This window comes from Platalea leucorodia (genome assembly GCF_965183815.1).
Source record: "Platalea leucorodia genome assembly, chromosome: 8".
NCBI lineage: Eukaryota > Metazoa > Chordata > Aves > Pelecaniformes > Threskiornithidae > Platalea > Platalea leucorodia.
This window is the reverse complement of record NC_138830.1, coordinates 21,375,387-21,593,596: the sequence shown is the minus strand read 5'-3', so window position 1 is coordinate 21,593,596 and position 218,210 is coordinate 21,375,387. Positions and strand designations below refer to the sequence as shown.

The 218,210-nt window shown below is 42.2% G+C and overlaps 1 protein-coding gene across 1 annotated transcript; it reads right to left on the bottom strand.

Moving 5' to 3' along the window:
- Window positions 1-51,235: 51,235 nt before the first annotated feature.
- Window positions 51,236-152,483, bottom strand: EPHA4 (EPH receptor A4; the record flags this gene model as incomplete). Its single annotated transcript, XM_082319569.1, has 17 exons — window positions 51,236-51,350; window positions 51,638-51,793; window positions 54,332-54,525; window positions 56,953-57,102; window positions 59,622-59,831; window positions 60,369-60,430; window positions 64,426-64,611; window positions 64,793-64,906; window positions 65,615-65,673; window positions 70,953-71,064; window positions 71,968-72,127; window positions 73,314-73,438; window positions 94,143-94,481; window positions 109,874-110,029; window positions 146,255-146,918; window positions 151,359-151,426; window positions 152,393-152,483. 17 exons carry the CDS (start codon window positions 152,481-152,483, stop codon window positions 51,236-51,238), a joined length of 2,961 nt encoding a protein of 986 aa, XP_082175695.1.
- Between the last annotated feature and the right edge of the window lie 65,727 nt (window positions 152,484-218,210).

Genomic DNA, 218,210 nt, shown 5'->3' with positions numbered 1-218,210 from the left:
CAATGAAGAGCTGCTTTTAAAAAATACAGACATGTGTAAACTTCTAGAAATTATTTTTTTTTCCTCAAGTTACTAAGTACAGTAATTCAAGCTTTGGCTGTCTGCCTAAAACTACAGTTTCCTTAAGTTTTAATTCAAACTTTCATCTATAAAATTGATTGTGCCATTAAAATAAAAGTGACATAGTTACTAACTACTCTCTATAATTAGATACTGTTAGGTGCTTCCTGTTACTTGAAAAACATTCTTCATTTAATATACAGAGAGAGGTAGTGTTGACTAATGAGCTGCTCCATTACTAACTTTTACCAGTTAGTAGTAATAGTTTTATCAGAGCTGCAAACACTTTTGAATAGCCAGATCTTTGTTTTGAGAGCTGAGCTGAAATGTTCCAAATACAGTAAAACTCTGGAGCCCATGCGCAATATGGATCCTTTGTTCACCTCCTGTACAGGCTGAAAGAGACAACCCAGACATAAATGGCCATTTGTTCTCATTACCGATCCCAAGGAATATTGTGAAAGAATGCGGAAATTAATCAAAGTATCCTGGCTATATTCCAGCTTGGATAACTACATCCTCTCTACCCTAAACACCCTCTATTTCTCTCCACTCTTTAATTTCATTTTAATAAATTACTCATTTCCCCAGTTATAAAACATTGCCTAGTGCTGATGATAAAGAATGACTACCATGTTCCTCTCCAAGAATGGCTGCAGAACAAATCTTACCTCCCCAGGGTCAGGCTGGCTGGGGAGACAGCATCCCGCCTGCTTGAGTTGCTCCTCAATTAAAGTGCTGAGTAAACATAAGAGATGAGCCAAAGCTATGAAGAGCAAATTTGAAACAATACATTGCACCTCTCTAAGTAGGAGAATGTTCCAAACTAGGAGTGGAAAGATTTCCTTGTTATATAAAAACACAGATCGTGTTTGCAGTTGTGGAGCCATATTCTCATCTGACTTTGAATATCCTTAACTTGGGGTTGTGGCTCCAAGTTCTTTCTCAACTTCAGCTATGTCAGCAGAAGAGGTCCCATTGGGCTATGTCCCTGATACAGCTTCCCTCCACCCTCTGGCTACTGCTGTCTCAGACCTCCCAGCTAAGCTACTTCTCTGAGTGCTTGTTTCAGCCAAAGTAAATCTGATTAGCATAAACAGCTTAATAACAGGTCTTGGCTAACACTAATCCAGTCCATGTTGACTGGAACAGGGTTAGGGAAAATGGCACAAGGAGCTCAGCTGCTAGATACCAGAGGACAGTATATTCTTTCAGGTGACAAAGGCAGCCACCTGGAGGCTGGTCTCTTCTTCCAGCTTATCTTCAGCCAGAGAAGGATGTATGTCTACAGTAATGCTTGTCTTTAGCCAAAAATATATAAAGTAGGATGCTCTGGCATTAAACTGGAAAGATCCAACCTCTTGTCGTAAAGCAGAGTTCATATGATGGAATTTATACAGAGATAAGCTAGCTACATAAGGGCAGAGAAAAACTGAAACATAAGCCTAGAAGATCAAAGTATTTGAAGAGATCTGACTGTTATATCAAACAGACCTTTCAAAAATCTTTTATACCCCTACCATATTTTGTTGGTTGAACAGAAGTTTTCCACTGTTGCCACATCCTATTAACACTAGAAAAACATATTAGTAAGGAGGGAAGGGAGGCGATTGTCAAAGTAAGCAGCAACAAGGAGGGGGGGGGAAAAAAAAAAAAGAAAAAAAAAAACAAACGCGACAAGATCCAAACATACAATTAGGTAGGGATGCAGTGCAAGTAGCTACCTTGTTCTCTAACATCTAGTCCACATTTTCAAAGAGTGAAGTATGCACCCAACTCCTAATCAGTTTACTGGACTATACAAACTGAATAATCCTGGCTACAGAATCTCAGAAGAGACAGTGATCCTGAGTCGGATTGAAAGGGACAAGTGTTAATGAGGTGTGACAAACCAGAAAAGAGTTGTCATTTTGCTGCTTTTCCTGGCTGGAGTAGGGCTGATCTTTCCCTTCCTCTCCAGAATTTGGTATCCAACACCAGGCTTCATAGCAGTTTAGAGTTACACTTTCAGCTTGTCAAGTGGCCAGTGGCTCAGATCCACTCAAGTATTCCAAAAGGTTGCAACACCCACAATGTTATTACTCCAAACAAGACGGCACCCTGGGTTTTTCAGCATTAAGTAGGTTCATTTAAATATCAGTTCAAGGCTGGGAATATTAGAAGCTTATCGTAGCAAAAGAAGGTTGAATACTGAAAGTGGATTGCAATATTGGAAACAAGATTACAAAATAAAACACCAAGCAGAGAACTGAAGAGGACTCACTCCTGAGTCGTTTCCCATTAAGCCTACATTTTCCCTTTCTTTCTTCAAAACAAACTCCCAAACTATTCACAAATCTTCAGCCAGCAATAGCTCCGATAATTCACATTTGCCTCTACCTTTTCCTCATGAGCCTGGCTTTTCTCTTTCTTCTTTCAGTACAAGTAAAACATTCAGTGACTGGTTCTGGAACCAATTCAAGGCAAATCAAACATTTGGGGCATCTCTCAAAGGGAAGACAGATAAAGGGGAGAGAGGAGTTAACTTTCAAGACTATTAAAAAAACTTTATGAATCCAGTATCATAGGAAATGTTCAGTGGATGCACATCCTGTCTCTGGCTGAGTTTAAGCTCTCCACAGGGACCAAACACAGCACATTAATAATATAGATGACAGAACTGGCATGTAGAGTCTTTGTCTGAACTATATTCCCTACTCTCTTCTTGTCAGCTTGGAGGCTTGCAACAAGTAGGTTGCTTCATCCATCACTCTTTTATATATCCACAAGGCTAGATCCAGCAAACAAAAAACTACTTCAGATATTTCTCTTAAGCATGACAGTAGTATCACAGTTTAAATAAAGATGTTTCTAGTTTTCTTTTCTCTTTCTGTTTTATATATTTTATCTTTGCATCAAATTTCTATTTTTTCAGTCGGAAAGAAAGGTCGTTGGTTTTTTCCTTATTTCTCTATATAGCTTTATCCAGGACACCCAGTCTTTGATTAGCAGTGCCAGTGATTGTGACTAAATGGATAGTTAATCCAGTCTGTAAACTGTGATGGCAGTCCCGTTCCTTTATCCTTTCTTACAGAAGGCATTATCCATGCTACCACAGAAAGAAAATTCTCCTGTGAAACCATAAAAGCCTGAAAGCTGCTTCCTAACCTTCACTTCTCACTTTCTCTAAGAGCAGCCGAGAGGTTCTACATATCTGGGCTGTTAATTGGTTCTTACTATCAGAACAGCTGAGCACTAAGCAACCCTTAAGCGCAGTTACGCTCACCACACTCCTGAGGTAAAGCAGTGGCATAATCTCTACTGTACTAACAGAAGGCACAAAGAGTCTGTATAAGTTGCTCAAAGCATTCACAAGGTCTGTGGTAGAGGCAAGATTTCAGTGATCCCTTTGCAAGCCAGGGTTCTTCTCTCTTCCAAAACCAGGCAGCACAGAAACAGGGGAACTTACTTGCTCCCTCCTCATCATCCTCCTGCTTTTCCAGTTTTGATGGATATGAGGGTCACGTATTGGGCACTTGTCTAGAAACCCCTTATTTTTGGAACAGGAGGAATAAATGGTTCTGTATCACTGAAGGAGATGTTACTACCAGTTCAGCAGGTTTGTGAATACAATAATTTCCTATAACGTGCATCCCTCAAACCAGCTAAAGGTTCCCCCAGCCACAGAAAGCACGGGAATAGAGGTGAATACCACTTTAGCCTCTCTGGACATCTGTCATCTTTGCCATCAGTTTATCATGTCACAAAGACCTAAATCAAACATGCAAGAACCTGGTTTTGTATAAAATTTGCCAGCCTCAATACAGACTTATAAGGAAAGACAACCCTAGAGCTTGGGTTTCTGAGCATTCTGTAGTTATGGCAACTTAACTTAGTGTCCTGTCGCAACTGAGACCATTCACCATTGTACTGAAAACTGTTCTGTTGTACACTTGCATTTGTAGCAGGCTAAGCACTCCCATCAATAGCCGCATAAGCAGTTTTCACACTTGTACTATCCAATTTAGGAGGGAATGTTGGTTTCATCTCAATTATATACTGTAATCCTCTATTTAATCCCTCCTTTCAGGTTTTACTGCAATTTACTCTATTCAAACTCTGCCTTTGCTGTTAAAGATGTTACTATCCAGTATGGACATTTGCAGTGCACTACTTTCTTCTTAGATCACACCAGACCCTTTCTAGGTTATAAGAATTCCTTGGGCAATTTTTCACTATTTTTAACAAATGAAAGTAGAAAAGTTAAGCAAATTGTCCTGTGGGTACCACAACTAAGTAAAGCAAGCATCCTGCCATTTGCATCCTCCACCCTTTAACAGCTCCTTCTCTCCTCCATGCTCTTTCCATATCACTCCTGCCTTCTTTCTTAGTTCCCAGAGCAACATACCCTTAAAACTGAAGGTGTTACAGACAGCTTTTTAAACCAGAGTGATTAGTAGTTGCTGCTGTCAAACTTAAGTTGCATGTGTGATGACTGTCCAGCTGGCTGCTGCTTTCTGGACTGGCAAAGATGCCAAGTCATAACCGTTCTGCTTCAGGGGGGGAACACGCACTCTAGCCTCTTCTGAGCCACCAATATGCACTGCGTAACACCTTTGAAACTAATAGCCCTCTATCAAATTTGGCTGAAGATGTCCAGTGAGTTCCAAAGCTACTGAGAAATGAAAGACGGACAGATTGACAGCACGGTTGCATGTATTTGTCTTGAAACCCTATCGCATCTCCTTTAACAATTCAGCCATTAGCTGTCTCTAGATTCAAGACAATAAGACAGGTTTAATGACATTCCAACACACTCAAAAAACATAAATTTTAAAAGCATATGGTCAATCAGCAGAGATTATCCAGATTACAGTAAAAGTCAGCGGATCTGGTTACTACTCTGCCTGGGGGGTACCCCTCATTTCTGTTAGAAGCACAAAGAACCAGTGTCATATGGAAGCTCCACATTTGGCTTGTTTTGAAGTTTAGAAAATTGTCTCATCTCCCACCATATCTATGAGATTGCAGTGCTTTCCCACAAGCACACAAGCCATATCTTCTCCTTTGCCACCCCCCACTAACTATACTGACAAATACATTCCAGTTGTCATTAGAATCCTGCCAGAGGAAGGGCTGGGGGCAGATTTTTAAAGTAAATCCCTCTTTAAGCTTTACTTAAAAGGTTTGAAATTAGTTCTGTGTTAGGTTTTCATGTCCCTTTTAATTTCTTTCCTCTTCTGAAAAAATTGCTTGTGATTAACAGAGAGAAGCAAGGACTCCAAGGAAGGTAACTCCAGCTGTCTTCAGAACTAACTACTGGAAGCATTCCTAAAGCCTGTTATTTCTCATGTAAATAATAATGAATAAAAGTCAACCTTATCAAATCAAGGTCATTGTGGTAATGATGCATCTATTACATCCAGATCTTGACAGCCTCTACAGTGAAGTCTAGGCTGTTAAAGTAGGATATGATCCAATTGTAATAAAAAGTAGGTACCTTCTAACCTTTCTACACATTGACTTTGTCTCCTTTGCCAATATATCTTCTAATCACATGTATCTCAATAAGGTTTTCCAGGAATTGTGGGATAGGTACACAGGAAGCAGTGCAATCATAGATTCAATATATATTTTGATTCAGTTCCCAGTGCTTTGTTACCACCCCTCCATGAGACAACACAGTACTCAACTGCTTTTTTATAAGAGACCTTAGAACGTCAATACTTTTCTTAGAAGCATGGGATTTTACAGTATCCAGATGATAGCCAAAAGACAACTTAAACTTAATTTTTACTTTTTATTGGGATAAAGTTTTGAAAACTAATCTAAAAGGTCTTTTAAAAAAAAAGTAGCAGCAGTAGTAAATAGGGCCACTTATACTGATGATAATATGATACTTTTCCATGGGGATATGTGTTAGCACAGATATTGGAGTGTATGAGTTTCTGACTGTGGCAATACAAAGCTTAACTTCTTCCTGTGTACCTCAAGCAAAGTGAATTTACCTTTTTTGCAATTTATCACAGCACCATTAAAAACTTTGGGAACTGAACTTACAGCCAGCGGTCAGCTCTAAAGCAGAAATTGCAGTGAGGTAGCAAAGTGCAGAGCAGTTTTCAGGAAAAGCAGCAGGGCTGCCAGGACTGAGAGGCATCTTCTTAGAGAAAAGGCAAACAGGAGAGTACGGCAGTGGGAAGAGGACAAAAATCAGCATTTGACTTCTAAAAAAAAAAAAAAAAATCTAGAACCGAAGAAACAAGAAATTTAGGATTCCCCCCTCAGAAAGAAAGGAGAAAGCTGGAAGGAGAGAGAGGCTGGGACACTAATAGGTCTGGTGAAGTTTTCCGGGGTTTTCTTCTCTCATCATTTCTGAACAATGCTTGGAAAAAAATTGCGTTTAAAACTTTTGTAAAAAAACTTTGTAAAGCTATGACAGAGAGTGAGGCATTCCCCCCCGACCAACGGGGATGTAAACTTCTCTGAGGTATCCAGAATTTTGTTGAGGCTTGCAATGCTACCAAATATGGAAGACTTAAGAAAGTGTAAGCTGTCTCTTTGTATAATTCCCCTGTTAAGCAAAACCTTAACACTGTTGCTATGCGCAACCAGAGACAGGTACCACTATGCTTAATCCATTGGTTTTATTCTCCCAAAAGGAATTTTCTGCTCCTTGATAGAACACTAATCTTCCATAATCTTACAAGATCGGGTTACCCATTTATGCCCAGAAACTGTCTCAATCCTTATCCTAGCTTTCTTTCATGTCTTCTCCCTTTCTGAACAAATGCATTGTTTTGTGTCTGAGCAAGGGCTTACAACGTATTTTCTCTTGTGAGTGGTATTGACCCAAAGGCACATAGTACACCCTTCACTCAAAGTCTGAGCAACATTTAGCATCACTTAAAAAAGAATGGCAATAAAATCTGTCACCCACGGCCAAAAAAAAAAAAAAACAACGACTCAAAGGCAAAAAACAAGACAAATTCCAAATAAAATAAAATTATGAAGAGACAGGGATCAGCACATCTCCTCATATTTACCTGGAGGGGAATTTAAAACTACAGCAAGTTTTGGAATGAGTGAGAGGAACAGAACAGAAAATGCAAAGAAAGAAATGTTCCTTGTAGTGTTAATTTCCCTGACTGCTTTGCGCATGCTTTGAGGAAGATGCAGGGCAAAATCATTTCGAGATCACAGCATTTTGAGGCAATAATGTAGCTCATTTTGTCACCACTACAGATGGCAGGCTGTAATGAGCCCACGTTAATGACTACTATAGATATTCTATACACAGATACGTAATGGTGCGCTGCGAGATGTCGGCAATGAAACCAAATGCTGAGAGCCTTGGCCTCATTTCAGGTTTTGTTACAAGCATGAAGCTCAGACCCAGTTTGCTCAAAGGTGGACATAAGATTAGTACATTCAAGAGAATTTGGTCCAATTTTTAAATAAAACAAAGGTTGATTAATGGTTTTGTACTGAATCATTTTCTCCCAGATAAAACCAGATGAAACTCACAGGTTTTTCCTGAACTATCACATTCATTTTTGGAAATGATCTGACTGAAAGTAAAAGACAAAACTGACACCACAAAAACTGGAACTCAGAAACACACCTGCTTGGATTGCCTTTAAAGCTGACAGAGATGCTGTTTTGATATACAAAGCCCCACAGAGACTCACGTGAACATACATTTTAACTACATACAGTCAGGGCCCCAAGGGCACCAATAGATCATACCTGTCCCAGCCAGCCTCACCCAGGACCCATACCCATGCCCTCTGCCCATACATCCAGGAATATAATTTAAACGCAGGCCTAGGCCCACAGTCCTGGCCTGAGCTATGTCACAGGCGTACCTGTTCCCGTTCCTGAGCTACTGTTGTTTAGACTTCCCACACTGTTCACAGACCAGATGCAATGCTTTACTGTCACCTGATGATGGCTGGACTGCTGCTGTCACCACTCTGCTCTTCCAGCTCAGACCAGGACTGAAGGCCCAGGTTTGAGCTTAAATAAGGCTCTTGCATGCAGAAGTGAGGGGTGGAGGTCTCAGGTGAGGTTGGGCAGGACAATTAAGGCTTATTGGGTCACTCAGGGCCCTGGCATATACAAAACCTATGAAAGTTTGGAAAAAGAAAAAAAAAAAACCACACACACAAAAAAACCCCACAAACCAACAGATATTGCTTATAGTCTTTCCAAAGAAGGTATTTCAAAATGACAACCCCTAGTCCAGGGAAGATAGAAAACAGCAGACAGACACTGTATGGGGACTGGGAATTTACTTTTCGCTTTGAAAAAAGGTGATCATTTCCAACAACAGTTAGGTGAGACATGCTATAGAAATGCCTCTGACTCAACAACGGCCAGGCAACCCAATACATACAAAGGATGTGCAATTATGCATTTCCATGCAAAGCTGAAGTTATCCTATTTTGAGCCCATAGGTCATGTCAAAACAAACACTACTTCTGCTTCTTCCTGAAGTAGGAGGTGAGTGAAGGTCATACCATGCTGCCTAGATATGGCGTATCCAAGAGGTCTATCACATGGAAGAATCAAGTGAAATTTAGGTTGACAGCTATGCTTTGAGGGATGGAAGTCATTCTGAAGGGCAAGAATTTGTCATATGAAGAACTGGCATTTGGGATTAGTAAATGAAGAGAGATCATTTGAATAACCTACCAGATGGGAAACACGCTTGTCATGAAGGTCCTCTTAATTGGCTCCAGCTTGAGACTAATCTGAAAAAATGGGTTTGGACACAGCAACAAACTAACCAACAAGAATCAATACCAGTGACTCAGATAATGGCCCAGGAAACAGCTAAATGAATGTGATGCAAGGATTATAAGGGTGTCTGATGTCATAAAGTTATAATGGGGAAATTATTGACCTTGTATAATTTCTGCCTGAAGTGGTCATAAACTTCTAATCATTTGTCACAGACACAGGAGCAAAATTAAAACAATGTGAGAATACAAGCTCTCTGAGAAGCTTGGTACAGCTATGAAAATGCATTGTCTTGATATTAAAGACATCTTCCACCACTCACTGTAAATAGTTTCACAGAATCTTGTTATCCTTTATTGAGATACCAACTGGGAGTGATTCTCATCGCCTTTCCAGTATCCTTACAGTGATGTCAACCTTTTAATGTCAATGGAAATAGTTCTAATTTACTGCTTAACCAGAAGAAAATCAGATGCATTAACCTTACAGGAATGATATCTAAACATTTCTAACATGGGCAAACAGACAAGTTGTTTCCATCATGACGTGAGAAAATAAACAAATTTATATTCTTCTTCAAGCTGCCACAACTTACTCCCAAAGGACTTAAGACTAATAGACAAACTTCTTACACGCTACCTGAAATCCTCTTGGGGTAACCGTTTTTTCAATCCTTAGCATCACATCACTATGTTTCAAAGAGTATATTGTTCATAAAGCACTCTTTTCCTGCTGCAACAAAGCTCAAGACTTTTAAGCCCTGGCTTCTACCTGAAATATCCCTCAAATATTTTTAGTCCCTCCTATACCACAGGTTTTCTATACAAGACCCACGTTATATACAAAAAACCTACACTAATTAGTTTTTAATATCTTAATAATCTTAACATTTCCTCAGGTAATAATGGTTAATTTAATGTGCTCCTGTAATGCACTCCTAAATTACTAGTTTATAAAAAAAAAAAAAAAAAAAAGAAAAAAGAAAAAAACACCACAGTGCTGATTTCAGGTTTCCACACATTGCATTAATTATCTGGAAATGTCTCTGAGACTTCCTAGAGCAGATTTTCACAATCTCCTTTTTATCCCTGTACAGACATTTTAAACATACTGCAGCTACTCCAAGTTCATCATCCTTGTAATTTACACAAACCTTGTAATTGATATTTGTAAGCACAGAAAATCTGTAAGTGAAAAGAAATATTAGATGGCCTCCTGCTTTTAGCTCACAGATCTTCTACTTGAACAGATGTACTGAGAACTGGTGTTATAAAGAGATGCAGACACCCTCTCACTGAATCCAGGGGAGAAGTGAGCAAGGGGAGGATGCACACAGCCAAGTCCTGTTCTTCCCTGCATGTAGGTTACTTTCAGGTGCTCATTTGCTATTCAGGGAGATTTACTTGTGAGCCCAGCAATAAACAGAAATGAAGGAAAAAGAAAAAATCAGGAAAATAAAACAATGTGAAAAAATGCCTTCCTACCAGAGTAGAAAAATTATTGTAATCACTAGTAAGACAACATGCAAATACCCAATCAGCCACAAACTGAAAGGTATAACTAGATAATTCAGATTTTAAAATGAGTTCTTTCCTCTCTCTCCCACCACCAGTGTGAGAGCCAGAAGACTAGATCCTGAATTTGCTAAATAAATCACACATACACACACACACACACAAAAAAAAAAATCATACAGCTCAGTCTAATCTGGACACAGATAACACCTGTTAGGAAGTATAATATAACAGGCAGGATAATTATTGTATGCCACAGTGTAGCACAGAGTTTGAGGGTCTCTTCCACATCCCATTTCTCTGGTGGTACGAGAGTCCAATATTCTCTGACCAGGTTCTTTTAGATATTCCGTACTTGGACGGTGCAATGTTTAATATCAAATTTACCTATTTAAAGATAGCTGATGTTACACAGGATTTCTGATTTATCAGAGTAATAAAAAAAATACATTGAATAACACAATACAAACATAAGTTACACTTAGCAAAATATATAGCAATTGCAATACACAATTCAATCACAATCCTAATGTGATTCCCATTACCAGTCTCCAGAATATGCTCGCCATCACAATGCTGGGCATCCCGAATCACCAGGAATGAATACATAGGTTGAAGCCAGCACAAATGCATTGCTCTCTTCAGTTTTTGTACTATGTGTTGGGCTGAGCAACATATTCAGTCCCCCCATGCTGGTCTGGCTAACTCGGGGAGGCATTCACACTCTTTTAATGAACTCAGGGAGTTCATCGAAAACAAAGGCCACCCTCTGGACCCCTTTAGTGCTGAGATAATGTCAGCTCATTGCAGCAGCTGTGGTCAGTCATATCCTGCATTATTGCCTGAGCTTCACAGACACATCGCCCTGGCCCATCTCCTCTGAGCCTTCTTCCATTTCAGGGTATATTGGTCAGTCACACGGCTCACAATCACTGCTTCTCATGGTACACAGTACCACTTTCTTCTGGGCAAGTTGAAATAGTGGAGGGAGGCCGGGCAGCTTCCACCCTCTCTCTCAAGGAAGGAGTGAAATTATCTTCAGTGAAAGACTACTTGTATCTGCTTCACCAAGAGGACACAGCAGATCCACAATTTACAACGCTTCAGAGAGTTTATCACCCATTACAGTGAATGGTTCACACAACCAAAACTTGATTTGTGTCAGTTGCAGACCCAGAAAGATGTCACTGAACATCAGGTAGCCTACAGTCACATTGTGACTTGGCTCAGAAGTATTTTTTCACAACCATGAAGAATCATTCTTGGTAAAATAAGGTTGTTCGGGCCATGACTTTCAGACTTTTTAGGGCTACACCTAGTATGTTTGAGTCTTAATCTAGCTGTGTTAGGTACAAAGAACATAGATTTGAGGACAGCAGTGATACTAATTGCTGAATGAACAAGTTACCAACAGAAGATATGAGCATGTAGTGGCAAAAGCTTTTGTACACATCTCACTGTCACTAGCAAACACACCTTCCAGCATAAAGCACTTTTGTGCAATGGCAGAAGAAAACTGTAGGGGCTTTCACTACCACAACTTTTCCAGTGTCTTTCCTCTGTTTGCCTCCAGCTGCCTCCAGAGGTTGCTGACAGCCTCTCACGCTGTCTCAAGGTGAAAGCACACGGATAAAGGCAAACAAGGCTGCCAGATACCTCTGGCATTCCCATAGGCAAATGTAATTCACAGAGCATGACCATGAGAGTATTAAAGCAGGTGCTTTTGTGAGTAGTTCCACTGCAGACAATGTATCTACTCAAAAGAGTTATTTACTCAGTTGCAAAATTTGACAAATACCTACTTACACTTGGAAGTCAGTAACAGAACAGTTAGGAGAAAGCTCTGCAATTAATTCATTTTGTATCATTCCAGAATGCAAGCTAATGCACTCAGCAGTTTGGGTTTACCAATATCAGAGGCAGGGTCTGCCCTGTAGCAGCTCCAAGTCAGGTGGGAATGCTCTAATTGTCCTCACCCAAGCCCTCAGCAGCGCCAGGCATGGCTAAGGAAGGCTTCTCTTTGTCAGTAGCCGTCCCTCAGACTTTGACCCCAGAAAAATCCTGACAAAGCTTAAATTGTACCACTTACAAGGTATAATGCAAGAAGCAGCTCCTTGTTTCCCCTAATTTTATTAGCTAGGACAATGGCATTTTCTCTTGGTTGACGACCTCTCAGGACTAGCCTGCTTTAGGAAGTTGTACTGGCCTGTACGAAGGAAGACAGATTACATGCCCTTTTCCTGGAATCCATGCATGGATCAGAGGGGAAAGAAAAAAAAAAAAAAAAAAAAGAAAGAAAAAATAAAGAAAAAATACTTAAAGGCAAACATTTAGAGCAGAACAAATAATATGTATGCATATTAACATGCCCTGAATAGAAACATTCTTGATCAGCAGCATATAAACACTTGGGCAGAGGGATGCTACGTTGATAAAAATAAACACTGAAATATAGTTCTTGGCTCATTTATTTATATATATATATAAAATATATATTCCAATTCCCTTTGATCAACCACACTGTTCAAGGTGCAGTTGTGGTGGTTTGAGGCTTTTTACCCCAAAATTCAAGAAAAAGAAAACAAGTTACAGAATCACAGAAGTTTTAGAAACTAGCAACTGCACACTGGTGAGTTTGTGCCAGCCAAAGCACATAAATCATAACAATTGTTCTTTCCCCACCCACTGGATGTTTTCCACATTACGGGTTTCCTTCTCATTTCCACCCTCTTTAGTATTTCTTCATTCTACTGCTACTATTCTCTTAACTATCAAGGGCTTTGTCCAACTTCTTTGAAAATGTCACCTTCTGTATCTCCTCCCTTTGTTTTGCTCTTACTTTAATTGTCAACTCTTCCTATCCTTGTGACTTTCAGGTACTTGATTTTTTTCCTCCTCTTTTTCAGAAAACCGCAGTTTCCGCAATTGCCCTTTCTTTGGAAAAGCTTCCTAGAGTTTATCAGCCACGACATTGCACCAAAAGAGCTATTTGTTAGACCACAGAATTTAATAGGAGAAACTGAGCTCTGCTTTTTATATGGTTGGATTGTTTGGGTATGGTCCTGTTGTTTTGTTGGGGTTTTTTAATTGTAGACTCACAAGGACATAATAGCCTATTAAATGCTACAGAATGACCTGGAAAGACTATTAAAACATTCACATTGTCTACTATATCATATAAAGCAGTTTATATCACCTTCTTTCCTATGATATCTGAGCATCCTATAATCAATATTATGGCTGTGCTTGTAGCATGCAGCATGGCATATAGCAATCAAATAACCCTGTTTTACAGCTAAGAGAGATACAGCACTCTACGCATGAAAGAGGACGCAGCAGCTGTTAGGAATGCAGGGCAGACTATTTGTCACTCTGGATTTTGTGGCAGTAGATCAGTGACCCTATTTGCCAGGCCTACGTCCCCACTGGCAGACAGCCTCTTTTCTGACAGGGGTCCTAAGACACCTGCATCTCCCCGCAGACTGTGTGGTGGACCACTGGAGAGCAGCATATAGAGAATGTTACCCAGTGAAGCTGACCCAAAGATCAGACTTTATCTGGTTTACTCTGGGAGAAAGGGCTATAGGAACATGCTGTGCCTGCTCTGTTCCCTGTTGTAGCTTGTATGACAGTCATCTCATTTCAACTAAATTTGTTATAGCAGAAAGATATCTCAAAAGAGCATTTCCTGCAGATTTCAGTCAAGTTGAGCAAAGGAGGATGTCATGAGACCAGATTCTGAGAAGGGCTACATCATGGTATCTCCTTATTAGACACCAGGGAATGCACAGAAACTTTATAAATGCCCAGCCACAAGAAGGATTCACGCTTCTCAGATACCGAAGGAACAGCAACATAAAATACTTATGCAGGAAACTGTAGGATCATACTCCATAAGGAATGAGGCTTTACTAGTATCAGTATTCAAATAATTGCATGATTGCAACTGGTGTCTGAACAAGTAAAGTTCAAAAAAAAATTTAATTCAGAATGACTCAAAATTAAAATTGTAGCTTATGAGGTTCTCACCGACAAAATAAAAAATTCCATTTAAGATCAAAATACTTTGTGTCAAGCTTAAAATATTTTTTTTATTTTAAGACATTTAAGAGAACGCACTTTCTTATTCACATCTAAATTCACAACAGTGCCATTTTGAAATTGTACTTTCTTTTGTTTGAAACCATTTGCCTGTTTTGACCCTACCTCAGTAACTATTTTTGTTCTCCTTGAACTCCCTTTTTCAGCAAAATCCCACTGGTCTTTATTTTTTGTACAGCTGTAGTTCACAGCATTTGAAAAACTTCAGTTCTCTAAAGAATCATTCTCAGTACATTCACCAGTGCCTCACTGGCCATTTTATAGATTGAGACAAAAAATATCCACAGAACAACTTCTGTGGGTGAAAAAATTGCCAAGTTCAACCTTAGCAATTAGCAAACAGGAAAATAGAATGAGATCTTAGGATGAGCTTTTCAGTGTGCATTCTTCATCCGGTGCTACCAGTTTTGCTTTAGATCACACAGAGGTAAACGTTAAAGCCAGTAAAATCTCTCGTCTTTATCTCCTGCCTTGTTTTTCTTTCCTCCATTCACAATAGCAGCTTCCCCAGTGTGGGATAATTCCCTATAAAGATCTGTCTTGCTCTCTGTGTCCTGCATTGTTTTTCTCTCTTTTTCACATCACAAGCATCCCTTGAGTGGAATAATGCCCTGTAAAAGCTTAATAGTACATGTGCTACATGATGTCTATTTGTGTTTTAAATGCCTTCCCTAGTGTGGTATAATACCTAGTAAAAATCTGTCCTGTCTTTATACTCTGCATTGTTGTTTTCTGATACCAGTGAATTCTGCATCTGAGCAGTGTCAGGTCCTTGTGAATGGCAGTGTCATAAAAACAGGTACTAATACCTGAAAACAAATGATATTCTGAAATGTTTCTCCTTAATTTCTAGAACAAACTGTGCCAAATAAGAATAGGTGATATTCTGCATAAACCACCACTAGTGGTAAGTACTTGAACTGTAGAAGACTGAGAGACAGGTATACTAAGAATTTGGGGGCAGACATTCAACTACTATAGGTATACAAAGCTCGCACCTACTCTCATCCCAGTTTCTGCAAGTAATAATAAGCAAAAATTAAACACACAGTTGTTCTTACTCCACCCAGAGTGCAGGGGAGAAGAGAAGAGGGTTTGGTGTGGGATGGATATTTCTATCTGCTATCTTCTCCAGCCTGCTGTTCAGGGAACAGAAAAATTAAGTAGTAGGACTGTACACAGACAGCTCTCCATAATCCAGAGTAGCAGGAAGCCTGGATACGGTAGATAATGCAAAAGCATGAACAATATAGGTGCTATATTCTGCAGAACATGGTGCTGAGACCCCAGACGAGCTCAGGTCCACTAAAGCTGCTTAGCTCCTGCTCAGCTAGTTCTCATATTGTGTTCATTCCCCCTTGCTTTTTCCCCCCTTCTCTCTATCAGCACTATGCATGCTCATTTTCTTTTTAGCTAAAAACCCTCCATCACCCACAAGTTTAAAAAACAAGTCCTAGCAATGCTGGAGTTTGATGATCATTTTTAGTTATGTGTTACTGCTTTATGTATTTTCTATGGCAAATCAGCATTTATTCAGAAGTAATTTTCTGGTCTAAACTAATGAGCAATGAGTGTGACAAATACTGCTGTTAGTGATTGTGCATTTTAAGGCAATTTTAGAGTGCACGATCTCTGTGGGAATAGCCAAGCACATTTTGCTTCTCATATATATAACTTCAAGTCTCAGTGATAAAGTCCCATTAAAGATATCCTACCCTCTTGACTGGGGTTTTTATCTTTGCTAATGTAATGCTAGTGGCTCTGATGCAATGTGGATGTCCTTGGACTGATTTAATTGGGTGGAAATCTTTGAAATATGCCATAGGCTAATTCACTTTGAGGGTTAAAACAATGAATCCCTGTAGAAAATAATATATTAGTGGGTAAAAAGATGAATTAATGGCAGTACTCGAATATCATCTCTACAGCAACCAGAACAGCTGAATTAATAACATACCAGGGTTTTATTATGGCTTGAGAATTACAGCTATGATGACACTATGAGTAGCTCAGCCTTCCCCTTTATTGGACCTTTGTAGACACGATAATCCTTTGGCCCCAGGAGAATTTGTTCTCTTGTGATGATCAAGCAAGGTTACTCTATTTACATGATCATCTCCTCCCTTAACCATCTCTTTCTTGCACATTTGTCCCCCTCCTCCCTTCCTCTCCTTCAAGTTCACACACAGGTCACACACCAAAGAATCTATGTTATACCTGGACTCATGTAAATCAGTAGCTTAGAATTTGATTGCCCTAACTTCAAATCACAGCTTTCAAGGGAATAAATGAGCTCTCATTCTGCCTACAGAAAAAGTTTCTTGTAATAAATATATAGGCATAAAAAAAAAAAAAAATCCTTTCTAAGTAATACTAAGAAATCAAGAGACGAACTCTCCTGTCATGTGCCTTGGTAAAAAGCTGGAATGGTTCTCTGTACAAAGAGGTGAAGGATACCAAATTTCCACTGGACTAAGTGTGGGCAGACTACACCGTGTGTTTCTATTTTTTTAATCTAATGACATTGTTCAACAAAGACAGAGGCCTCCTTGTGTGCATCTGACACTGGAATACTTATCTTAATGTACTTGTTTCTGCAGCAAGAATTTCAGGGGAAAAATCCTTCAAGTACAGCATTATCTCCAGTTGGCTAAGTGCTTCCTTGATTGATACAAGTGCCATTTTGTATCACGGAACCAGGGAGATGTTTTTACCAATATATGTAGTTCTTGAAAGTGCAAGATGAGACTGTTGAATACTACAGACATCTGCTAATGTTATCATCTGTCACTTTGGTCAAGAACTTTAGATTGCTTGCTCTATCAAAATTGGTTCAAATTCCTCCCCCCCCCAAAAAAAAAAAAAACAACCCAAAAACAAACAAACAAACAAAAACACTCAAGAATCTTAAGAAGATTTTATTATCTTGAGGCACCAAAGGGGTAAAAGGTCACTTACCATACTTTTTAAATCTCTCTCTTTCAGTCTGTTGGAGAAGATAAGGGCTTTGGGTGGAACTAAGGGGACCTGAGATTCTTGGCTAATTTGTTTTTTGGGGTATTTTTCTAATTCGAAGAAGAAATTGATTAGTGTATTTAGGAATTTGTGTAACTACTTTTGACCAGCTCAGAATCATAATCTGAGCTGGACAGAGCTGTAGGCAGAATCACCATTCAACTTCCAAGTCACTGCAAGAACTCCACAAGGGAAGGAGGAAAAACACCTGTAAAAAGCAGCGAGGGACTGGTGGAAGGAAACGAAAAGAAGAGGCAAGGAATTCAGTGTGGTAGCACTACCTTCAAAGCTAAAATTACTTTTCACCACTCTCGAACCCTTTTTCCCCACACACACAGTGATCACTTGGCCCCATTCTCTGGATATTTCTATTCTATTTCATACATATTTCCTGTAAATGAGGATTAGGCCATTTCAATCATGACCTGCTCGCATAACAATTACTTAGCAAAAGAGCTATTAAAATCAATGGGAGAGTTTGGCCCATTTAGAGAAAGCAGAATAAAAGCTATTACTGCTAGCATTTTCCTAAACCTATGTTGTTATGGGTACTGAAAGGAGTCTTTTACTGTGCAGGGTTTCACAGAGGATAATCTCACCTGTAAAAAACTGCTATGTTAAGAACAGATTAAAATGACTTGGGCAAAAGCAATATCTAGAGCTCTCAGAGTGAGAGCATGGAGCTTGGTTTGGCTCTAGGCTTTTTCAGATATAACCGTGCTGTCACTAACCTCTCTGCATCTGGATCCTGCCTGCCTTATACTGGGTTTGCTTACCGAGATTGGTACTTCTTCAGAGAAGAAACAGTGTTTGTCTACACTACAAGCAGGTACGAGTTTGAAGCATGCATGGGCATACCTGAGCTAGCACCTACAGGAAAAAGAGATCTAGTGGTAGTAACAGTAGAAAAAAAGCCATAGAGAAATGCAACAGCTAGGAGTTAGTAATTCAGTTAATTCAGACTAGAACTAAACTGTGTATTTTTAAATAGAGAAGCTAATTAAGTCATTAGAAGACATTACCAGAGGAATGGTTTGGTTTCTCAGTCACTTAGAGCCTTGAACTCTTTACATTTGAATATGTTTCCAGTACATTTCCCCAAGTACAAATCTTTTCAGATGCAGAATCACTCAAACTGAAGTGGTAATCTTGATGCCAGAATTACTAGTTTGGGTGCTCTGACCTACATCAGCATGATGCCAGGCACACGTTGAAGAAGGTCTGCTCTTACTTCAGAAGCTAGGAACTTCCTAATTAATTCCCGAGTGAAGTTCCAAGTAGGAAAATATGCTATCAAAAAATTTCCAGTCAACTTTGTAGACTGACAGTGCCTCACATTTTTTATAACTATCTGAATTCAGGGTGCTTACACTGAACGCCATCTTAGTAAACCTTCTCATCAGTTGCCTACATCCATAGAAGGAAATATCTCATTTAACTTTGCAAATAGATATATGCAAGACTGAAAATCACATTAAAATCGATAGCAACAGGCCCGAGAGAGAATATGAGAATTGTCACTCATTTGAGATAGGGCAAAAATGTCATCCTTTGCTATTATAAATACTGCCTGTGTCAAAGCAATAAAATTACATACCTTGAGCAGAAATGTGAGTTGTTATGAATCTGCCCCAGGCCACTACACTGTGAACAGCGCATTGTCAGTGTTGAGAGTGTAGTAGGAGCCAGTAATCTTCAGAGATTACAGGTGAGGGGGCAGGCCTGCCACCTTAAACTAACAAAATGTGTGTTGTCTTTAGCTTACAGTTCTTCACAAATACTACCCTACATTCATTTTCAAGCCATCGTAAATTGGACCTTCAAAATCAGGTTTTCTTTGAGGTTTAAAGGTTGAGTTATTGGCACTCCTCAGGGGAACAGGCTACTAAACTTTTGCATCACTCTGGAGTGTTTTGCATGCTGTTTTCAGATCAGCTACTTTGTCTAATGAATGAGATGTGAAATGAGCTCCTAGGGCTCAGCAGAAAGCTGAAGGAGGATTTCTCAGTCTCTCTGAAACTCATAGCATTAATTCTGCATACACTATTGCATGGCAGTGTATAACAAACACCTAGACAAACCAATCCATCACCAAACCTTCTGCAAAGCATTAGCAGACAAAAGCAAGGGAAAGGGCAGGATGACTGTTTTTTGAATTCCAAGAATTTTTAAAGAAAATAAAGGTTGACACATGAAGCTTTTGCTTAACAGTATCTGCTGGGGTTCTGAGTTTCTGTACTGAGAAAAGCCCCATACAAACACAATGTAAGATATCCCTAGGGCTATAGGTTGTTTCAATCCCAGAATCATACACAAGATAAACTGGCAAATGCACTTTTTTGCTGGTATAAAGAGAGCCCAGACTATGTCTGTTTGCCTGTGCAGGCATGTCAGTATTGCTAAAAAACATCGAAGGTCCTTGAAACTATTTTCAAATACCACAGTCTGAACCTTTGCCACAGCTAGATTACTGCAGGAACAGAACAAGGACTAAGATTAAAGGAAAAAAAAAAAATGTTTCTCAGTTGCAAAGTGCAGATTCTTTGTCACTTATTTGCATACATAAATGTAGAGCAGAGCATGTGGGTGCCACCCTAATATAAATGTTTCTTATAAGCTCTAATAACATCATGATTTCCATATATAATGTCCCATATATAAGCATGGAAGAGTTTCTCCACAAATTCCCAGGCCTGCACCTACCAGCCAAGCTGGGCTCTTTCCTTCTCATGCAAATATGGTACAAAAAGGGTGTGAGCAGAACAGGGAGCCGCAGTAGAAAGATTCCCCAGGCCAAAGCGGAACTTCACAAACATCTGTGACAACCCCGGCCTTATGCCCGTAAAGCCATCCTCTTCGTTATTCAACTGAAGATGTACACATGTAAGAGAACGCAGAACCTGCTGTTGGCTCTATCTCCAGATCTAATACCATTGACAAGTCTGAAGAGTTCAGAGAATTCACAGGCAACTCAAGTGAGGGAAGTCAGCAGATGTGGGAAAAGGCTTATTTTTCTAGTAAAACAGGAAGAAAATAGGCTTTCAAAAATCAGAATGGCATAGGCTTTTGGAGAAAAGGGAGGGAGCCAAAGCTGGCATTACTGCTGCCTCAGGTATTGTGCTTCCCTCTAATTACTAGAGAAATTGTTATCATTAAATGCTATCAGTCATATTTATGCATTGATATTTCTAGATAAGTGGGATGCCCCCCTTTCTGGACACTATAAAAATCAGATTGTATCTTCAGGATAATATAGATGTCTAAGAAGACATTTCCCAAACAGCAGATGGATGACTAAAACCTAACAAAATCATTTATTAAAACAAAGCTCCATCAAAAGCATAGCATTCAGAGCCAACAGTGATCAGCACTTTAAAAAAGCATAAGCGACAATAACTGCAGCTGCTCAGAAGGTTCCGCGTATCTCAGATTCACTCAAGGTTCATATTAGAGATTCTCCTGTGGCTAAAGCAGTTTTAGGATTTAGCGAGCTGCATTCTGATACGGAGCTCAAGAAGAAACAAATCACATCACTCTGAGCAACTCTGAAACCAAATCCTTCGAGTATTGCCCATCGTTTGAACTCTCTCACCACATAGTCCTTCAGCAAATAGTCTTTGTTACTAAAGTCACAGTTAGTGTTCCTATTTGTCATTTACACTTCATAGATAGAAAGGAATATAGATAAAAATCTGTCAGTACTGTATGGCACCCCACCACCATTCACTGGCAGTAATTAAATCCTGCTGTAAAACTGCTACAAATATTTCTCAAAAACAGGAACAGATGTTTTTTTTTGCAACCAAGCAATGACGAATATCTGACAAGTTCCATAAACCAAAGACATGGGCACTTGAGAAAAAACTTCTATGATTTTGCTACCATGCTGTCTCAATTTGCCAGCAATATTACAGAGATAAAACATGACCATTTTCTGGTATTATTATTCTTGTCTTTAGTAACACAATAAGTGTCAGGGGAACTGTGGAGTAAAAAACCAAAAAAAAATAATAATCGTAATAATGAGGCACAAGGCTTACAAATTTACATTTCTGTTTCCAAACCATAATAAATTAGCACAATCACTCAGACTTAGTTACAATTCACAAATCATATCCTCATGTGGCTTTTATAAACTACGATTGTCTAATTAATATTGGTACTTATAAACATCTCCTGGTTATTCAGTACTACCATATTTTTTTTGGTGGGTATTGAAATTCAATTACAGCACATGAGTTGTTCTAACCAGTGCCCAAGCTGTGAGATAGTTCAATGTATTCAAGATGGGAGGGGGGCACATTTTTTATTTTCCTGGTTTAGGCCTGCTGCAAAGAGAACCTTAGTCTTTCCTTCAAACTATGTCACTAAGCCAGCCTGAAGAATTGCTCTACAATAAAGCAAACCTCCCCTCCAGTTCCAGAGTCGGTATATTCACCACAGAGGTGTCATGATAGCTTGTCAGTAGGGTGAGATGAAGAGAGCTATTTGATCTGCAGGGATGTAAATTGATAGCAGAGATACCATGTTCAATCAAGAGTCACGGTAACAACTGGAAAGCAAAAATCTCAATCAAACTGGCTTTAATCCAGTGAAATGTAGTTTAAACAAAGAGGGAGGAGACAGAGACCAGATTTCCAAGAATGCTCAGCACCCCCAACCAGGGTAATATTTTTAAAGAAATAGCTCAGATCTGAGATAGGCACCTGTAAAAACAAAGGGGTTTGCTTGGTGTCAAGAATTTATGAAAACTGGGCCACTTGGACTAAATGTCTTAACAGCAGCTGAACTGCCTAGAAAATCTGACACATAAATTACCCAGAAAATATAGTGCCTGCATAGGTTCCTTACTGAAAAGCACGATGACACCAGCTACCACTTATTTAAACTAGTGCATTTCATTATGTCAGGGCAATTGCTACCCTGGTACATATCTTATTAGCGCTTATTTATTATCAATGTTAAGGAGGTTAACTGCACTGTTATTTCCTCTGCTACTGGGCTTTATTGCATGTCTGAGGCACAGAGTTCTGACTAAGCTCAGGCAGCAAAGGAAATAACAGAGGCCATGGCTTAACAATAAATATCCTCTAAAGGAATATAGCAATCAGGTAGGGAAAACAAAGCAAATTTCTTCTGGGGAATATCAAGAGAGGAAACCTAGAGCACCTGCTCTGATGAGAACTAGATGAATAACCCCACAAAGGTCATTTATCAGAGAAATTGAATCTTTTTTTCTGTTGCAAAACATCTGTAGAGAGTGTGATCTTCACTTGCTCGCCAAATTCCCAGAATTCTTTGATTTAACATTATGGAGTGATTCCTATCAGTTGCTGTAGAAAGTCATTTCTCATTCTACAAGTAACATTAATTGGTTGCTGCCTGGTCAGAAAAGTTACCTTGTACTACTGCTGATCTATCATTGCATGACCTCAAAAGCACTTCTGCTACTGATACTCATAGTCAATTGGAACATTCACATGTTTAAAAGCTTTCCCATCACACCTTCAAACACTTGCCAATGTGATTACAAGGGAAAGCGATATCAATAGGAGTCCATCTCTCAGAAGAAAATTGTGCAGAAAAAAAAAAAAATGTTGCATTAGTAGTAGCATTTTTGTATTACTCATCGACTTAACAGGAGCTCTGGTACAAGAAAACAGTGTAACACTTATCTGCACACAAGTAAAGATACATTAAATAGACCATAAAAATTAAAAAAAAATAAGGAGAATAGTTACAACGTTAATCAAGCAGTAAACGAACAGCAGCAATTTTCTGTGCGCTTCCAGTCAATGGTGAGTGCTACATTTTAAATTCCTTTACGTATTGTTAAAATTAGATTAAATCACATAGATTTTTGCAAAAAAATACAGTCTTGAACAGATAGGAAAACACAGACTCATCATTTCACAAAATGAACCACTTGTTTATTGCACTAAATGGTGCTTATCCTCTTGCAGTCTCAAGTAATTTACATGAGCAGGCTCATCTGCACACACAAACAGCAATCCCTTCCCCAGTCACTGGAGTTCCTGCAATATGCGAGCCAGGAGTTGGACCTGGTGTTTCTTAAGGCAGAGAAAAATCCCAGTTCTAAACAGGAAAAAGATTTGCTGCATGTTATGAGACAGACATCTTGCAGTTTTCTGTGTTTGCTGGGACAGAAGTGAACATGCGACACACAGGTGGGGGATCGGAGTAGCCACCTTAGCTGCTTCATGCAGTTTCTGGCTAAACAGACATTTTCCTTTACAATGATATTGGGAACACTGAAGCCCAAAGTGCATATCAACCAGCAGTTGATACAATGACTACTTTAGTTGTTGATTTTTACCTAACATAACATCTGGGAATATATTTGCTGGATTTACCATTACACACTCAGAAAACACCTTTTATCCTCACTCCTCTCAGCTTGACTCTCTCAAATACATGCACGTGTATATCCATGGATACATTTTGTATGCATGTCTGTAAAATAGCTCTTCATTTTCAACACTGATCTCATCAGATCCTAGGAGCAATATAAACAAGAGCAAGTTTCCCCAGCCTGAGCAGAGGCACCCAGTGCTGGGAAAGACCCAGCACCCCAGCAGAGGTGGACGGGCAGCCCCAGAGGGGTATGGGGGTCTAGCGCTCCTCCATGGCAGCCCATGTACCCACTCCACAAAAACAGCTGAAATAGGGGAAGGAAAGCATCCCCCTTACCTTCAGTTAGTACCCAAACACTTTGCTGAACGCCATTTGCTCCCAAGCACCACGGTTTGTTTTGCTATAGGGCTGCTCCCAGATTTCCATGAGTTCGGTCAGTTTTGTGGCATTAATAAAAAAAAAAATAAAAAAATAAAAAAAATTACTAGGTTTGGGAAAAAAAGATGCTTTGTGCAGATGAAATCACCACTTACCTTTCCTTTGTGTTTCACACCCTGTTGGCAGTGTGGATGGACCCTCCCGAAAGGGCAGGCAGTGGGTTTTGGGGGAAAGCACCCTCCTGCCCGCCAACAGCTGTTTAACAGAAGTGCTCACTGTGCTTGCTGACCACAAACCAAGGAAATTCACCCACTGGCAGTTAAAATACAGCTCACAGAAAAGAACATAGCTCTGCAGGAGGCACTGGGTCCCCTCACCACTGGGCCAGGCCCACTGCATGTTGCAGCGCCTCAGGCATGGGCCAGCAGCCATGGCTGGCCCAGGCTGCCCTGCCCAGGGCACCCACCATTGCCTTTCTGACAGGAAACTTTCTGCCTTTAGCTTTGTTTATTTGAGGTAGAAAAAATTTCTTTCAATTCCACCAAATTCTCCTGCATTTTCCTGTCAAATCAGTCTTTCTGTCACTGCCTGCCAGGGCCCAGCCAGCGCTGCCCTGCCAGGGTGAGGCTGCTGTGGGGCCACTGGGCTTGCAGGGGAGCGGCTGGAGGCTCGAGTGAGCACCTGGGGGCTGTGGCAGAGCCCCCACCTTGGCTCCCCTGGATGGGACACCCTGGGCAGCCCGACCCCGCCGCCCCAGCCCTGTGGAAACTTTCTTGGCAATTCATTCCCCGGGGGCAAGCTTGTCAGCAGCAGGAAGACCAAGAGTAAAAAAAGGTCTCCTAAATCTGTGATTCACTTCTGCCAGAAGGGATGGGTTAAATGAAGGAGTGAACAGGAGCAGGAGCCATAGGGTGTGTGTGGAGGGAGGGAGGGCTGCCAGGGCTCGGTCCCCTACGCCCGCTCCCCAGGGGCTTCCAGGCAGCGTCGGTGGGGACAGCTATGGGAGCACACATTTGCTCATTTACTCCCAAGCAGGCTTCTGTTACTTTTCCTCTCATTGCTCCTTCCCTTGTAAAGGACTCTGCTCCACTTTGCTCTCTCTTTCCTTGACACACTCTTCGAAGAGCACTGCATTTATACCTTCTGCACTTCTCCCCTCCAGATGCCTCTTTTCTTTGCCCTTTTCCATTTGGCATCTGCAGGGCTGGCTGACTTGATGTTTCACCAACGGCCACGTTACCACCTGTGTTGGAGACGTTGCTACTGCTTTTGCTCTTTTGTCTGCATAAGTCAGAGGTGGTAGAGACAAAAAATATTGTACAGATCATTTGGGCAATCCCTCCAGGAGAGATAAGATTGCTGTCTATTGCAGGTTTATTCATTCTTTAATTAATACCTATAGGATCAATTTTCAAGAATCCCCCCCAACATCTCTTGGGATGTTATTTGAAAGGCTAAAGGCAGTCCAGAATATTTTCCCTAATATTCAAATTAGTTTTTTCTTATGTTCATTCTACTGCTCCTAATTATGTCATAGCTTCTATGGTGTGACTGAATCCTTGTTTTTCTTCTATATACATCAATTACATTATTTTGCATTATTGGGCTCCTTACCTGGTATCCTGCTAAGCATGTAATATTTACCAGAATGCCTTATGTTTACCTCTATACAGCAGTCCTTCCAGTCCACTTTATTTCTCTGTTATCAGTATTTTTCAGGTCACTGGTATCTTTACAAGATATCCCAAACAGAAATACATGAGGATGCATGCAGAGATATCAAGGCCCCAAGATACCACTATGAAAGACAGAGGGCAGCTAACCTGGGGGAAAATAGATGGCATTAAAAAAACCCAACGAGTTAAAGCAAGATCCAATCTATGATTTATTTGCTCCAGGACACGTTCCAATGAATGCAGTCCCAAACTGTGCTAGCTTTTCTTCCTGTTATATCACTTTGCAGATCAAAGCTAATTTTATGAAAACAATCAATCCTAAGTCTTTTAACTACATCATTTCTTGCTACATCCCTTCCAATTTGGAGCACACTCTAGATAGCTTTTGTTCTCATAAATATTAGTTTGCATTTTTCCACAGTATATTTCATTTTATTTTCAGCTCAAGAGTCAAATCTACCTGTGGAATTAATAACTTTCACTACATAAATCAGATTTTATCCATAGACAAAAGTGGAGTGGGGTGGATAATAAAAAAAAAAAAAAAAAAATCAAGAAATAAGGAAATCTCATAAGAATATTCATTCAAATTTAAACACAAAGCTGCTCCAGTTATATTAGCATCCATGATACCTTTGCTTTCTACAAATACCATTGAAATTGAGTTTTATAAGATTTTCTCTGAATGTTTAAGAAAGCAAATCTTAACTTTCTATACATGATCATTCACACAGGAATCTGATTAGGAGGGTTATGTTCATCTAGTTAAGAAGTAAAAATAATACCATAAGCTTTGTGGCAATCTGTGCTATAGACCCATGGAGAGCAGTGTGGAAGTCAATTCTGTTGACTGCAGGACTGAATACGAAGTGTACAAACAGCCTGATAGGGACTGCTAAGTATGGAAATAGTTAACTAAAGTGCAAGCAAAATTCATGAAACATTTAATTAAATAATTTTAAATTATGAATGAGCTTTAAAAATAATCAGAGACTATATCTAAACACTGAAAAGGCGGGGGGGGGGGGCGACATAGACATTGCAAAGATACTATTCCTGGAGATTTACATACTTTCTTCTGTGGGAGATTAACCTGAGCTACAGAGTCTTAGACAAAAACCAAGTGAGAAGACTTGTGAGGTATGAAAGGATAAGACTGGGGAATAATAATTTGACCTACTGGATTTGTACGAGAAGCATCAGGAGAAATAGATGGGAGGAAAATCCTACTGGAAGTCCGGACAAGCAGTCCCACAGGGAGCTTTCTAACCATAGGAGATGCCCAGCCAAGCGCCATCACACCAAGGAGCACAGAAATGCTCAGCAGCTAGTTTGACCTCCCTGACATTGCAGCAATCCTGCAGCTCCCTCCTTTGACCTTGCTTCCTGCCTGGGACACAGGAGCAACGGATGAAGGCAGCTCAAACTTTTTAGATGCAGGGCCCAGAATTGCAAATGTCTTCTCTTCAGGATGCCTGTGTTCTGCTTACCTCAACAAGCTGGTGGACTTTGTAGCTTGCTTGCTGCAGACAGCTGTTCTGCAGCAGTTGAAATCCTGTTTTAAAGTAACAATTCTTTCTGGAATAATGCAACAGAAAAACAAATCTGGAAGCAAATTGTTCTGTCAGATTCAAGGCTTTTCTTTCAGCAGAAGCAGCCCAGCTGTATCCAGAGTCCCAGCGTATGGATAGTATGATCAAGTTACTATTGTTCTCCTTCCCTGTTTAAAATGGACACTGGATACAGAGAAAGTATCTCGCAAGCCGTTATGGATACTATATGCTGTAATAGAATACTATTCCTGTAATATCTCAAAGGGGACATGAGATATCACTTTCTTGCCATTCTTAGGTGACTATTGTTAAATAATGTATAGGCAAATGGGTGGATTGCCATACAAGGGGGAAAAAATATCTTTTTCTATTACTTCCAGTGTTACCTCAGTGAAACACTCAAAGATCTTGTTTATTTAGGTACTTTTAGTAAGTGCCTGAAACCCCCTGACTGAGAAAAGAATGAACCAGTGTCCTCTAGAAAAGAAGCTCCTGAACTAGGGTAATACAGGCTTTAATGGAGTTGTGCCTGCATTCAAGATGCATCCTGCAATATTCTGTCTTGCCAGCCTAGTGGGAGTGCTTTGCATTGCCATACAGGTGATTCCAGGTTTGATTTCCATTTCTACTTCCCCATGTCAGATGAAGGTGCCAAATCTGCTTAAAGATAGTAATCAAAACCACATTCTCACTCCCAACTACGTTCTCGGCTCATTCAGCCTTAAAAGACCAGTGCACCCCACTATGAGGTCAAATTGGCAGGGGCTCTAGGAAAAGGCCTGGCAGGATGAGAAACACCCTGTTCATAACAATCCAGAATCTGCCAGTTACTGTAGCAAAAAGAAAAGCCCAGGAAAACTGAAGCAGCTCTCAACTCGTTTCGGGACCTGCCTTGCTCTGTGCAATACAGAGCTGAGGAAATCCTTGCTTGGAAGCCCAGTTGATAGCACATAGATTAATCACATGGGTGTGCAAGAAAATAAGTAGGTGCATTAATTCTTTAGCTATGCTATGCATTTCCCAATGCAGACTTCCTTCACTTTAATGCTGACAAGCTGTTGATTTTTTTATTTTTAATTATGAACTGAAATCCCTTTTGCTATCAGTTATAAATATAACAAACAGTCTGCTGTTTAACTTCAAATTCCATATCACTCATGCAAGTTGTAAGTTTAGTCAGCTTAGTATCTCTGAAATAAAATATTTGCCGGTAGGAAAATGAAAGGTTATCTCATATTAAATAAATTCATAGTGATATGACTTGCTAGTGAAAATTCCAGCCAGATGACTAGTGTTAATCTTGTAATATCATTAAACAAATCCACAGTCATAAAGCGTTTCTCAGCCCTTTTCAAACAGTAAAAATGCAGGAAGAAACATATCCTTGTGATTAAGGAACAGGTTTGTGATCCTAAAGATCTGACTTTTGTTCCTGGCTTTGTCACATACTGTCTGGGTGACCTTTAATAAAATAACTACCTCTCAGCATGCCTCAATTCCTACTTTGTAAACTGGGGATAATGAAATATTCCCTTTTTTACAAATAGAGGAGAATATCTGTGGTAAAGAAACTGTAACTGACGTTCAAATAACACAAGGGCTGCCTCAAAAAAAGACCAAGACCTTCTGATGTCTTAATAGAACTAACCTATAAAAATAGTAAGAAAATTATCAATGTTTTCATCTGGGGTGTAGAGGTTGCTAACTGTGGAAGTTAGCAAGCCGCTAAATTACTTTTTTTTTTTTTTTCTCTTTTCTTTTTATTTGATGCATTCCCAAATGTCAGTGTCTCAGGCAGACTGATCAATTCTGCAGCTGCAGTGTTAGCCTCTGCCCTGCTCTGAGAACCAGCCTTCCTCCTCCTCCTCCTTTCCCTGCCCTCGCCTCAGGTCCTTTACCTCTGTCTCCTTCGCTCTATTTTCAAGACTGTCAGGGCTACAAGATGTTCACGTTTGAGAACTTCTGACGCACTCAGCAGTCATAAAAAGAGGATGTCTGCCTTCTGCAGAGAAGCAGATAATCTTTCATTTTTCTTAGGACAGCAGTTTTATAAGAACTTGCTTTGACACACCTTGTCAGCTACTTGGATCAACAAATCTGTGAGGGGGAAATGCTGTTACCAAAAATATCTTTGAAAATCTGACTGACCTCCTTTTTTTTTTTTTTTATTTTTGTTTTTTATTTAAGGAGGAGGAACAGAAAACCTAAGCAAACCCTTTGCTTATTTAACAGACATGCTGTAGGAAAGAAAAAACGTCTCCAAAAACAAAGCTCTGTTGAAAGGCAGTACAACACCTCACAACTACAGCAAGTGGCAATAGGCAGCGTGCAGGAAAACAAGCTTGTCTTGAATTCATGAATCGACAAACTGGTTTCTTATAATAATTATGAATCATCATAAACTTCAAACTTCTAACTCATTATATATTATTAACTGCTAATTCAGCTCTTCTCTTTCTTGTCTTTTGTCTCTTGGGAGAAATGGGAAGGCATTTCAGAGCTTCCTTGGAAGCTATACCTTATGGTTGATTACTTCAGTGCTATCCCCAGGAGCATCTAGTTACCATCTCAAACAGGGTTATTACTCTAATTTAGAATGGTATTAACAATTCTGTTAATCCATCTATGCTGAAAAAAAAAATTGTGTCCAGATAGTAACTGCACACACTGCTACGGAATTTTTTATAGCAGAAATATGCTTTTATATCTGTTATTCTATTCTGAGCTTTGTGGCTTTATTATAGTCTTGAAATAGGAAATAAAATATTTACTATGCAAAGGTAAACCTTCCTGGGAATACACATTGTTAACCATCAAACCTCACCCTTACTCCAAAGAATCAATGTCACAGAGCAGCTGAAGTTCTGTTCCAGTGAGAGCAAGGCATTGTCATGTTCATGAGGCCTCCTATAGCCTCAGCAATGTCTACAATCTGTAGCATCATTTAAGTAAGTAAAAGGTACAAACACAAGTAAACAAAAGCTATTATTTTTACTACAAATGAATGTATTTTCTTTAGATAATAACTACTTATAAGCTGAAGGTAAAGTCTGTAATTTTTGCATTTTAAAAAACTCGTCAGAACAGGTATGCTCACAAAAGACCATTTCCTGCCAGTGAAGTCAGGCAAGTAAAGAATATTTTCCAGTAATTTCAGAGAAGGGGAAGCAAGGCCTAAGACCCAGATCTTACATGAATTTAAGCATCTAACCCCAAAAAGTTTGAAATTCAAGTGAGGTTCCTAAAAAAAAACACCACAGAGGCACCAAACCTGAAGTGTTCATAGATCTAAAAAGACATGTTTCTGATGAGAGAAACCATCTAGGTTCTTTCACGACTCATATTGCTTTGTAATGCTTTGATAGCATTAATTGTTCTTGGTGAAGACCTGGTTGGAGATCCCGTGAAGAAGCTGGAAAGAGCCTCATGGACGTGATTTCTTTGGATCTTGAGTGAAAGAATAAAACTCTTGCAAACAGCCTATTTAGAATAAGTTATTAAACTTAATTACAAGCGCTTATCCTGTCCTTTTAAAATGAGCAGCAGCATAAAGTACTCAACCCCCCCAACCAAAAAACAAAAATCAAAAAACCCACAAAACCTCTTTAGTTCCCAAAGGCAATTTTGCAAAGTAACACATGGAAATGCAAGGAATTATTTGGAATAGGGAATATAAACTGTTAAATTACAATGAGGGCAATGTTGTTTGGGCCAATGGCATGAGCATGGCCATCTGTCTACAGATCAGGGAATGGAAAGCTGTTTTACAGGCTACTGGACAAGTAATTTCTGTTACATCAAGGCAAAGATCAACCTTTATCTTTCATATGGTATTCATTAATCTGTTCAGATAGTCCATAACACAGCCCAAACAGCAAAAAGATTAGCTGCAAGAAAGCATCACTTGTTTAAAAGCATCAACACAATTAGTCAAACTTCTTCATTTCAAACCCTGTATGTATTTATCTGAATCTAAATATATCCCTGAGACAAAGTAGCTCCAATGGTATGCAACAAAATGCTATGCTTCTATTAAAGCTAGGTGAGAACAGAGTGGAAATGAACCTACTTTATCTCATTATCAGTGTGTGCTTCAACTGTATCAGGTCACAGCCTTGCCCACCTGTACCAACACTTCTGTAATTGATTCCTACAAGTCCTCATACGCTATGGCTTCCAGTTCCATTTAAATGCAGATGTGGACTAATGGAAGGGCTGCGCATTTCTGAACAGAAACTCAGGGAACATATTACTTGCCTATTCAGTGATCTGAATGCTTTTATTCTTTTCCTTAACAGCCTTTATTTTGTTGTGTGTATTTTTTTTTTTTTTAATTTAAACAACATGGGGTTTTTTCCACGCTCTGTTAAAAGAGGAAGGGGGAAAAGAGCTAATTATATCTGAACTGAAGTGTAACCATGGCCCTATTAAATAGGTAGCAGTTATGGGCTATTGATCGCAGTTCACAGGAAAAGCTTGTCATGTAGTGTCAAGAGGTTAATGTAATTACAAGAGCGGGCAGCAGGATCAGCTGTGTCCTCGAATAGGCGAATAACTAAAAGCTGCTTTAGAGACACATAATGTTGTCAAAGCATAAATAATTCATCCCAGCATTCGAGACGAAATTACTGCTCCGTTCCAGCGTATTATTCAGCCATTAAAATCCTGCCCTTGTAAAGTCTTTTGATGTAGTCATATTTTCAGTTCTAAGAGCAGTTTTGGAGCATTCAGCTTTTATTAAGCCTTATATTGTGCAGTTTTCAAAGTATTAAAAAGGATATGAAATAGACTTACAATTTGTTTAATAACTGCATTGCGATTCAGATAAGAGGGAGAGAGCAGTGTGGATTTATGGAGTGCCTGTGCAGCGCGAAGAGGAAACCGTGGCGTGATGTGATGGAATTTTTAACTCCCCTAAGCTGGTCAGAATTAAACGGGCTTCAACTATTTACTAGCATTGATAGCTGCAGCAGTCTTCACAGCATTTGATGACCCATTTCTCAAGAGCCAGTTAAGTAGGAGAGCCATGGGAAGTATCAGTGTGCCCAGCTATTCTTCTGTTACAGCCTCTTGACTCCAGCTCTTTGCTTGTCCTTATTAAAGTCTGTGGCAATTTGATATTGAATGGCTTCCGCTCCTTGCATTTGCAGCCTGAACAGTGTCTTCTTGTTGGTTGCAATATCTACAGTTGCCCACATTTACCATCAGGGGCTATGGTGCTAATTTATGTTAAATTACAAGAAAAAGACCCTAAGTAATTGCTTCTCTACCAAACTGCGGCTAGCCCCATGCAGTTGGGTAGTTTGGTGGAATGACAGAAAAGGGAGAGGAAGGACAGGCTGTTACAAGGAACTGCTCTCTCCTCAACCCGCCCGTCCCCATACCAACTTAATCTGATGCTCAGACACCTCTGTTACACAGCCAAAGCCCCCAAACTGCCCTTTGCTAATAACTCCTAAATGAAATTCCCAGTTAAAATCTGCAAATAAAAGAGAGCTTTGGGGTCTCAGCCCATCTATTCACAAACTTAGGGTTGCTGTGACTTTGACCACATATGTAAAGGAAAAAAATGTAGAATGTGAATATATAATTTTGATGTCTCTGGTTATTTTTTATTTTAATATCCAAACAAAGACAATAGCTTGCTTGAGAAGAGATAAAGCAGTTAAGAGCTTTAAGGAAAAGGTATGTGGCTTGACAGAGAAAAGAGGCTTTCATTTCAAGCTAACTAAAAGGAAAGTCGCCCTCCACACACACCCCCAACCAAGCTCTCCTCACCATAATTATTCATCATACTCTCCTGCTAGAGCCTCGTCCCAGTCCACCACTTACCCACAAATGTGGCTAGAGCTGGAAAGCTACAGCTGGAGACACGAGCCTTACCCTCCCCTCTGCTAACAGCACTTCCGTGAGAGCATCGCTAATATTATGAAGTCTATAGCGAGCTTTCAGATAATGATGGCCGTGGACCACTGTTCATTTCTCATAAAATATAACAGCCTGTATTTGGCATACAATTACAGAAAACAATCATAGAATGAAATGTTACAACTCTCAGATACTACAGTGATTGGCAGCAATCTGACAAAGAAAGGAAAAAAAAATTATTTATAAAGTCAGTGCAGGAAAAAAAGGAAAATAAAACAGAAACTACAAGTGAAGCTGAGAAGACCACAACAGCATAAAGTAGAAGCTTAGCTTCCTCACAAGGAAAGGTGGAGGGGCAGGCGCTGATCTCTTCTCCCTGATGACCAGTGATAGGACCCGAGGGAACAGCAGGAAGATATGCCAGGGGAGGTTTAGGTTGGACATTAGGAAAAGGTTCTTCACCCAGAGGGTGGTGGAGCACTGGAACAGGCTCCCCTGGGAAGTAGTCATGGCACCGAGCCTGACAATATTCAAGAAGCATTTGGACAACGCCCTCAGACATATGGTGTGAATTTTGGGGTTGTCCTATGCAGGGACAGGAGTTGGACTCAATGATCCTTGTGGGTCCCTTCCAACCCAGGTCATTCTATGATTCTATGATTCAGGAGAAAGGTTCACCAGCAGAGGAAAAATACAGAGAAAACATGAAGAAAGGAAAAAAAAAAAAAAAAAAAAAAAAAAAAAACAGATTCTCCATTATCTTTTGCCTTATGAAAGCCCTTAAAACACCACTACTCTGACATAACAGTTACTCTTCTGCCTTATGTTCAAGAAATAAAAACAAGTGAAGTCCTGCCAAAAACTACTATTCTAATTTTAAATCAACTTTTGAACATGACATCCCCAAAAGTTAGACATTTTAACAACAGCAGCTGAAGATACCTCGTTTCTATGACAAAAGAGAGCTAGTTTTTATCTAGCCATTTCTTTTCAACAACAAAAAATAAACAAATCTTCAGGAAAAAAGACTCAGAGCAAGCAAGCTGGTCCTCACCATGAATATCCTCATCTTTGAGCCAGGTATATACTGCTTTCCCATGTCTACTTCCCATGCACTAGTGTACAGATGTTTGCTGTGTTGTGAGGGGAGTTTGTCTTGGCTTTGTGTATATCTGTGCGGTGTTGACAGTGGGATTTTGATGTTTCTTACACTATTTCATTCAGAGCCTGAAGAACAGAGCCCAGTTTATTCCTAAGGGAAGTTGAATTTAGTATCTTAAATTCACCATACATGAGTAAGATAATTAGGACCGTGTCAGTATTCTGTATGCACAGGTTACAACTCCACGTAGTTAAATAAAAGAGGAGGCAATGTTTGAAACTGCAAATGCAAGCCTGAATAGCGACCTAAATACAGCTTTCTGATGGTTCAAAAGTTACAAACTGTGAAAAACATAAAAGATGCAAAAATAGGAGCTTTATGCTGTTTTCCTCTCCCTTAGGGTTTGTGTGGCCTGTGGTAGCTCTGAAATCACATCAGCATGCATAGGCACAGCTAAAGGCCAATCCCACATTGACTTCATCAGGTGGAGATTTAGTCCAGCTGAGGACTGTATTTTTTGTCATTCCTGTCATTAAATCTCATTACTCCCAATCCGCTGGTCTGGTTCACACCTTAGAGTAGTGTTTGGCTTCCTTGAACTTATCCTGTGATAAGCAAGGATCAACACTTGCTTCCTATGCATGCCACATAGTAAAAATGAGATCTACGCATGTGCTCCTGTGTTTGGTTAACAGTAGCTCAGTTGTCTGCCATGACTATGTGAAAACACATTATTCATCGCCATAGGCTGGACATAAACCCAAACTCTTCTTAGGAAACAAGCCAAAACCTGAAGTTTTCACCTGGCTTGGATTTGAAAATTTGGCAATTCAGCAGTTTTGAATAATATCTATGAAAAAACATAAACTAGTAAAATTAGACAAAGGCTTGTTCAGAAGGTTTTTGACAATTTTTCCAGAAAGCTAGTTCCACATTTCTAGTTCATAAAGCAGTCTGAACCCCCTCCCTCCTGCAGGGGAGTGCTGGCTGAGCAGAGTTCTTTTACTGTTAAGAGATTCACTAGGTGACTGAATAAAATAACACACAGGTTAAAATCTTTCTTCTTTTGAAGACAATGATAAAACTCCCAGTGGGGCTGGGATTTAACTTGAGGATTACAGCTGCTGTGAATCAATCCTTTACCAACTTTAGAGGAGTTAGGCCAATTAACACCAGCCAAGGGCACAGCCCTTTCATTCTACCCAGAAAGCAATAATATCCATTATTGTTTTTCCCAGTCAGCACTCTGCCATTCTTCTTCACCACAATTTCCCCTCCATCTCCCACTTTTTCTCATTTCCCAGTTCTGACACTTGGCTTGCAGAGCCCTCTGAACCCTTAAAAATATTTGCTCTCTGAAAAGTAATAGAAAGAAAAATGTTTGGATTTTTGCGTTGTCAGGAATCTGCTTTACTCATGTCCAATTAAAACAAAAATAAAAAGTAATCTCCTCATCTTCAGTGAGGAAGGAGCTGGGGCTTTTAAAATACACAAATCAAGTGAAATAACAGCACAGACTGCCAGCCCCAAGTCAGATGTGCATGGAGGGACGTATGCAATGCATTACAAACATCCGCTCCACATCTCGGGCCACATCCAGGGACGTCTCAGGTCCGTTGTTCATGTTCTGAACTCTTTAACACACAGACTTAGCGCTCTCAGATTATCTTTTGTTTTGATAATTAGTAAATACAGTTATGCATTTTTAATTCATCAGAACAGAGCGAACATTGTCAATTTGTGACTTCACTGTTCATTATGACAACTCTAAAAATGAGCAGATTCTCCTCTTTGAAAAACTTTGTAACATGCGCTTTTCCACACTTTCATAAGTTGTTCCTCTGCTCCTTCCCCGCCCCACCCCCTTTCTTGGCTTCCCTTTTGTTTCTTAGCCTGGCTGCAGCTCTGCCCCAGCCGCCTCCTTCTACTTTGAGACAAACTTTTCACAGCCTGGACTGAAGCAAAGACAACCTCCTAACTCATTGGGGCTGTGCAGATTTATACCTGCTTACGATGCCTGGCCTGAACTAAAGTGCTGTGAGACAAACTGCACTAGCTCTGCGCTATTTCATGCCAAGAAAACCCCAGCTGACTTCTTAAGCCATCTTTAAGGCTCCTTTGCACTTCTAGAAATCTGGGCCTTAGAATATGAACAGGGTTTTTCAGTTTTCTGTGTTTTTCTTTTAAATTATGGTTTCTCGCTGAGAAAGTTTGATTGATTCAGGCAACATAAAAAAATCCCACGCAACTCAGTTGCCCAGTCACACACTGAATTTCAAATAGCGATGAATCAAAGAGGACAGTTCATGAGCAGAATGCTTGGCTATGCTGTTCAGCAAATCCATTAAAACTGTCTGGTTTGGTTTACAAAATGATATATAAACAAAAAGAGCAACACCATATATATCAAATATCATCTACAAACGAGATATCATCCACAGCTGAAATGCAGCTGCTTTAAGTAGGTTTCACTTGAACCAAAGCCCCAGAACATAACACTGAGACCAAAGAGAAAACAAAAAGCTGCAAAATGGAACGGATGAAGCAACGCAGCTCCGATCCCACCAGTCCGATACTGCCCTAGGTAAATACTCAACTGCAAGTCACCTCATCTACAGGGATAAATGCTCGTTCATGCAGTTACGTATGGAAGAGGCATGCTTTTTTTGCACAGACTCAGACGTTACAATGAACACAATTTGTTCACAAATAAGACCTCCAGTTGCTCAATTTAAGATTCCATATGCTGTTCCTGCTGATAATGAGATATTAAAGATTATGAGATAAACCAACATGTCATTGATTAAAAAAAGTAAGCTTATAAGTCTATGGAAATAACTTTTTAATACAAGCAGAAAGGGCTTAGCATTAGTATAAGTTTGTTCAACAGTCAATAAAAATTAGAACCAATAAGAAAAAGGGTGGATGTACGGAAGATCTATATTCCAGCAAGAAAATAAGACTTAGTGTTAAAAAAAATCATCTGGTAACTTATCCTGTGCTGGGAAGCTGTTTGTTTACACGAGCACTTGGAATTGCCTGGGCAGTCCTGTGTCTGTTGACAATACCACATAGAGCTTCTCAGTCACACACAGGGAGCAAAATCATCCTCAGAACACGAAGCACATATATAGGAACATGTGCGATGTTTAACAACTGCTTTCTTTATGAACAAAGGGAGGAAGCGTTCCAGTACCCAACAGCACATTGTCTTTATTTCCTCAATAATTTAAGTAGAGCTGCTTTTCATTTATTCCTGAAATATGTTTGTATCTGCATTAGATACTGTAGTGATGCTCTCTAGATGTGTGTTGTTATGACAAGCATGAGCCTCTCCAGTCCTGTAACGAGAGCAGGGCTGCCAGGAAATCACAGTGCATTCAGGACTTGGGAAAATGGAAAATCTCACCAGTGGCAATTTAAGAGTGAGGGATGAGGGAGGTTTAATGATGGAAAAGGAAAAAACTGACATAAACAGGAGCTGGAGAATAGGAAATGAATAATTTAGGATGAGCATAGGAAGGAAGCAATCAAAAAAAAAAAAAAGAAAAAACACCAATAAACCGGGACTATATCAGACAAACTTTGACCTACAGTTATCTGCATCAAGAATAAGTGCACTGAGGGACCAAACAGCCAAGCACAGGTGAAGAAACCCAGTACTGGCACTGCTGATAACACTGTGTGGAGTAATTACCAGTTAATGTAATTTTTCAAATGAAAACATGCAGGTTTCTTGAGAGAGAAGGAGAATGTCAAGTAAAACCTGTCAAGCAGACCTAGTGATTCTGCTGACAGTCTAGACAAGACCCTTGCTTTATTTATTGCTCTACCTGGTTTCTTTGATCAATACAATACAAATCTGAGCTCAGGCCCAGAATGGCCTCATGCGCTCCTGGAACACAAACTGATTCTGTTCAGCTTTTCTTCCTCCACTGTGAATAAGAAAAGCTTATTTCAGTTGGCTCAGTGTTTGACAACAATTAACTTCGGGAGGAGGGAGTGGAGACCATATCATTTTTCAACAAACTGCAAAACTACAATCTAAAAAAACAATATACCCCTGCTTTCAGTTAAAATATAGACACACACAAACTTAGAACGATTTTGCAAGTGTTTCTGATTTAAGCCACACTTGTTTCTTGTTTGCTGCTTTCCCCACCCCTTTAGTAAGCAAATGACAAGCTAAAGGCTTGGTATGATACAAAACATACCCAGCACAAAAGCACCAGCCAAGGCATCAGATCTATTGCTCCCTAGCTTCTGATCCCAGAAACACTGTCCCTCGGGATGCCTCAAGACAGACAGAGCTCAGGTGCATCCCAGGCTGAGTCTGGAAGCACACTGCGATCAGGAAGGGCTTGCACCACTTCCACAATTCACAGAGAAACAGCATTTGCACCTCCTGATACCATAACAACTCCCAGCCCTGCTACCCAGCCCAAAGAGGAAAAAATGACCTTGTATCCTCAGGGAACTAGCTCCTTGTGAGTTCCTTCTCCCCTTCCAAGCAGCTGCTGGCTAGCTGGGTAGCTAAGAGCATAGGAGCACCCTAATTGTGGCTTGCAATTAAAAGAGATGCCCAGCAGCTGGGTTACACCTTGGATAATTTCCACAGCTGGCAAAGGCTAGATACACATTGACCACTGGTGGTTTTATACACCTTGCAAAGGTCATGCTGAAGACAACCAACTGCATTTACCTCAGGTGGAAGCAAAAATAATGTTGCTGAAGCCAGGGCAGCAAAAAGATGTGATGTCAACAGTGTATTTGTCTTTTCTCCTTAACCAGACTACCCCTATGCACAGGTAAAAAGCGGCTCCAGAGAAAGAATTTTACCAACCAAATCTCTATCATTTTAATATGTCATCAGTTCTACCCAAACTCTTCCAGTCAAGCTCAGGGACAGATTGGTGTGATTTACTTATGTTCTTTTATAAGAATGAAGAGTTTATTTTTTTTATTAAAATGTTGCCAAGCTATTGTTATTAGAGAAAAGAGGCTGAACCAGGAAGAAGTGTGTGCTTTACGGGGAAGGTGATTGCTCCCAGGGACCCTGATTGCTTGGGGCAAAAATTCCGACAGGTTCAGAAGCATTTTTTAAAATGGTCTCCATCGATCCCACGAGAGCCCTGGTCCCAGCCCATCACCAGACATGTCTGAAAGCTGAGAGCGATGAGTGAGTCCTGCTGAATGAGGGCTTGTACCTTTGTTTGGATCCGAGTCACCTTCTGACAGGTTGCTCTGTATCGCACCAAAAGCATCCCTGTGTATTATGCACGTTCGTTGCCAGTTGGAGTTGTCTTATTGTGTTGAAAACAAACAATAATAACATTAATGATTTGTCCTACAACATACACTGTCAGCAGCATTGCCATGGAAATGGTACTTCAGCACTTGACACGTTCATTTTCAGTTGTGCAAGAAAAAGTAATTGAAGATAGTTAAAAAACTGACGACACTGGTATTACAAAGCGCATCTGAATTGTCTCCTAAGGGTGGTCCTGGGACAGGTAAGCCCATGCGCACCGTGAGCTCATGGTCACATCCTCCAGAGCAAGCTCTCGCACACCGGCACGCTTGGCGTGTCAGTGCAACGTCAAACACAAACGGCAGCTGCCCTCAGCGGTAATTCTGCCAGAGAGACACGGCCGGGCGGGGGCCAGAGCAGGGGCGCGGTGCGCAGCGCTGCACCGCAGCAGTCAGCCAGAACAAAGCTCTTTTCATGCACGTGTGTGTATACAACGCAATTTCATATACACATAGATAGATACAGGTAGATTTTGTACTACACCTTGTTGGGATGAAAGGAGCCTCTTTCTGAAAACTCCATCGCCGGATGCTACCAGGCAATATTACAGCAAGTTTTTACTAGGAAAAACTCCTCAAGCTCTTTTCAAAGGGTCCATAAACTTATTCCTCCCACCATTTAACTTGTTACTAAGCAAGAGAAAAAAACCCACCCACTAATCCAGCACAGCTCTTGCACTCCCATCTGTACATTTTGCTCATAATACTCAGTACTGTTGAATTCAAACACAGGTTTAATACATAACTTGAAAGTTATTCTGAGAATTGAAACAGTTGTGTGGACTTCCTTGGGTTTTAGAATAGCTCCTTCACAGAAATGCCACAGTCAATCAATTAAGAAAGCTAAAAGTAATCGGTCACGCACAGTTGATTGGATTTAGCAGTTGGTGAATGCTTTTTGTTCTTGGATCAACTACACCCACTTTCAAAGCTGATTAAAAATTTTTGATGATCTCTTCCACCTGTTCAGGATGATAACCTGGTTCCAAAATTAATCAGCTCCAAAACTAATCACCTCCAAAACCCTGGGTAAGTCAAAAGTATCTCTTAGCAGGCTGCACCCTGGTGTGAAGACAAAAGCAGGTGAAAAGTGAAGCAACACCTGTGTAAGAAAAGTTTCTAGACATCAGTTTTTGAAGCCAGTAACACTTATGAAAGCAGTATCGCTGGGCACGGGAAGAGTGGAGATGCTGCCTGCGAATATTCAGTAACTGCCACTGGCTTAGGCTCTCCTCCCTGCCTCACCCAGCGCAGTAGGAAGCCACCACAGAAGTGCACACGCTGTGAAATGGCATCATTGAATCTTCAAAACTTGATACAACAGAAACTGCACTGCTGGTACTTCTGAAAAAATAACAGCCAGCTTATTAGGTTGCTTTCCCCTCTGTGACTGATCAGCAAAGTCAGCAAAAGACCCTGAATCCTGGCTCTGCCATTCCCACGGCTCCTCCAGGCAAAGCTGAGCCACTGCTGCCTGCTTGGACTGTTGGATAACTGGGAGCATGTCGTGTCCGTACACACCTGCCCAAGCCTGAAACTCATTTAATGGCAGAGGGGTCTGTTTAGTTTTCCATTTCTTTCCTCCACCTGTGGATATTAGAGATCAAAAGTTGGTGTATGATACACAGATGTCCTGCCTCTTCAACAACCATAGTGGAGCACTCTGAGAGAGGCTGCAAAAATGACAAAAAAGGTCTCCCAGGACGCCATGTTGCAATCCTAACCACATGGCCAAACAAAACCCATCTGCCATCATAATATGAACCTGAAAACAAAGCTGATAAAGAGAGGAGTTGTGGGACTCCACAGAAACCTTCCTGTCTGTTGTTGGATACCATTATTTTGTATTGTTAAATATGTACTTCAAATATTTGCATGAGTAATGGCCACATAAAAAAATACAATAGACAGAAAGACCAACCTGGATGTGCTATCGCTACCTGAGTCATTGACAAAACACACTTTAAAGTATATTTTCTGGTGAAAAAGATAAATAAAAATTACTTTCAAATTTCATTTACCTAAGGTCTAGATCCTTAAGCTGATGCAAATCAGGGCAGTCCCAGTTCATACCACCTGCGAGACCAGATCAACTCATTTATCCTTATTTTCTTATTATTGTCAGTGTCACCTTTCCTAGGTCTTTCACATTATGCTGCTTCAATCAACGCAGCAGCTTCTTTCAGTGTGGAAGAACATGATCATTCAATTTTAACCTCACATTTTTTTCCAGAAGCATTTTTTACCAAGGGTGTTTTAACCAATTTTTCAAAACGGTAAAAGTAAATGCTCTTTAATACTCGTCATATATTGCAAATCTGCTGGCTGTAAAGTCCCAGGTAAGCTCTCAGACACAGATTAATCAGGCAGGCAGATGAGCTGGGCACTCCCCTGCTTCCCTGGGGATTCTCATGCTGAATTTTTGTGTTGAATTTCTAAGTGATCTCATTGACACGTGGCAATGAGATGGCACCAAGCTCCAAGCACTTCTGAAAATTTGAGGCCAGAGTTTTTAAGGGATTTCTGGATTTAAACCTACTGAAAACTCTATCTCTGATGCCCGCTCACCTCCCAGATGTCTGCATTTTCAAAGCATGTATGACTTGGCCAGCCACAGCTGCTGAACAGCCTGAATGCTGATGCTGTCCCAGAGCTAATGACCTTCCCCAAACGAGCAGAAGCTCAGAGAGCATCTCCCAGGGCAGTGGACACCCACCCGTCCCCTCGCTCGCCGGAGGACCCTCCTGTACCTTTGACCCTGCTCAGGCCAGGTGAGAGGAGGCCCAGGTCAGGCCACCGGTTGCTGGTGAGGAGGAGGCAACACAACATCTTTCGTGAAAGCAACCATCCCGGTAACACCTTCCCGGGAGAAGGACTGATTATGAAGGCCATGAGAGGCAGGAAGGAATAAGGGCCTGCACAGGCAGGACCTGCCTTGGGCAGGTGTCTCACGGAGACTGGCTCAGGGCAGGGTTTGCAGCAGGCTCCAAGGCATGGGAGGCACCAGAGCAGCACAGCAGGTCCTCCACAGCTTTCCAACCTCTCTGAGTGTACGTGGCTTCTTGCTGTGACAGTTCGCTTCTGAAAAAATCCCTCCCCCAGGTGATGATGATGGAGGCATTTTGGGAGCATCATCAGCAAGACACTTAATGCAAGGCTGAAAATCCAACCGGGAAGCGGGAGCTCATTACATGAGCTGCTGCACCCCTCGGCTAAGCAGCTCCAAAGCGTCATTAAAAAGTTGGCAGTAGGCACCTACCTGCACCTGTAATTGCCTAACAGCCCTAGACTGCCCGGCCCGGAGATTTTAGTTATTGACCCCAGGGGAGGCAAGTTACCTTGGCAGAAATGGGAGGAGAGCAGGGTTCCTGACGGTGGTTGTGTTCTGCTGACCAGCGGGGTTTTTGGATTTTAAAAACAGTCTTCAAAAAATGAATACCAAAATGCCTCAGCCCATTTAATTTGTTACAAGATCTTATAGAACAGAATCATGAGTAACTTCAAGAGCACTATAAAAACAAGGATTTCATTATCGTTTGTTGGTCTGGTTACAGGCTATAATCCACAGCAGATTACTGGAATATAATTGCCCTATATATATATATATGTATAAAAGTCAGTTAGTGTAGCATATTCCTGTGGCTACTCTCTCCATCCACCCATGGAGAATACATTTTACTAAGCTGATTGGAACAGAATGCTTTAGGGTTTTTTTTATTTTTTAAAGAAAAAGTCTACATATTCCTGTAACTTTCTCAGAGGCTCCTGTAAACAAAGAATTATGTTCAGGGCCACGGCCAGAAATAAGATATGTCAGAGGTCTGTAACCCATTCAATAGCGAATCAGTCAATGGCCCAAGGGTACTTCCTTGCAAGGGAAAGGGTAAAATAACTGAGGTCAAGGCCTCAAACGCAGCTCTAGTTTTAATTGTGCTGTTGATTTAGAGCATAACATGCTTTTTTTTTTTTTCTTCCCAATTGTCAAAACCCATTTTGTTTTTCTTGACGTGTCTAGAACAGCCCCAATGTCTCTAGATAAACCATGCCTTTTCCTCACACTACTCCATGCTCAGCCCATGGGCAGCTACGTACATTGCCACTGAGATGCAAATATATAGGCTTCATTTGTAACAAGAATCACTTGCCTCATGCTACTGTATAAATACGCAGAAGGAGTGAGGGGCAGAGAGAGAACAAATGTCTTTTTGGTAAGGAAATATTCCAGTAAAATCCACATACTTGGAAGAAAATTAAACCATTGGGGTAAAAAGTTTTGATAGGATGATTTTGTAGATTAGGGAGCTAAAAGGGAAAAGGAACAGAGAATCAGAAAGAGAAGGGAGAGTACCCAAGTGTTCAATCCTCGCTGGACATTTTGTAACAGTTGTTTCCTAGAAAGAGGTAAAGGTTTTGCTTTCATTTCACAATAAAACTCAATCATTCATAAAACTTTTTCTTTGTGCGTGTGAAATGGAATCTGTTTTTCCAGCCATGACACATTCTCTCTTAATACACCGCCTGGCCGAACAAAGGCACCAGCGAAACACCCAGTTGGCTGGCTTGCTCTCTCAGGTACAACAGGACACCAGGAACTTGCTTTTAAAATACAACAAACCCAGTGCCATCGGTGGGACTTTCTTGGGACCAATGCTGTTATGATACGGCTCTGCTGGCTTCACTGGAATCTTTCTCGAGAAGAATTGGGTTCAAAATATTTTGCAAATAGGCAAGTCAAAATCTTAATCAAGTTTCTAGAAGAGCCGCCGCCCTTTCTGTGGTGCCCCTGGACTGTGTACATATATAATTCAGGTAGCTAAAGTGCCAGAAAGTCTGTATATCCTAAACTCAGCAGCACTGTTGTAAAGAAGCGACGGTTAAGGACATTACATCCTCGGCACTTGGACTTCGCAGCGTGCGCCCATATGTGCGTTACCATTACACAGCAACATCCTTCACACAATATCTACTTTCTCAGTCTCTGGCTTGGAGCCTTTGTCACAGAAACCGTCCCTCTCCATTTTCTGCTGCTCCCAACACTCTCATGCCTCTGGTTTGCATTTCATCCCTCAGCTTCTCCCTCCCCTCCCTCCTGCTCTTTTCACCTCCTCTCTCTCTGGCCATGAGTCTCCAGCACGAGCCCACCAACCCATGCAAACGTAGCCCACGAGCAGAGCAGCAAGTACAGTAACTCAGCAGCAAGGTCACGGCTCCCACGTTAGAGGCGAAATCCTGGCCCAAAGGAAGCTGCGAAAACCGTAGGATTTCTGCAAAGGTGACGCCTGGCCCCTGGCAAGGTCCAGACAGCGGGAGACGGGAGAGAGGCTATTCCCCGCTGATCCCAGGGGAGCAAATGAAACAACATTATGATCCTGCAGGTTTTTCTCAGGCATAGCGCCCATGGATGCTACCTGGTCTCCAAGGAAAAAGCATCGAGATCATTAACAAGGTCAGCCTGACTGCACCGTCCTTCCCACGTTACAAATATTCAGCACACCATGCAATCTGTGACGGTAACAAGAAAAAGCAACGTGCTTTAAGGAGTGGGAGTTACGCAGTTTAAATGAACTTTGGGAGTGTGCTCCTGTGAAATCTACTGAAGAGAATTAATCCCTTTGGGGCAAACACCAGGATTATTACTCCCGAGTTCTATATTTGTATCTGTTGTGAATAAACACTAAATAAAATAAACATGCAATAATTAGAAATAGTCCATTTCAGGTTTGTACAGCAACTACTTTATTATTTTCAAATGCAAATGTTTGCATTGTTTGCTATTTTACAATTTTACAAACTAGGTATAAAAGACCATAAATAAATGACATAAGTTATGTGTACCTAAAATTCATGGAGGGGAAAAAAATTACAAATTAAAACAAAATAGAAAAATCTCTATATCTAACCCAGAGATCATTCAAATGCACGAACCAAGAAATGCTGTTAGATTTTTTCAGTATGAACTAAATTATAATATGCCTCATACATTCTAATTTTAACCACAGTCCTTGCATATTCCAACATACTTGCAGTGATACAAAAAAATAAATGCACTCTCTTTTTATTTGTCTGATTAGTATTTCAGATTTTTTTCTTCTGGTTATGAAAATGTCACATAAAAGAAAAATACTGCTTTTTAAGTCCTGTTTACTGGTTACTTACCAGCCTTTTGTATTTTATACATATATATTTTTAATACATAAGATCCATCACAAAATTAGTACAGCAAGAAACCCGGACAAACATCAACCAGTGGTGTGTGAGCAGGACAATTTCTTAACAAACAGAGGCTTATCACGCGAGACGGTCCTGGTGACGCCCTCTTCCCTAACGGGAACCTGCGCCGCGGCACCCGCTTTCCTTCTGCCCCCAGCTCCCTGCGGAGCAGCCGCCGCAGGTGGCCCGTGTCGGGCCGCGCAGTTGGCACCTCCTGCGCCCTGGCCATGCCCAGCCTCTGCCGACAGCGCGGCTGCCCTCGCTCCCCTTCCACGGACCTGCAGCTGCTCCTCCGCCAGAGCAGGCAGAATTACGGTTAACGAAGAACTCAGAGGATCAGTGAGGAGGGAAAAGATGTGGAAGCGGGAGCAACTTTGGGACACCACTTTATAGCTCTGGTCAAGGCTGCGCTCTCTTTGAACGCAGTGCATCCAGCTTCCCCCACGTCTGCTGGAGCGACCCGCGGTCTGGCGGCAGTTTGCTGTGCTGCACGGGGCGCCGCGGCAGACGCCAGCCCCCCGCGGCCAGGAAGCAAGCGGGGAGCACCGCCTGCCCCGCTCCAAACAGCCAGCGGCCATACGTTCCCTGGGCTCTAGCGCACAGCTCCACTCAAACTAGCTTACACTACATTTACAGTGAATTCTCCAAACACAGAAAGCTTTTCTAGGTAGTACCAGTAAGTCGCAGCACTGTTCCCTGGGCCACGGAAGAGTGCCTTCTACTGCACTTCACCAGCTCTTCTTCACCCGCACGAGGAACAGGACACATTTCACAACTCGCTTGCTAACTACTGTAACCTTACAAGTCTTGTTGCATTTTTGTTCCTTAACAGTGCTGTGAGCAAATGAAGTGTTTTCATTATTACGTTACAAGATTTCACAGCTTGCACACAGAGCAAGGTGCTTCTGTGAATGGAAGAATTGCATATATATGTTCGCATTCAACAAGTCTTTAAAATCCTATTTTTGCAGATAGAAAAGGCTACTTAAGAATTCAGTTCAGGGTTAGCAGTAGATGGAAATGCAGGTGTTGCCTCCATCACCTTGCCATTGAGAGACCGATTGATCTTGATCATGAACAGGGCATCAGTACGAATAAACACTTATGAAAACCTTTAGCACCCTTATAGATCCTGTAATCCACAACTCCAAAACTAACTTGAAATTGCCCCTGTTTCAGGCTGCAGAACTACTCATTAAGGTTAGTGTGGCAGCTAAAAAATACACTTATAGATACAGAAATTTAAACATTTTTTAATGTGTGTGTTCTCGCTACCATTGCAGACATGAGCTATTGGCCTGCTCTCGCATGACAGGGGATTCCTGTGCTTCCAGAGATGTTTTCGACACATTCACAGGCAGTTCTACACACAAGGTGACTCGCACACAAACACACGCACACAAGCACACATACGCACCTTTCAGAGGAGATAATAATCCATTATCCATTCAAGGAAAAAAAATATATTTATATCACTGCAATGGCACGTTTTGTGTAAAATGTCACTTCAGCAACGTATATAGGCAGCTCACAGGAACTGGGTTCTTTGCTGCGGCACCTGGCCTGGCGTCCATGGTAAGATGTGTAGTGCTCCGTCACCTGCATTCATCCGAGATGCAGCAGTGACAGCCAGGGGGATGAGGAGAGAAAATAACAAAATATATAAATAAAACCGAAGGTAGGAACAGAAAGCAGAAGGGAAGAAAAAAAAAATCCAGAACTCTGCAGGGCTGTGACACAGTACATTCCTCAGGTGATAACTGGGTGCTGAGTCTTATCGAGTTAGTTATCTCTCAATGAAGAAAAAAACCGAGGTGGGTGGCAAGGAAAAAAAAAGAGAAAGTAAAAGTCACGCTTTCTTCAGGGACCGATGACTGTTCAGCGTGTGTTTTTCAGAATCAGTGCTAGGGAAGACGCAACCGTGGATCCAGAAGGCTTCATGTCTAGTCTATGTTCCTCCATGGTCAATATGATCAACAGGACGGGCTATGAGGCCATGAAAGCAAAATCTAAGTTCCCTGCACAAAAAGAAAACACAAATATATTAAACAACATGCAACAAGACAAGACACGCACACCTGCCCAAATGCCTCCTCTTAGATTTCCCAGCAGAAGCACTGCTGTAGGTAGCCAGCCCCTCCTTGGCTGGTGCAACTGCTGATTCATGTCAAAGGAAAAGACCTGAACTCATCCCTGCCCCAGCGAACAGGTGACGTGGCAGCAGGTTCCTGGAATCAAACCTCTCCCAGAGAGGGGAGAAGGATTTCCTGAAGGACAGAGGAGAAAGTAGAAAGAGATGCAATTCTCACACAAAAGGGTGGCTGAACGGCAAATGAAGGAGGCCGCAGCGCGTTGCCACGCTCTCGCTGGCTGGTTCGGCCGTCTTGGGCCAGCCAGACAAATACAACCAGCAGTTCTCAAAGGGTGAGAACCCTTTGCCTTCCTTGTCCCTTTGCTTTCCCTCACACTATTTGAAAGTCTGGCTTCCATCACATATCTTAAAACAGATATGTAATCTCTCTATATATATTTATATGTGCCACCCATTTTTTTTTAATCTGCTCTCTTCCAGCTAAAATCACATTCAAACTGATGCACCCTCACTGGTCATATTTTATCACAGGGAACACAACCATCAATGGCAGTTCTGAAAACCTGGCATCTGAGCTGCCTTCAGAGTTTTCATTCTATAGGGACACAGTTTTTCATTTTGTGTGGAAAATACTGGAGTGTTTTGAATTACCGTTACTAGACTCCAAGAAAGCAATTTTACAAACTGGCCAGAAAATTGGGTGTATTTTGTTTTTACGTAAAAAGACAATCTCAACAGAATGCAACAGATTTACAGCAAGAGAAAACTTAAAGTATCTCTGCACTTAAGAGGCAAAAGAATTTTTGCTGCAGAAAGTACAAGTGTCAGGTCTTTAAAATGAGTAACCACTTCTTATGTTGCCTGGCAAAATGACATTAAAACATGCTGGTTTAAGTAGTTTTTTAAAAGAAATCTTAAATTTCTTGAAATGGAAAAGCTTTTACAAGTAATACTGCAGAACAGTTTTTACTAAGCTGTCATGACTTGACAGGATTCAAATTTAGCATCCCATATTCTGAACAAGTTGTTTTCTGAGAAAGTTGGGGGTGAGGGAGAGTTAGTGGTTAAAATCAGCAAGTTATTGTTAAAAGTGACAAAAAGTGATGTGAGTGATGATACAGTAAGTGCAACTTGTCCAACTGAGTGAGCTGTTTTGGATTTAGAATAAATGCAATTATTAAAAAATCTGACATATAAAGCCACTAAATCATTTCTGAATTTGCTGTCAGGTGCGGAGTGGGACCAAGATATTATAGACCAAAGAACCAGTCTTAGCACCATCAAAATACAGATCTCACCTTTCTGACATTGTGCCTGGCACAGCTGAAACACAATGTCTATTCTAGAGGATGTGTCATGAAAATCCTCCTCCTACCCAGCACAGCATAAGTAGGCCCAATCCTGTCTCTTTTCTAAGGTCCTCTCATCACTTTGGTCCTTGAAAGGACTTTAAAAGCACTCTAATTTATACACTCTGTTCAAAAAGAGTAATAAAAGCTTTAATATAAAAAAATACAAGCCTAGATGTGTTCAGAGCTTTACCAGATAAAGCTTTATCCGATGTGACCTAATGAGGACAACCACATTCCTACAGCAGTCACCTGCACCTAGCAACCCAGGGGATGTTTTCATTCACTCAGCTCTCCTTCTAAAGAGGAGCTGGAGGTCAGCTTTGCAAGCAGGTCCTGCTCCATCTTGTCTGCCATACTTGCAGAGGGGTGCTTAGACCTTAGCCATGCAGCCTACGCCTGGCACTCACACCCACAGTTGCCTTGATAATCCAGCCTATGGGGCTGGTTTCAAAAGTGAGTTTGCTTCCCACAGCTGATGAGACTGGATCACTGTCTGAAGTGTAACACTGCAGCATAACACAGAGCTACCACCGTGCCTGCCACCCAAACTGTGCAAAGCCAGAAAGGCTGCAGGCAGAGTCTCATTTCCTTCTGCTCCCCCTCCCTTAAAACCACTGACACAGCAACTGAAACTGATCTTTCTAAAATACAAATATTGGTTCTACTGCTGTTCATGAGAGGACAGGAAAAGTCCTTGGTTCTTCTTGGCGCGTTTTTGAGTATCTGTACTTTACAAGGTTATTCTTACTTTCTATGGGATCCATATGTGTGGGTTTTTCCACCCAAAAAATAAGGGCATCCCTACTGCTCTCAGTGTGAAGTGGGGTCAGGCTCTTAGCACCGAACTGAGTGAGCTGCAAGATGCACTCCTACACCTTGTCTGCACATCCTAACATGCAATGGCTTGAGAGCAAGACCAGGTTTTGAAACAGAGCAATTTTCACTGTCATCAAATAGAGCAAACAATGGGAAACACTAAGCAATTAGTCTGGGAAACCAGTACAGGTTCATACAAACCAGTTGGGAACCCCAAGTAATACACACTACAGCACCTCCCCCCACCCCCGCAACAGTGATGAAATCCTAGCAGTTTAAGAAATAAAGCACCATGAACATGTGGACACTCTGCTTCCACTGACCTTCTCCGTGTGGCAAAAGGAATCACTTCCTGAAAGAGAAAAGAAGTCTGAAAGCTCCACAGCCACGATTGTCACAGCTGACTACTGGCAAGATGTTCACAAAATGTCTTTAAGCGGTAGGATTCAGCATGGCACAACAACAGCCAATGATCTCCCCAGAAGTCCAGTTTTGCCCAGTAATCCACAAGGTGGGTCATTTCATGTCTCAAGCCCATAAACGGGTAGACCACTAATTGGCAGGCACTGATAAGCCAAACGATATTCTCACTGAGGTTTCTGCAAGGTATTAGTGATGCATCAAGTCTGCAAAATATATCCTGGGGCAGATTCTTCATTCCAGTGAAAGATGCACAACGGTGGTTTCACCCACAAATAAAACACTATGGTTGTAATCCTACAGGTCATAGGGAGAAGGAGAGTAATTTTGTTTTTGTTTTTTTAAGCAGTATCTGGCAGCAAACATAGCATCAAAACTTGAATGTGACTTTATATTTATATAGATACATGTATTTTACATATCGTTGATCAACAGAGAAGTATGTTCCAAGAAACAATTTGTTCCAGGTCTGGTTTAAAATGACGGCTTGTCATTTCTGGAGGCCCCCCTCCCAACACACACGCTCAGTTTCCGCAATCTGTACATCAAGCAATGCTGCAGATCTTTATTTCGACGGGCGAGGAGACGAAGTAAAAAAAGTGCAGTTCTTCAATTAAAGTGCATGGATGAGGTAAACTAATTTCAAGAGTTTTGAGTTTATTCAGTACTGGCTCAGACGGGAACCATCCTGCCGTGCATCTGTTGCATTTGGGTGCGCATTGCTTGAACACTGCTCAAGATCTTGTTCTGGTGCGCGATGGCAGTGATCCCGATCCTTGCCAGGTCACTGTGGAAAGCAAGAGAAGAAGCAGGGGGCTGAGAACCATGGATCAGATGCTGGTGCAGAGAAAAATATTAAGAGTCAATTGCCAGCAACACAGCAAAAGCAAGGCAGATGTAGAGAAATGTTTAATTAAATAAGTGAAGGCATTGTGGAGGCATTTTAAAGTTATCCTCCGTCCAAATGAAAGGCATTCCATTCCTTTAATGAGCGTAATGATATGCAGCACAAAGCAAAAGAAGCCGATTAAATCCAGATTTACCAGTTTTTTTGTTATATCGCTGAGTACTTACTCCTGGTTCATATGCACCACAGCCTCTAGGGTGGTATAGCCAGCAGCTGTGAAGTTATCCTTGTATCGCTCCATTTTAATGGCTTGGAGCCAGTCACCGACAGAAACAACCGCCGAGAACTCAGGGGAGCTGGGATCCAGCAGGGCTGTGCTAGGTCTGGATGCCGAACAGTGAAAGGACAGAGAAATGGTGTCAGCTGGATTATGAATCGCAAACCACAGTTTGGTCTCTGCAACAATTATCCTCAACGATTAGGGACAGTAAGGGCAAGACGTCGTGCCCAGCAAAACTGGAGGCTCTCTGCACAACAACGTAGATCAGTGCAAGAAACTTAACAAAATGCAAAGTAATAGGCCAATTTCTGCCACGAATGAACTTGACCTTAGGTTTCTATTTTTGCTTTCAGATCTAATCTGAAACCACTATGCCGCTTACAATTTCTACCTCAGATGCAACCAAGTTCATAGAAAATGCTTTTACTTCAAAAAACAAAGAAGATGGCAATGCTGGAAGGCATTCAGCCTACTGGGTCTGTATCTCACACGCAGCAATGCAAGACCTTGCCAATCCTGCATATGTCAGACCTTGGCTCAGCAACTATAGAAACACTACTGAAGTATGTGCAAAGGAACTGGGAGCTCACAACCTGCCAGACTGGTTTGGAGGGCGAAATTCAGGGCGGGTTCAGATAAGTCCTGCTTCTAGCCAGGTTCGCAGGCAAGCTCAGTGCATTCAATCAAACTCAGGACAGCAGGGAGTTAATCCCCTCTTTAATCAATCCATTCCTGACCAGCGCGTGTGCCAGAAGTGGCGGGAATCATGCGAGCTTTGATCTTTGTTTGCATTGTGGAATGTGCTTCTCATTTTCCCTTGCACAGATTTGTGAATAATTATTTTTACCAAATTTGCTTCTCTTATTAATAACTCATTTATTATTTCATGTATATTGTAAATTAGTTTCATTAAACAATTATAAATTACTACTATCTATGTACCCAAAACAATTATCACTTAGCAATTTATTTAAAAATGCACATCATCAAAGATTAGGTGTGCAATAGCATAGTTATGTCTTGCCTAAGGCACCGAGTACATGCTGGTAATACTTTGTACAAATCTTTTACTGTACTATCTAACACAAGCCCAATGATGGCAACTTAATTATATACAATTATGCTTCACTTATAAAATCATATAACATATTAATAATGTTATATGCATATTTGAAATTCATATTCCAAAGAGAAGAAATATAAAGATCTATAAATAGCCATGAACATTAAATGACCTTGAATAGGCTATTAACTTTTGTTTTTACATATATATATATATATACACACACACACACACACACACACAAAACAGCCTTGATCAGGCTATTAACTTTTGTAAAATCTATGTATTTTCAAAGCACACCTGTGAATCGGAAAGAAGGCAAAATGGAGGAGTTCATACTGTGATTCTCAAATCAAATTATCACAGCAGATCATATTGTGATTCTCACCATGTAAATTATTTAAGCCTCAAGGGTGGATACATTTTTGCCAGGCTACCAGTGCGATTAGGGCAATCTGGAAGATATGTGGTAATAATGGTCTCACAGGGTTAATAATCCCTCTTCTGATAATGTACATTGTAAGCAAGAGTCACAAAGGGACCTACAAGTTTAAAATGAAAATAGCTTTTTCCAGGATGTTGTTCTGCTGGAGGCTGAATCAGACTCTCTGTTACTCCTTCACTGATTCAAAACACTCAATTTTGTATTGCCCAATGGATATTCTACTGAAAAATATTTTCCTGTTGTCTTCCTCTTGTTTCTTTTCTTTTCAGCTTTTTTCCATATTTGCTGTAAGCAAATTTACCTTACAAAGCAAAGACATTTGAAAAAAATAAAACAAACCTGGTGTAAATTAGTAAAGCTCCTATTACTTCAGCAGTGTTTCACCAGCTTAAGCAAACTGCTGATCTGTCCCAACAAAGATATTTTGGTTTTACCCTACAACTCTGGGAGTTTCCTTCCTACTGCGCTTCTTTCGCACGTACCAGGTATACCATGCTTAGCAAACAAAACAAAACACAAATGTAATGCGGGATCGGTGGAGACATGAAACTGGCTTTCCACAAAATTAAATTCAAATTCACATAAAAATTAATCCACACCTTCCCAATGCCCGCAAGGCGTTGGCTGTAATGCCGTAACGCTCATTTGCAAATCCTACACAAATCTAGGGTTTATAAAACTTGATGATGTACTTTTCCTGCAGAAAACCACATCACTCCTGTTAGCTAGATTGCATTAAGGCTACTCGTTTAAGCCCTTTCACTAGCAGGGAGAGGGAAGAGATGCAGCAAACTTTGTCTTCAAACAGAGCTTGCTTGCATCAGAAATTTTTCAGGACATGCTTAAGACCGTGCTATAAACTGGTCAGTGCTGGTGTGATACAGCTACAGCTCTGCTTGTTCGATTTTCCTTCTCGCAGATCTAGGAGAGTCTGGGGTGCCCGGCGGGGTTCAGCAGTGTGCCAGCACAACCCCTCTACTCTCTTGCCCGGTGCAACATCTGCTGTGCAGTCTGGCTCTGCAGAGGTACAGAACACGCTGCAGTCCCAGTGCAGAGGTTCAGGTGACTTGCAGCTTTGCCTGTCACCTCCACTGTACTCCCTCGTACATCACCATTACAAAAGCACAGCTGACCTGGAGCTCTCACTGCCTGTCCTCTTCAGGCTGTTGGGGTTGCGGATGAGTTTGTCCAGCATGTTGACGATCTGTCCAAATTTAGGCCTGTCACTGCGTTCCTTCTGCCAGCAGTCTAACATCAGCTGATGGAGAGCAATGGGGCAGTCCATCGGGGGTGGCAGCCGATACCCTTCTTCAATGGCTTTAATAACCTATAAATGGCACAATTAGGGATACATTAGAGAACATCAGACACTACTCACATCTACCAGCTGAGTATCATTTATCCTACGGTGATCCAAAGTATGGAAACAAATCCACAATTAAGTGAAACAACATGGAAAATTGCACTCAGACTCAGGCAGTTGGTGGTCTCAGAGCTGTCATTACTCCTCAGCAATTCAAAAATAAAAGGGTCCAGCATCCAAAGCAGACATCAGATACAGCAGGGCAACGTATCACAAAAGAGTACATGGGATACAGAGATGACAAAATAGCCTAGGTTAGAATTAAGCAACTATTCCTGTTGGACAGAGGGTTGGAGAAGCAACAGGTCTACAGCAAACCTTTGATATTTGTCAGTTTTGGGCGCGATATCTTGAAGATGAAACTTTCCCCATCATTTTTGGGGTGCAGCAGATCACCCTCTCCTCCTGGGCTGGCTCATCTCTGTCAGTAACATAGGCCTTGTAGAGAACCTGTTCTCTCACCACTGTATGCTCTGAACCAAGAAATGCAGAAATGGGAACCCTTTTGTGCAGCTTTATCAAGAAAGTTACAGAAGTCCAATGCAGAAGCGTAAGTATGCATTTCATATTTAACAGAAACCAGAAAAACTCACAAGCTGAAGTCATTTCAAACCCTCCAAAAAGGGCTCCAGAGCTCAGTACTCTGATGGCTTCTTAGCTCTCTCAGGAGAACGGGACGTGACCACGACTCAATTCCGATATGACAGGGACATGACCCAGAAGCCTTCAGATCTTAATTAATCGATATGACTTTGCTGGCAGGACTCACCATGAGACTAGAGACTAGGAGTGCACATAGACTGAATTGCGCTAAATTCCCTCATTCTGGTCTTGTCCAATTAGCGGCTAAAATCCACTGGGAGGACAGGGCGGGGGACATGCTTGCGCTATTAGCAGCTATTCAGTGACCACAAGCAAAGTGGCTCTCCCTACTCCAGAAAGTGTGAAGATCCTTTTGATTTCTCTTGATTCAACAGACACTGAGAATAATTTGAAATCCACTGCTGCTTTGTTGTGAAAAGCACTGTTCTCATGACTGTTGAGAAGAAAAAAATGGCATGTCTATGCCATGTGCTAAAAAGAAGATGCAAAGACAGTAATACTGCCTTTCACTGTCCTGTTCAAGCCAGCTTTCTGACGTGGGCTAGCACCACACGTTAGCAATGTATACCAGCCTAATATGCTAGCTCTGCATTTGTTGCACTGAGCTCCACTGTGCTGTGTAGACATGCCTGATATAACTGAGACACATCTGGTGTTTTATTTTCTCGCTAAGTCTTGATGACTTCCTGTTCGCAAAGGAAGGCAAGATTGGGTGCCAGAAGAGACATTTCACATCAGAGGGAAATTAAAATTATATCCCCCGTTTAGATTAAATGCCATCCGCATCTAGACACTCTTTGAAAATGTTTAGCTCTACATAAGAAAGCAGATGACTTGGAAAATGACTTAACCACTCCCATGACCATATATTCAGATTAACGTTTTTCTTTTTCCTTTCTATGTTTGTAAATCCCCTGGGAAAAGAATTATGGATAATCTATGCCTCATTTTCACTGGTTTTGTTTTTTTTTTTTTTTCATTTAATAAAAATTCTATTAGCAAAAGCTCTTATTAGCATTATTATTAAATACTTTTCTGGAATAGCAGCCATTGTGCATGCTCCCTCTTGGAATACACTGAAGTAGTCCAGATGGTACGGTTAAACAGGACATGCATAATTTAAGAATGGTCATTTAGGCAAGCTGCTTTTTAATGTCCTCGGGGGGCAGCTATGCAATTGTCGCAAGGACGCTCTGACTGATAATCAGAATTGGATTTCATATGTGTTGTTTTAGATATCCTACAAGAAATAAAATCATCTGGAAGAATTACAAGCATACTGGGGCTTGAAGAATTAACTACTAATAGGAAGCCCCATTAAATTCAAGTGTTTTTTCTTAAAGACTTTCAATAAAGTTGAGATTTAATATCAACATTCAAATCTTCCCTCTCTTGACAGTATTATGATCTGACAACTTAAATATATTCGTTTCCCTTTCCTCCATTCTTCTTTCTTACTTTAATTGCTTATAGTACTTTTCCTAAAATTAAAAAAAAAAGAAGAAAAAAAGAAAGGAAAAAAGATACATGCACAAGTTAAACCCTAACTTGAGAATCCCCTATTCCCTGACCATAGGCCAGACTTGAAGTATTCAGCGAAGTCTTAGTTCCAGAGAGGTTCCCTGAGAAAACAGGAATCTACCACCCATGATATCCTTTTAAAAACCTTCAGTAAATGTCTTATAACCATATAGCAATTGACACAGAAACACATCAGCAGACATCTAAGGACAAAGATAAAGCCGCAAGGGGAAAAGGAAAGAAAAGGAAGGTCAGTGGGAGACTCACATCTTGATTGGACATATCCCAGTAAGGTCTTTCTCCGTAGGACATCACTTCCCACATGACGATGCCATAGCTCCACACATCACTAGCCGATGTAAATTTACGGTAGGCAATTGCCTCTGGTGCAGTCCACCTGATGGGGATCTTGCCACCCTGTCACAAATAAAAGAAACCACAGGCTAGTGAGCCACTGACCCAGTAATGTGCGTGGCTGACACTGTTCTACACTGCCATTAAAAATACAAAATGGTTTTCTGTATGCAATTCCAGAATCCTTCTTAAAAAGGCATCCACTTTCTCTTTTTCTTGCCATAAAACTGTCAGATCAACCAGGAAGCAATGCTGCCCATCTGTTTTCTTTAGTCACAAGGAGGCAAACCAGTAAATTGTTAAATGTATTTTTATCGGCCCTCTAAGAGATCTCTGCTTACGGCTACAGTGAAGCATGAGAACAAGCCAGGGGTTTTACAAAGTATATATTAGAGATTTAGTTGACAAAACAAATAAGTACATGCTGTTAATTACTATTTCCTTGCTTGCCTGTCTGACCTGTTTGGCCTGTTTCAGAAAAAATGGCATTATAAACATTTTGCTTTTCTAAAAGGTAAAATAAAGAGAGGATAAACCGGGAAGATTTATGAATACTGTGGTGTTTCCCACGGGCAATATCCCAACTCCTACCAGAGACGTGAGATGGCAAATAAGCCTCTGGGCTCTCCCAGTCCCTGTGGGAGGAGTTCAACACCAGAACACGGTACAAGGCTGCTTTTGATACCTGTTGGAGAGAGCTACCTCTTGTTACAATACTTCTTTTTAAACAAATAAAACCGCTTGGGCATCTGATTTGGGCCACTGAGGTCCTGCACTGTTTTAAAAGGAACTCACTCCATCCTGTTTATCTGATTTTGCCTTAGCTGAGTGATCCCAGGCCAGAGATTTCTCCTTTTGTTTATGCTAATATGCAAGGTGTTTTTAATTGAGCTTTTGGTTTCCTGCAGTTCCATCTGGGGAATGACTTAAGCTGAACAAAGGTTTTAGGGTTTTTTCATTTACTTTTATGCTTTTTTGATTAAGTTTATTTTGGTAGGGTTTTTCTCAGCAATCTTCTAGATAGTTTTTATCCATAACTGAGTGCAGCATGTGCATACTTAATGGTTTATTGTTCTACTATCTCTCTCAAGTGTTTAATATGGACTTGTTCCAAAGCCAAGTGAAATCAAAAGGGGTCCTTCTCCTGGCTTCTTTGGCCTTGCATCAGGCCCTTTGTGAATCGGGCTGCAGCAGTATATGCCTTGTGTGGCTATAGGATGCTTTCACTTTAATGAGTTATACGACTAATGGGGAGCAGAACGCACCATTCTCTTAAAAAAGGATGCTTTAAAAATTGCATTCTATTGCATCGTCTCTGGTTATGAAAAAGCTCTATTCCTCCTTTCAGACACAGATGCATAGACATTGTTTATACATGGTTGTCATTCTGAAAATTGCCAGTAAGCTCTTTTTATTTAGCTGCTCGAGTACAGTGGAGTTCATCCAAATTTTCCTGATCCTTCATTACTGATACTAAATGAAGACAATGCACTGTAATGCAAATGTCATTGATTCCCTGTAGTCTACTCTTGAGAGCAAACATAATACTATATCTCCACTCACTAAATTCAAAGGGAAGCTTTTCAGTCATTTCTGTCTTGCCCTTGTGTGTTTGTCTAAACTTCGGTTTCCCTGAATACAGCTTTTCAGACCTCTGCTTCTTCCACTTGCCACCCTTATGAGTGAGAAATACCAAGGCTGGCCAGCATTTAATACTACATGAGTCTATCCTTTCCTGTAATGAACTGTGAATGCATTAAAGGATGAGTGTTGGGATTAAACTGCAAAATCTGAGTGCTGCAAACAAACTCTGCACTAGGGAGAACAGATGGAGAATGGCAGATATTTAAAAACGAAGAAAATAAGCAATTAAAAAAGGAGACTTTATAAACTCTGACTTTTTTTTCTTCATGTGCATGTTAATTACAGAGGTATTGGTACAAAGGCTGGTAATGGTCGGGATGTTGTTTTGTGGCCAGAAGTACTTGCATTAGTACTATTCCACATGCAGCATATTAAAATGGCTTAAGCAAAATTAGTTAACAGTGGGATGCTGAAATATAGATAAAATGGGAAAGAAACAAAAAAATGGGAATGCAGGCCTCACACTTTTCCCAGTCAAAATTATTTAGGTCAAATTTATGACTAGCTTTGTGATGGGCAAAAGTGAATTTTTTTTTTTTTTTGGTGGCCTATTTACACTTGCTGAATCAAACCTCAGTGGGACTAGCCACTTGCAAATAATTATGCTTGTCTGTAGATATCAGAAGGAATAGAAGCCCAAGCTCTAATTTCTGGCATCAGATTCCTGTCACGCACTCTAGCACACTGAAGGAACCAGAGGAATACATGGGTCACATCCTCAGAGAAGAAATACTGATGTAGGCACTGATGTAGCAATAACACTACATCAATTTATACTAGCTATGGAGTCTGGGCCCATGTTTATTTTCAGGTTGTGATATAGGTTTTCACTTGTGACTGAGATTATTTTAAAATGAACCATTGTCACCTCCCACACAGTCAGACAAAACCAATGTGTAGGCAAGAAAATCCACTGGACATTTTCTTTCCCTCCTTACCCGTGTGGTATAAGCTGCTTCAGGGTCATCTTCCAGGACACGGGACATGCCGAAGTCAGACACTTTGCAGACCAAGTTGCTGTTGACTAGTATGTTTCGAGCAGCTAAATCCCGGTGCACATAGCTCATGTCAGACAGATACTTCATTCCTGAGCCAATGCCACGAAGCATCCCCACCAACTGGATGACTGTAAATCTGCCATCGTTCTTCTGCATATGGGGAAAGGAAGAAAATCACAGAGCATTAAGCTAAAAGCTACATTACTGCCATTGCTGAAATTGGCAAAGAGCATATCTCTGGATTCCCATCTTCTCTCAGATGAAATGCAATGTTATTTCCTAACTCTCCTGACTAGTGTCTATAATTCACCAGTAAAGTACAAACCCAGAGGTTCTGTCACAGCTTCCAGTGATGCAGTATCCAGTTTGCAATGAATCTGTTTTTAATGAGTCTATAGCATTGCAATGCTTTCAAAAATGGAGCAAATCAGAACTGTTCCCGTTAAATGTGGGTTATTTAAGACCCTGCTACCTTAAACATTACATTTATTCTATATCCTTCCACTTCACATTTTTTCTGGTTTTTGATAGGAGCAACACCAGAAAACAGAATTTCCCAAGTACAAACATGATTTCTTTAAAAATGCTAAATTTTCAGTATCTTTCTGCAAAAAAGAACCAGAATGAAAACCAGAAAATGTTTCCCAGTATAAAATCTCATTAGCTTATTATGAAGAAATCACCTACCCTGAGGAAGGCATCCAAGGAGCCATTCTCCATGTACTCAGTTATGATCATTACTGGTTTACCTACAGTTCGCAGAAAGAAAAACACAATTCCTTGATGAACACCAATGTTAATGGGATAAAAATGGGTTGCACATGATTTTACTGCCAAGACACCTGGCTTACACAATCTAATTTAATTTGAAAAGCACCGAGCTTATGCCTCAGCTGTGGGGAGCAAGAGAAGAAATATTATAGGACAGAAACATTTAAAGGGCCCCATCTGGAAGGTTAACCCTTTGGTTGACTCATTGACAAGGTCTTTAACTAAAGTGGCTCCTGTTCTCCAAGGAATATATGAATTGATAATTGAGAGCTAAGAAACAAAGGTCTGTTCAAACTTGACAAAAATCTTTAGTGTAATTAAATTGCTCGCAGACTAGAAAGCCTTCCTCTCAAAATGGAATTCGTGAATGCTTTGGTCTCTCTGCCTCTTTCAAAAGATTAACGCTTTAGGCGAGTTAGAAGCTGTCAGCAGCTACAAGGTATTCCAAGACAACTGGATTGAAGAATGCAAAATACAAGCTGTTCCTCTCAACTTTCTCTGTCCCGAATTTGTATCCTGTGTCTCTCGTTGTTTATAAATGAGCCAAAGCCATTTGCCTCACGACGTCAACCACAGGATAAATGATTCAATGAATTGTGTCACATGTGGGGCACAGTGCTTCAGCAGCACTCCGCTTTCCATGCTGCAATACAGAGAGCCAAGCTGGGCAATCTGAAGAGAAATGTAATGTAATGTTAGCGACATGGGGATGCTTTCTAGGCACTCTCCTGCCTAAAACAACAGCAAATACATAAATAATGCTTGATGTTGTCTTTAAAAACTTTACAAAGTCATATGATGCTGAAACTGAAAACATAAGTGTATACAAGTAACACTAATTATTTCACATGCTGGATATTCAGCACCTAGATATTTGCAGAAATGGGTCCAATATCATCTCCATTCTACAAGTGAGCAATGGGAGATGTAGAGAAGTGACTTATCAAAGGTCGAACGGCGAAAGCGCAGTCCCAAGATAAGCACTGTTAAGCCCACCTGAAGTCAAGGGACCACCTGACGCTCAGCACCAGGCTAGCATAGCAACCCTTCCTCTCAGTTCTGCTTTAGCTACATGAACTCTTTAGTTTCTTCCTAAATAAAAGACAGTGTCCCAGAGAAACTCTGCTTTTGTACTTTTGCAGCTCTGAATAAGGGAACATTATGGGGAAAGAAGAGTTCAATGGACACATCACCTAGACTGTAGATAGCTCAATTCTGCCTTGGTATCAGAGGTATCGGAACTACTCAAATTTTCCTTCCTTCTGTCACCATTAAGTATCTGCTCCAGAATAACCAGCTATGAAAATTACCCTACCATGAAATGTTGCAGCATTGAAAGCTCCCCTAATCATGTCTACCTCAGTGCGTTTTTCACCAAGATGCTTTTCTCTTCATTTGTCAGAGATTTCTGTTTTTGAAGAAAACAATATGCTATAAGGACTGACTGTACTGAAAATTTTACATCATTTCACTCAGGCCAACATGCATGTGTGATACATCACTTATTTCACTCATCATTACTTATTATACCTTTTCAGTCCCAACCTATCCTTTGCAGGCCTTTTACTATTCCTGCTTCTCCTTCCCTTCCCAACTGATATAAAAACTCCTACTGTTTTGGTCCCATGCAAACTGGCATGCCTGTGAAATGCCAGTCTGGCAGCTGAACCCTCTCTGATTTGCATGAACGCAGCAGACAAGCAATGGTATTACATAAAGCAAACTGCTCTGGATGAAGGGCTTAGTGACCTTGGCTGAGTACTTGCATCCTTAAGGAAAGGGATGTGATAAAACATCATTCTCCCTCTAATTCACTTTTGCAAGCATTCTTTCGTAGAAAAAGAAAAAACTCCAACCAAATCTGCATATGTCACTGTTTCATTTATCCTTTGCAACTGTGACCGGAACCCTTCCACTGAACAAATACAGCTAAATGAGTTTTAATTAACCTTCCTCAATCAAAAGATACTATGTCAATGTAGAAAGGAAGAAAGGAAGACTCTTTCAGTGCATTAACATGTAATTTCATTACTCAGGCACTTCTTTAGCAGGGGAGGGGGATAGAGAGAGGAGAAGTTATCATCAGTGAGTCAATTATTAAAGTACTTGACTAGCAGCCAATAATGTATTCATGGTTTTTTGCTGCCTCTCTCAACCCCCATCTACACCCCTATTTATCTCACATTTTAATTTTCAGTTTATTAAATGCATGCATTTATCACAGCATTCAGAAAACCTATGGAGAAATTGAGATAAATGTCTTCTTAAGTAGCCCTGTTTACCAAACACACCAGCTCTGAGGTAACCAAGCTGGCTTGCTGTGGAAGCATCGCTTACTGCGAGTCAGGCAATGAAGTGTTCTCGGGTCAGGCTACCACCTCCTCAGTGAAAATTTCAAATCATTTTAATTCAGTGACAACTGCATTATGCAAATGCATACAGTCATTTATAACTGCTAGAGCTGTAATAGCTCAGGGGTTTCTAGCCTCGGTGGGATTTCAACACAGAGATTCCCCTGTTGCCTTTCTTTTGCAGAGGTGCTAGAAAAATCACTGTCTGTAGCAAACACTGTGGCCTGACCACAACACCCCCCTCACCTTTGTTAAAACAACAACAAAAAGAGAAAGAGAAAATCAGACCTGCAAAATTTAAACAGAGTATTATGTTTTAATTTCAGTTTTGAGGGAGGCCCTCAGTAAACGATGCTCAAAATTAGTCCAAACCCCTATTTTCCCTAGCAGAATTTGTCTTGAAAAGCAAACAGCGACACACTGTATGAGCCATTTCCAACAACTGTGAGAGAAGGCAGACTAGGAGAGGAAAACACAAATGAGTAAGGGTAAGATTTCCAGAAACACAAGTGGCAAAGTAAGCATCCAGCTCCCACTGACATTCAAGAGGGAGAGGGTTTTTCAGTGGTATTGATGGCTTTGACAACCCTCTATGGGAGATACTTTGTTCTTCTAGCAATATTTTACTTTTTAACTTTTCATATCTAATTTTAACACCTTACACTATTAATACCCTGCATTCATGTTCATCATGCACACCATCAGCTGCAGAGGGTAACCTTCACAAATTCCACCCTTTAACAGCAGCTCACAAGATCACTCCCTGCTTTCTTTGCTACCCTGATCATGAGCCCCTACATCCAAAGGGTCTTTTAGGATTAGTGATCAGTGCCAGGCTTTGCCAACATGCTACCTAGGGCAGCTGGAGTAGGGACAATAACTACACCATGGCAGTGACACCTTATCAAGTCAGACCCAAGCACGTCGGTCTCACAGGTGTATTTTCAGTTCTAGCCTACAAACAGCATCCAGTGAGCGCTGTCATTCTCTTTCTAAGGCAGGGTTCATGGCACAGTGAATGCTAACAGACTTAAAAAAAACCCAAACCAAACAAACAAAAAGATCAGCCAGGAAAATTCTGCAGAGTGAAATTATCACACCTGTAAATTAGAGAAAACAAATAAGCAAGTTTCACACTAAAATAGCTTACTTCATTTCAAAGGCTTGCTCCTTACATCTGTGCTTTGTACCTTAAACATATGACTCTCTAGTTGTGTTTTGGTATTTTTCCCCCAACCATTTTAAATTCTTTGCTTACCATCTGCTTTTGCCTATCCTGTAACAATCAGCTCACTCTAGCAAAGATGTGAAAGATGCCTGCTTGGCATAGCAAGAAGGGAAAAAAAAAAGCCAACCTCTGCAGTATTAATTCCCCCTACAAAATCTTGTACAAGCTGCCTACAGATAGAGTATCAGTTGAAACCATAAACCCATTTGTAGCTGACAACAAGATTAATGACTTGTCCTGCACTGATTTCCTCCTATTAGCTATCAGTGGATCTGTTCCATCTGTCATTTTACGGGAAAGAGGGTAAAAAGAAAAAAAACCCAGCACACACCACCACAGACTTAATTTCTCAGTGACTTCCAAATTGGCCTTGTCACGAAAATGACCTACTTACATTTAGTAACTACACCTTCCAAGTGGATGATATTGGGGTGGTCAAATTGTCCCATGATGCTGGCCTCGCTCAGGAAGTCTCTCCTTTGTTTATCAGTGTAGCCAGCTTTTAGAGTCTTGATAGCAACACAGATCTCTCTTTTTCCTGGTACTTTGAGACGTCCGCTGCATACTTCACCAAATTCCCCTTAAGGAAAAAGGCAAAAGAATCCATGGTCATGAACATGAAGCACGCATTTGTGTTGTCAAACTGTTATGTCAGTTCATTTGGGGGAACTGCCATACAAAAATCATAGGATCCCATGTTTTCTAAAAGCAAGTTTAAAACTATATTTACAGAAAAAAAATGCAAAAGTTCTGGCACTTACCCACACCAATAACTTTTTCAATCTTTATGCAGGAGGCATCAATTTCTTTGGCAAATTCCCTCACAGCTTGGTTTGGATCCTCATATGTAAAAGGATCCACATATGTTCTAACACCTGCAAGGCAGAAATGTTTTATTTGAAGTCACTGATCTACATGCTGCTGAACACAGAACATATGAGACTGAAGCCTTAATGATATACAACAGCAAAGAGAGTGTACAATAAAAATGTACTGCAAGCCAGGAATGACTGATGAAGGAAGGAAGGACTTAATGCATTTTTCCCCCAATGTGATTTTTTTTTTAATGTAAACATTTAATATTTCCCAATATTGATGTTAAGGAATCGGGCTTTTGCCAATAAATGAGCTTCACAAATCACTGCCATCACTAACAGGCCAATAGCCTGTATAGATAGATAGATCTGTGAGACTAAAACATATCACATTTCCCTTTTGGGAGCCAAGAAATTCCAAGTTCGGGTCCTAGGTTTGGTACCTGGATGACTGAGATGGAACTAACAGCAGGATTCAGTCCCGGAAAAAAGGCAGCAAAGTTCACATTTTCATTCTTGCAGGATTGCCCGTGGCCCATCCAGAAACTGCCTTAGCAGAGCATTGTGGGGAAAAATCATGCTATCACTAGCCAAGAACAGAGGTCTTCCCTGTTACTAAAGTGCATAGTTTTGAAGGAGAATGTGTGCGAGAGGAAACCAGAAACATATTCATCTCAAGAGGAACGTCGTCCCTTACTTCCCTAGCATCAGAACATGGGACATGTTTTATGAACTGAATCAAAAAACCCAAGCACCACTGCCTTTTACCTTGGTTCAAATGCTTCTCCTCATCTGCCTCTTGTTTAGCCTTACTGTACTTACTGCGCCTGTCAGAACAAAAAAGAGCATTACAGTTCAAAATAAGTATCTTTCTTTCAGACAAGCTCAGTCGTCTTGACCTGCTGAGACTTGAGCTGTTTGCACCTGCCACGACCTGTGCTTGGCAGCTCCCCTTCAACAGCTCATGACACAACATACACTTACCAGCGGGGAAGGAGACTCCTCTCCTAAAACTGCTTTAAGTGTTATTGGCATCAACAAAGCATCAAGGGAAACACAAATCTCTGCGTTTGCATCTCGGCATTTAAAGAAAGAGGAGAAAGCTTGCGTTTCAACTACTTTTTCTTCAAACATGTATTTGCAATTCTGTGCAAAAAAGGGCCAAATTGCTTTTTAGCCCTATCATATATGGATTTAAATGCTACAACAGAGGTGTTTTGGTAGATTGATTTTCAAACATAATTAGGCAAATGCCAGTACCAACACACTTATCTAACTGCAAATTTAAAACTGGAAACAGTCTATTAACACAGAAATCAGGATGGCAGAAAAAAAACCCAAAACAACTGACCATCAAAAATGCAGATCCCAAGGATTTTGTTTATTCTTTTAATCACTGTATAATTGAAGGGGGCAAAGAACTCCTGATGGCAGAGCTCCTCTACTAACCCTCTGAGTTCGATTACTATTTCTACACCTGCACACATGATACTGTATCCAGTTATGTATTTAATTAGTTCAGCTTTAAACCTCAATGGATAAGAGGCATTAAGAAAAGTTAATACAAGAGTTTAGTCTGTTAGGGAAGCTATTGAGGAGTCAGCTCAGCCAAATGTATACTGGGATCTGAAGTTCCTCAGCATCTAATGCTATGTAGATGCAGAGATTTGATTTGGGCTTTTACCCATTATTCACTGAAAGTTCAGAACCAGGCATAAGAACAGACATTGCCAAAGAGAAGGGCTTATTGTTGCTTACTCCTCAGTTTGCCTGTTCCTATGGAGGCCCAAGTCTCCCAGCATGTCAGACCCAGGTTAGCTAACTGGCAAGAGTCTGGGCTGGTGTGGAGAAGAGGGAGGGCAGAAGGAGAAACCAAGCCTGGAGAACAGGAGGTGAGACTGGCACTGCCTGCGATGTGCAACCCACTGCCTGGAGTGGGGCAGGAGATGACCAGGCAGCCCGGGACACTGGGGTGAGACTGGTTACAAGGCCGAAAACAGTGAATGGGTAGAGGAGGAAAACGGGCGTGGGTGAGAGAAAGACCTGTCAGGAGATGTGAGTTAAAGGGGGTCAAAAACTCACAGATAATAGGAAGAAAACACGTGACTGAGAGCCCCGCTTGCAGCAAATCTTCCTGAGTCTCAGCATTCCCCTCCCGTCAGCAAAACCCTTCTGCCCATTAGCAAAAAGCATCTCACTTCCCACTCTGCGCCTGGCCTGCGGGGAATGGCAGCTTCCCATCACTGTCAGCTGAAAGGCCATTTCCCAGCCTTTGTCTTTGCTGTCCTTTAGTCCTGGGTGTTAAACACATTAGGCCAATAATAAAAACCATAAATTAACCATGAAACAGACGGAAAAAAAAATCCTGTTTGACATGTGAAGACTATCTGATCTTTGAACCAAGCCTCACAGCTCCCAACAACATCAACAGGACTTGTGTTCAGACATAAAAAGCAGGTACACATCCAACCATAAACGGTTGGGAGCTTCTTTTCTTGATGAAAGTCAATTAAACGCAAATGACTCCAAATCACAAGGAGAGCATTATTAAAAACCACACTGGATCCAAACATCAATTTAAACCATTTATTTGCCTGAGGACTTACGGCACCGGTATAGCAGAGCTGAGTTAAATAAAAGGACTATGTTCTGCTCCCAGTCACTGAACTGAGTAAGAAGGAAGAGGCCGCACAAATCTCACCCAGTGCCATATGGGACCAAGTCAGCTAAGGGGACTGCAGAGATGGTTTCAGGTATTATACAGCTTCTCTCATAGGAAAGAAAAAAGGAAGGAAAAAAAAAAGATTCTGCATTTTAAGCAGGACCTCTTCAAATTCATTTTATTAATGTTCAGGCACAGATGGGAAATATGAAACACAAAACACACTTTGCATGAAAGCACTTTAAGTATGAAAAAATGCTCTTTACCTTATTTTTAAAAAGTACAAGCAGCCTAACAATGGATTAAAAAAATAACCTTCCCCCACTAAAACCCAAAGACATGCAAAAAGCAAAGGGAAACAAAGGGATTACTGTTCAAGCAATATAATTGTAGCTTATTAACTTTAAATAATACCTTCCAACCTAACCGCCTACTTCCACTTCTCCCTGTGTCACCGGTTGACCTCTCCGGCTTGGCCGGGGGCAGGACACTCCTGCCCGCCACTGTCCCCGAGAGCAGGCCGGGAGCCTGCGCCCGGGGCACGCGGGGCTGGAGCTGCCTCTCGGGGCACCTCACCTGAGCGGCAGAAGGAAGCCTTTGTCGCAGATTTGAACCCCGTAATTACAGGGATTTTGGCGGTGGTGATTAAATAGCCGGCATTCAGGAAAAGAACACAGAAGCCTTCAGAAACCGCGGGGGTCAGAGACACAGGCAGGTCTACAGGTGGGGGCTGGCGATGCAGGGCAGGTAACAACGGAGGGCATTAGCGGGCACTGAGGCGAAACAGCAGGGACCCTGCACCACGCCGCTGCTCCCACCTCCTCCTCCCCAGAGAAGAGAGGGGCCGGGGGTGCCGCAGCGCTCAGGCACCAGGCTGGCGGGGCGTGCTGACCCAGCACCACCAGCAACGGTGGGCAAACACGTTCCGCTGTTTACGGAGCAGAAGATAAATCCGTCTATCAATCCGAAGAATTTCTGACAGAAACTTTCAGATGACCAGAGGGTTCTGTAGGGTCACCTTACTCCACTCAAGCCCTTTTAGAAAGTGGCTATTTCTGTTTTACACTTTCCAAATCCCCTTACAACTCTATTTGAGATATTCTAATTTCATTCAGTGTTCCTGCAGGGCAGGGTTTAGAAACACCCACGCTACCTCCTGCACTCTGCTCTAGAGATATGCTCATCTTAACCTCAGTAAGTTTAAACTAACATTTAGGCAGATTAGTTCTCATGTTAACACAAATGCTGCGGTCGCAGGACAGAACCAAACAGCTTGAGCTGCCTGAAGGCGAAGTCCTTTGACAAATTCTGTTGTAAAGATGAATTTTGGGATTTGAGCAATGACTTGAAAAACGTAATGCTAAATTAGTAGTAATAACCCAGGGTTCAAAACTGGGCACTTACAGCATATGCCCAGTTCCCACATTTGGCTCATGGATGCAGAGGGGCCATGTCTGCAGGCCAAAGCACAGTTTTGTTTGTACAAATATGATTTTTAGGTCATGGCTAGATTATAAAACCTCCTCATGGGGACTGTATGGACAGAAAAGCTTTTTCTCATCTGAAGTCATTTTGGAACAAAGTATAATTATTTTGCTATTAACTTCTGCTGGCGTACGAACATCATGAAATATCCCCAAAGCCCACACCTCTAAATGACATTGGTAAAGTGGTTAAAACCGTTAGAGTAATAGTGAATATTAAAGTAGATTCTGTTTATTGAGAGCTACTTCCAGCTACTAGAGAGCTGTGTATTGAGGAAGGCTATTAATTAAGCAAGGCACCATGAATTAGTATGCACAGAGCAGTTTCACTGTCCTAGTATTTCATTCATCTTGCTACGCCTTTCCCCTTCCACGGCCTCTCTGAGACCTACCAGTGCAGAGCTACGGGACATCTCTGAACCCATGGCCACCAGGACAGTTAGATCTCCGTTCCCACTAGTGCTTGGACCAGCCTTTTGTCCCTACTGTCCACCTGCTCTCTCTTCTCTTTATCCGAGTTGAGCACTTGCAGGCAGAGATAACTGAACAGACAGCCTGAGCGGTGAGAAGACCTGCCTGAGCGCGCACCCACATCAGCCAGTCTGTCAGCTACCTGGCTCCAGGCAGCCTTTCCTCTGACAGCTTTATGGCCGATACTAAAGAGAATCAATATGAGGGCAAGGGGTTGACATTTCATTTTCTAAAAAGTGATCCATTGAGGGCCAATCACCAAGCAGTGTTTATCAGCCTTGGGAAGCGACTTTTTTTTATAGGGGAGGAGGGGAAGGAATCATCTCAAAGCAGCTCGACAGGCTCAATTCTCCAAGGTGGCGACTCATAATTAGAAATCCAATGTATCCTGCTATCAATCCTGCCTTAAATAATAAAGTGATCAATAAAAGCGGAGGGGAGATTAAGTCATCAAGCTCAGTGATGCTATTTTCTGTTGCAATGGCTTTTAATAAACCTATCTCTCTGCATTACATTTTCATACGTTCTGCTCTTCTTTCTTCTTGCCAGCATGGAGGCTTTGAGTTGAACACCCACAGAAAGCTATAACAATGCTTGTCTGCTTTCCAGATATTGCAATCATAGTGACTTAACTGCTCTTTGAGATAAGTAAGAGAGCAAATCAAGAGGAATTTGTGCACATTTATGGGTGATGCCATTAAACTGATCAACAGAGACTGACAAAACGTGCATCCCTCAGATACCAGGCTTCAGATGCAGTAATGATACATCCAGTTTTATCTCAGAATTACACTGAAGGAAAATCATGCTGACCTTTTTAAATGAGACTGAACACAAAGATGAAGACAGAAACACTCACACTGTGTTTCTGCTACACTGTCGTCCCATTCGCAGGATTGTTCCTGATGCCTGGGTTGAATTTGGGAGAATGAACAAGTACTTGGTAGAAGATTATGGTCCTGCTTTGATGAAAGAACCATCGATCCAGTCTGCTCTGTCACTGCATATGACGCTGAATGACTGTGGCTTCTGTTTTACAGTCATGTCCACTTCCATTGGAAGGACTAACCCAAAAGACTAATGCAGACTTAACACAAAAATCACAAGCATAGTGGTCTGATGGCTTCGTTCACAACAGTGCAGTTGTTTATTCCCTGTCTATCAGGAGTCAGTCCAAGAAAATCTACTGTACCCACACCCATTAAACTTAACTTCAAATTACACTAACCACAAATCTCTAGCTGGCTTGCTTCTCAATGCCAGTTATTGGAATCAGCTTTGCATTTGAAGGGCAAATAGAGCTGGAACTATTGCCATTACATCACATGCTGCTTGGTACTAATGTTGAGAAGATCAAAGCTACATGGGAGAAGGCTTGTAATGCAAATGCACTGTTTATGATGCTAATCAAAGAATTTAGCTTTGTTTGGAGGAGACAAAAAGCTCCCTCATGAAAGAGAGAGGGGGAGAGAGAAGCTTAAGTTCTTACCTCCTGCTGATGACAAAGGCTGCAATGAGAATGACCACAAGAACAACACTGCCAGCCACTGAAACAAGAAGCACTGTGGGATTGGTACCATCGCCAATGATGGGGGAAGGAACTGGAAACAGAAAAGGGAGCATTAGTGTCAGACACCCTCAAAAAATCAACCTAGGTAGCACTCAATGAGGCTTTCTGGCTTGTGAAGGCAGTTTAGAGTAGCACTCAAATCTACTTTCAGGCCTTTATTATATAGTCATTTGACACAATTTTCCAACAGGGCCCTAATTAGCTGAAGACATGATGTTTGATAATGATTTGGGGAACTTCAGCTCACTGGGAACAAGGACTCCCTCTCCTTCTTCCCTTCAGAGGGTATAATGGCTATTTTTTTTGCCTTTCTAATTGCTTTCCACTCTTTCCTCCTCCTTTTTCTCTCAGTGGGGCCAGATGATCACTCCCCAACTGACACAAAGAGAACAAGTTATTTTAAAATGTCTTCCCTCTTCCTGCTGGATTGATTATTTTCAGCTGTTAACATCCTGAAGGATGTTGCCACTAACTGGCATGACCTTAAATTGATTTAAACAGACCTGTACGTTCAAAATAAAATAGGCTTGGTCACATTGCCTTCCTGCCACCAAAAAGCAAACATTCTGGGGACTAAATTTGAATGTTTCCTTGAGCAAAGTGAAAAGCTCTACTGACAACATAATTCAAACATTCTGTCTTTATATGACTATCTAAGGAAACGTGTAAATATGTGAGCTGAGATAGGACACCTTACTGATCTATGTCAATAGCTTGCAAAGGGGAGTAACAGGGTTCTGTTCTCCTGCAAATGAGATATTCCAAAAACATGAGCAAACATCTGCATTTACAGTAAACAACACAGAAGAACATTTTCCCTGAACAGATACACCACAGTCCAAGCAACGAATGGGAAACTCCCAACACATGGCTCAGTTACATTTGCACTCTTTGCTCAAGGAAAAGAAAAAGAAATCAGTGGGCATGTCATTACCTGTGTTAGTTGTGAACTCAAATGGTCCACTGAAGTCTCCATATCCTGCTGCTGTCCTGGCCCGCACGTGAAATACATATGAAGTCAGGGGGTTCAAGCCTTTGATGTCAGTATTCCTGGAGGCTGTCTTTACAATGCGATAGCTGCGCTCGTTTTGGTCCTAACAACAAAAGAACACAGTGGTGATCAAGTAAAAATGTCTCGATGCACCGTGAACCGTGGAACCCCACTTCCTTGCCAAAACTGTCATGATGAAAGAAGATGAGTAACAACGATGGAATTCTCAAAATACATCCCAAGGGCTCCTGCTGTCAGCCTTGCTCAATACCCCTAGCACTGCGTGCTGCATGGAGCTCTGAGCAAGCCAAAAAAGGATGATGAGGCGGTAGGTATGATGCTCATATATCACTGATTATTTAAGAAATCACACAACTAAATCCTTTGGAAAATAGCCAAGCCTTCAAATAGGATCCTCTTGATGAACAAGCAACATTTTACTCACACATGCTGGCACTTTCTTTTTCTTCCTACCAGCCAGAAGCCATATTAAAAAAAAAAAGATGAAAATATTTTAAGAAAGAAAAGACTTAGAAAATGTCTTCCAGAAAGTCCAATCTTAAAAATTGTTCTATTTCTGCCTGGAAAATCCATCAGAAAATGTAATAATCTAGCTTCCCTGCAAATCAGATGCCTTTTTATGTATGTGTTAGGGAAGCAAATAAGTGATTATCTTTATAAAAAAAATTTAGAAGTATGCATGTGTGCATGAGAGAGAGCGCACACAAGCAAGAGCAGGTAATTGTTCATTTTTGCAGAGAACCTTCAAAGAAAATAGCTCTTTTCATAGTTCCACACTTGAGAAGTTATTTGTGGGAATAACATCTCCCTCTAACTTGGAAAGTATGAAGAATGTAATTTTCTTTCCTTATTCTCTATTAAAAGCCCACACTATCACTCTAAGCAGAAGCTATTGGCAAACAGATATTATTATTATTATTGTGTTATATACTTCATTATTATACTTCTGTCTATGAAGTAAAGCTAATGTCTCACTTCTGCCCAACATTATTGATTCTCATTATGAATATGCTTGCTACAAAAGCTCAGTTCCTAGGTAGGAAAAAATAACAAAATAAACTCATACTATACAGCTGGAACAGCCTATGAGTCTTATTCTTTCAAGCAACCGTTCAAGTGCATGAAATATTTAATTGGATTTTATTAAACTGAATCTATTTGGTTTCAAATGATGGAATCCTATCTGGAAATAAACCATAATGGAATGAAGCAAAAAGTTCTCCCCAGACCCAAACAAAACTCCTTGCTTGTCCATTTTTGAATGGTACCTTTTCATAGTATTTGACTTCGTACTCCAGGATGACTCCATTTGGCCTGTCAGGTTCCAGCCAAGCCAACGCAACACTGTGCCTTGTTATCTCTTTAGCCTGGATCAAAGCAATTGGGGATGGAGCTGCCAGAAGAAAAAAAACATTATAAGCAATACTTTAGTTTTCATGAGGAACGTATATTTTTAATCATAGCTTTCACGACATGAGCACTTTCAGAAATTGTGTTTTTCTTGCAGGGGGGAGGTTAGAAGCATTAAATATTTTTGCTGTTTTATCTAATAAAATTGCATTTAAACCTCTCTAATAAAGCTTGTTCTTGGATTCTGGGCAATACTAGATAGGTGGGTTTTGAAGTAACAATACAGTTGTCTAAAAACTGCAATGTTCATGACGCCCAGGTACAAACCTCCATAAGAGGCTAAGGTACTAAAGGATTTTTGTCCTTTGTTAGGCACAGTGCATAGACTTGCACTTTTGTTTTGGTCCACAGTGATTCTCTCCTTCCGTCTCCTAAAATTAACTGACGTTACTTCGTAAGATATTTGCTTTACAGGAACTATGAAATTCCTGAGGGACCAATCTAGTTTTCTCTAAAGCTGAGAAAATATTGCCACTGAATTAAGTAAGACCAGAATAAAGCTGAATACATATGAATTTGGACCCTCCCATGAAAACCATGAAACTTGTATTTCAAGAGTCTGAGCCAACTTGTGCTTCCTAACTTGCCCTGCTTACGCCCAAGTCCGTGAGCAGTCCCTGGGGAATGAGGAAGCTCAGCGCCTGAGGGCCAGATTCTGGCTTTGATAGCTCCTTCCCAGCCAGAAGATATCAGAGATTGGTCCACTGTGTACCACACTGGCATCATCTGACCCTGTCCCATGTGGCGCTATATTGATGCGATGAATAGAAAAAGCAGCATTACACTATCAAGGGTAAGGGCTGCGCAATTTTTGGAAAAACTCTACCTAGCAACAAGCTAAACTCAAAGATCCTTTAAACTGTATCTGTGTGCAGTAATAAGGGCTGCAATGAAGAAGATAATGGAAAACATCTCATTGTGCACCCTACACTTTCAATAGAGCCCCTGCTAATGCTGAAGTTCAGGTTTTTGACTGGCTGGAGGACAATGCATTCTCCCTTTGACTGTGATAGCAGCAGATTCATGGCTGCGCTGGGGGAACGGGTTTTCTGAAGATTTATGAACCCGGCTGCCCCTTTCTTGCTGTTGTGTTGCTGTGTGGTCACGTCTCTAGCCAGCTGTTATCAAGTTCTTTTGATGCTGACAATAGCTGGTATAAATGGCGGAGTCTCCAGGGATAAAAAGGGACATTCATGAAATTTTTAATCTTATCTAACAAAGCTGTCCTGTATAACCAGAGATTAGAGGTCTTCCTAAATTGAATATATTTTTTCTTTTGTCCCCTGAAGCTGTAGCCATCTTGCTCTTCTTTTCGCCCTTTCCCTTTCTTTTTGTTTCTTTTTCTACCCTTAATGTTGGGATGACGATCCATGAAAATGTTGGAGAGTAAAAAGTATCCTTGAAACATGTATCCTTGAAAACTACCAAGAAAGACAAATAAATAAAACAGTCACAATAAATGAAAGGAAAATTGAATGTTGAAAGCCTCAAACCTACTTGACCATATCAGACAGTTCTGATGGAAGTGAAAATAACCAGTAGGCGCCGCACAGTCACAAAAGGGTGTCTCCTCTTGATGTGAAACCATCAGGGAGCTGCTTCCCGATTTACTGTTTGACAGTTTGGCATCTCTGTTAGAAATGCCTCCAGAACCTTTCTCTCTTTTTTTTGTCTGTCTCTCACATGCAAAGGCAAATACTGGATGACAGAGGAGACTATAAACACAGCCAACAGGGAGGATCCAGGTGTGCTCCATCAAGTTATATCTGTGGCATGACTGAGAACCTGCATAATAACCTCACAGTTCCTCAACAAGAGAATCGGGCTTTTTCTTCTTCCCCTTTGCAGTAAGAATACTGCTCAGCTACTAAATTAGAAATCAGATTTGTGACCCTAAAACACACACACACACACACACGACATTACTGATAAACCAATCGGAGAGAAATCTGCTTAGTTAATCACTGCCTCATGCAGGGCAGACAGGCAATTCTTTTTACTGAGAATCTGTCACTTATGCTGATCTGACCTCAAGAATCGTAGAGAGAAAGTTCACTTTCTTTCCTTTATCCTCTTTTTAACCTCCTTGGTTTCCCATTTCACTTTTGCAGGCATTTATATTGGAATTTAGTGAGTCTTTCAATATTGGGCTGGTAAGTGCTGTATGAAAACGCATTTCTTCTCTGTTGTAAAATGGCTATTTGCAGCAGAAAAATATATATTAACTGTCCCTTCTTGTGAAAGATGCTTAGCTTTATATAGTTTAACAAGTGCTTTCTCATGTCTCTCAAAAAAGGACAGCTGATCTTAGGCACTACACCATACTGGAATAAACAACCTGCTCCTGGCCTCCAGGACACAGAGAGGACTTGTACATTAATTCCTTTATTACTTCTTACAATTACTTCTTACAATTACAATACAATGGCCCTATTTACTCCTTCCTGTCCTCTATATGCAAATACATACTACTTAACTTTTAATCTCTTCTTTTGTCCTGTATTCTGCAGATGAGCAATTGGTTTCTGCGTTTGTTTTGACTGTACATCCTGCCTCTCCATATGCATTACAGAAATCCTAAGAGTGCTGAAGTCCAGCTACAGGGTGAAGTACCAGAATTGCAAGAGGCTGTCCAGGAGCTCTTTGACATCTCTGCAGCAGAGACCTATAGCGGTCTATGCAATACGACGGTGATCTGCAACTCTGTGGACCTTGAGGAACTGGGCTCAGTAACCACAGGGAATACTATAGTTATCCCACTGCATGGATAAAAATCCTCCATTACCAGTTCTCTCTTATTTCTGCAAATAGCCCTACGAATCAGGTTTATTTGTTTCCTTGTTTTCCAGGATCCACCAGAGGACCTGAGTAGTTGAAATACTGGGCTTCTGGAAGAACAACAGGTCGGGGTCTCCTTGGACATATATTACCAAAAGGGCGTAAGAGTCCAGTCAGTAGCGTCCAGGACAAAGAGGACATCACCACTGCCAGCTCATCATGGCAATCCAGGCAGCAGTCACAGCCTTCTGGGTGAGCTTCTGCAAAATATTTACATTCTTTGTTCTTCTCCCTTTTGCCTTTAAATTGCCTCTTAGGGATGATGTGAAGATAAACATGTAACAGGTTGTAAAATGATGCTTTGATCATGAGCAGAATAAAAGGCAGAATCTTCTCCTATATGTGCGTGGGCTAAGTGTTCATTATATACACACATTCTTACACAAAATATACTGAGGACAGCTTGACCAAAAAGAATAATGTACAAAATTAAGATGTTCACAGTAAGATCACATAATACTTCTGGAAGAGAGTGGGAGACCACTTTTTCTTTCACTTTTTGCACTTTCCTCCTCCCTACTCCCTGATATTTGGAAAGGAATACTAAGCAAAAACTTGTTTCTCAATCATCACTGCTTACAACAGCGAGCTTTTCTGCCACACATGCACAGACTGTACATACCAAGCACCAATTCTACCAGAACGGTCCATTTCACAGGGAAGAATGACAAGGTATTTTGGCATCTAAAAAGGGGTCCCCTTGAACAAAAGCACCAAGTGTAACTTTCCCTAGTTCAAAGCTCAGCTGTTCCTCTCCCTTAAAAACCCCACTCCCTACTGATGTGAATGTTGCAATTTTCTTTTATCTACTTCCTCAATAACCTGCCATTAAACACCTACCAGTAGTTTTATTACTGCGGTTCTGAGCTTGCAGCCTACAGAGAGAGAGCAAGCACAGATGTACTACAAAAACTTCACCCAAATGCCATAAAGCCATATCCCAAGGCTAATAAGTGCCGAATTGTAACAGTTTTGAGGTACTTTAAAGGATGGCAGAAGCAGAGTGTCAGTTTTTCATTACTGGTTCAAATTAGGAGAGGGAGGGGAGAGGAAAAAACCAGGAAATAAATAGATGCAATAAAGTCTCTGGCATGTAGGCATCCATGAGTGAAAACAGCCCTTTATAAAACTACAACACATGAGTACTCAGATATCAAAGATACACAATGCCCAGTGTTTTAGTGAAGATGCCTTCTTAACCACAGCAGGGTTTACTTTCCACTCCCCATGATTTGAATTTAAATGGATCATGTTTACTCAAGGGGTCTTTCACTGATTGAAAAATATACCCACAGTTTGTACATTATCTCAGCTAAATTCAAATAACATATTTAAATTTAATTACTTGAAGCTTAGGGGTTTTCATGCTTTTCTTTTTCCCCTCAATTGCACACAACAACACTTATTTGTTCTTATCAATGGCTATGTGCTTTGTCAAGCATCAAAATTAAATGCTTGAAAGCACTAATGATGCTACTGTGATTAAGGGTTTTTACCTTCCAGGGTAGATACTAAAAGCCTGCTCCATGATTAATTACTTAAAAAAAAAAAAAAAAAAAAAAGATTTCTGAGAATCTAACACTGAAGAAAAGTCCTCTTAGAAATCAAACCAAGACAATAAAAGATCTTCTCTTATTTGGGACAGAACACATTTACAGGAACCTGGCACATTTCAGGTTTTCTCTTTGAATATTTACCTTGTAATATTGTAGGTTTTTACATGGGATTTTGTAAATTATATTATCAAATAACCTCACAGCAGGAAAAGGATATACAACACAGAGAATCAAATATATTTTTAATCATTTCTAAAGGCAACATTCTCCAGGCCAGATTCTGGTAATTTTATTCATGTAAGAGACCAACTTACTCTACGAGCTGTCACACTGACGTCAAATCAAGCGAAGGCAGAAGTATCCAGCTCTGTTTAGTTACATGTACCAGAATAAATTAAAAAGAAAGCAGTTCTGCTCTTTCCTAACATGTTGGTGTTCAGTTCTGCTTCTCGTTGGTCCCTTGGGCCTTTTACCCACTCCTCTCTCTTGTCCAGGCAGAAATGCTCCTGTTTCAGAGTAACACCAGCCCTGTGCTTCGAGTAGTCCTGGCAAATGGCTTTGCAAACAAAGAAGAATGCATTTTAGCATGACCAAATTTCCAAACATATGCATAAGCCATGTATGTCCATAAGGATAAGCACATGAAAGGCTTTTGCACATGTGTACCTATGTACACACACAGATTAGATGTCTGTGTACGTCTGAAGAACTGAGCTAGAGTTTGGCATTCCCGTTCTTCACTGCCAGTATGACAGCTACGCCCTTCTCCTAGGAACCAGCAAGAGTCTGCAGGCTGGATGTGCACTTTAAAAACTAACCACATGCATATTTTATTTTTTTTCATTATTCCCTCTGTATAAGTGCAGCAAACATTTGTACTAGTAATGATTGGGCCAGGTTAGGACTTGGACAAGGATCTAGAGGCCTGATTGCTCAACTGAGCCACTGGAAGCCTCCCAAGACATTCCCGAGTCCTCTGTCTTCCCACCGTCTGCCTCTCCCTCCCCCAGGAATGACGACTGGTGGGGAACACCTCCCAGCTTGGAAACTGAGACATGCCAAGATTCAGGGCAGCATTTTCAAGCTTTAGCATTTAAAGCAAAGACTTTAAATCTATGCCACTAGAGTAAAGCGCCCAAGGTTATCCACCCACACGTGAAAATCCTGGCCGACGTAATGTGAAGCAGTGTGACAGCTGAGCTTGGCCTCTTTCTCTCAATCCCTTCAATCAGTTGTAATACTTCTGAACTAAACTTTCTCTCCTTGTTACTAGAAATTACACTGCTCAGGAGAAGCACCAGCTCGGCCACAGGATACTCTCGTAGGACACCTTCAATCCCAAAACGACAGGCACAAGTCATCTTCCCTTTCTTTCCAGGCTCCGCAACCCAGCCACTGCCAAAAAGCTCTGAGAAAAACACATGACAAGCTCTGAAACTTAGCGACCAGCTCACATCAGTTATGATTGTAATGATGTGTTCATAAAGAAAGGGGCTAGAAAATGAGATTTTAAAGACTGTTAACACAGCATTATTATGTTTTAAACATTTCCTCCATTTTAAAGTTTTCATTTCTTGCCTCTCCCAAAAGAACCTGTGCTGCAAATCTTGCCAAACCACAAAAGCTGGCTCTGACTTGCATCAAATCAAAAGCTTGAAGGAAACCCCAGGCTGTTAGCAGCAACAAATAGTAGTAGCTGAGGATTATTAGAGTGCTGTATTTTTACCACCCTACTCCAGCTTCAGTTCTTGGAGACGTGCAGTAGCTGCTGAGGATCCACAAAAAGCCTGTGTATTTTCTGGGTTGCACATCCAGTTCTGTGTCAGTAGTAGCACGGACTACTTCAGCACACCAGAACTGCTCTAATTTAGATCAAACCAATTATAGCAGCTGAGGTCTGACCACAGTTCCCTGTAGTTTACATCAGGAACTGCAATGAGACAAGGGTGACGAAGAAGATTTTGCACACCCAGGAGACGGCTCGTTCTGGCTATTAATTTCTGAGGACCAGCTCTTGACAGCAATACATTATTTTCAGGTACTGGCCCTCCAATTCTGAAGGCCAAATAATGATGTCAGCTAATGCAATGCAGGTCTGGAGTAACTCCAAAGATCTGAATCTGCAACCTGCAATCCCAGAGATTGCCTTAAACCAAAAGACTATAGAATCTACATAGCATTTAGCAAGAGATCTCTATTACAATTCAAGCACAGGGTCTGTTTAGTCTGAGAACTGCTTGTTTTCTTTCTGCTAGCTTGCTAAGAAATCCTGTTGGCATGTTCTGACAAGGATAACTTAATAGTTGCCAACAGAAACATGGCAGAATACTGTGTATTTCCTGTATGTATGAATGCCAGTTTAAAACAAACAGGAAAACAAGTCTTTCAGTTGGAAGGCAATTTATAAAAATCTGTCTGAACATTACATCTACCTAAAAAAACCAGCATCGAAACATTTCTAAATGCTTAAACTAGAATGATTAAGAGAAGAAGGGTGAATGTACTTAGCACTGTGAATTGCTCTAAGAAACTCTAGAGCTATAAGCAATTTGTTAAGATGAGGAATTAGTCGGCAGCTGTCTGACCTGAGCAGGTTTGGAGCCGCTGGTCACAAAGCAGGTCACGTTGCAGTTACTCTTCCCTCTAGTTGAGGTTAGACTCTGACCCAATATAAACAACAATAAATTTTGTAGCCTGAAGAAGGGAACACTGATGCTCCACTGCATTATACTGGATTGAGAAAAGCAGAGAAAATGGGCCACCCAGTCCAGACAAAGAGATTGCCACAACTCTGAGAGTCCTCCTTTAGGGCCCGGACCAGTCATGCTTAGAGGTAGGATCCCATGACCCAAATTTGGGTTGCACACTTCTGGGAAGCATGTGTAGTAATCATCCTCTTACTTCCCAGACACTGGTCCAGCAAGCACAGACCACCAGAACTTCATGTTCTTATGAACATGAACATGTTCTTATGAACATGTTCTTATGAACACTTCCCAGCATCACCCATCACTGATGCTGGGACACAATGTATAGCACCCCAGGGTCCAGTGGCTCTGGGGGAGCCAGAATGAGAAATCAGAGACCATAACATCTAGTTAATAATACAGATAATGTTGGATATGGGGCCTTCCCCAACCGCTCAAAATAAGTAGTCTGGAGCAATCTGACCCACTTAGCACCATCCCTCAGGGCAACTCTGCCTCACCCACACACCCTGCTGTTCTTCCCCGGAAGCCCAAGGTAGCCACCAGAGCCGATTCCTCCCCAGAAACAGCCTGTCCTTCGCCTTTGTATGGCAGCACAGGAGGAGGATCTGCTGAGCTGCCTTTTCAAAACAAACTCCTCCACTCCCCCTCCAGCCCCTTCCACAAGAAAATCAAAGCGACCCTCAAAGACACATCAGATGCCCCCAAATGAGACCCCCGTCCCATTCTCTAAGCCTTTCCTCAAGCCAAGCAACCATCCAGCTACTCCTCCTCCCATTTTCCCATCCTCCTGCTCATGGTCAGAGGAGTTAAGACATGCCTGCATACACTTCATGAGTCAACAGACAAGGGGGGTAGAGCTGTTCTTAAATTGTACAGGACCAACGAATTAACTTACTGTATCTGTACCCTGCAAACCACTTCTTGTGTCCAGCTTCTGAAGCACTTACAGTAACGTATCAACATTCTATAAAGCAATACTGAAAATATTGACCCTGCTCTATTAAAATCCCACAGGGGCAACCCTTTGTCTCATGCTGCAAAGGACAGCTCTCACCTGATGCCACATGTCTATATCTATTAACAGAAAGCCTCATTTCTGCTCCTTGGTCCTTCCTTATACTTACCACCAAGCCACCTGAGCATGTGGTTACCCCAACAGTTGTGGCGTAAAGCTTAATTCACCGTGGGGCAAATGTGTGATTTGGTACCCAAGGCAACACATCTCCTAATGCTATTCTCCTTGGTTCTCGCACAGTTACTTTTTATTTACTTGAAACATGGATGTCTAGATGATATATATATGTGCTAAATAACTTCCTTTGTCACTTTCAGCATTAAGAATATTAGATTTTATAAAAGAGCTGCTTAAAAGCCTTTTTGAAATCCAGACAAATAAAAGCCTCTGCCCTATATGCCACTTAGATGCTTTGGAAATACTGAAGTATCTTCTAAACAAAATAAATAAATAAATAAATGTTATGACTCATTTTGCTAAAGCAGCATTTGCTATTTTAATAAATAGATTTGGCCACATTGTCTCATCCTGGCTTCTGAAGTGCTACAGTAATAGCAGAGACTTTGCCATTTGAGTTTCTCAGTTCAATCACCCAAAGTCAGAAATGGCAAGAATCTTGGAGGAAGAAAAGATAATACAATTATAAACACTTTACTTCAACTGTGATACACAGCTCCAACAGCAACTGCAGGCTGGGTCTCAGACATGCCCTCCTGAGCCTGCGGCACCCAAAAGAATCAAAACCCAGGACTCACCTGACAATAAAAATCACAATTCCTGTCTTAACACTTGAGAGTAAGAAATTGTTTCGAAGTCACCAAAGTTAAGGAATTTTACCCTTATTTACTTTAAGCTCCATCACACAGAAGAGGCTGGTGCAGAAGGCTTGTATTTACATATTTACATTTCAGCTGAATGATCTATAAATTTTAATTGTAGTTGATATTCAGAGCGTTCAGCTGGAACTCCGGTGAAGTACCTTCTGTACAAAGGTTACATGGATTCGACATGATAACGATCTCTCCCTCTGGGCTGTTAAGAAACTCTTGAGATTCAATCAAGGTTTAAGTTTTCTGGGCTCATGTTAGTAGCACTTTGTGAAGGACACTGGTTTGACAGCACTTGGAGATCCTCAGTTCTTCCAGGACACTGCAACACACCCTGCCATACTCCCCATGAAAGTTCCTCTCCTTCAGGGGAAAAAGATACTCTGTGCTTTTGGAAAAGTACCACAGAGAATCAGACTGCAGCACGCCTAACTCTCACACTCGGAGCTCTTCCACCAGGTCCTCTCACTGGAACTGCATTAAGCCCCCTTTCCTTCATCTGCAATGGGCAGATTTCTTCAGGAAATTAAAAATCATTAATAGACCTGATGAGAGAGAAAACTATATTCTGCACACAGTGTTGCTGCAAAAAGTTTGCTGTTCAGTTAAAAAAAAAATTAGTGATGAGGGACAAACTGGGGAAGAGTCGTAAGCTTCCTGAAACACATAAACCTTAAAATTAAAATCTTGGCTCGTGATGTCAGTAACCGATTACATCATAGGTGGCACATAATTAAAATTATAAAGCGGTTTCATTATTTTGGTTTTATGCCGGATACTGAAAACTAGTGCATTATTCATTTAAAAATCGTGTCAATTAGAAAAACCCCAAATGGAATAAGCAATTAAATATTAAAGGTGGATGCCTCAGTGGAAAACAGTCAGAAAGATAATTGGTAAAGTTTCCTGTGCAATGCAAGTGCCATTACAAAGTCTGAACAATTTTAATCCTAAAAAATAAATAAAAAAATGTAAAAAATCCACCTCGTGAGGTTATCAAGATTTGGAGTTGCACAAAGAAATCAGCCATATTTATTTCCTGGAGGAGTACTGAGCTACAGTCAGAGCAAGTAAAAGCCTGTGAAAACAATAATCCCAAATTAGCTCAGCAATCACATAGATGGGTCTGTACTCCAAGTCTGGACCTTCATTTTCAGTCCCAGATTCGCTGCAGATAGGAGGACACTGAGAGCCTGCCCCGACTCCTGAGGAGAAGACCTCTGCGGCAGGTCTCGCCTCCCCTCCGAGGCCGGGGCCCCAAAGGGTACTTACAGCGTGGAACTGAGAAGTGCACAGGACGGGGACTGCAAGGAAAAACATATTCCTTCTTTCAAAACCTGCAATTCAAACATCATTTCTTCTTCAAACAGCATGCAAAGCACTTTTCAATGTTATGTCTCTCCTCCCTGTAAGGTTCATGGGTTTTTTTTAGTTCAGTTTTGTCATCAACAGGTCCAAAAATTTGATTATCTTCTCATTTGATCCAGATGAAGCTGGTAACTTCCATTTAAGGATCAGTCAGACTGAAAATAAGCTAGGAAACTCCTGTGCTACAAAGCCTCTCTAACCTGTGATGTTCACAGCTTGTCGGTTTAACAAATACAAATAAAAATATTCTCTGGTTAAAGAAAAATGCCACATCTGCAAGTGGGGCTAAAGAAGTCTCCTTCTGAGCCCAGGCCACTCTCTTCAAATCAGTTCTTCCCAGTACTTGCATAATTGCAGTTTTAACCTTCAGCATATGCAGCAGTGAAAGCCAACGGCTGAAACGCTCCGGGAAAGACCCCGCTGGGTCTGCACATCATGCCTGAAGTACGACGGAGAGCCCACAGATCTCTGCAGCTCCTAGAGGACTCCCCTTGGCCACCCTGTCCCACAGTGCCCGGAGAGCTTGAAAAACAGGGGATTTAACACTCAGCCACTTACATATTCCAGTCACTTTCTGTCTTATTTATGTGCATGCACAATATCCTGATAAACTAGAAGGGAGGCTGCAGCCATTCCATCTGCGTTCCCTTTTATGCTAAGAAAGATAAATTGGGGCTGATTCAGAGGACAGATTTAAAGAACGCAGTATGTTATCGAGACAAGCACAATCTTCCCAGGGAGCCGTTGTAGTGGGTTGTCTTGAGATCATGCCTTTATTTGCTTGCTAAAATAAATGGACACCACACAAAACTCAATTCATATATGAGACACCTCTTCCAGCCCACTATACCTTCCTATTTTGCTTAGCCGAAACTGCCTTATTCTATTATTTATTGATGTGACCATTTAATGGCACATAGAAAATTAAAAATAATAAAAAGCTAATTAAAAAATTCAGTGCTTTCCTTTCAGTTTTCAGTAATCTATGGAACTGAAAGACATTTATATCCAAAGCACATTACAGTTTAAGGGTTTTTCTGTCTGTAATAATCCATGGATACTTTCAATGGATTTTAATACAGACAAAACCAAAGAGATTTTATGGAACAGTAGAAGTATTTAATAAAAAATCAGAATCAGTCAATCGTCTTTTTAAGACTAGGTGATAGAATTCAATAGCAGGGATAAAAATCCAAATAAATTCTGCAGGAACAGTTCAGAAGGCTGAGCCAAAAGTTATCATTTCCTTTTAAATTAACAGTAGGACTTTTCCATAAGGGATGTTCCGAAATACAAATGACCAGAGGAATAAAATACAAACGCTTGAGCTTCTTACGTCTCTCTAGACTGTATTAAAAAAAAAAATCCAAAACTACAATCAACTTTTGTTATTATCAGTTTACAAATCACAACTTTCAGAGACCCCAGATCCATTCTCGGAGTGCACTACTAAGAGTTCTGGGACTCTGGTTCTTGAATTTAGTAATGAAGGCAGATTACCTTAATCTAAGGCGACGCCATGAAATCCTTCAAGTAGATGCAGATAGAGGCTACACATTTGCCTGCTTTGTTTGGGAGGGGAAGCCCACTGGAGCCCTGCCATAATAATAAAGCGCTCCCTGCACACCAGTTCACACGTGGGGCTAAATCTGAAGTGACATTTCTCAATGAAAGGAGCAGTATTCACTCGTGTGCTCAGCATTTTGATGTCCGCCAAAATCTGGCAAACATGATTATAGAGATCCAGCAGGCATGCCACAGCTCTATTCAGTCCTCATAGTTCAACGCAATGCTATGCAAAAAAAAAATAAAAAATAACGGGCTGCCTTGGGATGGCCTTCTGGGAGTATGATTTCATGCATATGGATGGACTCGACACGTTTTGCAACTCCTCGTACAAGGACAGACTATCTGAATGAAAGGGCACTGCATTACCCACCCTTGTGGGGTCCGTTCAGCATCCTGCCCTCCAAACCCTGAGCCAGTGCAGAAACTTTGGGCTTCAGGGACTAGCGATGTTTATTTGTGCTACTCTGCATGGCATTTTAATTAGTAACTGTGCGGATTTAAAACCTTTGAATGGACACACAGGGGCAGTTGTGCAGCCTGGCTTTTGTGTTTCCACTCTCTCAAAAAAAACCTGTTTGAGGACATCAGCAGGGGGTTAATGGAAGCTTTGATAAAGTTCTCCGAAGCCTTTTATTGTTGCTCAACTAACAGACCGGACTCTGCTGTCTCTCTGGATGCTTTCCAATTAATTTAGTCAGCTGCAAAAACAACTAGAAAACTTAGAAGTCCATCTAAACATTTGGTAGCCACAAACATTCTTGGGCAAAATTTCCTTCCACGTGAAAATATTTCCTTGGCAAATGTTTAAGGGAAGCACTCAGACTGGACGGCAAGCTTCACAAATGTGAAATGTCAGTGCACTGCCAGCGAAAGGAAACGCGCAGTTAAATAGTCCAGAGCAAATAACAGCTGCAGGACCGTATCTTCATCTCTGTCAGTTTGGTAACTATTCATCTGTACCAACATCACTGAGACCAGGATTTGATCTGATTTGATATCTCCTAAAAGTAAATTTATATAATTTAAATATGGTCAACGCTACCCAGTCCTGAAATTAAATGCCCTTTCCCCCAGGAGGATATGTAACTAACCTCCATTTTCCATAGCAAACCATGAGATCTTTTTAAAAATGTAACCAAACTTTTATTTAAATGTTGCAATTACTTCTTGGCTCTATCTGACATGCAACTTGTCTAAGCTGTTCACTGAACCCTGAAGCTGGTTATTTACTAAGGATCTTTAGAAAGCACTTTTTTTTTTTTTTCCTTCCGACCAAGACTTGTATCCCCCACCTTGAATACAAATTCATGGAAATGGGTGGTGCAGACAGCTTTGCCAGCAAGCAGGCAGTTGTTATTTTAATTATTATTTCTTTGTGGAAAGCTGTAGTTACCTTAAAATAATAATTTAATCCCTCCCAACAATAGTTTTCCCGGTTTTGTTTTTACGATGGGAGCACGTATGCTTATAACTACGCATTTATTACAGACCATCAGTTAAAGCCTGTGCAAGAACACAGAATTGTTAATAAGAAACTCCCACTTGCATCTGCCAGCTTGGAGGAGCTCCTTACTCAGACACATTATCTTACACACGTAATTAAACGCGCAGTAGAAGAAATCTGAAATGGCCAACACATGACATCTCTGAGGCTCTGAGAAATCTCACGCTCAGCACTGAGACTTGCCCATTCAAAAGTATTCCTAACTGCTTGCTCCCATGTAATTCCCAAATTTCTTGCACTGGGATCACTTATCTTCTTTCTGGATCTCCCACCACATTTATATTTGAAAGGTCTGTGGTTTCTCAAAATACATTATTTGGTTTGCTTCACAAGTCCTCGTGGTAACTCCCTCCAATGTAAATCTTCAGACAGCAAGAGCCAGAACACAACTCCCCGGGAGACGCAATGCACGGGAAGAACGAGGCGGGTCCTTGTCCTGCACAGCCTGGCAGTCGCCTCACCCACTACGGCAGGTGAAACCCTGCAACAGCTGACAACTTGTCCCAACCCTTCTGCTTGAAAATGTGTGTACCGGGGGGGAAATGCTGCTTATGTCTAGCAGATAAATGCAAAGCCTTAGAAACCACGCTGGTTTAGATTCAAAATGCGAAAGTTGCATACAATTAGCCTGGAATTCTGCAAGATGCTGCAACAAATCACTCGGAGTGTCACGCTCACGGATCACCCCTTTTTCAAGCCTCTGCTTACTAGTTTTGAATCTCTTTCCCTATTGAATTCACACTTGACACAGCTTCATTTGTGGAACAAGGAGACTGCTGATCCATCATCCTTAGTACAAACACCTTTAAAGCAAAATAAAAACACCCCTTTGCAACTCCCCTTTTCCATTACCCTGACATTTTGCAGAAAAAAAGAATGCAGCAGCTAAAAGTACCACACGCACATCCCATGCTCTGGACATCTGGCATGTATCCAGATGTTTGCCAAGAGATTATTTTAAATCAGGCTTGCGAGGAACTGGGTGGCCAGGGTGCTGTGACTGTTTATACACACCCAGCTACGTGCACAAGCTTCCTTCTGGGTTTGTGTGCCTGTAAAAGGACTCCTGGAACAGGCTATTTGTATCCTTTGGCTGCAGGGAACAAGTAACTGGAAAGGGTGGGACCATGCTGGTAGCAAGTACCTTGAGGGGTGGGGGGGTGGGGGAACTGAACTGACTCCTGGATGTCTGGGAAGGCTACAGCCAGGTACTGCTGTGCCCAGAATCTGGAGTCCCACACACTCCTCTGTTTGGGCAAAAACATGAACTTGCCCACATTCACAGCTTCCAGGTTAAGCCGTTCAATACTTTCCAACTGGTCCAAAACGCTCGCCTAGTAACAGCCTGTCCCAGCACCTTAATCCTGCCCTCCACAACGCCCTAAGCCTCACCAGCACTACCCCGTCCTCGCACCACCCAAGGGAGCCGGGCAGGGAGCTGGACTGGAAAACCCACCAGCCGTGAAAGGGGAGCTGACCTGCACGAGCCTCCCGATATCCTCAGCAGGCACCAGGGAAGGGTCAGGTCGGAACAGAAAATTACTTATTTTGCCAGCTTACGCCATCTTAGAGGGTGAACGTCTGACACAACTGTATGATGAGTCCTGTCTTCAAGTTCACAGAGCTCCTTCCCCGGCTATTTGGAGCTGATGTCTTTCTTGGGGTTATACGGCCCTTCAAAATTATCTTTCAGCACAACAAACAGCTCATCACCAGGATTGCATTAAAAAAAGGAAAAATTTTTGCAAGAGCTGAGCATAAAACTATAGAACTCTGAACAACTACAGACCTTGCTATTCTTTAAAGCAAAATTAACTCCTTTTACCACCTCCCTATCGATAAGATTCTCAATATGCACATAAATATTACCACATACAAAATAAATAAATGCTATGTTCCCTCTCAGCGAACAGAAATGATTTACTGTTATTTATACTGAAACCAGGACTATACTCAAAGAACATGGTGGAGTTTAGAGAATCAGATGGATGGATCGGTCTTCAGACTATCTGTTAATTTTATTTTCCAGTAGTAGTTTAAGGGTATTCATGCAGTCACCTAAAGAAAGCTCTGCGACTGAAATCTACTTAACAGTGTCTTTTGATGTTTCACTACAGAGTAATTCTTTATAGCTAAGTTATAAATATCCAGGAAAGTAGCACATTAAAAAGAAAATACTGAAAACCTTAGGTTTCCTGGCCTTTGCATGTTTTGCTTTTGATCTGCCTGAGCACCTATTACTTTGTCGATATGAGGAGTGCGCACTGACCAAGGGCAATGTATGTCCATGAATTTTTACTGACTGCAAATTTAGCTCTGCACGGGCTAAACCATGCTGGCGGAATGTAAGACCTTATATGCATTTTCTGTGCTGTTCTGTACAACACGTGAGGAATGCTAATCAGCTGTTGAAAGGAAACGTGGGCTTTCAAAGAAGACCCACCGAAATGCAAAATGGGAATACATATTCCCCTACCAAAAAGTCCAGTAGAACTTGCGAGTCCTCTGGAAGCAAATAACACCCCACTTCTCCCCCCTCCCCCCCCTCCCCCCATTTCTAACTTAAAACACAGTCATCCTCAAAGGATCAGGATCTTTCAGATTTTTTTTTCCTTTTAGTAACAGAATTAAGAACATAAACAACAAACAAACCTACAGGCTAAATAAACCTGAGTAACAGTTGACATTTTCCTTCCCTGCACTGCATGTCAATATTTCAGGTTCATCACAGTTTGGTCACCACAACTGCAACCTGTCCCAGAAGAACGCTCAATTCACGTGGGTCTTTTCGGCAGCGCTCAAGTCCTGGTGGCACCGTGACCCATTTTAGTTCCTGCCTGGAAATGGATACTGAACAACCGCAGGGCTCTGAGTGACGGTGAGGGACCGGGGAGGATACAGAAGCGGGGGGAGGACTGCAGCACAGCCAGCCACACCGCTCTGCCTCTGAGATGAAGCAGCTCTGAGACAGGCGAACAGACAGCTAGACAGGCAAGGTGTGGGGGATCGCAGAGACAAAGGAGCAAGAACAGAAAGAGGGGGAAATGGGACAGAGAGCCTGAGATATTCATAAGAAAGATCAGTTCTTGATCCTGAACACAGGCAGCTTGAAAACATCCCGTCTGATGCAATGGGAGAAGGAGTAAGTTTATTTATTTATACTGTATTTTCATCCTAATTGGCACATGCTGCCTCCATCTAGCTGTGCTGGTCCACTTAAGGAAGCACTGAGCCCAAGGTAACCTAACAAGGTAACAAATCACCAGGCAGTCTGCGTGTTCAGAAATATCAACCGTTTTAACTCCAACAAGCAAAGAAGCAAGAAGGACACCCATCCCTCATGAAATGCAAACAAAAAGAGGGGAGGAAAGCAAGCAGCATTAAGAGTTTGGATTTTAAATCTCATTTAGAGCTTGTGTAGGCTTCCCGCCCCCCACTGCTCCCCTGCCTTGCGAAAGCCTTTAGCATCCGTGCAAAACCTTGTCCTTGCGGTGCTGCCCCTGCGGACACGCACACAGACGAACTTAGCAGTCAACCTGGCTGTCAGGTTGGAGACCTAAACAGCTCGGCTGTAATCTTTAATAAAAATATAAACTGTTCAGTGCCTCTTCAAAAAAACAAAAGCTTCCTGCTTGCTGTGAACAAGGTCTCTTTATTGAGAGATTTACTTTTAATTTTGAACAGCTTCGCAGCATTATCCTTAGCGGAAAAAAAAGCCCAGAGATTTTTGAGCTATTCAGTCAACTGCCTGGTAGGGTTTCTCACTGAAATTAGCTTCTCCGAGCAGCATCGCATGAGAATTGCTGGTTTGCATCTCTTCCAGAAGTCATTTCACATTTTTAAAAGATGGACAAAGTGCTGATTTCATTTGATCGAAAACAGAAAGCCACAGAAGTCACCACTGCCGGTGGAGACCCTTAATATCAGTATTTCCCAGTACTCACTGTGCTAAGGGCACTGGTTCCAAATTTCAACAGCTCAGTGCTCCATCCTTTGCTTTTTTAATTTCTTTTTAATCTTACATGGGAAAAGAGTGGCGGTTCCAATCTCAAAAAACTTAAATAAATTATTATACTAAACGCGCAGAATAGCGAGCTGAATTCACCATTTGAAATTCTTAAAATGTCACAACATTGAAGTATTTTACTAGGAGATAGAAATTTTTACTTGGTTCAAAGCCTTCTCTCTTTAAAAAAAAAAAAGCTATAAAAACCAGGACCTTTTCAAAGGAAGCAGGAAAAATACTTTTTCAAATGCTTTTTGATCCTACTTTGAATGGCAAAAGCTTATTTTCATTTAAACATTTTTCTACAGTATTGGAAACTGAAAAGAGTTTCTAAACAAAGGGGAAAAGTAAACTGCCTCATTTCATTATCTCCAGGAGTAAAATGGCAACAGCAAACAAAAAAACACCTGTGCCTTTCAACTGCACCTTTTATGTCATTGCAACACATTTCTTCAATTTTGTACTGAATATACCAGTAACTGATTTCTCATTGCTTTCTGTCCGTCTCCAAATGCATACCTTCTGTAGGCGCTGGCATCAATGCAAGCAAACATACAAATATTCAGATTTCCGATTCTGACATCAAAAACTGCATTCTAAAATTTCTGTATATTTTCTTCAGATTATATGGTTGCATATTTGGAAGGCCAATTTGAGACTGCTGTTAGAGAAAGGATTTCCTGGTCCCTTGCATACTTATCATCCCTACTGAATTTAACTCAAAGATGCACCTCTTGCAAACAATTCCAGCAAATTCCCCAGAATACGACCCAAAAGCACTGCTCATATCTAAAGAACTAAAGAACCACATTAACAACATATTTTTTTTCTATCAAATGTTGTAAAGCACAAGCAAAGATAGCAAAACCAATAAAGTCGTTTACAGATTTTCGGTGTTGGCAGTTTCATTTTTATTAGCAAAACAGGGAAAGAGTGTTATTTAAAGGAGGAGCTTGGCTCTAGTCTGAATTTAGAAATTGCTGCAAAGAAACCAAGGTAGCTTTACATTAGTGTAAGAAAGGTGCAAGATCAAAACCAAGCCTGTGGCAGTGCTCTATCATGACATGATTTCCTTATAATGAAATATAGTGAAAGAAAATGAGTGGCACAAGAATTTTAATGCACCCCAGACACACATTTACAATGATTAAACAGATCGGTACTTGTAAAACCCAAGGGCCCAACTTTACAAACCTTTACTCAAGCAAGCAGTTTCACTGAAATCAATAGGATTATTTGCATATGTAAGGACTACTTATCTCAGTTGAGATCTGTAGGTTTAGGCCACACATTTCTATTTAGAGCTTCTATGCAGCAGATTACACAAAGTCACATGAAGAATGGGGAAAACACCGGCACCTTGGAGTTAATTTTCATTTGTACCAGTACAGTTTTCTCCAACCCTCTGAAGCATTTGATAGACTGGGCATGTTTCATAATTGGAAATGTTGGCAAAAATACAAATTTCCTGATGTGAAGAACTGCTACTCATGGATAATAAACAAAATCAATTCTTATTTGCATATTCAATCAGATTTCAGTTTGCATATTAAAGCATAAGATGGTAGAATTTTCACACGGTAGATGGATCCCACTCACTTATTCATGCATATATGCATCCACTAATCCTTACACATGCCAAAATCAGTCAGAAATACTCTCTTTGCTAGGCATTCATAGCACAAAAACACTGTCCCTGCTGCTGTTCTCAACCTTCTCTTTTCGTATAGCGTATGACAGCATTCTCCGGCAGCTTTCTCCCGAGACTGTAATAGCCCCTGTTCTCTATTAGTCTTCTTTCACTAGGCAAAGCGATAGTTTGAATTTTTGACTCATAATTTAAAAGGGATGCTGTCAACTGTATGTGTAAAGAACAAAAAACACCGGACCAGATTTTCAAAGGAGCTTCAGCATGGACTTGACAATTTTGCTTGTAACTGTCACTGCAACATTGAATGTCTCACTGTTAATATTGAAGTGTTCTGGACTACCGTTAAAATTCGTAGATTCAGACTATGGCATACCTATTTTTCACATGCATCTACTAGGAAACAGAATTCAAAATATTTATGTCATCCAGTACTATCAAAATATAAAATATTGTCCCATACACCATCAGTCTAATGATAAATGATAACCTTGTAAACTACGCTTTAAGGTGCTGAATGCCTGCAACATCTGCGGGACTTGAAGGCAATCAGCGCTGTGCGCAATTAGGTAACAGGTTTGACGGTCTTGTAGCCAGTCTGACAGTCTGGATATCTAATTTGCATACAGAAGAGTGTCCTATTCAAATGTATATAATTTTGTGCATGAAATTAAAATTCAACTGGAACCCTGTGCTTGAAACCCTAGCTAGCTGCAAACGAGAAATGTTTTCATGTAATTAAACAAAAAAATCATACGAACGATCATAAAAACTAAACCGCAATATGCTGCAGCAGCCTTTACTAGGTCAAGCGCAGGGGACTGAAAAAAGTAGAACTGCCTAGGCTATCTGAAATAATCAGGTATAAACAGAAATGGTATTTCACTCTCCCAGATGAGTGAAATGCAAAACTCAGCCAGCATGAAGATGAAAGCTCATATAGGATTTCTAAAGTAATGCCAGCTCTGATCAATTGAAACGTTGTTAGCAGCAGGTTAAGGAGGTATTTATTTAACAATGGCACAGAATCTAATTGACTTTGCAGGGAGAGGAGAGAGAGCGGGCAGGCAAGGGAGCACCGGCTCCCTCCTCTCCCGACTCTGACACAGCCCTGTTCGGCGGGAGGCGGAAGCAGCGCCCCGCGCCCCGCACTGCGCGTCCCGCCCTCTGCCAGCACCGAGGGCGCGTTCGCGGCCGGGGCCTCCCCGGGAGGCGCCGAGCCGGCGGCCCCGGCTCTGGCCCCGGCTCTGCCCCCGGCTCTGGCCCCGGCTCTGGCCCCGGCTCTGCCCCCGGCTCTGCCCCCGGCTCTGGCCCCGGCTCTGGCCCCGGCTCTGCCCCCGGCTCTGGCCCCGGCCTCGCCGCCGGCGGCTCGGCCGCTCTGCCGCTGCAGCCTGGCGCCCCGCGTCCTCGCGGCGTGCTGCCGCCGAGCGCCGCTCCTCCCTGCAAGCGTCAAACCCTCCGCTGCTTTTCTAGCTCTAAAGAATTTAAACTATCCGTATGTATAACCATGAAATAAGGGTTTGACCCAGTTACGTATCTTAGGGCTCCTTGCATTCATCCGCTAGTGCTAAATGCAATGGATATCACAGCTTTCTTAAAAAACAGGCAGAAGAGAGAGGAAGAGAATTTGTGTTTAGGTTCCTACCCGCTTGGTTAGTTGTCACAGTGACTGACACAGCTTGGTCCTGGCTGGGATTTTGCTTGGACACTCCATTCACCGCCCAGACTTCAAAGGTGTAGTTAGTGTGCGCCAGAAGGTCAGTAATGGAGACCTTGGTGGTTTTCAAGCCGTTCTGCTGGGGGCTGAAGTGCACGCCACTGCCACAGGAGCGGCAGCGGCTGAGGTCGCCGGCACCGCACCTCTTGCATACCACATTGTAGGAGATGTCTTCCCGACCACCTTTGTTCTGGGGGGGGCTCCACTCCAAGTTCACCGATGTCTCGTTGACATTGGAAATCAGGTTCTGGGGAGCAGACGGGGGGCCTAGAAAGAAAAAGTCCACATTTTTAGTAACTGGAAAAACCTTACATAATATTTTCAGACTTAGGGACCTGGGGGATACTGAGCGTGCAACTCCCAGGTAAGTCAAGGACAGCTGAGACCACACAGAATTTTACTTCTCCACGTTCTTAATAAAGGTGAAAAATTAACTGGTAAGTCAAACTCTGATCTCATCATCTGATGAATTAACAGTATTTTCCAGGTCTAAACGAGCCTGAAAGCCCAGTATTGCTATTAAACAAGAGTGGGTTTTTTTCACTTTCAGTCTTTATACTTGCTATGAAAAACTTAAAATTTACATATTTTACATTCATTTTTCCATGATCTCACGGGCAAAGCATCAAATGCACAAACTCCTGCTTCAGCTGAGATTTTCAAGGTCCCCCATTACCTACAGGCAGACTCTCATTGAAATTGTTGATCTCACGATATTTTTTTCTTAAGAATAGAAGTGCAATATTTTGCAGACAAGTTAATGTCAGATATTCAGTGAACACCGAAGCCCATCAAGCAGGGTGCTGGACATGACACTTCGGGATGCAGGAAGAAGATCTGAGTAGAAAGCTGGACACAGAACTAAGGCTTTGAAGGATGGAGAATAAAGGTTACAATAGGAGAATGTGAAAGAATTGGGGAGGAAAATACGGTGAGTGGCTGAAAGAAGAGCTGATACAAGAAAACTGGTCGGGAACAAGAGAGCATACAGAATGCTTGGAAATCAGGCTGAATCAGAGAGACAAGGTCAGCTCTTGCACCACAGGGACAGGAGACTTTAAGGTTGTAAACAGGCTGCCAAACAGTTCCCAGCTGGTTCCAGCATGGGGAGTATGGGATTTGGGGGCAGAGGCGGAGGCTGGCTGGGGAGGACCTCCCTGGGCAGGAGAGGGCAGAGCTGGGCGCAGGGAAGGGGCGGCAGGAGGGGAGCAGAGCCCGCAGGAGGCAGCTCCTCCCAGCACCTCCAGCAACCCACTGGGACTGTAATGGTCGGTTCTGCCTGACCGGGCAAACTCCCTCCAGCAGTGCCCTGCCTCACTCTGTAACCAATGCATAGGCAGAAATTTTATTTATATACTTAAATCCCCACAGGCCCAAAACCAATAAGCACATTGAAAATGCAGAAGAGCCAATCCTGTGACTCTTAATCTAATTTCAATACAGGTGAGACACACTTTTTGTACCCTTAAATTTAACAAGGATGATTCAGAGCAACCCCATGAAACAGATGGGTATTTTATACATCACGGAAAGCTTCACCGATCATCGAAAAGCAGCCTGTTCTGGGGTAGGGCACGAGGGTGCTCTGACTACGCACGCAATACTTTGGGACAGGTCATAAGGCAAATACTGCATCGAATAGAAATGAAACAGAGTGAGAACAAGGCTTGCAAAATGTAATGATCCAAACCAGAATACAGTACAAATAGCAGTCCTTAGTAATTACTCATAGTTAGAGCTTTAAATACAAACATTATTACCAGAAAAATACCAGAAATAATTTTGCAGAAAGTCACAAATTCAATTTTTACTCAAGACACAGGAGAGCTTGTGAAAGTTGCTTAAATTTTATCAAAATACATTTGACGGACCAGATCTCCTTGCAGAAAAGGAAGGGAAAGAGAAAGTTCTGGCAAGTTTCATTCCAGGTTTTCCATTCGTTTTATTTGTCAAATGTTATGAAACTGGAACAAAATTCAGCCAGCACCAATAGTTTCATGAAGTGTGCAAATAAATCAATCATAATCTGTCATATGCGAAACGTATAAAACCAGCCATCAGAGTAAGATGGGAACTGAATACGCTATGATGAAATTCTTCTGAAATTACAAAGTGACTCAAGTGTAGCAGCGAAGAGGTTAAGCCGTTAAGAGGTGACTATGGTGAAGATTAATTCTGGCAGCCTTGATTCATCAGGTGTATCTAAAAGCCTGAGACCCGAGCACACTGTGGAGGACAAGGTTTTGAGGGCTGCATCACGTCCTTGGGCCTGTGCTTGAAGTTGCTGGGATGTAACACATGTTCAACAGGAGACAGGACTTTTATTTTAGGAGAGGCAGGTAGGTTAAGAAGAGAGTCTTAAATTACATACAGGTCAAATGTATCTACTTATCTTCAGTACCTAAATGAAAGGCCTCTGCCGCAAGAGTAGCTGAGCAAGGATTGTTTCTCTGTGCTCACTTCAGAAATACAAAATTAATATATTCATTTTGAAAAGAGGGAAATCCTCCCTTCCTGCCAAACCTTTGAAAGAGTTTCCAAGTTAATCGGGGCTGGCAGGTAGAATTACTGCAAGGAGAAGAGAGAGCCCAGGCCAGCCCCTGCACCGCGGAGCCCTGCTGCCTGCTGCAGCACCGGGCTGCCATTCACGACTTTTATTTATACACTGGCAGCATTTAGGACTCCTAAGGACAAAGCTCTTTTACTGAAAGATCAGTTACCAAACACAGTAAAAGACGGTTCCCGCTCCAAAAATGCTTGGAAACTAGCAGGGAAAGAAAAGGGCAAGAAACTGGCTTTAATCTCTGTTCATCATGTGGAAATTGAGGTAGAGAGAGATGTGGTGAGACAACAAGGGCACACAAGACGTGCCTTGCACATCTGGGCATCAGACACAACGCTCCCAAGTCTCAGCCCAGTGCCTCTGCCCCGTAACCAGCCCTCTTTCTAAAAAAAGCTGGGTTTGCCAGCTCCCCTGGGCAGGAGAAAGCAGTCTCTGCTTAGCCTGCAAATACACAAGCCTCCTTTTCAAAAATACACTCCGAGTGCAATGAGGTGGAAGACACTCCTGAAATCGTGAACCCGAGCATCAGCGCAGAAACCGCTGAGCGGGAACTGACCTAAACCCCATCTACCCCAAAACTCCCCAAACTGCCTCACACCAGGGCTCTCTCTTCAGGGCTGGCAGGTGCACAAGGTGACGACATTTGTTCCTCCGTACTCTCAAGGAGGCAGAAGAATAAACAAAAGCCTCTGGAGGAAACCAGCATCCTCAGCAGACTGCAAGGATAAGTTCACACTGTGCAGCAAAGGTCTGACCTCGCCAGAGCTGCTGCCGGAGCCGGTGGGAGCTGCCAGAGGCCGTTCAGTACCTGGCAGCAGCAAGCCCTGAACAGAAACTGCTCCTGTGGGAAACCACAAGAGCTTTAGAGCGAGAAAAAGCAAAAGGCGTTTTCTTACAGAGCGCTCACTTGCTGGAATCACACAAGTGAGAGCATCAACTCAGAGCACAGCCGGGAGAGCTGAGATAAGGTGGTGCCAGTGCAAACACCTCCCCTCCCTGAGCAACGCTCAGCTCTGCCAGGGCTGCCCTCATGTCAGGGGGATATTCGTGAAGCAAAGTACTCCACGCAAGGAAGGTTCATACTGCCACAGTTAGGGTCTGAAAGAGGTGTCTTTTAGCTCAGATACAGCAGCCAGTCTGGGGTTAAACTCAGACTTGCCTCGATGTCCATTAAGATATTTTCCAAGGCTCTAGGTCCAGTTTCACGTGGGAAAATGTGCCAGAATGAATCAAGCTCCTCAGAAGCAAAAAGTCAGTAATTAGTATGTGGGACAGGGCATTGCAGTGTCTAAACAGAGACGCAATGAAGCGGAAAACCAGGGAAGCAGATGCTTGCAGGTCACAGAGATGAGTGCACCACCTCCAGCATGAAAAGGAAGATGTGGGGGAGTCTCCAAATGGTGGGCTGACATTACAGTGAGGGGAAAAGCAATTTCTTTTCTTTCTGGAGCATAGTCATCAATGGAGCTGTTGGCACTGGGAGTCAGGGAGAGTTTCAGATTGATGGGCCTGGTTTCACATGTTGCAACACAGGGCGTATCTGCTCCTTCAATGGTGATCAGGATTTGCTTTGTTTCTGACAACAGAGCCACTGTGGATAGATGAGATGAAAACCCTTTCAGGGCCGTGGCAGGCTGGAAATGCCAGCGCTGTTTCAAAATGAACCCAGCTAGCGGGATCCTGCAGGAACAGCGTCCTGCCGGCCAGACCACCGCCTTCGCGCAAACCCTCTGTCCTCCTGCAGAAGAATCTAGCTACGGGGCAGATGAGAGAGGAGACAAGGAGCTGCACTGTGGAAACTGGTGCCAATGTCTGTCATTTGGTCCCAAACCCCATGATTTACAGCATTTTTCTTAAAACTGCTGATGGCAGCACGCTATTGCGTGAGCCGTTCGGCACTCTGGAAGCATGCAGCTAATAGTGCCACACAGCCCAGAAGAGCTTAAGAACATGACAGTCCCTACAGAAGAAAAAAATCTAGACATTTTTATTTTGTAAGACAACTAATTTTAAAGTTCATTTTGTGATGTTAGGAAGCCAAGTGCTCTTGCTTTCCTTGCCCAAGACAACAGAACCTGAGAGGTGGCTCAGCAGAGCCGCTCGCACGTCTCCTGTCAGGGGACTGCAAAGAGAACATGGTTTGGTCACGGGGCCTGAAAGCCGGATCCCTCACCCAGCCCATTTACCAGCACCGTGAGCGGACATGGGGGACTCCTCTGTGGGAACACAGGGAACGGAAGTTTTTAATTTTATTCCTTCCTGGGGCTCCATAAATCTTGCTTCACAATAAACCCATCAAAATCAACTGAGCCATGAAGCAAATGGAAAGACCCTGGGTGGAGCAGTTCATTGTGTCTGTCAGGGCTGAGGAAAACACTGAAGAGTCTGTTTAGCAACAAATAATCTTTGTCAAGCTAATCTTGCTATCTTCCTCAACCCTCCTATTAGATTTACTTAAATGTATTGGGCAATGAAGATTGTTTGGCTTTCTCTTGCTGCAATAAGCTACAGCCATTATATCTATCTGTCTCTTTCACCCACAGATAGATGTGTCTGTCTTAAGGACAATGTTGTATCCTATGTCAAATGAATATTCAGGAAAACTAGAGCTTTGAAGGGGTTAATAGCGTGACCATTACTTGTACTAAAAGGACTGATGTATTTTAGCACTCTTACCACAACCTCAGGCTGCATTTTAACTTTTCATCCATCAATATTTCTCTCCCTCCCTTCCTACAAAATACTCAAGTCCCTCTCCAGTCAGAAGCCTCCCACACACCACTGCAATTCTGATAAGAGGCTTGATGAAAACCATGACGAGGGCATGTATCAACACCTGACGGGCTCCCTCCTACCTTCCAGACCACGGGACATCTCCGTGTGCTATGTTACCTGTCTGCCAGCTCTCTGTGGATTATAGGTCTCTGTGGGCATAGTTAAGGAGCCTCTGTGATTCGTACCAGGGATCAAGTCCGGTCTGAGCACCAAAGTAAGTCACATACAGCTTCTGCAGTGAAGGACCTGTAATGAACTCGCCATCCAGCACTGAACTAGCGCCTGTGGGGCGCAGGTGGCAAGGGGCCACGGCTGTGAGGCAAAGCAGGCTGCAGACTAACGCTGGGCATAATGACATTTCATCAGTAAACTGTTTATTTGCAAGGAAAATATAATTTTCCATTTAAATCAGCTGCCATACACACTGATGGACCATCAGAGGTTGTTGGCTCCAAGTTTGCCCGTTGTTTGGATACCATCCTGCTGAGGAAGTCATCCCAAAGCCCCTTTCTTCCTGCCACCAAAGAATAACAGTGCAACTGTAGGAGGTTCAACCTAGTGGAACTGGCAAAATCGTTCCGCCAAGGAAAAAGAAAGTCTATCCTGAACGCAATTTCAAAGGCAAATAGCACAAAGACGATTAGCTGTAACTGAGTGAATATTCCTGCTGCCCTCAGGGATCGGTCGCGCCCAGCCCTGCATGCATGCCAAAGGGAAAGTACAGACACCAGGACCCTCGGTGTGCCCAAGGACAGGGTCTAACTAGGCTGCACCAGGACTGCAAGTTCAGCACCACCGCTGAGCCGCGAGTCCAAAGGAGAGTGCCTCTCCCTTGACAGCTCCAGGTACCTCAAACCCATGTCAAAGGGTGTGCTGTAGCTGGGCTCCCAGAGCTGGAGGGACTCCAGCGAGACAGGCAGACAGGCGTGATTCATCAGGCATGCAGATAGACTCTAACCAAGTCAGCCCACCCTTTCTCCCTACAGCTGCAAACCTGACCGACCTATGCAACTGAAAAATACCTCTGGAAACTAACCCTGGGATCTGAGGATAGAACTGTAAGTGCACCGTGCTGGGGAACTGTATTTAAATGGTTATGACAAAGGTTTTAATATCCCTGGTTTTACATCTTCCTTTTTTATTCCTGATCGGCCCAGGAAGGTGCTTCTCTAAAAGTCTCTGTGGGTGTATGCAGTAAATTCAATTACAGTTTTCTACAACTGGACCAGACAGACTTGTTTGACATAAAGAATACTGTCTTCACTAAACCAGTTAATTTGGTTCAGCAACAGTGTATGGTTAGGAGGTGTGGATTAAAGGACAATGAAAAGAGAAGAGAAAGAAATGATTCCCAGCAAAACAGCTCCAGAGTGAATTTGTTGTCCCATAAAATGACAAGAAATAAGGAGGACCTTGCAGCTTGGTTCTTTGCTGCGCTAGGTTGACATGATGCCAGAATCCCACTTTTAGACAGCTAGCAGCTCCAAATTTTGGGCAAATGGCTTTTGTTCACCAAAGCTATAGGCAAGTAAAAAAATTCTTTTTTCTTTTCTCAGTGGTCCCGTGGACAAAGCACTGAAGATAAAGTTCTGGGCTTTGGTTTGGCCAATTTTATCAGACCTGAGTAGCCATTATATGCTATTTTCTTAGGCTGAAAAACAAAAATATCACAAAACAAACCAAAAACCACCTCACCACACTTAATGCCTTTAAAGTGAATTTAGCACTTATGAGAAACCCACTCTGATGGCACCCAAAATAAAGCTCTCTCCAGCCACGAACAGCCACCTGCCCACACTCCTCTGTCTTGACGTGTCCCCTGGCAAAGGGCTTCTTACCAGGAGCTCCTTTTTTCGTGCTGGCTTAGTCCTCAGCCATTAACAGTGGTACTGGATTATTTTGGCAGGAACATTACCCATTGAGGACTAAACTGATATTATCAGTATTTGGACTGTAACCACATCTGTTTACTACTAACCTATGGTATGGTTAATATTTATTACCTTGAAAGATCTGTCTAGGGAAGGAGATCTATTAAAAACGCAAGCTGAAACCCACACTCTCCATGGAAGTGCTAATGGAGATATTTCAAATATATACCCTCAAGAAGGCAAGCATTTGTTACGAGCATACTGTCAGTCACCAGATCAGTGCATTTAAAATGTACCCTCCTTTAAAAGAAAGATGGTTTCAAAAGATATGTATGTGGCTAAGTAACAAGCAGGATGAGGCTTTTGAGCCCTGGAAGGAGAAACTGATTAAAAAAATAATTTACTCTGTCTGTGTGTGCATGTGTGTAAAAGCACATTTCTCTATCAGGTAACGGATGTCTCTGCAGCCAGGGCAATGGATAATTATTTTCAAGTGGGTTGTCACCCTGCATTCAGTCTGCGTTCGTCTGACAGTGTGAAATCGGAAGGAAGCTTCATTGGCAATTCCCACCAGACATCAGAAAACCTCAAGCATGTAGAAAAGACTTTAATCTTCTTTAACCATTCCTGCATTCTCCTTGAGGAAAATATCACCTCTCTTTTTTAAGGCAGAAAAAGTAGACCTTAGCTTGATAAGGATTAAAAATTATTCTAACAAACAGTAAAAATAATAGGATAACCTGCTGCAGTTTGAAGCTTTCTAACTTCACCCTCAAACTGAGAAAACCCTATAAACATACTGTTAAATGCAGCAGAGTGCCAACTACGGGTGTTTGTTAATCAAAGTCAGTCAGGCAGACCAGCAGGCTTCAACGGGCTTTGGGCTGGGACTGACAAAAGGATCCTCTTTACGAGCCTGCTCCAGAGACACTGACCCTCTTCATCTCCAGGGATTTCAAAGGGAACTCAGGGTATTCAGAAATCTTGAGCTAATTCGCTACATAATAAACAAGATTCATAGAACATGGAAGGTTGCTAGGACTCACTGTCGTTTAAAAGGAGCCTCATATGAACGGGCCCGTTTTGAATTGGCAACTTGGCCGTGGCTATACTACAGAGAAGCAGTTAAGTCTTCGATAACTTACAGGAGCAGCAGTGCCTCGGAGTAAGCATCCAACTGTCTAATAGCAAGAAAACCTAACTAGAAATGCACTATCAGAAGCGGTGAAAAGCTTAGCACATCTTCTGCTATACAAGACCTGAAAGCCAGCTTCTGTGTACAACACAGCAAGAATAAAGAGAACAAATAAAGAGGTGTATAAAGAAAACTCCAAATATCTCTGGAGCATATCCACAGAGAGCAATGAAATGTCACTGGAAGTACATCAAGTACCTTTGAAGGGGCTAGCTCAAGCACTAAGAGGCAGTATGACTCTGCTAAGGCTTTTAGTTGTGTTGCCAGCCTCACCAATGTGGCCATACTGCTACTCGCTCAACAAGGCCTCACGATGCCGTTATTGTACGGATAGCCTTTAACAATTCTAATCAATACTCTTTAACTTGACCATGATCCGAAAATTCATTTCCCTGGAGGCAGGGCTGAGTGTGAAATAGAGAGTTTACTATTTTCAGGGTGGATGCAAAGAAAGTAATTATTAAATAATCAATGTCTTTAAACTCTTTAAGTTCCCTCACTAAAATGTCTGGCAAAGCAGTGCCAGGCACAGCCATCAAGAAAAAGCACCTTGGCCTCCTCTTTCTGTCTCATAAAGCTTCATTAAACATGTACAACTGTGGAGCTGTCAATAATGTTTCAGCATCTGAGCTGTGAAGCCCTTCAGATAAGCCTTTGTTGTTGATCTTTAACCATCTGAAAGACAAGTTATAACACAGAGTAAACACCTGGGCTGTGTAAGTTTAGGCTCAGAAATAAAGCCCACACTTTCCTGTGACAGTTGTATATGTTGCTGCTACTAATTGCTTCTTTCAGCAGTTGTGGACAGGTCTCCTGTTGCTGTGGGCTAATTTACACGAGCACTGACAGTTCGGACAACCCTCGCTTCTTGTCTGCCTGGCTATTCCTGACCATTTATCATTATAGATTATGTGTTTTTACAACTGGCGAGACCAAAGTCAACAGTCCGCAAGATGCGGCAGCCACTTGAAATATCAGTCATCTGCTCTACTTCCACCCCTGCTCCTTTCTGTGCACAGTTAGCATTACAACTGGGTTTTAATAGGCAACTGATTTGGTAAACAATTCTTAATTTATTTACTTGGGCAAGACTTCTTTGACTTCAGTGGGAGTTCTGCCAAGCTACGGATCTTGGACCAGCGCCAATGATAAAATGCCCATTTTACTGGCATGTACGATTTCCTATTGACTTGCCAAAAGAACCCTGGTTACCACCTTCACAACAGGCTTTGTTCCTTTCACCTGGAGAACAATCCAACCCATATTTCCTCTTCTCTCCAGGCTAAGGGAGTTAAGTAAAGAGGTCCAGTAACTACTGGCGGAGGTGTGGGAAAACTGACGCTTGCAGGTGCCACCTCTGTGGGCTCTGGGTCTCTCTTCCAAAAACCACCATATGAGAACATTTTGCATTGCCACATATGCTAAGGCACGTTATCGCATCTACTCTAATACACTGTGCCGCAGACAATACCACCTGCGTTCACTCAATCTTTCGAGATAAAAAGAACTCCACTGCAGATACCAGAAAGTTATCTGACAGTCTGACAAGAAAGAAATCCAACCAGAAAAATAAGATGTTCTGTCATTGGCCCAACGGCTAAATTTCTTATTCTGTTAGCCCTCTAATTTACTTCAACGACTCTACAGAACTGGGTCCTGACTAACCAAATCAAAGCCCCCACTTAATCGAGTAAATGTCTCTGTTAATTTAAGGCTCTGGCCAGAAAATCAGAAGACAGCTAATAAACAGTTGCTGTATTTTAAGGAGTGATGATTTTAAGTCTACTGATTATAAACACACATTGTCAAATTACTCCCGTCTCTTCTCTTCAAGCCATAACCACTCCCCTTCTTATTTAACGTTTTCTCAATTCCTTCAGCCCGTCACCACAGACGAGGGGAGACAGCCTTCTCCTTTGAGATTCCCATCACTCACAAACCCTTTCTCTCGGTCTGGCAGCGATTGATGGTCTATTTTCCCACCCTGTGTGGAGCAGAAAAATCATTCTCTCCATACTGCCTACCCACTGTTCCCTCTGCTCTTGCAACTGCCGTACTACAGCTTAAAAGGCATTTTGACGTACTGTTTACATAATAAACAACCTTATATGATGTTTCAAGAACAAAACAATTTACTTAAGGTACGGACATATATAAAGACGTGGAAGAATTATTATGTCATAAATTTAACTTCTGAAGATCACAGGCTGTATTGGCCTACACTTGATATTATAGAGAACGGCCTCCAACAGCAGAGGTTAGACTGAAGTAGTGCCAGAACAAGTATGCAAACCCTGGGAAGGAAGTGTGGCAAAGCCAATGCAAAGCTACCTACGACACACTAGCCAGCATGACCACGCGTTGTACCCTACTTTCTTATTCTTCTAAAAGCCAGAACAGTGGTAATCGGCGTCTGTCTGGAAATTCAGAAGAGGCACAAGTTAAGTTGAAGGAAAAAGAGCACATTTGTTTATTTAGAAGTCTAAGCAATCATAATAAACATATCCTCAAATAATCAGCTCCTGTGTAATTACTCATTTGCAAGCACAGTTATTAGGTAGGTAAATTCACTCTTTTTTGAAAATGCAGGTCAAATATTTATCTCTGAGATATATTAAATGCAACACAAGATTGCGCTAAGGGCATATATTAGACTGTAACATTTACAAAATTGAAGTCTTTAGACCTTTCAGACCTTTTTTAAAGCCTTGACCTTGGAAACAAATAAGGACAGTGTTATTTTAATGTGCATTCAAATTTTAACAACACAGTCACACAGCTCTAGTGGAATCCACATTGAGTTTCCACTGTAGATTGCTCATCATTTCATTATGGTTCATTATGCTGATAACTGTCAGAAAGCATTAGAAGCAGGAGCCTCGAGTAATAGCACTGAAATGGTAATTTAAAAACAATATACTTTCTGGAGGAAATACAGCAGTGCACTAGATTCAATTAGAAGAGGCGAATGTAAAGACAAGTAAGTGATGTTTGCTGTTTGAAGTCAGGCTCTTCGATTTCTTGATAACCTAAACTGGAGAAAGCCCTTTTAAAGTAGGCACTTTTCTCGTGCATCTCACTAAATTTGCTCTCATTATCTCTAAGCTTCTCTGGTATAAACTGTCTTAAATGCAATCGTTTTAGAAATATTTCAGGCCACGCCAAAGTATCAATCAATCAGTCCCTGTTTGGGTGGCACAACGGACTACATTATTCAGGGTCATTTACTGAGACAGATTTCAAGCTGGACAGTCTATGCTGGTAACCTTTCTTTTGTAAAGGGCTCCCAATTAAAAATCATTAATAATCTGAATCGAACAGACAATATAAGCAATACAAAACCGTTCCGTATGCACTCATAATGTGAGCATTGTTTGTTAAGAAACAGTTAGAGAACCCGCCTCATTAATGGTGGGGACACAGGACCAATGCCCATGAGCTTGGGTGGGAACTGCACCTGCCTGCACCAGGCTGCAATTCACAGGGTATCTCCTTACTGAAAAAATTCAGGGATGAGGACCGTGATTGAGACTGATTGTTTTCCAGCCTGTTGGACTTGTGTGTTGGTAAGGCAATTTATTCTCCATTAGATTGCTAACCTTATGAAAGACCCATCCTCTCAGAAAGTACTGAAATATAATGAATGTCTGAATAGTTGCCTTAACATTATTTTTGCGATGCTTCCAAAAGGGAAAGGCACCCGTGTTTTCCACAGTTTGTGCTCAAGTGTATTACAGGTCAATCATACCACCTCCATGCCCAAGCACACAGCTGACAAGCCCACTGTGCTTCAGAGTTGAAAGTCTGAATTCCTGAGTTAGATCAAAGCAGCAGATCCAGGGCGGCTCTGCTCCTCAGTGGTGACAGACTCATTGATGATAATCCCCAAGTGGCAAGCTTGAGGGAAAAGATGCATCAGTCCACACATGTATGTCAGAGTGTCTACACCTGGCCGCCTGACACAGTCGACTCCACCATCTCCTACGCTCATGTCCCTCCACATTCTGCTCTTACTTGTACGAGATTTAAGCCAGACATAACTACTTACTCTAGCAGAGCTAAAATAGAGCAGAATACTAAAACTAGAATTTGAGTTATCTGTTTAGATTGGATGCCTGGCTTACCTGAAAGTTAGGCACAGTTTTTATAACTGAACAGCAGACGGAGATGTCAGAGTGGCGTTATGGAAGGAGAAAATTCTGGAACACCTCTGCTGACCATCAGGAAGTAGGTGTTGCTTTTATTACTTACCACAGGAATTGCGAGAAAGGAAGAGGAAGGGGAATTCTCCAATTCCCTTTCATCCACTAGCACAATCAGGCTAATGGAAAGTCATAACAGTCTTCCTCCCCCAACCTAGAAGGCAAGATAAGTGACAAGGCCAGCCAGTTTATTACTAAAGGAAATCAATAGCCAAGGGTCAAAGCTTTACAAAAACACATCCTAAGAAGGCTGAAGTTCTTCATCTTAAAAAGTGTTTAGAAATAATAAAGAAGGGATCAATCCACAGTCCATTCCAGGTGTTCTCTCCAAATTACCCAGTTACTTTTATTCACCTGGTCTAATAGTTCTTCAAGTGAACAGAAACCTGATTTTACAAGCCAGTGGAGCAGAGTCTATCTTTTTGCTAGAAGAATGGATCTCAGATACTGTGTTTTATTTCTTCATTAGTGCGCCGTCACACTGAGCGATTACTAAATGCAGGGCTGAATGAGAATACCAGGGTTAAAGAGAGCATAATGAACAAAGAAGGTGCCTGATTATTATGGCTGTCAGCACAAGGGAATTGGGTTTGTCACCTGGTTTAACCAACTGGTAAGAACTGATTAGAGTCTGAATCTGTCTGAAAGAACCTTTGATGTTTACGCTCCCTTCTGTCTCCACATCTTGTCAGGAAAGGCAGACAAATGGGGAGCTTCTTCCGGAGGGGCTTCCTTCAGCAGAGGCTCTTGAAATGCTTTCTGTCACTTGCCTCAAGGGCGTGGGCAGAAAGCTACTTGGTGTGAGGAGCACAGCAAACAAACGGCCCCCCAAGAGCCCCTTGCACCCCACTCCTTGCCCAACGCAGAGGTGCACCATGCATGCAGGGCTGCATCTTGTGCCTGTGCCGGTACCACCATCGTAGCAACGTTCGAACACTGCTAAGGCAGACCTCAAAGAGGGGATATTAGCAAGCACACCAGTGGGTGGGGGAGCAAAGCTGCCCCACGAGGCAGCTCAGAAATAACCTCTGTGTCTTCCTTCATCTTGGATCACAGAAATAGAAGCCCTTAAGCTACAGGAAAATTCAAAGCTATGAAATGGGACCTCCAGAGACAGGCCTGTTTTCCAAGACCAGGTGTCCGGGGGATTGTGGTGTTGGCTTGCCTCTGCATGCCAACTCCTCCTAGACTGCTGCACAGATGAAGACTGAGGCCAGCACCATGGCCCTTGCCTTCTCTTCTTCCCTCTTTGTATTTTCAGGGCAAAAGACCAATATCAGGGAGTTCAACTTTGACTGACCTCTGAAGACAGGAATGGGGAAGGGTGCCAGAAGTAGGCCCAAGACTTGACAAAAAAGGGCTAAGCTTGCAGGGGAACATTTTGCAATACAAGCAAATATACATATCATTCGCTCACAATTCCCCCATCTGGAAGTGTTTTGCTCTCTCTTCATACTTCACTCACTGCACATGCCTATTTAAATTCAACCAGTTGATTACTAATTTGATTTCAATTTGGTCGGGATACCACTCACTAGGACCAGGGCTTTATGAGAAACTTTTGCTGCTATAATGTTATTTAGGGTGTACCTTCCGAACAATAGTTTTATTGTTGCAAAAAGACATTTTTCCTATCAAAATGGTCAAGCTTCATATCTCCTAGTGTAAATTATATTATAAAAAGCATGTTCCTACCCATTTCAGCAAGGTTTCACAATACAGTTAGAACTCCATCCCTCGTCAACATTTGGCAGGGGATGTAGACCTCTCTGCTTTCCTACTGAGCAAAAGCAGCTGCTCCTGGCTATGCCCAGACCTGCTTTACCACCACCCAGCAAAACTCACAGCTGAAAAGGAGGAGATCACTGAAGAAGAGCTGGAATCAAGGGGGTGTGGGGAAGGGATGAGTGCTGGCTTAGTTATGGACATACTTTGTTTCTGCCTTGTAAGGGAGAAATTAAGATTTAAATAAATGTGAGTCATCTCTCCAAAATTAATTTGGAATACATTGAAATGTTACAAAAGAAATATCTCAGCCTTCCCTCACTCACAGACACACACACACACTCTCTACATAAATATACAGCTGAACTCTTAAAATCTGGAAGCATTTCCAATAGCTTTCAGGGAAAGCCACACATGGACATTCCCCTGGTAAAATACAGCCCTTTCACTTATTGTTTCAAACTGCTCTGCTCCTACAGAAGTGAAAACCGAAGCACTAGATGATCACTGTTTAACACCAGGGCATGCCTGGAATCCCAGGTCTTTGGCTGCATGAGCCATTAATCAACACATACGACAAGGAGTTGTTCCAGCAAACCCGTGGGTGCGCTCAGTGCACTACGCCTCTTGCTCCCCGCTGAAGGCATTTTGGTGGAACTAAAGCAAATTCTAGTTGTTGTACACGATGTATTTACCTACAAAGGATAAAATAAACCATACTTTGGGTGTTTGTTTCATTAAGATTTAAGATTTATTATTACTACCCCTTTCAGAGGAACACTTTTATGTTCTTAAGGGTCACCAGCTACATTTTGAGCAAATTAGATATATAATGAGATTATAAATATTACCTATATACCCTAGCTCATACAGTTATTAGAAAAGCTTTCACAATTTCTACAAATATGAGTATTTAAAGAGATGAAAGGTGATGTGATCTACTGGAGACAGGTCCTCAGACTGGAATTTAGACCTGTATTTTATTTCCAACTCTTGTTACTGAGGTGTGCGAGTCGCTCCTCTTTTGCGGCTTTGTCTCCTCCCAGTTTCCTGATTTATTTAGACTATAAGCTCTCAAGGGTCAGTGCAACCATGTCACTGTCAGGAATTTAGGGCTGAGAACTAACTCTTTCTCTCTCAGAAATGTGATCCGAAATGCAAACTGCATCTGCAAAGGGCTGTAAGAGCTACTGAATGCTGCTCTCAGGAGCAGGACACTTCTAAGAGACACAGATCTCCAGGCAATATTTCCTACATACAGCATGAAAGAAAGACAGGAGAAGAAATGGATGATAAAAGGGGAAGAGACTGTTCAAAGACCAACTTACGAGTGCAGGGCATGGAGGCAGCATCATTTTCAGCTCGGAAAAAACCCCGATCGCAGGTGCAGGAGGTAGAGCCTTCCCAGATGGAGTAGCTGTGAGGCGGGCATTTGGCACAAGCAACATCTGTCGAGAGAGCCTTGTAGTATCCGATTTTGCAAGCTAGATGGAGGAACAGGAAGGGAGAGTGTTACTTGCCCAGGCTGTGATCATAAATTGCTGGCTTACTTATTCAAAATCAAGGCAGGAGACATTTCAAAGAGATCTAATGATGTCCTCTTAGCCCCAGGTGAAGAATTAACAATCGTCACACTCTTAATGAGTAATCCTATGTCAGGGGATACTGATTTCTAATTCCAACAAGAGCCGTTTTAAAAGCTGGCTTGGAGATGGTAAAAAAAAAAATTATACTCTTCTATTGATACTGCCAGAAAATCAGCTGCCTCTTTGTGCTTACTGTGGAGTTGCATGTGGCTTAACCCATGTCCACCTGCATTCACACACACAGAGAGCACGACAAAAAGGGTGCAATTGGTTTATTCTATGACCACTTAAGGAATGGCAGCTGACAGTCAGACACTGCCAATTTTTAAGAGGGAGTGGGACAGGAACCCGCGGGGACTGGCAGCGAGGCCCTCAGCCTAACCCGCCCGGAAATGGCACGTCTCCCTCCTGGCAAGGCAGAATCCGTTTGGCTCTTTCTCGCCAAGGGAGGAAATCAGCAATGCTCTCCCCTCCTCAAAGCCAGGGCATAGCAGTAACTGCACCACTGCCACCAGGTCCCACATGCAGTTGGCAAGCTTTCGATGACATCATCTTCATAAATGCAACGCTTACACGGATGGCTACTTTTACATCACTTGGAAAAAACTCATTAGCATCATTAATAACACATTTTAATAGTGGCTAACAAGTATGTCATCCTAGAAATTTCCCCCTTGGCTAGAGATAAAAGCCCACCATCACCACTGGCTTTCAGTGCTACGGAGAACAGAGAAAATACCCGGGCACAGAAATGCGTAAAAAGGAAAGGCTGTTCCCAGTATTTACCGCATGACTCCCTCTCACATCTCGTCATTTATCAGCTACGCTACCTTTAGGGTTCCCCTGCTATGCGCAGGCTCCAGAACACGGGGCGCAGCCCTCCGCAGAGCCAGGGCTCACTCTTTCTGTTTTACTCTTCCCTTAGTCCCCCTCGTTCTTTCCCTCTTTCTCTCATGAAGCCCTCCAATGGGAAACGGAGAAGGATTGTAGTAACACATTTATAAAACAGCACGCTACTTCATTCTTATTAACCAAAGCCATTTATGGAATTTCCTTAACGAGTCCTAACTTTACGACGTGCCGTGCGCCATCTGTAAGAGCGCTGGGACATCAGTCCGCTTTTGCTCGCTGTGGCTGTCACTGATCTTATAAAAACACATTGCTCAAGTGACTAAGATTTATGCTTCCAGAGTTTACATGCATCACGGTATTAGATAAGGTTCAACTTGCAAGGTGCTTTTTGGCCATGCTTCAAACGGCCTTGGGGTTTCGATTAAAATCAGAAACCACAGCTTTGACAGGAAGAATCACGGGGGTCAAACCCAGCCTCCCCACCTCAGAGACAATTAGTCTCTGAGCACAAATGCAAACCCACTGGGTACGGCCTATCAGCCAGGCAGTCTCGGTACACAAAGGCAACTCGGTGTAAAATAGCTTATTCTGCTTGTGATGTGAACTGGCCAGGAAAAAAAAACAAACAAAAAACCACCACCATCTGAAATTACCTTTCCTTTTTTGATGTGATCTGCAATATCTGGCGAGTGAGTTGTACTATTGCTACATGTCCTCTTGTGCCTGGTTTAACAACAGCAGCAGTCAAGTGGCAGATTCTGATCTGAGATACCATTCCCGGTTTTCACTGTCACAGCTCAGATCAGAAATGCGCCTAAGCCTGTATCTGACCAGGACAGACACTGACAGGAGGAATCTTGCTGCCATATATAAAGATAAGGCATGGAAAAACAGAATACAAGAGGAGACCAGGCTGACTGCTTTTATCCATAAAATTCTACTATTCAAGGTTGTTAAAATAAAACATGTAAACTCTAACATTACTGTTAATATGAACATCACAGTTCACAGAAATTATTAAATGAAGAGCTGTCTTTTGCATCTTCCTAGTATTAAAATCCTTAGAAGACGAACAATCTCATACAAGGCTGAAGATCCTGCTCAGGCTCTAACATGCTGTTGGAAAGGTAGGAAAATGTCCCAGGTAAACATTTTTGCGACCATTCCTCCCCCTCACTGTCTTTTCAGACTCAGTGGTTTAAAAGGCAATAGATGGATGCAGTGGGTACTGCAAGGTCAACAGTCTGTATTTCAAGGATTTTTTTTTTCCCCTGGTTTCATGCACTGTATTTTGTTTTCTACTATATTAAGCCAAGATCATTAATATTTCAAGACCTGAAGAAAGCTCTCCAAGCGCAGTGGCTGCTCCTAAAGCACACACAGCCATTTTGCTTCAAAAATCACCTACCCCTGAACAGTTAGTTTTCTTCATTTTAGTGTGCTCAGAGATCCACCACGTTTCAGCACATGGCATAAAAGGACATTAGAGAATGTGTTGCATTAAACCAGTAGTTCTTTGCCCCTAAGAGCTCCATGGTACCATCACTTAAAAACTCGAATCTAATCCTGTAAAAGCTGTTCTTAGCAGAAGTACTGCTGACACACCTATTACAACCAGCGCCTGTTAAGGCTACGGATGGGCTTTTTTTGAAGGTTAATGATTTAGTAGGCAAACAAGAAGCCCGTACAGAACCTGTTCCCTGAAAGTCTTTATTGTTTGCTCATGACAAATCTTCATGTGGCTGCTTTTCTAGGAAGGATTTGCTGGGTGAGACCCCGCATGAATGGCGTCCTTACACAGCTTTCGAAAGATACCATTGTAAAAAGATTAGTTCACATGTGCAATGCAAACTTTGAATTCATTTCCTTAGCTTTGACTTAATTAGTTCTGTTAGTTTTTTTTTTTTTTTTAAGAAAAAAGAGAAAAATCTTTTCTCACATTCAGATCACCCACAAACATAACAAGGTTACAATCATCTGCGCTAGATCCAAGGAGAATTTTCAAACAAAAATATTTTCACTATGAAAAAGCTCATAGTTTTTTCTCAGAACAAATCACATCAATTTTAAATGGACACCAGCTTGAAATAAATATGTTGATACCTTTGAGTTCCAATGTTAAAAACTTTTAAATTGATATTTCTCTTAAAGTGAGACAGGATTTGTCAAACATTGCTGATCATCACTATATGCCTTTTTTTTTTTTTTAATTTACCAGAGTGCTACATGTTAAAACTGCAAAAACTGCTCAGAAGAATTGTGTAATTTCAGTCAAGTCTGGATGTAGATTTTCTCAAGCTGTTTTTAAAACTCAATTTTCTCATTAAAACCTGCTTTTCAGATTCTTATGGCTTTCTCAAAAAAAAAAAAAAACAAACACACAAAAAAAAGAATGCATGTGTGGGCTGGAAAGTCTGCTTGGTCTCTCCAAATGCTGAATCTTCTATCAGAAAATTTCAGCCAGCAATTTCAGAATTTAAAAACTCAACTTATAGTGGATGGGGTTCTAGTCACATTCTTTTTAGTCACAGCTGCAACAAAATATATGTATTAAATTGTTTTTAACTATTTTTAAATAAGCTATGCTTTTTTTCTGATTTGGGGGAAAATATTTTAAAAAATGACTTTTGCAAATTTAAAATTGTTAAAAAAAATCCTCCAGTTATGAGGGGAGACCTTATTGCTCTCTACAACTACCTGAAAGGAGGTTGTAGCGAGGTGGGGGTCGGTCTCTTCTCCCAAGTAACAAGCGATAGGACAAGAGGAAACGGCCTCAAGCTGCGCCAGGGGAAGTTTAGGTTGGATATTAGGAAAAACATCTTCACCGAAAGGGTGGTCAAGCATTGGACCAGGCTGCCCAGGGAAGTGGTTGAGTCTCCATCCCTGGAGGTATTTAAAGGACGGATAGATGTGATGCTTGAGGACATGGTATAGATGGACTTGGCAGTGATAGGTTAACGGGTGGACTGGATGATCTTAAGGGTCTTTTCCAACCTTGACGATTCTATGATTCTATGATTATTGCCAATTTTAATGAAAAAACGTAAAATAATATTCTTGGTGAAATGAAGGACAAAGCAAATAATTTAAGAAAAGATATTTCAGTGGCAGGCTTATAAATTTCAGTGAGAAAAGAAATTTGTGTTTAAAGACTTGAAAAAATACTTCGATAGCATATTTTATGTCTTTCATCGCTAGTTACTTTTTCAACAGCTCTTCTGGAAATATTTTAAGCTCATGTTTTAACTGCACCCCTAGGAACAAAAAGTTACTTTTATTTTTCCCCTCTAATGTTGTTCTTATTCTTTGAGAGGATGGATTTTCTCTCTTGGATTGTAACAAAACCACATCTGCCACATAAGTAGGCAGCATCTTCTTAGCTCTCTTTTACTGTTATTACCATTTCTGAACAGATTTTTGTGTGTTAATTATAGAACTCAATTGTTTGGATAGTCTCTTTTGATGAGCTTTCTGCCCCGCACCATGAACCCCTCCGTTATTGTACAGCTGTTTTACTTCCAAATGCTCATCAGGGTTTTCTAATTGTCAAGCTGTCCCAGCGACTAGTTCTTTTGACCTAAAAGTCAAAGAAAGGGAGTCACCCTTGTCTCCCCGACATGAATACCACAGGAGTCCCAGTGGCCCCCCTAATACCTGCAAGACAATGCCTTTCCAGATCATTGCCACTACAAGCATAATTGGGTTTTGGGTGAAATGAGAAGATTTTAAATAGGATGAATTAATGAGTTTCTTGTAAAATTAAGTCGTTCTCCTGGTCCAATCTAATTACTCACTGTAATGCCCCTGAGGGTGATAAATAAAGATCCTTAGAAGCCGGGGGGGGGAGGAGAAAAAGCTTTCTCTTGAGCCTTTCCTTAAAAGTCAAGTTGTAGAATTTGATGCGATGTACCAAATACTGCTTCCAAATAACGTCAGATTCCTTTGATGTTCACATTGTAAGATCTTTGCCTCCTGTTAATAATGACTGTACGATCGCTACAAATTAACGCGAGTTCCCCATCTTTAAGTCGTGTATCTGATGAGAAAACCAGTATTTCTACACACTAAGCACATATTTCTGTTGCATGAATGGCACGAGGAAACACAAACACAATCCCACTAGGGAAAGAGCCTAGACTGTTTGACTTCAGAGCACTTTTACTCCATGATTGGGTACAAACACGGGAAGTTCAGAACAGAAATAAAGGGACTTTGGAGCACAAATATACCATGATGCAAAATCCAAACTATGTTTAAGCCACTGAAACTGTGCACATAGGTACACTCATAGGCACACGTGCACAGCTCCTGCGCAAAGCCGCAGCATAAACTGAGTGGAGGAGCTTTCACACAGCCAGTCTGAACAACCTTAAAAAAACCCACATCTTTGGTTATTTTTTCCCCAGTGTAGCAACCTTGGCTACAAGTCTGCAGCTTGCACCGTGGTTTGTTTGTTATTTTTTTAAATGCCGGGGAATGACCCTGTGATGACAGGAGAGCTGCAGCCCTGGCAGGAGCGGAGGAAAGCACAGCCGCCCTGGACAGCCCACAGGCACACTCCTCTGCTGGGCTGTACTGGGCTTCCTCCAGTGGCTCTACAGTGGGGGGAACTGGAGGTCTGGCAGCCCATCCCTGTGGGTGAGGTGACCCTGCTGCTGCTGCTCACCTCACACCCACGTCCCTCCCGGAGCCGCTGCCAGCAGAGCGCGGCCCCTCTCCCCAACGCCCTGGACAAGCCCAGCCTGTCCACCGCGTGGCTTCCACTCAGCTGCCAAGAGGCTCACCCTCCTCCGTCCCCAGGCACCCAACCCGGTGAGAGGAGAGGGGCGGCAGGCACCCAGCCTCAGGAGAGCACAGGATCCCCCGGGGGCTGCCCAGAGATGAGGCCACCCCGGGCTGGGCTAGCACTGCCAGAGGTGGCAGCCATGCAGGCACTCACGGAGCTGTTCCCTTCCAACCCGCACTGAGCGTCACCCTCGCAAGGCCAAAGTCCACATCCTCCAAGGAAGACCTTATCTGACTGGATTTTTCCCAGTGCAATAATTCTAAGCGTTAGAAGACAGACACCAGGCATGTGGTCTTCAGCTGCACAGCACTGCAGACGAAACTCTCCCTCAGCCACCTGCACCCGCCTGAGCACCTACAGCAGCCACTGCGGGAGGACTCAGCCATGCCAGACCAAAATGATGGTGGCTCTTCTGCGGATGCCTGTTGCAGCCCTTTTGGCCGTCAGGAAAGGCTCAGCTGCAGGCAGCAGGATGAGGGAGAAGAGGGCAGCGTCCCAAGGCAGTGGCTGTACGTAGTCACAGCAGTATTCAGAAACCTTTGGCAATCCAACAGTGCGCTCCCTGGTGTGCATCCATGGTGGGGTGATGATCACCTCATTGATAGGTGGCTAGATTTTTATTTGTATTTTTTTGGTTCCTAGGAGACAAGAAATTAAACTGTCTACTTCAGTTTCAGAAGTTAAAAGAAGTGAGGAGCAAGGACCTAGAGAGATCTTTGGTGTGGAAATAAGTCATGATCACCCTCCAAGGTCTCTTCTTGAATCCTCAGGAGGGAAAGAGATGAGGCACTTGCTGCTAATTGCAAGGCACCGACTGCCACGGCCTGTCAAAGACGGCAGGGAGTGGCCGTACACTGACATCAGCCAGATCCCTCTGCACCCCTGGATGAATGACATCAGGTCCCATGGACTCGTAGATGTCCACTTCACTTAAGTGCCCCTTAACTCAGTCCCCTCCTGTAACGCTTCACTTCCAGAGACTCTGCTGGACTCAGAATGCCAACCTTAACAGTGAAAACCAAGGCAAAAAAGCATTCAGTACCTCAGCCTTTTCCATGTCCTTCGTCACTAGGTCTCCTGCCCCACTGAGTGGTGGGACCATATTTTCCTCAGCCTTCTTTTTGGTGCCTGCAGAAGCAGGTGTCCTTCATATCCCTCACTAGGTCCAACTCCAGCCAGGCTTTGGCTTTCCTAACTCCGCCACTGCATCCTCAGGCAACGGCTAGATCACAGTCCTGCCGGGCCCTTCCCTTGTGTGCCTGAGCTGTGCCAGGGGCTCCCTGCCATCCACCCTGGCCTGCTGCTACACCTGCTCTGCCTTCTGCAGCTGCAACGGGCTGGCTGTGCGCTTTCGGCTTGTCCTTTACAACCCACCAGCTCACGTGGGCTTCTTCACTGCTCTCTTGACAAGCAAATTCCTGAACAAGCCAAAATCTGCTCTCCTTTAGTCCAGGGCTTTAATTTTTTTTAATATACATGAAGTCCAGTAATATAAAACAGGAGAAATGAAGAAGTCGCTAGCTCAGCAAAGGGCACAAGCACAACAGGACAGGACATCTGATATGGCAATCTGTTCAAGAGAGAGCTACAGGCACAAAGAAAACCACCAGGTGTACGATACAAAAACCAGAACGGTCTATTAATCCCAGCCAAGGAGGTCTTGTTCGCCCGGGTATCATTTTCTTGATCCAGCCTTCGGAGTCAATTGCCAGACATTTTTACTGTGCAGCCCTGCAGTTGGAGGCTGCATACTGCGGGCACAGACCCACAGCACGGCTGGCACCGTTACACTTCCAAATCCGCTCTGGAGGGACAGAGGTTGTATTTTTGTGTGCCATTTAGGAGTGCCACTCCTAAGCAGTATCAGTTCTCCTGGGTTTTACACAGAGAAATGCTATGCTTGTCTTCTACAGAAACTTTTCAAAGTAACTTTTATCACATACAGAAGAAATATAATTATGCTGATAACCCAATCATTTTAAAAGCCGAAACATACTTTATGAGTCATCCTTTTCCAAGGAAACTAGACAGTTAAAAGCATAAAAGAAAAAATTAAATACATATACAATTCATATGTTAAATGAGTTCAATAGGCACATACATGGAAAAGCCCAAAAATTGAAAAATTAGCTTTTATTCTTAAAAACTATTAAGAATTATTCTGAACTTTGCAACACAGCTGATAGATCACAACCGCTATAAAAACCTCTCAAAAATATACCAACTTGAAAAATTCATATTTCTATGAATTAATAATAATAGCTTACATATGCAACACCCATCTTTGCTATAGCTGTGGTATTGGGGGCAGGGGGAAATAGTTGGGGGTAAGTTCAACATTTTCCACATTGTGATTGCTACTGATCTTTGGTAGCGCCGTGATCTTGCATTAGCACTGCCAACAGCGCCTGCATAAGCTGCTTCCAGCCTGTGCTAGGAGGGTCAGCTGAAAAGTCTCATCAAGACATCGTAAAAGGAAAAACAGCCCCCTGAACAGAATATTTGCTGCGTTGGGTTTTTGTCTGAAATTAAAACAAAAATTAGAAAGCTAAAAACTCAGGGTCTGGGTGAAACAATTCCTGAATGAAAAAAAAAAAAACCACCACACCAAAACCCTTTTCTGAGTGAGAAGTCAGCACTTTCCACAAGGAATGAAAATCCCAACCTGCTCTGCTCTCTACAGGAAGATATTTGCCAGGACCAGCAATCGCAAGTGAAGCGGCCGGCACTCCACTCCACCAGCGGGAAACGGAAAGGACTGTTTGTCCTTGCAGTGTCTCCAGGAGGTGTCCCTTCCTTTCCAGGCAGCTGTAGGATCCAATTCAGCAGAGTATTAAAAGCACGCATAACTTCACATTTAAGTGCTAAATGAAGAGGGATGTACTGCTGAACTAGGGACTCAGCACCTCAATGGTTTTTATATTATTTTTTTTTTAATATTTAAGCAATAAACAGATGCCCTGGTATGATAAAGACCCCTCTTCTCAGAAACAGCAATTGAGCGGCTGTATCCTTTTTCAGTGCAGAGCACTAACATTGCTAGCACACTTGTGCAAGTGCTGGGAGGATCTTTAAAATATTACTGTCTGTGTCAGGCGTTCGGATGTTCTCCATTTCAGAGTGCTCAAGCTGTCACTGTGCTCTATCACTGACTTCATCTAACTTTGAAAGTTTAATCACCTTTATACAAGCTGTGAGATTTAAGAGATGAGTCAACTAATCAGTTTCAAATAATTACTCAATTAGAAAAACAAGTTGATGGTTTCCCTTGAACAGAAGCAGCACAAGGAGAATCACAAAACTAACAGATTTTTAAGCAAACCTAAGAAGTTAAGGGCTTTTTAAAATAAAATAAAATAAAAACAAACACAGAAAATGGTGATTTTTGTTCTTTAAGCAACTAAATTTTACAGGAAAAAAAAAATCACTACTGAAGTTTTACAATATACTCCAGTGAAAACTGCTTAATTGGCCTGAATCTCTGCATTAACAAGGCCTAATCCTCTTGTCAGGAGACCTGCTTACAAGCTTCTCTCCCCAGTCGTGTAAAAGCACTGATGGGAACAGAGATCTGTATCTCAAAGCACTGACCAGCCAGCCTAGGATTATCTCTCATCTCCTAAATCTTAACAGCCCTGTAGAAAGGCAATTAAACTTCCAAAGTTAGATGAAGTCTGTGATAGAGCACAGTAGCAGCTTGAGCAGTTTGACATAGAAAGGCCTAACACCTAGCTCTGACATTATTGTTTGAAATGTCTGTTTGCTCCTAACACAAGCATCAGCTGGCATCAGCTGAGGGTCTTGGACTTCGAAAAAGAGTGTACTCGTAAGGTATTAAAGAGCATCTAACATGTTATTTTCAGTTATTTTAAAAGTGCTTGTATTTTATACATGCTAATGAGACATTGCAAGTTGCTGAAATAATTATTACATTAATACCCTTTACCGAATTGTCTATTGTCAAGAATTTGTGGATTGATCCTGCGCATAAATCCTTTAATGCTGGCTCCTTTGTGCAAGTGGAATTTCACTCCGCAGCAGAACTCGCCATAGCTGTAATATTTTCTGCTACTGTTTGAACTTGTATCATGACTGTGATGGAGCCACATCATGCCAGCAAACTAAAAACTACAGTGTTTTTCTGGGCTTTTTTATTCTTGGGTTAACTATGAACATCCCGGAACAGAGTTCAAGCTTGTATCTCCAGAGCTATAGCAAGATGCCTTAATATGGTTTAATCATCACATCCTCTCTAAATGGCTGTAAGATATTATTAAAAAAAAAAAAAGCTATTTTGGTCTCCCCAGAGAATTGCTTGACACCAACGTTTTGGAAGATGCCTAAATATAGACAGTTCTGGTGAAGTCCGGGTCTATGCAAGATAACAACTCTGCACTATTTTTGACCATTTCACAAAGATGCTGGGAGCACAATGGCTTCAAACAAACACTGCTTTGGCTCTCCCCAGCACTACAGAAATAGGCAGAGGTGCTTCTGAGAGATTCCCATCAACATCACTGTAAAAAACTATCAATCCTCTACTAAGTAGTACATCAATCAAAATAGTGGCATGCAAATCATGATCCATTAAGTACTTCACACTTGATCACCCATGACATTTTAGAGAGGGTCATACACTGATGAGTTGCTTCTCTCTTCTTTGCCCTTTGCTATTTGGAGGCATGACCACTTTTAGTTCATTACCAATGCGAAGTTTAGCACGAAGCTTAATTTCAACAAGAGGAAATCAGCAGCTCAATTGTCCTTTTCTCCTTCAATTTGCTCAAACTGTATGCTTCTTTATTCTACACAGATCACACCTTTTCAGAAGTGTTGTCCGACATGGGGCACATGCAGGTGCACCCTTGTTTAAACGTGGCGTTCGCTACCAAAGACATTCTGAAAGAGGAGGAGGAAGACTCAAGCCACCCAGGACTTCTCTAGATATCTTTTTTTCCTGATTCTATCCTAGATGTGAAAATCAGGCTGCAGATTTGCTCCTCATTGGGCTAACTTGCAAAACCCCAAACATGCAGGGAAGCATCTGGAAGCCATCCTTCTATATTTGTTCCCACTTACAGCCTGATGCCTCACAACAAGGTGCGATCTCATGGCTACAGGAGAGACCGAGACAGTCACCCAGGTCTAATTCCTGGCTGTGTCACAGAGGCTGAGGACAGCTTGCCTGACCTTCCTCTGGCATTCACGGGCATGGTGTGTATCACAGTGTTAAGAGGAAAAATCATTCCTTTCCTTCCCAGCTGTTCTGGCCTCACCTTCTGCTTAGTAATTCCAGGTCATCTCCCTGTGGATCAGGGGAGGTTCCTGCGTGTGGATAACCCTTTCTCACAGGAGTTAATGGCAAGAAAGAAGCAGGGACCAGTGGAAGAGAAAGCAGGGCTGTTCCTTTGGGCCCCCTAATTTGAAGGATGTAACTAGACAGACACCCAGCACGTAAACTTCAATATCCCTGCCTCAGTTTATCCACTTACAAAGTGGCAATAAAATTCACAATAGATACATCTAAAAGCTGTTGTGAGGTTTAATTAAGCAATAAGTACATATAGAGCACTTGGAGATCTCCAGATAACAAGGCACCCGTGCAAGAGAGGAGGTGATTCCTTCTGATGAAACAAAATCTCATGGCAACAACCTGGCATACTCAGCAGGGAATATCCAGGGCTGTCTCAACTCTCCTTTTACGGCCTCGGTAGAGGAAGCTTGTGGAGATTGTTTACCTGCTCTTTTGCATCACAGGCTCTGGCAGGATGTTTGAGAGGATGCAGAGAAATGCCTGCATGGGCTGAGCGCTCAGAGCTGTGAAATACAGTCCCTATTTAAAAATCAAAGAGCTGGGAATCTGCTCCTGTCAACAAGCCTTTCAACAGAGAAGAATAATTTAGCAAGAATAGATGAAATCTCCCACCTTAGGGTGATCTGGGTGGCTGTGAGGAGAAACGCGTTTTGGCAGTTCCCACATTCTTTTGTCAAACTTCTGTTGTCTGGGAAAGAGTGGAGTGCCAGAAGCCCTTGCAGGTGAATACCTTGGCTGTTTCAAGCTCACTTGATTCAGAGTGATAGCATGTTTATCTAGATGTTTGGAAAGTTATTAATGAGATCAGCAAATCCTTTCCATGTATAAATTACAAATCACCTTCAGCAATGCCATGCAAATTATCAAGTCAAGTAAGAACATGCTTATTTATCTGTGACAGTCTTTTATCACCAATAAATAAAAGCAAGAGAGGGAATTATCTGGGGAGCAGCGAATCGCTCATAGCACTGAAGCACAATCTGTTAGGTCATGAACGGAAACACAGGTGCAGCAGAACCCCCGTTAAGTTGCATATCACGACATCCTGAAGGAGATGCCAGCAGTGGCACTGTGCCAACCTAGCAGGAGTAGGAAGGCAGCACACTCGCTGTCCGGGCTGCACTGCTGACCCTGTTCAGGTGCACTCAGAATGGTTTCCACCACGCTGGTGCATCAGCACTGGCTCTGCAGAGAGCAGATATCTCCCCCAAGCCTGCACTCAGTGCCTCTTCTCATCATCACACCTCCCTGCAGAGTGAAGGAAAGGCACTGCATGTACAGAGGCTGGTTTGAGGGACCTGTTTTAGCAGCTCCAGCAAGCAAGAGGTTCAGAAAAAGAATAGCCAGAGAGATACCAGTTTTATGAATGGCTGCTGCGAGTTCTGGATAAGAAGAATTACAATTTGAGCCAGACTTAGCTTTTAAATCCTCTCCTATCCTGAATTCACAAGACGCATCATGCACTAATTCCTTTTAGCTGATGTACGGTATCTTTATATCACAGCTCTGCCATCCATCTTCGAGGTCCAGATAACCCACAGATTTACAACACAGCTGCTGCTCTCAGAGTACAGGATTTGGCCCAGTTGTGCAATGGGCATATCACCCAGTAAAATTTGAAAGTAGGTTTTGTTTATGCAAGCAGCCATTTGATGAATGCTTTAAGCCAAGCTTTTCTTCAAGAATTCTGCAGAAAGTCTCCCTTTGTATGAGAAGGTACATAAAACAATGTATGAAATTAAATAAAATCCTGGGGAAAAGAATTGCAGAAACCGATGTTAGGCATGAGCAAAAACAGTTGTAATAGCTCTCTTCTCCTCCAGCTCAGCCTTTGCCAGGCAGCTCCAGGGAGGCTCTCAGCAGATACACCAGTGAGCCAGTGGAAATTATGAATTAGGAGAGGGGTGGCAGGGGCCCTCTGGTTCATCCAGAGTACGTATCCATCCCTACTGGCGCAAAACCGCGCTGGCTGAAAGCTTACACAGTGGGGTGCCTATTGCTCCTGTGGGAGGTGGAGCTCACACTGGGTGCTGCAGGAAGCACGCAAACCAAGGCATGATAATGCAGTTTCAAAGTAAGACCAGCTCCAGCATGAGGAACAAGCCCACAGCTGACCCAGTCGCTAAAGCAAATTAAGACTTCTCAGGTGGCTGGGTTAATGCTAGCCAGAACTGATGAACAAATGACAGGTTTCTTCCCCCTCTCCATGCAATCACTGGAGGCCAGTCTCCCTGACGGGGCAGGTGATGAGCTGTCCCCAGTGGGGCTTTGCCACATCACCCTGAGCCTCCCGCACCGCTGGCCACCAGAGCAAGTACGCAGAGGGCACAGCCCAAGGGCTGGGATACAGGTCAGGACACAGCCCAGCCTGCAGAGCCTCTGCCCCAGCAATGGTGACGCACACTAAGAAAAAACTTCCTTTCAAATTCCTGCTGGATGTCGCACAGCTGCTAATTAGGAGAAAGTGACAAAAACAAACACAATTTTGCTTCTAATCTGGAAAAGCATCCGTCTCCGACAAAACTATTGGCAAATAAACCTAACAATAACATCCCATTTTGGCTCAGAGGCCCTCATGGCTGACATGATACAGCTATTTATTCAAATATCTACATGATACGTAAATTAGTGCAAGATAATAAGCACAGAAATTAACTGTGGTAACCACGGAGCTCTTTAGAAATGGCCAAAAGCACCACTGACTTCAGTCCAGGCCACAAAAATTTACTCTAGCAAAGAAGCCTGGCGGTACGTCTCACCGCGGCTTCGCACGCTCTGGAGCTGGCGTGTGACTCACATCCGCCCCGATCACCCCGCGCTCTTCCTGATACGATAAGTTATCAGTTCGTAGTTCTTATGAGCGCTACTTTTATCTGCTCTCACTAAACCATATCAAGACTTAATTTTGCCTCAACAATTAACAGAATGCTATCAGCAGCCTCCAAATTGCATCTAAGATAATTTAGGAGAGTGAGGTTTTAAAAATATTGTCAACAAGGTGATCCTACACCAGTTACACAAATACTTGGGTATGCAAGACGATCTATTTCCAGCCCATATCTTTCACTTCTCAAGAGATCCCAAATTCACACAGAGTAACCTCCACTTCCAAACTTCAGCCAAAGAGACCCGAGGCAGAAATGTTGCCCTTTTTCTCACTGCCTTTGAGAACTATCAGTAGATTCATCCCAAATTAGAGAAAAAACACCCTGCAAAACTTCACTGCCTTCTTGGTGTTCCTGTGACTGTCAAGTTCCGTACAGTAAGGCACCATACAACTACAGGTGGATGATCCTCAAGAGCAGCCCAGCAGCCACCTACGGCCACCAGAGACTTCTCCCCTGTGCCCGCCCCACAGAAGGGTTACTTGCACTCTGCCTTCGACCACCAAACCCGAGTTCACTGTGAACTTGTTAGGGTGCCCCAGCCAGAAGTCCTTCGAGGAGCACTGTTTGCTTGAATTTTCAAGCGTTTCATCACTTGATTACCAAAATCTTTATTAGCCTATCAAAAAAACATAGGAGAACTTGTTCTTTCAAAAACTAATGCTCAGATCAGGATAATAGTTTTCAGCGTTCCTTACTTGCAATTACTTAACACTTTTTCTTGCCTGCATTCATTCATTACGAAATATACACTCAAATAGACAAACCTAGGATTTTCTAACAGAACCAAAACATAAAATTTGGACATAATCAAAACTTGAGGCAGTTAAGCAGAGCAGGAGGAGAAGTGCTGGCTGGAATGCATTAGTTATGGCACATCTGATGTGTCAAGTTTATTTTCTAGATGTATTTTTCCTTTGCGAAGGTGCGGCCGAACAGCAGCCACTAATGGGTCAGTAAATTTGCACTGTGCCAGGCAGAGCCCCGAATACGTGAGATCAGCAACCAACTGGGGGAAGAGGGGAGATGGTTATTTAGCTATATTTTATTCTTATGCATTTGCTTACATTTTGTGAACGTGCCACTTAGAGCTATTTTTTTAGGTTGTGCCCAACTCATCATGGGACATAAGCAATCTTTTGAAAGACCCACAGGAATCACCTTTGTCAACATTAAGTGGGTTTTGACATTGCAAATGCTTAGTGACTTTACTCTGAAATACACAAACAGGACTGTTCATCTGCACAGTAATTTTAGGGCTTCAGAGGAATACAGGGTTTGAATATTTAAGTAAAGGAGAGCAAATTCTGGGCCTAAGTTAGATGTCCCCTACCCAGATTGCCTTAAAGCAAAAAGGAAAGAAGGAAAGTCACTCCCACATGGGAACACTTACACTGGACTCATCCATGGCCTTAAAAACGAGCTCACCAAGACCCGTGGCCGAAGGCCTCCCCGGTCCACAGAGGTGAAACAGAAGCCTCCCTGCCCAGGCTGTGCCCTGCACCAGGCAGCCGCCACAGCGTGCCACAGCAAGAGGCCACGGGCAAGGGGCACCCAGCAGGGCTCCGTCCCCGCTGTGCACGGGACCCTCGGACAGGGACCGAAGTAGCCAAGTCCAGAAGACGGAGCAGCTGCCCTAGTATATTAAAAAGTTTCCCAGAACTGCTGTTAAGGAGCAGCCTCAGCATCCAAATACTTTAATAGTTACCTGAACACTTGCAGAGCTGCCGCTGACTCATAAGCCAACTGCACATGAAATTCTGCAACTGGGGATTAAACGTGCTGCCTCAGAGCTCGTCCGCCTTGTTACACACACAGAGCCCGTGACAAAAAGCATTTGCAATTCAAAGCACTCACGGATTCAAGGTCAGAGTTTTTCAGTTTCAAGAATTCTTCATATGTGCAAAGTCTAAAGCACTGATACCAACAGATTGATTTTTTAGCATCTACCTCAAGAAAGCAAAGATGAAGGCAATCATTATTTCAGCTTCTTGAGAGGGACTTCCCTGTCAGTGTGTGTTAGCGACTTGTTAAACAAAATGTTTTACAGTAAATCACATGGAAATGTGAACTCAGCAAATGCCAGAGGCAATGACAGGCAGATATAAATGACAATTAGAAAGGCGTGTCCGGATGCTTGAGGTATGAGCCATGATAAAGTGCTTGTGAAATTTCACCTGCCTGGATTGGGACAGAGGTTGTGGCCTTCAGAAGGGGGAAAAAAAAAAAAATCAGATGTGCTAATTAAAAAGAAAACTATATGTCTGAACAGACATCCAAATATTCCAGCCTCAGCAGGGAATAAAACCTACAGATTGTGGGAATTAGTCTGAATCAGACCTCATTAAATGGTCACAGCAAGGTTGGAGAAAGACAGTACAAGCCAATGGTTACAGCAAGCGTCTCTTTAGCCGGTGAGAAGACTGAATTCTTTTCACATCATCATTCATTTGCACTCACGGCCTTCCAAAATGGATTTAGCAGATGTCTGTTCACCTTCTCTGAGGTGCTTTTGACTTTTTAGAAAATACATGGAACTGATAACAGACCTTGCAAATTTTGAGAAAGAAAAGCAGACAGACATATACTTTGGCTGATTAAATGTTTAACATTAACAACATCCATTACCATCACCAGCAGCTAGGGATGACTAACAAAGAAGAACATGAAATCGCATTACTGCATTCAGCAAACCTTCAGAAAATGCTACTTTTCACAGTCAAAAATAGCATACCTTACCAGCCCAGATTTCATCAGCCCATTCTGTCAGCAGTAAAAGCTCTTTTCTAGGCCATGGCATTTTCTATTAATGCAATCTGATTTGCCACTGCATTTTTAGAAAGCTAAGGTGAACGTGTGATACTGAGAGAGGGCAGTCAGTAATCCAGAAATTAAAGTCTAAAACACCTCATGTAGGGCAACGGCAAAGAACAGCTGTCTATGGAAAACCCCACATAGAGGGACTTGCATACCATGTTCTAGCTGTGTATTCCCAGGAGCTTTATACTAAGGATATTTTAAATAAACATTAATATACTTCTCAACAAATGATTTAAAAATGTGGAGATAATGACTTCTCATATGGCTTTATTACTGCTTGCAATTATAAATACGTCACCTGGGTAGTTCTATCTCACAACTAATGTTGATCTTTAAGAAGTTCTGATTATTGCTCACATTGTTCTGAGTGTTGTATCTGTTCCTAGTAACAGAGAGAAGAAAACAAGCCAAAACAAAATATAATGGTCTTTTTGAAGCTACAACGTAATAGCTACCTAGGATAAAATCCTACCTGCATGTTTCTAAGAACTGTGGTACTATATAGAAGTAGTGACAAAAGAGCTGGTGGTGGTTTTTGATATAGACAACTATCATTTATAAGTTACCGGTGAACTAAAAAAATTTAACAAGCTCCATAAAGCAATTAAAATCCAAACTGTAAAGTAGATGTAATGACTCAACAGCCTGATCACTACTCTCATAAAACCAGCCTAATAATAACACATGGTCTGAGTCCCCTCGCATTGACATCAACATAAATTTAAGTAGCAAATTGAAATTCTCATCATTAGTGGAGCTTCACTGATATAAAAGTTGTAAGGCAGGAGAAGCAGACCCAAGGGCCATGCACTGAGAAGACTCACAAGAAACCAGATTTGTGCACTGCACTAAATCTCTGGTTACCCCAGGTGTCACTTCATGGGCCAGAGACCAGCCATCAGCTGTCCGCTGCATGATCTGCGCAGTATCTGTTGTTTTATCAAAATCTGACTCTCTAAAGACAATTCAGTGGGCACTGTCACTCTCATCTTAGAGTCAAACCACATCCTTCCTGGCAGTGAAAAAAAGCCTGGAATGATGGCCTAAATATTCTCCAGTGGGTTTAAAGCAACCAACCAACGCACCACCATCCCCCAAATTGCAGAGGGGAAAGAACAGCATGTAAACTCCCAATTTCTGCATTTTAAACCTGTCTCATTATGGAAGGATAGCCCTCCCCCTCTCCATCCCCCCTTCTGCATTGGCAATTGTAATACTGCTTACAACTTGTATGTGATTCAGACTTAGAAGATCATTCTCATTCTAGACTTGTACCCAGCTGAAAAGTTTCAAAGATGTTGTAAGACTCAGTACAATACAACAACTGTCCTTGGTTTCCCAGATAACAAGCAAGGCTTTTTTAGTGTTTAAAATAATCAATATGCATTCCATGCATATTTAAAGACATCTTTGTATCGTTTCTTTATAAAGACAACTTTAGCCTTCACAAAAGAGGCTGTTCGTGGTCTTAGATAATGCAGAGTATATTAATTGGGCAATACCTCTCACTTATTTTGGAATGCTAATTCGGACAGACCCCGGCTCTCGCTGCACTGACTGGTCACTTGCTGACTCCCTAGAGGGGAGGCAGTGAATTCGGAACACAACAGCACATTTGCGAGGTGAATTTCAAGCATGCTCGGGTGTCACGGTATGGCTTGAGCAGTGCCCCCGAACCACAAAATCTGATGGGTTAAGATTTAACAACCTAGTTTATGTGTCAGATGCCATCGATAGTTGGGGATCAGCTTTTAACTTTGGATGGAGGAAGAGAGTTCAAAAATTAACTAGATACTCCCTGCCAATATCCGTCACCAAGCCTCTGCCAGGAATGAAGCAGCTATTATTCATTGCTTATGTAGCTCATATCAAAGTCAGCCTTCAAACTCATGATATTAAAGAGTCCATGCTACATAGTAATTTGGGACACCACCTGCCTTCAGAAAACGCAAGCAGGATGTTTAAGCAAATGGAACGGCCCATGAATCAGAAACCTCCACAGCTCGGGTTTGAACAGAGGAGCTCAAAGCAGCCAAGGATTTGCATGAATGCCACTGCACCCTTCCCTCCCACTCACCTGACGTCCTCCCTGAGGCTGTGCCGGGAGCAACGCCTGGAGGAAGGCTGAGGAGGGAAAGTCGAGCGTGGCTCAAACACCACCCTGCAGTACAAGCAGCTGAAGGAAGCAGAGCGGTACCCATCTGAAGTCGGAGGGTGCTCAAGGAGCCCACGGTTCCACGATTAAATGAGACAGCCTCAGGCTTCTTCTGATGTGTGCTCATTGGCACTGGCTTCTCAGGACCATAAAACCTACCTTCGTTACTCTTGGGACGGCAGGTGTTGACTCAGCAAGGCTCGGGGTGCTTCAGGCTGAGGACAGCCTCGTGGGAAGAGGCAGGTTTTTACAGTGCTTCCAAATCCACTTTTTAGCAAAGCCTGGTCCACAGCCCCACTCCTTTCCTTCAGTATTTTCCAGACCAGGACCAGTGTTAGTGAAACACCTTTGCTGTCCTTAACAGTTTAAGTACTTCAATTTGCCCAGCTTATTTTGTAGCAGTACTGCCAGCAGCTACATAATATCGCTTGCAACATTACCTCCCTTCATATATTCACCCTTACATTGTCTTTCCTCTTTCTCAAAAGGAAACTTTGTTAAATCACCACAAAATAAACGCAGAGAACCAGAAAGACACCTCTTTCCTTTAAACGCTTTCAACTGGCAATAGACAAATATTTTTGGTGACTTATGTTTTTAAGAGTTGAGCAATCACATCTCAGTCTACAAAAGACCACTTTCAGGTTTTGATTATTTATGTGCTACTTTGTTACACACACAAATAGATGCACAGAAATTCAGACAGAAGCTCCCACTCGATCAACGCCAACACCTCGCTGGGCCACGAGCTCCCTGCTTGCCCGGCACTCGCCCAGCGGGAGAGCACCGCCGCCGCGGCGCAGGTGCGGGCTTTTGGCACGGGCACCTCCGCTCCTCTGACACATCCCTTCTCGCCTCTTGGCACTGTCACTGTTGACCCCAGCCCTTATTTCCTGCTACTCCCTCTCTGTTGCAATGACGTTCCCAGCAAGAGCTTTAAATAACAGCCTGGGATACGAAAAGAGTGACTAATACTTTACATTTCCAGTCATATATGGTGATCTCCTAACAGGCAACGGCACTGACAAGTCCTTCCTGCAATACTCTATTTAGCAGACACTTTTCTGTGGAAAGGTGTTCCTGATCATATCTTAGGGCAATTAGAAACCCAAATTATTTTTCCCTTTCTCCTCCCTGTCACCGGATGGCTGGGCCCTTGAAGTAAAGCCGACGCAGCCGCGGTGCAGCAGGACAGGTAGGGCCAGCTGCCCCGGGGAGCGCAGAAGCAGGAAGGGCTGAAGGACCTCGGCACAGGTCCCCAGGGGACGCGACTTCAGCTGAGCCTGCTGGGATTTGGCAGGATTGCCCTGCAAATGACAGCTCAGGCAGAAATGGCTGGGTAAGAAAAGGATGAAACTAAACAGATAAGCAAGAAAGACTGTCTTTTAAATGGGGAAGAGCAACCCGGTGGTCAGGGCAGGCGACAACTTGAGATGTCAATATGCTGCCCCATAAGCATTCAGTGTTTTTCAGACAGGGTTAACTGGACAGGTACTAGGGGGCAAAGCACCTTCACCCCGCTCACATGATAGAGTGAGGGCCTAATATCAGGTAAACGGGGTCACTGTAAACTTGTCATATGTTATTGCTCTGGTATTGCAGAGTAACACGTTCAGACTCCCGTGAGAGCACTACAATAGTCTTTATGAGTTATGAAACTTTAAAATGTTAACACTAAAATCAGTAGGATCTCTCAGCTAAAAAATACACTTCCAGTTTTTTAAAAACTAAAACCCTGTGATTTGCTGGCACTCACATAATTCAAAGGAATAATCCTTCTCTGGCACTTCACTGAGCTCACGAGTTTACACTAGCAAACAAAATGAGTGTCGTAGGTTGAAGTCACTCTTTGATCTGGTAAATAAATCCATAGTGAATACAGGTTCAAATACAGTATTTAAATTTATGACATCTACAGTGCTGTAACAAGTTAGTGACAAATACCAGTTTCATATAGAAAACATGCATTAACACGCACAAGCTACAAAAAAGAAAAATCAATTGGCTCTATACGGACGTACCAAAACATACTTGGGCAGTTCTATATAGTCTTTCACACATATTTGTCAATACATTTGATTGCAGTTCTAGTTACTGTGAACAACCGACTATTACAAAGAAATGTCTAGTTTGGTATACTGAAAAGTAAAATTTGTTTTACTGATATTTGTGTGTGCGCACTTACATGCATATTCACAAATGCAGTTGTCGTTACTGCCGAAATTTCATTTGCATGCAAAATACCTCTGGTGCAAATTACCAATAACATAAGGGAGCCCATGAAATGTTAAAGACTTCAAAGGATGAGAGAAGAACTATTTGCATTTTGGGCCTGATCCAAAGCACATTAAAGTCAAGGGGAGTCTTTCCATTGGCCGCAACAGATGTTCTGACTCGAGGAAGTTTTGATGCAAGTTATTGACATAACAGTAGACCAGCAAGACCACAAAATCCACTTTCTGAAGAAACCAAAAGTTAACTTTGCTAAATACTGATTTACTGCTTTTCATCATGGCAGTTGTCTCTCAGCTTCTCCTGGGACAGTCTTTGCTGCCTCTCCCGCTGTCTGCGGCACATCTTTTTGTTCCAATACCCCACATTCATTCCAGTTTTTACACCTCCACATTCTTCTCTCTTGTTGATGGCTTTTAAATTCTTTCTCACTCTGCAGATACGTAACTTTGTAATAGTGTAATTTAACTCCACAAAAGTGACTTGCGAGACCAGTACCTATAAAGGACAACATAAGACCTGCCAAAATATGTTTGGATAGATCGCTACCTATAGAGCATACAGGTATCAAGTGCTTTCAGTCTTTGAAAAACTGCTAGTGGGTCTCATAACAGAAGTAAACTGCTAGCTGCTCTCATCTATTTGAAAATAATCAGCTTAATCAATACTGCTTTAGCAATCTCTGTTCTATTCCATCAATGGTTTAGTGCAACTTTTCATTTGGCCTAAACATAATAAAGCCTTTTACACCAGAGCAGAAAAAAAAACGTTCCCATAAACGATGGGAAGCACAATGTGGTAAAAGAGAACAAGTGACTGGACTTGCAACAGTGCAGGTACCAGGTAGAGAAATAATAGCAAGTTTATTTAAATAAGCTTGAATAATTTATTCCTTTTAGAAAGGAACATTTTTCCTGGCATGACCCAAAAAGAAATGAACTAGTAAAAGGAGCATTTCTCTAGCACAAACATTATTAACAAATGCCATATCTATTCTATATGTGTCACCAGTAAGCAAAATCAAACCCACTGCAATAGAACAAAAAAAGCGTACTAGGACGTAGTGTACGTTTTTCTTCCTCTCTATACTTCAAAGTCACAAGCGCTCCTCATATTTCATGGCAAAAGGTTTTATTTCTTGGTTCCCGCAGCTCAGGTAATGATATCGTAACTCAAAGGCGGTGCAAGGCTCGCTATAGCTCTGACCTCGTAAACAATTTTAATATCCCTTCTCCACATCCCAACAGATATAGGACTGCACCTGAGCAGCCAATATCTCCTCAGTAGGTACTTGTTTATTCAACCTGTAAGTGAGCACATGTGCCGCACATTAAAACCAACCTGGATGCAAAGAGAAGGTTTCCGTCTGCATGAGGGAGGCCATCTTTCAACAAGCCAAGATAAATTTGCCAAATATCTGAGGTGCGTGGGAGGGAATGTGAAATTAAGCCAAAACATAGCACAGACTCAAAGCAAGGCGCACAGCACCGCATCTGCTACACACATCTACTCTGGGCTTCTTGAAGTGTTAGAGACGGCATGTTGTTTCGGAGCGATGAAAGCAGTACTGCTGCAGACGGGGGCGGAGGAAGGACCCAGACGGAAGCAGCATTTCTGCTTGTCTTTCCGGGCGACCCAGTAACAGGCAGAGCTCCTTGGGGCTGCTCTGCAGCATCCCTGCCATACCGTATCATTACCACAGGCTCAGATAAGGAGGGGACACTAAGGCCAGTAAAATGAAGCTATGAACCTCATATGTAGAGCCACGATCCTTTGGAAAAGCCAGGGCCTGTTCACTGTCACTCTGGCTCTGCAGGGGACTGGAACAAACTGATAGAGAGGTATCCAAGATGTCTAAAGAGGGTTCTGGTTAGCTGAAATTAGCTGGTTAGTGAACTGGAAAACTGAAATGCAGGGAAGAGCTCTAGCAGCCAAGAGACCTCTTGAGGAGAAAGAGGTCAGGAGACAGCACAATCAAGTCTCTTCTATTTCTAGGTCAGACCTTGAGAGCTATCTTTCAGCTGTAAGATGATGGTGATCCCACAGCAACTGTGCAAAAGCATTTACCACAAGAGATGAGGCTGGAGATGACCCTAGCTAGTCTATTCCCCCGCCCCACAGGAGGATAACCTGTACTTAAACCATACTACTAGATGTCTAGCAAACTTATTCTGAAAATCCTCCAGTGCAGAGATTCCCCCACATCCCTGGGCAACCTGCACTGGCACTACAGATCTCTGTGATGATGAATTTTTTTTTTTTTCCTTTGGTCTAGCCTAACCTTCTCTTTTTGCAATTTAAGCCCATTACTTCCTGCCCTGTTACCAGTTCCATCTTTACAGCCAACTTCTATGCACCTCTGGTTAAAGAAGAAAGGTGAGAGACATTTCAAGATATCTTCAACTCTAAACAAGTCCAAACTTCGAACTCCTTAAAGGGAGCTGGACAGTAAGTACTAACATAGGCAGAAGGGGATGCCTTAGTCTCTTAAGCCTGCATGAGGGCTACGAATCCATCGATCAAGGTCTGGACTAGTTACAAAGACACCGCCTAGTATTTCAATTATTTCCTTCTGGAATAAGGCCAGAATACACTAGTTGATGTGAACAGGTAAAACAGAATCCACTACTTTCTGAAAAACCTCCTTGAGGAACAAATTGGAAAGTGCTCACTTAAAGAAAATTTATTTCCCCTTATCACGTGCACTTATTTGTTTTCGAAGGTCTGCTGGCAAGATTCATGATGCTGAGCTCAGGGCAATAAACAATTTATTTTGAGAAGTCACATACAGACTGAATGAAGATATAGGAATTACAAGCTAATACAGAAAGAAGCAGCAGGTCAAATCAGCACTGGGCTATCTTGGTAGTATCTCTATGGAGCATCAGTAATGCTTAATAAGATTAATTTTATACCAGGCTTCTGGATCTTCAGAAGGTTTTTACTTAAAAAAAAAAAAAAAAAAAAAAAAAAAAGTATCTGGAAGAGGACAGGGGTTACTTTCCAAAAACAATTGTGAGGTCTGATTTTCTGTTTCTTTGGCACGACTCATCCATAGCCTCACCACCGCAGCTAACAACTTCCCTGTACAGAATCAATCAGGGCAGTGGCACCAACCAGGTCCAAGTCTCCAGACTGTGGAAACACTCCTGGGAGACATTAAGAGCCTTTTTCTGATACCTGCCAATGCTATGGCAGGGGAGATGAGCAGCTTTCATCTTTGTCACCATAAAAAGTGCTAGGTAAGTTGCCAGAGCATCACATTTCCATATTTGTTTCAGATTGTTTTATAATGGGCAATGGGCAAATTCTGTCCTCTGCTAGACTTTGACAAACCCCACTAACTCTGTCCAAGTGACATAGGTATACTATTTGACCTAATTGCATTTTAAAGCCCAAATAAGGTTCTTGCACTCTAAGCTGAGACAGGCAACTTTTTTCTTTGCCCTACCCACAAGTCCCTGTGACACAATACTTCTGACATACTGCAAATTTCTGAAGTTATTCCTTCCAAACAAGTATCTTCCTTGTTATTTAGCTGGGCTGAAGGGCAGTTCACCGTCATTTATGACAGAGGCGCAGAGACAAGTGAACAGCAATTACTCAGCATTTGTTAAAACGAAGGCCTCGCCTTTAATAATTGCACAGTCACATTTCTTTGCACAGGGTCAACCAGAACTCCGGAAGGGAGACTTGCTGATTGACACAAATATGTTTGTATTTCAAAGGGCAAACTACAAAGTCAAATAAAAGGCAGTGTTTGCACAAGAGTTAACTTAGCCATTTGGCATTCTCAAAGAGCTCAACAACCCCATGGAAAAAAGTCTCTCCTGTGCTCTGCTACAGTGCATTTTTAACTCAAACTTTAATACAGGTGTGCAGAGAGGTCAAATTACCATGATCCCTGCAGAAAGCTAGCTAAAATGCACAACCACAAGAAAGAGGCCTTAATAGTGACCTTCAAAGAAGCAGAGCAACATGGTGGGCAGAGCTCCTTCTCCCCAGTATCCCTACAGTGAGCTGGCAGCTGCTAAAAACTCAGTGCAAGTTAGAGCTACAGGGGTCCTCTGATTGCATGGAAGGACAAACCAATGTCCAACCGAACAGAAAGGACAGAGAGGAGATCTCCTTTCGCACATACCCCGATCCCAGTTCATCTTGAACTAAAAGGACCAGCTCTGCACAGTCACAGTTCCAGTGCAGCCTAACGGGAAGGAGATGCGATACTTAATAAGGTCACATACTGCTCTTGGGACTGCACTGTTCCTGCTAAGACAAGGACAGTTCCCTGCGGTGCTGGATCAGACCCACGGTGCATCTCCTTCAGCCTCCACTGGCGCCAGCACTGCTCTTTCACAACAGACAGGGTCTCCGGCCCCTTTTGGAGCCGGCCAGCTGCCCTCCCTGGCAACGCTGTGGCCATGCTCAGTGCTCCCTTCCCTTCTGCTGCCACTCCGCGCTCTACTGCAAGTGACTGTAGGTGGATTTTATTCTCCTTTCTCTCACACACTGAAGTGCTCTCTCTATCCTAAAGCTATAAATGGGTGCTTTCACAGTGCCCACAACCCCTTGAGCTCACTTTCAAGCTATTGGGTGTGTTGAATTCAAGGTTACCAAGTACATTAATTCTGGGTACATTAAAACTGGGTACCAAGTGCATGTCTTCAAAGAGCCACCAAGAACTTTAAGGTGAATCAACTAAATGGATAAAGGATCTGCACATGGGTAGATTCAGCCAAAAAGGATGGAAATAGTCTCACAGGGGATTAGCAATGCACCTTAAGTTATACACACTGACTTCAGCACTTTAGTTGATTCCTTTCAACTTTCCTCCCCACATAGACAGGCCTTTGAACCTCAAAGCATTACAAATTATCAGCCACATCTATATGTATGCATGCGTACCCAGCACCCACTAAATTGTCACGTCCAGCCTAAAGTACTGGATCCAGTATTTTAATCTTGTATGGATTTTCAGAAGTAGTCCAAATTTGGGTCAGCATGACAGAACTGTGTCTGGGATTAGCACAGGAGGACAGTTTCTAATGTGCCATGGGAACGACTCCAGCAACAAACTGCAAAAAAAGTTCTTTTGCATTAAGTGTAACTATTGCTACTCTGGGATTAAATATTACCTGGAAAGTACTCTCATTAACTGCAGAGTCCTTGATTAATGAGCAGGTGGAGCGCGTACAGGGACCTGGTCCTGATTTCAGCTGTCTTATTAGCTCTACCCTGGACACTTCTGATCACCACAAAAATAAATGAGGAAATCCAAGAACTAATTATGAGTGGACAAAACGTGTCAACCTAATAACTGTGTTACGGTACTTCAGAGATTAAGGGGACGTTGGCAGATGTGCAAGATGCAAACACCTAAGCCACTAAAAAGAAACAGCAACAGAATTCAGCTATCTTCTAGCATCTCTGGTGTGCAAGACCAGAGGAAGCCTCTCAAGAAGTAGCCTGTATTTCAGAATGGCTCCAGTACAATTTTGACTATTGCAATCATTTGTTCATTGTTTTAACATTGATGGACACAGGAGGAACCTCCAGTGCTCACCCCACAGTCCCATGAAGGGGTGGAGGGGCTGTCTCTCCCACTAGGGCACAGACTTTGAGCACTGCCAAAAGGCCCCATGGGAGCCTTCGTCAAAGCACAGGCGTTTGGCAACTAGAAAGCCAAGGGCAGGGGAGAGCATCCCACCTGCAGCTCCTGGAGGGTGCCGCTGCAGGTTTGAAGGCACACAGGCTGGGGCTGCAGACCACACACTGGGGAAACCAGAACCATCTTCTTCAGTTTGTCGGCAAACACAGTTGTAGCCAAGCTTCTCCTGCTATACTTATCCAGCAGCCACTGCCCCCAAGCATTTCTGTGAAACAGTAGGGACTACCCACACACCCTCTTTTTAATTTGTGTTTACTTGTCTCTTGAAAAAGCCCAAAGAAATCTTTTACACACAGCAGCTAAGTACAACAAAACTGAATACTCCAGCATCTGAAGAGGAGTTCAGGCAACCTGTGCCCTACAATTGATCTCCTATTTCTCCCTACACTTTCCTTCTAATCCTCTCCATAATTACACGAGCTGCCTGGTCTTCCCAAAGCTGTCAGCTCGCCTGAATCCATTTTCAAATGGCCATCCTTGAAAGAGTCTGGGCACTGGATCAAGCCGTCTCACCTTGGTGCAACCCGCGCCGCTATTGATGGCTCCCCTGAAACACACGGGTGCAGCTGGCCAGACCCAAGCAAGGGTTGCCCGGACCCTGCCCCAGGCCCGAAGAAGAGCAGGCGAGGGGAAGGTATTGATCTGGTTCTTTTAACATGCTAATTTGCCCAGTGGCTGCTGCAGTCATTGCCAGGCTGGACACTTCAAAAGGAAACTGTTTTCAAAGCAGCGATGTCTTTTTCAACTGCAGAAAACACTTAAAACTGAAAACAAATGAACTGAAGCACCAAGTTCACAGAAGCGCTGGTCGGTATTCTTCAGCTCCCCAGACAGAGATGTTTGATGTATGGAAAGACAGACTTGTTAATTAATGCTATTAAAATGCGGCCTGGCGAGAAGCCTCTGAGATTTAAAATAAGAAAATCCACACCCTTTAAGTGCACACTTTAATATAAAGATAGCCTGTATTAGTATCAAAAAAAATTCAGCCATAACCTCTTGTAAGTGTTCCACTGATTTCCCCCCCACACGCTTCTTAGAAGAAAACTACGACGTAGTTAAAATTAAATTTCTGTAATTCAGCATCATTTTGGCCTTTCTTAGCATTGACAATGGGGAAAATAAAGCTGATTGTTCACTCCCTTCAGACAGCTGAGAACGCACGGCCAAGGCCAGACAGAACCCTCAATGTGATATTAAACTATTTTGAAAAAGCAACAGCGTTATTGACTAACGCCTTTGCTACCAACACACAGTCTTCGATCACTGGCTAAATACAATGTGAGGAATGGATACAATGACAGGATTTAATTAATGGTCTAACTGAAATACGTTACATACAGAAGATCTGCAGACAGAATAGAAATCAATTGAGTGTTTTGCATCCGTGTTTGTGGCTCACATCATGCTTCTAGTAAAACCGGAGACGAGCTGTGAAAACCAGGAGTGCTCTCCAAGCTAAGGAAGATAATGAGTTGTAGCTCTGACCCATAGCATATTACTCTGCTTTCAAAGATGAAAGAGGTGAAAACTTGAATTTCCCTTCAAGTATGTCTCTATTTCCAAGGCTAAAGCCAGCCTTGGTCAGCAAGCAAGAAGAGCTGAACCCAGGTGAAGGAAGAGCCTCAGCCACTGAGCCCAGCCTGCTCCTCCGGTCCCCGGCCCAGGGCAACCGCTACCCACCCAGCCCAGCCCCGCACCTGCAGCGCCAGCCGCCCCCCTCCGCGCTCAGAGGGAATTTGGGATGCCGCTGGCCTCTGACCCCTGGCCACCAGGGTCAAAAAGCCCATCGGAAGCCGTGGGAGAGCGCAGGCAAACGGCGCAGAGCTGGTTGTCAACCTGATGTTGGCTCTGGAGCAGGCAGTATCATCAGAGCAAACTTATTCACAGAAACAAGGCATGAAGAGATAACACCAGAAAATATGAACAAAATGGAACTTGTTTCCTTGCCACTAAATTGTTAGCTTTATGGGACTTCATGCTGAACGGTATGAAAAAATCCAATTTGCTTTGAAGCGCATTAGTCTAACATCCTAATTATTGTTTACATTGCCATTTGCCTTCTATTAAGAATTGAATAATTACCCAGCGCTCCATAGTTTAAAAATACAAGCAAACAGGATTATCTGGGTAATTAAGACACTGTACTGCAGCTTTGTGCTGTGGCTGTACAAAGTATTCACATATACAAGCAGAAGCAATAGTTATCGATTGCCTTAGTTCAAATGATGTTTTAAGGACTTCCAGCGTGCAAGATGGGTAAATCATTAGAGAAAGGTGACCGATGCCTTTTGACGAGCGTGGAGAGGGGAGAAGCTACCTTGCAGCTAGGACACTAGATTGAGTCTGCCCTCTGGTCTCATCTCAGTCACAGACACCCTGCGTGCCTCTGGGAAAGTTACCCAGTCTTCCTCCCGCCGTCCTCCAGCCACCGCAGCACAAGAGCATCCCTGCATCCCTCCTGCTGCTGCTGCTGCTGCCCGGGAGCCCCACCTCTGCCCAGCCTGCCGACACCGCAGCCTCCCCGCGGCCTGTGCGGCGCTGCGCCAGGCCCCCCGCAGATACAAGGCCTGTTTCCGAGCACACTTTTTCAGTGGGTTTGTATAGGTGAACTTACTTTTTACAGATTCCTTTAGTGAGATTTAAGCATCTAAGAAAAAGAAAAAAAAAAGTAGACCAGCAAACTGAGTTTTCTCTAGGCATCCATGACTGAATGAGCCAAAGCAAATACCAACTGTACAGTACAGCTTCCCCCCCAAAACTTTAACAGCCCATCCATATTGTACTTTAAACAGCATGACCTCCCCTTCTCGGTGACTATTAGGACAAAAGCAAAGTTTTTGCACGTTCCTTTGTTGTTTTAAAGAGCCTTTCCTCCATTTAATTACGCCACCAGGTTTCACACTGTGCGGTTTACTACCCCTGTGAAATTACCTTCAAGTTAAACACTAATTGGACATCCAACAAAAACGAAAACCCCCCACAACCTTGTTTTTCCTTCTGGTTTCTTATAGGATGTAGCCCCAACATGATCAGGGTCCCAATTTCATACCACTGATTTATAAAGACACAAAATGAAAAACAGTACTTTAAAGAAATACAGTACATTCATGCAGCATGTGTTCTAACTTATATCAATAAACCTTTCAACAAATCCGTTCTGAACAAGCCTGTGTTTTGGGAGCATTTAATGAGCCTCAGCTTTATTTCAAGCCAAAGGCAATTTTAAGTAAAGTTGAAATAAAGAAAAGTTAAAAAGAAAAGAAAGCCACTAAAACCAAAAATAAAACAAAATATGGGTTCTTGTGTAATCATGAGGCTTAAGAAAGCAGAACTTTTCTCACAGATTATTTTCTTTTGATAAATAAAGACAGCAGTGCATTTGTGCATGCTTACTCAAGTGCTACTAGCCTCTTTTCCTCTTTGCACCAAACTATAACCGTGGGCCAAACCCACTTCTGCAGCCAGGCCAGCAAAGGGAAGGGCACTACGCCAGGGTTGAGCAGGTCCTTGACTCAACATACAGAAAATGTCATAAAGTGTAACGCTTTTTCATGCACATGCGTGTGCACACACTTAGAGTGCAAGGGGGATCCCACCTCCTGAAGCTGGTCATCCCCCCACTTGAGGATGTAGCTACAGAAGGGCTTCATGGTCACTGGTGAACATCTAGAGGAGATGACACCGAAGGGCCTGCAGCCCGACCAGCCATGAGAAATGGTGCTCCCTGCACCTCCAGCCATCGTCTCCAACAAGGCTAGGGTTTCAGAGCATAGCACTTTCCCACACGCCAGCTTGAAGCGAGCAAGCAGGCTGCAGAGATTGAGGCAAGAGTGACAATCAGTCATAGTCAAGAGGAGACCTCGAGCCACAAGGAGCACACTGGGCAAATATTACACTATCTCTTGAACAAAGAGATCAAAAAAAATCAGAACAGAATCCATTTGCATAAAATCCAAATCTTTGAGCTCTGCATAAACAGAAGGAGATTTTGGCTGGTGTTTCCAAAGGAAGCTCTTATCTCCTTTGTGAAATGGGGAAATGGGTGTGCTACTTTGCATGAGGGTGTATACAAAAGATGTAAATGAGGAATTTGCTGCATGCAAAAGGCAAAGCTGCCGACAGCTGCCAATCCCCATTCACAGGGAGAGCTTCCTTAGTCTCCAGCAGGAGGAAAGAGAAGGCAACCAACATGTTTGCTTCCCAGGGAGGTGAAGCAGGCTCTGAATATTCATAAAATGGCCATTTAGTCATGGGAGTGTTAATTGTCTCTGACTCACAAAACTGTGTGACCTCACCTGCTCCCTGAAACATATCAAAAGGATGTGGCATAATGGAACGAAACCAGATAAGATATTTATCTCACAAGTTCGGGGGGCTTTTTGATGCAGTCTCAAAAGACTGAAGTGTACTGCTGAGCATTTCTTTAATCACTTCTCACAAGCGCAATAAAGACCAAGCTCAGTGGAGCATGCTATTAGACAGATAATAACACTTACCCAGCCAAGATATAAATACTGAAGTCACCACACACAAGGTGAGTTGTCTGGAAAGTTTTGGGTTGCCCTTTTATTTTTTTTAATAAATCTTTACATTTTTTAAGTTCTTTTAATTTTTTTTTAATTTAAAAAATAATTTAAAAAAAAAAAAGAAAACAAAGAAACAGAAGATGGTCTATATGTCCTACAAAAGACTACACAGACCTGCCATGAAATTCATACCACCGGCTTTGATTCCGAGGACCATGCCTTTTACTAGTAACACACAGAATAAGGACGAGAGATTGCTGTGTACCAGCAGAAATTTTGTCGGGAATTCAGAAGGAAGCAATTCCAGCCTTTCTTCAAGGGATACATGAAGGGACAATTGCTTGACAACTGCAGCTTGACTTTTGAGGGGGCCAGGGAGGAAGAAAGCATTATGGAGCCTGCAATGATGTTTAAATGGAGATTATGAAATGCACCAGGTGGTACAAAAATCACAGAGGGAGTAACCCTTGGAAGATCAATTGAGCTACACAAGAACATAACATAACCAAATCACTCCTTTAGCAGAGAAGAGAACCAACTAAATTTGGCTCAGACAGACTGTGTTTCAGTATCGCTCCCATGCCCCTCCTGGTAGCTTCCGTCTTCTCAGCTCCTTTTAAAACGTAACATGTTGAGTCTGTGAATTTTTTTTCCCCCTGCCAAAAATAATCAACCTGAAAAAAAAAATCCTTTTGAAATCTCAAATTGCACAGTCTTAGTCACCTTTCTGATTACCCTTTTGTGCAGCCAGACTGTTCATCAGTGTTATTCTGACAAAAAAAGTTGTCTATGACAAAAATGGGGAAGTACACACAAATTACTTCACTTTCCCGCCCCTACAAAACCCACCATCAAAAAAAAAACCTTATCACAGAAAAAAATATAATTAGACTGTACTCTTCTGATGTAAACTGAACTGCTGCTCTCAAATGATCACAGCCACTCTTCAAAGCCTCTGAGATAAAAAGTATCTTATCATTCAAATTATTACTTCTTAGGGATGCTCTTATCAAAGTTCGAAGGAAAATTCTAAAAACAGCAGCGATATGAAACCAGGACTAAGCCATATTTTAAATGACACTGGATTTTCTGCCAATTGGCCAATTCACAACTCAAAAAAGCAAGTGTAGATGAAGACAAAGCTGTTGGCTCTCATAACCTTTACAATATCACAGTAAAAAATCTCAACTGTCTCACATATTTATACTAAGTGGCAGGTCTAAAATTGAGATTTGTAATTTCACAGCATCAAAATCATCACAGATGGCTACAGTCTATTGCTTCTTTAATCTGTCTTTCCTCCCTTCCTGCTTGTTTTCCCCCCCTCCTCCTTTGAGTTAAAAAGATATGCATTTTATCATAAGGCAATCGTAACTAAATCCAAACCACATTATATTAATGTGTAACAAAACAATTTACATAACAATGATGCATACAAGCGAAGTTTAAAATTACTTTATGTCTCAACTTTGCCCTAAAGCACTGATTACCTTAGCCTTGAGATGCACCATTAGTTAGGATAGTCTCATGTTCCATCAACAATATTCCACATTTATGCTCACCTAAATTGATAGCCATTAATGCAAAAAGTTTGGGGGAGAATAAATAATAATAATAAAAAAAATCAACAGCAAGTTGGTTTGGGTTGGGTTGGTTTTGTTTGTTTGGGGTTTTTTTAGCATCAAGTTCACAGCTACAAAAATTCACCTGTAAGAAGAGAATCATTGCTCACCTAATATTTCTACTGATCAGGATCAATTTTGCAGAACTACTCCTCTGACACACCTGTGAAGCTACCCAAATAAATACAGATTAAATACTTGGCTCCTTTCCCTTTCTGGCCTAGGTTTTTGCATGCACACACACACACACATTCAGTAAGACAATTATCAGTAAAGTCATCTGGAAAAAAAATAGGAGTCAGAGGAAGGACAGTTTTTTTGTCATCATATTCAAACACCTCCATACCACTGACACGATTTTTTAAAAATCCTGTTCAAGGTCAGAGAGTCATTAACTCCCACTACAGGAACCACTTTAGATGTGAAGTGGCTTCCCATTACGCTTCCCACACACACACATAAGAAATTAAGCAAAAGCAGCTCAAGGAAAATCTATTATTTAAAAATCAGAAGGTTGAGTGAACCTGAAGCAGCTTCTAGGGCAACCCAAGCGCCAGCTGGTCCCTCCCAGCACTGTGTGGCAGGGGGCCGGTCCCAGGAGAGGACAGGGAGCTCCGACATCTCCCATGGATCTCCCAACAAGTGCAAAGCCCCGATCCACTGGCCTAAACTATTTCTGCCCACCGAGCTTTTGTCAAACATTTAAGATCTTAATCAATCCTAACTCTGACCCTAGGATCACAGGGGAAGATGGATGAGGAAACTGACAACCTCTGACCCTCCCTTGTATTTGTCCTGCCACAGTCAACCTATTGAAAAACAACTGAGGTGGAACCTGCTCACCAGCTCCAGCCCCAGCGCGGCACCCTTTTACAGCCTTTCCCAAACTCCAAGTCTCTCCCCCTGCCCCCAATCCTTTGTACCAAAACCACAGGAATCCTCCTCACTTCATCCTCCTCTTCCCCTCCAAAAACCTGCCAGAGCAGAACATTTGCTGAACTATGAAGTTAAGCGGGTAAGAAAAGGGGAAGCCTCATTCAGCAATGTCAAAAGTCCAAACTGCTTTAATGGTCCCGCTGGAGACCAGAGAGCAAGCTGCCTCGTTCTGGTAAACTTCATGAATTCATGAAGAGGAGCTTCCTGGTAAACTCTTCTGGCTGGAGAATGGCAAATGTGAGGAAAGGAAACCACAAATAACCGCTGATGAAATGGGTTTAGCGCTTTCAAATTACATGCTGGCTCGAATCCTCTCAAAATGACAAGTACAAGCCAACTTCACTTTGGAGAGCCCAAGAGACAGAACATTTCTATCTCCTTTGTAAACATGGCATCCCCTGACCTTCCTTTTACTTGGGAAACAGAGAATTGGGTCTCCTGAGCCCAAGCTTCCCCAGGTGCAGCTGAGAGACGGTAGGTAAGCTGATATTCATCCCCAAGGTCTAGTCCAACACCACAAAAATAAATAAAAAAAAAGCATCCCACTATCACCACTGCCCACCAGAAAACCTCAAGAGATTTCCCTTGAACAACACAGGATTTGTTAGGCAATTAGCTTATCATGTCTGGGCCACTGACACTGCAAAATGGTAGATCTGTGTCCATCAAGAGTGACCCGGTACTGACCTAACAGGCCTTTAGGAGAAGGCGGAATAATCTCTGTGCAATAAACCAAGATGCTTTTTCCCCCCATTCACTTCCTCCTCTCACGACCCACGCTGTAAAGGTGTCACGAAGCTTTGCCCAGGCGCTAGAGTTACTAGAAAGTAACAGCATCTCCCCAGCCACACGCGGCTCTCCCCAGCAGCACCCAGTCAGTACCACAAGCCACAGGTTCGCATGTTTAACAATACACAGGTTTTCAAGTTTCCATCTCACAGGATTAAAAAAAAAAAAAAACCAAACAGACTAATTTACCTCAGATGGGATGCCCTGTCATCATGCTGCTCATCTTTCAGTTCCCTCTACAGCCCCTGGTAATTTTGTTGCCGATATGGCACACTTAGGCTTTTTCCATATAGCAAAACCACTAGAAATGAAGGCCAAAGTTTAAGCTCTGGCAGGAAAGAAACGCTAAGTATAATTTCAATGCATAATAATGAACTTCATATTGACTGTAAATTATCATTTAAAAGAAATCAAGTAGGACATTCAAAATACACTGTTCTCTTAGGAGCCTAGCAGAAAAGCAGTCAGTTAGTTGCTCTGCTATCTTGTTCTCGGTCTCAAGATGAGAAAAAAAAAAAAAAGATCTAGTGAAAAACACACCCAGAAGATATGAAGCAAAGTCATCTGGCTCCAAAGAACCTTTTCCAAAAACATGGGTCCAAATTTGAGCACCTTCAATTCAGCACCCAGCAAAATTAAGCCCACTGACCTGTGCAAGAATCCATTTGAGTTTGATCTTAATTTATGTTTACAGGAGCAAGAGTTTAGAAGCTGAGGCTAAAGATATTTTATTTATAAACTCCCTCCTCTCCTTCCCCAACCTTTTACAACTTCTTTTTCCAGGAAGGGGAGGTGAGGAGAACATAGGTTTTGAGGTTTTTTTCTTTTTAGGATAATCTGTCTTTTATACAAACTTTAATCCCTAATTCTGCGGCACACAGGATGGTGTGTGTGGGAGGGTGGGGTGGAGACTTCTAGCATTTCTAAGAGTATCCTAGCACCTCTATTATTAAGCTGACAATAGAGACCCTCTGAGAAATGAAAATATTTAACAAAGGCAGCAGTGTCAAATATCAAAGGGTTATTTAGTGCTAAAAATTTGCAACAAGTAAAACACCAAAGACTTCCCCTTCCCAAAGGGGGAAAGTAATCCAGCTAAAACTCCTGTTCCCCACCTCCCTGACTGGTTCTTACCCCACTGCATTATCCAGAGGAGATTTTGCCAGAATTTCCTGTGCTTAACAAAGTTCACTCCAGATAAAACTCGAAAGCTGTGTCTCTTTAAGCAACGGTAGCTCAACTGCACTGTTTTGCAGTCATTCACATTTTGGTGACTATTGTGAGCCAATTCAAATTTAGGCGCCTGCTAGAAAATGTGTTTCGCCTTCTGCCTATTATGGCAGTATCATTTGTTTTGCATTATATAATTCTTAGCCTTGCCACCTGGAGCTATCGGACTTCTTCATTAAAACCCTCTGTCCCACTGCATCCCACAGGGGCTGCTAATTACTGGCTTTACTCCATTTACTCTCATCTCCGATTCAATTATGCATTCAACTAAGTCCTAATGAAGAGTACAATATGGCTCATCCTACCTTGGCATTCACCATTACGTTCTTCATAGCCAGCATTGCACAGACAGTTGCCAATGGGCACCAGCCATTCGCCATCTGCCCCACAGTACATTTTTGGCACATCCTTCTCTTCCGAGTTGTTGACGCAGGAGCCGCGAACCTCCACCAGAGAGGATGTATCAGCCCCGGTAATGGTGTCTGGAAACTGTGCCAGGTTTCGAACTGTCAATGGGCACTTCTTATAGAAGACACGAACAGACACCAAAGCAATGCAGGCACCGACGTCCTGGAAAGCCAAGTAAAACCCTTTCTTGCTGAGCGGTCCCACATCCCGTATCTCTGTATTCAGCTTCATGATCCTGTCGCCAATGTCCACCTGGGTGAAGCTCTCATCAGCAGCAATGGTGTCAATCTTGGCAAACTGGCTCTCTCGAATAAAACGCTCCTTATCATTGTTTGATTCATAGTAATAAAGGTTGAAAGTCTCTTTGCAAGTTCCCATGACACCTGGCAGGCTGTTGCAGTCTCTTAGCGTGAACTTGATTTCAATATATACCCTTTGAGCCCCCTCACGGGGAATCCAATCAGTTCGTAACCAGTTATTCTGACTGGGCTCCATCACATTGCAGACTTGATAGGTGCGGATCGGAGTGTTCTTCTCATCCATAATGCTTACTTCCTCCCACTGCGAATAGGGAAAGGGGAAGAAAAACGCATCAGCATTAAAAGGAACTACAGAGCTTCACAGCAAACGTAATCTGCACTTCTACAACTATTGTGGAGATTGCATTTTTTCCATTACAGGAAAACAAACCAAAAAAACCCACCCCAGCAGACCAAGCCATAGCCAGGACCTCAACTACTTGGACATTAAAAGAAGAATCTGTTCAGGAGAAACAAGCTCCAGATCAAGTAACACCTCAAGGAGCAAGCATGTGTTCTAAAGGCCCTCTGAACCAACCCAAGAATACTCTATCGACTGACTATGTGTATTTGCACTACCGTTCAGCCCACAGGACCCTGCCTAGACCAGGGCTACACACGGCACTTTACAAACTCATAGCACATAACTGATGCTATGGTGTTTCCCCTGTAGCAGACAAGGCGGGAAACGCATGGACCCCCCCTTTGTATGTGGGAATATCAAACAGTGAGGTCGCATGACTTACATGCACAAAAAGCACAGGGCAGACACAGAGTAACATCCACACCTCTGGCATCACTACCACATATTTTAAACTCTTAAACCACCTCTTATTATTTCTCTAAGCTGCCAACTACTTTCCTGGGATATTGCTATCCCAGTCACACTCAGCAAGCAGTCTTTACTTGGGAGCTGGGCAGAAATAGCTGTCTACAGAGAACTGAGTCCTTGACTCGGGTGGCACTTAGAGATGGAAGGACAGGTAAGGAAACATCATCAGTCTCCCAGCAACATTGCCATAATTTTGCTATCCAAAGTAAGTTTCTTTTTAGTGGGAAGGTGGGAAAAGAAGGAATATTACACATCTTGTCCTAGAGGAAATGTCAGGAAATAGCTAAATTCGTATTCTCAAAAACCCAGAAAGGTTAGCAGAGAGGGTAAGTGCTGAGAGATCAGGGTAGCAGCATGCTTCAAAACTCTTACACCCCTCAAATCAAGTTCAGGCATCTTCATAAGTGCCAAACTATCAGGCAACAAAATTATGAAACAACTATACATGCCATCCAAGGAAGGTACAGAAAGAAGAGATCTGGCCCTAATTCAGTAGGTTAGCATGATGAACTTACAAAAGAAAGCATGCATAACCAAGAGTTTTGGAAAAAAAAAAATGTTTTAAGGATTATCATAGACTGAAGAAAGTTTATCATAGTGCTTTCCTGGTAGGGAGAGCGAGGGAAGCAGGGGCATTAGGGAGAGAGATCTTTCCAGCAAAAGCCCCATAGCACTTCAATATCAGAAAAATCCTTCTTAAAAAAAAATAATATATTAGATAATGATATACTGTCTGGGTTTGCAGGCGATACAGTGAAGCATGTAAAATTATCCCTGGAAAATAGCAGTAACTTTAAAGAGACTTCCCAGAAGTACTTTTCAGAACTACTGAAGCCATGGCTTTGATAAACAGAAGCCTTCTTAACGTTAAGGGGCTTCTTGTATAATATCCTGCATTCTTCTCACAAGGATCACTCTTATGCAAGTGATTTTTACTTAAAAAGATTCCAGCTTAGCTGAATCCGTTTATAGAATGACAGTAGTTAGCACCATGAGTCACTAGGAGCAGAAAGAATAATATTTTATTTGCTGCCTAGAGAGAACTGCAAATTAAAATGAAGGAGGGGGGAAAATCAATACTCAGCGTGTTACTCCTTTTCACAGAAAAGGAAAAAATAAATCTTAAAAAGTCATCTATCGATGTAAAACGTAACATGGTGTTAGTAAGAAGACAGAGTTGTTTAATTTAGAGCTGCCACAGAGCTAGTTTACTGTTACAATATTGTCTTTCTGATCCATCACTTTCCATTCTGCTTATCTTTAGCCTGTCTACGCTACCTATATTGTGCGTGGTACAAGAGAAAGGAAGAAGTAGAGGGAAATAATACTTGTTGATGGGATTTCCTTTAGTACGTTTATACAATGGAGGATGCTGCTAGAGGATTCAATAAAGAGACCGCTGAGGTCAACAGACAGACTGCAACTAAATTCAGCAAGTTTCAGATCAGGTTCTGAACACGCCCCTGTCTCCTGACAGACACACAAATATAGAGAGCTGGGTTTCTTATTTCATACACACACATACACAAAACAAACCTAAATGCGTCTTACTGCCAGAGCTGAAAATAACTACAGCCCCAAATTTCCAGCCACTGTAAATGATTTGTAACTCTAAGTATGTGGTCAAAGCTGTAACTTTTTGCTTTCAAGCTGAAATTAACTTTTATAATTCAACTCTTCCCACGGTTTAATGATGCAGAGTAAAACATTCTGGGCACAAAACCTGCTTTTCAACTGTGAAATGCAAGAGTAAATCATTAATTACATTTATAATGCAATTCATTAATTCCTTCAGGGCTACTATATATTCAATTACTGCTAGTCACTGCTAAATGACTATGTTTATCTCCAGCCCTTCTTATCCACACAACCCTCACACCTTGGGAACTGCACGGTATAGATCTAGAAAAATATCTTTTGTAATACACAAGAAGGTGCACACAGTTAAAGAAAAATCAGCACTGCAGGACAGAATCTTCCCAGGAAGATAAAGAAGTAGTTCATTTCTGCTGCTTGAAATAAATCTGCAGCATATGAAGTTAAAATAAATGCTTTCCAAGCACTGTATCTCAGAGACAGACCATGTACTCTTAAATTTTTCACTACTGGCTTAAAAATAGAACACACGTATGTAGGTTTAGTGAAACGAGTCACGTCCACAATAAGAGCACACATTTCCTTCTCAAGCTTGCATGCTGCTTTCAGAGAAAAGCATGGGGGGAAAAGGGGGTATCCAATGCCCGTTAATAATATACAGCTGTCCTCTGATCATCAATTCTACTACTGACTTATTAAAACTTGTATTTTAGGTCCTGTTTTAATATACAGCGTAGATATCCCTTGGAGAGCTGTAGGAAAGACCCCTATCTCATTAACTGACCTTTCGGGGGTACAGGATTAACAAGGAAGCCCGACTCTCACTGAGACAGAGCTGTACCTTTCCACACTGTCAAAAGATGAGGGCAATTGCCTGCAATCAGCAGTGAATGTGCACCCTCGGTACTGCCAGAGGCCTGCCAATCACTTCCCCGCTCTTTGAAAACCCGAGTTTCGGGGACAGCACAGTGTGCTCAGGCAGAGCACAAGCCATGACTGTAGTCAAGTTCACCCAGAACAACAATGGGGGAGCAAAACAATCCCCCATTCTCCCACGTTATGGTTATTCAGAGCTTATGCATAATGCATCGCCAGCCAACGCAACCTCGGATTCCTTCCACTCACTGCTGTTTCCTTAGCTCTGCTTCTTCTAATTACAAGTGGGAGCGCGCACAAAAAAGTAAATTTGTAGGTTTCCTGAAGAATCCAGTGCTTTGTTGTGCTCGGGTCCTGATCTTTCAGCACTTTTATTTTCTGATCAGTTTGACTTAGTTACTTCTGCTTAAGCATACTAAGCTGCTTTATTCATTTAATATTAAAAGGATTTGAGGGGGGGTTTTTTTTTTATACTAATGTTTAGTGTGCATTGCTGGCATTTTTCTTAAATTGTTCACTCTAAGAAAGAAAAAGCCTTTCTAATTGCTTATTAAAAAAATACCAAGAGATCCCATGAAGTACAGTCTCCACCAGATCCCACCAACTCCAAAGTCCAGAATTCTCAGGAGTTTCCCACAGAGGCCCTGGGCACCCTGCGGGATGGGACACAGATGAGGGAGCAGCAAGGTGCCCATCCACTAATATAAAGTTAAATTAGTAGAGGTACCTTGCCTGCAGCTCACTAAGAAAAGGGGCTCTAAGCCCCAGCCACGGATATGTGAATCTCTTAATGTCATCACATCGCCTTCGGGCAGCGAATTCAAGCAATCTCCTCTTACAATTGTCTCTTCTTTGACAAGTACATAAAAAGAAACTCCAAGGAATCACAGTCGAGCACTGCGTGCTTCAGTTTATCTGTTCAGAGACCAAAACATATGATGTTTGCACCCTGAAATAGGACAACTGTCCCACCACACAAAAAGTCTATCTTGTATATTGATCCCTACTCCTTCATCCAGAAATAGAACAGCAATTGCCCTGAACATCTCCCAGTCGAGACAGCCCACAGATATAATAATTACAGTCAAGAATGCCAGTTCAGTCACCAGATCACATTTCTTGTTGGTATTTCAGTTTTAAATAGGCATCTAAGCCCGTGCCTCAACCAATCTCCTAATTCTGAAACCTCTTTTCTGCCCTTTTGGTTTCCACTTCTTCCATGACAGAACTATCCAAAGGGAGTATAGAGTTTCTCCAACAAAGAGTAATTCACTTGGTAAGCCAGGGAAGAAATCTGACCTCCTCACCACAATCAACAATAATCGAGCCATTAGGACTCTCTGAAAGTTACTAATCACCCCCTTTACCCTTTTGATCAGATAGCGGTTTAAAACTTACCCCTCCTTCCAGGGGACTTGCTATCCACCCCAGTTCTCCCTGAACTGATCTGGAATCCAGCAAGGTAACTGCAGAAAGGTACAAATAAAATAGATTAAATTCCAGCTGCCAAAAGGCAATATTAAAATAAATCGTTTACCTGAGCGTTTCCATATGTGTGGAGCACGATCGCACCCACCTTCAACTTGAAGTGAAATGTTATTTCCGAGTGCGCCAATACCTTCAATAATTTGGAGCTCTGGTTTAGCGCCGAGGAGCGGCACGTCCGTTCCTCCGCGCGTTGAAGCGGCTCCCGGGGCGCGGAGCACCTGGCCGAGGACCCGTGGCAGCGCTCCCACCCGAAAGGACGCGGCGGCAGCGTGCGGGCCGGCCGGGGAAGGCTGCGCTCCCGCAGCGCCGCGCCGGGCACGCTGCCTTTTCCGCCGTCCGGTACAGGCGCAACCGCAGGGTAGCGACGAGCGGAAAACTGTTCCGAGCTGGGGAGCTCGCCCAGCCCCGGCCGGGCACCGGGAGACCCCGCGGGGGGCTCCCCGACGGGGCCGGCGCCCCCCGCCCGCCCGCCCGCGCCGCGGGACGGCCGCGGGCTTCCCCCACGGAGACGCCGCCGAACCGTCCGGCAGGACGGGCTGCGGCACGGCCCCGGGGAACGGCGCGGAGCCGCCGAGAGCTCCCGGGAGAACCGGTTTAATGAGCCGCCCTCCCGGCTCGGGGCCGCCCCGGCGCGGCGGCGGCGCTGGACCCCCGCGGCCCGGCCCGGAGCGGCCGAGGCGACCGGCGGCGGCGCCGGGGGAGGCGCGGGGAAGGCGCGGGCCGCTCCGCCCCGCGACACCTGCGCCGCCGCCGCCGGCGGCCCCCGGAGCGCCGCTCGGCCGGGTCAGCGGCTGCCGGACGCCCGGCCACCGGCCGGGGCGGCGCGGTCCCGGCGGCGAGCGGAGAGGCGAGGCGGCGAGGGGACCGGCGCCCGCGGGGCACGGAACTTTTACCCCGGCACCCCGCCGAGGGAACGCGGAGCCCGGCCGCGGGACGCGCCTCACCTTCGTTGGCGGGATAGACCCGGGAGCCGGTGACGGCCCCGCAGACGCCGACGAGGAGCGGGAGGAGGGCGCAGAACGGGACCCCGGCCATGCCGCCGCCGCTCCGGCCGCTCTATCCCAGTGGAATAACTGCCTACATGGGGCGCGCGGCGGGCGATAGACATTGCCAAGGGGGCGGGGCGCCGCCTGCCCGTCAGGGCCCGCCGCCAATCGCCGCGCGCCCCGCGCCGCCCGCCCCGCCCCCGCCGCCCGGCGGCGCGGAGCAGGGAGCGGGGCCGGGGCCGGGGCCGGGGCCGGCGGGGGGCGGAGGGGCGCGCGGCCCCGAGCCGGCAGAGCGCAGCGAGCGGCCGCGGTCCCGCCGGGAGGAGGGCGCTGCGCGGAGCTCTTTGGCAGTAACAGTGTCCGAACACAAAAAAATGACAGAAAAAGGAAAAAGAAAGCAGAAAAAAAAAAGTTAGGAGCAGCCCTCAGGCTCTGCCCCGGTGCCGCGGGCCGGCGGGGGCAGCCGCGGTCGCGCCGCGCAGGCGGACCTGCGCCGCGCCGAGCCCGGGGCGGCCCCGGGTCCCGGGAGCCTCCCGCCGCCCCGCCCCGGCCCCGCGCCACCGTTGAGCAACAGCGCCACCTGGCGGGGGCGGCGCGCCCCGCCGTGCCCCGGGGCGGGGGGGCGGCGGCGGCCGCCGCGGGAAGCGGTGTTCCCGCCCGCGCCGGGGGAGAAGCGGGCGGCTCGGGCGGACCCGCGGCAGCTCCCGGCGGAGCTTCCCCCGCCACCGCGGCGGAGGACGGGCCCCCGCGTCTACCGCGGGCGTGCAGATCGTTACTGCTCTTAAGCACGAGGGCAGCAGCCGGGCGGGGGCGTAGGGAAGAGCGGGGGTGAGAAGCGATTCCCCCCGAGCGCTGAGAGCCCTGGGGAGGCGCGCGCTCGTGCAGACAGCGCTACGCCCCCCCTGTACACGGGGCGCATACACAGAGACCCCCACGGGGCAGAGCAGCCGTGTGCCACCCAACGCCTGTACCGGCTGCTGTCTTCGAGGCCGTGCAGAGCCTATTCCTTTTAACAAGGAGCTACATCCCTGCTTTGCTTTGGACGCTTCGACCGTGAGACTTCTTTTAAAATACTCTCTAAATGCGTATTTACAATAAATCCATAGTTTTTAAAAGTCCGCCAAGCCCCCGGTGTACCCGGGCAAGCGCTGCCCTCGCACAGCCCAGGCTCAGGCCGCTGCCCCGGGCCCGGCTGGCCGCGGCCGCCCCCGAGAGCAGCAGGGAGGGAAGCGGGGGCGGCCGAGCCCCGGCGGGACGGGCTGCCGCTGCCGCCGCCGCCGCCCCTGGTGCGGCACTACCGACACCGGCAACGCTGCCAGCAGCAGCCTGCGCTGCTTTCCCTTGGAAGAGCTTCGCAGACGAAGCGCCGTCTGCTCCCGGGCACTGAAACCGCCCCCGGCCATCACCGGCGGTACGCGGCGGCGGCGCTGCCTCAGCTCCCCCGACGAGCGCGGCAGCGACAACCCCGCCCCGCCGCTGCGGCCGCCCCGCGCCCCGCGCTGGGGCAAAACCCTGCCGGAGGAGCGGCGGGAGCGCCGCCTGTGCCCGGGCAGCCGCAGCATCGCCTCGTCCCCCCCGGTAGCCCCCCGGTAGCCCCCCGGTGACGCGGGCCTGCCCCGCGGGCGGAGCGGGCTCCCTCCGCCCCGCGCAGGACGCCAGTCCTTCCCGCTGCCTCCATCCCAGCCTCCCGGCTTCATCCCAGCGCCCCGGCTGCAGGGGATCGCACCCCGACTCTCTAAAGGCTTTTCTTCTCTCTGGGGTAAAACGAATTATTGCCACGTTAATTTTAGTTTAAGCGCAGAACCCCCACAAAAGATCGATTTGTTAAAAAAAGTATTTTGAATGCATCTTAAAGTTTGACTAACAGGTTTGCGCAGCAGGAACCGTGCCTGCCGTGAATCGGCTGTTTTCTCTTGAAATCACTCTACTTTTTCCCAAACTGAAATATCTGTAAAACCTAATACTTATAAACACAGTACTTTTTGCTTCAAGATATAGAGTATCTGTCACCTATTTTAATTTTAGGTCAGGATCTGGGTAGGATGCATTTTTGGTTTTTAAAACAGCTTTAAAAAGTTTTATTAACACAGTATTTACAATGAGGTTTCTGTAGTCCGAGGCTCAGATTGTTTTCCTTTGCCTTGAACATTTATTTTGGAGCACCCACTGGCAGAACCTTAAAGATAACTCTGCAAAGATAGCTGGTGTATTTTGCTCTTTCTGTAGAAAATAAATCTTTTAAGCAGCTGCTTGGATAATGGGAGTTAGAAAACAGTGCAGCGCAGTCAATGCAACTGTTAAAACTTGTACTTCCTGACTTTAATTATCTACAAGAATTCTTGGCCTAATGAGGAGGAAGAAAAGGATTAGTTCCCTTTTTATTATTTACACAAAAATATAGGCCGTCCTCAATTAAAGCAATCTTGAGTGTTCTTGTTTTCACATCTTTGATGCATCTGACAGATCTACTATAAGTCAGGATAAACTTTATGGGAATGGTGAAGCATCAAAACATCTTCTTTTTTTCATTGAAGTTATTTTTGTTGCAATGCCAGAAAAGTCAGTTGTCATAAAAATATTAAATACTTTGAAACCTTAAAAATATTTATATTATATTAACGCAATTTTAATTTGTTAAAAATTAACACATAAAATAAACACAGACAATGTAAAAAGGGCCTGCAAATGTCATAAACTAAAATGTTCGCAATTCTACCAAATCCACTACATTTTGGCTCCAAGAAAAGGTTTTTTTGAGAAGCCTTGCCAAAATAATCACAATTTCCTTACTTTGTGTCATTTCAATGGATCGTAAAAGCCCAGCTTGGTTTTAACAGATGTCATCGATACTTGGACTAAATTCTGTTCTCAGCTTCAGCAAGTAACTCCACCTTACAACAAAGTACCTGACATCAAAATTTATTCCTTAAAATTTTGTTACAGCCGTTGGATCTGTTACATTTTTCTTAACTGCCTATTAACTGAGCAGCCTGCACTGCTGCCAACCTGCCGGCTTATATTATTGTAACTCACTATCAGGAGGGATTCGGCTGTGATGGGAACTAATCATGTTTGCACCATAATCAAGTTTACACCATTTAAACGGTCAATTTAATGCAGCTCAAAAAAGCACAGCCAGCGTCTCTGATATTTGTCTCAGATCTTATATTTGTCTCAGCTCCTTATTGGAACTATATTCACTTGCAGCACACACTGTAATAATTATGACAACATGTTAAATGTTTGATCCTATCTGCTTCATAGAAGTCAACCCCAGCTGAATTATTTAGGGAACAATTTATAGGACTTGAATGGTATAGACAAACAGGCACATGAACACACAAACACAGAGTTTTTGAGAAACTGTAAATCATCTTGAAATGTAAGGACTGAAAGATTGTTGTATTTCCTACTCATTCACAATTTGTTTTCCTCCTATTTTAAAACACCAAGGGAATATATTAGTATACTAATAGCTGGGCATCGGCACATGTGGTTTGTCTTGGATGTATTTCTGTAGTTCATGTCATTTCTAATAGAGCATTTTGAATAGATATTAAGTGTCTCCCACCACACATACACTTACATACATGTAGCTGTTTTACATTTTGACCAATCACAAACAGAGCATTCATAAGATAAATACATTACAGACCCCAAAAGGGCTGTGATTTTGGATGAATGTTCCATTCTATTTTTACTTTATCTTTTCATTCTCCATTTTTCTATGTCCACCTACTCGTGCTCGTCCATCTCCCCAGAAGCTTTTTGCTGTCAGTCAAGTGACAACCTCAGGAGGAAGCTCTGTGTGTTCATGGGCCTCCTGAGGCCCAGCACTACATTTAGATGGGGGGGGGGAGAGGAAAAAGAAGAAAGCAGGGCGGGAAGAAGCACAAGCTCTTCCTTTAGTATGCAATTCCACAGCCTGCAGGAAAAAATTCACCGGGCTCCTCTGAAAAGCCTTTTCCCACAAAAATGCAATCCCACTTACTCCACTCCCACACAACTTCCACACTACTCGGCTATTTGCAAAGGAGTGTAAAATAACCCCAGGAAGTTTAACACACACACACACACACACAGAGCCTCATTGTCAAAGGGAATAATGCCCCAAAGGTGCACCTTTATCAGGCTTGGCACCAGAGAGCAACCGCCGGCTCCTTCCCGGTACAAGTGCTCAGATGTGCCTAGCCTTTCCCTCCCTGGATTTACTGATTCTTAATGGACCCGTGAGTATTAAACATTTGCTGATAAATAACTTGACAAAATTTATTGTTAGCTATTTAACAGCTTTTTATTTGATACGAGTAAGATTTCACTCCTCAGGTCATGTTTACGTCAGATGAAGTTGCAGTCTGTAATACAAAAAGCCATAGCAGGAGAACATCTATGTGAAGGTAATATGCATTTCTATAAACATCAAGCTGGCAGAATGATTTTGTTTCAGCTGGGATTAGCAGGAGTTTTGCTGCTGACCTCAATAAGAAAAGGATCAGGTTTATAGCTCATTTGCAAATCCACTCTGCAAAAAAGTGAGCTTCAGGCACTGCAGATTATTTACACTTCCTTTTCTTAATCGTGATCATCATCACAAGAGTTTCCAATCTATTACTGCCTTGATGGTGATTACAGGACCTGTGACAGTGTCTTTATTCGGACTAGGCACATGTGGCGACTTGACAATATACAGACAGACAGATGCATAGATTTTTTGCCTTTTCTAACCAACAGTGCTGAGGAAAACTCGATAATCATAAGTGAAATGTAAAAGGATTTTAATGACAATTGAAGTAGTACCTTTTATTACAATGCTCCTGACGACACAACTCAAATCTCATAGTCAGTCTAAAATTTATAATATGCGATTATCAAGTCCCTGAAAGGAAATCCTATCACAAAACTATTTACAAAGCCAAGAGCGTTTACGATACAGTTTATGCTTACTAAAATAAGCAAACATTAAAGGGCACTGGCAAAAGGTAAAATCTGAAAAGCAGTACAGACGGAGCAAATAAAAGAGAAATAAATGCACCAGGATGTCGACCCAGGTATTACCTACTGCTTTTCACCTAATAAGCAGATCAAATGTAATAAATACAAGTGCCCACCTCTGCATCGTAGGTGTCAGCTTAGCTCATTGCGGCTCTCACCCTCATTAAGAGCAGGGGGCAAGCAGCAACCTGCAGGTTTTTTCCTGTGAAAGTGTGACCAATAAACCAGTTCAAATAACTGTGTAAGGCTGCAGGTTGTTTGCAGTGCTAGCACAGATGCTTGGCAACCCGGAGAGGAATGTGCCTGCCTACATTTCATTGAAAGGTTATTTAAAGCTGTGGAGGTTAACAGACACCTTAATTATTACAAACTGCTTTCGAATATTGCTGGCTTTGTACTGCCAGTCCTTAGCAGCTGTGCTTCTTACTCATTCATGATCATTTGGGAGTAGCGTCAGCTTCCAGAAAATAAAAGTTACTGGGATGAAGATGTAGGACTGGCGCGCGCTGGTCTTGCGCGCGCTGGCAAGCGGCGTTCGTGGGAGGATTGCTGCTGGCAGCGGCCAGGGCCACCAGCCAGAGCGGAGGCTGCACAGGCAGGATCCTCCTCAGTACTCCTTGGAGCGGCTGCAAGAGAGCGTGCTCGATTAATAACGAAACAAATGTAAGTGAAATAGCCTCTGCCAAAAATGGTAGGGAATCTGTAGCAATTTCAGAGGAGCCTTGGTTGAATTTGAAGGGTAAAGCTAAAGTCTAAGCAGAGAGAATTGCAAACTACATCCAGATTTCTTTAAAAGCACACGCCCATTTTTCTGCAGTGGGAAAAAATATTTAGTCAGACAGACTTAGTTCTCCGCTTTCAAGAACAGGGTCACAGTTTAAGATTTCTGAACTAGATTCTGGCCTGTACTTAGGTAAAGTTGAATTTTAGTAGCAGCTTAGCTACTAAGCTTTAATAGGTAGGCAGAATTGGGCCCTTCATGTGAAACAGAATAAATCTAAAATTAATATGAATGAAAAAAAAAAATGTTTCCCAGATTTGTTTTCATACTGAAATTTTAGGTTTTCTGCCATAAGTTACTGCAGGGATTATTAAAAAAAAAAAAAAAGGATACAGGATTACTTTTATAGCACCACTAAATGTTCTGTATAAATAAAGATAATTTTTGTGCAAAGTCTCTGATTTGTCTTTTTGGTAAAATAGTCAAAAGAACACAGAGTCAGAGCTCTAATTCATTTTTATTCTGTGTGTTCAGATACAGCGATCTTTTCAGAGATTATTTATGCAATGATGGTACCAATCAAACTGCATCAGAGACAGGTTCCCTACAGAGCACTGAAGATTTCTGGCACTTCTAATAGAGTGTAAATCCTAATTAACTCAGATTAAACCACACTATCTGAGATAGTTCACCCATTATTATGAACAAAATATTTGCAACCATATAGAAGAAAACTGTTTGTGTTTAAAGTAAGAAACAAAACCAACCCCTCCTTCTTTTTTAATGCGTGCTATTTTTTTTTAATAGTCAGGCAGAGGAAGACTCTGTCTTTCTTTAGAATTAAATACAAAATCCTTGCTTTTTGTTCTAAAAAGTGGAAAGCATTTGTGCATTTTTTCTGTGCATGCAGGCATGACTGCTACATTCACAGGACGGGAGAAAGATTAAGATTGGGAATTCACATCTGGGAGAAGGGCTCTGCTCCGAGTTCTGCACAGACTTCCTTAGGGACCTTAAACAGCCACTGCAGCAAAACTTTTGAAATTGGATGTAGGTGATTACCTTAAATGACCACCTTAAAACAGCGATGCTAAATAAATATCAAGTCGGTGAGATCGGTAGGCATCCCGTGCCCGTTGCTCCATTCTTGCAAAGAAAATGGAGATGTACAGTTTCACTTGGTAACATCTATAAGGCACCGTGGGACTTGTGGTCTATAGGTTGCCCAGCCTTAAAGTGATAATGATGAGCTTACCTCAGAATCTGAAGCATTGCCTATGTTTCTCTGTCCTGATTTCAGAGAAGCTGTAGCTACCAAAGAATGGTTGTTTATTATCTAAGAAATTATTTGTCCTATTTTAGGGGAACAACTAACTGGTGAAAGTGAGCATATGCGTATGCGTGTGTTCTAGCTCAGTATTTGCACCAATTTTATAGCAGAATATTGCAAATTCTGGATTAACTTCATATAAGCAAAACAGTAGGCACAGAAATGAAAACCCGCAAGAAGGACAATGGAAAAAAAACATGCCTTGCTTTTATGTCAAAAAAGTGGCAGCCATTATTTTCCTCAGTACTGTCACTGATCTTGGAAGCGTTCAGAGAATAAGGTAGTTTGTTGTGCTGGGCAACACTGCTACAGTATTTCCTTGTTCTCTTTTTATTTATACCGATCTGCTGGGTCTTGTCAGAATCTTGAGATATTCTTGTATAGCTTCTAGCACAACCAGATCTCAAATCCACTCTCAGGGATCTGAGCATCACCGTAGCATTAGACAAAAGATGTGCGCAGGTCTGTACCTGCATCCTCCGTTACACGGGCATGAAACTCATTTTAAGAATTTTTTTAATTTATGACATACAAATGAGTTCCTCTTATTTCATACATTGATGGCACCAACAAACAATTTTTCTTCGGTTGCAACCACTCTTTGTCAAGTCCCATTCCCCTCTGAGTTTTCCTTCAGTAGTAACCATCTCATTCCTTTAATGGAAGTCAGCCCCAAACCCTGAGTGTATTTTCTTGTACACAGGTCCATAATAGCAGTAAAGAGCAAGAACACATCTCTCTGAATTCTACCTTAAGGCGAGGTTTCCATTAGAAATGACTCATTGGTATTGCTTTACTGAGACAGTCAACTGTAAGACTTTCCTAACACGTACGCAGCTGATATTTCCAACCACTTTTTTTTCCCAAACATTTCCTCTTGCAGTATCCTGAGGTAAACAGCAAAAGTATTATGTTTGGGGAGAAATGTGCAACCACTACAGCTGTTACGGGCACAAAAATGCCACCCTTCCCCTCAGCTATCTCCCCTCCCCATCACCATTACTAATCCTTATTCACATTACCACACTGGCCACAGTTTCTAACGCAGACTAAAATTAGTAGTGTAAAACTTGCTTACCCTACTCGAACAACGGGTTCAATTCTAAGGAAGAGTGTGACTAACTATTTGTCTTGACCCATTGCGATCCCTCGTCCCTCATTTTAAGGGCTTGCACAGCACCAAGAAAACAGAAAAGAGCCATTTTCAGTGTGTTGGAAATAAAAGGAAAGGATTACTGGTCATTTTTTCGTCCACTCCCTTCTGCACAAAGGGAACACGCATACTAAAATTTATGTTTTTTCTTCCCTTGATTACTATCTGAAACTTTTGTCAAAATATATGTTTGGGAGAGATCAAAGTAAAAGACAATGTAGATTTGTTTGAGTTTCCCCCACCATTCCAAAATATCCAAAAATGCCAGCAAGATACTCAAATAAAGAGCTGTAAAAGTAAAACAGATTCCCAGCGGTGACATCTGTTAGTATAAGGATTCTTCAAACATCTCTAGAGTTTTCCAAAGAAATGCCAGGATGGCTTTCTACCAAAAGGCGGCTCAGTCTAATATCCTCCTTGGCTAAATCTACATACAAACCATGTTTCTATATATTGTTGGCACTAAGAAACCCACATGCTTGTCTTGACATGGAAATAAAAAGAGATTCACAGGGAATCTGAAAATGTATATACTGGGGAAGCAGTTTAAACTGATCTTGGGATTAGAAAAATATCTTTTTGTGAAGCTGAACACAATTGTCAATGCATGGTTCAGAAAAAAATAACTTTCTGCTGAAAGCAACTTTATCGTTTGGTGCAAGACAGTTTCAATTTAAGAGGATACCAGTGCGATCAGGTGGTCTATAAAGGAAAAATTTCTGTCTATTTTGGATAAAATTACTTGTTTTACCTATGAACGCGAACGCACAAGCAAACACGTACAAAACTTGAATAAACATGCTGCCAGGTGCATAGATGGAAGAAAAACCAAGAAGGACCCACTAGAAACCGTGCTGTAAACAGCCATAACGCCAGCCCAGGTTGTTCCCGGCCACGTCATTCTCCATTTTCCTCATACCTCTCAGGTGGCCTCTGCAGACCACCTACAAACTCAGCCTTGCGGAGAGCGTTAGGTACAAGACAGGGCTATTATTCCATTTATATTAGTTTAAGAAGCCAGCTCACACCAGCGGAACTGCACCAGTAATGATGTGAGGTTTAGCAACAGCAGCTCCGCACCCCACGTGGAAATACCATGATGGTTTCATTACACTGGGAATTTCCTAGAGCCCATAAACTGATGAATAAACTTTACCTGGGGATTGCAACAATATTTACAGCATTGAGAACGAATCCATTAGAACTCGATGTTTCCAAAGCCTGAGCATAGTTACTAAGAAACTTAATTTGGGAGAGATTTACCAATACATCAATGAAATTAAATATAAGAAGACAGCATTTACCCTGATTCCGACGCATGATGTTTGTGAGTGATAATGATTTTTTTTCCTCCTTTAATTAAAATTTACTTTAAAGTGTTCTCTAAATAAAACATTGCTTAAAATGTAGCATCTCCTTAAGAGTCTATCACTCACATGAAGCTTTCAGAAGCAATCGTTGCAACTTAAAAGGCACTATAGGATACTTAGACTGGAGTTATCTCACAACATGTTAGCTGGCTGCTTTGTTATTTGAGCTCTAAATGTTAAACATGTGGAAGCAACATAAAAGGATCTTCCCTGTAAGGCGCATTTTCCAAATTCTCTCTATCTGTTATTTAGAAACCCATAAAGATCTGTGTGTGTCTACCCATCTGCAGCCACATTTATTTTTACATGTTTTTGAGTGCATATCTCTCAGTGTCATAAGGTCTTCATAAATAAATCAACCTACTTAGATCTGCATGCTTTGAATAACAAGTCAGCCACCAAACCAGCAGATGGATACATTTTTAATTAGGTAAGCAGTCAATGCCTTTTGGTTTGAAAACTCTCTTGTTTCTCTTAAAAAGACAGAAAGTAACCAAATTAAATCCAAAATTGCAGTGTGACAGCATAGTGGTTTTAATCTGCATGTAGCTGCAAATCAGCTTAAAGCCCAGTCTGTGTGACAACTTGAACAAATGCAATATTTTATATCAAGCAAACCTCATAGTGAAATATTTAAGGATCTTGCAAGAATACGTTGTAAACAATATGTATTTTTCAATAACACATGTGGTTACTTATGCAATCTTCTCACTTGAGCAAGACTCTCTGATCTTAATTCATTTACTGTGTTGCCTTTGCAATCTCTCAAGCAAAATATTTTTAAGCAGCAACTTTTAATTTACATAATCAGACATACTTTCCTGAATAACATGGAAGAAACTCAGAATTAACAACATCTTGTACTGCTTAAATAATCCATGAAAAGAAACCTCAGCAGTTCCAGTTAACTTCTTCCCACAAAAAGGTTTTCAGTTTTGGACTTGGAACAAAATTTAGCGTGACGGATACACATCTTATCCGTACTGAGCTTTCCACACTCCTCTGAACTTCCCCGGCTCCAGAAAGTCCAGGTAAATACTCCAGAGCACATCAGCCCTGGGGGGAAGGCTGGCCCATGCCGGGGAGCCCCAAAGGAGACCTCTGTGTGCTGAGGGCTGCCAGGGCACCTTGCTGCCCACAGGGAACGGGTCAGCCTGGAGCCGTCTCTCCCACAGTCCCTGTCTCGCCTCTCCCTCATGTGTTTTCCCTTTTGGCTCCCATTAACCAAAACAAGGCCTTTTCTGTCCGTTTAATTCTTCTTCCCATAAGAGTTTGGAAGCTTTCCTGTGGTTTCCCAAGTGGTCTTCTCTTGCGGTTCTCAACTAGTGAAATGAATCACACAAAATGACCAGCAGCCTGGAGAACGCAGCAGCCCTGGCCATCATGCCTCTTCCCCAGTCGGTGCAACAGGCTGCGGCTTCACGGGGTAAGAGGAGACACAACGGCAACTCTGACTGCTCGGGCAACGCTGGCACTCCCACTTCTCTTTTTCAAGCAAGAGGAATGACCAAGAGGTTATGTTATCTAACACAAAATTAAGAATGTCTCCCTGTGACCGAGTAGTCCAGAAGATTGTCCTTTGAATAAAAAGGCTTCTCTGGCAGTAGGCAAGCCATGGCTTCTCTATGGGCAAATGACTGCCTTCTGCTTGGCTAAAACCACCAGTGCACCCATTTGGTGTGCACATTGACCCCGTTTTGCAGCTTTTCCATGCACAACACCCAAAACTGTCACAAGAATTTGAGTGCCCAATATGAGGCTCTTATGTCAGTACTGAGGTGACAAAATAATTTTTTTTTTATCCTTATTCAGTATTATGCTTACAAAGAAAAAAAAAAGAGTTTGAAATTCACAAAGCAGAGAAAAACTCCAGACATAAAATCTGATACTTAAACAAAATAGCTTAAAAATAAATGGACCAGGTTTAATCTTTGATGTCACTTCCTTGGATTTCATGATACAACACCTGAGGTGAATTTTTTCCATTTTACTTCAGCAGGCTCTTTTTCTGCGTATGCTTATGGTAAAATAATAACCAAGTTTTCCATATGTTAAATAATAAAATTTAGTTCTATCATTTCTTTCTATCCCGTTACAGTTCTTTTCAGTTGACTAAATGGAAAATACTGTATCTCTAGAGCTGACTGGAAAAGAAATAAAGGTCTGACTCTCATCCCACTTCCATGGGGTTTGTGCTGATGTAACTGTACTGATATCAAGGAAATTGCTTCAGATTTGTGCCATTAGTTGGATCAGAATCTAGATGTCAGTGCACACTGAAAATACCCAGCTCTGCTAAAAGGTTCAGGATTACTCTGAGTTTTACATTCTGAAGTCTAATTGCACTGTGTAAAATAACATTTATTAAAGATCAGATATGAAGCATAAAGATGGCAATTATTTGAAACTTTAGGATATAATATTTGCCCACTGGTCTACATGGGCTATTATGCTTAAAAACTGTGGTAGTACAGGAAATAAAATTTCTCTTATATGTGGTGTGACTTTATATTCTCATTTGAAGTGAAAAGACTGTAAGATGGAGAATACTAGTAGGGCATGCTGAAGCCAACTTGTATTGTTTAGAAATTCTTTTTAGCTGGTAGTTTCTGTCCGGTGCTACAATTTTCCTTGTGCCTAGTTTGAGATACGTGTTGTAGCTCACAATCGAGAGGGAAGGAAAATGCTGTAATTTCACAGTTGCTGCTGATGAGAACTCACCCACATTTTTTTTCAAAAAGCAGAAGATTACAGTGGTGCCTTAGTGCACCCTGAACTGTACACCACCAGCACTGAAGAACTCGAGTGCAGGTCCCAGAGCTCTGTAGACTGGAAGGCAGGTGAAGGGGAGAGGGACACTATGCCCACTGGGAAGCTGGCGGGTGTGAGGGCTGAAAGCAATGTCATGAAAATGTCCTTGCTATATTTCAGCTCTAGGTTAGCAAATTACAGCTCAATATAACAAGGTGAAGGATAACGTGGCTTGAGTCATTTGCATTCAGGGATTTTTGTATTGGGATTTGGAGTCTTGTGCTCAGGCTGCCCTATAGACCATCCATATGGCATCGCTCTAACTCGGAGGAATAGACCCCATTAGACAACTGCCACGGTCATTGCTTTACTACTCTGCAGTTTCTTGGTAGGAGCTATGCAGCCAGTGGTTCGTGTTTCGTTTTATAGGCAAAAACAGAAAGATGAAGCTTTTCTATTGAAACAAAGGGATTTATGATTTACATTGATCTGATGATCGATATTAGAACAAGTTAAAGGAGGATTATGCTTGCTCCATTTGACAGGACTTCCAGACCAATGTTTTCAACCACAGGAAGAATTGGAGTAAATTTCAAAACAGTGGTTTTTGTGTTCATCCTCCAACCCTGTTCTGACCTCCTCTACTAGATCCTCTTTTAAGTAAAAGTGTGTAAGGGTCTGAGGAACACAATACTATTGCTTAATTTTGTCTGCCTTTCATTAACATTTATATGAGTTTATGCCATGCCTTTTACTGTTTTCCAGCTGATAAATGTTTTTTTAATATTGCGCACAGATCATTTTGCTTATAATCAAGGAAGGGAAATTAAGTTTAACATCTGAAAGCTTTAGGCAAAAATGTCAGGCGTGGACCAGATGACCACATGAGAGTTGTAGACTCTCTTTGTGCCCCAGATTGGCTGGTATTGTTTTGATGCTGTTGCGCTGGAGCAATAGCACTAACGTAATTATGAGATCAAGCAACATCTGGCGGATTTGGCACCCAGCTCACAATCGATTGTTAGTTCAGGTCAAAGGATGAATACGCCTTAAGTGCACGTTAGGGTGCGCAATCATAAAGCTTGCATTAGCGAGGAAGGAGAAATAGCGGCATTCTTGAGTTTCATCGCCCAACAAAATTGATGGCCCACAAAAGAGCAGTGGCACAACACACAAAAGTGATGATGCCAGAGAGACTGACGCGCTGCAGGTGGTATTTGACATCTTCTGGCTGTGGGCTGTTGTGTGTTGTGATTTATGTCACCGTAATGATTGATTACTTTCAGATCATTCCCTTTCTACCATATCTCTGAGAATTTCCCTCTTCTTCAAACATCTTTTTGTTCCACAAGCCCTAGGCTGCAGATGGCATCAACCCACGCATCTCCATTGTTTGAGGCCTACAAGAACTCCACCATTCTTTGGGGGAATGCTCATAGTGGAGTAGCTAGTGTCCCATTAAGTCCTGAAATTCTGGCACTTTAACCTTTTTATCCCCTTGCTCTTTTAGGAATTTCATTGCGTGCAACAGTTGCAACTCAAGGATGCCTAAAAAAGTCATCAAGAAAGAAAATCAGAAGGAGATACATTTTTCAGGTTATGGGAAAGTGCTTCAAGTGATGGCTACAGCTGCATCTGTCGCACCTCCATAAAGGTTCTTCTGATCATGTTTCACAAAATGAATTATCATCTCTGGCATGCAGCGTCACAGCAGACTCAGTGTAAAGGCAACAGGCTAAAGCTTCTGCATGTTGGAAAGCCAAAAATGCCTCTGGGATACTTATGCAAATCACCGGTTTTCTCTGCTGTCTCAACCATTCTGTGTAACACATAAAATATCAATGACTCAATATTCATTCAATGGGAAAAACAAGAATTCAGGGCTCATATCAAGAAAATACAGATTTTTTTTTTTTTTTTTTTTTTTTTTTTTTTTTTTTGGCAGATCTAGCATGGCACAGTATAACGGGAATTAGTGTAGCGGATGGTGAATATGTTAACTTCTTCAAATCACAAGCATCTACAACAGACTTTATTAGTTTCTATTTTCTTCTTCATTAGGAAGCAACAACAAGAAGAGCATATTCGCTACTACTTCAGTCACTGACAAGAAGGTACCCAAAAGGACTCCAAGTGCACACGTTTTACCACACTTATCCCTTTGACTCTACATTTCCACAAAAGGCTTTTTCTGTCACTGCGTACATGCAGTACTGCTGCCCAGTGCGCTCTGGAGCTCCATGCACTCTCTCTTTCCCTTCTGGAAGCCCTGGGAGGTGCAAAGCAATATGCCACAAGCCTCAAGAAATCCTTCCAGTTGCATGTTCCTCAAGCAGCGTCAAACACCATTACTCGGATACACAACTAAGAAGTATCAGAAAAAGCTTTATCTTCCCTCAAAGCACATACTGATTTGTTTTTTAAGTAGGATATAACAGTCTACAACACTTTTCAATTATCAACAATATCTGTTCTGAGTCAAACATGCAGAGGGATCAGCTCCTGTGTAAATCTAGTAAGGACTCAAGACGTAGGGCAGGCTGAGGCCCATCAGTGATGTTCACCTGACACACAAAGGGGTTTCAAAGTTATCAGATTCCTTTCTGATAAGAGCCCAGTAAGTGCCACTTTCACCATATGTGCACTGTGGCAGTGTCTACAGCATGGGCATCAAAAGCCAGTGAAGGCACTGCTTCCAGCTGGACTCCAGGAGGCTGGTAATACCAGACAAAATACCGAAAGTACTCACATTGTACCAAAAAAAAAAAAAAATTACTGGAGAAAGAGGACAAGAGCAATAGTTCAGCTTGTGCCAGCTGAAGTTACAATTGATTGTCCTATTTCTTAAAAATAAAATGACCTTAACCAATGCTATTTAATATTTACATGGACAGAGTTAATTTCTCATTTCCAGTGCTGCTCATCTCTTGCTTTGTTTAATTTTCATACAGGTAACTAGGGATGCAAGATATCTATCAATGGCTCCAAGCCTGGATATGTCCTCAGAGTGAAGATTAGAAGCATTGATCTGTGTTTTTCTTTTTTTTTTTTTTTTTAATAAGTATCTGAGGAGTTCCTGTGAAAACGTTTAATGTAAGTGGGTCACAAAGAATGAAAGCTGTCCTTGGGCAGCCTTTGAACAGGCACAAATGTTTTCCTCCTTATTTCTTTTTTCAGCAGAATAGAAAACATAAGCCTCTTTCCGTAAGCAGTATTTCATTTTTAACAGGCTCTACAACTCCTCAGAAACCGTAAGCAGTGCTGAATGTAATTCAAATAGTCCTTGATACACGCACTATGGGCCTGATTCCCACTTAAACTAAGGTTTGCATTATCTTTACACCCACTGTAAAACTGTTTTCACTGCTGTAATCACAAGGAAGGCTTTAGTCTTAGGAAGAAGGCAGACCAAAATATTTTGAGAGGGGAGGAACATATTTGACATTGCCAATTCCAACCGGAGGTACCATGCTGCAGAGACAGCACTGCCACCCACAAAATTAAAGGTTCGACCCTGTTTTGTATCAAAGCCCTGTATTGACCCTACCATACTGAAATCCAGCTCTCACTGGATTACTTTACTTAAATGCTATGGATGCGTAGAACTTCTCAAATGCAATTAAAGACAGCGAAAGTGTTTCTGAAAGAAAGCAGATGAGCCTGTGCACGGTGAACAGTCACAGTCCTGGTCACCCTTTTGCAGGGGAGGAACAAGCCTTCAGTGTCCCACAACAGGCTGTAGTGACCCAGCTCTTTGGCACAATAATCTTAATCTTACAATTCAGATAAATTCAGTATGACCTGGGTTAAATGAGTTGAGAAAAAAGGAGATATATTTAGAGAATATATCTATGGCTTTCTTTTGCCTTATTGCCTTTTAGCTGCCTTCTGACAGTTGTCATGAGCTACAGCAACTCTCAGGTAATAATTATTTGAACTGACTGAATACTTGCATAGCTGGATGAGGCAATGGGGAGGAGAGCTTTTCTTCAGTTGCTGTTGGCCCAGAAAATAGGTTCGACAGCTCACTCTTACCAGGAAAAAGACCAAATAACCATTTGTTATTGGGCAAGATGTTTGCCCAAAATCCAGTTTGCTTCATTGCTAAGCAATGGTGAATTGTGTTTTCAGAGACAGCTCTGCATCTTTCACCAATGCTAAGCATCAAAATTTCAAAGACTATGTAAAAGGTAGAGACTTCACATGCAATGAGTGCCCTTCTTCTCTCTGCTGCAAAAACTACATGCTCTTCTCAGTATTGTTTTAATGAAAATCATGAGTATGGCTCTTATTCAGCCAAGCACTTAAGCTTAACTATTCACTATAAAAGCACCTCTCTTGACTTCCTCAGGATTATTCGTTTGCCTGCCTTTGGCATTTAAGCACTTAGTTGAACCAAAGCCGATAGCATTATCTAATGAAAATAACTAAATATATTAGACACATACAAAATTTGTGATCACCATTCCTGTGGAGCCCATTCTGTAGAATGGATGCCATTTATAGAATAAAACGGGATAGGGGTTTCTATTATTATATCATCTGAATCAAAATGAAGAGACTGAAGAGTTACAAATACAGAGTCACAGACCGGCTGAGGTTGGGAGGGATCTCTGGAGGTCATCTTATCCAATCCCCCTACTCAAGCAAAGTCACCTATAGCAGGCTGCCCAGGACCATGGGCAAGCAAAGGCTCACAGAACAGAAACAGCAGTTGACATCACAGAATAAACTCTCCTCAGTCTCTAATCTGACAGCTTCTGATGATCTTAAGATGATAAATCATAAATCGTCTTGGCTTAAAGACTTGACAGTGCTCTTTTTGTGAAGTAATATCTCCTGCAAAAGGACAAAATCTTCTCTCAACTTAATCTGTATACCTCTATTTCAGAAAGATCGTGGGGACATGATGGAAGATAGAATTGGGTCTACTCTTCTGAAGAGAATAGAAGAAACTGTGCAACATTTTTTTCTAAGTAAACTAATTTTTTGCCTGCTGAAAATTATACATTTTTACATTTATTATTATATCATAAAAATTCTATAGTACCTGCAAAATGCTTGTATGCAGCAGAAGCAGTCTATACCTTTATCATGGAATGAAGAAATGTGCTTTATTCAGAAATGACCCTTTGCCATGGAAAGCAGGATTGCCACCACAGGTTGTACAGTTCAAAGATCAATATGAGATCTGACACAGACAGCGCTTGTACATTCAGTGTTTGACTCAAAGTCACGGACAACAGAACTCATGGGCAGGGGTGGGCTCTTCCAAAACACAAAGCAGTCAGAAGACGGAAGGGAGTGGAAATATTCATTTCTAGACTGCACATGCTTTGCAGGTTCCCTACAGTTGGTGGTTCTATACAAAGATCGAGTAAGCTACTGTTAAAAAAAAAAAAAAATCCTCTACATGCTAAACACAGTTCCAGTAAAGTTTCTGTGAAAATAAACCTTGAGAGTAGGCTCAGAGTACATGTTTTCTTTTTTGTTCCCTCTTCCAAGTGGAAATAACCCTGACACGTGGACCTGTGTCTGAATTTCTGGTTCATGCTGACAGAAGGAGAGAGGTATTAAAATAAAAATCACTCTTAAAACTTCCCGGGTTTCCACGCTCCTGCCATGTTTGAGATATTCGTGGAGAAGGCACATCTTATCTGGAAGCACAGCAAGGATTGATCAGTGTCCAGAGTGTGTTCTCAGGAAAAGAATAAATCTGGAGTAACTCCACTAAAAATCAAACAATATTCTGGTATACATGATGGGCATATAGCTCATAAAATCTTTCCCTGGGAAGAATCAGAATTTTGCAATTTCAGCTCAGTCACTGTAACTTTCCTTACATACTTTTCCAGACAATTTCTTTATTCCATTTATAAGGATGTTCTGTTAGGGCCTGCGGACACGTGTACATAACAGCCATAAAAATCACAAATACATTCGCAATCCCTGACTGAACAGAGTAGTGAAAAGAAATTCTTCACGTTCTGTACAATTCCTCTATGTGTTAAGCTACTTTAACAGAAGCAATTGTTTTTCTTCCAACTGCACCTGTAACACAATCACTACATTTACCCTTGAAAATGTCTGCCTGAAAACTACACACCTCCCAGGGTTAGAGCTGGGGCTTGGGTTTTTTTTCCCCCCAGATCAGAATCTTTTTAACATAAAAGGTTCGGAGGTTTTCTTTGAGCTACTTCGATGGCTGCAGCCCTGCACGGGGTCAGCCAGCAATAAGCAACCCTGCCGTAATGGTGGGCTTTCCGCTATTCCCCCTCCAATGCAGAATAAATGTCCTTTCCTCACTCTGTGGAGCGCTCGATTTCCCGCAGAATGGTTTATTTCTGCAGAATTCTCCAGGCGCACAAACCATTCTGTTCTGGTGAGCTCTGCACGTCTTATTCATGGTAATTACGCTCACATCTTTGATCTCAGATGAGATCTCTTGTGCATATTTTGTTCTATTTATGTCTTTGATCTTGTTACTTGTTTTTCCCTCTTTTTTTCCAGTCGCCTGTCTTTTCATTTGGAAGACATTCATCCTACATCACTTTAAAGAGAAAAGGTGAAACACTGGTGCATGTATCCTGAGTAACCTTGCAGAATATACAGTAGTACCGAGCAATTTTTTGAGCAGAGCGCATCTGGGTTTTGTCTCCCAGTTTAAACGAGCAGTAGCACATCATGCTGCTGATGCCAAGAATGCACCTAGGCAGCTGAAAATAATATGTGGTACTGAGAAGAGTATATTAAAAAAAAAAAAGCCCAGTTATTGTGATGACCACAGTGACAGCAGATTACCCTGGCAGAGAGGAGAGGCGCGGGACCCACTAGCGTGCATGACAAAATCTGCTCTCCATGGCAACAGGCAAGTGGCAAAGGGAGAGCGCGGCAGCAGCCCTGCGCCGAGCGGGGGCACGCCGTCCCGCAGCCCTCCCCACTGCCCCGGCCAGGCTTCGCGGCTGGGTCTGTGGTGGGAAGCTTCAGCCTCCAAAGCACCTTTATGGTAGACTTGGCCCACAACAGGCATTTACAAATAAATCAAAGAAAGCAATAAATATTTGCAACTTCTCAGGTGCGGGTATTGTAAATACTAAAATACTAAAAGCATCACAGTTGCCCCGCCAGCATCCCACGCGGTGCTGGCACTGATGCTTAGGAAGGGGCTCCTCAGTGGGCCCATAAGCATGTGCCAGCTCTAGCACTTGAAGTCAATGGGATTTGGATTTATGGTTGAGAGTAAAAATGCAGTACTGTTTTGCTAAAGCTGGTTCTTCATGAGGTATCAAAGCAGAACAGAGGAGTAAAATTTCCAGGGCTCAGAATCACTATAGTAAGATGACCTACATTTACTACAGTGTTTCTTGGGGATTTAAGCTGAAACACTAGAGGGATCTCCAATTATGAGAGAAAAAGCATTGCTAGGTAAGAGCTACATAAAGCAACTGCCTCAAAACCCCACATTCAGTCAAAAATCACAAACACTTCTTTACTGTGAAAGCACTGGCATTTATCATGCCCCTCCGCTGTGGTGGCTTGGCTAAAACTGCAGAGGACTGACAGAGCAGATCTACGTGACAGAACCATGACGAGTATCCTCTGCTCTCCTTTATCACCTCACAGACAACATCTTATGTCAATAATAAATACGGAATCGTCACAGGAGGCTACAGGGCTGGTTAAGGAATAATGACAGTTTCCATCTGAGAATTTATATAGATTAATCAACACTTTTGCACTAGAATTTCTGAAGCTATGGGAAACATGTGGATGAGGGGCAGAAGAGTTCATCGGGAAAGTTGTTTCTAAATGCCAAAGTCGATTTACCATTTGGTAAAATCTCAGTGCAATTCTCAAGCAGCCACATATGTTCATACTATATTCTAGCACTGAAAAGCTCATAAATCCCTGTCTGGCTTCCTTTGAAGCACGTGGAATTTATGGTAAAGCCACTATGTTATGGTAACATAAAGCTACTGGTGCCATAGTCTCGGCTTGCAATGTACACGTAATTAATTTCTTTGAGATCTCAATTACCTCTCTACTCATCCTGTTGTGAAAGTGGAGTTATTATCTCAGCAGGGAATATAGTGTCACATTGCTTCCTTTGCACAGGTTCCTCTCCATGTGACTAATCCTTCGCCCATAGATATAAAGGTGAAGGTTTTGGTTGCTAAAAGCCCTGTGAAAACAGCAGGCAGAAGCTGTAACTCCCAGGTCATCCGTAATCCAATACAGGTGTCACAAAAAGCATGAGAAAAATCTGCTTTTCAGTTTTTTTAGTTATGCATAAACAGGAATTTGTTAAAAGATTAAGACGGTGGACAAAAATTTCATAAGGATAGAACTAAAAAGATTTGATGTTATTAGAATATTACTATTTTGAAAAAGAGAAGACAGAAGCTTCGAGTAATTTCAGTCTCTATTTCATTGCCTTAATTCCAGCAACATAGAGCAAGTGCATGTTTGCTTTGCGCTGGAATTCATCCTGACCTCATATCACGCAGTGCTCATATTTTCTCCTGCCTTCCAAAAGCATATCGGAAATCTCACTTTCTTATTGTGGACAAGCATTTCCCAGGCCACTCTCATCTTTTTTTAAAGCAGAACCAGTGAATATTTTGCAACCAACACCTTTCTGCTGGCAGAATCCCTCCCCCTGCAATTGATGTGCCTTCTCAACCTGAGCTGCAAATTGCGCAGCAATTATATCATTCATTGTCTTTGATGATGTGCAACCCAACACAATACTCTATGGGAAAAGCTTTTGTGTTTAAATTTAAGATAAATGGAAAGAAACCTCCATGTGTATAATTCTATTTAAAAAACAATTCTATGGCACAGGAGCCTGTAAATCCTTGTGTGATTTGAAATTAAAAAACAGATAGAACAAAGATGTTTTAAATCCTCCCATATGTGTTCTTCCATGATGCCAATAATATGGGTTGCACTACTGCCTTTCAGAAACTATTCCGTATTCTCAGTCATTTCTTGGTCAGACAGGTTTCCCCAAATTTAGTCCCATTTTAGTCACCAAATCCTTAAAAATAAATAGGACAAACGGGATCTCAAGAGGTCTAAATTGAGACACCTGTCCCAAAGCCGGATACCATTCCGGACAGACATTTGCTACCTGTTCTCAGGAAGATCTGAGGCTCCCCAGTGAAGTGCACACCCCAGTGTTTTAGTACCATTGCCATTTCCTCTCCCCTCAGTACTGACACCTGCCCATCGCATGTGGGTTCGTATTCTCCACCTGGCCTCGGTCCCACATCTTCTCTCCTGAGCAGCTGGGGCAAAACACCTCCCAGCTCCACACAAGCTTTCCTCACATTTCTGCAGACCCTGCTCTCATTTATCGGGGCTTTGACAGTAACCAGCGATAACCTGAGCGGCTGCCTCCCCTACGCAGGGTGCCTGGTCCCTGGGGAGAAGCTGTGCAGGGTGTCCGCAGCTCCCTGCAGACCGAGTGGGGCAGGGGGCTGCCATCGCCAGGGTCCCTCTTTAGCCTGGGGTGCTGAGCCTAAAACCCTCTTCTAATCTGCTTTTGGCAGCTTCAATCTTTACAGTTAGAGAGAGGGCTTAGACAATACAATCAGGCCATAAAACTCCCAGCTACAACATTTCCTTAAGTCAGTAGCATTCGATGTGAAAAATGAGGTGTTTTGTGTCTAGTAGTGGAAATAACGCACCACTGCATCTGTGCCTGGGTAGCACCGAGGGAGAAGCGATGCCGATGGGAATTCCCAGTGCCGGGGGCAGGGAACGGTGGGCGGCTTCAGGAGGGTATGGGGGTCGGAGCGTGGCAGCAGAGATAAGAGCAGCTGAGAGTGTGGAAAACTGCCAGAAACCCTCTTGACTTTATAGCTTTTCTGCCATTTGGGGAAATCACATAAAACACAATTTTATTTTATTTTTTACTTTTTTGTGTGCGCAAAGAGCAACATGATCTTCCAGCTGAACGTATTTTAACTTTTAACCACTGTTTGTCTGTGCTCAGGGAATATATAGATTACTCTTGTATATTAAAATACATATTTGTCTGTATAATATACATGAATCTATATTCTATATTCAGCTATATATGCTATATTCACCTATAACATACCAATGAATACACTGACATAACTTGCAAGTATTTCAACATGATTTTAGACCGTTGCCGTAAGAGAATATTACCAAGAAACTGAACTCATTCAAATGAGAGAGAAAATTTAAGTGAAGAAGCTATACTTTTTTTCTCCCCAGGAAGAGTTGTGGTCATTTTAGACCAGATCAAAAAGTTCAGTCTTCTCAATACCAAATTTTGTGATTTTTTTTTCTCCTTTGCAGAAATACTCAGTCAAAACATTTTGGCTGCAACGAAAGGGGTTAACAACCGTTAATGCCTTTCAACTGCAAAGATTTACATCATGATCATTTCTTCACTATGCGAACTTCACGTCTTAGAAAAGTATCTTAATTTCAGATTGAATACAATGGTGCAGCACTATAATTACCCCCCCTTTCCTTCTCTTATGGAAATAAAATTCATAATTCTTCCTGTCATTTTTACATATTATACTCATGTCATCAGTAGTTTTAAAGTTTCTTTTTTTAAGGTAGTTACTGGTGCTATAATAAAAGAGAGAAAATTAATTTCCTGTAGTTTGAATCAAAGTGCCCCAGTGTCTCAAGATGCAATGTTATAGTAAAACTGTAAGGTTAATGGAATGTTAAAATCTGTCAGTTGAGCTTCTCTGGGAAAAATAGTTCATCGTCTGAGGATTGAGAGCGTGATGGTAAAAGGGGCTATGTAAATCACCAATTAACTGCTCAGAATTAAAATGCGAGAGGACCTGTCCTTTCTGTTTACAGAAATGAGAGCTGTATCGCAACAATCAAAAGCTTCTTCTAATTTTTAGGTAAATAACAATTACCAATTCCTTTTAAATATCATATGGCAATAACAGTGCTCCAAACACAAACAGTTTTTCCGTGCCTTTGCTGGAGTGATTAAAATGTTGAAGGCATCACAGCGAGTCCCCGAGCTCCTTGACAGCTGTCATTGCTATTGAACACAACTATAACAGCCAGAGAGAGCTTTATTGGTAAACTGTTCTGCGTTGCCACAAAGGCAATCTTGCCATTTCACACAGGCATCTGTTGCCATATTTTGGAGCTTTATTCCTTCCCTCTCGGACAGAGCCGGTGGTTTGGTGCCATGTGCAATTTCTCCCTCTTTTTCAGCACCATTTGGTGAGGTTTGTACCACCAGGGCTCGGAAGGTTTTGTTTCCAGGAAAATGAGCAAGGAAAATACATTTTTGCCGAGTATAATGGTCTCTTTCTGCGCTAGTCATGTGCAACAATAGAGCCGAGAGCTTTTCAATAGGGAGTGGTGTGACTTCAGTGTTTAAATATAAATGCACAGAGTTTTTATGAGAAGTGCTGTACCCTTCCAATTTACATCTTTTTTATGGTAGGAAGAGGAGAAAGCTTCACCACAATGAGCTGTAGCTTCAATAAAGACAGATCAGACGGCCCCCACGTCTGGCTGCGCACTGCCGCACGGTCGCAGCCACGGCAGCACCGGAGCCCTCCGCCAAAGGCAGCCCCTTCTTCCTCGCCTCCTCAAGTTGTGCTGCCCATCACGCCACGCACCCTACGGCTTTCATCCTCACAAACGCCCTTGGGCAGAGGGAAGCACGTTTGCTCTACTTTCTATATTTTACAGACAGTAAACTGAGGCAGATTGAAATAAGATTACCTGCTCAAAATCACCCAGAAAGTCTATGACAGGGCTGGGAGCTGAACCTCAGCTTCCCAAATCCCTTGTTTAACGGGGAGGGGGTGTTCCTGGCCTCTCTGTTGGCCTGCCCCGGCATCTCACCTGCACCCCAGGCAGACCAAACGTCAGAAATCCCCCAGTGGTGGGTAACGCTGTCCTACATGCTGTACCCAGCTGCAGGCCCCCTCATCCCCCAGGTCCCTTACCAGCACATCCCCAGTACGCAGCAGCGGCTCCCTAGACTTTTCCAGCACTTATCCCAGGTACATTTAACATCTCTTCCTCCCTTCCCCACACCTTCTCCACATTTGGAGAGCACTGTAGCTGCGGGGCTGTACCGCCCTGGGTAGCAGGAGGGACGCTGTCCCAGGGAGCAGAGGGAGGGAGGCTGGGACAAGACCTGGGATTAAGCTGCAGCAAATATTCTGACCAGCGAAGAAGTGATGGAGCCCAGATGTGTCAAAAGCATTTGGATGTTTGTGCTGGATGCTCCTGGAATGATAACCAGGTTGTAGTGTACAGTTTTCAGCTGCTGACAGCTGCAGTACTTCTTGGCTTCCCCCCCTCAGTGGAAAATGGGAAATCAGGAAAGAGTGATGTCAATCATGAAGACAAGGACTACTGCAATATCTAAAATATGTATACATCTTTGGGTGCTGAAAGCAGTTAATAGCGACCTGTATTTATACAGCTCTAATAACCCAAAAAGAAATCTTAAGAACAGCACGATTCGAACAGTCATAAAAGTAATTTTTATTCTCTCAGTCCAGATAATGCACTCCTTCAAATCTCTTTGCACAAAGCAATAAGCAATTCTCTTTTCTGAAGAAATCATTGCCTGAACATTCTTAAGTTAGAGAATTATGATGTCTTTTCTATGTTCTGCACCTTTAAATCTGTCAGACTACTACTATCCATTTTAGACTTATTGTGTTCATTCATGTGTGCAGACACACACATTGTGTCATGGAGACTGAAGCACGTTCTTTCCTGTTTGCTGTTTTTAAATATAAGACAAAAGTTATTCAGGCTGCAATGATCTATTTATTCTTTATTGAAATATATAAAGCTTTATCTGCCACTGCAATGCATTCATGTTTGAGGTGCAGTGTGAGAGCCGCTCAGCGGCACAAAGGAACACCAGAACTAGAGCTGGTTAGAAAATAGATTTTCTGTCCTGCAAAACAGTCCAGGATTTCTTCTTCTTTGTTGTTGCTGTTCTGAATCAGGGCAAAAAGCTACATTTCTAAATGTTATCACATGGTGCAATTCTAGGGGAGGAAAATTATTTTTTGTTTGATATATCAATCCTCTTTATTTTTATGTAAAATACACATTTGAAACCAAGAGCATTTTATAGCTACACATTTGCACTTCAGAAATGACAAAACCCGGTACACTTAGATTCCCACTAAGTTCCCACTCCCTTTTTCTTTGTCCTGTCCCCATTTTGTGACGAGCCATTTTGTCAAAGTACTATTTTCTACATAGGAGCTTTCCTTCAAAAGAGCAAAAAAGAGACGAGGTTCGGGTAAACAGAAGAGTCTCTGAACAGTTAAAATTGTTTATCTGCACAATTAAGATGCAAGCACAGGGCCTTAACATTTGCTCTTCCCTGATTGCCAAGTATGGCCAGTAACTTCTTACAACCTGCAAGAGGTATCTCAACGTTTTTAGGTGCTCCCAAGAGATCCCCTAACCCCAACTTTCAGATCTGTTCATTTCACTTTACAAAGCATCATCTTAAATTTCAGACTATCTCAAACAGCTCTAGGAAATTCAACACCATTGCAAAGAATCAGCCCCACATTGGGTTAAAAAAAAGTGAACAGAAGTACTGTTGCATTAAAATAAATGGCTAGCAAGTGGTCTAAATAAAGCATTGCTATCTGATGCCTGAAAACAGATTTGACTGAAAAGGTATGCTTTCAGACTAAGAAAGCAGAAAAAACTAATTAGACAAGAAGCAACCGTGAACAAACATGTTAGCAGAATCAATAACTGGAACTGATCAGCTATTTCTTTAATTGTGCCAGCTGGGCTCTAGCGATGTGCTTAGAGGAGCATAATTACCCGTTTCGGTTGTACGGCAGAGTTCTTTTTCTTTTCCTATCCTTTTATTCACCCTCCTTTCTTTTTTACATTAGGAGCTGGTCATATGCCATTAGAGAAAGAAAAACAGGGTTGAGAAATTAGTGGAAAATGGGCCATCCTCATACGTAAGATGATATTATACGAATAATTAGAAGTAGCCCTGAACAGTTATGCCAAATGTGACCTAATAAGAAAGTGAGCCAGCAAGGAAATGTAACTAATTTCTTAATGTAAAAGGACATTGCGTATGCCGTGTGCAAAGCAGCACCGTAAAATAAAATAAAATAAAATAAAATAAAATAAAATAAAATAAAATAAAATGAAATAGGGACTGTTCTCTCTCATATTTCGACATGCGTACCAGGGATTGTTCTAATTTGTAAGGCTGTGACTGATCCAGGCACAGAGTTCTGCTACTAAAGCACTGAAGTCCACGCTATACAGCTGCCTGCTACTATTAGAAAGAAACCAGGACAGACATAAAATAAAGCACAGAAAGGAGAGGGAAAGTGGTGAGGAAAGAGAGAAGGGGCTCACAGATTAATTACCAAGCCAAAAAAATCCAGCCCACCCTTCCTTGACTGATGTTTACCCGTCTTTAATTGACAGCAAAACAAAAGGATTTAATAACTTCAAGGCTCTTATATGCAGCTCCATGGAAAATCCATAGTGGTGCAGAGGAAGCTTGGCTTTTTTGATCTATAGCAATGCTAAATGGGTCTCCATTAGAGCAATGGCTACCCCGAAAAGTGAAAATTAAAAAGTGAAATATACATTTAATCAGCAACAGGCTAATATATCAAAAGAGTCGGCCTATCCCAACAAGGGGTCTGATTCAAAACACATTGACGTGAGTAGAAAAAAGATTCATGCCCGACAAAAGCTTAAGCTCAGAAACTTGTCCAAAGCTGATCTAAACCCTTTATACAGCTGAAAGCCTCAGAAAACCAAGACTGGTCCTATTTTCTGGTTTCAGGCAGGTCACCTCCCCATCACAGGAGCAGTTCTAATTGGTGACATGACCTAGAGGAGCCCAGCGCTGTGCCGGGGGGGACCGGGCGGCTCAGCTGTGCCCTGCCGCCTGGCAGGGCTCTGCGGGCAGCTCGCTCCAGCGCCCAGCCACCTCTGACTGTGGCATCGCCTCAACACCGACCGCGTCTGCTGTCTCCCTCTCTTTTGCACGCACCTTCTCTGAAGCTATAAACTGCACACCTAAAGGGAAAAGCCCTTCAGGAGCATGATAGGAAGCTGAAGGGAACTGGAAGGAAGTAGAAAAGAAATTAGATGCTTTGGGATTGAGATGTAAGAATAGGCACCAGCAGCAGCCAGCAGCCTTAACCCACAACCTCTGTAGGCCAGAAAGCAAATCAGGGCTATTTTCCCAGCAAAGCCAAGGAGAGATGCTGCACACCAGAGTCCCTACAGCTGGGGTTCATCTTCAAAAGCCGGCAGAACGCATTCAAGCGCCAGCAGTCCAGGGCTGGCTTGTGTATGCCAAGGAGGCTTGCGTAGGTTGGTATTTTATCTGAGGCAGCATTTCTATGCTTAATTTCATTTTTCTAGCTGAAGCGATTTAGCTTTATTGTGTGGCGCATGTGTCTTTTGATATGGAAAAGAAACTTTTGTGAGGCGATATTCAAAGGGGTCTGCATTTATGTGGGCAGTTACTTCTGGCAGACGTCAGTTCTTTACAGAGAGGAGTAGCAGGATTTAGAGCTAATTAGGGAAATTATAAAACAAAAAGGTATTCTCTAACAATGAAAGATTCTTCAATCAAGATCAGTCAATCATTCTGACACGGAAAATAATTTAAGATTACTTGGTGAGAGAATAAAAATGCATTACATGGGGTTAAGTCCCAACAATGTTCGTGTTATCTTTTAACATAAGTGTCTGTATAGGCACTTAGCATTATATAATACACATAGAATATCATAACAGAAGATCTCAGTTTCATCTTTCAGTCTTTCAAAAAGTATCTAAGTTCCTGATCATTTAAATCTTTGCTGATTATTCATCACTACCACATTTTCAGATACGAGATGCTAAATTAGCTCCTTACTATGGATGATATTCACTATGCTGCTGAGCACAGCCACAGAGCGAGCCTCACAGAAGCAGTGGATGATAATGCTTTCTGTGCTCATCCTAGGTGTGATGACCTCCATTTCAGCACCAAATGGGCTGGCACAAAAGGTGGTCATGGGGCTGGGCTGAAGAAGAATGAAAGTATCGGTCATTACAAACAGCTATCAGCCCTAATGCAGGTGATACAGAACAATGTTCTAAGGACTTAATCTTCAAAAAGCCTGATTATGCCAAAACAAACTCAGAAGGAAGGAATTTGCACAAAATTAAATCAAGGCATTGATTAGATTTCATTGGAACCCATTTTTACACTAACAACAGTCCTGGTTTGCCTGTCCATCCCCAGGCCCAGTTAAGGCTCATTTCCACAAATGTTTTAAAGGATGCAAAGACAGCAGAGCTCTGCCCAGGATTGCCCTAGCTCCAGGAAGACCACATGCTCCCACTGACAAACCATGCCTGTGCCCTGGTGAGGTGTCCCAGGCAAGAGAGGACTTTGACGTGCTTGGAGCAGCCTGGAGGAGGATGCTTAGGCACACAAGAAAAAGGGAGATAAAAGACTTCTTGCTCCTCCCTTTCAGCAAAGACTCCCCTTCACTCTCATCCTGTGGGGTTTGACTTCATATGCAGGGAGGAGATGCTTTAAAGACACAGGCAGAAGAGGAGTCCCTGGGAAGCCTCAGGCCAGGCAGCAGGCAGCTGGGACACCGGTCCCTTGGCCCATAGCTCAGGATAGCAGGTTGGCTGTCCACTGCCACCACACTTCTGGTGAAAAGCAAAGCTGAAGGCTCCAGATCATACAATATCACTTTAACTTTGTACGAGTCGAAAATTCCTCTTTGACTTCGTATCATTGCTGTTTGTATTGCCATTGTCCTCGGAGGCCTTGGCTGAAGTCGGGTCCCCACTCTGCCAGGCACTGCACAAGCATATGGTTAGAGCCAGCCCCTCTCCCTGGCGGTTTACAGCCTAACTAGACGAGACAGACCAAATTAACATCATTCCTAGCTTCCAAGTAGGACACTGTGACATAGAAGGATTTCAACAGGAGTTGGGAACCTAAATGTTTCGAAAATACGGCTTTCAAGCTTTCTGGGTCTCAGCAGCAGAATTACACTCTGTCTTCACCTACTATGAAAACACAGTCTGACTTTGGAGTGACCTTCAGAGCCCGAGATACAAAGGGAGCGTTTGGCCTCATTCAGAGCATGAAACCTGGCCCTGGTCACACAGGCTGCTGTAACAACCTGACAGGCTTTTACATCTCTAAATGCCAAGGTGAGCATTTACTTTGAAAGGGAAAACATTTTAAAAACCAAAACAGCTCTGAGAACTGTTAAGCAAAGCTGTCATCGGTAAATTATTCCTTTCTGCTGGTATATTTTTTTTCCCTCCTGTAGTATGATCTGAGAGCTAAGTACAGCAGTCAATATGTAGTAATCAGGCTAATGATTGTCTAATAGCTAAATTAGGAGAGTGACTCTTAATCATGCAACATGATGCCAATAGTCTAGCACTGAAATCCAGACATGAAGCAAAACTCTTTGATTACACTTCATGTTTTTAAAGACCTAATTAACTTTTATAAGACTTCTTGATTTTTAAAATATATTAAGTGAACAGAGCGTGACATCAAAACTCTAGAGAAAGCAGCAAATGTGTTTCTTTGACATGTCACTTGCTAGGTCTACAAAGATGGTAGACCTCCATACAAGACTGTTAAAATTATGGAACCCAGAAACACATACAATGTTACAAATCTTTTGATAGTTTTATTAATTTTCTGTAAACCTAAATTCCCTAATAAATATAATTTAAATGGTCTTGCAGAAATACAATCCATTAAGCACTATGTAATCTGCTCTAGGACCATCTTACAATGAACCCTAAGTGAATTTGTCCAGTTGAAGCTCAGAGAAAAGGTAAAGGGAAAATGGAAAAAAAAAGTAAAATATAGACAATACAAAACATGGACAGAAAGACAAATGAGCCTATGCAATCTCCATTCTGTGCACTAATATATTTAATTAGTCATGTACCAGTCCTATCATTCATATTGGGAAAGAGCTTCCATTAAATTAGAGTGATTTCAAATCCTTTATTACAAATCTGTTGAACTACTTCTAATGAAATAGGAATACAGAGGTTCTAATTTTAAAACAACAAAATCTCAAAATCTACTTTGCTGAATTTACTGACGATGGAACAGGGGAACCGTCTGGCCTCAAATAAGATTATAGTTCCTGATGGCACAGAAAAAAAAAAGGTATAAATATCCTACCAGAGAGTTACTTGCAGTCTAGATGATCTTTCAGACTTCCTGCCAGAAAAGCATCTCAGAAGCCAAGAGGAGTTTACCATAGTAAAAAAGAAATAAGCTATAAAACCTACATCTAATGCTCACTGTAATCAGTGGGCAGTCTTTTGGATGTATATAGAAAAAAACAGTGCAATTAATGCAGCTAAAGACCATTCTTCTTACTTAGAAATATAATTCTGTTGGCTTCAAGCAAACTAACTGCATGGCTACAGCAAGCCTGATTTGGACCATCATTGCTGGAGAGACTTGGGGAACACCACAGCAACTAAGAAAATTGCTACAAGGGAAGGGGCAGGAAATTTAACACACTTTTTCCCTATCTATGTACTGAACTTGCTGAAGTTTTGACACTCACTTCAATCATGTCCAGTATGCTTTCCATCGTGGGGAAGCCACAATGCACCCTCTGATTTTAAAGGAACTTTGGATTACTCTCCATCCACCTATATAATGAAAACAAGATCCTCAGGTACTACAACATTTCAGAAATCAGATAATGAACTGAAATAATATATTTCATGGATTAAGCTCTCTCCGAATCAATTTATATTGTGTATTTTGTTGGGAGACTGACCCAGATTCCATACATTTTTTTTAATTACTGGAAAATCACTTCAGCCAATTCTCCCATTATGGATGACATATTTCATCATTGTTCAATATGAAATCATAAAGGGAAGAAAAAATGAATGGTGAGGTGTAGGAGTTAGCACTTCACTTCCCCGCACTGACTGCAGAATTTTACTGAATGCTTATGCCTAGTCTTTATATGCGATTAGTCTGATGGGTCACTGAATTGCCTTCAGATTACTAGGTCCCAAATTCAAAAGCATTTCTTCTATTATTATTACTTTAAAATTCAGTCTCCTATTTTTTTAACAAAGGTGCAAGTCAAAATAGACTTTTATAATATGTTATAATATGTTTTCCCTGGCCCCCTGCCTGCAGTTGTTTGGATAGCTGGCAGAGCGTGGTATCTGACAGTACAGGAACAGTGTGGATAGTTTGCCATTCCTATGGGGATCTATCTTTGGCAATAAACTTGGACTGGATGTCTGTGAGTAGAGTGTGTCAAAACTGTGCCAAAAGCACTTTTGGATGTATAATAATAACAAATGAGTGTTGCACAGCATTAGTAGAGGAATTCTAATACAAGTTGTCCATCATTTCACAGTAAGTTCTTTACCATGTTACTGAATTTATGTCTCATAATAAATTAACCATATCAAGTACTTCATCCCATAGGTTCAGAAAAATAAACATACATAAGTCTAGGTAACTTCCTTGCCAACAGAACAATGCCCATAGCCCTACACATTCCTTTAGCACACAACTCAAACAAACACAAGTCTAAAAGCCAAATTCACGGCTGGAGCAGGAGGGCACATTCAAGCACAATCCACAGAGCTGGGTGCGCTTGCACCAGCCGTCAACTGCCTGACAGCCTGCAGTTCTGTAGAAATCCTCAGTTAATGGTGTATATAAAAGTTTGTTCCCCATTCCACTATACTGAGTCTGTAGTAGCCAATCTAAAAAGGCTTATCGTTATATAGCTTTCCATTCTGATGCAGGAAAGTAGATAATAAATCTCAGTAGGAAAAATATTACTTAATCCCTATGGGAATCATGCCAATACTTTACGGTGTAGCAGTCTGTTTATAAAATAATAGCTACTGTTCAAAGCAAACAAACAAACAAACAAGAAATGTTGTGTGGTTAGTGAAAAGCTTCATAAATATAAGAATAGGAAAATACTCAAAAGGATTTGGGCATCTCCAAATTCTGAGAGCATTTGTGAGAACAGGTATGTCGGTATGATAGGAATCTCTGAAGACGCTGAGGTTTGGTACACAGGATGGTACCACCAAATGGTCATCACACGCGAGGAGGTACACATGGCAGCCCAAAGAACCGTTATGCTCATGGAAAATTTACACTGTAATCTGCAGGGGGAAGAGTCAAAAAAGACTTAACTTGGAAAATGGAAAGTCACCAAAATCCAAACTTTGCAAAGGAAAATGCACATCAGTTTTAGCTGCTTTTTTAAGAATACTTAAAGAATTTGCTTTTTTAGAAGGGAGGATGGTTCCAAACAGGCTTAGTTATATCCATGATTAAAGCAAGACGTGGTTAGAAATCTATGATCCAGCTTTCACCCAATAGTTTTCCTATTTTATGGTCAACAGACATGAGAAACATTTCACAGCATTAGGTTTGAAAACGCTGGCCAAAGCTCAGGAATCAAAACCTAGTCCAACTTTAAGGAACATCAAGAACTCACCCTTTCAAAGCCAACAGAAGTTGCAGATGAACTTACTTGCCACAAAGCCAGTTATTTTTAAAGCTGCTTAAATATGGATTGGAAAATGCTCGTGTTTGAGCAGTGACTTGCAGGCACTGACTCCCCAGGGATGGCCTGAGGGGTGCATGCAGGAATGCAAATCGGCTGAATCAGAAACGCAGCACATGCTGTTTTCCGCCAAGAGGCGTGTCTTTTGGAGGTATAAACCAGCAAAGAACAGCACAGGACGGTGGGTTAAAGATGCTATAATTAGCAATGCATGCTTCACAGCAACATGGCCTATGGACAGCAAAGTTATCTGGAATTTCTGCTGTGCTGTGTACAGTGACACATATTTCCCAACCCAAAGCACCCAAAGAGGGAATTCCTTCCCACTTAATTCCTGGTGTTTTGAAAACACTGCACATGGCCTGCGCTCCCAGAAAGACTCACCGCCAACAACTCCACATGCTGTATAACACAGGCTGTAAACTCCACCCAGATAAGAGCAGATACCTTCTGAGAGACACTGCACACTGCAGCTCCCTGAATGGAGCAGCAGGCAGGCATCGAGCCAGGGGGCAGCTGCGATTGATGTGCACTTTGTGTGCTTTGTGGCTTGCTCTACGATATTTCTAAAGGAAAAACTTCGGTGGAGTGACTGGCACGTCAACTGTGCAGTTTCCATCACCAGCAATGGGAGATGCACAGCTCAACTCTTTCAGACCCACTGAAAAGGCACACCATGGGGCACAGTGACCCTCAGCCACACGCCTCCTTCTAGATGGTGCCAGCACGTGGGCTTGGGTTAGCAAACGCTATATTTAGGAATAACAGCTCAGCACCACATATTTTATTTGTATAGGTGCTTTTCTTTATTAATTTATTGTACCAAGGAGGTGATGGTGAGCGTTGCATTGGGGCACCAACCTCAGTGAGAGAGGCAGAGCTGGGACCTCCCTCTACAGCTTATGCACAGAGGGTCACGCAGCGAGTCCAAAGGGGCTAACACAGAGCAGAGGGAAACTACGTCTGCCATTAATAGCCATCCAGTAGCAACCAGCAGCAGGAACCCGCCTGTTAAAACACCACTGCCACTCAGTGACGAAAATGGTCACAACTTTCATGTAACCCTGATTTTACTCTAGGAGTCTGCTCTTGGGGCAGCGTAGCTATGTGCTGCCTCCTACTACAGGGAAATAGGAAAAATGTAGTTTAGCTCTACACTGGCAATTTTTTTTTTTTTTTTAAGGATAGAAAACACCCTTCCTGTTGTAGTAGGTGTAAATGTACTTCAGCAGTTAAGATGTTGGTTCAGCCAACCGAGATGGAGCAATTTTATTTCAATAAATGGTATTTTTCAACAGTCCCAGATGAATATTTGTATTTCTCATAATGGCTTAGGAAAGAAAAGTCAAAATGTTATACTGTGAAAGCACTCTCATTGCCTTTTCTTTATAAATACTGTCATTTTAATTGAGATACAATTTCCACACTTTCCTGCAGAAAAAGCTACGCATTTCTGAAATACATTTTTTTAGTGCTGAAAAACAAACAGCAGACATCTGAGTGAAAGTCATATTATTTCCACTTTTTCATCTGAACAAATATACTGGCTTATTGTGCCTTGAGGAAAGGTACGAAGGATAGAGTGCTATGGCTCAAATGTTCCTGAGGACTCTTCTGGACATCTATTATAAAGCTATTGGTGATAGTGGAGGATTGGTCTCAGAGTAGTCCACCTCAGTTCCAAGGTTAATAACTATTTTTCCATGGTCACTATATACAAATTCCTTTCCGTAACATTCGTATTCTGACACTGATTTAAAGGGCCTACCAACATCCACAGTATGAGCAGATTCTGGGGAAACCTGTCTCCCTACAATAGGAATATCAGAAAATGAAGATTCCCCAGCAAACCCTGTACAAGCTACTTCAGGAAAGCACAGTTTGGGCAAAATGCCCACTTCTACGCTAGGGCTTTTGCTAGTGAGGGTCTGAGCTCTTCCTACTTCTGACCCCTCCAGCTATATCGACAGAGGTCAACAGCCTAGCCTCTACCTTTTCTCCCTCCAAAACAGCTGGGGGGAAATAAGTCCCCAAAAATGCAAATACATCAAATCAGCCAAGCATTTTATGGAGGAAGAAAAGGTTAGAGGGCTCTCTGCAGCCCCTCCAGGGCTGATGCAGCACAAGTCCTCCTGTTGTTGCCAGCACTCCATCTCCCGCTCGGCTCTGCTGAGACCAACGCTGAATCTGCCCTCACAGCCAACTGCTTGCTTTGGGTGCAGAACCACCCCCGGTTCGTAAATCTAAAGCCTGTAAAGGCCACCTAATAGCAGTACAACTTTCTTAACACAATTTAATTTGTGTACATGCAACTCTTAAAAACTCTGATTTTCCTGACAACCAGAGCTGCTGTGTTTTGATTCTGCTTTTATTGTGTATACTAGCTTCTATTAGTACCATCATAATAATATATACAGAAGGATTAATTCATGAAGTAAAAGCTTTTTTTCCTTTCTAAAAGCCACTTAATGTAAACTGTAAACATCACAAACACTCTCGTTCAGACTGACTCAAAGTTCTTAGCTGGGGCTGAGAGGCACAAGATGAAATGTCTGCAAACGATGACGGATGGCTTTAGGCAGGGGTTGCTCAAATTTGCACTGGAACCACTCCTAGCACCTCACTAGAGTACAGCAAGCTGAAAACCATCAGCAATCATTCCAGATAGGTTATAATGCCTTGAAAGATCACGGAGCTTTTCTTATGTGCAGCATCTTGTGTTGACAGGAATATTAAAAATCACCTCTTCCAAAAGCCACTAGTCCCTTGCATCATTTATGCATTCAGAATAACCCTTAAGCAAGTCTGCACCAAGTGTCACAGCATCTAGCGTCACAATGCCTCTAATCATGGTCAAACTTGCTGTATTTTAAGGGATACCCAATGTAACAAATACTGTGAATGTAACAGTGTTTTTTTGTCTACATGTAATCAGAAATATGTTTTCCAGAGATACTTAATAAGCTTGACCACTTTAGCCAGAGATCAGCAAGGTACATAAGAACATGTATAACTTCAAGCATATGTGCTTTACCCCTGATTACAGCTGGGCAAGTCATATATTTAAATTAAGTACATACCTAAAGGCTTTATGGAAACATGAATTTAATGCATGAGAGTTTGAGGTTGGGGTTTGTTTGGGTTTTTTTAGTCCTCCTGTTTAGACTGATTTCTTCAGCACTTCTACCATTTTTGACTGATTATTACCCAATTTATTTTTAATTTAACTTCTTATGCCATATTTCCTTTCAGACAGAACACTTACTTTCTCTTTAATAGATTTCTGTCTTGAAATACTGACCTATTTACCACTGGAAAGAAGTAAAATATAGGCTCTGGTATAATGCCTACTGAAATCAGTCTTGAACAGGTGTGGGATCTGACACACATAGAAGCCAGTAAAATGCAAATGGTATTTAGTTATTGAGGCAAATGGCAAGCTTTAAAGCACCACCTGTGTATATTTTGCAACATATCATGAAAGTGGTGAGAACCGTCCTCATTTATTCATGCATTAACTTGTGACATTTGGCTCAGAACAAAAAGCTGTAGAAAAGGGTAAGTTATGAGATGTCAAGGAAAAATGATATGTCACACTGTAAGATGGTGCACTTTATATTTTACTGTTCACGTCGGTGTTATTCTCAGCCCTGTAGCAAGGAAAGGGTCTGCTTGGGGCAGGGAGGACGGGTGGTTTTCCTTACACACTGAAAGAGAGAACCCAGAGTTATGTTCACCCAAGTACCCTGCTAGCCTGACTTTCCCTTCCTCTTTGTTAGATGAACACAAAACAAATTGCCTTTTTGTTCCCTCATTTCTGTAATGCAAGCTTTTCTATCTCCCCCAAGAAACTTGGCAAGAGAGAAATCCACCCCCTCCGAGAGGCCAGCGTAAGGCAAATTGCACCCAAAATATTATGTAAGGTCTGTGAGCCAGCGAGGCGGATCCCCCACCGCTGCGTAACACGCCAGAGGACGACCACTCCCGCAACCACCGCGGGAGAGTCCTGACCTCACGCTTCCATTAATGCCACAAACTGCCAGAGAGGCAAACAAATCATCTCCCATGTCAGCATTTTATATAAAGTTGAGTTTTATTTACTTATTATGTATTTAGACTGTTTTAATAGCTACAGAACCATATTAACATAAGAAATTGCAATGCTGCATCGCTATTTACTTCAATATATTTACCAGTAAAATCTGACAGCTGACAGCTTGTGAATGTGATGGTAATGTAATCATTACATTTACACTGGATAGAACACAACTTTCTGAAATCGTGTGATAATATTTTCAGACTTAAATGATGGTTTAGGAATAAAGACATAAGTATTTGTTTATGAGTAATCTATCTTGAATATGTTCATTAGTAATATTCCTGAAGGCTTCCAATAAAAGTTATTTGAGATTAATTAGAACAGAAACAGCTAATTTGTCTGCCCAAGTGGTTATCACATAAACCCTGACTTGAAACAGCACCTAAATAAAACAAATATAAACCTGCCACAAAGATGTGAACATGCTGTCCCAAAAGGCACAACCACTTAACTTGTGTAATTGTCAGTACAGTCAAGAAAAGCTGTTCTAAGATTTGGTTTTCAACACCGGATTATACAGCATGTCCAAACAGAGCAAATTAAATTAAGCTGCATCTAAATTAGACTTCTTCCAATGGCAAGATTACTTTACATCAACAGAAACATTGATCTGCGTTAGTAGCATCTACTAAAGATGACAGCAGAGCCAAGAGGAGAATTTAGAAAGCCACTCTTAGATCTGATTCAATTTCCCCCATCCTTAAAATAAGACCACACGCAACTCACTCTCACTGAGTTCAAAGGACACCTGCAAACCCCATTGTTCTTGTAATACTCCAACGTTTTCATGAAAAAGTTGCCTATTCTGTTCAGCTCATCTCTTCTTGACATAAGCCAAATCTCTCTATTACAGCGTTTATTTCCAGAGTACTTGAGCAGAACTTTATCACCTGAAAACATCTCTAGTGTCTCAGTGTAATAAACTCTAACGTGAAGAGATCAATGTCAGTTTACACACTTCTTATTAAAGCATTCTAACAAAAAGAAAAGCCTTTAAAGGTCTCTACTCTTGAGCTTATTTTAGGATATAAAAAGATGACCCAGAAGGCTTAAGTTTGAAGATTTCCCTGCTCCATCTTTTCAAGACCTCTTTGTACATCACGTCGAAGTAGTAGGGGGCAGAGGAGGGACGGGGGAAGGCACTTTTCCCTGAGGGACCCCCCCAAGTCTCTTTTAAGGATGCACTTCTGAAAGTTGCACATCGACTTCAGCAGGAATTTGAGGCTGACAGCCAAGAAGAGGGTCTGAGGCGGATCTTTTATGAAAAGCAAGGTCTGACTTGGGGAAGGTGGAGTTTTTCTGAAATTAAATTTTTTTCACTTTGTGGATGTCCAAATTTATTTCTCTAAAACTTGCAGTATATGCTAAAATCTAGGCTGCCAATTATTGATCAGTTCTGATCAATGACTCTGCAATCAACAGCATTACAGAGAAAAACAAATTGTTAACATGAGGGCAGAGTAAAGGACCAGGGAGGCTCGGAGGATGCAAATAATCCTGACCGGGCGCTTCCCTGTGTTCAGCTGCTGCCGGGGGTGTCATGTGCACGCAGCAGGCAGATGCCCATGACTCGAGAGCTTGCCCTGCTGTATCTAGTTAACAAATCCATGGCAAATAACCATGAGCTCCTGAGTGATCTACTTTTTAATTTCTTTTCAATTTTTGAAGACAATAATTCAGGAGGGGGGAATTGCATGTTTTTGTTGAAGTATGGAGTCTATATGCTATATTTGGGGGTGAGGGGTGGAATCTTATTGCTCCCTATTCAGAAATAATGTCATGGAATAGAATCACAATAACCATTTGTTTGATCTCCACATTATCAAAACAGATTCAACCTTTTGTCACAAATCCATATTTTACAGTTGCAGAAAAACCTGACAGAAATGGTACCAAGCGCGGCCACAGACAGGGACTGAAACATATTTCTGAAATTTGCTGTATTCTGGGGGAAATCACAGTATGCTAAGTAGTAGTCTATGAATGTCATAAAACTGTTTTTACTTTATTGTTTTCTTTTAATGGGGAAGAGATTGAGGTAAGAATAAGATCCATGACAGTCAACCACAGTTCTTAATGAAACAGGTAGCTAGGTCCAGAATGGATGACTGACACAAGACTACTAACTCTCTATACAAATTTTAATTGAGGATCATTATCTTGTTGGGGGAAATGCTCCTGAACCTGCATTTTCATTTTGAATAACGAACCACCGCACCATCATTCCAGTAAGTCACTGAGACCTTAGCTGCTGCACTTGGACAGATTTAATCATAGAATAGAATAGAATCATAGAATGTCCTGAGTTGGAAGGGACCCACAAGGATCATCGAGTCCAACTCCTGGGCTTAATCTTGATGTTTTTCCTCTGTCTGCACTGTCCCTCCTGACAGCACAAACCTCCGCACAGGGTATTTATAGGTGCTTTCTTGAGAATGGCTATACTATGCCTTAACTCAGTAAGCAAGCCACAATCAATGAAAGTGCATTTTGTCTTGGGTTAATGGATGTTGTACACATAACAAGTTTTGTTCTGATTTTCTGGTAAGGTGCTAGAGGTGAACCGCATTGCATGGACTTAGGTCTCATCAGGCATGATACAAAAGCAAGACATAACGGGTAAATGCGTCACAGGAATCATGCCCTGTTTTCTTTAAAATTAATGGGGGTTTTGTTGATTAAAGCTTCATCTGACTAACATCCTCTTTCTTGTATTCATCTTCTATATAGAATACAGGTAAGACGAGGTCAGCTGCTCCCAGTTAATTAAACAGCTAGCTGACTGCTAAGTATTATTTAAACTGTGCTAATGCCTAAATAACCTTGTAATGCTGTTCTTGGCACCGTCAAGCCCATAGAATAGGTAGATCCCTCCCCAACAGACATACCACAGGTGAACATAGCAAACAGGCTGGGAGCGAGATGGCAAAGCATTCAAGAGAGCATGTTTTGCATAGATGAGAAAGGCACAAATGTATTGTGTACTGAATATTACAGCGTATCCACCAGGGATTAGCAGATTGGCATAAGCTGAAAAAATAACGAAAAATGAGTGCAGTAAATGGTTTGCCTCTCTCCCACTAGCAAAAAAATCTGCTTTTTATTAAGTACAGAGCTTCATTATGCATCTAGGTAATTGCCTGGATAAATCTGGGACAGACAGAAAAGTTAAGAACTATGGGAAAGTTAATTTGAACATTCAGTGACGGCTCAGAAATATTCTCTCCAGTTTTGAAACAGAGGCCTTTCCTAGTAGACGAAAATCCATCTTCGTCCAAAAATAGGTTAAAAATCATCCAGGAGAAGTGCAGCTGAACAAAAGGTCAATCTCACCTCAGTTCTGTCACCCCTGTTTTGTTTCATAAAGAAAGAGGTGGCACAATGCATGAAAAGAGAAAAGGTATCAGAAATCCTGGTGGGAAACTGCAGCCAGTCTGCTTTAAGGGAAGAGGGAGAGTACGGACAGGGCTCTTGCCAGAAGAGCAGCCCAGAAATGCGTGGTCCCCACTCAGCAGGAGTCAGGCATTGCTGCACCAGGGACGCCCTCCAGACTGCAAACATAACCACCAAATACACACCCGTGTTTTCTCCCCAACTTTGCATATTCCAGTGACAAGTAACAATCATTTGCCAGTGTCTAAATCAACCATTATGGGAAAATAATGCTGTATAACTCTGAGACCTATGTACAAGAAAATTTAAACTATTTATGATGATATTCTGTAATAACGTTGATCATTATATTATTAATGAGTCAATGCCTGAACTGCTTAGCATAGAAAGGTGACAATCAGGTGAACGGGGGGGCTGTCATCAATAATTAATTGCGTATATTTGGGGGGTTGATTATGAAAAAATAAAAGGGAGAGGAAGAAGATAAAAATCAAATTACAAAACCATGATCAGAAAGTAAAAACAGAGCTGACTTGTAAATAAACCAAGAAAAACAAATCCAACATTCTTCTGTGCTATGGAAAGGATATTTAAAACAAACCAAAATATATATGGTCTCAAGAACTAACTGAAACAGAGTGAATTCTCAGCAGATTTCTTCTAAGAAAAAATACAGTACTTCCTGACTTAGAGGACAGTATTCGAAAGGATAATTAAAGCAGCTCATGATGAGAAGTACAGTATAAATACAAAGACATGGGACTGATAAATAATGTGCTCATGGAAACATTGTTTTTTAGTTTCTGTGGAACCTACAAAATTTCCACTCATTTGTCATCTCGTTTTGTTTCAAGGAGTTACATTTGTAATAGTAATTTTATTAAGCACATTCAGAAAAAACCTCTCTACAACAGGAACAATGCATCATATTGCATCTCACAGGCTACAGGAAAATTATTTTCAGGTACAAAAATACATCCTGTGAGACATTTTCCCATCAGGTTATTAGCATAAGTACATTGGAAAGGGGAAGAAAATGCTGCGTTGGGACATGGATCAGAAAAGAATTTAAGCACTGCCTTAACTGTGTTTCTGAATTGGGACCTTAAGTTTAACTTTTATTGTTGAAGGAATTGCATATTTTTGTGGGACCTATGCAAAGCATGCCAAGATTCATTCTGGATTTAAGATAACTTTCACTTCTGCAGACCTGAACACATGGTCTTACTGGTGATAAATCTCTCAATGATTTAAGTTAGCTCTTCTCTAACCACGCAATGTCTCTTACTCCAAAGAGATGTAGGAGATCCTTGAGCCAGGGTCGCTACTGGTCAGAGCAGGTTTTAGCAGAGCAGTGCTAGGTCCCGATTCAGAAACTCTGTGCGAATGATGCTAAAGCGAGTCAATCAGTAAGAGCGAGAGAGAACAGCTTGTCCCCCGTTCGAACAGTTGTGGAACCCAGCGCAAGAGTCAGAGTACCAGACTGCTCCCTCCTGCAAAGGCAGGATTTGCAAAAGCCCATTAAGGAAGGAAGCCTGGGAAACTGCAAACGAAGAAAGGGAGCACATGAAAGATGAAGAAATTGGCCCAGAGCTCTTTGACAGAAAAGATGCCATTTTCTCCAGCCCTGCTGGAAGGAATATTTTCCCTTTGGTTTAAAATTAGGCTTTAAAGCCTTGATATTTGTAATGCATAGCCCCATTAAGATCACTTAACTGTCACTCACAGAGATCTATCCTCCTGTAATCTCTGCATATTCGCATGGGCTTTTTGACATCTTTCCCAAAAGAGCTGAGTACCAGATGTGCAGGCTGGCAGGCAGAGGCCAGCTCCAGCAGGCATTAGCCACTGGATTACAGCTGTGTTCCCTGAAGGCAGAGCTTTAGCCGCTAACCTGCACTGTGGGGCTGGCTGCTGACCTGCCAGTGGCACATGCTGAATAATTTCCCAGAGGAACTTTACTAAGCGCCCTGTCGTTAGCCTGGGTGTCCATTTCAGCGGTGACTATTCTTCTGGCCACCCAAGTATCTAATGGTACTTCATCAAGCTGCAGCTGAAATCTGAAAATACACATATGTTTTTTAAACACAACTGTGCATTAATTCCTTTTAACTCTACAGACAGCACACAGCTGTTTTGAGCTAATGGATGTTATTCCTATTGTAAGATTGCTTGAAAATATAACAGATCATATAATGGCAAATGAACAAATACATTTTTATCAACTTCTGAAATGAGTCGTTTATCTTCTGAGCTATGTACTGAATCATGACACCAAATGATAAATTTTATCTCTTTTACTGTCAAACTCAATCTCAGTCAAGCCCCAAATTGCTGAGAATACAAGTGAAGAGTCAGCTTTACTCCCGAATGAAAATATAAGAGAGGCTGGCTAGCTGGCCTTTCCCTAAGTGGCTTTAATCTTTGGGAGGTTTGGCTTAAATGAAAACGTATGGCAGTGTCATCCTCCAAGTCAAGCACGAGACCTCAGCACAATTCCACGGGCTGGGAAGGTTATCAGCGAGCAGAGTGCCTGTCTCCCCTCTCTGCCTTCACCTCCTTACTTTTCCTCAAAAAAACATTAAGCGTTCTCTAGTCACCCAATCCCACTCTGCTGTTCAGTTAAACACATAAATTTCCTTTTATTACCTCTTTTAAACAAATCAAACTTTCCATCACACTGTACAATTAAAACTTAATTTTGTGTTAATCCTTGATAAATGATACCTAATATAAAGGCTGACCCCTTGGAACAGGCTAACATTTAAGGCTTTGATGAAAACCAAGCACTTATGACCTATAAAGCAACAGCTGTAATATCTTCACTTAACTCATGAATAACTGGCTCATTTAAAAGACATTGTATTACAAAACTCAATCATTTCCTTCTGAATCACTTCAGAAAGATCATGAAAATTTGATAGTGGCAAAGGTACCCCATACTGACATCCTCAAAATGGCTATTCACACCAAAATAGAAGCAACACAGCAAACATACTTTTTAGGCGTGGGGTGCAACCCCTGGGGCTAGCCATCCCAGGAAAGATTCTTCAGTAATGTAAAGTTGAGTTTACACTCTTGTGGTGATGAGCTTAAGATCTACAAAAATTCCTCTAAGTCTATCTTAAAATAAATATATTTTAAAAAATCGAAGGCCAGGGACATGGAAGAGCCTGTGGCAGAAAAGGAAGTGAAAGAAGATTTATGGTAGGCTAATTTCATTTGAAATAACCTGTTTTCAGCCAGCCGAAGAAAACAGAACCCAAAGGAAATTTAGAAGAAATAACCTTCAGGTCAATTTGGTATCTGTTTCACTATATGTGAAGATACAGCCTTCACAAAACCTGGACCCTCTAGTCATAGGAGAACTGATAATCAAAAGTAGTGTGGAGGAGAAATTGTTGATTGTCATCCCCAACAACAACAGACAGCCACAGCTATCATATAAAACCTGCAGGCATGGCACTCCTCAACCAGCCACTACACATGGTCTTCAGGGAAAGCGTGAGGGTAAGAAGGTGGGAAGTGCTCCGGGGCCGCGGAGCTCGGGGAGATGCCGTGCAGATACTGCTCCTCCCAGCAGCATCACTCTCCCCTGCCAGCTCTGCACCCCAACTCACCTCCTTGCCTGAGGCTCGCCTTCTCTTTCCTCACTCTCTCTTTTCCCAGTCAAGAAAAGCACGTACCCACCCCTCGCCTCAGTGAAAGTGATGCTGTAACACCAGCCTGGCAGGTAGCTGATGCTAAAAGCATGGACAGACCCAAACTGCTTATTTGTAAGAATCCACAGGTTGGTTACTGCACGAGGCTGACTGAGGGATTGGGTAGGGGGATTTGCTTTTAAGGGACAGAATCTCTGACTTTTCTGTCTTTGTTCAGCACTATACTCCACGCAAGGACTTGGTTTTGTAGGGATGAGGGCTCCTTAAAGATTCTGCTCAGCGGAAGAATCCAGGCACGAATGTTTTATTTTAATAAGTCACAATTTTAAACTAAGAATATTGCTGCTTGTTTTCCTCCTAAGGATTACAGAAATGGTTGGACATGATCTAGAGTCCAAAATATTTTCTGACAACATTTTCTCTGTGTGTTCCTTTATTTGCAAAATAACAAGTAAATTATGTACCTAACTTCTGCCAACAACACCAGAAGAGAAACATTGTCCTGCTAATTTATTTGTTTTTATCTGCCTGTAGTTTCTACAGAAACCAATGTCACCTGTGGTTTATCTCTGTTGTAACTTCTTGTGGCAGTCTGTTTTGCATTTTTCACCATAACCTTCCATACAAAATTGATCTGTCATGAACAACAGAAGTGCCACCACATTATGTATCTCCATTTCATAACATGTGATTCAATATCAAGAATGCTGGCTTTTTAAAAAATCCATACCATTTTAAAATGGCAAACCCTTGCAAATATTTTCAACCTGGATTTTGAGTGCTGTCATTGCAAAACTTCTGATTAACTAAATGGACAAGAAATGTGGATCCACATCAATGAGGAAATGGTAGAATACACAAAAAATTATTTCAACAAGTCTGTAGAGGAAACACCAAGAAACAGGTAACATAAAGCAAAAGAAAGGAAGAACATTCCATAGACTTCTAACGAGAAGCACCCGACAGTCCTGCACTTAGTCTGAGATTATGTAAAGTAGCTCTAATTATTGATCTCAGTTACGTACCATGTAATTTTCAATTTTACCTGCTTTGTAAGTACTGCTTCATAAAGAGGAAGTAGAGTGTAAGCTATTTTAAGTCTAACTATTTTTGAGGGGGAAAGAGGGAGAGAATGAACATCTGAAGTAAGGTGCAGGTTCTGCATGCTGAAAAATAATTGTGGGCCAAATTCTCCACTCAGCACATGCAGCAGAACTTCACTTTTTCTAAAGATTCAATTTCAGTTGCAAGACACATTAATTCTGCACTGATCACAAGGCACCTACTGAATAAAGGACTTTGGACTTCAGTATCGAAATTCCACTACTGGTGATGCTAAAATGTCTATGTTGAAAGCCTTTGTTCAAATATAATTTAATCTTGATAGTAGTTACTTTGAGGACAGATGTGGATAGGATGTGCCTCTTCCACAGCCTTGCCTCAACTGCATATCTTCTTTTGCATGAGGGGATTCCATGCCATACCTGCCTTCTGCTGAGAAATTCCTAACCCTGGGTAAATGTTCTTCTCCCAGGGTCAGGGTTATACTTCTGGAAGTATCCCAAACGTGTATGATTGGGATGGGCCAAGATAAATGGGACTGCTCACTGTTCCCTGAAAAAATAAATTCAAGAGCTAAAATGTGGGAGGTTCACTGAGTCAGAGTACCTAGGAAAATCCAGAGAGCAGGGATCCCACTCTGCATAATCCACACCAGATCACAGCTGCAGTCCCTTGTCTAGCCTGTCTCCCTGATCCCAGGAACCTCAATTTCTTTTCTTCACGATATCATACCTTCCTCCACAACTGTCTATCCTTCCAGAAGATGTGCAGCTGAATTTATTCTGGCAGAAGAAGGAATTGATCATGGTTAGTCTGTTAAACTACTGAAGAGTGAGCAGCATCACTCTTCCTTTTCCTCTTCTAATTGCTTTTTTCAGAAAGAGAGAGAGGCCTGCTTGGTTATCTGAGAAGAGGTCCCTACCTTCAGGAGAGGTTTCCAAGCTCTGGATAATACATTGCACAGAGCCTCTCTACAACTGAGGAAAATGACTGAAGACTCACCTCTCTCCCATTTTCCTGCCGGCTGGTTTAAACCACTGCTCTCAGCATACTGCACGGTTTAGAGCCCATTCTGAAGCAGCACCATACTTTCCCCATGAACTGTCAGGGAGCCCGAGGCATTGTAGACACTCTGAAGCATTTTCCTAGATCTATTCCCAAGCTGAGCAACGCTACACCAGTGTTCGTGAGAATCAAACTGACCGCTGCAAACATATATTATAAATGCTTGATTCTGCAGGTCCTAGTTAGCATAGACATGACAGGAAGAGTTCTATGTAGCATGGCAGGAGTTGAACACCCACCTTAAAATGAAAAGATTTTCTTTTACTGTTTTTTTGTCATTTTCTTTTATAGCATCAACAACCCTGCTCTAAATCAAGCACAAGTTTTACTTCTCCTGTCTGATACAGAAGCAGCTGGGCCATGTTTCTTTGATAAGCCCTCACCACGCCTAGACCTCTAACCCTTTCTGCCTATTTCTTTTCTCCTGCAACAAGTAGAGGAAGATGGATTTTAGCAGCCTTCTTACTCAGCCCCAGAGCTAGCCTCCTGGGTTCTGTTACTGCACGGACAGTAACTACCATCTGAATATTTCCACACACAGTTGTGAACCGGATTTCACCACACACCACATCTGTTCTTTCAGATGAGGCACAGAAAAACTACCAAGCTCCCCACGGCAGGCTTCCAGTCAGTACTGTGCTCAGCCTAGCAATTGCACATGTGAATTATGCATACCAATGGGCATATATTTTGGCACAGCAGTTTAAAAAGTCAAAGAAAGCATGTAGAGCCTAAGGTCATTGCTGTTGTAAAGCAAGCTTCAAAGATACCCATCACAAGTCACAGAATAAACAGCAATGGAACTTGTCCTGCCTAAAGAAAAATGAAAGAACAATGATTAATATGTTGTAATGGACCTTTTCATCCTTATCGCTTCCAGACTGTGGAATGTTATTTCTGGCACAGAGATTCTTGGTCAAGTATGAAGAGCCATCGATTGGATAAAGTGCTTGATTTAGCCCATTTTTATTCTATTACAGAATGACAGAAAGAGGTTTTAGACAGGAATAAAATCAATAGGGGGAAAAAGTAGAACTTGGCAAAATAGCTATAGTTAAAAATGAAAATGATGTATTTGTAATGTTGAATTTTAGGGTAAGGATTAATTAAAAAAAGGACTAGAAATCTACTGTCAGGCATCAAATAAGTATGAACAATAATATATTATTTTTAAAAAGTGTCCTTTAGCTTTATCCTACGCCCCCAAAAAACAGCTTTGCAAACTGGTGCCAGCAGCTTCTTTGACTTGAGTTGTCATACGAGGGCTCCTCCATGGAAGTGCCAAAGCAGCAGGCAGCATCTCTGCTGGTCACACTGTTTCCCTTCTCATAATGAAACTTGGGTCCCATGAGACCCATGAGCCTGGCAGGTCTGCACTGCACTCCTCCCTTCCCAAACAACAGGACATGGTACATGCCCTTCCACAGATGATCCATGACGAGGAGATTATCTTGACCACAGAACTGGTATAGAAGAGGGACAGGAGGGGGGGAATAGTTTCCCTTTACATGTGCAAAATCGCAGTAACACCCAACAGTCTGAGGCCAGATTTCTGGTCATATATCTGAGGTTGAGAACGTTCTCTTCCTCTCCAAAGTTTATTAATTGTTATTTATGTGAAATAATATTACAAGGTCCAGGTCAAAATTAGGGCCCCATAATGCTATACACTCCACATATCTACAGTCAGGCACTTTCAGTGCCTTGAAATGTTCAAAATATATTTTTTAAGGAAATTAAATTAGGGCAGCGGTAGAGGAAGTGCAACGTTAGCAGTTGCAATACTCTAGGACACTTCTCACTATCATTTATTAAACAAAAACTCTCTATGACACATGTTCTATGCCGAGTGCCACTAATCTACACAGAGTTAACTAGCTGACCTCCTGTGCACAGTATATTACAGAGGTTTCTTGAGGCAGGATTTAAAGATGGAGACGATTCTGACTTTTCAGATCACCCAAGGAAGAACATTCCTTTTGGTATGGACGGATTGGCAAGAACCAAGTTAACTGGATACTCCTCACACTGAAATACGTGCTGGGAGGATATGATTTCACCTGGAGCACCAGAAAGTAGTCTGTCTTTAGAGAAAAACAAGAGCAGTAAAAGTAACATTTCTATTAAGGAAAAAATCACAGCCTGGTTATGGTGACTAAGGTGGCATGGTCCCTGTGGCAGTCAGGGTTCACTGTCTTAGGGACGACCCTACTTTGCCCATGCAACTTCTCCCTACTAAATGTGGGTAGCAAAACTGCACTAAGACTTCTGCAGGTTTTTCTCCCAGCATTCCCTAATGGGGGCTTTCTCCTACTTGTCTTCCCCCTCCTTTGCGAGGCCAGCCGGGCCTGTAATGCTTTGGCACAGAACCAGCAAGGTAAACACTCTGTCAAATGTCAAGATCTTCAGGAAGAGTCAACACAGGCTTATTCTTCCTTCAGTTCTGTGATCAAAACTTCCACAGGGAGACTGATAAGGCAAGCGGACTGTTATTGTTAAATACAGCAAGTACATACAGGGTAGATTAATCTCCACTTTACTCCAGGGTAACTGATAGCCTGAGTCAAGTTAGAGAGATAGGAAAATGAGTTTCTTTCTTTGCTTAATATTACATTAAGTTTCTTGTTCATCAGAACAGGAATGCAGCTCATACGGGAAAAAACTACTTATTCATAACTTAAGGAAGGAGATATATGACAAGTGGTAAAGTCACAGGAAAGGGTAGAGAGCACAAATATCCCATCAGTTGAAGAAAGGAAGGTTTCTAGTGAATGCACAGAAAATTGCTCGAAACTGGAACCACTCTGAAGCAGAGACATACTTGAAGGTCAGAAAGGACTGCTTTTGTCCTTTCTTCTAGGCTGAACCTCGAAGCACTGAGAACATTTCATTTTCCTCCACCTAGTTGCCTTCATTATCTGAATTTCCCCATATGCACATTCCTGTGTCCTGAGAGCTCACTGAACAATCTTGGACCTTTTAGCCACAGGCTCTTCCCTGGGTGAAAGAGGACAGCTCAGAGGAGCCCCGAAGAGGAGCCCCAGCTCTTTGCGTGACAAAGCTTTTGCCCTGGGATGCCATGGCTTGGTCTCTTTCTAACGCATTTGCTAGTTATTTTCTGCCATCCTCCTCCTCCTTATACTTCTCCTTCCACCCTTTTCCAGCTCCTGTCCTCCAGCTATCCTTTACTGGAGGCAGGGAGACTTGAAGGGGTGACACTTTGCCCTGCCCCAGCAACTGGATAGGTAAATATCACCAGTCTTTCCTCAGAGCACGTAAGAGTCTACATCATGGGCTCTTTTCATTGTGCACCAAGGCCAGGGCCAAGGACAAACTGCTCCTTTGTAAAATGGAGACCCAGGGGAGAGGGGGGAGAGGGTAAGCCAAGCTCTTATTGAAGTCAATGAGCAGGATCAAACCACTAATCTGGGTAAACAAAATACAGAAAATGACATTGATTGCAGATTGGCTTTAACAATGAGTAATTGTGCTTTGATGTGCACGTAAATGTGATAAAAATCAAGGCAATATATTCAAAACAAAATAAAAGAAAAAATACAAAGGGATATTTTACAACTAGGCTCCATTACCGTCTATCCTAACGAGATTAAGTAGTAATTGCTGTGTCAAGAAAAAATATAGTGGGCTCAGTGAATGAAAGATCATGATAGGATCCCATTGTATTATAGGCTCAGGTCTAGCTGGAGAGCAGTGATGGGATTTTTCCAGCATTGCACAACCAATTTTTTTTATTTTTTATTTTTTTAGTATCAAAGGCCTTTCCCTGGAAATGTAATTCTTAACAATAAAAGCACTCCTCTTTAAACATATCTGTAAGCCCTGCTGAAGATAGCTGCAGACTTTTCATTCTTTCACTTTAGTACAAAAGTATCTTGAAATCAGTAGTGTTTTTAAGCAAGCTTTTCTGGCCTGTTTTCTTACTGAGGAGTCAAGGTTTCTAATAGTGGGGGTTTTTTTAAGGTATTGCACTTGATCACCTCAAAGACCAAACTTCAGTACCATCTAACATTAATGAATAATGGATAAATATAGTAGTTTGCCAAAGTTATTTGGACTTGCATTGCCCTGAATGTAATACAGGTTTGTTTAGGCTCATAGGCTTCATAGACTCTTGAACAACCAGACACCAATATCACACTAGAATTCAACACAAACTAAACAATTACACTTTCAAGGTATCTTTGAAAGTTTCTGCCTTAATACTTTCTTGGACCTATACACTGAGTATAAGGTAAACAAAGGACAACAGTTGAATTGATACATTTTCTATACCAAGAGAATACTAGATTTCTTTGTCATAACATTAAATTGCATTAAGATAAAAATAGTAAGTCTAGAATTAAAGAGCAGTCAGAAGAAATTCGCATTTCCTCCTTGATCTCTTTGTTACTGAAATCCTTTAGGCAGGTGAGAAAATAACTTGCAACTTTCTGAGACATTTCCATGTAGAATAATGTATTGCACAGAAGGCTTTGTGATAATATTAATGAGTGGTGATGTTACTTACATCAGTAAAGTAAATGCATTTTGACAGTAATGGAACGATCTCTCTGGAATATGGTGATGGACACTAGTTGTAAAGCTCACCTTAAGACATATTCTAACAGCCCATTTGTTCAAATCCTGCATGTTGATACAGTGTCAGCGCAATGTAAATGGGGAACGTTTCTTCCGGTAGCTAGCTTCAGGCAGCAGGAACAGTTTGGAATAGAAAGGCCTGAGGAAAATAGAGTCGAGCTCGTGCAAAAGGTGAAAATGGGATTTAGGTTTGGTCTTCCTTATTTAAGGGACCAAAGCAAGTGAGTTTCAGTGACAAAGGCAAACAGAAGAGGAAAGAAGTAGAGACTGCTTCTTTTGTTCTATTAACTCAGCTGGCACCAATGAACTCACCCCTCTCCCATTTTCCTGCTGGCTGCCTCTAAACAACTGTACTTGACAAATTACGTCAGCAAGTCAAATCTCATGCCTCGTGCATGAGGCTCCATCATTTGATCCAGTACAGCTGCTGCAGGTTTTGTTCCCATCTGCTGCTTGCTAAGGGTCCATGAGACAACAGCCTCTTCACTGGCATAAGCAGTGGTCTGCCAACAGCCACCACGCTGTGTGGTGGTGAAACCCAGCACATCTGGGCTATGAAATGCCATATGAAAGAAAACCAGTCTCCTTATATCTCATCATGGTCCCTTCCTCATCATGTGACCATGTCTGGTCTGCTGTGGAAACCCACCTGTGGAATATCACCTCTGGGAAAAATAAGCATGAGTGTCCTCTTGGGGATCTGCCTCACTGTACCGACATCTCTTTCAGAAGGTGCTGCATTAGCCATCCTCACTCTCATACCTTCAAAAAGCAAGACTTACAAACTGCTAAAGTCACACATCACAGACTGTACAGGAACAGCAACAGGCAAGCTAAACACTCAGATTATAATGGTGCCCTAAGTGCAATTTAAAACACAACAAATTAAACCATCTTCTTGCTTATTTGTTTTAAGGTAAGTAGTTCATGATCAAAATATCACAGACTAAAGAGTCAATGCACCTCCAGTCAGCAGTATGGTACAAGGTGGGTGAACTATAGCTAACCACCATGGTTGACCCAACCAAGAACTGTAAAATTGTTTGCAAAAGAAAACCAAACAAAAACAACCCTAAAGATTCAGGGTCATGACAACAACTGTAACAAAATAATATATACTTTTTGTTATCCTAAACATTCTTAGTTGCTTATATACTTTTCCCTAAGACACTTACATGATTTTCTATTTTTATGCACTGGTAATTGGAGTTTATGATTTACATATTACAGTGCAGTAGAATCCAATTATAGCAAATCTACAGAGAGACTGTATTTATTTCAGGAGAAGATACTGAGGAACCATGTCAACACGTAGCAACATAATGACCTGCTCACTTTCTGCCTTTCATGCAAAACATTGTAATGATTAGGTTTCAGACACTGCACGAGGATACTTAAGGATGAGCTATAAAACCATTCCACATCTGTGTGTGTTTTATTAGCAGAACCATTTCTGGGAAAAAACAGGAAAGCAAATGCTGATCCAGCTGCTAATTCTGGATAACCCTTTTATGTCACTAACTGCATTACCAAACACTACTTCTTGTAATCCTTCCTCCATCTCCTCCTTTCTCCATTAAGTATAAATTTCTTGTCATTTCCCCCATCAGCACTGAAGCATAATTATAACTGATGTTAATTGCATAGGTTTTACGTTCCATGTGAACTCAGTTATGGAGAAGATGGTTTGTCGATGGTAGATTGACAGACGATATATAATAAGAGAATGAACAAAAAATAGAGAGTTCATCTACATTCTGGGACAGGCCAGGATGGAAGAGAACAAAATACGTTTTTTTAGAAATAACCACTCAGTTTATTGATAAAATGATCACAAGTGACAATCACCTTGATCGAAGCTGAGCTGCTCATATGCAATTGCTGCTCAAGACCACAGCTATTACTAGTGCTCATCAAATCTCAGACTCCAAAGCTCTGTTTCTCACTGGACCAGCAACTGCAAGTCACCCTGCATGCATAATTTTATGCAGGTAAATTCAACGGGACTATTAAGTCTGCTCTGAATTAAGATATGCTTAGCTGATTTTCTGATGGTCTTTGTGTGAGCTGAGATTACCAAAGCTGCTGAGAAAATGTGGGGATCCAACACCCCAATTAATTTTGAAAACTTTAGGCTAATGACCTGAATATTTCAAATTTTTCCTTCCTTGTGAATCTGCTGTCTTCAGGAACATATTTTCACATGCTACTGTTATATTTTTTACATCTCTCTCATCCTTCTTCCACAAAAAACCTGGTATGATTGTTCTTGAGGCAGTCATTGTAACAAGCTTGTGCTTGATTAATTAATAACCCCAGCAAAGGATAATCAGGGAAGTATGCTACTCCCCCTCCCCTATTGGAAAACTGCAGTTCAGCGTCGGCTGACTGCAGAGCCAGATTGAACAATGACACTTTGAAGTCAATAACACTCTGTGCTCTACTCCAGAGTAGCAAAATTAATCATGTTACTCCTAAAAGCTCTGTTGTATCTTTAAAGTATCAGAAAACATACAGTATTGTGAGAAAACTAAGTGCTCTTTCTCTGTCTCTGCCAGTAGCTTTCCTTTCAGTGTCTTGATAAAATTAAGGTCCTGTAACAAAGGCGGCAAGGGAGCATCTGCGGCAGGATTTGCTAGCGCTCGTGAACAGCTGCGTGCACTCTAACTTTATATACTTTTCCCACTAAAATTGTGCATAACTGAAAGTGATATAAATAACAATAAAGTTTGCATTCAGGGAGACTGTAATATCTTTGTGGACAGATATATTTTTCTCCCTGAGACTGATGAGAAATGACTATAAAATACAAACCTGCTTCATTTCTATTACAAAAAATCAAAACGAATGCTGCCAGCTAACCATTAACTGAAAAATAATGAGGGCTAATGAAATAGCAAGAGTCCAGATCTTTCAGTGCTCAGACAGGTCTCTTAAGGGAACTGAAAATGAATTAGCATGAGTTTGACAGCAGAAAAAAAGGCACCTAAGACACTGGAAGGTGGGGACGAGGCTGTCAGAGCAGGAGTAGAGAAAAGATTGACAGACAGCCTTATATGAAAAAGAGTAATCTAAGGGTTAGAGAATAACTCAGAAAAAATGTTATAATAGTTAGAAATCCTTTTAGAAAAGTAGTGCTAAGCAGACGCTTTTATTCCAGCATTAGGACTATTCAATGGCCCTATATCATCATGAAGAGGTTCAGAACAGATGATCATAATGGTCCCTTCTGGCCCCCAAATCTATGACTTTATTAAAACCATGCAGACTATATGCTGCTGCAATGCTGTGTTCCCTGTATCTTCATAAGGATTCTTCCTCTTCTGTGTTACATAAAGCTCATCCTACAGGATTGTTAATACCCACTCCATCTATTTGCTGGTACATAGGTAACACGATGGTCCCAACAGCTGGGCTTGAACCTCCCAGCTGCTTAAAATAAAGGTCCAGCAAAGACTGTGGAAACTGATACAAGGAGCTGTGGGCTATAAGCACTTAGCCTCAGGACCCTCTGATGTTAGCCCTGCTTTGTGCAGGGGATTAAACTAGATGAGCTCTAGAGGTCTCTTCCACCTGCATTTGTCTAAATATATCAACCAACACCTCAGCACAGGAGCAGCTAAATGAAGTATATACTTCTCTATTACACCTGAAAGTGATATCACTCTTTACAGTTTTACTTCTGCATTTATTCAAAACTGACTCAACCTGAACAGTTAAGTACCTATCCCTGGATAAAGCCTGGTCAAGATCCAAAGGCAGACAGAGCAGCATGCCAGTCCTCTAGAAGGTGCCCCTTCCACTAGCCACATTCGGAGCAGGTACGAGGAATGAAGCCTTCACAAAATGCAATGCCTTTGTTTTAAAAACATACATGGTCAGAGGAGACGTAGTATCACTGCCATCTGTAGTTTATACAGCAGGTGAGTAGTTAGAGGACTTGCAGGACTTGGATATTAAGCCAAGATCTCGTGTCTCCTAGGAGAGCACAGTAATCCCCGAATGACAGGCTGAGAAAGCTTCACGCCCACCCCAGAGGCTGTGGCACTGTGCAGAAGGACAGGGTGCAGTTCATCGTGTCAGAGGATGTGCAGGATGGAGCAGGGTCCTCTTATCAGGGCTCTCAATTACTTGGGGCAGAGTCATACATTTTGATGCTTGGACTTGAATGGTTGGCGCAAAGAGGAAACAGGAACCGGGGCCAGGACACATGGAAAAACAACCCTGGTTGTTCTGGCTCTATTGCAAGGACATCTAACAAATCTCTGTCACAGAAGTCTGTCATTTCTAAGATAACTGGCTCTAGGCAAGACAGCAGGAGTCCAAAAACCAGAAAAAGTATGAGTCTTAGTCTACCTTATATTAAAAACACTGGGTAGCACCAAGTATCCCGATCAGATCAGGCTCTGTTTTGGATGGAGGCGCGCACAAGGAGGCATACACATTCAAATTAACAGATCCTCACTAGTACAGAGTAGCTGTTTGAGAACAGACTGAGGCCTTGGAAGGATCAGCTCAGCACTTTCCAAGAAAAATAAATGGAGTACCAAAAAATACAGTGCATACAAATCTCTTGGATGAGAATTGAGAAGACTAAGAAAGGCAGACCCTTCAGCTTAACCTCTTGTTGTGCTTTTGATTAGAGAAGAAGTTTACATTGATGTCTTTGGTCAATAATATGTCCTCTCTCATTAATGGGGCTCATTCACTGCTTTTTTAGTGCCTACAAGGCACTGCATTTCAATGATGTGTACAGCATATTCTCATAAAATGCCTTATAGTCAGTTTGATTAAGAAATGACACAGATACACAGGACTACTCCTTGTTTGTGATACATGACTCAGTCAAAGCCTATCTGCATCTGAGTCTCTGAATTCCTTGGGAATAGCTGGGATCATTAAACAAAGCTCAGAAACCCTCTTGCAGCATACAGGGAGCAAAAAAGAAAACTGAGTAGGTGTAACCTTCTTTCAGAATTACTGCCCCACGTTATGGCTATTTCAGTAACTCTTCTACCCATTGCAGTTTCGTGCTTATTAGAAAGGTCACGCCAATAAGCTCAGCACCTTTTATTCGGATTCATAGGTCAAGACGTCCTAGCTAATTGAGAATCTGCCCGGATAATCTGCTTGAGTACTTTATTATGATTTTGTATAAAGCTGTCAGATGTTGTTCCTGAAGAAGATTATTGCATAAAAAAATGAAATAAAAACCTAACTATTCTGTTTAAGCACTTAGATACCTGCATGAGATTGTTATTTCCAATAGTTCTTGGTATTAGCTGATGCTGCCATATCCTTTACTTGGGAGGTTCCAGCTAAGAGCTAGTGGGTATCCCATCTTCAAGGCCAGGTTGGATGGGGCTTTGAGCAACCTGGTATAGTGGAAGGTGTCCCTGCCCATGGCAGAGGGGTTGGAACTGGATGATCTTTAAGGTCCCTTCCAACCCAAACCATTCTATGATTCTATGATCTTGGCATGCACAGTGTTTCCAAGGTCCAAATGTACAAGTGGAAAAAGTCCTCCCTGCCGTATGTTCCAATAAACTGGCAGAGTGATTTCAGTCTTTGGTCCCTTCTCAACACAAAAAACCCAAAGATTTTCACAGAAGGAAAAGACAGAGCAGAAGACAGGACACACAATTTGTCCTGTCTACCCTGCACTTGTAAGAGAGGTGCAGAAGGAAGGTGATTACAGGGATCCACATACGGTGCTGTTAGGATCAGCATGTTTTCTAGAAGCCATCGCTTGCCAGATGTGCAACGCACTCAGTGCCTTCTCTACAGGCTTGCAATAATTTCTGGACCTAACATTGTTGGGATTCATGGTGTGTAAGAAAAGCAAGGAAAAAAAATGGAAGATAAGATGCAAAAGACTTGGTCTATCCATGGTTTGCAGAAATGGTAGAAATCTCTATGATATCTTGCATTCCCAAACCCTGAAATTAAGGCCTGTCATCTTTTATTTGTCTTACCTGGCAAATAAAAACAGCAATTACTTTTAAGAGCATAAATGTGAATAGCAGCATCTGAGATAAAGCAACACCCTGGGGTTTCCAAAGTTCCTCTGAAGGAAGCACCTGAAATATGAGCATGGATATCATGCAGATGAGGTGGACCAGCTTTCTCCAGAAGTGCTCTCCGCAGGGAATTTCTACACACAGGGTACAGAACACGCACCCCAGAGCAATTACTTCTCCTCCTCCCTGCTCCCCTCTTTTTGGAGCACAGCCATGCCTTGCCCTTTCCAAGAGAGTCTGCAGGACGCCAGTACAGACTCAGAACAGTATTTCAGCCAGAATAGGACGTATGGTAGATTTGAAATTCACTGCCAGAAGGAAAAAATGAAAAAGCCAGGATTATTCAAAGTTATTAATTTTGCCTCATGACTACAATTACTAATTACTGGGGGAGGGGAAGAACAGAGTGAAAGAAAATCAGTTATTATCAGCCTGCAATATGTGGGTGGTTTCTACCCTCACAATTAGAGAATGCCTATGCCAATACCTGGTCTGGCATTTGGGTTAGCTAATACATAGTTTGAGGTTAAAAAATGTCAGCATCTGTACTGGTGTAAGCAGTTCTCCTCTTCATCCTTGGCCAGGCATTCCCACCCCTGCACCATCCCCACAGCTGCCATACTGCCACAGGTTTTGGAGCCCTTTGGTGATGCAGTACCAGGCAAGACATTTTTAATCCAGATCATTCCCTTATCTGCTTGACCAGGCAGCCCTGCAAACAGTTGTATCAGTACAATCAAGGGGGATAAATAAGACTACTAAATTATTTTTTGTGAGGGAAACAAACAAAGAAAAGCATTTACCAGGGAACATCCCTAGTTTTACATGAGGGAATTGCTGCCCAAATTTTTTATTAAATGTTTATGTTCAAAGTTTTTAGTGAATACTAAAAAAGCTTCACATTAACAATTCCAGGTCATTACATTTGACATTATTACTGGGAAGCACATCCACCAAAATGAGAGCATGCATCTCCATAGAAAAAGTTCACTGAAGTTACCGGGTAGTTCTGAGAGACTTGTTTTCCCCTTTAAAAAACATTTGTTTTAATAGGAAGATAAAACATTATAAATAATGCAGCACAAATCTTCAGTGCAGGAAAGAATCAATGCAAAATCTCTGATAAGGTCTGCAAATAGCAGTCATGTGCATCACAGCCAAGTCCTTCTTGCTTTTACACAACAGCCTTATTGACAAATGTAGGGTTTCTTCTGTGAGGAAAGGGGATTCCAGACCTTCATTTAGAATATCTATAATTAAGTTAGTAGCAAGTTATATAATTATAATTTTATTGTCTTTGAACGTAACTATCATTACATTTATCCCTGGTGGACTCAGAGATTCCAATTTTCAGCAACTTCAAGCCCTTTCAGTGCTCCCATTAACACTAACAACAGCATGAGGGGATTCCTGTATAATTAGAGATAATAAGGCAACAGGGCCATGCTAGAAGTGGGAGCTGCATGTTTGTCCCTAGGCCAAACTCAGCAGGGAGACCCTCATGTGCACATGAACAGCTCTTCTTAAGGATACCAGGTGTTGCAAATAATACAAGCCCAGGTAAACAGCACAGACTGAATGCTGGCCTTCAGGTGAAGGTACTATGAAACTAGTGGGCATCACACATGTACATCTGTGGACAGAATTAGGGTTTTTTACAGTTCCACAATACTGAAATCATGGGGGACACATGAATGGACTCCCTGGAACTAAAATGAGGGTCAAATGAGGACAAAGTAGAGAACAGTTCTCTTTTTTTTAACTTGAAACAACTAATTCTAAAAATTAAATGTATATATCTATGATAAAAAAACTTTAAATATTTCAGAGTAAAACCTTTTCATAGAATATTAATGTTTAAAAGAGCCTTCTGTGATTATTTCCACTAAATAAAAATACCAGAAAAAATGTCTCCACCTGAAACAAGTTCTGAAACATCACAAATAAAAATGCATTCAGGGTGCTTAATGTTCTTCCTTAATATAAAAAGAGAGGAAATGCTAATGAAGCAAGTTCTTGTCTACAGATAAAAATACAATCTTGCTAAAGTAGTCTTGCTAAAGTAGTCTTTATTTCTCTATCAAATGTACCTGTGGCTCTGTGCTAATTCCTGTTTTCTCTGTTAAAAGAACAAAAGCATGATTATTGTTAGAACTTATTTCTAAATAAAGATGAGCTGCTAGAGATGCAGGATGCTCAGCAAACCACATTCCAGAAAAGAATTCAAATCACTTTGTTTTTATTGTCTTTTTTCCCCTCTTAAGTTAGCTTAGACTGAGAAAACATTTCCCAAGACAACACTGGAATACAAGGTGATATTTAGCTAGATCTAGCGCTGTCAGAACTGGCATCTGCTTCCATTGACTTTAGCAAAAGTGCTAACTAATGTGCAATTTAACCTTAACATACAAAGCAAGGTGCTTGCATTGCATAAGCTCTGGAACAATGTTTAGAGACGGTGAGGCTGATTTACAGTTAAACAAAACACCAGAGAACCCAAACTGGTCTTCCCCTGGGGCATTACTGGGTAACCAGATGTTTGATGGTTAGTATTTGTACCCACAGGTTCACTGCCTTAAGAATCTGGGCCCAGATGTTTTTGTACAGTATACTTCAGACTAAGTTATTTTAAAAATGTCTCTGTTCCCTACGTGTAAAGCCTACAATCATCTGTCAATAGCGTGAAAGTCTTCTTTTTTTGTGTGCATTTGCATTGTTTAATTAACTTTCTTCATTATACACAACATTCCTCATGCTGTGAGATATATGGGAGGTAAATCAGTACAAGACGGCAGTTCTTTGTCTCTCCTGGAAAGGCAAATTGCTTCTCTCAATTACAGTTTTTCTTCCTCGCTGGACCAATACACACAACCAAGAATTAACTTATTGCAGATGTAAACACCATTGTGCAACCCCGGTGGGTTCTCTGCCCAAGTCCCAAGATTTTGGGTTTAGTCAGCACCCAGGTATGGAAAGCCGAAGCCATTGTCTCTCACCATCTAATCAAGGTAATAATTACAGGCAGTGGATCTGGAGCTAAGAGGAAAAAGGCTTTTCAATCACTGCCTCTGCATTTCAATCGAAGCCCCATGCTGTACAACACTGGAGAACAAGGTGTAAATCAGCTTAAGAACATAGTTCTGCATTCAATGCGTTGTGGTTTACAGCTCCCAAATGACCTTCATCTATCTTCCTTAGCTGTAGAGGTGTATAATTGAACTAAAGAGAGGCTTGAATAATGAGGTTGAGAGTGGCAGCTCCACTGCTGTTGCTTAATAGTGTACCAGCCTTGCACTTTGTTTTCTGATATGTAACAAAATACTGTAGTGGGTCCAATTCTTCAGGGTGACACTCGGTGATAGTCCCTCTCTTAAAATAGAAAAGAGCAGGGGTTTTGCAGGAAAAAAACCTATAAATCTTTGGCTACCACTAGGCTCCCAAAAATACAATTATATGAACCATTTTCTATTCAATATCTGCTCACAAAAGCTCAGAGAGAGAAATTGCAATTATCTGCTCTTCTTTCAGTCATGGAATCCTTCTATTTTTTTAACTTTTCATCTTTCTTGTGAAAGATTCCCCTCTCAGCTCAGAGGAGTACAGTGTGACACTTTCTAGCAAGACTTCTATACTGGGACCTTGCCGGAATGAGCAGAGATGAAGACTCTGAGATCAGCCTTTCAAGCGACAAGACCTTGTTTTCAGATCATGCCTTTCCTGTATTTATGGGTGCTGGAGTCATCCTTTCTCTCTGTTGGTGAGGTTAACATCAGAGCGCTGCAGTCTTTTCAGCCCTTCTAATTCCTCCTTACCACCAGTTCATTACTGACAACTACACTGGAAAAAAGGTCCAGCAGTCCAATTGCCCTGGATCAATGCAAGATGTCTCCCCAGTCAAGCAGCTGTTAAAAACAAATGTTCCTCTTGTGGCATTTTTGTTGATTTCATGGACACTAAATGACTTACTCGTGCATTTACAGCACCAGTTAAGCAGTCAGTCTGCTAACTGCCTCCCTGTTACACCGACAGTACCTCCAAGCCAGTACAAGATCTAACCCTGACTGAGGAGCCCAGAGGAATCTGGAGCAGCGGCTCCCAGACCTCACAGACGCAGCCCCAGAAGCAGCCAGCATCCTCTGCGGACCCAGCTGGTGGGAGCAGGGTGATGGAGGCGCCAGCTCTTGAGCCAGCGGAAGGAACATCAGATGCAGCAACTGGCTTCTGGAGAGGCATCTTCCCTGGCTGAGGAAGCGAGTTAAAACCTACTTTGGTCATGTTTACGTCTTGTGGGGAAAAAACCCACTCTTCACTCCCCAAATCACCTCTGCAAGACCCCAGGGAGTGCTGTGGCAGTGTTCCCTCTAAAATCTTCATCACTCCACCTCATTTCTCACATATACGACAAAAAAAAATGACAAATGGTGCTGCCTCCAGGATTTTCACCTACATATTATTTTATTCTCCTCCCCTCCCACTGTTGTTGTTTGTCTACTTGACAGGGCAAGTTTAGTCAGGGTTGTCGGGCTGGCATTTTTCTTTTGCAGTGTTCGCATAGACCACAGGAGAGAAGCACTGCCTTCAAGAGCCCTGTAACTGAGCTCTTAGACAATCTGATTTTTCGCAGTTTCATCAGCAGTGGGGCAAAGAGAGTCTGGGAAAACAGCAAGACTAAGTCCTGTTGTCCATAATAATGCTAGGAGGTAAAAGTCATTACGGGTTTTTTAATGCAGCAACATTTCCTAGAGTGAGAGGCATATATACCTGAGAAACACAGAGCCACAAGGAAAATAAACCACCAGCCATTTGGATATTCCATGGGAAAATCTGCCAGGCAAAATTGGACTTCAAAAACTAAATAGATTTAATATATAAATGACCCAGTCTGGCTTTGTAGAAGTCATCATTGATTCCTAAAATACACAGCTCTGACAGGAAAAAGAAATTGGACTTACCAAATTTATGTTTTTCCTGGCTCCAGCATTTCAAGTTGCCATTCTACCCCATGCTAAATACCTCCAAGAATATTAAGTGGTCGTCATGCCCACGTAACTTTATTGAACCTTGTAAAAGTAAGCTCCAGTTGGCTTCACTGGACTCGTATGTTAAATTTTTCTTTAAAATAAAATAGTGGCACCAAAGGCTGCAGGTGTATGAAGTTGTGCTGTATGAAGTTCTAAGTGAAGTACTGTAATATAAAAATGTTAGGGAGATTAAGTAATAGTGAATTAAAGCCTTTAAGGGGAGTCCGATGTAAGTACTGACTTAAAAGAGTAGTTCTGCTTATTTTAATGGGCTTTTGTTTGCAAGCCAAGGTTGCCCAGTCTAGTCTTATGTCTTATCTAAAACACAATTCTGAGCAAACTTCCCTCTTACTGAGGACCTGACTGACGTAACAGTTTTGTCAAGGATGAATTTTTCCCCTTCAGAAAGGGCAGCATCTCTGTGTTAAGTTTTAAATGCATTAAAGAAAGCTGAGAAAATATAGAATGGCAAGAGTTACAGCTGCTTCTTCACTGTAAGGCAAATTGACCGATGTAGCAAAGGCTGGTATCTCATTTGTAATACGGGATGTGGCTTTGCCACAAATCTGAAAAATCTCATTAGAGAGAAAATAATAAAGGTGGTAACACTGTCCCTTGGGACTCTCATCCTTTAACTAAGTACAAGAAGCCTGTCTAGAAAGAATAAGGTAGGAAGCATTCATGACTTTTTCAATTTCACACCTCCAGTACCTGCCTACATTGGTTAAACACAATACCACACTGCAAGCCTGATGATCTCCTTGCATTTACTCTGACGACTGACTCTCCTTTATAGGAAAGCATTACTGGATATTATTTTTCAACATGGTAACACTGACACACCTGGTGCATCTGCCCAGGAACAATGGAGAAACTGTCACTTTTCTGTCTAATGGCTTATGTTACCGTAAAGTAACAGAGAAGTAAACTTTATTTACCTTTGGATATCTGCTTGTGAGACAGATTCTGCTCTCAGCTCTTCCCATGTGAGCTGGCCACAACACCCTTGACTCCAGCTCGGTGGAGTTACGTTGGATTGACATCAGTTTACCTAAAGTACAGGCTGTACCTGTGGGCTGCTTCCCATCAGCCTACAGCCTGTGGAGGACTTCAGAGAAATGAACAGAATAAAACTTCCCATCCCTTCCTTCATCTCCACCACCACTTGTGACGATAGCCACCAGGGTCAGACACTGTAAATCTCGCAGATCACTGTGGGTTTCTCAAGATAACCTGTCCACACAAAAGCACTGGAAAGCTACTGGTAAGTTTAGGCACATAGAGGAAGAAACACATTTGGTTTTGTGGGACTGTGCCTTGCACTCAAAAATAAGAAAGACAGAGTTTGGTATCCCTTCTCTCCCCCATGCAGAAGGACCTCAGCAGTTTCCAGAATCCTGAGCTTTGGAGATACTGAAATTACCCCAAATACGATGATACTGGGGAGGTTTATGCTCTCTGAGATGACTAAATTACCACTGCTACCTTATTACACATTAAGTTTTAGGACAGACTCTTAATTGGTCCAATTTACTACGGTTCCCTTGAACTCAGTGGAAAAAACTGAACATTTACAAAGGACATAATTCTTCCCTTTCCTCACAGAGGCAGAAGGACAGCATGCACAGAGAACCTGAATCACAAAATGGGAAAACACTTTGAAATGGCAGAATCAAGGTGGGTATTTTATTGATCTGACTTTGGTCCTTGGGAGGTCTGTCCAGCTGCAGCAGGCTCAGAGGACCTATTGCCCAGGGCAATAGGCTATTATTCTGTTTGCAGCCTGGCGATAATGATCTTTAGCCTTGATTATCAAGACAGCACCGACATTCAGCACTTCAGCTATACAGGTCACCTTAGCGGGTAAGCTGGGAGGGAAAGGGGGCTTGAATTCTAGCAGGCAACATCCACTGACCGCATAAAGCGATTTTGCAGCTGTTGCAAGCTGCGCAGACCCGTGAAATCTCAATCAGCAGACTCGCTCTGGCTGGTAGACAGCTGGGTCACTGTCACAGACACACATCTTGTTTAGTTGCACCTCATGTGAAGATTTTCCATTGTAAAAGTGGCTACCAGAGGTTTGAGAAAGTTTTATATACCCCCACACGGTTCTTGTTTTTATGGGGAGAACACAGCAAGGGGAATTCTGGTTCTTGCTTTTTCCCTTGCACAGCCAGGGACACATAGGCCATGTCACTGCCCAGCGAGGACTTACAAGCGAAGACATACAAAAGAAATCTAGTCATCTATATAGGCTGCAGCCAGAAACAGGAGGCACCTCCTGTCACACCGCTCTCTGTCAACCAGGTTACCCTTCTCCGTCCTCACCTCCCCTGTTGCACATCACAGCAAGGTTCTCCTGAATGACTGAGCTGCTTTCACTCAAACACAGCCTGACTGTGACACATAAGCAGCTCCTGCCCGCTCCAGCCAGGGCTTGTCAAGGGGAGGATGCCCGGTGGGGTCTGTCACTACAGCCTCCCCTCTCCCAGGCTTCTGTTAAAAAGCCCACATCTACACTTCATCTGTCCCTTTGCTCGGTATTTACACTGAGGCACAGAAGAGCATTCCTCTTCTGGACATCTCCCTCTCACAGGAAGAATCACCAGGATCCAAACCCGAAGCTACCCATCCCCCCGTTAGCTGAACCCACTTTCCCTTCGTGAGCAGTGGTGTCCCTTTGAGAGGTGTCCTCTGCCAGGGCTGAAGCCAGGCACCAGGGACTCCCCACACACAGATGAGCTCCTCTCCTTTTTCAGGGTGCTCTCCATGTCTGAGCACAGCACTTCAAACCACAGTCAAATAGAGTAAAACATTATTATAAGCAGCCAATACTTCAATCAAAAACACCAAAATCTTGTCTCTATTCCCTGTGGAAAATCTTGTGATTTACTGCAAATAGCTACATAGGTTTGGGCCACAAGGGATAATGAGGTCTAGTCATTTGAAATAACTAAAAACCCCTCTCCCCTGCAAGGTTGTCTATGAAAAGAGCCACTGCCATTTGGCAAACTGATGGAGCTTTGCCAAATGCTGAATGCCAGCAACTTGTCAGTCAGTCTGTCTGTTTGTTTTTGTGGGATGGAGACTCCAACTCGAATAAGGAAGAAAACACAGAAGAATTGTTATATCTTTCCCTAGGAATGCTTTGAAAACAAGTGCCTTTTGGTGCCTTTTGGGCCTTTCCAAAGGCAAACAAGCTGCTCCTGAAAGGAAGCACCATAAGCACTCTGACGAGAACACTTCAGCTGACTCCAAAGGCAGCACGAACTCCACCAAAGGCAAAGGATTCACAGCCCTCTCCGTCCCCTCTTCACACCCACCCCAGAAATACACCACTGGGCACCCGCAGGCCAGAGAGACACAATCCCCCTCGCTTCAGCACAGCCACCTTACAGGTGGAGTGATCAACCGAGTGGGTGCACTGGGCTCAAAACACACCATGATTCATGACTTACGCATGAGTAATGCGCACATGAGCGGTATCCAGTCCTCTGAACATCCCAGCCTCGTGGAAATGTAGGGAAAAGGCAGATGATTAACTGACACTGTTAAAACCATACTCTGGTGCTTACAACAGTAGATTTGGCAGGTCTGGTTAAACTAATATTCTTCCAAAACTGTTGTGTGGAGACTTACTGCAAAATGGTTTATCTGGGAGATTACAAAAGCATACCGCAAAAATAAAAGCAGCTGGAATGGTGCTACAACATTAGGAAAGTCTGACTTACCAAGTCAGCCCCTGAATTGCTGCTAAATTCAGGAACTGGTAGAATCTCTACATTTTTACTTAAAATCCCTTCCTTGTTTGAAAAATCCATAGAAATCGAAAAGTCCTGTGTGCAAATTTCTCAGAGTTTCTGCTTTCACTAAAACTTCTAAATAATGCTTGATTTCCAAATCACCTTCCCATCTCC